This window comes from Rhinolophus hipposideros (assembly GCF_964194185.1).
Source record: "Rhinolophus hipposideros genome assembly, chromosome: 21".
NCBI classification, from domain to species: domain Eukaryota; kingdom Metazoa; phylum Chordata; class Mammalia; order Chiroptera; family Rhinolophidae; genus Rhinolophus; species Rhinolophus hipposideros.
The window spans coordinates 2,691,802-2,946,830 of NC_138067.1; the positions used below are offsets into that span (position 1 = coordinate 2,691,802).

The 255,029-nt window shown below is 46.6% G+C and overlaps 5 protein-coding genes across 13 annotated transcripts; 1 reads left to right on the forward strand and 4 right to left on the reverse strand.

Annotated features, from left to right (window-relative positions):
* Nucleotides 1–115,932: 115,932 nt before the first annotated feature.
* On the reverse strand, nucleotides 115,933–140,467 carry SHCBP1 (SHC binding and spindle associated 1). Its single transcript, XM_081031828.1, has 13 exons — nucleotides 140,345–140,467; nucleotides 136,782–136,949; nucleotides 136,538–136,653; nucleotides 134,941–135,149; nucleotides 130,693–130,785; nucleotides 127,479–127,712; nucleotides 127,223–127,391; nucleotides 126,805–126,925; nucleotides 123,793–123,924; nucleotides 122,185–122,303; nucleotides 119,235–119,321; nucleotides 118,733–118,874; nucleotides 115,933–117,277 (listed from the first exon to the last, which is right to left on the reverse strand). The coding sequence occupies exons 1-13, from the start codon at nucleotides 140,451–140,453 to the stop codon at nucleotides 116,952–116,954; spliced, it is 2,025 nt and encodes a 674-aa protein (XP_080887954.1). The 5' UTR covers nucleotides 140,454–140,467; the 3' UTR covers nucleotides 115,933–116,951.
* An 838-nt stretch (nucleotides 140,468–141,305) lies between these two features.
* Nucleotides 141,306–166,019, reverse strand: VPS35 (VPS35 retromer complex component). The gene is made up of 17 exons (XM_081031634.1): nucleotides 165,901–166,019; nucleotides 160,474–160,572; nucleotides 159,164–159,260; nucleotides 158,345–158,468; nucleotides 157,676–157,858; nucleotides 156,150–156,363; nucleotides 154,790–154,873; nucleotides 154,273–154,382; nucleotides 152,813–152,909; nucleotides 152,558–152,706; nucleotides 150,943–151,150; nucleotides 150,480–150,635; nucleotides 148,556–148,678; nucleotides 146,508–146,687; nucleotides 145,797–146,036; nucleotides 142,943–143,086; nucleotides 141,306–142,270 (listed from the first exon to the last, which is right to left on the reverse strand). Exons 1-17 carry the CDS (start codon nucleotides 165,901–165,903, stop codon nucleotides 142,091–142,093), a joined length of 2,391 nt encoding a protein of 796 aa, XP_080887760.1. The 5' UTR covers nucleotides 165,904–166,019; the 3' UTR covers nucleotides 141,306–142,090.
* A 166-nt stretch (nucleotides 166,020–166,185) lies between these two features.
* Nucleotides 166,186–171,149, forward strand: ORC6 (origin recognition complex subunit 6). Of its 2 annotated transcripts, XM_081031636.1 has the most exons (7): nucleotides 166,186–166,537; nucleotides 167,562–167,691; nucleotides 168,857–169,020; nucleotides 169,218–169,307; nucleotides 169,666–169,778; nucleotides 170,064–170,132; nucleotides 170,637–171,149. In XM_081031636.1, the coding sequence occupies exons 1-7, from the start codon at nucleotides 166,473–166,475 to the stop codon at nucleotides 170,756–170,758; spliced, it is 753 nt and encodes a 250-aa protein (XP_080887762.1). In that variant the 5' UTR covers nucleotides 166,186–166,472; the 3' UTR covers nucleotides 170,759–171,149. The 2 variants fall into 2 exon arrangements, with proteins under 2 accessions (XP_080887762.1, XP_080887761.1); XM_081031635.1 differs by lacking the exon at nucleotides 170,637–171,149 and having other exon boundaries at nucleotides 166,378–166,537; nucleotides 169,666–170,139.
* Nucleotides 171,150–171,480: 331 nt separating this feature from the next.
* On the reverse strand, nucleotides 171,481–209,618 carry MYLK3 (myosin light chain kinase 3). Of its 7 annotated transcripts, none has more exons than XM_081031640.1 (14): nucleotides 209,347–209,553; nucleotides 200,487–201,325; nucleotides 195,242–195,332; nucleotides 194,054–194,453; nucleotides 190,026–190,453; nucleotides 187,741–187,846; nucleotides 187,338–187,431; nucleotides 186,801–186,910; nucleotides 185,995–186,136; nucleotides 181,551–181,621; nucleotides 180,250–180,378; nucleotides 179,002–179,154; nucleotides 177,952–178,084; nucleotides 171,481–177,014 (listed from the first exon to the last, which is right to left on the reverse strand). In XM_081031640.1, the coding sequence occupies exons 2-14, from the start codon at nucleotides 200,973–200,975 to the stop codon at nucleotides 176,955–176,957; spliced, it is 2,406 nt and encodes an 801-aa protein (XP_080887766.1). In that variant the 5' UTR covers nucleotides 200,976–201,325; nucleotides 209,347–209,553; the 3' UTR covers nucleotides 171,481–176,954. The 7 variants fall into 7 exon arrangements, with proteins under 7 accessions (XP_080887766.1, XP_080887765.1, XP_080887770.1 ...); XM_081031639.1 differs by lacking the exon at nucleotides 209,347–209,553 and adding an exon at nucleotides 201,715–201,898; XM_081031644.1 differs by lacking the exon at nucleotides 200,487–201,325 and having other exon boundaries at nucleotides 209,343–209,618.
* A 4,859-nt stretch (nucleotides 209,619–214,477) lies between these two features.
* LOC308490004 (UPF0547 protein C16orf87 homolog) lies at nucleotides 214,478–237,770 on the reverse strand. Of its 2 annotated transcripts, XR_013992148.1 has the most exons (5): nucleotides 237,517–237,677; nucleotides 231,758–231,854; nucleotides 221,426–221,608; nucleotides 217,720–218,184; nucleotides 215,001–216,018 (listed from the first exon to the last, which is right to left on the reverse strand). XR_013992148.1 is itself a non-coding variant. In XM_081031647.1 (4 exons), the coding sequence occupies exons 1-4, from the start codon at nucleotides 237,580–237,582 to the stop codon at nucleotides 215,900–215,902; spliced, it is 465 nt and encodes a 154-aa protein (XP_080887773.1). In that variant the 5' UTR covers nucleotides 237,583–237,770; the 3' UTR covers nucleotides 214,478–215,899. The 2 variants fall into 2 exon arrangements, 1 of the variants encoding a protein (XP_080887773.1); XM_081031647.1 differs by lacking the exon at nucleotides 217,720–218,184 and having other exon boundaries at nucleotides 214,478–216,018; nucleotides 237,517–237,770.
* Between the last annotated feature and the right edge of the window lie 17,259 nt (nucleotides 237,771–255,029).

The following is a 255,029-nucleotide window of genomic DNA, read 5'->3' on the forward strand; positions in this document are numbered from 1 at the left end:
TGGTGCCAACTGTGAAATTCACAGGTGAAGGATGACACCCGGTGCACGCTGCTCTCCCGGCTGCAAACACCAACACTTTGTCAAACTCCGTTTGGTACTTCTCCATCCCACCATCAGTCTCCCTAATGACAAAAATAATTAATACATTCACAGAAAAGCACAGAACGAAAGAGAGCTTTAATTTATCCATCTATTTCAGGGTCATCTCTGTTATCAATATATGACAAGTTAATGGGTCTTAATTAAAAAAGCAGCAGTAAAGCAATTTAGGAAACTGAGGGATTAGTATGAGTCCTCGCTGTGACGGCATGTTTTGTGCACTGTGGATGATAACAGTTTGGCTTTCCATGTATCTCAGATCCATCATCCCGAGACTACCGACTCATGGTGGTAGAGGGACATATTCTTGTCTTTGCAAAACGTACCTGGGTTTGGTGGCTGCTCCCAGAATGGCAGCAACAGTGCATTATGGAACAAGGCAAGGGTGTGAGACCTGGGCGGGCTAAGAGGGTCTTGACCCTGGAAGCATTCATAAGCCAGAGGTCAAGACAAAAGTGTACCTCAGGACCATTCTCCACCTCGCCCTCCCTCTCTGCCCTCCGCCAAACCCAGTAAGGCTCTGAACACTGTGGATTCTAGTTCGGAAATATGTCTCAAATCCAGTTGCTCTTTGTCATTAATTTCCGGCTCTCCCCCTCTCTTCCCCAGAATAGTTCAGAGACCACTTCATAACTCATCTCCCTGCTTCATTCATCTCGTCCATGGCCATTTGGACTATGCCCCCGCTTCCTAAAATAGCCTTCCCTTGCTCCAATTTCCAAAGCAGAAATTAATAACTGACCATCTGGAAAACATCTTTATTTTGGCTCACTGAGTGTTGGTCACAATGCGGAATTCATTTTATGTGTAATTGGGAGGTTTTGCATAAAAATATGGATTTCTTGCAAGGCTGGGCCCACATTCCTGGTGGCAACGCTGAGAGGGAGTTACCCCACTGGGCAGCGTGTGTGGCTCAGCAGGTGGCCACCGTCCCCACCACCCTGTTATCACTTATGCCTACCATACTGATTCCTGTCACCTGCCTGGGCCCTTCGCACTGGTTTGTAAGCCATGGCACGAGGAGGGCTGAGGTTGGAAACACAGACCAGGAACCCAGGACACAGAGCGTCTCTAACTCAATGTTCAGATGATTTTCTCAAGGAGGTACAATAATGCTAGGACGTGAGCAGCTCCACGCTCACCACTGAGCCCACGTGAGTGGGCTACCCAGAGAGGAGGGCAAAGGTTGCGAGGAAAGGACACAGGCCCGCAGACTCAGCTCCTCCAAAAGAAAGAAGCCCAGTGAGTTCCTCAGAACTAGGGCAGCTTTAAACTCGACTGGACCGGTCTGTTCCGGGTGGCCCCACGGAGATACATGAGCGCCGGAACACAGCACGTTTCCTGCTCCTGCTGTGCTCTGGGTATTGAACCGTCTGTGTGCGGAGCCCTTCAAAATGTCTGAATCAGAGAGGGAATTCATAGGCACGTTTCTACCTTGGTCTTAAATACTTTTAGCCCAACTCTTTTTCTGAGATTCAGGGGCTTGTGTAACACAAATTCTGGGCCCACAAGCCATCTTGTCCCTTTGCAGTGGGGGGCGCAGGGGCGTCTCCCAGGCCCGACTAACGTGTCTGCGGATGCCATCCCAGCTGGAGTATTCAGTCTCCAGCCAGGGGCCTTGCACTGCTGTCCCCCCTCCCGCCCCCTCTGCCTTGACAGCCCCGGTTGCCGCCTAGGGGCCCATCACTCGTCTGGCCCTCCGTCTACTCTTCTGGGCTCCATGTAAAGCAGAAAGAGAGTAAACTTGGGGCCCAAATAAAACAGCTATGCAGGATGTGGGCCAAGAAATGCCCTGAGCTCATGAATGTTTCTCACCTTCATTTGCCTCTTAGGACTCAGGTCGGGCACAGCTCTTGGCTCTCGGCAGCAAGAACCCAGGAGTCATGACGAACAGAACAGCTGTGAACCTGGCCTGTGTCCGAGTGAGAAAAAGCCCTTTACACACGATTTCATGAGGTCAGTCCAGCCCCCGGCCCCCACCCTGCCACCATCCCTCGGCTTGCTGGCAAAGCATTAGGGCAACTGAAAAGAGAGATCTGCCCGGAATGAAAAACCATTTTGCACAATTGCTAGATGTATCCTGGGTGGGAACTGCGACTACAAAAACTGTTCTTTCTCCAGCCTTAATCTTGGCACATCTGTGGCCACAACCATTGTCTGTTAAATTCAGATTCTGCTCAATTTTAAATCAATAGTTAGCTTCCTCTACTCAAATACTTTGCACTTATGAGACATGGCCTGTGAACGTGGTTTGAACTTGGCTTCTAACACTGACAATAACCCCCTTCTGCGTTTTCCTTTCCAGTCACTAATTTGATATCTTCACTAAAAGAAACGCCAATGACTTGAGGGTTTTCGGAGTGGTGTGAGCGCCTCCCGACAGCGAGCAAGCGAGGCGTCACTGTTATTATTCTGAGCTGACAGGAAGCACACTTGTGTAGCGGGGCTGGAACAGTCGGCCTGCCCAGAGCACAGACAGAGCAGGTGCTGCTTATAATTGCTTCTAGACTTCCTGCCATGGTCAGTTGAAAGTCAAACCCGTAAATGCTGCCTGCCTACAATAAAACTGGAGTGCACAGACATTTCTGCCTCACTGCTTGCTGCAAACATAATGCCTGCCGTGGGGTGGAATGGATGCGAATGGTGGGAGAGGCCTGCGACAGCGACACACGACTGTCCACCTTTGCTGCCTTTTCTTCCCTTCCTTTTTCCCCTTCCAAGACCCAAAGGGGTGACAGCTCTGTAAGGAAACAGATTGGTCCATTTCCAGAAGCAGCTTTCTCTTTGATCCTTTCGAGAGCATGTCAGCAGAAGCTACCGTTTTCTTAACCTGGGTCTTCACTGTGGATATATCCCGAGCCTCTGCCCGGTGGGTCCTTGCTTCCTGGTCCCCTCGGCATCCAGACACAACTCCTCACGACACAGCCACCCTCAGTTCCCAGTGAAGGATCGGAACTCAGACAGGCTCTCTTTTGTCCCCCCAGGCACCCGCGACGTAGCTCTAACAAGCTCAGTCATTACTTACAGATCCTACAAAGACCCACCGAGACAACAAAGCAGCCAAACTGCACCCACAGTCCGATGCCGGGTACAAGAGGGGTGATAATGACAAGAGGTAACGGTTACTGAGCGCTGACAATGTGCCAGGCACAGCTGTGAGCTGTTCAGAAACAACACATGATGGACGCCTCACAAGCCATCGGCTAACTCTCGTCTGAGCCTCGGTTTACAGATGAGACGTCTGTGGCCAGCAAGTGAAAGTAACGAGCCCACAGTCTCGCAGGGAACACAGATGACCCGGCTGCTGAGCCCACGCTCTGGGTCCCGAGACCGCCTACCTCTAGGCTGTAGGCAGGACGCAGGGCGAGAGCAGGTCAGATGTGGGACCGCAGGCGTTGTGGGGACTGCAGCAGGCTGGCGGGGGCAGGCTGACACGCAGGACGCAGTTTCTACACAGATACAGAGAATACAAGCCTAATATGACCAATTCTCCAAGACACACTGGAATCTGCACACTCTGTGGAATCCAACTTGTAAATGTTGGCAGCTCACGTAAATGTTGCAAACAACATGGGAGCCGAACCAAGCCACGCTGACGGGGAGCTGCTCGGGGAGCCACTGTGGTCACCGTCACCACTGGTCGGCAGCCTGGCTCGGCGGCATTCTCTGGAAAGCCTCCTACGGCTCCTCAGCTCCCTGCACACGTGCAAGGCCCGTCCCCAGGGAAGTCCCAAGCACTGGGGCAGCCCCCAGGCTGTCTGTGGCACCCAGCTCTCTTCATGTGACCCAGGGCCTGGCATACAGTAGCTGCTTTCGGGAGGGAGAGCAGACAGAAAAATGACTTGGTGCCACGGCTTAAGGAAACCTAATGTTAGGAATTTAAGTAAATAAATAAATAGAAACGGGACTGGAGAGAACAGCTGTGGTTTCAGGTGGGGAGACCGGGGCCTCTCAATCCCGACACGCTGTGGGTGTGACCTAGAAGTCAAGGCCCTGCCTCATCGCCTCAGTGGGTGTGAGTTGGAATCAGAGCGGATGCACTTGGGGGGTAACTGTCCACAGGAAGAAAGGGTTTCTATCTCACCGAAGCACAACACCCCCTCCCCACTCCACCCCCACGCAAGGTTCCTTTAAGCAGTGAGCTCCCCCATGTTTGTCTCCCAGCTGGGGCGGTGAGGCCGGGGAACTGCAGCTCATGTCTCCACAGCCAGGCAGAGCGAAATCACCCTGCTGCTCAGCTCCACACGGGTCACGGTGGCAGGAAGGGATGAGCCTGGAAGGCGGGCGGGCAGGCGGGTCCAAGGGGCCAGCAGGGCTCACAGGTAGAGTCAGAGCTCGGCCAGCGACCTATCCTTGCTGAGAGCTGCTGGCAGGTGCTACTTCAGGCCGAGTATGTTCTACGCAAACACCAAGGGAGGACTCTGACGGGACGCACACATTGGATTCTGCACCAGCAGATTCAAGCGCTCCCACAGGCTCCTCGGCTCACCGGGAGGGGATCATTCCCGCGGCTTCCACCTGCTGCCCAAACTGCCAGCCCCTCTGACAGGCCTTCCTCCAGGACACCTTCCCACAGTCGGTGCAGACTCCCTCCTCTACACCCCTCAGAGTTCAGGCCCTCTGCTCTTTGCATTGGGTCCAGGCGTCAAACGTTTGCCAAGAAAGCAGCCACAGCAAAGCAACTGTGTGTGTGAAGCAGAGAGAGGAGAGACATGGCCTGTCGGCTCGTGGTCCCCTCTGACCCTGGGGCCTGCCGGAGGTGGGGCTCCCCCAAAGCAAGAAATGTGTGCCAGAACCAGTTACGGAAGTGTCCCCAGGAGAACCAGGAAGGGGGTGGGGGGAGAAGGACAGAGAGGGGAGAAAGCACGTAAGAGCATGACTCCAGGAGGGGCGCCGCTCTCCGCCTGACCCCGCAGCCTAACTCTGGAGCGCGACTCACATCCTAGAGTTTACTGACTTGAATTAAAGCAGCTGAGGTTTCGTGCCCCAACACACGTGGCATTGCCATGTGTCGGGGGACGAGGTCGTGAATTCCCAGGAACTCACTTCTAGCATCTGTACCAGTGAGCAAAGCCAAAGTGCGTCACAGACGAGACGTGGGTGTGGCCATCAGAAGCAGAGCGCACAGATACAGCGGAGAAGTCCAGGTACCCAGAGGATCTGGGAAGTGCACCCACCAGCCAGGGGGCCATGTTCACAGGGCCCAGCCCCTGCGGCCACACTAGGCGCTCCAAGCAGCCGCAAAGCAGGCATTTTGTTTTCTTTGTGACTCCAGCAGGTTTATAGAACCAGACAGACCCAGGACACAGAGAAGCTCTAACTCAACGTTCAGATGATTTTCTCAAGGAGGTACAATAATGCTGGGACGTGAGCAGCTCCACGCTCACCACTGAGCCCACGTGAGTGGGTTATCCAGAGAGGAGGGCAAAAGTCGCGAGGAAAGGACGCAGGACCACAGACTCAGCTCTGCATTTTGTCACAAGACGAGAAATGGAGCCTCCTTCAAAAGAAAGAAGCCCAGCGAGTCCCTCAGAACCAGGGCAGCTTTAAACGCGACCTGACCGGTCCGTTCTGGGTGGCCCCACGGAAATGCATGCTCGCTGGAACAGAAAGCCACTTTACAGCTCGTTCACGTGACCTCTCGATGCCTCAGTTTCCTCAGAAGTATAATAAAATCAAGCTACTAATAGCAACTTCAGAGGCGTGGTGAGAAGCTAAATAGCCCACCTCAGGTTACAGAGCTGACCCGGCAGGACTGGATTGCAGGCAGTTTGGCCCCTGGGTCCGCACCCTGAAACATGCCACCCTTAGAATGAGTGAACCAGACAGATCCAGCCTCCAGTCCCAACTGACGCCAATGAAACTGCGTATCATCCTGAGCCTCTGCTTTCCAACCTTTAAAATGGAGATTTAAAAACCCCCAGTCGCCACTTCTGTGTAAAACCTGCCCAGTAGGTGTCAAGGACACGATAGGTACTCGATAAATGTCAGCTATCCTTATAAAAGTGCTCAGGAAAGGTGCCTGCCTGCTACTCGTTGACACCGCACATTGTGTGAGCCCAGTGGCTCTGAGAGGCAGACATACAGAAGAGCCAAAGCCCAGATCACCCACTGGCTACCGCAGGTTACGCCCGGACACCTTTTGGTCACTACTGAGGGAAAGACTGCCGCTGGCGTCGGGTGGGTGGAGGCCAGGGACGCCGCTCAACACCCTGCAGTGCCCAGGACGGCACCTCAACACAGAGTTACCCGCCTGACAGACGTGGAAACCGAGGACACCGCCGTCAGGGCCACTGCGGTCACCCTGTCAGGGAGTCCACACAAGCGCTTGCCTCCCACGGGCTGGGCAGCAGCACCCGCCTGGGCCTTGTGCGTGGGTGTGAGGACCACGCGGCTCACTCAACGCCCTTCATAAAGGTAGCGGCTGCACAGCTGTGAGCGTCTGCTCACCGTCCAGGCTCTTCCGAAAGGTGTCGACAGAACTTCCGTCAGGTTAGTTTCCAGCCGGTACCTCTGGGGCTGCAGGCAGTGGCACCTCTTAGAACCTGAGAAAGGCGCCCCCACGGTCCCAGCGGCACTGGGGAGGCCACGCCTGGTTCACCCCACCGCTTGGCTAACCCCCAGGTGATTAGTAAGGTGCCTGCTTCCCCTCCCCGCTGACAGACGCTTGGCTGTAAATCCATCCATGTCACGCCGTTGACGCCTGTGGAGTCAGAGAGCTTAGTGCACAACGACAGGCACGTCTGCCTAACTCCACGTCCGTCCACTCTACAGCAGAGAAGATTCCCCAGTCTGACTGTCACCATTTCCTGCGACTCCAAGGGGACCAGTGACATTGCACTTGGCCTCCAGTCTCTGCAAATTCATCCCAAGCCTGCAATACAGCATGAGGTCACAGCTCTGCACAAACAGGCCTGCCCTGCCATCCTCCGGGAGCAGGGCCAGGCAGAGCCCCCACCCAAACACTCACCCCACACCCCTCACACCCATCCTGAAAGGCCAACCAAGGAGAAGATTTGAGAAGCTTCTTGTCAAATGTAGATCTCAGCCCATGTGCCTCCCCAGAGTGACAAGTCACAAGCAGCAGATGAGGAAGGAGCCCCTTACCTGTCCCCCTGTCCCCTCAATCCAGCACTAGCCAGAGCCCTTTCCCCCTTGTTATAATTACTGACCTGCCTGCCGTGCCACAACCCGCCCCATCACGTCATCTCAGTCCAAGGGAGACAACCATACTTTATTCCTAGTCCCCTCCCCTCAGCCCAGAGCTACTGCACAGATCGTCAGTTATTGCTCGTTACCCTGCAGCTTTCAGACCGAATAAAAAAGACGGGCACCTACACACATGCACACACACATTGCACACAGCACACACACAGCACACAGCACATACACACAACACACACAGCACACACAGCACACACTGCACACACGCAGCACACAGCACACACACAGCACACACAGCACACACAGCACACATGCACACACATTGCACACACAACACACTGCACACACGTAGCACACAGCACACACACACACAGCACACTGCACACACACAGCACACACGCACACACATATTGCACACACTGCACACACGCACACACATATTGCACACACACTGCATACACACAGCACACACAGCAGGGGACATCTGCACACTCTGCCTTTGAGACTGCAATGAGAGTGTGAATAATGAAACACGGATGGGGTGGGCACCTTTTACTTCCTCATTTTTCCCTTAACAACCAGCCATAAACCATTCGACACCCACTTTTTCTTTCTTTCTTTCCAAAATAATAATAATGATCAAAGCAGCTGTGGAGCCTCCATAACAAGGCACATTATGAAGACGATATCCAGGTGCCACCTCTCTGGGGGAGGCGAGTGGCCCCAATCCCAGTTGGAGAGCGGAGACGCAAAGGCCCCGGGCCACGGCCACACAGTAAACGAGGAAACTGGGTTCAGACCCAGATCATTCAGAACCAGGGCTCACCCAGGTCAGCATTACACTTGTTTACTGAATTGTAGGCTTGGTTACTGACAACAGGGCAGAAAAAGGCGTGCAATGTGTACTTTTAGCACTGATCTACTTCCAAAAGGAATTATTTGGTTCTAGAAATCTCTCTATCTGCAGTATTGATAGTAATAGATTAAATTATGAGCTGAGCGTGATATAAAACTGTAAAGCAACTCATGAGACCCAACCGTGAATGTTTCTCCTGGTTACTGATGGCTGACGTCAGATTCCCTTAGAAGCCTCTCAACGGGAAGGAAGGTCGACAAGGACATGTGGTCACATGGGACTAGGACCAAACCCCTTTGAATTCAAAGGGAAAGCAGATTTCTGCTCCCAGGGGTGAAGTCAACCAGCTTCTCTGTTTCTCACTGGGGAAGGTCCTGAACAAAGTCATTCAGACATGGAAAAAGGTTGCTCTGGGAAAGAATCTGGAGGAAAGGGCCCCTGGCTGGTGCGCATGCATCTGGGGCGTCCCAAGATGGCAGGGCGTCCCCATGTCCTGGAACCTACCTCAACGTGGTCCTCTGGCCTCTGAAACTGGGATGGCCGTGAGGCGGGGGGAGCAATGACCAAGACACAGACCTCTGGCTGCACTCCACGAAGTTCCCCTAAGGGGTGGTGTCCAAGGCCAAAGGCGGCCCACACCACGGGGACAGAGTCCCCAGGCACACGGCAAGGCTACCTCCTCAAGGCGGCTGCGAACAGGACAGCCGGCCAGGGAAAGAAACACGGGGTGGTGAAGTCACCATCTGGACTCTGCACAGGAATCAGTAAGGGGCCTGCGCCCAACTGCAGGTTCAGCAGCCCGTCACGAAGGGTAGCGCTCTCTCCAGTAAGCGCTGTGCAAAGAGGGCTTCAGGCTCCATCAGCACCTCTCAGCAGCCCTGTGATGGGAGAATCAGCCTGGATCGCACCTGCTCTGCAGTGACAAGGTAACCCTGAGACTCCTGGGGCTTACAAACCTCCAAGTTGATTTTTTGCTCATGCAAATGATACTGCTGACCAGATGGCTCAGCAGCACAGCCGTCCTACACGCAGTGGTCCCCTGATCCAGGCTCCTTCACATGTCAGCGCCCCCATTTCAAAGGTCAGCCTCCAGGTCACCACGGCAGGGGAGCAGAGAACTGGGAGTCAGTTCTTAAACGCTTCAGTACTTCTGCTTAGAGCCCCACTGGCCAGAACCAATCATACACTCACCCCAAGTTCAAAGAGGCCGGGCAGATGTGCAGAGCACGCAGGAAACACCTATGCCGTGCGTGGCCTACTCCAACACAGCCCCAGAACCCCAAACTTCAATTCTGAAACAAGGACTGCTTTTTAGAGAATTTTAGATGAGACATAATTTGGTGTCTTTCACGTTCATGAAACTGTATGTCATTTTCTATAATCTTGTTACTTCCACATCAAATTAAAGATAAGAAATATATTTAAGCTCCATATCTATAAGCAATAAGATTGTTAAATCTCTTTGGGCACTATTACTTTAAGAAAAGAGAAAAAAGATCTGTCCAATTATTTTCAGCAGGGAAAATTTGTCAGAGCTTAAAGCCTAGCATTTAATTGCTTTTCTTCTTCTTTTTTTGCACTGGTGAGTCATTTTGAGCTTATGATAATTTCAAAATAAATATTTTTTTCAAAGCCTCAGGGCATTCATTGTATAATAATCATTTGAAAGATTTCTTGGTTATGGGTTCTCAAAAGAATAAAAAGACTGTCCACATACCAGTTACTTCTATATTAAAAAGATGAAATTGCTCATTAAGTGGCACAAGTCAATTTCTTTCATCAGCCTAACTGCCCATTTTAGCAAAGATTCAATCTCTGAATTAACCAAATGGCTATTCATTTCAAAGTAAGTAACTATACTCTATTTTCTTTACAAAGTAAATAACAATACTCTTAACGGGAATGTCCTCCACATCTGCGCCTTTCCAGTAGGAGGCTAAAGGCAGGGTTCCATCGTTGTGTGTCGTTGTGCAGTTGTGGGGTTTTTTAAAGCAATATTCATGTGTTTTATCTAAGGTCCTGCTAGTCATGACATGCACATTTTAACAAGAGCCAGGTAATTCTGAAAAGTATATTTTTCAAAGTGTGGTGACACTGAGTAGTTCACTTAACAATAAAATACAAAGTGCTCATACTTCCATGTGTTTGTGATTTCCCTAAGGAGAATTGTTTCTTTCTATAATAAAATTGAAAGTCCAATGTGACAAACAACATCCAGTCTCTGGGGGTTTGTGGTCAATCTGAGGAGAGAAAAACCCAGGGAGTTCAGCTCCTAGGCTCCTAGCTCGTTTTCCCCACCAAACTCTTGGAGCTGGAGGCTGCAGGAAAGGGGCAGAGTTGAGGGGGCGGCGTGGGGTGCGGGTAGAAAGAGGGACCTTGCACATCATTTCACATCCTGTAATGAATGCCAAAAGTAATCAGGATGACATAGCTAGAGATTCAGTTTTTTATTAGAGATTCAAATTCATTTGTCCCTTAAAGGAACCAAAGAAAAAAGGCCATTATTAATTTAGGCAATTACAGAACTTTGAAAGCAATATCCAGTACTTAAAAAAAGAAAAAGCCTGTCCCAAGAGGGCAGCCTGCAGCCTAGGAAAACTGAATTCTTATAGCATTTAGAATCAAGAAAGGTCATTTCTTAGATGTGCTTGACAGAAGATTGTAATTTTAAACTGGTAATTTTAATGAGAAGTGGGGTTTTCATAAAATGGGAGCAATGCTTGAGTGAGCTTGAGATGAAATTAGGTGTGTGCCCACCGCGGTATCTGCAGACACACTGGTCTCCCCAGTGCCGCTTCCTGCTCTACCCCCCAGGCCCCCTGGGAAATCCCCAAGCCTCAGTGCCTACATCGGCTTCTCCTGCTTTGTCAACGTTAAACAAGACACTCTACCTCTTTCCTGCAGGGGAGGCCTCAGCGGTCTGAGCTTCTGTCCCATGGCCTGGTTCTCTTCTCCGACAGATAAACAAAGACAGCATCCCAAAGGGACCCTTCCCAGAACCAGGGCAGAGACGGGACGGCAAGCCGAGGCAGGGCCCCCAGGGAGCGAGCCCAGCGTGTGGCGCCGTGGGGGTCTCCTGATGGGCCTTGCTCCTGCTGCATTCCAGGTGGATGGATCCATGAGGTCCCTTGAGGAGTTTTGGGCCATCTGTGCCACGATGTCCAGCGTGGGAGGGGTCCTCAGCCATACCGGAACATTGGGATCAGCAGAGAGCTTCTAAAATTATGTCTGGGTCCCATCCCCACAGATTTCATCGGCCTGGGGTACAACTTGAGCATTTGGAGTTTTTTTAAGCTCCCCAGTTAATTCGAACGCTCGGCCAGGGCTGAGAAGCATGGCGTCCCCTTCTGAGAAGGGACATCAGCAGAGAGCCATAAGATAAGCCCTTGGCAGGAGCCTGGGGAGTAAGGAGGGGGTGGAGCAGACGGAGGTGAGCCTGGTGGAAGGGCAGGGGCAGGGCCTCTGACCGTCAACTGTGTTAGGATAAACACCAGTCTTGAGAGCCAGGGGAAGCCGGCTGGGGCAGAGCAGCATGGGTGCTCTCTGTTGCCAAAATACCGGTGCTAAAAGTTTACGGAGTGCCCACATTCAGGCGGGAACATCAGGGGCTCAGGAGAAAAGCTAACGCCACCTAGAAACTAACACTTCTCTGGCCAGTTACTAAGTCTCCCTTCCAGTAACCAGGGGTCAGATGCCACTCCTCCCCATTTGGGGACTCATCTGCTTTCATTCATCGCCTCCTGCTGCAACCACGTCTCTTTCCTCAGCACCCTCCTTTCCCATCACAATAAGTCATTCCAGGTGCCATGCTTCACTTAAAATAAACAAACACCTTCTGTCTCCGTCCTGGCACAGTGTCAGCTTATTTAGCATGATAACATAGTTCGTCTGCCTCCTTTAACAACCGCACGTGGGCATGGCACCGTGGGACCGGTAATTTGGGCAAATGAGAAAACAGCCTGCCACCAGCACACCCATAATGACATTAGATTCGCTCACAGTAGATACCACTGTGTGTGTTTTTCTGGTCTTGTTCTGGGAAAATAAACACAGAAAAAGATGTCTGCCCCCCTAGCCCTTCTAAAAAGTCAAAATGACTGAAACACTCTTGCCTTTTAACGCCCTACCACTCACTTGGCAAACAGTCGGAGGTGACCATGCGACAGGCACGCGGGGACGTGCAGAACCGGTCCCTGCCAGCAGGGGGCGCGCGGCCTCCCGGGAGAGACCCGATTACCCACCCGACACAGTGGGTAACAGCTCGCAGGACACGACGACCACTCACAGGGCAGCGTGTCGCCGAGCACCGCCCCTCCACCCACCACCAGGTGGGGACAGAGCCTCCGGGGTTACCTGGGCGAAGTCAGCACGCTGCACCCTGGCACAGACCAAGGCTCTCCAAAGAGCTTTCCCAGTCCTTGGGGCATTTCACCACAGGGGTGACATTCTCTTCTTTAGGACGGGACACATTAACTGGAGCTCCCGCAGCCTTCTGTTTGTACAACGTGCTGTCCCCGAACCCCTCCCCTGCGTTCTGAGAGGGGCCCCAGTAAAGCCCCCCGGGGGCTCAGCCTTTCTGGGAACGGGGCACACCCCTGAACGGCCCGCGTGGACCCCCGCGTGGAAACTCGACTCCCCGCACCACCTGCGGCTCGCAGACCCCTTCCCTTCCACCCACCGGTTAGTTCATCCGGTTGGTCCTTCAACAGATGTTTACTCAGCCACCATTGCTCAGGGGACAGAGTAAGGCCCACACACAGGACCCCAGTTTGGGATTAAGGACTGTCAACCTAACAGCAGAGGTTTGCACGAGGGACACGGGGCCCAGAGCTGCTGGGAGGGGCCGTGGGATGCCGTACAGAGAGGAGAGATGGAGCTCTGGAGATGGACACACCTTTGTCTTTCCTAGGAACCCTGGCCACTGAGCAGGGGGCACTGGCAGACCTCCCCTGGAGGAAGCAGGCAAAGCTGCTGGCCTGACTCCGTGTCTCACTCTGGTCCCACCATGGGAGGGTCCAGGCTCAGTCTCCACCCTGAGTTCTGAGAATCCCTGAGGGATAGCAGGGCACTCGGCCTGCTGGTGCTGCCTGATGCCTCTCTCTCCTCTGGGTCCATTCGTTCATTCATTCACTCCCTCATTCATTTATTGCATGAACACGGTTCACTACGGGGGATGAATAGAAGCCTGGATCAGGGTGTGGGATCCCAGGCTGTCAGGCAGCCGCAGCACCGCCTGCGAGGACTGCAGGGATACGGGAGCCCCCCTCTAGCCTGCTGCCCTCCTGGGCTGCCTCCATCAGCACCAGGTCACCCTAAGGGCAGGCCCTGGCTCTCCTCTCCAGCTCACCTCTCCCAGTACTTCCCAAAGCACAGCCCAGAAGGGCGGGGCCACAGTATGCTCCTTGGATGGAGGGTTCTCTGGTCCCAGGCACCCGGGAAACCTGCAGGAAGCACTCCTCACTGGAGGGTCACAGTGGCTGTGGAATGTGAGAGCAGGGTCTGCTCCCACTGAGGCTGGAGCTGCAGGACTCACCCGGGTCTCGGGAGCGCTGAGCTGCTCTGTTTACAACAATGGCTTTCTACCTCTCTGGACTGCAGCCCACTAAGAAATACATTTTACATTGCAGCACTGTACAAATACCACACACACACACACACACACACACACACACACACGACTGAAGCACACACACATTTAATAAAACAATACTCACCTTCGCTGTGCGATGCACCCTTTTTCTATTCTAGTTTCTGTTAATGCTGGGTCATGACCCTCTAAATCCACTTCACCACAATTTGAAAAAAGGCACCAATCTAGAACACAAGAAGCCACTTGAGCTGATTGCTAGATAAACTCACCCCACCCGGAAGCAGAGGGTCAGGGAAGAGTTCCTGAAACTAGGAATCAGGAGGCTGAGGGTCCGATCCCACTTCACAGCTTCCTGACGGGGTGACCAGGGCCAGTTGTGTCTCCCCCTGAGCTAATGTGTAGACCTGACTGCATCAGTCCATTGTGATACAAACGAGGGACCAGGACACGGGCACTGAAAGGAGTTCTCGGGAGAATTTAACAAAGGACTGTGCAGGGTCGAGGCGGGCCGAGCAGAGTGAGTGTTCACTAGAGCCTGGAGAGAGAGCCATAGGAGGGCCGTCCCCGCACAACACAAGCACTACCCACTGCAGCCAGGCAGGAAGGAAACCACGGCAATGAACTCCCCAAGCCCTTCTCGTTGCTCCCTCCAATCTCCTGGAGCTTCCCATTGGCCAAAACCAACCAAAAGCCAGAGGGCAGGACATCCCACTGGTGAAACCATTCCAGGTCAGCTTCCGGGGCCCCCAGCAGAGTGAGGAGCAGCAAGTGGATTGGGGGGCCATATGAAAATTAGCCATCAGCCCCACTCATGTCAAGAGGGCGAGGAGCCACAGTGGCTGGCTGTGCCACGCCTTCTGATTGCCACAAGCAACTCAAGGGGTAGGTGGGGCTCTCGCCCCTGCAGCCCTTAAAGTTTTGAAGTGTTTCCACCCATTTTCTGACTTGATGTGCAATTGTGTCTGCTTTTGCAGAGCGAGAGTCCGGCTTGGCAATGTGCAGGACAAACATGGGTCAGACTGACCCCCGCCTCAAGTAGCTCACGGAATCGGATGAAGAAAAAGCCCAGGAAGTAAAGGACTGTTGCATAAAACATGAGGTGGGAGGTGCAAAAAGGAAGTGTTGGCAGAGGGCTCTGGGGGAAATGAGAAGGAAACAAAGCAGCTCCTGGCATCTGGTAGCCGGTCTCACATTCACTGCTGGGCCGCTTTGTTCTCCTGTTGGGGCGTAAACAGCCTCACAGAACAGCAGCATGAGACAAGGCCGCTACTGATAAAGATGGTAAAATTAGACAAAAACCAGGTCTCTGTGCAACCCACGTGACCCCTAACATGGCCCTGTCTCGGCTGAGATGAGTGACTGCTACTTCTTTACCAATTGCAGCTTTGTCCTAGCTCCAGTCTACCCTTCCCGTCAATAAAATGCATGAAGATGCCCAATCATGAAACTGCTCCTGCTTTCTGACAGCACCCAGCCTAGAACATCCACTTCCCTCCCCCAAATTACCCCATTGAAGGCCAACTCTAACATGGTGTTTTTCCCCTAATACGCTCTTACTGTGATGTCCTACCACTCCCTCACTGAATCAAGTAAGAATCCCAGCTTGCCAACTCTGAGTGTGTTCCTGGCGGCTTCTGACTGGGGGGCACTGACTCCCATCGCAAGGGGCTAGGGCACGCCCATGGCAGGCTGGGGTCTTCGCCTCTGGACAGTGGAGGGTCCAAGCAAAGGATGAAGGTCCTGGGCCTGTTTTCTACCTGGGAAACAGAGGCCTGGCCAGAGAGCCACAAAGAAGAGGGCAAGGATTGTGGAGCATTAGGATTTCACTCCCGGAATGGACAGGACAAAAGCTACACTTAAACAAAATCCACGTGGCAGGTCTGTGTAGGATGAACAGAAAGGAGACAAATGCTGGCACCAGGAAGCCCACCCAGTGAGGGGGTTATGAGAAGGGCGTGAGTTGGGACCCCAGAGGCCACTCTGTCCCCGGTCCTCTCTCCTTCAGTCCCTGCAAACTCAACACATTCCTTTGCAGCAGAAGTCAGAGAATCTAAACAGCTCCAGTGCTCAGATTTGGTTGTTGGTCCCAACATGGGGGCTGCCAATCTCCTTGCCCTTAGCCAAAAAGCACTTAAAGGACAGACGATACAGCTACTTTAAGAAACACTCCACACAGATAGCTGAAGATGACATTTATCCAGAGTCTGTAGATTAAACTCTCCTTCAGTCCTACAAGATGCAACTTGAATTAGTGGAAAACATTTCAGTAGAATACACTCAGTTTCACAAGGGGAAAATACCTGGGATAGGGGTCTTGTTCAAACGTATTTTCTTGGTGCTTCCTCCAAAGTATCTTGAATAAAAAGGAAACGCTAACTGCAAGCTAAGTGTGAGTGACAACCGATTTCTGCTTCGTAATGTTTTATTGAACAATATCCAGTTCATTTGCCATCTGGGAGAAAAACTCTGAATTCCAATAGGTACCTAATCAGCCCTCAGCAGGCACTCTGAAACCCTAATTAGCACCTATGAAAAGTGGCTCCAACTTGATCTACAAAAAGCTAAATAATAATTGGGGAATTTGCCTGGCTTCCAAGTAAAGCCCTCCCCTGTCTGTCCGGGGTTGGCCAGGACGTGTGCTGGTTTCATGAATGATGCATGCCACGTGTAATTACGGTGGACAGCCACAACTCACCCAGGCCGGTGATGAATGCACTGTGGCAGGCTCTCTCTCACGTCTCCATGTGGAATTATTCAGCAACGAGGCTTTATTTCACTTCTGTTTAGGCCCATAAACATCCATATTTATCAAAAGCCTTTGTAATTCTGACACCATATCCTTGAAGACACTACCCTACTCGTGGGTAATCAGCACTTCATGAATATTCGATTTCTACCTTAATTTCACTGGCACGGCTTTTTTCTTGGCAGGGAAAGGCCAGGACTCAATCCTGTGAATGCCGCTTAAAACCCCTGCCCTGGCCAGGAGGACACCGTCTCCGAGCTGGGGGACGGGCCTGCAGACCCACCTCTCTCCTCTGGGCTCTCGCACGCCGGCGCATCCTCCCTGTCCCATCGCCCAGAGACGGTTAAATGGCTCACTCACTGAACAGCGTCATAAGTGTCCAGGGTGCAATTACTTGTGAATCAGAAAACATCGGTCAGAAACTGTGATATGAGCGCGTAACAGGAGGGACGAGTCCGTGTATGAGACGCCCAGGGCACACACAGCCTCACACCACAGTCCAGCCCAGCTCAAGGTACCCAAGCCACTCAAAACTCCCCAAACCAGCCGCTTTCAAACCAAAAACAGGGAGACGGAATCAAACATAAAGGAATGTCAAGTGAGTTCGATAGCTAGAGCCTGGGAGGCGGTTCGGGGGACTTGGCCAGTTCGGGGGACTGGGCAGGGCCCTGACACATCTGCGAGGCCTTGTCCCCAAAGACCCCAACCTTCTAGCCAGCCAGCCAGCCTTTAATTCATTCAGCTATCATTAAATAAGCACCCACCAGGTGCCAGGCCTGGGGCTAAGCACTACAGGTACAAAGACAAATTCATCCATCCGTCCATCCGTCTAGTCAACAAGCATGCATTGGCATCTCACTAGGTCACAGACACTCCAGCTCTGGGCTCGAGACGTGGTCACTTTCCCCGTGGAGCTCAGACTCTCCACAGGTAGGTATGTATTTATTTGTAGGTTTACTTGTTTGATGACCAATTGTAAAATGTGACAAGTGCTACAAAAGGCCCCAAGTTCTGTAACAGGAAAAGCAGGAAAGACACACTGTGACACCTGGGACACCGGGGAGGGCTGCTCTGGGCAGGTGAGGGAGTAAGGAGTGAGGGGCCAGAGGAGGCATTCCACGCAGCAGGGACAACAGACATGAGACCCTGATTTAGGAAGAATCTGACACATTCAAAGAGGCACTGCCAGAGGCCTGGGGCGGGGGCACAATGAGCAAGGGGTGCGGTGGGATGGCAGGGAGGCCTGGCACGGGGGCTTAGCTTGGGGACCAAAGACATGCAGCAAAGGGTCCATGGATAGAACCCGGGGAGTTTTGTGAACATGGGTGAAAATAACTACTCTTTTGTGCTCACTAACGTGTGACGGAAAGGTAGCATTTCCTTACTAGAAGTACCTGTGACTTTGTCGTCAGCACACACCACACGTGTCCACGTCCTATCACAATTGTTTCAGACCTCGTGCTACTTGATTGTGCTATCAGAAGTTACAGACTCCTGGTCTCGGTCAAGTTCCCTTAAGAAGTTTTCAATACAGAGGGGAGGGCAGTTTGGGACTAGGGTGAGCTGAATTATGAAAGGGGCAGTCCCAGGAGCTCCGGGAAGACAGAAAAAGCAACCCTGGTTCAACTTGGAAGGGCCACCGGGGTGGCCAGAGCACTCTTCTCGGAGCTAATTCCACCCATGCAACCAGCCAAAGGTGGGCCCATGGGACAACCGGCCACTGAGCCAGGCCCTGCCCCAGCGGCTGCAGGCTGGACTGCCTCACTCCAGGAAGGGCAAGGACAGCCATCCCCTCCCTCATCTCACTGCATCCCATCACCATGGAGACCAGCAGCCAGGGCAGAATCCTTCTGTCTCCCTATCATTCATTTATAACCCGTCTCTCTGTTGTTCAGCCTCTCCTCTCCTCCCCTCTCTATTTCCACGGTCTGTCCTATTTGATTTTTTTCTCCGCCTCCCCTTTAGTCCCTCTCTCTTCCTCCCACCCCGCCTCTCCCTCCCATCTCAGTTCACTTCTGCATTATGACTCTGTGCTTATTCCATCACCTTTCACTTCAAACCTGTCCCAGAGCCCCGGAACGTTAGGACCCAGATGGAGCACACAAACCAGCCAGCTAAGTATTCTCTCTGCCCTGTTTTAATGCGGGAAAACAGGCTCAGGGAGTGGAGACGCCATGCCAGAGTCTCAGATGCGGTGAGCACCTGGTCTCCAGCTCTGCACTTCTGCCACCTGCCCCTGAGGGGCTGTGAGGCGAAAGAGGCCGATGAGAGAGCCTCGCAGTGAGGCTAAGGCCACAGAGCTCCAAGAACCAGCCCCAGGCCTCCCCCTGCAGCACTCGGCAGTGTCCACGGAGGAGCTCAGCACCCTGCCTCGCACACAGAGGAACCATTTCCCAAGCAGAAAAGCAGTTGACCTGCCAAAGGATGGGATGCATTCTCTCCCCAAACAATGAAAATAGGCATTTCTCTCTGCTCTGCTTCTCTCACCAGCAGCCCCGGGGAATGAACCTCAACATCAGGGGAATGATGGAGCAGGAATAATGGAGCCCACCGCTAGCCCACAGAGGCTGGCAAAGATCTCCCACCCAGCCTCTCTTCTCCCAAAGGCGGGGGGGGGGGGGGGAGGAAACAGGTGAGACTAATTCCTGTGGCGTGGGATGGGGATAGGGGTGGGGAAACCCCAGGATGAAGCCCATCCTCCCAGGCCCCCCACCCTCCCTCCTCAGAGCCTGGTAAAGAGCAGGTAGGCACGTGGTGACTTTTAGTTGAGGTTAAGTGAAGTTGAGCGAGTTTTAACACAAATACAACCTGTTATTTTAAAACATCCAAGGTTAGAGAGTGAAGGGGGGAAGTGGCGTCACTCGCGTCACATGTCAAAGCAGATCTCTGCACTGTTTTCCTCCCTGCCCAGACGCTGGCGCAGGGGAATGAAAGGAAGGAACTGAAAGGTGCAATTGTCTCCTCGTTCTTGGCTACCAAATGGTGGGCTGGGAAGGATGGGCCCGTCTCCAGGAGATCAGATGAGATATGATGACATAATGATTTATAATGAAATAGTCACACAAACGAGCTGAAGAGTGCAGAGCAAACAGCCCTGCTAAATAAAATGAAGGGGAACCCGAAGAGAAGGGGCCCTGAAAATGGGAAGTCGGTGAGTGGGGGAGCGAGGGCTACACAAGCGGGACCTGTCCTGGTCCGCTTGCGACAGCCAGACCCTGTCTCCTCAGAGCCTTCAGAAAAAGCGCACAGGTTTGACGAGCTACGTCCATGGGAAACATGGACTCCCACGGGGGTGCCTGCCCGAGCCACGGCTGGTGACAGGTGAGGTGGGCGGGCGTGACCAGCAACCACAGAAGACGTCAACTATAACTCAAACACCTGGAATATCCCTCTGGCTCTACACCTCTTCCCACTGCTCACCAACTGAATGAGATGGAGTCCCCCAAGAGAGGCTGGAGCTGTGGGACCCGGGTGTGGCTGAGGGGAGAGGGGTACACCACAGGCTGCCCTGACCAGCTGCCCATCGAAGCCTGGGGTCCTGCGGGTAGGGGTGAACTGGGCCAAGGCTGGGTGGGGATTCGGGGATCAGGACTCTGGGCCACTTCCTTCCACCAAGGGGTGCCACCTGCCACCTGCAAAACACCACTCGCCACCTTCACTCCCAGACACATTCCAGAAACAATTTCCCCAGGATGGCAACACCATGGCTGCCATGAAGCACACTTGGCAAACACTTTGTTTCATTTGCAAATGAGTCTCAATACCCTTAGAGGACTGTACTCATTATGCACCGTGTCCTAGAGGCGTCCATGTCAGAGGGCGAGACTTCCCAGCCACACGCCCTGTCCTGGGGTCTCCAGGCCACAGAGCAACCTTAGGGCTATCAGAAACGGCCTGAGCCTGGTTCTGGCCTCTCAGCCACAGCAGAAGCAAGGAGCTGCCGCACCGTGAGAGGCAGGCCCCCTCAGCCGTAACACACTCTGACAGAGAAGCAACAGACCTGGTGGGGCCAGGGGTTCTGGTTTTTGAAGAGAAACCAGAACTCTGTTTTGTCCTGTGAACTCGCCTGATTTTTAAATACTGGCGATGAATTCAGTGTTTTCTAAAACTTTGTACACAAAGTGTGTTTATGCTGGGGGGGCCCACACAGAGATGGCATGCGGGCTCTGTGGGGGCCGGCCAGCGCTGGGGGGCACACAAATGCACCCCCCCTCGGGAAAGCACCACCCAGGTGCAGGCGTGTTTTTAAAAGCTCATTGTTAATGAGCTGGAAAGGCAAGAAATAAAAACCATTATGATCACTCTAAGAAAGCATTTCTAATTCATGGATCATTTGCTATTGATTATCGAAACCAACGCTATTGTGCATGGCCGATGGCTGGTTTTAAAACCGCTCTGTCTTTGGAGTTTTCAATTTATTTGGAAGCACTATAATAAGCAGCACATGACAATTACTTCCTTCAGTACTCCCCGTGATCAAGATAAATTATCTTGCTATTAATGTAAGTGGCACATGAAAATCCATGGAGCTCTCCTGAGGAGGATAAACTCTGTATTACACTGGCCACATTTGGATTTTGCAACAAAATCATTTTCAGGTCAATCAAAAATATATTCCCTCAAACTTTTATGGCCGCCTACCCCGAGTCAGCCCCATAAATAATTAGCAAGCAGTACCAGGGAGAACTCTTTCACCTGGTGTTGGGCTGGGTTGCTGTTATGACTTAAAGCTTATAAAGAGACCTGTGTGCTCTCAGGCCTATGGCATCATATGATGCCGCACGTGTCTTACTCCAAATGTATTCACATATTACACATGTTTACTTACAATTCCTTTTCCCCACTGCCAAACAGCCTCTTAGGAAAATTCAAAGTACATTCGCCATACACGCGTTCTCTGTGAACACACAGACCACGGGAAAACTCAGTTTCATTACCGCCCCTTCTCTCACTTCCCTCTTCTTTTCCATCAAGCGCTTGGTTCTGAGCCAGTTTTTCTCTGGCCAGTTTCTCTTGTGCCAGGAGCACCCTCCTACCGTGGTCTTTCTTCCTCAGCTCCCACACCCCCCACTTTCTTCACTCACTGGGGGTTCAGGGAGGTTCTGCCCTGAACCTCCTCCAGGGCAAAACCTTCTGGCAGTCTTGGAGTTTTTTATGCATCTAATCTCTCCTTCTGATTTTGCTGATTTGATTTATTGTTCTTTTATCCAGCACGTTCATTATAAAAGCTCCTTCTTTACAGCAAGGCAAGGATTAAGTTGTCTCTCAACCATGCCTTTTGAAGGCCTTTCTTCCCAGCCTACGTCCCCTGACAGCACCTGTTAAGTGAGAAAGGCACAGAGGCAGAGAAGAGAAGATGGGCGGGGGACATGCAGCCTCAAATGACTCCAATGCACTCACATGGCTGCCCTTGGGAGGAAGGATTATGGGGGACTCATTTTCTCATCTTCCTCATGTGTTTCAGAACTGTACCGGTTGCCTAAGATGAGCATTTAAGTTTTCTTCTAGTTTCCCTAGACAGCAGAGCATGTGACAAAGCTTACACGTTAAAGCTTTATTGGAGGCATGGTTCCCAGGAAGCAAGAATGAGGAGGACAGAGGGAAGTGGGGGAAAGGGAAAAACAAATACTCAAAGTCGTAAAAATGATATGTTTTGTGTTGTGTATATTTTATCACAATAGAAAAGGCAAAACTTTTAAAGAAAAAAAGGGAGCGTGTACATCAAGGAACCCAGTGGCAACCAGGCCTCAGGAAGGAACCAGGACCTCCTGCTGGTCTCTCGGCGGCGTCTCCCTTACTCTGTTCTTCCAGCTCTGGCCCACGGCACAGCACCCACGCTTTGGGGTCCTCCGGAGAGAGACAGTTCCACACTGAGTGGCCACGTCTCAGACCCAGACGCACAGTCCTGGGAGGAAGAATCTGATTGTCTCAACTTGGACCTAATAGTGACCTCTGGCCACCAGAGTAGGGTCACTGAAAGTAACCACGGCAACCAGAGAAGCCATCCATCTCTGGGGAATGCAGAAGAAAACAGTGTAGATGAAGATCACGGGAATGAAACTGTCAGAAGCAACAAAGTGAATGTACACGGAGCAACGCAGAGCTTGTATGGTGGAGGAGGAAAAGCAAGAAACGGAAGGAGCTCTAGGTCAGAGCTCCTCCAATTTGAATGTGCGGGCGAATCACGAGCATCCAGTTAAAAGGCGGCCGCAGTGGGGCAGGGCCTGAGTCTGTGTCCCGTACAGTCTTGGTGGTGCTGTTGGTCCAAGGGCCACACTTGGAGTCGCCAGGCTCCAGAGCGCAAGCTCAGCTGTGTGCGGTCAAAACGCATGCCCTGAAACGTCATCTACTTTACGGAACATGTGTCCCACCCAGGAGAACATCTAGGGCAGTGGGAGCGGCAGGGCTGTGGAAGTGGAATAAGAACACAGCGGAAACACATGTGCTAAACAAGAGCGGGGCCTGCTCCACCGGTGCTGAGAGTGTGCTGAGAACCGAGGACAGTAATAAACTCACCTCTCTGAGCCCATCGTCCAAAGGAGCAAGAGGCAGAGGGGGAGGAAGAGAAGTTGTGAAGCAAGAATGGTGGTAAATGGCTCCTGAGCACCTCTCCTGTGGTGGGAGCTCCGTCAAGGGAGCGGCCCAGGGCTGAGCAGGCACCCCAGATGGGGTTTCCCACCGCTCAGTCTGCCCACCATTTGTTGGTAGCTTCCTGGCTTAGCAGGTCTGCCCAGACAATCCATCTACGCAGGCTTTCTGCTCCAAACCCCTTCAGGGCCACTTGAAATGATAGCCTAGTTTTCACCTGTGAGAAGATGGCTGGTGAGGGTTTCAGAGCCACTGCCCCTGCACTCCCCACGCAATAGCATTCGATGTCTTTCCGGGACATAGGGAAACCATCCACTCAGATTCATTCCAACCAGTTGACACGCATGCACAGTGCAAAACAAAAATAATAATAATAATAATCAAATCAACATCAGTAATCAAGGAGGCTAATAAGGAAATACATGAACCCTCTTCCCCAGGATTTTCTAACAAAGACTGAGAGCCAACAGCCCATGACATGGACAGAGCGACCTCCAGGCCAGAGCACGGGGACAGAGGGAGAGTCCCACAGCACATCTCAGGAGGCCGCCAAGCATATTACTGAATGGGAACCTTGTGAGCGATTTCCCCTGCCCCCAAGTCCCCTTCTCTGTGATGTATGAGAGACTGAAACACAAACGCGTCTCCCAGACAGGAAGAAGCACAAATATGAAACACCCTTCACATAACATGGCGCCAAATGGGGGTCCCAACCTCTGCCTTCCTCAAAAACTCCATTACATCCCTGTGTTTTCTTCGCTTTCATGTTATTACCTGGCAAGTAGGGAAAATGGGATTTCAAATATATCATGGATCCAAGGAGCAATTTTTCAGCTCAGGGAGTGCTCTGAAGTTGAAACATGAGCCGGTATTTTGAATCGCTCACATCTCGCTGATTAATTCAGGCATGGAATGATTCATCCTGTTGTAACCGAGCTCAGTGACCTAGGTTCTGTGTTAATCACCAGCTCAGGTAGGCATTTACTGAGCACCTGCTGTATGCTTACTGGTGTACCAGGCACTGAGACTGACAAAAACCAGCCATGTTTTTGTCTATTAGGCACCCACTATCTACCTCGAGATACGACCAACATACACAAGACAAATTAGAGTGATGAACTGTACTCCTGTGCACGCAGTGGGGCCACTCGATGCTCCAGGCATGGCTGGGTCTGGAGAAGCAACAATGTCACCAAGACGGCTGCCCCCCAGAGAGACGCTTCCTACGCATGAAGCTCGCACAGAAGGAAGCAGAGAAGCACTGGCAGACCCTGGGGGCTCTGTTCTCCTGTGATACTGTAACACTAGGGAGAAAGAGCCCTCTTCCCTCGCGTCTATGTCGGTCCCCAAATGAATTCTGATCTGCTCTGAGTCACCTGCCCTTTCTCCCCTCATGAATCACTGGCCGGACTCTGGGACACTCCGACGGCCAGTCTGAATGCTGTACCCACCCCCAAAAGGGCAAAGGGAGCAAGCTACCTCATTGGCAGGCCTACCAAAATCACACGCAGAGGTGCAGTGTGAGAGTCACTGAAGAAAAATCTGCTGGGCAGACAAAGAACCTGATACGATTGGGACTACAATGACATTGAGAATTGGAGACGTCACTGTAGGTTGAAATAAATTAGGTGAGATAGAGTGTTTCTAAAGTGGTAAAATGAAAGGCAACATTTCACCTGGGGTCTACAACGTGGCAGGCATGTGCTAGGCCTTATCGTACATCATGAAACTCAACATTCAAGACGTACAAGGGCTGCACGACACATCCCTGCCCACGTCCCCACCTTCAGCTCCTGCCACCTGTCCCCCACCTCCCACCACTGGGTTTACTTCTATTCTTGTTATTTCTTCTTCTTACCTCAGGGCCCTCTGACGTGCTTCTTCTCCTGCTAGGAATTCCCTTCCCAGCTTGTCTTATGGCTCACTCCACTCGCCCTTCCGTTCCCATCACAAATGCCACCTCCTTAGGGAGGCCTCTCCCCTCCTTGAGGAAGCAGCTTGCCCACCCACCATCTCTCATGATACGAGACCCTCCAGGGCAGGGACCAGTCACCACTGTTGCCCAGACCGAATGCACAGTAGGAAATGGATAAAGATTTCATTCATTCATTTAACAAACGTTTGCTGAGCTCTGTGTGCCGAGCATGAGGACAAGTGTTTAAAATACTTCAGTGACCAAAACAGTCAAGATTCTCTGCTCGCAGGAAGCTTAAGTATTTTTCAAAGCAATGAATGAGCACATTGAACAGAGACTTGGAAGTTGGGTAACTATGCAGAAAGAGGCTGGGAGAGCACTGTGGGTGGAGGGAAAAGCAAGGTGATGTCCCAGAAGACATGATGAAACTTAGCGAGATCCTGTGACCCTCCCACAAGCCCAACCCCAGTCTCCAGCACCCCACAGGCTGCAAAGAGCACCTCCACTGCCTCCTGTCACAACCAGGTCTGCAGGTGCGTGACAAGGCCTGGCTCCCCACCCACCCTCCCGGGAGCACAAGGAGCGAACCAAGAACCCCTGTGAACAGCACTCTGGAAAAGTCAAGTGCCAGCTGACTACTGACTCACACTTGACCTTTTGCTAAAATCAAGACAATTGCAAGATTGTTCCTGATCCTCTGAAGTATGACTTGATGGCTCTTGAAACAAATGAGGCTGGCGATGGGTCTGGGAGGGGAAGATGACACAGGCTCCACGGAGCTCACATAAGGGTTTCACTTCCCAAGAGGCAGTGTCCCAGCCCTTATGGGCTTCACCAAATAAAGGTCCAGTTTGGCTTACTGGTCGTCCACTTGTTTATTAAAGAAACTACAACTCCTGGTCATCTGGATGCTTAAAACATTCATTTTAAAGTAATAGTAAACATTCGGGTAAGGTACGCTTTCACCACCCACCCCCAAGACCAGTCCCCTCCCCTTTCTCCATTTCGGAAATAACTACAGTCATGTACCATATAGCGACATTTCAGCCAGCGACGGGCCACATATGCAACGGTGGTCCCGTAAGATGATAACGGAGCTGAATTTCCCGTAAGAAATGAAGGATATGAGGATATGTGGTTCAGGAGGAATTTCTCTTCTTCGACGGGAGCAGTATCTGCGGGCTCGGCAGCAGCCCCTGTCGCTCACAGCACCTCAGTGCTGCGCACAGTTAGGCAGCCACTGCCCTGTTTGGGCACAGAGGAGCCTGTCCCCCCAGTGCCACACACTCAGAGGGCGTGACAGCCCCCCACCCCGCCCCCAGACCCAGCCGATGGTCTTCAGAGTGACGCTGTAATAGTAGAGTCAGAGCCCGTCACACGGCTGTACATTCTCTGTGGAGGACCGAGATCCCGTACAAGGACACGGTCCCAGGAGCTGTCCCACGTGCTGTCCCACGAGCATGAAGGGCCACTCCGTGTTAGTGGAAGCTTCCCGTGGTGGTGTGGAGCCAGCCCGTCCCGCACTTGGGAATGTGTCCAGGTTATAGTGATGGGAGCATAGACAGGTTTTACTTCTCCCATCAGCTCAATGCCAGAGAGAGCCCTTCGTGCCACACAGCGTCGATGGAACCAAACACAGATACAAAGTCAAACCCTGGCCTGTCAGTTCAACACCCTCTCCATTTAAACACCCTTTTTGTATGACTCCCCCAAAGTTCCTTACTCTGACCACTGCCCCAACATGCAACAGCCACACACGCTGCCATGGCGATCCCCTGAGCTCCTTTGTCCGTCATGATTTCTTACTCCTGCTGGTGCTCAGCCGCCTTTCACTCCCTCCTGACAGTCACTGTTATGCTCGTCTGTGCCTCCCCCAGTCAGTTTCCCTCCATATTGCCCATCGATCCAGCCCCACGCCGTTCCTGGCGCAGCACGGACGGCTTCCATGTTCTATTGCTGACCCTGTTGCAGGAAGCAGGGAGGGCTTGTGGGGCAGTGTTTACAGTGGATGGTCACGTCCTCGGCCTTCACATTCACTCACACTCCCTGACCCTCCCCCCGGAGCAGTTCCGGGCTGCAGGCTCCATTCATGGTCAGTGCCCTACACGGGTGGACCACCTTTTATCTTTCATACTGTAACAGTCCCACGCTATACAGGTTGGTAGCCCAGCCGTGCAGTGGGCCGGCCCAGGTGGCCCAGGGGTGCAGTGGTTCTGGACCAGGTGGTCCAGGGGACAGTGGGTTAGACCACCTAGGTGTGTGTGAGTGCACTCTGTGATGTTTGCACAACAACGAAATCACCTAAGGATGCATTTCTCAGAACTTATCCCCATTGTTAAGCCACGCATGACTGTGCTTTTCCCAATTTGGTGTATTTTCCTTCCAGACATTCTCTATGCATTTACATAGATATAAATGTTACTTTAGTCCTTCTTCGTTTTGTTTTATGTAAATGAGTTCATATTGTACTTTCACAAGGCCAGATATAGCGTGTCAAGGGAGCTCACCAGGCTCGGGGACCCACCCCGCCAGGAGGAGTGGAGGTTTTGTGACTGCTCAGGGCATTCAGTCAGGAGCCCAGAAGGGGCTCGCACAGTAGCGGGGACAAACTAGCCCAGGGAAAAGCCACTCTGCACCCACCCTGGTAAAGCCTCCCCAGGCTCAGAAAAGTCAAGGCAAGCCTCAAGTAACTGACAGTCAGTAACTTAACCACCAGCACTATGTCTCAGATCCTTTGGAGGAAGACAACAAAATCCAATAACCAGCAACGTAAGCATCGGTGGCCAGCATGTAACTGCAAGCTTACTACACCTAAGTAAATACGAGACAAAGCGAAAACAGCACAATGTAAACTGTAGAACCCGGTGGTGGGTATAGGTTTAAATTTTTTCATAATGAAATAAATGTTGGAGGAAAAACTACTAGACAGACAAAGAAAACAGAAAATGTGGCTAGAATAACTACAATAAAGATCACTCAATAAAACAGATTCAAAAATGACAACAATGGAGATGAGCACTTTAAGAGTCTCTCTCGTATTTTATACATATGTAAATGTCAAATAAGTGATGTTAAACAGGACTTTTTAAAGTAAAATTTACTTTTTAAAGAATTGCTACAAAACAAAACAAAAATACACTAACACTCCTAATGGGGGTGGAGGTGAGGGGGACAAAGGACAAAAAGTGAGTTCACAAAAAAAGGAACATGAAAGTGACAAACATTTGGGGGAAAAGATCAAGCATGGTAGTATAAACGAACAAAAAGTAAAATAACATCAAATCAGCAAAGATTTTGAACACGCTATGTTCAGTGTTGGAGATGACACAGGGGAACCAGCACACCTGTCCACTGCCAGGGGGAAGGTAACTTTGGGGGCTACATTTTCTGGAAAGTGAACTTTAGAGAGGTGGCACTTGCCCAAGTAACACAGCTAGGACGTGCTGTTGACTGAGTGGCTATATTTAATGCCTGAAGTCACAAAAGTCACAGAGGCTCCGACAGGATGAAACCACGCTCTCCTAATGCCAGTTTAATCTCCTCGCTCATTATAACCTTGGTCATGAAGGTGACATGGGTCACTCTCATGGACAAGAACAGAAGGGACAGTCATGCACCAGGAGGGAGCACCAGGGAGGAAAGCCGTGTCCCCGGAATGGTGGCCACTAAATGGCGGAATGTGGCTGTGTCCTCGATGAGCCCCAGAAGCTGTCTGAAGGGGCTGGGGCCTGTGTGGCACAGAGAGGCACAATAGCAGCATGTCACCCTTAGGTGTCCCTGCAGGCCAGGGACACTGCCGCGTCATTGCCGCCTGCTCCCGTTCTCCATCACACCTGAAAGAGCAAGCCCGTGACAGGCAGGGCTGTGAGCTCGGCTCCGACACTCCCTGGGGACCCCCAAACGTAACAGGGCTTGCTGCTTGGCAGGAAATCAATATCTGATCATCTTTAGTGCTTCCAAATGTGGCGACTGAGACAGAGAAGTTAAGTAATTTGCCCAAGGTCACATGGCTAACGAGTAACACACCTCAGGCCTGGCAGGCTCCAACGCCCACGACGTTTTCACCACTCTAATGTTTCCCAAACTTCAGCTACTTGCAAACCACCATCCCCGTTTTATCCATAGCCTTGTATATCTCCTCTACTATTATTTACCTAAAAAAAAAAAAAGTAATTGACTTTAGATCAAACAACTTTTTGAAGCTTTGGCTTAATTCACAAGTGATAGGTTTTATGGAAAAAAAGAAGAAAGTCATAGGTTTAACGACTTTATTAAAAAGTCATGGGTTTCACATATTTCTAATTCATACTCAAGTAAATCACAACTACTAATTTTGTACAAATGTCTGTCTGGCGTAAAGGTCACCTCCCAAATGACCAGCAGGAGTTTGTGGCAGACCTGGTAGCTAGCCTAGGGCTCCCTCTACATCCACACGGTCCTGTGGATAAACCACACTGCTATGGCTCAAATGTGCGAGGGATGGGTTCACAAGAAACCAGAGTGAGGGCCAATGTGCTCACAGCCAGCTCCAAAAGGAAGAGGACGCTCCTGGGGTGGAAACAGCACCTCGTGCGGAAACAGCCGTCTGCTCAGACAGACGGGCCCAGCCCAACACGAGGACGTGTGGCTCACAGGTGTTCACAGGCCTTCCTGTGTGGACCAGGAACTCGAATTCCCCCTCCGTGGGGTGGGCTGAGTGTAGACAACTCTCGTCCAGTCCCTTGCCGTCCCAGCCCGCCCAGGTCCCCCGGCCCCCATTTCTCCATCTCCTGCTTTTCTGAGTAAAAATAGTTCTGCCTCTGGCTGTGAAGCCTGATTGCCTAGGAGAGGTGGCTTCCTGCATCCCTGCTGGGCTTGCCGATATCCTTCAGTCCCAATCCTTCTCTTCCAAAGTGGGAAGGACTAAGCTGCAAGAAGAATCTCTCCCACCCCACACACACACACACACACCTCCCTTCTTTCTTCAGTGTGTTTCAGGCCCCTTCCCAGATGGACGCACCTGGGAGGTGGGGGGAACCCTTCTATTTGCAGCTTTTTCTGTCTGTCCAGACTTCTACTTTGAACGTCCAAAAAACTAGGTCTTAGAGGAGCACTGCCCTGCCCGTCCCTTCTGACCCTCACTCCGCAGTCTCTGACAAGATACCTCGGGAGCCCACAGCACCAGGTAAATCCTCCCCCCATCCCCGCCCTATGAGCCCCCGCCACACTCTCTGACAACTCAGGAGCCAAACATTCCGATAAGGCGCCAGCTTTTCCCGTCTGAATTCGCTACCCGAATTCTCTCTCTGAACTTAGGAACTAAAGTGATTGCATAGCAAGGGACACCATCACACATCAGTGCTGAAGTCAAAATGTCTGTGGACACAACTCCACAGAGACTTTCTCCCATCAGTTCAACAGGATCAATTCGCACAGCGTGCTTCCCAAAGAGAATTCTGGGCGGTGCCAGTGCCCCAGAGGCACAGGTTACTACCCTCAGGTAACTTTGGGAATGCTGCAGACACCGCCCTTCGGACAGTTTCACAAGGCACGTGCGCCAGGCTGAGCTAGCACATGCGCATGGCTGGTGTCTTTGCTGCAAGACTTTACAGAGCTAAAGAGATGTGACCACGTCCCCTTTGTTCAAACCCCTGTCAACCTCCTGCGGAACTTGTGTCCTTCAAAACCCTCGTGGAAATGCAGGCTCTGGGTTTTTCCCCAGCACTTTGTCCTGAGACATAAGCCTGCGGTACCCACTCATCCATAAGGTTCCCTAGTGCAAATCTGTGAGAAGGCACCCTTTCCTCCGGACACACTTTGCGTCTCTCTGTTGGAAAATGGTGGTAATAATGCAGATTTCCTTAGAACCAGGCTCCTTTCAGACCTTAGATGCGACTTTACTGCCATCTAGTGGACAGCTGCCCATACAAAGACACCAATCTGCAGTGTGGTCACTGGAACCCAGCCCAGCCCAGCACGAAATCCTGCATACAGGCCAGCCTCCCTTCCCCGCAAAGGACCCCAGCTCACCAGGTCTGCGAGAAGCCCGGGGACCGCAATTTTCAAGACGCTCGTAGGTGAGTCTGCGGCATGGCTCTGGTAAGCGAAAACATTACCACTGATACTTTGCACGGTGGCCAGGATGTGCAGGAAATGAGAGGGTGTGCAGGCACATAACAGGGGCAGCAAGAGCATGCGCTTCCTGAACCTGCTGCTTTAGAGAAAGAGTCTCTTCTAAAAAAAATAGATTTTAAAGATTTGGACAAACATGTGGGTTTTGGGGGAGAGAATGTTTGGGTTTGGGGGTCTCATCGCTAAGCTCTGAGATGGAATAGAAGAAAAGTTGCCTGGCTCACATTCCTAGGAACTTTACTGGATGCAGTCACCGGGAAAATCGTGATTCTGGACTCATGTGGCACGTTGCCACGTAGCAATGTGACCCAGTGCACCTGTCCCTGAGTGGGCTGGATGCAGAAGGTCTTAGCTCTGTACCTCCTGGTTGCAGTAAGTGACACAGTCTCTTTTAGTCCCATCTCCTCTTCTGATATGGAGAGAGCACTCCTGCCCCACGTACCGCAAAGCAGTGCTTGGAAGACAAAGACGTTACTGGAGGTAAGAGTGCCTGGTAGACTCTAAAATGCTATACAGGTAAGAGCTGAATTTTATTGCTCAAAGATGCAAATAAGTCAGGGCTGATTGAAGATGACAAGGTCACCTTGGTATACGACCCTGTAAAAATCCTTTTCTTGTCGGCAAGTTGATTTAGTGAGCTTTGTTTCTAGAGACCGTGGAAAGAAAGGTCTTTTTTTCCCTCCTGCCAGAGTCATCTGTCGAAAACGTAAATCTGACCATGCTGCTCCAACTCCTTCTCACCTTTCAGCGCCCAGATTAAATGTCAGCTCCTCAGAGAGCCCTTCCCTGACCCGCCTCCATCGAGGCTGCCAGTTTCCTCTCCACACAATAGCTGGGCTACCAGTTTCCTTCATGACGCTCACCACACGTCAAATGCTTTACCGTTTCCCTTTCTGTCTCTATACTCTCAGGAGAATGCGAGCTCCCTGAAGGAAGGAAAGGCTGTGTCTGTTACCGACCACTGTCTCTAGAAGAGACGAGATCAATGCCAGTTGCCTCGTAGGCACTCAGAATGCTCTGTTGAATGAATGAGGTATCTGTCCTCCTGTAGAAAGGCCCTTTTCAGGTCAGTGTCCCCCTCTCTATGAAAGTTTGTCCCCCATCCACCCACAGGGATGGGTCCGTAGAAGCCACATTTGAATGTCACTGGACAAGGAGGCTGAGCTCGTCAACCTGGTCTGTGACTTGAAGAGAAAAGAGGTCCATCAGGAGTTATGGAGCGGCCACGTTTGTCCAAGTGCCTGCCTAGTAGAGAAAGGCAGTCTGTCCAGGAGAGGGGTGGGAGGCAGGGAAGGGGGAGGGGAAGAAAAGGAGGGAGGGGAAGAAAAGACACTAGGAAACTATGGGGGTTCAAGAGAGTGTCCTGATTTTCCAACCCTGAGTCCAGGTTCTCGGGAGGCCTGGCTACAATGGCCACAGCTGTGTGAACGCCACAGCTCCAGAAAATTCCCTTTTGAGTTTAGACCACACTACAGTGGGGTGCTGTTACTGTAGCTACGTGGGCCTAGACTAAGCCACACTCAGGGCCTCCTTATCATTCACACGTGGACCCCAGGGCCCGGCACAGTGATGCCCATGGAGCAGAAGCTCAGAGAACAGCTGTGGATTAATGGAGTTTATCTCTTCACTGCCCAAAAGCCAATTTTTCATTTTTCACTTACACCATTCCACAAAGTTCCCACCTAACTGTATAGGTCAGATGTCACAAACTGGTTACCCGTGTGTCAATCAGCCCATAGACTTGTTTTCATTCCGTTTTGGCCTGTCCAGTTTTGGAAGGGAGGGAGAGAAGGAGGAGGGAAGGGAGAAAGGGAAGAAGAAGTCACCATTTGAAAACGGAGAGATGTCACATAAAAATCTGAATTTCCAGCTTCTCTTTAAAAATCAGAACATTGGAGAGCACTAAACTCTAAAAGCCTTTCTCCTATGTTTCCTTTCCAACAGTCCAGGAAGAAGCAATCTGTTCTCTCATTTGGGGCAGAGAAGGTCCACGCGCCAACAGTCCCAAAGGGAAATGAGGAAGAGCAAACACTTTTCTCTCTCACTGTTTGCCTGCTCCCTCCTGGAGAAAGCGCCCCCAGGACTATGAACCGGGCTCCTCCCGCTTGGACCCCTGTCACAGCCCTGGCTTCCGCTGGCTGGCTCAGCCTGGACGCTAATCTGCATAGAGCTTTTGGCCTTGCTCACTCAAGAAAGCTGCCAAGACAAATGATGGTGTCGAAAGCAAGCTCATTAAATGTTTACATGGCTCGGAGGCACGACCCTCATACCTGAGGGGTCAGACCTCTCAGAGACTTCCGGTTTCTGCCGGGGAGCCTCAGACCTCAGGGACACTGGTGAGGGCATTGGCTTAGGAGGTGAGGGCAGCACGCCCCCATGGCAAAGCTGTTTCCTGCTCCTCACTGTCTCAGGCTAGAAACGAACCCTGAGATAGGCCTGCCTGGGAGGCGACACAGGGAAGAGAAGGCAGCTAACAGAGAGCATGGTATCTAACTGGTCACCACTGTGGGTTTACTAGCGCAGGAAAATCCTGGGAGACTGTGTGGATGTGCCTCAGAGTCATGGCCCCAGTGACCGCAGATTCAGCCTCCAAACCCCACCAATCATGGCCGAGGGGCCGAAGGCGGCTCCTAGGGCCATGCCCTCCAGCCCCTCAGGCCTACCCAAGGATGGCAGCGGAGGTGCTTCAGAAACGCGCTCACTAGACCTGGAGCCGGTGGTGCCGGTGGCTCTCCAGCTGCCCCATCCTGCGCCTCTACCTCAGCTTTCCAGAACCGCCGCTATCATCAGGGAGAATTCCGTACCACAGGGTGGGCAGTCAGCATACGCAGAACAGGCTGTTTGCCTGGTACACTCATTTTCTTTATCCTGACCAAAATGAAGCCAACTCTTTGTGTGCATTTTAAAAACCACTAGAGAAAAGCCTGACTTGGTAAGTTTGTGTCCTGCTGCCTCCTCGGGCCCCGAGGAGGTTCAGGCTGGACGGGTGCTTCCGAAGGAGACACGATAGAAACGGGAGACAGAGACCTCTGATTCTGAACCAGCTCTTCTCACCTCTGCCAGGGCCGCTGAGGACGTGACACACTGAAACCCTGCAGGTTCCCGGGCAAATGGCTTTTCCCACTGCGGCTGTTCCAGTTCACTCACCCCCACTATGCTTCCTTTGTGGCAGAAAGTCGGAGCCGTAGGGTGGGGTTAATTTTCATCTCCTTCATTCTGTGCTCGTTTTGACATCTCACTGTCACTTCAAAGAAGCTTCCCAGATGTTCTGGGTATTTGGTCTTTTCTTTGCAGAGATGCTCAGTTCGCCCAGCTGCTGGGGGTGGGTTTCTCCTGACTTCAGGCTTCCAGCCCTTGCACAGTTCTCCCGTCTTCACAGCCACCAGGTCTGTTAGTGACAGAGAGCCAGTCACTAACTCTCATCAGAGCAGAAGGACAGTCCTGGGGCTGCCACCAAAAGGGCTCTTGAGTCCCGTGTCCAGCTCAGCAGACAGCGTCTAGACCCAGGTTCCAAGTCCCTGGCACTCACTCAATTCGGCAGCCACGTTCAGCCCCTGCTTGTGCCGGGTGAAGCCCTGCAGACAGGAGGAGGCTCCATCTGCCCCTGCGAGCAGGTCACACAAGGGGAGACAGAAGGAACGATGGCACGGGCTGATGTATGAGTGAGTAACAGGTCTCTCCGGGAGGAATCAATACAGTTTGGTTACCAAGGAGAGGTGAGCGTGAGGAAGACTCCCAGAGCTCTGGCTCCCACGAAGAGGAGGGTGGAGAGACAACAGAAATTGGGAACAAAGGGCAGGGAGCCTGCTGGGGCAGGATGGGGTGAGGGGACAACATCAGCTCCATTGGCCCATTCATTGCTTCCATTCAACGGGTGTCTGCATAACCGTAAATCATGCAAGTCTTTGTCTTTATGGAGCTGACATTCTATTAGAAGAAGACAGAAAACAAACAAGGATACTAATAAACTTGATGTTTTCACAGACTAAATACTAAATTTGGTTGTCTTTGTGGCGACATGAGCGGGGGAGTAATGAGGGGAGAGCTGTACATATCTGTGGCCGCTTTCTATTAGAATCACCTGGGAAGGTCTGTAAAGCCAAGCCAGTGTCTAAGGGTCTGTTATATACAACAGCAAAAACACAAGCAATGAAAGAAAAGCTTGATAAATTGGACTTCATAGAGGGTAAAGTTTTTTCACTCTAAAAGGTTTTGTCAAGAAAGTGAAAAGGCAACTCATAGAATGGGAGAAGATATCTGCAAGTCATGTATACCTGATAAGGGACTCAGATCCAGAACATGTAAAGAGTCCTCACAACTCACTAATAAGAACACAAATTTTGAAAAGGGCAAAGTATGCAAACAGACATTCCTCCAAAGAAGATACACAAGCAGCCAGTAAGCACATGAAAAGAGGCTCGGCATCACTAATCATCAAGGAAATGCACATGAGAATCACAGTGAGATCCCACCTCACATCCATGGGAACTCCCATCAGCGGAGAGAGAGGCAAAAACAAGTGCTGGTGAGGGTGTGCAGAAACAGGCACCCTCCAACACTGCGGACAGAAATGGAAAGGCATGAGCTACTTTGGAAAAGTTTACCTATTAAGCATGGAGTTACCAAACGGCCCAGAAACTCCACTCCTGGACATCTACCCAAGAGAAAAGAAATCCTATGTCCACACAAGGACCTACACAAATGGTCATAACAGCGTGATTCATAATAGCCACAAAGTGGGAACAACCCAAATGCCCAGCAATAGATGAACAAATACACAAAATGTGGCGCATTCATATGCTACATTATTCAGCAATATAACAGGATGAAGTGCTGACACATGCTGGAACACAGATGAACCTAGAAAACATACTAAGGGAAAGAAGTCAGTCACAAAGGGCCACATATTAGACAATTCCATTGATGAGAGGTCAAGAATAGACAAATCTATAAAGACAGAAGGCAGATCAATATTTGCTAGGGCTAGAATGGAAGCAGGGGGGAATGGGGAATTAATGGTTAAGAGATTTATTTTAGAGATGGTGAAACTGTCTTAACATTAGATTATAGTGACGCTTATAGAACTCTGTATACTCGTACATACTAATTGAATTGTACACTTTAAATGAGTGAATTTTATGGCACACAAAGTCTAGCTTAATAAAGGTATCAAAGAATTAAAACAATAAAGTGTGTGTAGGTTGAAGTATATGTATGTATGTATGAGTGCCTAGGCCAGTGGTTCCCAAACTTGGCTGCTCATTAGAATCACCTTGAAATGCCCAAGTCACATCCCACTCTGATTAAATCAGAATGCCTGCTGAGGGTGGCAGTCTCCAGTTACTTTTAATGTGCAGCCGTGTTTGGGAACCAATGGCCCAGCCCCCACACACACACAGACTCTGACCTAACTGGTTAGAGAGGAGTTGGGGGTTGGTCATTTTAAGGCTCTCAGGTGATTCTGGTGGGTTGGCAGCTGGGTGGAAAAGGCAAAAGGGATTAAGAAGTACAAATTTCCAGTTATAAAAAATCATGGGGATGTGAAGGACAGCATAGGGAATGGTGTCCATAACACTGTAATCACTGTGTGTGGTGTCAGGTGGGTACTCGACGTATTGGGGAGTCACTTCACAAGTTACATAAATGTCTAACCACTGTACTGGACACCTGAAACTCACATAATAGTGTACGTCAACTTGAACGGAAAATAATTTTTTTTAAAGATTTTATTGGGGAAGGGGAACAGGACTTTATTGGGGAACAGTGTGTACTTCCAGGACTTTTTTCCAAGTCAAGTTGTTGTCGTTTCAATCTTAGTTGTGGAGGGCGCAGCTCAGCTCCAGGTCCAGTTGCCGTTACTAGTTGCAGGGGGCGCAGCCCACCATCCCTAGCGGGAGTCGAACCGGCAACCTTGTGGTTGAGGAGCCAGCGCTCCAACCAACTGAGCCATCCGGGAGCTCAGCGGCAGCTCAGCTCAGCTCAAAGTGTCATATTCAATCTTAGTTGCAGGGGGCGCGGCCCACGATCCCTTGCTGGACTCAAGGAACTGAAATGGCAACCTTGTGGTTGAGAGCCCACTGGCCCATGTGGGAATCGAACCTGCAGCCTTCAGAGTTAGGAGCACGGAGCTCCAACAGCCTGAGCCACCGGGCTGGCCCTGAAAGTAAAATTTTAAAAAAATCTTTTAAACTCAAAAAAAAAAAAGAACAGGCTTGGTGTGTTCAAAGACCAGGAAGCAAAGGCCCAAGTGAGCAATTCCAGCAAAGCTGGTCTGTCGAGTAAGAGAAGGTAGATCTGAGGAGGCAAATATCTGGTGCCTTGAAGGGTGGAAAGGTCTCAAGTGAGCCCGCCACCTTTATTGCGGAATGCTCTGCTCGGCACAATAGCAAGCAAGAAAAGCATTTTCATGGGGGTGCAAACGACCCCACCCGACTGGAAGGAAGAACAGTCTTGTGGGTCACACAGCAGCCTTCCAGCCCCCATGCCATGGGAGCCTCCCCGCTCCTCGTGGTGTGACACTCCGATTCTGAAATCAAGAACAGGCCGAGGGGGGCTTGTGTGTCAAGAAGCAGCTGGTGGTTTTGCTCAACCAAAGACAGCAAGTAAAAACTCAGAATTCTCGTAGACCCAAAAGAACATTAAAATGGAAAGTCTTTATTCTCTGTGAGCATTCCTAAGCTGTCAACCTAAAGCTTATGCCTGCATTTCTGAGTGTTTTCCCTTCATCTAAAAAGCACCAAGAAGAGAGAGAGTATATAGTCTTTTTTAAAAAAAATTTTTTTTTAATTTTGAAAAGGTCACTTCTCAAAATAGCCTTGAATATTTCATAGCTTTAAAGTAAGGGAGCTGCCTCAAAGGAAAGCTCAGCGCCATCTGCCTCTTGTCTTGGCTTTCAGCTTGGGCTTCTCAGGGGACAGACTTCATTAAATAAACAGCAAAGAGGCTTTGCCTCTGTGAGGAGGTGGCACGTGCTCACAGGCTCTGGAATGAAAGGACGCTTCCTGGGTGGTCCCCGGAGAGTGGGGCAGAAGGGGACAGCAGAGCCGTCAGGACTCTGGCCCGCTGTCCCCCGGAGACTGAGAATGGGAGCTGAGCAAGGCATGCCGTCCTCTGAAATCGGTTCCCTTATTAGCGTTGAGGTAAGATGCCCCTCTGGTACCTCCTGGAGCACAAACTCTTCATGGCATAGAGGGGCACTGAGACACCCGGGGAGTATCCCCGATGGCGGGGTGTGTTCAGAACAGGGCACAGAGACCTGAAGGAGCAGAGCCCCGTTCTTGGCGACAATGATTCTTTCCAGATGCTGACAAGAGACTCAGTGAGACTCCGTCCACTCCCTCATGGAAATCGTCCAACATCAAGATGATTTCTAGGAGTAATAATTAGGAGGTATGCAAAGTGTCTCAGGATTAGTTGAAGCTTATCAGCAGTTTTCATGGTTTTAACCTGAGTCAACAGCCATCATCTCATTTGACAAGAACGTTTTTGTCCTGCTGACTGGCAGGCCTGGGCCTCAGTAAACACCTCAACGAAGGAGCCGGCCCCGCGATCATCACCAGCATGAGCGAGCGTCTACAAGTTCCCCCAATGCTTCCTTGTGACTAACTCCTGCTGAAAATAAAACAGTATTTTAATAAGCTGCATAGCCCGCCGTTGTCTCCCCAGCAAGAAATGGAAATTGCCTCCACCACTCCCACGTCCAGCTGGGGCAGGGCTGGGCCGCCCGCTCTGTCCACGGACAGCGCGCCACGCTGATCAGAAGGCCTGCTTCATGATTGACGTTATCTCCTCCTGGGCAGAAACCAATTTCAGCGAGAACTTGGTAATGTGGAACTCAAGGATATAAGATGCATTATGGGAATCATTTTCCCTCTACAAATTACAGGTTTGTCATTTAAGAGAGTTAATATCACTGAAAAGTCCTGCTTCCCCCTTTTTTTTCAATTCTGAGAACTGCCATGTTCATGCTCTCAGAACAGAGGCTTAGAAATGGGAATAATGGCCTGTACTTCAGAAAAACAAACCCACTGTTCATTACATAGAGGCGGAAGAATTATGCCAGAGAGCAAATCTTTATTTATTCAGCATGCCCTCCAGTGTTCAGGCAGAGCTGTGTGACTGGCACATAGTATGTGTTCAATAAACAGGAAGGAAGGAAGGAAGGAAGGAAGGAAGGAAGGAAGGAAGGAAGGAAGGAAAGAAGGAAGGAAGGAAGGGAAAGGATGGAGGGAGGGAGGAAGGGAAGGAGAAAAAGAGGGAGGGAAGAAGAAGGGGAAGGAAAGGGACAAATGAACAGGCAAAAACGCTATGGCAGAAATTCCAAGACCCTGTAGACTATCTTTAGCAAATACCAACATACCTAACATGACACAGTATTTAAGTCACAATTTTCCCATGATGCACTGGAGGCAAAGGCCATAACGGGTGAGGAGAGAGACACAGGTAACAAATGTGTAGAAGAACTGGTTCAGAGGCCAGGGTCTTGAACCAGAGTCATGCTGAATCCTGCTTTTTCTTACCACCTATGCAACAACAGGCAAAACGACTTCATCTCTCTGAGTCTCACTTTCCTCATTGGAAAAACAGGGATTCTTACCATTTGGGGAAATACGATGAGTTCACTCGGGCCCGTTCCTAACCTCCCTCTTCCCTCTTTGGGCTCAGCGGCAAAGAGTAGAAAACTCAGTACTCCATCCCCTAACCTCCTTGCCCTTTACAGGCCAGGTGTCACCTGGGGAACAGTGGGTGTGGCTTCCCGGGGGAGCTGCTGCCTTCCTGACAAAGGAACCTGTTGGGTTGGTCTCTAACAGTGAGCCACATGTCCTTGGCCCTGAGACCCCAGCAGGCCAGGCCCAGGAGTGTGTCTGGGAGTGTGTCTGGTCTTCTTGGAAGACCCAACCTGACATCAAGCATGGCCTGTGCGTTTGTCCCGGTCACCTTTAAATACAGACGCTGAAAAATAATCTGCGTGGTGGGCTCTGCGTGGAGGTGTGAGCGAGGGCGATAAGAATGCGATCCTCCCCACCTGAGGGAGGTAATGAGTGAAGGGGTTTGATGAGCACGTCTGCCAAGGGCGGAAACAGAACAACTTGTCCAGCACTCCACCATAGCACAACAATGGGTTTAAAAACTAGTCGGATCTACTTAACGAGTTTTTGTTTTTAATTTCAAATTCGGCCACCATCTCGAGGCCCCGTGGGCACGCGCTCATGATGTAAACTACACGCAGTATTCCCAGCTGCCATGAAACAGCGTAAGAGCAGTGGCGCGACTCCCTCAGAAATACCGCTGGCTCCCCTGGCTCGCGTTTAGCAAGCTCCCACAGGATGGACCATTTCTCCTCTGGGTGTCCAGGGTCAAGGTAACGCCGCCACCCGACTGGTGTCCTCCCTCCAAGCTGGCATTTCTTCCCCCAGAACCTTCACACACAGATCTCCAATCTCCACCGGGCCTCGTATCTTGGGCAGAATTGTGAACTAAGATTTAGAGCCCGAGGAAACAGAGTGAGCACTTCACAGCTTACCAAGTAGTTCCAACAGATAGTATCTCACTTGATGGATAGAGCACAACACAAACGTGAGGTTTGTGCTTTTTAATTAGCAATGACTGCTCATTCGAGTCCCAAAAGATGAGCAAGTGCTTACATATTAAGCAATAGTAGAACATTCTCTCCAAGCAGCCCTGACAGCTGAACATATGTGTTCTGTCCCCCAAAACCCAGCGTTAAGGAGAAGTGACATGCAAGAAAAGCACCACACAAAATCTCTGCTGTTGGGGTTCCTGGTGAGTCCCCCCTGTTACTCCACTAACAGATGTTCAAGTTTGGGACCAACGCTTTACACTGAAAGAGGGCGGTCAGCCTGCGGACGCCTCGGGCCCCCACACGCCTTTCCAACACCTGCACAGCCCAGAGATGCACACGGGGGTTCTGAAGAAGCCAGCTGGTTCTCTGTGCAGCTTTCTCAATAACCAGTATATCAAATCATTCTCGAGAAAATCGGAGTGGTGTCGATCAACCCAGGAGCTCTGTGACACTTTTAAGGCCCGATGTCAGCACGGCCTAAAGACAAGCTAGATTGTCAAGTGCTTTCCAAGAACACTTCAGTGCTTCGCTCTCATAAACTCTTGACAGCCTGATGACCAAGATGAAAACAAGCCATTTGTTTGCAGGAATTACATGAGGGCCTGCAAGGGGCCCTTCCAGCAAGCAGTCCTGTCAACCCTCTGAGCAGCAGGCAGGGTTGGCACAGAATGTGATGCCCGCTGGCCTCCAGGAGCTCAGACATCACTGGGGGGCCCACTCGTGACCCCAGGGCACCTGGCATTTCCATGCCCACCTGCCCAATTTACAAGGGCCAGACAGTATCCCTTTGCTGAAGGGTTCCCTCTTGGCACTGGAGCCTAATTTTCCCATATAGGTGGCAGGCCACAACTCGGGGAACTGTCTCAGGATCAACTCTCCACCAGCGACCGATGTGGCTGATGGACATATACCCCAGTCCCACCCGCCTCCCAGAGTCCCAGCAGGATTAACTCGATGACTCACTCTTGTTGGCTGGTCCCCCTCTCCTGATTCACAGCCACACGCCCCTACTGGTGCTTCCTGGGTTCACCTCCCAAGCAAACTGCCTGCACTCAAACCCTTGCCTCAGGCTCTACTTCTGGGGAGCTCAGTCTAGGACACCGCCATCCTTACTGAGGTTTCGGACACACAGCACGTCTCCCATGCTGGAGAGGGAACACCCCAATGTCATCAGCTTTCCCAGAGACTCTGATCCAGCTGTGGTCACTATGAATGTGTGTGATCTGATCTTAGACATGAAACCAAAGGTTAGTTGGTGGCTTCACACCCACAGCAGAAGTCACCCCATCCAGTTTCCAGCCGTGGCTCCACGGGGCAGGGTATATATACGGGCTGACAGGGAGAGGGAGGGTGATACGTTTTCTATTTGTCTCTTTCTACAAGCAGCGTCCCTTGTCATCCTCCGCAGGCTTAGAGAGAAAATCAGGAGGGGTGAGAAGATCTCGCAATCACAGAGCTGCGAGCCACGATGGACTCGTAAAGCTCCACGAGCCCCGTGTGTGAGAATAAAAGAACCTGCGTCTTTGATGGTGACAAGACCCCAGTGCCTTTAGAGGAGTCTCCTCAGGAAATTCAGTGTCTGCAATTCTCACCATGAGAAGATAAACAGCATCCTTATTCCATGGATTGGAATTCACTGTTTTATCTTTCAGAATGCTACATCAATATCGACGTACTGACCAGGCACTGTCTGTCTGTCACACGGCCCTGTGCTGAGATGGGGGTACAGAGCCAGGACAAATGACAGGGCCCTTGACCAGGCAGTAGCCTGTGGGAGGCAGACACATAAATAGGGAACATGGTGCGAAATGGCTAGAACGATAAAACAACGCACCCAGAAACTATGGGGATACTGATCCTGCCAGTGAGGTCGGCGGAGGCTTCCAGAAGTCAGTGACAACAGAACTGAGTCTGAGGTAGACAGAGTTAGCGGGGAAAGGGGGTGACGCGAGCACAGAGCACGCCTGGCAGGACAGCACGAAAAAGGCGTGGGATCAAGAAAAAGAAGTGCAAGCTTAAAGAATACCATTTCGTCTCAAACAGTTGAAAGAATGTTGCTGCTTTAATACAAGTGATTACCTGTTTTAATGTAAGTACACTGAACTTGAACCATTTGAGTTCGCGAGGACAACACTCACCAGACCACCCTACCTTCTGTCCTTGAGCTTCAGGGGAGTGTGTGGGGGTGTGAGGGGAGCGGGGAAGGGCGGAGGCAGGCGAGGGTGGGGGGAGGTGAGGGATCGGCAGAGGGGAGGGGGAGGGGGACGGCCTCAGAACAGGCCATTCGTTTTTTCTTAATGAGGTGCTTTGGGTTGGGGAGCATCACAGAACATCCCTGAGTCATAAGAACCCGACTGAGAAGAGGTCCAGTTGCCCAGTGCCCTCAGTGTCAGCTGTGAGGGCACTGTCCCCGCTTCCTTCTCTATCTCTGTCTCCATCCCTATCTCCCCTCTTCATGTAACGCGAAGACAGTCAGACATTTTGTCACTGAGTTGTGTCCCTGGTCAAGCCACAAAGTGGATGCTGTAGGGCTTGTCATTAAATCCCCATAACTGCCTCCGTGCAGATTCTAAACCATTGAGGTAATCATGGTGACATAGATCTTATCATGGTGACCGCAATCTAGTCTTGATGGCAAATGAAGTAAAACAGGGCTTTGAGACATTTCCAAAGAAAGAAGTAGGAAAAGGAAAACAATAAAATTAATTAGCTCTAAATCAGTGTCATTGCCTACTGAGGTTTGTGAAGGAAAAGAATACTGAGGCATCCCCTTGCACCAAACTCAGTGCCCCCCACCCACCCACCCCAAGCGACTGACCTGTCCTTGTCACCAGAAGCTATCACCATCTCCGGAAGGCCTTGCCCACAGAGTGACGCCTTATTCCCATTCAGAGGAGACCCAGCCTCGGGAGTCATTTCAAGGTAACTGTCCGCTCTCAAGCTCCAAAGCATCCGGAAGCCCAGGAAAACCAGGTTTGCACTTGATGGCTGCTTTTACGGAAGACAGAGATGCTACTACACATCCCATTTGCCCAAGTCTGAAATCCACTTGGTGAAAATTCAGAATTGAAAGGCTTGTTTCATTTGCATCTTTTGAAAAGGTCTGTGAACACTCATTAGACCTAGGTTTATGTTCAAAATGCCCTTCGATTTTAATATTTACAACACAAAATGATTCCGTTTTTCACTGACAGAACTTGTATCATTTCAACTCTCTGAACCCCATTCAGCACTTCCATTTTGTCACCTTCTTCTACACACAAGCACAGGCGTGTCGGCACATGCAAACATGCATGCACATGCATGCACACACTCTTCCGCCTTGTCGCGCACAGGCTGAGCCAGCCAATGCAGGCAGTGGAGGGAATAAGCACGAGCTGTGCAAGCTGCTCTGTCTCAATCTGCTCCAGTTAGTTCTAACTGCTCGCCTCCCTCCCCCTCACTGTCTGCTGACACTGTACTTTTGGAGACGCCACGCTGAGGCATCACTATGCCACAAGTTTCCAGGACAGAGGGCAGCATAAGGTCACCTAAAGCATTAATCCTCTCCCACACCAGCCAGGCCCAAAGTCCAGACTCTTGAATGCCTCCAGTAACAAAGAAGTCACTACCTCCCGAAGTAACCTGGTTCTTTTTCTCATGTCTCCTGACATCACGCTGGTCAGGCAGCTAGAGTTCTGGTCTTGGCCCGGGTCCCACCCCCTGGTGACCTGAAACACATCACCGTCCTTAAACACATCAGCTCCCGTCCTGGGCGTCAGGTTTCCCATGAGGAAACTGGAGCAAATGATCTTCCCAATCAAGACATTGACAATTCAGGAACTGTTAAAATATTCTTCCTGATTTCAAGCCCCAAATCTCCTTTCCTAGAGTGCCTACACCTGGTCATGTCCTGCCCTGTGCGGTTACACCTGCTTCCTCGTGCCACACCTTCTCCTCCAGGCTAACCGCTCCCTCTCTCTGCGGGTCTCGGTCGGGGTACTTCTTGTGCTCCCCACACATCCACCTGGCCCACCTTTGACTCCAACTCTTGCTGTGGTTGGAGCTTTGGGAACGTGTTGCCTGAGGGCTCCCCTGTGCAGGCCACCCTGGACCAGGGAGACCAACCATCCAGGTGTTCCGAGGATTGACGGGGTTCCCAGAATGCAGAATTTTCAGTTTGAAAATTGGGACAGTCCCAGGCAAATTGGGACAAGATGGTCACCTTAGGCTGAACGTAGGAGGGCCTTATCTCCCAAGAGCCAGCCACAGCCACGGGGACTCCAGGAGCCAGTGGCTGACACACCCTCTCGTGGCGCTGGACAGACCTGCTGAGGTGCACTCCCCATGAGCCGTCCCTCAGAGGGTCCGGGGAGGGTTTGGCCCCAGTGGCCCCCAGTGCTGGTCAGCTTGACTACCCCCCAAGTTGAGAAGGCTTTCCTTCTTCCCTGTCTTGCTCTCCTCGATCCCCACACTCCCATTCCTTGGAATCACTACACCAAAATGACTGACACACAAGAGCCCTCGCTCAGGCTCTGCTTTGGGGAGGGGCCCCAGGCTCAGGCAGGTACCGGCAATTTTGGTTAATGAAAATGTCACAGGCACTGCCCTCTGTAGATACCAGACTGCGGGTTCTAGGGTCCACAGAGAGGGTGAAGACCACAGAGAGGTCCTTGGCTTCTCCACCGCTCCTTAGTATTCTTGTTGCTACTCCGCCCTGCCAGGTGATTGCAACAAATAACTCCTGCAGTTGTTGGTTCACTTCCTCAAAATATGGGATTTGGAGGCTGTGTCTGAGAAACACACAGGGGAGCTTGTCTCTGATCAAAATCAAATCAAAACACCTCCTGTGGAGGCATAGCAGGCATTTTATTTCCTGACACTATTTCTCCCATCCGAATTCAATTTCAGAAATGAAATTCAAGTAGATATAGGTGCAAGAACCGAGAATAACCTGACTTGTATTCCTAAATGTTAAAAAATTTAAGGAAAAACATACCAATAGAAAAGTGAGACAAACTCACTAAACTTTTACACACATTCTGAATCAAATTAAGCTTTGCTATGGCAGAATGAGAAAACAAGGTAACAGTATTTCTCAATTATCAAGTGCTTCTGCTTTTGTAGTACTCTACGTATATCCTCTCACTCTATCCCTTGGAACAGCCCCATGGGTTACGTTTGCCCTTGTTAGCCCCATTTTACAGTTGGGGAAATCGAAGCTCAGGAAGACTAGGTCACTCAACCCAGGTCACACGACAGCAATGTGCAGAGCTGAGGTTCAAACGCAGCCCTGATTTAGTGTTTGCCAGTTTCCAGGGTGTCAACACAGCCACCATGTTGAGCTACCAACACAAGTTCTCTGAACACATAGCAGGGAAACACCACACACAAGCCATGTAAGCCGATTCCAGCACACCACTGGGCTGGTCCAGAAAAAGAAATGAGGAGAGAGGAGGAGACAAAGGAGGGCATTTTAGGAGATGAGGTCAAAGAGGCAGGCAGCAGCAGATCTCAGATCTCGGAAGTTTAATTATGATGGGAAGCCTTTTGGAGGATTTTTAAACACAGCAGTGACACTCCTGGTCCCTTTCTACCTTCTTGATGTTTCCCTCAGGAGGAAGGGGGAGGAGAATAAGGAGAAACATAAATTCCTCTCCTGGTTTCACGCGTTAGCAATGGAGATGCCGCAGTGTCTCACCTCCTACCTGCTAAGGCTTACCAATAAATACCACGCTGTATCATTTTCTTTCAGTAGCAAGCACTTTTCCTTTTTTTGAAAGAAGGCAAGTAAATTCATTCTTTTAAGACTATACATAAACAGAACTGTTACATAAAATTGTTTTAAAATCTGTTGTGCTCTTTGGAACTCTTAAAAATGATCACAGAGGTAGTTTCATGCTTTTTAAAGAGCAACTGCTGTCAGCAATAGCTGGTTGGAGTTGGTCATCGGAGCCACTGGAAGAGAGAGCCAGCTGCCACTGTGCCACCTGGCCTGCTGCCCAAAGGGGCTGACGTAGCTGAGCCCAGCCCCAGAGCTGGGGCACACCTTGGGAAAGGCAGACCTGTTGCAAAAGCTGTTGGGAGCCCCTTGGCCTCAGTGGCTCATCCCACTTGATCAGGTGAGTTCCTGGCTCGGAGACAGGGGGTAGGGGTGAGGAGGTGGGGGCAAGGCGCCATCCCTGCTCTTTTGAGTTTCACTCTAAATGGAATCTAGAGCTACAGCCATAGAAATGCCTTTCCCAGGCTGCCTTGCACGTCCTTCCCTGGACTATGAGCTCCTCAAGGAAAGGGGCCACGTATTATTCATTTCTGAATCTTCCACAGTACCCACTGGGTGACTGGTAAATAACAGGTGTTCACTAAATGCCCATTTACTCGCAAGCAAATGTTACTAGCTAGTTCCTATGTGCCCCGCACTAGCTTAACTGCCAGAGACTCAGAGATGAACAAGACACACACCATTATCAAATGAACAGAAGAAGGGTAAGAGCTAGCGCGAGAGAGACAGAGACAGACATAAAAGGAGGAATTAGCTCAGAGAGTTCTTCAAAAGCCTGTCATGGTTAACAGTCTCACAAAAAGACAAACAATCAGAGCAAGGGAGACAAAGACAGACATACAGGAAGAGTAAGTGTTCAATGCGTTAATGAAGAGGTTATGGCCGGGGAAAGGGAACAGTAACGGTTGGTCTAAAATCTATGCAGGATAATGTCATCTTAGCTGTGCTTAATGGTGTAGAAACCCCAAAGCCTAAATCGTGTGTAAGAGCAACTCCAACGGGCTTCCTGGCCACCCTCCACGGCTTGGGAGCATCAAGGTTGCCACCAATCTGTAAGAATCTGAGGACCCAAAATGCCACCAAGCCCCCATGTGACCCCGAGGAAGGTCTATGGGATGAGGCATTAAATGGAGTCCTGGGCTAAGCCTGCCTCCGGGTGGCCCACACCGTGGTCACTGCCCCCGTTTCTGAAGTCATCACTGGAATGGCTGCAGAACCCGTGGCTGCACACTGCACACACACAGGCTGCAGAGCCATCAAGCCGGTTTCCTGACTTGTGGGATAAAAGCTCTTCTATTCTAGTAGGAAAGACCAAATAGAATGCTGTGAAATTGCCTCAGATCCCCGACTCTTGACCCACAGAACAAATCAAAAACAACACATCACATCCTGAAAAGGAGGATGGAAACTAGCGCCACTCCGGCAGACTTGAGGGTGCAGAAGCAGTGGTCTCCACTTAACTCCCAAGTGTGGCTCCTGCAACAACAAGAGGGGGCATAGCCGACGACAGCAAAGGACCAGACATTTAACCAATCAGGGGCCCTCATTGCAGCTGTGCTGGACGTGGTGACACATAGTATGTAGAATGCAGCTACTGATTTGGCCAATGCATTGTTAACAGCCATCATGAAGGAGGCTCAGGAGCTGCCAGCATTCTCCCGGGATGGACACCAGCAGACACCCCCAGTCTAACTCAGCACAGCACTAGCTAATCCTGTTTTCTGTTGCGATCTGGTCTGAAGGGACAGCCCACGGGTTACCACACTGGCCCACTGTATTGATGACATCATAATTATTGGACCTAGTGAGCAAGAATGGCAAATATTCTAGATACCCCATCAAGGTACGTGATCTGGAAGGCAGGAGACAAAAATTCAAGGGCCTGCTATTTTGGTGAAGTTCTTTTGGTCCAGGGGTCTGAGGCGCTTTGAAATATCACCTCAAAAGCAAAGGACAAGAACCTTGATCTTTCTACCACTAAGAACGAAGTGCAATGACTGGAGATCTCTTCAGGCTCTGGACTAACACCCACCACGCTCTGCATTACTGCTGTGACCCATTCACTAGGCAACATGGCCATCTACCAGTTCTGAGCAAGCCCGGAGCACAAAGGGATTTCCAAGAGGTTTGGCCTGTGGAATACGCATCACCTGTCAGAACCTGGGGCACCCCAGGTGTCTGTGGTAGGAAAGGATGTTGTGTGCAGGGGAAGAGCTGCAGTGCAGATCCCCGTCGTTCCCGAGCAAGGCCATGCCATCCACAGCAGTCTATAGACCACTTAACATACGCTCCTGGCCCCGGTAGGGACCGAGTATCGGACCTTAAAACCAGAACTTCTCATCCTAAGATCCTGGCTGGTTAAGGGCTTGGAAGGAAAAAGTTTGGAAGAGTGGGGATGAAGCGCTCTGGGGAAGAGCAGTGTGTGCAGACACGTAAGAGTGGGTGCAGAGAGTGAGGGTATTAGTATCGTAAGCTCACACCCACCAGAGAGCATCCACTGCGGAGACGCAGCAAAGAATCAAGTGGACAGGACGATTCAGCCAGTAGATGTCAGCCAGCCTGTGGCCTTGGCCACCCAGGGCTTGTGCAATGGGGTCATGAGTGAAATAGCCATGGAACAGCGATGGTGGCAGAAATGGAGCTACACGTGACCCAGAAGCATGGGCTCCGTCTCCCCAAGGCTGAGCTAGCTACACCACTGGGGGAGGTCTGCCTGACAGCTACAGAAACTAACACCCACCAGTCACTCGGAGGTGAGCTGATGACACTGAACCTCTTCTACCTGAGAAGGGACAGTGACTCCCCTTGACTAGAAGCGACACAGTTATGAACCTCGGTTTGCCTTTCCTGTCCACAGGGCCTCGGCCAGCACTGCAAACCGAGGGCTCCTACGGCCTCTGATATGCTGACATATCATGTTCCATGTGACATCCCCTCAGACCAAAGGAGCCACTCCATTGTATAGCAGACGGTGCAATGCTGAGCACATTGCAATGGCGTCCTCAACACTTCTATAAGAATAAAAATACCACCTTGAAAGAAATAAAAATCTGACTACCATCAAATTGCTTGTTAACAATACAGGAAGCTGGAAATCAAGACACCATACCCCCGAAATTTTTAGTGGAAATTGTTTTAAGCCTAAAATTCTATAGCCAATTATCAAGTGTAAGATTAAAAATTAAACATATTGAAACTTATCACCAACATACCATCTCTGAAAAAAATATTACTTGAGGCTGCTATAATAGCCAAGAAATACAAACACTTGTGATCCAGAAACAGGGGTGTTCCACCCCGTTACTTTGCTTCATAACAAGACAGCCCAAATTTAGAGGTGTGAAGCAACCATTTTGTTATGCTCAGGGATTCTGTGGGTCGGGAATTTGGGTAGGGAACGGCAAAGATTGCTTGTCTCTGCTCACCCATGTCTGAGGTCTCAGCAGAAGGCTCAAAGGCTGGGGCTAACTCATCGGGTTTGGGCTGGAATCATCTGGAGACATTCTCCTGCAGACGTCTGGAGGTTAATACTAGCTGTGCACTGTGACCTCAGTCGGGCCATCAGCCAAAACATCTACTTGTGGACGCTCCATGTGGTCTTCCCACACGGGCTAGTTCGGTTCCAAGAGTAAACCTCCCAAGACAGTATGGCAGAAGGGGGTGGCCTTTCTATGCTCTGGGCTCAGAAGTCACCGTCACTTACAGTGCACTCCTTCTGCTCAAGGCATCCACAAGGGCCACCTAGGACCAGGGAGAGGATGTGGGCCTAAGTTAAGCAGAGCACGACAAGCGTGGCCATCTTTGAAAACGACAGCCTCCCACAGCGGTGGGCCAAGCAGCTGACATCCACAGTCAAGCCTCAGTAACTGTCAGAGATGGGACTGTGACGCATCAGACAACTGAGAAGAACTGAAAAATGTGAAAGCCCGTGCATATGTAGGAAAAACACGAATGAAATACAGAACGAAAACTCCAGATGATTTCAAAATAATGTGGGTGTTAGGGATGGAGGTGGGTGAGAGAGTGTGAAAGTGCACTAGAGTCTTGTTCATTTGAGGTGGTTAAAGGTAGAAATTAATTCTGCACATTAAAATAAGACCATGTTCACATGTATTAGTTAAATGTATAAGACTCTTGTATAATATTATGTCATTAAAAACAAGAAAACTTTAAGGCCAACCATTAGAAGATTAGAAATCAGATCTAATTTGAAACCACTGAAAGAACAAAAGTAACAAAAAACAATAAAACAAATAACAAGAAGGTATTTTAAGTTGGAAACATAAAATAAGATAGTAATTTAAATAATCATTAAACACCATAAATGTGAATTTAATCTCCCTTTTAAAGAGACGGATTTCTGAATTGGATTGTTTTAAATCTATTTCTATGTAATTTATGAAAAAGCATGCCTATATTTTAAAAAGAAAAAAAAGTTGAACATTAAAGGATGACATAGATATGCCTGGTAAACTCTAACAAAAAAAGCAGGAATGGCAAACGTCATTAAGAGTCAAAATAGAATTCAAGGTAAAAAGCATCAAATGGGAAGAAGAGAGAGAGTTTATATTCTAAATATTACAATTCCCAAAGAAAATACAATAGCCGTAAACCTTTATGACCAGAACAGCGTAAGCACTGATATTTACAAAGCTAAAGCTCTTGGCAATATGAGAGAAATTGACAAACCACAATCTTGGTGAGATTTAAAAACCTCTCTAAGAAGTTAAGGTACTGAATAGACAAAAAAGGTCAGGCCATTCAGGATTTAAATGAAACGATTACTTAAATCTCTTTCCTTTACTTCCCGTATACATTGTCTGTGTCTAATTCAATTAACTACATACTTGTATTGTTACTATGAACTGCACCCAATAAAGAGACTGCACATCATTTTCACATACCCATAAAACTTTATTTTTAGCTGACCTTTTATTAGGCCAAAGAAAATAAATCACCAATTTCCAAAAGGCAAAACTCATATAGGCCAGTCGCTGAAATGACTCAATAAAACCAGATGTCACAAACACCTCATTTGGAAATTAAAACCTTTCTAAATAAATCTTGATTTAAAGTGAGTATCAAAACTGATGCGATAAACTCATTAGAATTAAATAACAGTTGAGAGCACTAACGGCAGAAATCCACAGGACACAACCAAAGCCGCAGTCAGTGATAGTTTGGGTTATAATTGCATTTATCAACACAGAATAGAGTAAGGATTCAAGTGAAGAAGGTACAAGCATATAAATAAACCTCAAGAAAGACAAAGTAGTGGGTTAATAAAAACAAAAGCAGAAATTAATGCAGCAGAAATCATAAAATTACTGTAAAAGAGTAATAATTCATAACCAAGTGTGTTTTATCCCACGAATGCAGAACACGGCAACATTAGGAAATTTATCAATGCAATACACTACTTTAAAAGGGGGAGGCGTGTGAGCACCTCCAGAGATAAAAAGGCATTCAGATTCCCTTTTAGAAAATATTTTGTTACCTAGGAAAATATTTAAACCTCCTTAACTTGATCACAGGTAGTTTCAAGACCCACATGAAATAACGTACTTCAAGTGTAAACATTAGAAATATTCCTGTTAACCCAGACATAAGATGACTACCATCGTGACCATCTAAAATTGTTCTAGAGATCCTGGAAAACACAAGAAAATGAAAACAAAAAATGAGGATTCATATTTGAAAGGAAGAGATGAAACATTTTAATGGGTTGATGACATGATTGCCTACATAGAAAATCCAACCTTATCAGTTAAAAATTATTAGAATCTGTAAGAGGTGGGTAAAATGGCCAGATAAAAGGACAGCATCCCAATGTGACCAGGTTTCCCATACACCAACAATGACCATTTAGAAAAACATGAGTTTTGATCGTCTGCGGTTTTCAAGGGATTGGTCCATTGCTTCTAAATTGAAGTTATGAATGTAACATTAGAGATATCTCCTGTTTCATGCCTAATATCTTTTCTCTTTTTATCTTTATCAATCTTGCTAGAGGTTAGTCAATTTTATTGATTTTTTTTTTTAAAGAATCAGCTCTTTGGTTCATTGATTTTTCTCTACCCGTTTTCAAATAATGCTCTTATCGTTATTATTTCTTCTGCTTGCTTTGGGTTCATTTTGCTGGTCTTTTTCTAGATTCTTAGGGGAGGAACTCTGAAACATCTAACTGCAGCTCTCGCACAGGTGTGCGGCTACCTCCTAGGTGTGGGGACCTGGGAGGAGAGGTCTGCCCCAGGGCTATAAATGTGGCATTTGTCAGCATGTGTGATATTGAACGCTGTGGGATGAGATGAGACGAAATGAAGTGTAGACAGGGCCCAGGACAGAGCTGCAGAGTGGGGAGGTACGGACATCAACAAAGACTGAGAAGGATGGCCGGGGGCAGGAAGAAAATCAGTGGAGAATGGTGTTAACAGACCTGTGCTTTCCAAGAATGGAAAGTGGCCTTCTGCTGATCACTGCAGAGAGATCAGGTAAGATGATCCGCAGTGCGTGCTTTGGAGGCAGCTCCAGGACGAAAGGGACAGTGTAATCAGGGACCGTGACAAGCATAGTGTGGCAGAGAGAAGCCAGACTGAAGAGGGTGGGGTGGGAGAGTGGCATTCAGTAGGAAGGGATGTCACATTTTTAAAGAAAAATCTCTCCCATTTGCGCGAGATGATGCATTTGGAAGTATTTCAGTGTCTGGCTCATGACAGGGCTGGCTAACACTTCCGTTTTGCTCACTTCCTCACCTTTCATTCATTGACTAGAAATGTCGAAGGTGTTTTCTCTTTTTGAAATGGGTCTGGGACACCATAATGGCTTCTTTAGCATCACTTCTGTTAGAAAAGCAGACAAGACTTATTCCCTATGAATGGAACTGTTCTAGAAAGGGAGGCAGCCAATATGGTGGTGAAGTCATAGTTTCTAGAATCAGATTGTCATACATTAAATCCTAGTTCTACCCCTGCTGAGTTGTGTGGCCACATTTTGGAGAATTTTGCATGAACTCTCAAGCCTCAGTTTCCTCATTATTAGTCATTGATTAGAATTGTACCTGTTCCATCAATGCACATAATAAGCACCTGCTACCCTATTAACTATTACGTAAGTTCAAGAATTTCCCTATGTCATTTTTTTTAGAGGTGGTTCCTCTATCATAAAAAAGCTTGCACTGCTGGGCAGAATGTGGAAGCTCTCCGTGCATGAACACAGTGACTCAGAGGACTGTGAGCTGCTCAGACAGCCGGGTCAGCCACGGGGATGACCAAGCTGGGACTGCTTTGCCTGCGAACAATCGGGGGCATTTCATCTGGCGGCTCCCAAACACCTGGACCAGCACCTCCTCCTTCCCTCGCTCTCACTCTTCCCCCAGAATCCCTGCAGATCCTCCCTTACCTAAGGAGAAGGAGAAGTCTGACTTTTCAGGCCATTTGCTCCCCCCTGCCCCCAGCACATGGTACACAGCACGATGACTGCTGCTTGATGAATGACCTCACCGGGGGCGGAAGAGTGAGCACCTAAGGCCTCGCGAGGCCTGACAGGCCCGGGGTCATCGTGATTAACACAGCAACCCCCGGCTGGCCGGGGAGCCAGGCCACTGCCTACCAGACTCCCTGACCAGGTGACTCTCACTTCCTATTTTTAAATGGGCCTCTCTAGCAGCATCTGATAAATCTACACACAAGTCATTAAATGGTTCATTATCCCGGTAATATGATTCATTCTTTGTGCCAAGATATGCCAGAAATGTCAGGAAACTTAGAAAGAGCCCATTTGGAGCCATGAGTGCCTACCCACATAACAGATCAACTGGATGAGAGAGAGCAGCTGGACACAGAGGTCAAGGAGAAGCCTCAGCAGGTGGTCCTCCCTCCAGCGGTCCTTGACCTCCTGTTGAAAATGTAAGTCCGATTCTCATTAGGCAGGCTCCGAGCCTCAGCCGTGCTTCTCCCTCACACATGCTCAGAAGGCAATTAGGCTGACTGCAGGAGTCTGGGATGGCATTAGCAGCCAGACACACTCAGCTAGATCACATCAGCAGGAAGAGTATCAAGTCCAGGTGTGACATTAGAAGGAGCAGTCCCAGTCCTGCCATCGGTACGGAACTCGGGGTGCCTCACTTGCAATCACAACAGTTTGGTTTCATCATCAGTCATACAAGCGAGTGATTCTCCATGCTTTCCAACTTCTTTCTAGTTCTAAGATTCTAGTGTGTTGGAGGGGGAGAGAGGAAGGAAGATTTCAGAGCTCAGTTAGAGCTGAGGCGCTAACATCTGGTGTGTGAGATTAGACCAAAGACCCCTCCGCCCAAAACCTGCATCACCGTTTTCAGGGAAGATCAGGGTCCCCCCTTCCTGTTCTATGCTGCTCATCAGCTTCTATGCCTAGTCATCAGCTTTGACTCTTTTCATGGAAAGAAATAAAAAACCCAAATAAAACTGTCAGGAGCATATTCATGTATTGAGCAACTTCTGAATGTCTGTTTGGCTCTGTCATAACACCTAGAATGAGAACGAAGACTCTACGCTCATGGAACGTAATTCTAGTTGGGGAAATAGACAATAAACAATATGTAAATATATACTACAGTGTCAACTAATGATAAGTGCAATGAAGACAAACGAAACAGCTCAGTGGACAGAGATGCTCTTTTAGGCAACATGGTAAGAGAAGGGCTCTTAAAGGAAATTAATCGCTGAGATCATTTTGGTCAAGAAGAGCAGAACAGAAAGACTATGGGACCATCAGAGAAGACCCACTGTCAGGAAGCTCCATTACAAACTGGATGGCCGTGTGGTTAAGCAGATTGCGGAGAATCTGAGTTAGGCTTCTGCGAAGGATGGAAGGTCCCAGCATGGCCTGCCCGGTGCAGGAACCCAGGAGGTACCTCAGTGTTGGCTGGGAAGCTTGGTGGGCTGCCACGATAGGATGAAATGTCCCTGAAACCACGAGCCCAGGATCTGCCAGGACTCATAGTGAATGCCCTTGCAGACTTCTTTGGCCCCCATCTGCTCTTCCCGGGTACCCTCCCTCACGAATTCCGGCCACTTCGGTATTCCAGAACTCTGATCTCTGCATGCTCAGCTGAGTGAGATCACTGCATTTACTTGTACTGCGGCAAGAGCAGGCCCTCAGAAACAAAGCTGGGACACTCTTTAGGCTCATCTTGTGTGTTTCCCTTCTCTCAAGGATCAGAATTCTGCACTGTATGTTACTCAGAGCCTGGAAACAGTTGCTCCAACTATTCTGTCTAATTTTATAGTTTTTGGTAGCTTTATAGTAGTTTTATGTCTAGCACCAGTTATTCTGCAATGGCCAGAGTGGAGGTCACTTGGGTGTCTGAACCTGACGCTTACTGGTAGCTGGCCAACCCAATTAGATGTCCAGCAAAATGGAGAGCAGCCAGCCTCATAGTTTCCAACCAGCCTTAGGGAAAGTTTGAATTTGAATTTCATATTAAACTAACACTGTGACCATTTACAACTCCAATAAAAACACAACTATTGAAAACTGTGAAAAATGTAATTATAAAGCCTTCTGAATTGAAATATTTAATATGTTGGACACCACCAATGTGATACTGGGTGTATTCACCGATGTCCTCTAGAGAAACAGAACAAACAGAATATATATGTGGAGACATTTGTTATAAGGAATTGGCTCACATAACTATGGAGGCCGAGAAGTGCCACAATCTGCCGTCTGCAAGCTGGAGACCCAGGAAAGCTGCTGATGTAATGGACTCTGTCCAAGTCCGAAGGCCTGAGGACTCGGGGGCCATGATATCGATTTCAGCTCAGATCTGAAGGCCTGAGAACCAGGAGCCTTGAGGGCAGGAGAAGATCGATTCGCAGCTCAGACAATGAGGCACAAAGAGCTGAATTCTTTCTTCCTCTGCTTTTTTGTGCTATTTAGACCCTCAACAGATTGGTCGATGCCCAGACACACTGGGAAGGAAATACCACTTTACCTCTCCCGCCAATTCAAATGCTAATTTCATCTAGAAAGCCCCTCACGGCACACTCAGAATAATGTTTAGCCAAATATCTGGATACTCTGTGATCCAATCAAGTTGATACATAAAATTAACCATCACATTTGATTATTTCACTTTTACGTAAAATTTGGAATCTCATCTATGTCTAATTTAAAAGCATCTTTATCACACAAAAACAATGGGGCGCAAATCAGAAAATCTATTTGTATAACTCGCCACATTGACAAGTGAAAAAATTACATGGTTATCGTAATAGGTGGAAAAAAGCATTCAGTAGAATTCAGCCTGTATACATGATAAAACATCTCTGAACAATAAGCAAACTCAGAATGAAAGGCTTAAATAAAGTTATTTCCTTCAAAAGCGACAGCAAACATCATACTTAACGGTGAAAGTTTTAAAGCATTCTTAATAAAATCGTGTTCGACACAAAGGTGTCAAGTGTCACTGATTTTATTCAATATTTTATTCACCAATTTTTTTCATCCAGTATCTCCTAGCCTGATCTCAAGGAAACCTGAAATCCAGAAATAGAAGTCAGCATGGAGAGAAAGGGCACCAAGAGAGCCCTGTAGTTCAGGTTCAAAGAGAGGGAAAGCATCTCCTGGCAGCCAGAACGCACAGGTGACTGAAACTCCGAGAAAAGAACCTTCCTATCCAGGCAGAAGTATCGTCCTGTCCCAGCAAGGCGGGGCAAATCCCTCTTACTTTTTTTGTCGAATTCTATTTTTTATTTTATTTTTATTTTTTACTAGTTTGAGGTGTACAAAACAATGTAATAGTTAGACATTTATCATTTATACCCCTCATAAAGTGATAACCTCCCTCGCCCAAATTACTACCCCTGACATCGCATACAAACATTACATTTCCACTGTCTCTATTCCTTACACTGGGCTCCACTTCTTGGACTATATACATATATATACATATTATAGTTGACATTCGTCATTATTCAGTTTCAGCTTCAGGTGTACAGCACAGCACAGCGTTCCCTTCTAATGGTTGACCATAGTCAAGGACGTACTTTAAGAAAGTGAGAGTGGAAGCAGAGTAAATAAAACTCCAGATTTGTGGCTGGAGGAGTAGAAAGGAGAGCCCCAGGGAACCATAAAGACCGGGGAGGTTGAAGAGCCAGAGGGATTTTGGAACTAACAGCGCTAAGTTGTTTATGAATCTCCGGCATCACCTCCAAACATGTATGATTCTGACCCTAAACAGCCTACCAAACGTTGAGAACTAAACTAATAGACCACTGCCCACACTGCGGACGGCACACGTGGGGCAAATCCAAATAGCACTACAAAGACTTTTAAAATGGAACTAACATTGAAACCACATCCTACAGAAGCCTACCCAGAATTTACAGCATAAGCCCAATCAGGTCGACTGCCTGTTGAAACAAAAATATCACTATTCTCCACAAGTACAAACAAGACCTAGTGTTGTAAGACACGATATGCAAAATGTCCAGGATATAACCCAAAATTACATGGCATAAGAACCAGGGAAATCTCAAATCACATGGGAAAAAAAAAATAAACAGATGCTAACAGAAGTTAGAACTCACTCAACACTTAAATGTTCCAACACATGTCAAATTTAGGGAATAAAGACTTTGATAATGATCCCACCAGTAAGGGCAAATACTCTTTAAAAAAATACAAAGTCTCAGCCACAAATAGAACTAAACACATATAACCACATGTAGGATACACAAGAGACCCCAACAAAAATGTTAGAGGCCCCAGATGGCGGCGGGGCAGGAGGCGGAGCTCCGCCCCTCCCAGGGCGAACTCACAAACACATCTGACACGGACACGCAGGAGCCATGCCGCCTGCAGACGCCCCAGCTCCGAGTGAACAGCCGACAACAAAGGAGAAAGAGACCAGAGAGCTGGGGAGCCGAGGGAGCCGCAGGAACTCCCCGGCCGAGCTCCCCTCCACCTGCACCCGCACCTGCACAGAGTGGGCTCTGCGGGGCTCCTACCTGCAGGTCCTGTGCACAGCTACATGGCCTGGAGCCTCGGCCTCCGAACAACAGGAGTGGGAACAACAGGGGTCACCGCACACACCGGCCTCCCCGCGGAGAGCTGCCCTGGGCATCAGGCTAGTGCCCCAAGCGCCAGAAGTGCCTGCAGGGGCCGAGGTGCGGGCAGTGCCTGCTGGTGTTGGGAGCCGGAAATGACTGCTCCTGGGAAGCCCCGGAAGTGCCTGGCCAGCCGCAGGTGCCCCCAGTGCCTGCTCTGGGCCAGGTGCCTACAGTGCCGGCTCGTGTTAGGAGCTGGTCGTGCCAGGCCAGCCGCAGGTGCCCCCGATGCCTGCTCTGGGCCCAGGTGCCTACAGTGCCTGTGTCAGGCGGGGTGTCAGGCAGGGTCTCTGGTCCCCCTCCCCACATAAGAATGCAGGACATGGTGAGGCCAAAAAGGAACACCCACAGAGCCATAGAGGGGGAGTCACACCACTGTAGTCTCGCTGGTGGCTGGGTTAGAGACACAGGAAGCAGGAGCCACACTATCTGCCACCTGCCATCCACTTCTCTGCAATCCGCAACCCACACTCCGCTGTGCTAACTGCAATCCGCACTTGCCAGCCCAGCCACCATCTTCTTGCGAGCCCCCATTTTCTGCTAGCGTAGCCACAGCAGTTATATTAGTGGCCAATGGCTCACTGATTACAGCTGACGGCCAACTAGCCACAGCTGACGGCCATCCAATCACAGTCGATGGCCATTTACTACCCAGTGAGTACTTTTCCACGTGAGGCCGAGAGCCTGGAAACTGCACTCCTGGCTCTGTCCCCACAGCCTGCTCGTGTTAGGAGCTGGTCGTGCCAGGCCAGCCGCAGGTGCCCCCAGGGCCTGCTCTGGGCCCAGGTGCGGCAGTGCCTGCTCTTGTCAGGAGCTGGAAGTGCCTGACCAGCCCCAGGCACCAGCAGTTGCTGTTCACAACCCAGGTGCTGGAAGTGCCTGAGCTGCTCCAAGCAGCTTCCCAAACTTCCCGGCCCACAGAGCCTGCGCAGAGGTCGCTCCTACACCGGACCACTTCCAGTACAACAGACAAGAGACAGACGCTGCATAGGGACGGCTTCGGAGCTGCGGGAGCTCCCCGGGGACTGGGAATTCTCCTGGTCTGAGGGTCGCCTTTGTTTACACCCTCCCCCAACCCCCATAGAGTGTGCTGGGCTCTCCCCAGGGGCTCTGGCCTGCCTGCAGGGTCACTGCAGTGTGGGTACATAGCCTGTTGCCTTACAGCTGGCAGACCATTTGTTCCCCTGCACTCTTCCCGGGATTTCACAACGGAGTACCTCGGCAAACTGAGGCCTGATGGAGATATATCGGAAAAGCTCCTTTGAGGGGAAGTCTCAGCAAACTGAGACCCGATGGAATTATATTGGTTGCTCCCCTTCAATGGATTCCTTGGAGATGTGCGTGTGTGTGAAGGCAAAGTACAAGCTGGAACACAATGGGAACTTTCGGAAAGACAGTCAGCAGGCTACTAACACACAGATCTTGAGATTAACAATCTTTTACCTCGTTAGAAGTTTACCAATAAAAACTACGCGTTGGCCCGATTCGGGTCTCAGTCCTTGAGGCTTGAGACCCTTGGCCCCGCTTGCACTCTAATCTTGGCTACTGTCTTAGCCCTGCGCCGCCCTTCTCGTTTCCTACAGCTCACGTAGTGCTGGACGCGACAATCGCCCGAGTCCTTTCAGCCTGAACAAAGGGAGCAGGCAGGATCAACAGGGCATCACAGCACACACCTGGCTCCTCATCTGGAGCTGCTCCGCCCAGTAGGCCAGTGGCCGGATGACAGGCACCTGCTCTGCTCCTACTGGCTGGCCAAAACCCCCCACACACACAGAGTTGACACCTGTCCTTAAACTATTTCAAAAAGTTGAGGAGGAAGAAATGCTTCCAAGCTCATTTTATGAAGCCTGTATTACCCTGACACCAAAACCAGACACAGACATTATGGATGGATGGATGGAAGGAAGGAAGGAAGGAAGGAAGGAAGGAAGGAAGGAAGGAAGGGAGGGAGGGAAAAATCACAGGTCAATATCCTTGATGAACATATATACAAATAAAATATTAGCAAACCAGATTCAACAATACATTTAAAAGATTATACACAATGACAAAATGGGATTCATCTGAGGGGTGCAAGGATGGTCAAACATCCGTAAATCACATTAAGAAAAATGATAAAAACAGTATGATCATCTCAATAGATGCAGAAAAAGCATCCTTTTATGATAAAGATTCTCAACAAAGTAGCTAGAGTGACATACCTCAACATTAATCAAAGCTATGTATGACAAACCCACAGCTAATATACTCAGTGGTGAAAGGCTGAAAGCCTTTCCTTAAGATCAGGAACAAGACAAGGAGACCCACTATCATCACCTCTATACAACATAGCATTGGAAGTCCTCGCCACAGCAATCAGACAAGAAAGAAATTAAAAGCATCCAAATTGGAAAGGAAGAAGTAAAACTCTCAGGATTTGCAGATGACATGATACTGTATGTAAAAGACCCCGAAGACTCTGCCAAAGAACCTATTAGAACTAATAAATGACTTCAGTAAAGTTGTGGATACAGAATCAATATACAAAAATTTGTGGCATTTCTGTGTACCAATAATGAATGATCAGAAGAAGAAAATCATACAACTGAAACTAATAATAAAAAAAAGAAATTAAGAAAGCAATCCAATCTACAATTACATCAAAAAGTATAAAATACCTAGGAATATATTTAACCAAAGAGGTAAAAGACCTGTACTCAGAAATCTGTAAGACATTGAAGAAAGAAATTGAAAAAGATACAAATAAATGGAAGGATATAACTTGCTCGTGGATTGGAAGGATTAATACCATAAAAATGTCCACATTACCTAAAGCAATCTACAGATTTAATGTGATCCCTATCAAAATACCAATGGCATTCTTCTCAGAACTAGAACAACTTATCCTAAAATTTATATAAACCACAAAAGACTCCAAATAGCCAAAGAAATCTTGAGAAAGAACAATGTGGGAGTTATCAGGCCCGCTGATATCAAACTGTACTACAAAGCTACAATAATCAAAATAGCATGGCACTGGCATAAAAACAGATATATCGATCAATGGAACAGAATAGAGAGCCCAGAAATAAATCCATCTACAGAAAGGAGGCAAAGATATAAAATGGAGTAAAGACAATCTCTTCAATAAGTGGTGTTGGCAAAACTGGACAGATACATGCAAAAATATGAAACTGGACCCCCTTCTTGTGCCACATATAAGAATATACTCAAAATGGATTAAAGACTTAAATGTAAGACCAAAACCATAAAACTCCTAGAAGAAAACACAGGCAATAAACTCTGACATTGCTCTTAGTGACATTTTCTCTGATATATCTCCTTGGACAAGAGCAACAACAGAAAAAATTAAAAAATGGGACTCTATCAAATTAAAAAGGTTTTGCACAGGGAAGGAAACCATCAACAAAACTAAAAGACAGCCTACCGAATGGGAGAAGATATTCGCCAATGACACATCCAATAAGGGGTTAACATCCAAAATATATAAAGAACTCATACAACTACACACCAAAAGAAACAAACGATCCAATTTAAAAATGGGCAGAAGACCTAAGTAGACATTTCTCCCCAGAGGACACACAGATGGCCGAGACACATGAAAAGATGCTCACCGTCTCTAATCATCAGGGAAATGCAAATGAAAACCACAATGGAGATACCACCTCACACCTGTTAGAATGGCTGTCATTAATAAATCAACAAACAAGTGGTGGAGAAAAGGGAACCCTCTTGCACTGTTGGTGGGGTTGTAAATTAGTGCAGCTGCTCTTGGCTGTTCCTCAGAAGGATCAGTCTCTGTTCTCCGAGGTGGCTTGGTGGGATGAGCACAGCCACACCAGGTGAGAAGAGACAGTGACTATGAGTAAAGGCTGCGTGATGGACCGCCTCACACGGTTCAGAGGAGCTTCCCTGCATCTGAGCGGGGAGCTTCCCCCGGCCCAGGGGCCCTTGACCATGTCTGCAGGCGTTTGGTTGTCACAACTGGCAGCATGCTACTACATGTACTGGAGAGAGGCCAGAGAGGCTCCCCCGGTGCCCAGGACAGCCCCACACAGAGAATTATCTGTCCACACTGCCAGCAGTACCGAGGCCGGGAAGCCCTGTCCTGGGGGCCTCTCAGTTCCCCTCATGCCCTCACGTTGCGGTGAGGGGGCTATTAGACCAGGGGAAAGGACCACCGCTCAGAAGTATATTTATGCCTTTAGTCAGACAACCAAAAAGGCCCATAACGAGAGCTTGGTGACTGCCCCCTCTCCATGGATGGTGTCGTGCAGGGTCTCAGCTCCCACTCCCCGCCCAAGAACGCAGGACACGGTAAGGCCAAAAAGGAACACCCACGGAGCCATAGATAGGGGAGTCAAACCAATATATTCTCGCTGGCGGCTGGGCTGGAGACACAGGAAGCAGGATCTACATAATCTGCCTAACAGCAGTCCGCGCTTGCCAGCCACCATCTTCTTGCTAGCCCCCATTCCTTTCTGCTAGCGTAGCCACAGCCGTTATATTAGTGGCCAATGGCTTACGGGTTACAGCTGATGGCCAACTAGCCACAGCTGCTGGCATCTGATCACAGTTGATGGCCATTTACTACCCGAGCCAGCACCTTTCTATTGTGAGGCCGAGAGCCTGGAAACTGTTTTTTGGGGTTTTGTCCCCACACTCCACCCCTACAGGGTCTCGCCTCACAATCTATGCGACAAGCGTCTTCTGCGAGGGGCCCTGTGCAAGGAGCCTGGAGGTGAATGCACTATCCTGAACACAACCAGGCTCTCTGGGCACAGCCAGGGTTTCTCAGGGCACCACCAGTACTTCTGGGCACAGCCAGACTTCCTGGGCTTCTTAGGGTACCACCTGTTTCCCCGGGCACAGCCAGGTTTTCTCAGGGCACCACCACAGTACTTCTGGGCACAGCCAGACTTCCTGGGCTTCTTAGGGTACCACCTGTCTCCCCGGGCACAGCCAGAGTTTCTCAGGGCACTGCCACTCTCTCTGGACACAGCCAGACTTCCTGGACACAGCCAGGGCTCTCAGGGCACTGCCACTCTCTCTGGACACAGCCAGACTTCCTGGACACAGCCAGGGCCTCAGGGCACTGCCACTCTCTCTGGACACAGCCAGACTTCCTGGACACAGCCAGGGCCTCTCTGGGCACTGCCACTCTCTCTCTGGGCCTCCCGGGGTACTGTGCTGGAACAAAAGCGGCTCACATCAAGGTGCTTACATATTATCAATGGCGGCCAGTCAAGACACAAAAGCAAACCTCAAACCAGTCCCACTACATGATGGTATGTTCCCAAACAGTCAAGCGTCCATTAAATTAGGGATAGAAGGCAATTCCCCATAGTCCATAGTCATTCGCCAGGGCTGTCCTGGGGGTGAGGGATGACCTTGACCTCACCCTCATCTCCCACAGAGGACTCAGCAAGCGTTTCCTCCTGGGACTACAAGTCCTGCATCCGGGCTGCCTCAGCAAGCAGTTCCCAGCCCACAGGGCAGCAACAACCTTCGCTTTCTCCGGCCTCTGCTGGTTGGGGAACCATCCACGTCTTTCCACCCCTCCACGGGAATCGAGCTCTCCAGCAGCTGCTCCTCCTGGTCTTCCTCAGACTGAGCTTTCATACACACAAACCGCTCCACTGCCCTTCGGAAAGCTTTGGCCAGCACCGTATCCTGCCGACTACGCCATGTGTCGTGAGGGGCACCCTGCTCGCTGCGCCATTTGTCGTGCAGGGTCTCAGCTCCCGCTCCCCACATAAGAACGCAGGACATGGTGAGGCCAAAAAAGAACACCCACGGAGCCATAGATAGGGGAGTCAAACCAATATATTCTCGCTGGCGGCTGGGCTGGAGACACAGGAAGCAGGATCTACATAATCTGCCTAACAGCAGTCCGCGCTTGCCAGCCACCATCTTCTTGCTAGCCCCCATTCCTTTCTGCTAGCGTAGCCACAGCCGTTATATTAGTGGCCAATGGCTTACGGGTTACAGCTGACGGCCAACTAGCCACAGCTGCTGGCATCTGATCACAGTTGATGGCCATTTACTACCCGAGCCAGCACCTTTCTATGTGAGGCCGAGAGCCTGGAAACTGTTTTTTGGGGTTTTGTCCCCACAGATGGCCTCTTTGTTTCCATTTTACTGTCCCTTCCTGCCTGCAAATATTGTTCCCTTTCTACTATGACAAGCAGCAAATGATTGCAATAGTTTCCCCCCCTTTTTTTTGCAATAGCTTTTGATCTCTGTTTACCTCCTTTCCCTTACCCCCTCACCATTTTCCCTCCCCCGTTAAAAGGTCTGGTTCTCTGTGAAAATCACAAGCCAGGCCAGGGCTGCATTAATAATTGATTTTTCACTTCTCCCTCCGCAAGCCGAGCGCCGTGGCATTTGACTGTGAGCAGAAGCTGTTCAGACAGGTGAGGCCACAGTGTCCTTCCAATGCCATTTGAGTTAAAGGATTTGGGAAGGTGCTTTCTTTTCTTTATTTATTGTTCTGTAACATTTCCATCTTTTCAGACCCCTTACAGGGGATGACATCCGTGAGAGGAAACTGAGTGTCTGGCAATGACATCTTTGTGAATTTTTTTTTTTTTTTTTTTTTTGAGCACCGAAAGCAGCAGCCCCCGCTGCTCATTAACATGCCACTGGTAATGAGGTTTCACTGACATTCTGGGGAGTTTGATTCGGCAAAGGGCAGCAAACCATGGCCCGGCGGTGAGCCCAGCCCTGTCCTTCCCCTGACAATACTGGCATTTTCTCGGCTGAGGGGGTATGGTGCTCTCTCCCCAAGCCTGCGCTGAATTCTCGTCACTTGTCTGCGTTATTCCAAGCCTTGCCCAGCACTGGTTAAATAAATGAGGCTACATTCGTTTTTCAGGATTCGTCTTTCACAACACAGACATTAAATAAGATAAAGCATATCTGTACTGGTAAGGGAGAAAAATAAGCAAGATGTATGCAGTTCCCCAAAAGACTGAATAACGATATGCATAAAAGAGCTGGCTTACAAACATTCCCTCTCATTAATGTATTAATACGGCCATGTAGAGCATCTGGACGACTACAGTTGATAATGATTACCGTAGGACTGGTGATGGGGGGCCGAAAGCACAGGGAAATTCCCCTTTCTGGGCTTTGTGAGGAGCACGTTTGTAGGGGCCACGTGTCAGTGCCCGTCCAGCACCCATTCCACCTTCTGGGGGGAGCCTCCACCCCTCTCCTCTCCCTCTTTCTTTCCTCCTCCCCTTTTTTCCCCCTCCCCCCTTTCTGTCTTCTCATTTGAAAGTACTAAAGACCTTCTAATAATTTCCTTAGTTTCACACACAGATGGTATTATAACTCATCTAACAGCTGTTGCTAAGTAACAACAAAAACACAAATGGGGAATGTTTGGCGAAGCAGAAACCAGGTGAAAACAATAGAATAGCTCAGCCGGAAAAGACCTCGATTCTCGCATAACCCCCTGAGAGGGAAGACACTACAGCCTGAAATGAAACGTCCTTTCATTTTGCCTCACATGGTCCTGGTGGTAGAAAGTAAAATAGTGGTTACTCGGCCATAGAAAAGAAAGAAATCTTGCTATTTGCAACAACGTGGATGGACCTGAAGGGTCTTATGCTGAGTGAAATAAGGGCTTTCTATCCCCCTCCTCAAAAGATTCCAAAACTGACTTGAAACAAATGTTTTAGAGAACATTGAAGACAGCACCGTCACTTGATACCTGCTCACTTGTCGACCAACCGTGGTGAAGAAACCCAAAGTAGTCCAGTGTCAGAAAATTAAAAGTGCAGCTTTGAGGAGGTGGCCTGAGGTCCTCTTTCCATCCTGACTGATGACCTAGAGCCAAACGCCCCGGAAGTGGTTCCTGATGGAGCGCACTCACAGCCTCTCTGCTGAGGACGCGTTGCCACTTCTGTTTTGATTGATTTCCTCTTCACACAAAAGCCTCTTAGATCAAATCAAAGTCGCTAGGAAATTGGGCAGGAAGCAGAGAGGGTGAGGGAAGTGCCCTGGCTTGGCTCCAGTGTATCCTTCCTTCCAAGTGGCCCAGAGGCCAGAGTCGCCCTGAAAGCATCCCCTCAGCTGGCTGCCCTCACCTCTGTCAACCCTGAGGCAGCTCTTCACCCGCACGTGATGTGGTCCCTGGCAGACAGCCCATTCATTGATGCCGGGGACAAACAACGCCGCTGCACTGCCCTTCCCAGCTCTCCGGAACCAGCGGGGCAAGGGGGTTTGCCGGGTTTTTGTTTTCTTTTGTTTTTCATCAATTTTTATTAAATTTATTGGGGTGACATTGGTTAGTAAAATTCTATCAGTTTCAAGTGTCCGTTTCTGTAATACATCATCTGTATGTTGCATTGTGTGCTCACCACCCAGAGTCAGTTCTCCTTCCGTCACCATGTATTTGGTCCCCTTTATGATTACGCTCTCACTCTTTCTGAAATTAGATGTATTTTCACATGTTAAATGACATATGCTGTTTGTTTGTTTTTTAAAGATTTTATTGGGGAAGGGGAACAGGACTTTATTGGGGAACAGTGTGTACTTCCAGGACTTTTTTCCAAGTCAAGTTTTTGTCCTTTCAGTCTTAGTTGTGGAGGGCGCAGCTCAGCTCCAGGTCCAGTTGCTGTTGCTAGTTGCAGGGGGCACAGCCCACCATCCCTTGCGGGAGTCGAACCGGCAACCTTGTGGTTGAGAGGACGCGCTCCAACCAACTGAGCCATCTGGGAGGCAGCTCAGCTCAAGGTGCCGTATTCAATCTTAGTGGCAGGGGGCACAGCCCACCATCCCTTGAGGGACTTGAGGAATTGAACCGGCAACCTTGTGGTTGAGAGCCCACAGGCCCATGTGGGAATCGAACCGGCAGCCTTCGGAGTTAGGAGCACGGAGCTCTAACTGCCTGAGCCACCGGGCCAGCCCCGTGTCTATGAGTTTTTGTTTCTTTGTTTGTCTGCTGCTTTCAGGTTTATACCCCACATATGAGCGAAGTCCTATGGGTCTTGACATTTTCTGGGATCCAGCTGGGGGAGAAGGCAGAGCAAACAGCGAGGGAGGTGCCGCCAGCTGAGTACCTGCGCACCTGGCTGTCCCTCAGCATCCCTGAGGGCCCAGCTCCAACGACACTTCCTCAGAAGTCCTTTCCTAGACTCCCTATTCCAAGGATGTCACCTCTTTATGGCCTCGGGGTAAGCAAAACTATTTCAACAGGACACAAACAACACTCACCATAAAAGACAAATTTGATAAATTGGTCCTTACAAAAAAAAGAACTTCTGTTTATCAAAAGAGACCATTAGGAGAGTGAAAAGGTGAGCCCCAGAGTGGAGTCATACTCACAATACATGCAGCGAGCGACAAAGACCTCACAGCCAGAATGTACTCATGTGACCATGTCCCCCATAGTGAATATGGAGATGCTTGAAAACCACAGACTTGCTTCCTAAGTATAAGGAATGACATACGTGGGTCTTCGTGGTGGGTTACTTCAACTGAACTCTCAGCCGTCTCTCCCCTCCAACCTCATGAGCAGGGATAATCTTTATCAAGTCGAATCTAAGCATGTCACACTCCTGCCTACAGCTCTGCAATGCGCCTAGCTACGAGATGCCGTCCAGGCTCCATAGTGTGTCCTTGAAGGCCCCTCCTCACCAGTCACTGCTGCCTTCTCTCCACGCTCATCCCACCATGGCCCGTCCGTGCTGAAGTCCAGCCACCCAGAGAGCTTGCCACGCCGAGTACCCCACATCCCTGATCTCCCTGGGCCTCTCACGAGCTCTTCCCTCTGCTAGAATGTCCTTCTAAAAAGCACGGTGTCCAGGCCTCACCCCGACCAGTTAGGTCAGAAGCCTGGGGCTGGGGCCCGGGAGTGGTGTTTTTCTAAGTCCAGCCAGGACGGAGAGCTGCACAGCCCGGGGAGGACACTCCAAACAGACGGACAGACTCATGTCTCCATCTTGGTGGTGGATGGAAAGAATGTGAAGTCACCACACACACAGGGAGCACTGGTGGGGAAACTCCAGGCGACACTGTGTGGGAGGAGACCTCTTAGAATAATCACCAACGACAAGCAAAGCAGAGTGACACAGCCAGAAATCCTGGCTTGCGTCCAAGTCCAGGCTCTGCCACTTACCAGAGAAGTGACCTTGAACAAGTTACTTCAGTTCCCTCAATGTCCCCATCTGTCATTTGGGGGTAACAAAGCCGACGTCTCCATCTACCGACATCAGGCTGAGCCGCCTGAGCGGTCTGGGGCTGGTGCAGGGAGCCTGAGTCCTACTGCAGCCAACATTATAACGGCTTTTCTCTTTTCTCCACTGCAGTGACTCTGAAAGGGCCATGACTTGCTTCAGCTCCTCCATCAGGGGCTGTCTGCAGGCCTGGGAGAAGGCCTGCCTCCATCTTCTGTCAGTCTTTCCATCTCTTGTCTTCTCTGAGGCTCTGAATACTCCTGAGATCCCACCTCAAGACACAGGCCCGTGGTCTGCAGCAGGGGTAACAGCCGGCACCCTCTGCACTCCAGATGTTCATTTAAGGGCATTTTCCAAAGACTTTCCTTTTAAATGCCAGCACACGTGTCAGCCACGCTGCCCGGAGATTTCAGCTTCATGCAGCTTCATGCTAACAGCTTCCTTGAAATTAAATGAAGGAGACAGTTTCAGAGCTGGTTGAAGACAGCTTGCTCGAAAGGAGATTATATGAGCTGCTTTAACACTTGGTTCTGCATGTCTGGTAGAGAGATCTGTCTTAGTAGTTATGGGAGAAAAAATAGAGGATTTTGAACCTGGAAACCTGAGGTATTGATGCTGAGGTCTGGCCACCCAGAGAGCTTGTCACGCGCTGAGTACCCCACACTTCTGACCGCCCCAGGCCTCTCACGAGCTCTTCCCTCTGCTAGAATGTCCTTCCTTCTGTCTCTGCCCTCGTGAGCTACCACACTCCGGCTAGGACGGCAGGGGTGCACCCTCTGTGTTGCCAGCTTTGCAGAACCACTCCTGCGTCCCCCGGGGTCCTGGGAGGCGGCAGTCCCCGGGCGCCACCAACTCCTGGCCATGAGGCGAGAGTGGGAACAGAGCATGTCACGGCTATGCCTGGGTCATGTGTCCATTCCTGATGCTATCACAGCAGCCAGGAGAAGAGGATGTAACAACTGGCTCAGGCTTACATGCCAACCTCCAACCTCCTGGAACTGTCAGTGAGATCACACGTAACAAAGGCGGGGAACAGGCTGGTCCCCAGGGTCCCCTAGAGGCGTGTGAGCCAAGAACACATGTCAGATTTGTGGCGTTCACACAAGGGACAGGATCTGGGCCCATTCAAATCTGTCATCTGAATCCAGAGACTCTCTAAATGGCTTGACGTGCACCCAAACTTTCCAGGAATGGTCGCTAGGAATCAGTGACAGTTGCAGACTGCAAACCTCCTGGAAACAGGTGTGAGGGACATTGGCAGCCTCTAGTCCTATTCATCTGCAGAGCAGGGACGTCATTTCATCTTCCATCAGAAGGGAAGGGCTGCAGGCCACTGTGTCCCTGGCTTCCCCCCCCGCACCGTGGCCTTCTCTGTGTATCAAACACACCATAGAGCCACCTCTATAAAGTCCACAAAACCCAGTAAACACCCAAGAAAACAATAATTAGGTATCTGAGCGCTGGGCAGAGTCTGAATGAGTTATGTGGGCCTCATTCATACCTCACAAAATGAAGTTAACTGTCTCAAAAGAAAAAGAAGAAGAAATGGTCTGAGGCATCTCTGTTCCCCCAGCAGGAAGCAGGACTGGTGAGTAATGACATAATTCAATTCCAATCGCACCTGCTCTCAGAATTCCCTCTCCTTCTGTGCAAAACAGATTACACGGGCTTAGTTTTTCTCTCCATCAGTGTGCTGGCTGTCATGATGTTCTGCAGTAATTGTTAATGCTGATGACTGTTGGGCATCTAACTGCCGGGCTCCGTGGAGTTGAGGCATTTTCTCCTGTCAAGAAGGGCAACCCCTTGCTAGGCCCGCAGACCCACTGCAAGGATCCAAATCAACTGGTAAGACTGCAGTGAAAGGGTGAGTCTCACTAACTTCCTTTTCATTGAGAGAAGGTTCTGGAGAGAGCTGGCGAAACAGACGAGTGCTCGACAGCAGAGCCCCGAACCTCAGTGTGTGAGTTCCTCTGAAACTCATAACCAGCAATCTCTCCCAACAAGCCTTTAAGTCCCATCTCTGCAAAGCCCTTCAATAGATAAAGTGATTTCTCAGTTTGCTTGGAAACTAATTGGGTCCAGGCAAGAAAAAACAGCACATTTTCACTCCAGTTTCAATGTCTTAGGGGAACCTCACCACAAATGCCAGGTCGAGTCTAAAACAAATGGTTGCTGGATCTATTTCTTTTTATCCCTATCTGAAGTAGTGTCTGACAGCACCGTCAGGTGAGCAAAGCGACACATAGGTACTTGGCTAACCCTCATAGGCACACTAACTTCAGTTGGTATGTAACTGCCCAACCACTTGGCTGGGATGACAAACTAGCACAACCCCCTTTGAGAGCTATTGGGAAAACAGCAAAAATTTAAACGTATTTACCCTCTGACCTGGTACCCACATTTCATGAAATGTATCCCCAGGATATTCTTGCCCATACTCAGGGACAAGGTATGGACAAGATGTTTATTGAAACATCAATGTCTACAGTAGCAGAAGGCTGGGAGCACCCTAAATGCCCATGATTAGGGGAGGTATAAATATCAGTCGCGGTGTGCCCAAACGATAGCATGTTCTGCAGCCTGGCATAACAGCAAGGCTGCTTTATAGGCCTCGATTTAGAACAAACTCCAAGATGTGCAATGAAATAAAAAGGCAAAGCAAACAACTGTGTATAGGACGCCATCATCTGTTGTGGGGGGGGCGACTGGAGAAAGACTCATAAACATTTATGCCTTGCAAACATAGAGACGGTCTCGACAAGATTCGCAAGAAACCACTTCCACTGGCTCCCTCTGGAGAAAGTAAAGGGGCTGGGACTTCACAGGCAAAAAGTGGCCTTTCACTCTCTACCCTCGTAGGTGGTTTGAACTGCTTATTGAAAAAAACAATCTCAACAAGTAAAATAAACAGACAGATTCCTTTTTTCTTGGCAAAATACCAATACATGTTTCAGAAATAATAAACTACAGACAAACAAAAGAAAAGAAAAAAATTGGTCAAAGATAATCCTTTCGTACCCTGCTAGGAATTATTTCAACAATTCCAGGAATTGTTTCATAGTCTTCCAAACTTATTTGTATGCATATTTTAACAAAAAGTGGATTACATTGGTAATAACATATTTACATCATAGTTTTATTAAGAGGATTAAGTGAGTGAACACAGAGTATTATTATCTGATCCACACTGTTGTGATATAAATACCAACATATACATTATACACATAAACATACAACCGGAAATGGTTCAATAACATGGCAAACAACTTTTAATAGTAGTAAATATTCAGGTCAAGCACCATTTTTTTAAACGAATAAACTACTCTTTAGAGAGGTTTAGAATCACAGCAAAACGGAGAGGAAAGAACAGGAGGCCCTACACCCCTGTCCCCACACATGAGGACCTCCCTCCCCCCGCTGGCAGCCCGTTTATCATTTCTGTTAGTGTTTTGATCTCTAGTATTTCTTTTTTGAGTCTTGGAATGTCCATCTCTCTTCTCCTATTATCCATCTGTCCTTGCATGCTGACTACTTTTTCCAATAAAGCTCTTAGCGTGTCAATCATTGGTTTTTTGTTATTTTTTTTAAATTCTGGTCTGATAATTCTAATATTCCTGTCATATCTGGCCCTGGTTCTGATGCTTCTTTTAGTCTTTTCAAACTGTGTTGCCTTTGTGATTTTTTTGGTTGAAAGGTGGACACAATGTACGGAGTAAAACCAACTGTGACAAGTAGGCGTGTGGTGACGTGGTGAGGTGTGGGGGAGGGAAGCGCTCTGCAGTCCTTTGATTAGGCCTCAGGTCTTGGGGAGCCTGTGCCCCTGAACTGTAAGCTCTCGGGGTTTTCTCCCCGCTGGAGAAACAAGATGGTTCAAGGGCGTAGAGTTGGGAACTCCTCCTACCCCGGCTTCAGCTCTCACAAAACAGTTTCTCCTGAGGGAGAAGGCTTGTTAAAAAGAACAGAACCTTCGGGTGTGTTTCAAAGTAGTTCCTTTTCCCATCCTCCTGCCAGAGGAAGCACAAGGGGATTTTTCTCCAGTATTTACTGTGAGAACCTGGTAGAGCTCCTAGAGGTAAAATTCACAAAAGTGTAAGGCTCCACTCCCCAGTCACTGGGTCCCATGGAGTTCTTAACTCTTAGACTTGTCCATACTGAGTTTAGGATTTCCTCCCCTGGTGCTGGTGCCTGCAGGGTGTCCTGCTCCAGTACGTTTGATCCTCTGTGTCTGCCTGTCATCTCTCCAATTTGGGAGGGGGTGGGGGATAGGGGGTAAGGGTTTGCCCCGTGACCTCACTTCTCTGATGGATCTAAGAAGAGTTTGATTTTTCAGTTTGTTTAGCTTTTGACTTGTTAGGACAAGGTGGTGACTTCCAAGCTCCTATACAGCAGTCTAAAAACTGGAGTCAAAAAAGAATCGTTTTTAATTTCTATACTATGTTTTACCCAATTCTCTTGTACCTCATGGAATTCTTTTGGCAACAAACTCAAGGACCACCTAACATTCCAAGCTGACCTAGTTGAACTTGCCTCACTTACTTTTTATTTCCCCTTTTTGTTTCCTAAGGTACAATCAATTTAATTTTGCTTCTGAAGGCTGACTTTAGAATTGGAGACTTGATTTGGAAACTGGACAAATAGGTTTCACCAAGGAGCTAGAAGATTTAGCCAGCAGCCGTTGAAATTCAATAGATCTTGTCTTTCTTGATTCCCATAAAATCCTTTCAGGCCCCACTGACTGCCAATTCAATTGTTTTAACCAGCACCCAGGACCTACTCGGCAGATAGCAAGTTTTGCAAGGTATAACACCATTAACAGCATGACAATATTATGTTCGTGATGGTGACATAGATGAGGCTGTAAAAACCATTGGAATGACCCTGAAACACGGTGGAACTTTAGAGAGACACCCTTCAGTTTTGGAAACAGGTGGGCAGTGTATGTAATGAGCAACCTATATTCTTGTTAGTTCCACTGCCCATTCCAAAGCTATTTTTTCATAAAGGCGCCCCTGTTTTTAGATTCTGCTGAAATTCAGCTGAAGGAAGAATTTCTTTTCTCAGCTCCCACAGTCTCCGGTTTCACATCAAAAGAAATAAAAAGTTTCTCTTAAAGTTTGTAAGTTTCATGTTAACACTTTCTTGGTTCTCCATTTTTCTACTCTACTAACCTCAGAATCATGGCGGCCACCACGTGGACTTTGGCTCCTGGTGCAGGAATTCTTCAGGAAAGAATCCTTCCAATCTCTCTCCTTCTGTCCTTGTTCTCTTCGGGTCTAGACAAGATAAGCCCTCTCAGGGAGCCTTGGCAAAGGTGAGGGAGAAATCACGGGTGGAGTGGCCAGTGTGTCTGTTCCTTTCGATTAGGGTCCTGGGCCTATCTTGGTAGAGCCTCCAGGAGAAATGCAAAGATAGAGAAATCCTTCCCTACTTCCTGATTAGCAGAGGGAGGAAAAGCAAGGATCTGGGAGAAATCTCTACTCGCCAGGACTGCTTTTTGTGCAGCCAGAGGGAATAGTTGATGAGCTGCTTGGTGGGGGGGTGGCAGGAGAGGGGGTTGGGGGGTGGTGATGAGCGCGTCCCTTGAGAATCAGCTAAAGCCTAACTTCCAGAGAGATAAGGAGAGCAGGCTGGGGGCAGAAGACCGAGGTGGGAGAAGGGGTCCCACTATAGAGAAGAGAGGAATCAGCCAAGTTGTGCCTGCGGGGTGGGGAATGGGGGGCGGGGGGGGGGGGCCAAACCGACTAACCCCAGGGGATCTGGCTGAGCAGGAATTCAGAGCACGGATTCCCCCAGACACAGCTGGAGCTCTAGGGTCTGGTGTGTGTGGCCCCCACAACAATGTCTTTGTATGAGCGTTTGCTTTTAGGGAATCATAAAGTAGGGAAAATCAGACATACACCCCAAGAACACACTACAGAAAAAATGGCAAGATTCACAAGCCATGGGCAAGTGAAGAGACAGGCTGTGAGAATTCAGGGAGCCAAGGGGTCACTTCCACATGGAAGGGCAGGGCAGGCTTCCTGGAGGAGGCGGCATTAGGCGCGGAAGGATTTTGATGGGAGTGAGGTGGCCGCGGGCACACAGTGCTGTGCTGTTCTCAGGCGAGTCCAAGGGCGTCCCCAAGGGCGTCCCCAAGGGCGTCCCCAAGGGTGCGGAGGTGGGAGAGCACGGTCTGCGCGAGGCCGGCCCGGGGGTCAGGCAGTGCGGCTCCCGGAGCTCAGCCCCTTCCCACCAGTTCTGGGGGACAAAACGGTCCGTTTGCTTTGCCCGCTACCGTGAATTCTCGTGTTATTCAGAGATACCAGCTGGAAGGAGCCTCATTAGGCGACAGGAAGGCACAGTCCTCTCCCCAGGAGCTCCCCTTGGTCCCCGAGCCTCAGCTCCCAGCACTGCCCTCCCAGCGCGGGCCCCTTGCCCAGTGGCGGCGGATTCAGCTCAGCCCGGCTGCCCGCTGCCCTCCCACTTCGCGGACACACACGTCTCCTTCCGTTTGCCAGGCGCGCGCGCCTTCCGAGCCCAGGACGCGCCCGGGGGCGCCCCCACCTTAAGATAAACGAGAGAAGGGCGCTCCCCAGACCCCAGCCTGAGTGCTGCCTGCACACCCGGGGGAGTTCGGGCCGCGGGTTTCCTTTCCCTGATGGCTCCCGGTCCCGCAGCAGCCGGAACACCGCCCCGAGGGCGGAGGAAGGCCTCCCCAACCTGGGGGCTCCCGCCCCTCCCACTTCCTTCAGCCACCTCTCCCCTTCCCATCGCCTGTGCTATGCCACCCTCCGTTGCCGCGCCCATCGATAGCCCCCAAAAGCAACGTGCTTGAGAATGAAGACCAGACCTAAAGGAACTGGGGTCTGGCCGCTCCTCTGTCTCCTGCTGTGTGGCCTGGGGCGGAGCAATCAACCTTTCTGAGTCTCCCTCGGCTCATCTGTGCAATGCAAAGACAATGCGACTTACTGTCGCCCACTCCCCTCACAGTCGTCAGGACACTACTGATATTTGGGTCAGATTACTCTTTGCTCTGGGTGGCTGTGCTGGGCATGGGTTGCTTAGCAGCACTGCCAAGTAACCCAAAATGTCTGCGAGCTGTGCTCATGCCACCTGGGGCACAAACCAGCCCCAGTCGAGAACCATTGTCTTACAGCCACCCTGTGAGCTAGGAAGCAAACAGGGTAAAGCAATGTCCGGTTGGGCAGAGCAGATATTTGGGAATCAGACAGGAGCGATCTGGGAGTGGAACACCGCCCCAAGGGCGGAGGAAGGCCTCCCCAACCTGGGGGCTCCCGCCCCTCCCACTTCCTTCAGCCACCTCTCCCCTTTCGATCGCCTGTGCTATGCCACCAGCTGAGGGTCCCTTTCTAAAAAAAAGCAGACCCCGGAAAGAGGTCACTGTGGGAGATGACAAGTGTTTTGACTCCAGTCAAGATTCTCTCTAACAGAGAGGACAAAGGTTAGTTTATTTTGAAACACCTAAGGGCAAACCTTCACTGCATGAACACGACCCTTTCTCCGAAGACTTTCTCTATTTCACCAGAGAAATGGAAATTCCTTCTGTTAACCACACTTCACCCCGGAGGAGATTATAAATACATTCATACTCGTACACACCGTTCTATGCTGAACCAGGATAGTTTACCCAAAGTTAACACCGGAGCTTGAGGATGCGTTGTCAGTGTGGGTCCCTGAGAAGTGACAGTTCTCCTTCTTACAACCAAAACTCTGTGCAAAAAGGGGAGACCATAGAAATCCCCAAGAAGCTCAGGGGACCTGAGAGCATAGCAGACATGAGTGCCCGTAAGCCCCCCAGAAAAGCTCCTCTGTGACACTGGGCAGGGGTGGGGGTGTCCAGGCAGGTATGTCTGAAGCCCGCCACCCCCAGCAGGCCCCAGGAGGGACACAGAAGAGTGGCAAGCAGGTCAGGGGACCCAGAGAGAGGACCCAGGACAGGTGGACCCAACAAACTGAGGCGACTGCAGGAGATGTCAGCTCATGGGATAGAAGCCCAGTCGCATGTAGGAGGTGACAGAGTGCCCCCCAGTCTCCCCACGCCTCACTCTCCCTCCCACCCCCAGCCTGTGATCCCCTGAGTGGAGGAAAGGAATTGCAAAAGGAGGAGTTTAAACTTCAAAACTCCCTGAGTTCACCTTGAATGGGTACAACTGAGTTTTAAGTGGACATGTGAGGATGGAAAACTAATTTTAGTTACTGAAAAAAGTTATGTTTTCTGCACTCCCAACCTCTAAGCTCATAGAATCCTCATCTGTTAGACAGAAAGGTCTCTTAAATTGTGCCTTCACAACTCAGCCTCGAGCCCGGGGGCAGCCATCAGCTGTACATTGGGGTCTCCCGGGTACTTTTAAAAGATGGACCAACTCCAGGGCCTACTCCAGACCAATTCAATAAGAATTTCTGGGAACGTGGCTCAGGGAATCTACTTTTTTCAAAAGCCCCTGGGCCCTGGTTAATTATAATGTACAATCAAAATTGAAAACCAATCTCCCATCCCACATCCAAGCCAGCGCTGGGCAGAGTCCCTAAACCAAGCAGGATACCTGAGGCCACCGGCCTGGCACCCGCCATTGGCAGGATTTATGGCTCCGTCCCCAGGGAATCTTCAGGGCACACATGGCTGTGGAGTGGCTGTTTTTCCACTATATTTTCATCATTTCTCAGCTCCCTCCCCAGGTGTGCTGGTGATGAGGCTCGCTCTGCAGCAGGCAGGAACCTTCCGAATTGAGGCACCTCCTGACCCCCAGTCTGTTGATTGTGTGGGAGTCATTACTTTCTACTGCCATCTCTTGCTGCTAGTATTATGTAGAAATGCTAATTCCTCAGTAATTTATACCATATGTGAATCAGCCAAGGCAAAAAATTGCTCTTTTTCTTCCTTTTATAGATTTTGTTCATTTCCTTTTGGGGAACAATCATGATCCACATGAAATCCCCAAAAATGAATGTGTCAGATTATTTTGATTTGTAGCCGGGCTGACACGCAGCCTTGGCTCCTCTCATTGACGTTGCTATCGAGGGGAAATGGGGCCATCAGGGAGATGAGCCAAGAAATGGGGGTGCTGACACCAGGGGAGGGTGCAGGTAGGTTTTAGATACCCCCTCACAGCTCCTCAAGGCCTGACCTGGCCCTCTCGAGAGGCTTCCATTCCAGCCCCATTTTCTCTCTGCCAGAAATTAGAAGGGGGGCGGGGTGAATCCAGAGAAGTTTCCTCTGACGTAAAAAACAAGAATTCCCCGCCTGGAACCTTCCCCGCCTGGAACCCCACGCCACAGACTACGCCAAAGAACACCTTCCTTTTTAATCACAGAATTGTAGTTTAGAGCACAGGTTCTAAAAAACATCTTAAAACAAAGTGAGCCTGGGTTCAAATCCTGGCTCCCATGTGAGTTTGGATGAGTGACTGGGTCTTTCTGCCTCATCCCCTCAGGTACAGCTCAGGGATGGTACATAAACAGGACATGTCCCACTCAGCGCAGCTTGCCCAGGAGAGAGGAACCTGAACTCTGTTCTCACCGGCTTCAGTTCAAGGCAGAAAGGGTTCAGGACACGCCACCTAAAACGACACCACTGTGCTAGATTGAGCATTTTGAGCTGAAGACACTTGAAAAAGAGCAAATGCAGAGAGGCTTTCTCAGAACTCCTTCATCAGCCTAAAGGCAGAGCCTCCAGAGGGACCCCAGTTGTCTCCAGTCCCCTGCCAGGGGGCGTCACCCACCAGGGCAGACTGACTCTTCACAGGAGAGGAGACCCAAAGTGGACACCACACCCAGGTACGCTGTGTCGCCCACCCTTCCTCCTATGGGCCCATTCATCTTTCCTACAAATCATTTCCTCTCCCCTAAGCAGCCCTTATTTCCCCTCCTCTTCCCCTATTAAGCTGGCATCTAAGTTCTCAAATAGATTATTTTAGGTGTTCACTTTTGCCCCGTGATGCTGCATATTAAAAATTAATTTTCTGTGGTTAATCTGCCTATTTTCAGCTTATTCCATAGATCCAGCTATCAAAAGGTAGAGGGGAAGTCTTCCTGCCTCTACAAGGACCGTGAACTTTGAGCGTCAGAGTGCCAGACCCATTCTGGACCTCGCTGAGGTTTCTTTCCTGCATAACAAACAAAGGTTTGTTTAAACCGGTCGTGTTCAGACCTGTGGGCTTTTTCCATCCCATCCAGAGCCTGGTTTTTACTCTTTAGTCAGCATGACCACCGTGAGCCATGGACCCTCCTCTGTTTGCATTTCGAAACCCCTGGCTTTGGTGAAGTTCTTCGCTGGCGTGTCCAAGTAGTCCCGGCCTAACGCCCAGTGAATGCATCCCAAGTAACAGGCTTCTTTTTCACGAGCTGAAACTCTAAGAAGTCACACAAATGCAAAACAAGTAAGGATCCACCAAGAAACACCTGCAGCCTCGGGTAAGGCCATGTTCCTTTCGCTGGCACATTCCTAAGATATTAGGGCCTCGGGTCTGCTGTCCACTCTCCCATCTTCTGGACATTTGGGACGTCAGTCCCAGTGAGAGAAGTGTGGGACCTTGTCACTGTGGCAGCTCCTTGGGAGCACAGAATTTCCTTAGGCTTTCACACCACATAGCAGCTGGCAGTCAATAGTTAATCCTAATTATTGCAGAGATCAGCAGGGAGAGACGCAGCAACTGTGACACCCAGAGAGATATTCCTAATGAATATCCAAGACCTGCTTTTAAGAAGAATTAGGCACAGGGTACCTCATTTGATAGAAAGGCCATGAGCATTTGCAGCCGATCAGAACACACAAATATGGCAGCTGACATTGACATTGAGACCACATGGCGGAAAACAGCACGACAAAAGTCTTCCCAGGAAGACTCGGAAGTGCCAAAAGAGCACCTGGATTTGGAAAACAGTTGCACTCATGTGGGTGAAACTTTCCAGCTGAGTAAAGATTCTGGAGCCAGAATGGTGGGGTTTCAATCCTGTTCCACCACAGACAAGCTGTGTGACCTTCAGCAATCACTCAACCTCTCTGTGCCTCAGTTTTCTCACCTCTTAAAATCACGTCTGCCCTGGGGTCTTGTGAGGATTAGATAAGATAATGTAAAACGCGCTTAAACAGTCACAGAGCATAGGAAACTCTCGGGATGTGCTTAAGTGCATTGCTTCATTTCATTCTGATGACAACCCCATGAGGTTGATACTTTTATTATTTGTCTCCTCATTTCCACATCTGCAGAACAGGAATGAGAAGTAATTTACAAGTGGTAGAACTGGGATCTGAACCCGGGTCACATCACAGTTGTCTGTGGAGCTGTGGTTGCTGGGCCTCACTGGACTCATAGGTGTCTGTCTTCCTGCCTGACGTCGGCCGTCCACCATCGCATGTATGTGGCATGTGTGTGCACACGTGTATGCAGGCACTATCCACTTCCCTTCTTTCACCTGCCATTTGCGGAACACCTACGATTTGCCAGCACTGCTCTTGGTTCTTGGGATACACCAGGAGACAAAATAAACAGAGAATCCTGCCTCACAATGCTTACATTCTAGCAGGGACACCATGGATAAGTATAATACATTAGTAACTTAGATGGGAAGTCCAGCGTTCGGAAATTAGCAGCACGGTTCCCCTTCACAGCTTGCGTCTCCCAAGCTCAAAGCAGCCCCCACGGAGTGCACCAACACTGAGCAGGCATTTTAAGGTCTGTCCAAAACCAGGTGGGGGGTGCCCAGCAACCGCCTGAGGGTTGGAAAAGGAGGCCCAGAGGAGACACCCTGGAGCTGGGGCTGGAGCCCATGTTCATGGGAGACCACAAGTCACCCTGGGAACCGCACCACCCGCCAGGGACCACAGTCCATTCCAAGACCAGACAAACAGAACCCAGTGTCATTAGGGACGTACAAAGGGGGGTGTCAGGGGCCAGGCCGGCCACCCCAAGATATAACCACAATGCATATCGATCATTTTGAATTAAAGTTACTTAAGAACTGTCCTGACCTCTCTGTCCACCTAAAAGCAGGAGATATGTCCCCCACCCGACGGGAGCCCTCCCGGCACCTGAGGGCTGAGACCTCCTCATCACAAGAGTCAGAATTCTGGTCCAAAGCGTGTAAAACAAGCCTTGTTCCACCTTTCCTAATTTACTACCCAAGCCCAATCTGCTTAGATTCCTTTCTAATGAGTGCTGTCTTTGTCCTGTCAATTTCTCACAAATTTACTGCTTCTTTCTCCAAAAAGTATAAAACGAGACTCGGCTCGATCATTCCTCTGAGCCTCATTTTATGACCCCAGCATCATATTATGATTCTCCCGTGCATACATATTAAATTGGATTTTCTCCTGTTAATCTAGTCTGTGTCAAGTTTATTATTTTATGACCGCCTAGCTGTATGAACTAAAGTGGGAGGGGGTCCTCCCCGACCAGAGGAAACAGCCACTTTCAGTTGGGGTGGTCAGGGGAAGCTTCAAGGGCGCCCTCTTTTGACGCGCAGAGACCAGGATGGAGAGAGAGGGTTTTCCGAGGGTGGGAGCACAGCCAAGGCCCAGGCCTCGCAGCAGACACATCCCCAGAGATTCCCGCCAGCCCAGTGCCATCGGTGGGCCACCTCCCTACTCTCCCATCTACGCATCACAGCTTTGGGGAACAGCAAGGTGGAAAGACCAAATGAAGACCACACTTGTTTGGCAGCCAAAGCCCATGCCAAAGCCTTCTGTGAAGGCACTTCCCATGACACTCATCAGCCTTCCAGAAAGTTCTTCATATCTGTTTGCAAAATGTTAAGGTTGGCTCTCAGGGGTTGTCAAGGATGTGGGGTCACCTCTTATAATAAAAAGATGAATAAATAAAAAATATAGCGATGTATTTTATTTTAACCTTTTAGATGAAGTCTCTTCAAATACATGTAAATATCAAATAGAACCTCTGTGTACTTATCACTCAGCTTCAATAATTATCAACATTTTGCCAACCCTGTTTCATCTATTCATCCCACTCTGGGATATATTTGAAATATTGACAGACAACAAAGGGATTTTTTTTTTAAGACCAAACAGTGTAATATGGTTGGTGCTCATAAACTAATTACGAAATTTGTTAACATGCATATTAATTCCTGGTATGCCAGAGATAGTGTAAGCTAATGTGACACAAATTTGAGTTGCCAGATAAACACCTTCCTCCCTCAAAGTGTGCGTGGAAACCCCTTCAGGGATGTGACCCTCCTGGGGCTTGGGGTGGCCCTGCCAGACAGTCCCCCAGGCTTAGGAAAGGCCTCAGGCTCAGCCAGGACAGCTGGGTAGGACGGTGACATGCCCTGGTGACCGCGGCAGCAGCAGTGACTCAGTGAGAAGGAGCAGAGCTTGTCACAACGTTGAGGACCCTCCTGGGCTGTCACTGGGAGCTTCTCGCCTCTGCCCAGCCCTTCCCACCCTGGGCACCTCCCTTAGATGGTAGAGGCTTGGTTATCAGAATGAAGGCATCAAGGGAGCCCTTTCGTCCACAGACCTGGGGACACTAGTATGACAACAAAAGCAAGGGCCATAACAATCTCACCCGACTTTTCTTCCTTCTGTTTTGAAGGCAAACAATTTTTCCTCTGGCCCTGACTATTACCACCTCACTGAAATACCTTCTTTAATCTTCAGATCTGTAAAACTACATACAGGTGGTATGTTCTCTGTCCTCCTAGGAGTAATTAGGCTACGATAGTTAATTTCCTACTTGTTATTTTCACTCTAACACTAGTCGTGGAATCAGGACCCAACGTTGTCTAAGTAAAGCATTTAAAAGGGTATCAGAGGCTAATGAAACGGCTATGTCATAAACGTGGCTGAAAAATCAGAGCAGGCTTCAGGAGTGAGGCCTCATCGAAGAGGCAATCTTTGACGCCCATTTCCAAGGGGTTGTTATCACCTTGCCCCTCCTGGAAGCAGCTACAGTGAAAGAAACCAACTCCCAGAACACAGGGTTCGCTGCTCTGAGGCCCCTGTCACCAGAAAGAGCATGGCTTCTGTCTTATTGCATCCAGACCCCGCCCACTCACCCCACAGGCCTCTTCCTGTAGCCTGGGTCACCCGCCCTTGGGGTGAGGACCACGTTCTCCTGGGAGCCCCAGCTCTGCCTGGGACTTGTCTACCTGTTTGGCCTCATTTCACACCACTCTGCCTTATGCTCTAAGTTCCAGCCATACTGGGCCCATTTCTCTTAAACGTGCCAGGCCCTCACCCCTTGTGTGGGGACAAGCTTCTCAACACACCCTTTGACGGGCTGGTTTCTTATCTTTTAGGTCTTGGCTCAAATGTCACCCTGTGATGCTATATATTTATAATAAATATGTGTTTGGTCTTTGTTCCCATTTCTGACAGAGCTCCTAAAACCCTTGGAATTTCCTAAATGGTGAAGAGTGATAAAGGTGTCTCTTGCTATGTCAATGAGGTGACTTGGGAAGTCACCTACCAATGGGGGCTGGCTGCCCAGAGAGCCATCCACAGTTGGAGAATGGGCAGTCTTTTCCGAGACAGCCATACCCCTCACCTCCCTCCTCCCAGCTCCTCCTCACCCAGGCCATCCGTGGCCGCCTGATGCGAACAGCACCCCATCCTCAGCTGACTCGCCTGCCCCATCTCGCATCACCTGACATATTCCACGTTTACTTGTGTATTTGGAGCACCTCCCACAATCGAAGGTGAGCTCCGTGAAAGCGGGGACTTTGTCTTGGTCACCGTGGAGTCCCTATTACCTGGAACAGTACACAGCTGGCACTCAGGACACATGTGTTGATGACAAGGCCCGTGTTCTTTGCATGCCTTGATTGACATCTTCCACAAGGCCATCTGTCAGCACCGTCACAGGACAGCCCCAGCCTATCTCGGAGAAGACTCCCCACCCAGAGCTCCACCATCCGCTCCAAAACCATCCCCTTGCCGTCCCCGCCTACGCCCATCGGGGTCAGCAGGAGCGGAGGACTTGAGGGGTGGCCCTTCTGGAGTCTGATCTGGTTTTCTGATACCCCCAGTTTATAACACTGACCATTAATTCTGCACATATTCGATTATTCCAGGTTTTCCAGCACTCACCATAATTTATGCCCAACATTATGCCTCGAAGATTCCAAATTTCTCCTGTTTTACGTACCAGATAGGAAGGTCAGAGTTCGCTGAGGCAGTGCCGCAAATCACCATGAATGAGGAAATGCAGGATGACCAGGGCAGGAGTATCAGGCTGTGCTCTGCTCCACGACAGACTTCCGTGTGCAGGCCAGACCGGGAAGTGCTGCAAACAACGGACAAACGTCCCTTACAGTGAGGTTTGGCACAGTACACACGTCAGAAGCCCATACACGTGTGTTCGCCTCACTGTTGGGATCTCTGGAGGGCCCATCGGTGTCTCTAGTGGCCGGCCAGGAGGCTGGCATGGTTGGAACGGCTCTAACCTGCCCACTTATTTGGCCATGGTCTCTTGTTCTGCCATTCTTTCATAATCGATGAACTGATTTGACCCATAAGGCTTATCAAAAGGCAAGAAGGTCATGGCGTGCAAAAGAAGTCAAATGCAAGTCTCCTTCATACCTTTTCCAATCAAATCAACAACTCCTCGTGCAATGAGTTTGCTTAATACAATGATTTGGGAAAACACATCCCAGAAGAACTAAAAGTGAGTTTTTTCTCGTTTTTAATAATTTGCAGGCTTCACAACTGAATTAACTGAGATGGAATAAGAATGGTGTGAAAATGTCACTTTTCTTTTTTTAGAAAGGTTAAACAACTTACTACATTTAGTCATGAAGATGTTATAGCTGTTAAATTATTTCTAGACTAGGTAAAAGAAACACGTCTGAGAGATTTGTCTGGTGTGTTTACACATGACACACCTGAGGTGACATTTTACTAGCAGGGGAAGCACGAGCAGCCTCTCCTCCCTGCACACGGTCTGCCACGTGCCACTGGGAATGCACAAATCCTGGCTTTGTCAACAGTAATGAGGCCCAGAGAGCAGGCACCTGCTGGGCCCTTAGACTTTTCCTGAGAAAAATATACATGATTACGGAATTGTGAGCACTCACCTCTGATTTATTATTAAAACAACACATCTTGGGCTGTATTCACACCCTCTGTCATTGGAGTTAAACAGACAAGTGATTAAATATCAGCTTCCCAGGGACCCTCCCAACACTCTGTCCTTCAGCTTCCCCTGTGTGGCCCACGTGTTCTCAGAGGAAGAGAGGAGGGACGTGAGCAGCACACGAGGCAGACAGGGAACGCATGCCAGGGCGCTGCGGGCCCTCTCGGCCTTCCGTGGTCTCCAGCTTTATGAGAAGTGTAGAGCTCGCGGTTATTAGCACTGACTCTGAGGTTAGCTAGACCTTAACTCAAATGCCATCTGTGCTGTGTAACACCTGTGTGCTCTTCTAGTCTCTGAGCCTCAGTTTCCTGGCCTGTAAAGTGAAGTGGATGATGGTTCCTGCCTCACAGGGTAGTGGTGAGGATTTAGTATAACCCTGGGTCATGGTGACAGGAAGATACCACAGCTCAAACATCACATCTAGAGTCACGGTGGGAAGAGAGAGGAGAGCTGGTGGGAGTAGCCTCCTCTGTCCTACTGAAACTACTCCCAATCGCAGTAGGAACTGTGGTTAGCTTTTCTGAACCCCAACACTCAGGTGGTTCCCTCCGCATAGTTTCTCCTATGTTCCCCACTCTGAGGACTCCATTTCTCAACCTACCCCCTTTTGCAGGGAGCCTTTCCTTCCCAGTGAGAACGGTAGCACAATGGAGCCAAAGAGAGCCTCTTGCAATTACCATCTCTGTGGACAGAGTGGCCGGAGATTGCCCACATGCCCTTTTCCCTAGATTTTGTAAAATGTATTATGATGCCTGTTAGAGTCACAGCAACAGTAGAGAAACAGTGTGAAAGGAAGCCCAGGAGCCAGGAGGAGATGGGGGGGGGGGCATTCCGAGGGCCGCTGTCTGGCAAGGCGTGAGGCCCCTCCCCTCCCTGCGGCTTCTCCGCACCTGGGCCACTGGGGCTGGAGGGGCTGACAAAGCATCAGGGCAGGGGAAGGGACAAAGGGCCAGAGATAAGAATGATCGGAGTGGGCTGGGAACACTGTATGTCCTCATTCTAAGACCTTATTTTTTTGGACGAGCTTTCCAAACTCATCCAAACGTACATTACACATACACAGCTGTAAGGCGCATCCTAATCTCAGAAACACCACGATGTGGGGAAACTTGGGGTATGGAATCAAGAGGTGCCACCTTACGTCAGGCACCACTTGTCCCCACCGCTGGGGCTGATGTCCCTCATCTGTCTTCACAGCCAGTCTACGAGTATGAGGAGGACGCCATAGCCCGTTCTGTTTTACTGATGAGGAAGCTGGAGATCAGAGGCTGGGGGGTTTGTCCAAGGTCTCCTATGGCCCTGGGGTGGGGTGGGGGGGCTCGAGTTCCTGGCAAAGCTCATGGGGGAGGGGCTGTGGATGGGGCAGGTCCAGGTGAGTGAGGAAGGAAGGGAGTCACCCAGGCCCAGGCTCCCACCATTGCCCGCCTGTCCCGCCACTCTCCACTCAGCAACCAGAGTAATCTGACTTCCTTTGCTCTGGAATGAAATCTCAACTCCTGGCGAGACCGACAGAGCCTTACCCCTGCAGTCTGGGCCACCCCTCCTGCCTCTCTCTTTCTCTCCACCCCTCTTCTCCCCTCCCCTCCTCCTGTCCCTCTCTCCCTCTCCCCCCAGCAGCACTGGCTTTATTCCAGCTCCTTGACCCACGGAACACACCTAGTGCACCCTTGCCTGGGGCCTTATCCCTTGCTCTTTCTGACAGAAAAGGCTCTTCTTTCGCAGACAGCTAGGGGACTCAGCCCATCAGGAAGGCCTGTCACCTTCCAATCACAGGAACACGTCTGGGTTGTCTCCTTCATAGCTCTCTGAGATTGTCTCATTTCATTTTTATTTGGCTGTAGTCTCCCCTTAGAATTTCAGTGCCTGTCGGGCCTGGTTAGTACTTGGACGGGAGAATTTGAGTGCCACGATGGCAAGACTCTTGTCCATTTGGCTCATTGCTTCTGAATGAATGACCCCACCCCCAGGGGTGGCATACCCTGCCTTTGAACAGATTAACCCAACCTGGGGTCCCCATGGAAGCAAACACATGGCTGAGCAGTGTCTGGGGGTCTTCCCCACCTGGGTGGGCTGACCGTCTCTAAGCTCCTCTCCATCCTGAGCCCTGAAGCTCTCTCCACATTTGTCCTCTCTGTTCTGCAACTTCAGTCTAGTCTTTCCAATGACTTCAGCTGAAAACACCGCCTGGAAGGATAGAAATCAGGGTGGGAAGGCTGAGAGACCTCGCGGGGCCTGGGCAGGTTCAGAGGCTGTCTTCCGGGTGGGGAGACAAACAGGGACATGGAGAGGCCCGTGAGAGTCACCCTGAGCCAGATGAGACCAAGAAAAGCATCAATGCAACAAGGTCCAGGCCATCGCTAACACGTGCTTGGAGAGGCCTGGCCCTGGCTCACCGTGGGGGATGCAAGAGAATACAGTCGCGCCTTCAGAGAACTTGGTCTCAGGAAAACCAGGACTCCTTCCTGCTTGCTCAGCCACCAGGGAGGGGTTCATTCAAGGTCATGTCACCTTCAGGGCTAAATTGTGACATTCAAACAGCAAGAGCCTAAGGAATGCAGAGGTCACTGTAGGCTGGAATGGTCGCGGAGGGCTTCCTGGAGGAAGTGGACTAGCACTGAGTCCCAGCCCTCACAGGCCCGGGGGATGGACATGCAGCAGGGGCAGGTGTGTCAGAGAACGCAACTGAAATCTTACTCATGGTGAGCTTTTTCCAATGTACACACAAACTTTTTGTTTTATTTTCCAAGATATTTTATAACTTCTACACATGGACAAGGTCTAAAACAAGAACTTACATTTCCCAATTAATAGGACTAAAATCATGTACTTTTGATAGTTCCATCATGCTTCCATAAACACTCCTAGCTATATGGAGTTGGGAGACATGGGACACCCCCACTGCCGTACTTTAACTGGCCCCAAAATGTGGGTGTGGTTTGTGAACCAATCCTCAGAAGTGGGAGGAAAGGGGTTTTTCCAGAAGTAACTGAGTGAGCTCCCTACAGAACCCACAGGAACCTTAGAGAAAAGGCCTGGACGCAGCAAATCTGATCAACCAAGAAACTGCTGGGGGGACAGTGGACCCCAGCAGTGCAGCTGTGTCACTTTGTGGCTCTTTCTCTGCTTCCTCTGCACGCTCAGAGATTCTGCAGAAGAGGGTCGCTCAGTGTGACCACAGCACAGGGCCCCTCATGCCCTTTCCGTCATCACATCCTCACAACAGCCCACGAGGAGCACGGTACATTCGCCCGTCTCTACGCAGAGGAAAGTGAGGCTGAGCTTACATGGAAGGGTCCGTCCCGGGTCACACAGCCGGGAGGGCACCGGACCTCTGACATTCTTATCCTGCAGCCATCTTGCCACCGTCCCCGGGGAGGCCTCCTTCCCACTTTAGTCATAATGGGGGTACACAGTGAATTCAAGGGCCTGGCTGATACAACAATCCTTTTATGCAGGGTTTTCCCATGACTGCAGTGATATTACCTTGCCTTTTTTTTCATATTCCATTTTCCCCCAAAGCTGTACCATTAACTAAGGAGTATGTTCTGACTTATTCAATAAAATGTTTAACCTTCTTAATGTTTTATTGATTCTTAAAGCTTTGGTTTTGCCAGAAGGCCTGATTGCTACATTAACAAGCTCATTGATATTCTTTTCACAAACCCTCTACAACCTGAAATGCAGTGTGGGAGACATTGGGCTCCCCGCAATCCATTAATCAATGGGCCCATTGAGGCTCCACCCTACGCACATGGCAGGAACACAGGTGAGAACTGAGGTATCCACACAGGTCCTCACTGGGCTGGAGCCCAGAAGACCAGACGGTGGGGCGCGGCTGCCAGAGCATGGAGCAAGGGCCCCCTTTGGGGAAAGGCCGGGGAAGGAGGAAACCTTTCTCTGCGCTGCTCCCTCTAACCCCTTGCAACCTGCATTCCTTACAGAGTCAACCTGGACTCCAGAAGGGCAACCGGGCGGCAATGGACAGATGCAGGCAGAACGGAGCCCCAAGTCCTTTCTTCAGTGAGGCAGGGAGCCCACATCCCTGCCCCCCGGCCTCTGCTCGCTCATCTTTCACGCGTGCCCATCTCTGAAACATGCCGCAGCCGTGCCCAGTCACGAGGGAGCCCCACTGGATTAGTTCGGGGTTTGGAACTCTGAAAGCTCCCCGGGTGAGTCTAACATGTAGCTGAGACGGAGAAACACTGACTTAAAGAGGCTCTCAGAATCAGGATAGGGACAAAAACTGCAAAATGTAAGAGACGCGGCACAGAGAATTAGAACTGCAATACACCTAACATAGAAGTCCCACCTGGAGAGACAAAAGTAAAGAGAAAGCAGGGAAAACACTCTTTAAAAAGATGAGAAAGTCTATGAATAAAATAAATATTCGGGACCTCAGGTTGATGTATTGAAAGAGCTCAGAAGGGACAGGTTTGTAAAACTTCACACACACAAATATTATGTTGATACTTGGGAAGAATGAGGACAAAGAGCAAACTGGAAAGTGAGCAGAGGCCCACACGTGGACAGGACTGGAGGACAGACATCTCCCAGCAGCTCTCAAGCACAATATATTCATGCGTCCACAATGGTGAAGGAAAAACTCTGAACACGGAATTTCGTATTCGGGGCGAGATCACGTGCCTGCAGCCCAGCAGGCCTCAGAGGCGACGCCACACAAAGCCTCTCTGGGACACTCAGGGTCAGTCCAGGTTCATGGCTGAAGCACCGGAAGGTGGGGCTGGACGTACAGGGGATGTGTGACGTGTGTGACAAGTGCCAGGGAGGGGCAGGAGGAGCCAGCGGTACTGCTGCCCGTCCCTTTGCTTCAGGCTCCATCCAATATGACAGCAGCGCTGTTACTGATGGTGACTTTCTAGAAATGGCCGCTATTTTGTTCATTGCAGGTTTTTTGCATTCATTTTGAGGATTTTAATATCGCATTAAATAGTCTTTGCTGAGTTTCCTGACACCCCTTTCAATTGGGCACCCTGGCAAATGCCTCACCCACCTCACCCCTGGCCCAGTCCAGCTGCATCAAAGCTACCAGACCTCCAAGGACAGGGACATTTGCAAAACTGCCTCTGTTCCTCAGTGCCTGCAGCCCAGGGACCACGCAGGGTCCCGCTGCTTCTCCGTGGGGAAATCGTGGGGAAATCGGAAACCCAGGCCAGCACCTGCCGGGCAGCCCCACCCCTGGTCGGCCCAGAATGTGGGCTCGCAGACCAACCATGGGGACGGGGACGACTGCAATTCTGCTCAGAACTCTGTGGCTCCTGCTGCGAGAAGTGACTGTGGCAGATGGCATAAGATATTACAGTAATTTTACTGACAAAGCACTAAGAGTATCACAGAAGAAGTTCAAAATCAATTCATCTGCCTCCCAGCAGAAGAGTCTAATGGACAGTGAAGCACAATCTTGACAACAAACTTGTTCCAAAAGGAGGAGGGATTAACCAAGCTACCCAGAATGTGTCGCTGTGACACTCTTTTGTTTCTGTTCCTCTGATAAGGACTTAAAATCCCATTTGTATGGAAATAAACGAAGCTCTGAAGTTATCTCCCCGTGCTGGCATGGCACTGCGGGAGGTCTGCACAGACTTCTCTCCCCCTAAATGGGATATTAGGCGCAGCTTTTATTATCCAAGAAGAAAACACACTCTTGTTCCAATCACTACGATGGCGATGGCGGATTCTTTCAGGGGCTGGATTCATTAAGGTTCTTTGATGGCAAACAGAGAAAACCGACTCTGAGCAATTCAATATCCTTCCAGGAAGTTCCTTTTCTATTTGAATTAACAAACCACGTGTAATAGGATGGGGTGGTGCGTTGGATGGACAGGGAGGGCTGGTAGAGGTGGCAGGTGACAGCTGACAACTTTGTCAGAATTCATTCATTCCAAGAGGGCCCTGGTTTACATTCTGGCATTACTGCAGTCCGGACTCAGAGTCCCCAGAATCCAAATGTCCATGTTTGGGTCACGTGCCCACACCGCATTGACAATCCAAGCCTGTCAATGAACAAGGAAAGACTCGAAGGAGCTGTGGTCAAGAGAAGGGGGAGTGGGTGATGGGTGGGCGAGGACCACAGAGAAGCCTGGTCTTCTCAGACACCAAGGACACACTTGTAAGTCCATTGAACTAGTGACGTTTCCTGAGCACGTTCCAGTGACGTGTAAAAAGCCTGGACAATGCACTCCACACAGTGCCTGACACATACGAGCAGATCATCACCTCCACCTTCATCACCGTCACCATTGTTACCTGCTAATGTTTATTATTTGGAATATCTGGCCAAACCTCGTGAAAGTGGGGTGTTCGCTGTGGGAGAGGGAGGCCATCTTGCAATGGCTAATTTTTTTCTCAGCAGAAGAAATGGAGATGTGGATTACCTGGATTATTGTCATCACCTGCATCCGGAGAGCCCGGCCTCCTGCTGGAGCCTCACCTGTCACGGTCTGCACCACCCCAGCCAGGGCCCAGGTATCCGGGAGGCACAGTGGGCAGAATGCCCAGGGCCCACAGCCCTTTTAGGAGGACACAAGAATGTTTTTAAAAGCAGAAGAAATGCACTTTTAAGTTTTAGAAAATGGATATTATGTACCAATGTAGTTGTAAAACATAATCACACGAGTCACTCCCCACCGTGAATTTGCGTGCTCCGTGGAGGAGAACAAGGCCTGCTCTCTTTGCTTTCCTAGCAGGACCTTCCTCCATGCCACATGAGACCTCGCTAAATCATTCCTCAGACCTCGCCCAGGATGAGGGCCAAAAATGTTCACAAATCCTGCACTCTTTACTCAATACACGTTATTTAGTACATACCACACATGCTGCAAACTGCTGGTCCCAGACTGTCATAGCCTTGAGCTCACGGGGATTAAAGTCTCATCGAAAGATGTGTAATCAATGTGCTTATCTTACTGGGCCATAATTAGCTAGTTCACAGGGGCACATGCATCCATATCTAAGGTTTTTCGATGATGCCGGTCATAGCCCACACCCTGAACTTCACACTCACATGCACACGTCCAGATATGTTGTCTCCTCTTCCTGTAGCCCCTTCCCAAATGTCCATCTTAATGGCCCCATTAAATCTTTCTGTAAAAATCCTCATTCAAACAGGCCTAGAATATGGCCTCTCATTGGGACTCCATAAGTACAGAGGAAAGGATGTGTAGATAGATGAATGGATGGATAAAACGCTGAATATAGACAAAGAGTAGATGAATGGAGAGAACAAATAATGTGGAATGAAAGAGATGTGGATAGAGAGATGGATGGATGGATGGATGGATAGGTGAAGGAAGGAAAGAAGGAAAGAAGGAAGAAAGGAAGGAAGGAAGGAAGAAGGAAGGAAGGAAGGAAGGAAAGAAGGAAGGAAGGAAGGATAAAAAAGGGAAAAGAATAGATGATAGATGGAAGAATGCATAGAATGATAAATGTATGGAAGTTTGACTTTGACTATAAGGACAAATAACTAGATGGAGAGAAGGAAGAAGGATTGGACTGAGGGGATGGAGAAGGGAGAAATATGGGCACAGATATGTTACTAAAAATTATACAGAACTGCAGGAAAGAATGGATGTAGAGGGTTAATGGATGGATGGTATAGAATAGGTGGATAAATGGATGGATGGATGGATGGATGGATGGATGGATGGATGGATGGATGGATGGATGGATAGATGGGTGGATAATGGGTGGATGATGGATGATGGATGATGGATGGATGGATACAGTGATTAGTGACATGCTGATAAATAAATGGAGAGTTCGATGGGCCAGGCCTGGGCAAGTTCATGGAAGGCAAGAAAAAGTCACACAACCACTGTGCAGTACTGAGTCCCACAGTCCCCACCACGTAGCAGCTGCACGACACTGGGCATATTCCTTCATCCCCACATTAGTCCCATGAAGTAAGTACTATTACCAGCCCCATTGTAAAGATGAGGAAGCTGAGACACAATGAAGTTAAAAAGCACTTACTACACGCAGGCGGTGTTTTAAGTGCTCCGAAACTATTCATTTACTATTACCCTGCTGTGGTAGATTGCAGACCTGGCCACAGTCCTTCACTCCTCCCTGCCTCGGTGCCTTTGCAATGTCGCTTTGCAGCAACTCCCATCAGAAGGTGGACTTATTTCCCCACCTCCGGAAGCTGGGCTGACTTGTGACAGACAGACCAACAGCATGTGGCAGACAGGTTGTTGAGGCGGATCTGAGGCCTCCAGGGACAATGCGGGTTTCGTATCTGGGACCCTGATGCCGCCCTGTGAGCAAACCCGCCGCAGCCTGCTAGAGGATGAGAGACCACACAGCACAGCCACTCGGGTCACCCTAGACAACAGCTAGCCAGCTTCCAGACACGTGAGTGAAGCCATTAAGACCACCCCGTCCCCAATGACCCTCACTTGAACACAGATATCTGAGCAAGCCCAAAGGAGATTAGCCAGGCCTGGCCCTGACCCTCACAACTGCCAGTTGACCCCTAGCCTCATAAGCAAGTCTCCTGGTTGCTGTTTTAAGCCCCTAAGTTTGGGGTGGTTTGGCGGATATGGCAGGGACTCATAAAGACCACACAAGCCTGAAAGAGACACATCCTCAGAGAGGCCAAGATAAAGATGTAGGGGCACAAAGAAGGAAGGCTTTCTTTCAACAAGGGGTACCATAGGGGCCTCTAGAAGGAGTGGTGTTGGGGTCAGGCCTTGAGAAAAGTAGAGCAGAGTTCCTGCCAAGGAGGTGACATCTACAGGGCACCCCACCCCCAGTGACACAGCAGCTGAAGTGTAAGCCCCAAAAATCCACCCAAGAGACTCAGACACATGGACGAGTCAGGCTGCCTCCCAGCCGCAGGCACAAAACAAGACTCAGGACGGCATCAAGCTGGTCGGGACAAGCAGCACCATGGCTCCACTTGGGGGGCCTCGTGGCCAGATTGCTGGACGCCAAGCCACACCCCAAAATGCCAGGCCAGGAGCCACCCTCGACCTCCCTGCCCCCCTATGCGCTCTCCATGCCCCAACTCCTTTACTATTCCTTCAGCATTCCCAAAAGCTCCTGTCAAGAGCCATGCATCTCCAGGGGCGGGGAAATGTTTCAAAACCATGTTCAATATCAAAATGAGGCAGGAGAAGCCATGATTAATTCAACAAGGAAGCAATTGGCTTTGGAGATGAGATGCAGGCAGCAGCAGTTACTGCAGTGAGCAGCTCCAGTACCCACGTGCCAGCCCGGGGGTTGCCACTCACAGAGAAGCAAAGCAAACCAACCATTAGGCAGACAGCTGCAGAGGGGAGCAGGCACCACCTCCAAGATGGCTTGGATCAAAAAGACCCACATGCTCATACTTTAAGTGTCAAGCCACTTTACAAGGTTTGCCACAAGAGAAGTCTGCCTTCTGCCTCTCAACCACACACCCCCAACTCCCAGAGGCAACCACTCTCAACTATTTTTGCTGATTCGTTTGGTGTTACTTGCATAGCTCTGTACTATCAAGGAGCAATGGAAGTGTGCTTTTAGTTTAACACATTGTTTGTTTTCTTCCCTCTGTGGTATAAAAAACAGCCCTCTTTTACAGCTCCCCCCAGCCCCACCCTGCCTCCCTTCCCTTCCTGCCATCTTTCCATCATATGTCTTCTTGGAGACATCTCTGACTTGCTCCAGGCTGGAGCCCTCATAGCTGGTGCACAGCTGTCACCCTGAGCACTCCTTTCACAGCTCTCGAGTTAACCCCGTTTTCTATATCCTAGGTTTTTCTTCTCTCTCGACCTACACCCTAGTTTTGCTGGAGCCCATCTCCCAGTAACTTTGTGACCAAGAGCACATGAGACTTGAATGTCTAAAACACCTTATTCAGCCCTCACATTTACCTGACAGCTTGGCTGGATATAGAACTCTAGGTTGGCAATCATGTTCCTCCCAATTTTCAAAGACATTGAATTACCTACCGTCACTGGCTTCTGGTATTACTGTTGAAAGTTCAAAACCATTCTGTTTCCTGAATCCTTTATAAATTACTATTTTTTTCTTTCAGGAAGCTTTCAGGATCTTCTTTTTGTCCTTAGCATAAGAAAATTTCATTTATAAATAAATAAATAAATAAGGAAGCTATAAAAACTTCAAAGAAAGTGTTCTTGAAAATTAAAAATCGGAGAACATGGACGAATATTCCCACAGAAGTGTGGGATGACAAAAGTGAAAAAATCTACTGCACAATCGACCAGATAAGGAGGGCATGCATCTGGTTGTGCTGCCCCCTTTCCTATCAGAAGCCTTCCTCAGATGTCTGCGGAGCCAGAGCTGTCGGCGCTATTAAAGGCCAGGGCACTAACGTGTGACTGGAAGCTCAGTCACATGTGGACTTACACCTCATGAGCTTCGTCAGAAAGAAGGCCTCGGGAAGATTCCTCCAAACCTCTGCCCCCAGAGTTCAGGCCTGGGAGGAAGCTGAGTGGGAGGAACAAGCTGGTAGGCAAACGTTTAAAACAAGCCCATTTTTAGCAGTGCCCCACTGCAGTCTGTAGTTCCTGCTGTGCCCCAGGCCAAGGGACTCTGCTTTGTCTTCTCTGAGAAGAAACCTTCTCCCTCCCCCCTGGTGTGGGACAGCCAATCACCACCAACATGGACTGGAAGAGGATTTGATGTTCCAGGTGCTTCTAAAATACATTTTCTGCTTTTTCAAGCCTCACCGTTACCTCCACCTCCAGAGGGACCTGAAAGTCACAATTCCTGAGTCTGTTAGTGGCTCTTCAGTATAAATCAAGTGCTTCTCAGCAGACCAAAGACAAATGACCCCTAATGCAGCAGTGAGAAAAGCCAAATCAGTTACCACTTGTCCTGTGCTTTTCAACTTCCAAAATTCATGGTTTTGTTTTATTTCCCTTTCTCTTTATTTTTCTGAACTCTTACCTTTTTAAAAATCTTACTTTGTTTCCTCTCAAAACTTCACTAACATGCCAGTGAGTGCATGTGTTCAATCAGTCCTCTTAACCTAGAACCAAAGCTGACTTTCAACCACCTGAGAAATCTCAGCCCTAAGATCAGAAGAAGCAGAGAACACTCTACTGCCTCTTAGTCTCCTGAGACCAAGCAAGTGTCCTGCCTGTGAGAATATGAAAGGAAAGGAAAGGTCACACAGCCTGTCAGTCTGTGCTATGGTGACCATGTCAGCTGTTGTTTGGGACTGTGCTGCCCCATCCCCTACCTGTGGGCAGGCATATGACCCGGGCCTAACCAATCAGAGCACCTCAATACCCAGCGCAGTAATTGGCCCAGGAGTGAACTCTGATTCAACCAGGACCAATCAGAGTCCTTCCCTGGGATTAATAAATGGTGCTGGGAGACCAACTGCAGTAGAAAGGGAACTTCTCAGAGGGAAGGATATTAACTTGGAGCTGCCAGGGGCTTTTCCACCATGTGGAAAATACCTGTCTAAAATGAGAAAAAATAAAGCCAATGAGGGATGAGAGCAAAAGAGTCACCGACAATACGGATAGCATGCAAAGGGAGCAGGAAGAGGAAGAGAAGGGAATTTCTGGAATAAGAGAGAAGGAATTTTGTGACACAGACATGCAGACTCATAACTGATGTTTGCAGGCGGGGAGCAGAAGTGCCCAGTGGGCTGAAGTAGAGCCCCAGAGCTCCAAATAACTGGCTCACAAGGGTGTCAGCAGCAAGCAGACATGAGAAGCCCAAGAAGGTGGAGTTTTCAAGGAGCCACAGAACCAAAAAAGAACAAAGAACAGAAAAATCTGAGCTCTGCTGTAGGTGTCTTTTATGCCAGCATCTTTCAACCACCTAGAAATCTCCATGACCAAAGCTATCCCTCCCAAATCACATTCAGGACCAGGAGAAAGAACCTTATTCAGTAAGTCACGTGTCCATTTTGAGCCTAATTCAATCTTTCTCAAGAAAGGACATGAGCAATGGTGAGTGTCACCTCCTAACTGTGCTGACACTGTAAATGAAGTGTCCCCTCGGTGCAGTACCACCCTTCACACACACACACACACACCCTCACGCACACATGTGTGTGCACACACACAGAGAAATGAGCGTTCCCACCATGGAATGATACACTAATATTCAATATCACCAACTTTGCCTGTTGCCAGGGTAACCGGCAGTATTAAATCCTGCTGCTAAAATTTCAAGAGCACGTGACATGAAGTATTTCGTATAAGGAGAAAGAGCTTCCTCTCACGTTAAACATGACTGTCTCAGATGACATGGGTGTTTATATCACAGTGCGGTCAGGCACATGTAGCTATGTCACTCTGTCCCTCCTACTCTCCAGCCCAGTGCGCGTGACTTCCAGAAGAAAGTGGGAAGCTGGATGGCAAAACAGGGATAGGCTCCACAGGAAGCCTCTGTCCTGATCTGGGCTCAAGCCACTTTATTCCCAAATGGAGTGGGGAGAGAGTTCGTTTCTACTCGTGCAAGCTCATGCACGTGCTGTTCCCTATGATAGGCTGTTTTCTGAACATTAGTCATCGTAGAGTGTCTGCATGGAAAGGGGACCACACATGGTTCGGAACCCTTTGTTTTGCAGGTGCAGATTGAGAGGGGTCACAGTTGGATGTTTCTGGAGGAGAAGGTTTGGCCAATGGAGGTGCCCCTCCCCCTGGAAAGGCCTGAGCTAGGTCAGGATTGGGCTACCTGATTCTTCCCCATTCAGGGGCTTTCTGCTGATATCCTGATGCTATTTTCACAGACCATCTTCCTCCCAGGGCCAGGGCTGTGTGTTCCACACGTGAAAATGACCCAGCCCTCAAACACTGGGCATTGCTGTGACCACTACAGCGCAGGGCACCAGTTGCCCTCAAGGGTCTTAGCAAACGCAGAAAAAAAGCCTGGTCATTTGGCCTTCAATTGTCACAGTCAGGACCAGGATAAAGAACCTTATTCAGTAAGTCAAGTTTCATGATTATTGCTTTAATCACATCTATAATGAGCTTTCTAGGAAAGACAGAGGTTTTAAATGAGAATGTACTCATCCAAATAATTCCAAGCTCCTTAAGGGAAGACATGAATTTAGACTGCATGGTAATGTTTTATTCAAGGGGCGGTCCCTATGCAGGCACACAGCCCCCACAGAAGCAGCCCTCCTTCAGTGTTGTGGGACGGGGGAAAGAGGGACAGTGAAATTTTCATCCAGTGGTGGATGAAAATTCTCCACCAGTAAAATACACAATGAATGAATGAATGAATGGAAAATGAATGAATGAAGAGAGAATGAATGTATGAAGAGAGGCATTTAATCACCTGTAAAAGCTGCTGCCTGCTGCCTCCACTCCCAGTGGTCTCTCCATTATCACTAAAATAATAATGAGAAACTGGGAAAGGCAGGAAAGGGATAGAGCACAGGCATATGTGTAGCCACGTGTTGAAGATGACAAGAGGTGACAGCCAGCTGCCCTCAGACACCAGGAGAAGTGGGAGGTCAGCCTTGGGGCCCTCCTCCCCCAGGGAAACAAAGTCAGCTACCTGCGTTCATGGTCCACCAGGAAGGGGCGTGACCAAGGACAGTGACAAAGAAGGCAACCCCTAGCTGCATCAGCCTAAGGATTAGCCTGGCCTTATTCCCGCTTGCGAAAGATCAAAGGGAGGGCCTGACTTCCAGGGAAGGCATTTCAGGTTTGACAGGACCAGGGGCCACCACCAGGGCATCGCTGAGACAGTGAGGGGAGCGCCCTGTACAGCCTGCCTGCCTTACCACACTCAGCATCGAGGCCCCGCCTCGGCGGCTGGCCACAACTCCCCTGATGTCTGGGTTGACATTCTTTCTAGAAAGCACCCGAATTCCAGAAGCCTTCTCTATCTCATGAACTCACAGGTTCAGACAGAACCTGGTTTATCATCCTGCACAAAATGATACCCGATAGTAAAAAAGACGGGCCCAGCCACGTGCCTGACTTTTTCATGCATGCTTCTGTGATTCCACTCATTATTCTCCGAGTTTCCACGTTCCCTAGAATTCCCCTCCCCACGACTCTTCATCCACCTAGCTCCTGCTCACCCCTCATTTCTTCAGAGAGACCACCTGACCGCCTGCCCCACTGTGTGCTGTTTCGCCTTCATTTATTCTTTCTTTCCTTCGTTCAAATATTTATTGATCAGATACTGGTAAGAGGGGCAGAGCTGGGCATCGGGATTCAGCCATAATGAAGAAACAAAGCCTATGCCTTCTGGGAGCTTGCCATCCAGAAGGGGAGTAGCACGGACAGCACGGAGGACCTATTTTATTACAGCATTTGATATATGAACGTTCTGAAGGAAAAGTACATTCGTTGAGCTGTGAGTTAACAATACACAGCCAACCTGAGGTGACGCCACTGGAGTTGAAACACTACAAAAAAGGGCACACGTGCTTTTTGTCCCCGCCCCACCCTCTCTGACAATGAGTGGGACCCTGTGCACCCTTCGCAGTGCAGGGTGCAGAGCCCAGGGTGCAGGACCCAGGGGGTTGGTGGAGGGCCAGCAAGGGTGGGGTCCTGCAGCCATCCGGCCTCCCAGGAGGGAGAAGGGACTCGGATCCCTAACTCTCTTCCCTTCCCCCCAACACGGTCCCACAATTCGTTTCTCATAATTAATCCATTTGACAAGTGAGAAAACTATTTTCAAAGTAAACAAAATCAATCAAGATGGCGCTACCTTCTCCCACTAATGTCCTCCATCAATCACGGATGAGCGCTTCACACAGAAAGGTTGGGGGAGCAGACTGCACGAAGGCTTAAACTCGACTGCTCTCCCAAGTCTGTAATATCAGGGCGGTGGAATGGATTCGTCATTAAAAAGAGAGTTACGAGTACTTTATGTGCCTCAAAGGAGGGGGGAAAAATCAATATAAAACTATATAATTGTGAGAAGGGTGAGACAGTAGAAGAGGGTAAATTCCTCATGGATTCACACACACACACAAAAAAAACCACGATAAAAAAGGGCCAAACACATTCATTTCAGGCCTCACTTAACGCTGTACCGGGTGGGGCTGGTGGACGCATTAATCCATCAGACGTCAGGTATGTGAGGGGGGCCTGCAAGTGCCTCCTCACCAGTCTCTAAGGGCAGGAGCTGAAGTGTTTGCTGCAAATCCAAAACTCACAAAGGGCAAGTGGGATATCGAGGAAACAGACAATAGCACGTGAAGCCCCCAAGGAAACAAGACAAAGCATCCAGAAACTTCCAAACAGCAGCCAGGCGCTTGCCTCCACGGTGGGTTTTCCCGAGTTTTCCCGAGAAAACTAACAGCAGAGGTGGACTCACTGGATTGACTATAATAAAAAAGACACAGTGACAGGTATTGACGAGGATGTGGAGAAGCTGAAACCCTCACACATCACTGGTGGGATGTAAAACCGTATAGCTCCTGTGGGAAACAGTACGGTGGTTCCTCAAAAGGCCGGACAAAGGGATACCATCTGACCCTCTATTTCCACTTGCAGGTATATTCCCAGGAGAACTGAAAATAAATGTGGGATATCATCCAGCCATAAAAGCACTGAAGTACTGCCACCCACTATCGCAAGGGGGACCCTTGAAAACATGCTGGTGATCCCATTGACATGAAAACCCACAAGAGGCAAATCCACACACACGACGTAGATTGGCCGTTGCCAGGCTCGGGAAGTAGGCCTGGACAGTGACCTCTATGGAGCACAGGTTTCTCTTGGGGGGGGGGGTGGACCTTATGGGATTAAATAGTGCTGATGGTTGTACAACAGTGAGAATACACTAAAAACCATTGAATTGTATGCTTTAAAAGAGTGAATTTTATATGTGAAATTAGATCGCAATAAAAAGGAAAAAAAGACAGAATGTATACTGTAGGGGCGGTTAACCTACTCGATGGACTCATTTTCTCATCATCTTAAATACAAACAATGCAGTAATCACCAATGAGATATCTATTTAGTAAAGCAAGTCCAATTTAGCAACACTTTGAAGCAGATCGTTTAAATGGACTTGAAAGTGACAAAGATGTATTACTTTGGGGACATTCTGTAATACTGTTTTATAAATTCTATCTGGCTTCCAATAACTGTCCATGTTAGGAAGTTTATGGGCAGAACTGCATCCCCCCCACATTCTCGTGTTGGAGTACTAAGCCCCAGTACCTCAGAATGGACTGTATTTGGAGATCGGGCCTTTAATAAAGAGGTGAAGGTAAACTGAGGTCATTCGGTGGGCCCTCACCCAATCTGACTGGTTCCTTGCAAGAAGGGGCGACTAGGACACAGACACGCACCGAGGGACGACCATGTGAGGACACGAGAAGAGGTCTAGCCAAGGAGGAAGGCGTTAGAAACCAGCCCTGCCGACACCTTCACCATAGACTTCCAGCCTCCAGAGCTGTGAGAAAATAAATATCTGTTGTTTAAGCGCCCAGTCTGTGGCCTTTTGTTATGGCAGCCCGAGCAAACTAATACAGGAAGTGTTAAAGTACAAAATTCAGTATCAGACTCTCTAAATTATTATCATTTGTGGAAGCGTATGATAGTGAAGTAGCAAAGAGTGAACTAAGCACTACAGGGCTTTTTATTCTATTTCCCTAGAGTTAAGGCCACATGTATCTCCAAGGGTCCCCCCTACACACACAAAGGTAAAGCAGTACAGCCGTGCTGGCCGCCCCCCTCCCTCTCCTCACGGAGGCGGTGGTCTTGGTGGGGTTGGTTAGGACTAGCTGGATGGCGGGGGCAGGAGGGAAAACTATTTGTTTTAAAAGCAGCTTGCAAAGTCCACTGATGCATGGAAGGTAAACATTTGAAAGATGGCTGCCCAGACAAACCCTGGAGCTGTGCACCCGCTTTGACGTAGCAGCGCTAGTTATTGGAATTGACTCCAAGGCGACCCCCGACCCCTGGAGAACATCTGGCAAATGTCTGAGGCACGTCTGGTTATGACAGCTGGGGAGACACTGCTGGCATCTATGAGAAGAGGTCAGGTTGCTGCTAAACACCCCCCACCCCATGCCCAGGACAGCTGCCCACAGGAAGTCCCGAAGCCCAAGCGTCACCAGAGCCACGGTCGAGCAGCCCTGTCCAAGGACTAGTCAGACGAGCACACAGGGATGAACGGGTAGTGTCTTCACCATTACGGTTTTATGCAAGAATGAAAATCTGTGCATAGCCTAACTGCCATCAAGAGCAGCTGAATCAGCGAGGGTTCCTCCATGCCCTGAAATACGGAACACCCAATAAAAACAATGGCGTCGACCCACGCAGACACTGCTTTAGCGCAGGACACGTGAGGTGCCTAAGTGCCGTTCATAACTGCCGACCAGTCCAAATGGCACTACATACCCGACCACTTAGGTCACCTGTCCGTAGTGGACAAAGCTGACCTGCTTTCGGGCCCAGGTTTACTCACGACCTGCAGCCCCAGATCAGTGCCTGGCATAGTCGGTGCTCGGTAAGTCCTGGGTAGAAGACTATCCATGAGCATCCCTTAAAATTCAAGTTTTTAAGGGGAAGTTCTGTACAATGAAACTATTCCCGTTTCGAAAAACATTTTCCTTATGTCGCTTATATTTCAATACCGAAGACTGCTAACTGGACACATTAGGTGCTTTGGATGAACTGCTTAGTTGTCTGAAAGGTCTAAATCCACTTAGCTCTTTGACAAAGGACTTATCCAAAGGTGTCCAAACCTACTCGGGAATTCAAACACCCAAAATCGCAGGTGTTGGGGGCCACTGCTGACTCAGGTATCAAGGCTCTGTCGACATTTGGGTACAACAGGCAATTTAGTATCTACCAGTAATTCTCCTGCTACTGACATTATGAGCGTGTGTCACTAGGGGGAAGAAACAGCCCTGTCTGTCTATGACCAAAAGGTTAATGGCAGAACAATCCACTAGCCTGCTATTCCCAAACCACTGGAAAGCTGCTACTCTCTTAAGGGCTCTTAAAAACAACACGATGACAAAAATCATTTTCTCTGACTCTCACCTTGGGAACAAAAGAGTAAACCCAGGAACGATTTTTCATTTGACACCAGAGTTCCCCGTACATTGCTTTAGCGTCTCTGCTCTCCTATCTTGGGAGTAATTAAACAAGGAATTTCTCCCAGACTTGAGTCCAGATTGGCCAGCTGTAAGGTCTGCCCGGAAGGACTCAGGTGCGCAGACCCTGTGACGTGTGGAGTCTCAGCCCAGCTCCTCTAGGGACTGGCACATCTCACACGTGCGACTTCACTCATCCCTGGCACGGCGGGCGTGAGGGGCCCGTGCCAGACGACGGGACCGGCTGCCTCTCAGCTCCCACAGGCCAGACTCAGCCAGTGCCACACCTTCCAGGTTTCTAGAAGACAATGGATATTCTGATTTTTATGTGACCTCCTATGGTTTCTTCCCCTTTGTCACTAACTAGGTATTTTTAAAACACTGCAGGCCAAACACAGCACATCTGTGGGCCACCAGTTTGAGGGGCTCGCCTTGAGTCTGACGTTGACTTCAGTCTTTCTACTCCCGGAAGCCACCTGAACAGAGGGACAAATCAGTATTCCAGGACCCTATGCGCTTGAATTTGTTTTTCTTCTTTATCTTATGAGTTCTTAACAAGCTGGGGGGAAGGCCCCCCCTTAAGGCAAAGTCCTTGTCCTCTCCAGATCACACCTGCTTCTGGAAGTCACATTCATTACACCCCGAAATCAATTTTCTCCTCTAGTCAACTGGATAATAGAATGACAGGCCCAATTCGGGATCCCCTTCCCCAACATGACCCTGGGTTCCAACAAAGGTGGGGCAGCCACTGCGGATCTGAACCAGGTCGGCCAGCGTGGGAAATGCATGGCGTCCCCTCAGGGGCCCAAGAACCTGGCACCGAGGAATGACACGCTGGTCTGACGGTCACTGCAGATGCTGGCTGCTACCTCCTTCCCCACCCAAAGCTTCCTGTGTCACGCACACAGAGAACACTTCCTGTCCCCACCCAGAGGACGCTTGGGCACTAGGGAGCAAACACAAACCTCCATCTAAGCTGAAGGGATCCGATGGGTGGTGACACACAGCACATGGAGACGGTTCCATTCTCCGGAGCAAGGTAGAATGCAGACCCACCACATGTGTTGCCAAGAGGCTGTTTCTACTTTCTAACTTGAGGCATCTGACAATGAGGCAGAATGTTCTGCGAGGTGGTGAGCACCCCGCCACCAGAGGTATTCAAGCATCAACTGTCAGTGCAGGTCTGACAGCATGCCTGAGCGAGAGGCTGGGCCTCACGGCCACCCAGCCATGACTTTCCACTACAAAGCATAGTACTCGAGGGACATAAAGTAGTGTGCCTAGGCCGTCTTTCTTTTAAACCTCCCCAAAACTCTGAGAAAAGTTTTATACCGTTTTTACAAAGGAAAAGACAGGTTAATTTGTCAGGGAAGAGGGAAGCCTTCTTAGAGAAGGTGAACTTCCAGCTGGGACCAGAAGTCTGGACACCAGGAAGAAGCGTGAGGAACACGCCTGGGGAACAGCTGACTGACCCACACCCACCTTTACCAAAGGGTTCCTATGAGATCCCACCAAGTCACCAAGCCTCGCTGCACGGATGTCATTCCAGAGAATAAACTCCTGACGGCCTGGAAAGACTTCAGAGCAGGATGAAAGGGGTGAGGGGCAAAGCTGGGCAGCGCGAGGGCAGAGGGCAGGTGATGGCAGCCTGGCAACAGAGGACGGCCCATGAGTCCCCTTCCCACGAGCCCAGTTACTTCACACACATGCAGCACTGGCCCGGCCCCTACAGGCTTTCAAGTTTACGTGGCTTTGCCTCAAAGTGTGGGGACCGGCTCGGGGAGGGGTGCGACAGGCGAGAGGTGAGGAAGGCCTAGGCCAGTGGACAGAAGATGGGACCGGGACAGGTGGGGGGCCAGGACGGTAGGGGAGGCCCGCAGGGGAGGGGAACTCGGTGCTCGTTACTAACACTGCATCCCTGTTGCGTTTACACATCTAGTTTGCCCTCCGTGTGGCTGGCTAATCCACTGGCATCTCCATCAACGGTAGGGCCTTGGAGTTGGGGACTCAGCTCAGGGTTCTGTATCCAGATTCTAGGTGAAGTTGTGCACACAGATGTGACCAGCCAGAAAGAGGGTCCCGGGAGAGGCGGGCCGCTGAGTGCAGGCAGCACTAACAGCTTCTGCAGCCTTGAAGTTCCTGCCACAGCTGCTTCCAGGAAAGTCCTTTCTGTTTGTTGATTGAGGCAAAGCTGTCTGAGAGGACAGAGCACAGGAGCTCCGAAGCCCCAGGAGCAGAAACCTGCATGAATTAAGCACTGCCCTTGCAATGAGCCAACTCCCGCCATGTTTGCTCCTCACTCTGCTCTGGAACCAAGTTCTTGGGAGTTTGGCTGGATAGCAACCCGCAGATGTATCTCTAGGAAGGCCTTCCCGAAATCACAGGAAAGGGGCCCACAAGAGTCCAGTTTTACAGAAGAACATTAGATGGTTGGGCCCAGGCAACTGGAAAGGACCAGGAATGACACAGTCCCCAGAAGCGTGTGGAGAAGCGATTCCTCCTTCCTGACCCCGGGCCTGGGGACATCCCTGCCGAGCCCTCCACAGTGGAACCACCGTGACGTTTTTCTGCATGACGCATCACGTGCCTTTGTACACAGTAAAAGCACTCATTATTTTACATCATTCATTTTACCTTGTTGCAATTTAATTTCTTCCTTCCTGATGTCGGTCCACATGTCTGGTTCTTGAAGTCAGATACTTTAAATTAGGCCCTACACCCACCATTTCACCCAAAGTAACATCCTTGACAGGATTTTGCAATGTAGCTTTATTTTTTAAAAATAATATTTGAAAGACTGACTGCAAAGAAAAAAAAAATCCAGGTTGTTAGCCTAAGGTTGCACCATGGGGCCAGAAGAGAAAAGGAAAATAACAATAACCACCCCCCAAACCCCCATCTGATGAGAAACTGTCCCTCGTAGCAAAATCAGGGTGCTTTAGCAGGTGCCCTTACCCCCCCACCTGCAGACACACACGCTGGATCCAAGGGAGGGGGTTGTGTGGGCGCTCGTGGACTGCTGCTTCAAGAAAGTGTCCGCAGGTGAGGACGGAGCCTACATTGCCTCCCCGCCTGTCTTCTTCCCAAATCCGCGCCAACAATGGGGAGAGCAGTTGTAGAGCAATGACTCCAGGGAAGAGTTTGGGACCCTGCTCAAAGTTCAGGGCAGTATTCAAGCAACTCACTAGTGATTGCCGAGTGAACACCGACCAGCCACTTCAACTCAGAGACACTCTTGGGAAATTTAAAAATCCTTTTTTTTTTTTTTTTAAAGATTTTATTGGGGAAGGGGAACAGGACTTTATTGGGGAACAGTGTGTACTTCCAGGACTTTTTTCCAAATCAAGTTCTTGTCCTTTCAGTCTTAGTTGTGGAGGGCGCAGCTCAGCTCCAGGTCCAGTTGCCATTTCTAGTTGCAGGGGGCGCAGCCCACCATCCCTTGTGGGAGTCGAGGAATCGAACTGGCAAACTGTGGTTGAGAGGACGCGCTCCAACAGAGACATCCGTGAGGCAGCTCATCTCAAGGTGCTGTGTTCAATCTTAGTGGCAGGGGGCGCTGCCCACCATCCCTTGTGGGACTCGAGGAATCGAACTGGCAACCTTGTGGTTGAAAGCCTGCCCTCCAACCAACTGAGCCAACCGGGAGCTCCACGGCAGCTCAGCTCAAAGTGCTGTTCAATCTTAGTGGCAGGGGGTGCTGCCCACCATCCCTTGCGGGACTCGAGGAATTGAACCTTGTGGTTGAGAGCCCACTGGCCCATGTGGGAATCGAACCGGCAGCCTTTGGAGTTAGGAGCACGGAGCTCTAACTGCCTGAGCCACCGGCCCGGCCCCTAAAAATGTATCTCTTGAGAATGAGGGATTTCAAAAACTCTTTGGAGTCGGGAAGCTGCCGGCACCCCCATGCACCACAGCCGTGGCCCACTGCGAAAGGATCACCAACACCTTGCATCTGGGCTGCCTGGTGGTGCCTGGAGAGCGGCTTCCGGCTTCCCGGTGGACCAGAGCCAGGAGGCTTAATGAGTTAATGTTTTCAAAAGCTTCTGAGTGCTTTGATGGGAGCAGCTGCACCACTACAAAGCAGCCTTTCATCTCCCAAAATAGTCTGTCCTCCTGCCCCCGCCATTCAGCTTGTCCTAACCAACCCCACCAAGACCACCGCCTCCACGAGGTGTGGAAGGGGGGCGGCCAGGATAGAACTGACCCACAAGGCTCCCCGGGTCTGTGATCCCTTCTTGCTTTGCCTCGTGCACCTTGGCTCATGTTGCCCAAACAGCAGCAGCAGCAGCACGCGGGGCCCTGCTTCTGTGCTCTGTGCCATCTGAGGAAGCAGACAAACCCTTCTGCTGGAAAATGAATGCAAATGGATTCCAATCAACAGGAAGAGCTCCATTAAAGTCAAGTTCAGCAGCCCTCAAAGGTGTTGCTATTTTCTCCCTGGCTCACCCCACAGCCCTTTCAGGGGTCTCTGACCTTGAGCCCCTCCAGGCAGCTCCGTAACTAGACCAGCAAACTTCCCACCCGTCTCGGACGTCTTCTATCAGCCAGAAAAGAAGAGGCTCCTTGGTGCTGAGGATGGTTGAGTTTAGAGCCACGTTTATCCTCTTTTATCCGCACAGAACTCCGTCAAGGGCAGGGTAGAACAGGGCTCAGTGAAGACAGGTGCGTGGGTCCGGAGGGCCCTGGTCCAAAACAGCCCCCAGGTAATCACGACCCCCTGCAGAAAGGCAGCTGCTCTGCAAGCTGCAAGGGATAGCCCAAGTGACTTCAGGTAATGAGGGGTCAGTCTGACAGTCGGGGAGGTGAGGCGGGGCAGGAAACACGGCCCGAAGCCAGGCAACGTTTTCTGGGTTCAGATCTTGGCACCCGCTACTCATCAGCTGTGCAATCTTGGGGACATTCCTTAACAGTCCTGCACATAGGTACTGCTGTTATCTCCAATTTGCAAAGGAAGCAACGCTCGCATTCTCCAAGCCTTAACGGGGGTAAACAGGTACATGAGTAAGCACTAGATAGATGTTGCTGGGGGTATGACGCTGCCTGTGGCTATGAGTGTCTCTGACGTGATAGGAAAAGGGAACAGGATGCTGAAAGAGAGCTACTGGCCGAATTCTAGGAAAAGCCGCATTCAGCTTCCCCTGGGAGTCGGACAAAGCACATTTCTGTGGGACCTCTCAGGGTCTTTCAAATCTTAAAAGCATGTTTCACTTTGAGAAACACTGAGTTAAAGAAATTTACTTTTTTTTCTACAAAGAATACCTGTAAACATCAAGATAGAGAAATGCTGAGGATCAAATTTGCAGAACTAGCTCATCATTCTGCTCTCCTCACAGAGAAAATACTCCCAGACACACTCCCCCAGGTGCAGCCGGGCCACGCGAGCGGGCCCTGGGCAGCGGTGGCCTCCCGCTCCATCAAGGTGGAATGTTCCAGGCTGGAGGCCATTGTTCACTCGTCTTCTAGTTTGCTTTTGGACTCAGTCAATTTCAGGGTCTCGTTTTGTTTTTGTTTTTTAATACCTAGCCACATCTCCTCTCTTTTTAATAAAAAGGGGAAAAAAAGGGAACTTAGAAATTGGGCCGAGACAATAGGGCTGTTCATTCCATCAGCTTCACCTTTCCAATCTTTTCAAAAAAGATAAATTGGGGGGGGGGATTAAAATAAGAGAAATTGGTTCAGTCTGTTGACTCTCCTAATAGCTGCAGCCCCAACGGTGAGCCTTCCTTTTTATTACAAAATCTAAATCAGGAAAGTGCCTCCCCAGGAAGGAATTGTTTAATATAGGGGAGCAGAGTCACCCCAATGCAAGGCCCTCACCAGCAGAGGTGAGCTCCAGGCCCCGGTTTCTTGTGGAAAGACACGCCTTAGAGGCTGCCAGCTCCTCCAGCTCCCTCCTAAGTACCCCACCAAAGGTACCCAAGTACCCGTTCTTCCATGGTACACCTTGGTATGCCACCTAACATCACGGGAGAAATTCGCCCACGCTGTGGTCTATAACAGCCAGTCTGTGAATGCACCTCGGTGACACATCCATTCTTCTGCTGGCAGACACTTGGGTCCGCACTTAGGCCCAGGAGGGGCAAGGCTGCTATGTCTACAGCTGGGAGTAAAATGGCAGGGTCCTAGTGAGGGGCTATGGTGAGATGGAGTAGAGAGGCAATTGTTAGTGAGACCACACCTCGAATGCCCCTCCCCAGACACACTGCAATCACTGTCTGAACGTCTTCAGGGTGACCACTCTGCCCAGGCTGGAAGGGCTTCTGGGGACAGGGACCTTGCAGGGCTAACACCAGGAAGGTTCTGGGCACACTGGTCACTGACCACCATCTACAGCGCTCTCTGCCCTCCTCTGTACACCTGACTGATCACTGACCCAATGTGACACAGCAGAGAGGGGAAACTAGGTGTTGCCCCATCTACAGAAGTTCTGCTGAAAGCAGGAACGAGGTCTTTCTTACATGCCCTTCATGCTCTCACAATGCCCAGCGGAATTCCTTGTACAGAGCGCCCTCTAGAGAAGTCACTTGGGGGGACACTCAGACATTTGTAGAAAACACTTAGCTAAGACTCTCAGACAGCAGGAACCCTTCTGAAATTAACCCCAAGCATGTCAGCAAAGCTGTATATTTCCCCTTTCCCAATGAGAAAACATTCAGGTGGGCTATCCACGTGCTCACGGTCACATGGGTAGCTGGTGATGGAGGTCAGGAAAAAGGCATTTTCACACAACTCCGCATATTAGGAGTTCTGGACTTGTTGCAAACATGGCCACCAGGCAGTAGAACAGCTGGGAAAGCAACCAAGGATTAGCAGAAGGGTTTCTGGGCTTGAATAGGAATCAGACCCCCTCACTGCTCACAGAACACAAGGCAAGTGCCAGGAAGTGAGGCGGGCACAGCCCACCACCCGTAGATTCTGCGTGGAGGAAGTGTAAAAGGTACATTCCGACTGCCTCCCTTCCCTTACGTCAGTGGGCAGCGCGGGCTGCACATCATAACCTCCTGGGTCTTTCTAAAAATTACCTTTGCATGAACTGACTCCCTAAACCTCTTCCTTCAGGATCTTAGGAGTGGGGTGCCAAGCACAGGATTGGTTTCTTTTAAGTGCACCGAGTAATTCTGATGTGCAGCCCAGGACAAAGAAACTCTGATGCTCCAGGCTTGTATCACTATATACACCTGGCATGGAAAGGAAACAAGGGGCTGAGATCATGCCCCGACATGCCTGGTCCCTAGCCATGGCTAGGGTGGGAGACTCAGACCCACATGCATTCACAACCGACCTCATGAGGACAGACCTGAAAGAATTCCACTTCCATGTTCTGTGCACACGGTCCTTAGAATCTCTCGAAGCAACAGTGCCAGACAACAGGAGGTATTCCCACATTTCCATGATCTGCAAACTCCTCTCATCTGAGAGCTTCGCATATGCCTGCCGTTTTCCAGGTCCTTGATGTCTTCAAATGTCAGCTGCAGAAAGAGACTCACTTTCTTCCTAACACATACTACAAAAAGAGACCTGCCAACCAACATTTCGATCTCAAGGGGAAAGAAATCGAGCTTTTCTGCTGTCAATATTTGCTTTAACAGTCTCGAATCTTCCCATATGACATTACGCAGCTAACTTCACGATGTGAGCACTCGTCTAGTATCACCAGTCCGTTTCAGCCTCCCATCCAGTGTTCTACAGAGCAGCCTTCCTCTCTCTCCCACCGCAGCAGCGTACCGATTAGTCATTCCATTGCACTGAGCCAAGCAGAACCCTCCTCTGTCAATCGCTGAATCGTCAATTACAGTCTGGATTTCTGAGTTTTACAGTGATTAAAATAAGAATTACAGCCGTTGGTTCTGCTTTCCAAATTAAGGGGCAACGGCGATGTAATATGGAATTACAGAGACGTGGCTTAACAAAATGGTTATTTAAAAGAACAGAAAATTGGATTTAGAGGAAAACTCTGAGAGCAAGACAATGTGACTCTTTAAAAACAACTATGAAATCTGCCAGCCTTTCTAAGCCCCGGAAGATTGAAAGACCTCAGGGAACCATACACTCTAACCCACTATCAATACTCTTGAAAAGCCAAGTGTTCCTTTCCTCCAGCACTGGAGAGGATTTGTCTCACTAGCAAATTTTAGATGTAAACACTACGTCCAAAATAATTCTCCAATGACTCTGAGCATTTTACCAACGACAACAGATCTGAAATGCATTTTGGAAGCAATGACAGGGAATGAAAGAGATTTCGCGTGCCGTAAAGCTTAACATTACTGAGATCGTGTTACACTGTCTGTTCATCTTCCTTGCAGCTCATCTGCTACCTCGCAAGCACTGAAGAAAAGTGCAGGAGAACTTTATTAACATACTGGAAACGCCATCCAATCAAAGCCGGTGGGCCTAACACCTTCAGGAAGTTTCCGAGACAGCTAACGTAACATGGTATGTGAGTTCCTAAAAACCTTCATGGAAAAGATCCCCAGCTCTCACCTAGAGAGCCACCTCTACCTCAGGGGCCAGCTACAAATTAGACTTGACTTTGCAAGAACATTCACAACTAACGGCAATGTGTTACGCTTCCCATGAAAATAATGCACGGATTCGAATTAGTTTTTAATTGCTTGCTAAATTGGTCTGATTTTATTCAAAATGGCCTTCTAAGAGCTGCACACCAAGATTCTTTCCCATATTTCAGCAAGAAGCTGTCAGCCCACCTGGCCTGAACTCTGGAAACGTACATGCATGATGAGCTCGCACATGAGTCTTAGTAAAGTAGGATTTTGTTTGCCAACCAGCCTTGACCTCACTCCCCTTTATTTACATGTCCCCAAAATGTAAAGATTTCAACAGAAATGAGCAAGAGAAATGTGGGAGTTTGGCTCGGTTAGCAATGAGCTGATAGAGCACCCCACTTCCTTTGGAAATGGTTCTAACCTGAAGGATTCAAGACGTCCATTGGTAGTCAAGATTGAGTCCCAACTATCAGGTTTACCCTCAGACCTTAAGTAACTAGAAAACTGGACAAAGCATACGAGACAACGGGGCACCACAGGACCGTGCACCTGAGAAGGGAAAGAGGAATAGGGAGACCTGTCTCCAGGCCTCAGGACACAGAAGGGGTGCTCGGTTTTAGTGACTCACCAAGGAAAGAAAACGAGAACCAGGGTTTGGAAGCCAAGGCACTCAGCATTTGCAGGGCAGGGTGCTGGAGGAGGGAGCTGCAGAGGGCTCCAGAAACCTGCTGTGGGACCCCTGGAGCAATGGTTGAGTACTCAGCGGCATACGTATGAGAAGAAAACTACCAGCCCGCGTGAAAAGGCCTCCTAATATATAGGCCACCAGGTAGACTCTACAAAAAAAAAAAAAGTAAAGAAAAAAAAGGTTGGGGAGGGTGGGAAATTAGCCCTAAATGAAAGCTCCTCTGGACCTGCCCCAACAAAGCTTAAGAGCAAACACTGAGAGGATCCCGCTGACCGCAAATAACTGCATTCCAGACAAAAGCGAATGCTACTGAAAGGGGTAACATAAAATCCACAACGCCCAGCATCCAATCAGATATAAGCAGACAGCAAAGAAACATATTACCCACGAGTAAGAGAAAAATGAACCAATAGAAACAGAACCAAAACCACAGATGACAAAGCTAAAGATACGAAAACAGCTGTTATAAATATAAGAGAGTATATTTCACAGAAGTAGAAGACAATAGGATCGTGATAAAGAAAGGAAGATATTAGAGTGCCCCCCCCCCAAAAAAAAACCATCTTGGGATGAAAAATACAATATCTGAAGTGAAAAATTCACTGCATGTGATTAACAGCAGTTTAAACAGTACAGAAGATAAGCACACCTAAAGACATAGCCATAGAAACTATCCAAAATGAAACAAAATGGGACAAAATAAAGTGACACGCATATAGGAAGGAGAGATGAGAGGAGGAAAACATCTGAAGAAATAAACTCACACAATGAAAAAGTAAAAAAAAAACTCCATGCAGAATAAACACAAAGAAATCCACACAAAAATACAGGATAATGAAATTGCTGACAACCAGTGATAGAATCTTAAAAGTAACCTAGAGAAAAAGATACATGATAGCAGTCTACTTGTCAGAAACTATGGAAGCCAAATGACAAGTTTTAAAAATCCTGAATTCAAAAGAAGACAGGAAAATAGAAAAAAAGAGTCCTCTGACAAGACATAAAATCACAAACCATAAAAGAAAATGCTGATAAAGTGGACTTACTCAAAATTGGAACTTCTGCTCCTCAAAAGGTACCATTAAGAAAATGAAAAGCCATGCCTCACACAGAAGGAAAATATTTGTATTTGATTAAAAACTTGTATCCAGAATTTAAAAACCAAACCTTACAGTAAGACAATGTGACTTGGGGAAAACAACTAATGGGCAATAGATTTGAATAGACATTTCCCCAAAGATAGAAATGGCAAACAAGCACGTGAAAAGATGCTGACCACCATTCAGCAAGGGAAATGTAAATTAAACCACGAGCGATCCCTGCACGCCTGTGAGAAAACTCAAAATTTGAAAAACTGACAATACCAAGTGCAGACAAAAATGCAGAGCAACTGGAACTCTCATTCACTGATGGCAGAAGAGCAATGTGACAGCCACTTTGGGAAACAGTCTGGAACTTTCTAATAAAGTAAAACGTGCACTTACTCATAGCTATTTACCTCCCACAGAAATGAAAATATATGTTCAGACAAAGGCTTTTACCCAAATATTCTTACCCACTCTATCCACGGTAACCAAACACTATGAACCGCCCATGTGGACCTCAACTTTTGAATGGATAGACCAACACTCCCCACAACGGAAAACCACCCAGGGATAAAACGGAACAAACTACGGACACAGGAAACCTCATAGGTGTGTTTCAGAGCATCAGGCTAAGCTTAAGCTACATAGGAGTCATTCTTTTCATAGGTCTGGCTGCGAAACAGTCCTTCTGGTCAGATCGGACTTGACAGCCAGGGATTTCGATCCTTATAACAGAACACATGTATTTAGCTGGAGAATACTAGCCAGGAGCAGTGTAAGGCAGAGCGTCCACACGCGGCAAACGTGGGGATTCAGTATGATTCCAGAACGGATAGCTCAGTAAACAGCATGGAGAGAACATGCTCAGCATTCAGAGAAAAGCAGTTCTGTATCACGCCGCACACAGCACCAAGTGACAGATGGATCAGAAATGTACATTTAAACAAGATTAGAAAAGTACTAGAAGAAAAAAAAAAAAAAAACTAGTCACACTTTGGAAAAAAAAAAAAAAAAAAAGAAAAGTACTAGAAGGAAATATAAACTATTTTTATAATCCTGTGATAGGCAAACCCTATGTAAACAAGTCACAAGACCTAGAAGAGCAGATCTGACCACAATTGAAACTTAAAACTTAAAACAAAATATCATAAACAAAGCTCAGACAGCCAGAGAATATTTTGTGTATATGTATATGTATGTACTTAACAGTGTATACACTTATAATGTACATATACTTTTGTGTGTATACACTTTTAAGAGTAAAGGATAAAAGCCTCACCATACAAAACCCCTCTAAATAAATAAAGCCAAACTACCCCATAGAACAGCAGGCGAAAGATACGAACCAAGAATTTTCAGGAAAACATAAATGAAAATACAGTTAATGATGTAATATCAAATCAAATAGTAATCAAATAAACACACATCAAAATGATTTTTTCATTCATCAGATAAGCATTTTTTATTTTATTAAAAATATTTGTTCTCGGACTATGACGAACTGTCACTCCCACACCAGTTAGGAATAAACTTGTGCCTTTTCTCAGCCTGGCATCAGCTCCCAGCATTCAGATCTGCAGCCCTCAGCCGTCTTGATCCAATAATTTAATCATAAAAAACCTTAGAGAAGTCAGTGGTGCACTTTGTAATAATGTGCAATTTGTACATTATTGTATGTGTAGCAATTTGTAATAAGGAAAAACTAGAAGGAAACCTGAGTTCCTGTGAATGCAGGGAACAGATTACGACTCGTCCATCTCTACAGGCACGGTTTCACCTCCATGACAAGCAGCTCTCCACCTCCTTCCAGTAACAGCACGCTTCTCCTCTAGAGACCCCCTCAGCCTCCACCACCCTCCTCCAGGACGAAGGAACTGACTCCATGGGGACACAGGACGCCTTCCACAGGGGTTCAGTGACAGCTCCCAGGGAAGCCCAAACACAGGCCGGGCCAAGGAGATGCTAGAAAGTCTCTCTCCCTCCTTCTGGGTCCACAGAAACAAACTGCTGAGGACTACCTGCTGCCACGGAGAAGTAAAAGCTGAGGGCGAAGCCAACACCAGGGAAGGCAGAGCTAAAAGGATGGACCCACCCAATCGCCCCAAATCAGCATGGTCTTCAGGCTTCTGAGTTCCAGAGCCACCCTCATCAGCCTGAGTCAGGTTAACATTTATAAATGAGAGAATTCTGACAATGGAGTTACACACACACACACACACACACACACACACACACACACACACTGGGGGTGCCAAAAGCATATACAAGTGGACACTTTGATCAACGTTGCTCAAGCAGTAGTTCGCCGTAAGCAGAAGTGTCTAGACGCTGATGGGAACCACTTCGAGCACCTCTTGTAACTGCAGAAGTCAAACGTGACTTGCTTTCATCTTTTGTTATCGGTGTATATTGAGTATAACAATTTTAATACAGTTTTCCTTTCTTCAAATGTGTATACTTTCTTTGGCACCATATATATACATATAAATTTATAAATCTTTGGAAGTCTTGTACGTTAAAGTGAGAGCTTTCTTTTCCCAGTTCCCAGTCTTTATTTGAGGCTGTTTAGAATTATCCCCGTCACTTTCTTATACATTTTCATTCATTCACCTATGTGCTTATTCTCTTGACACTCCAGCAAGTTGTAAGAGAATACACAAACTCCGAACTCCAAGATAAAAGTGGAAATTCAATTGGAAAGCCAATTTCATGTTTTTAAGTTAAGTAATGGTTTTTAAGTTAATATTTAGCTCAAGTTGATGCAGAACTAATTAGCATTACTTTTGCAACAGGATTTAAAACAGTGCAAGAAAAATGCTGTTCAACGGTCAAACACAAAAAACTAGCATGGGCCCATTTAGTAGCATCTGAAAAGTGAAAATTATAATTTATTCAAATACAAAAAACGAATAACCACACTGAGGAAAAAATTGAATACTCTTCCTGAAACACTAAAAAGTCATCAAAATATCACGTGTACGTCAAAGGACCACATATGCTACCTTGGCACAATGGCCCATAATGCATTTGGAAAAATATAACAAGATTCGATTTATCATTTCATCACCATAATTTTAATCAGTAGGCATATTAATGTCACATAAACCTTCTTTTAATATAAATATCTTTAAAAGCTGTGTTTTATATATGACATCAAGAGTACAGAGCTGATAGTTTGTATAGTTATCATTTTGCCTGTAAGAAATTTTATCAGAATACTGTTATGGTAAAAAAGCACCTGCTTTTCATCACTCACATTCAGCAACAGTGAAAACGGCCGACATACACACGGGCTCATTTGTGTTTCAAACCTGCTGTGCCATCTATTACTGTTTTGCTGATTACATAACTCAACATAAAAAGGCATCCCTCTCAGATTCTCGACAATAAGTCTGATTAGGCAGGTAATGTCCCAACCAGAAAAGCTTTTATTTTAAGACAAGGATTATGCAAACACCACATGGGTGCCAGACTGGCTGCAGCTGGGTAAAGACAACCATGAAAACACTGCGTGTTTGACACCGACTGCATCAGTGCGTGCTCCTCTTGCATACCCCGACTTTCTTCCTCCTCTCTGAAGTGCTAAAGTGTATTTACACTGTAAGGTTACTAACAGGCTTCATAGGAGAGAACTATGTATTTAAAAAAGCAAGACGTTCTAGATAAGAAATCTCCAAGCATTTTTAACTTCATGCGTTTCTATCACCGTTTGGTAATGAGGGACTGTGCTCTGTGTACCTGCAGACAGGAACAAATCCACATTCACTCAAACCCCATGCAATCTATCAAATATCAAAGCAGACAGGAAGCGACTACAAAAGCAGCGGTGATCAACGGGGCAGCACGTGCAAAACCCAGCATTTTGCCATCTACTGATGTCACAGTGGTCAGAAAAGAAATGTGCCAAAACTCCCTTTCCCATTCCACTTGAACTGGTTCCCCACAATGGAAACAAACATCTCCTGGGACATTAAGTTGTCGTCGGCTTGCGTGATCCCCAGCTCACTCAACCTTTTCTTCCTGAGCTGGCCTTTTTGTGTGGAGGCAACCAGTAGTTCATGTACAATCTCACAATTGCCTTCGACCTGCTCGCAAAGGTCAGACCTCCCGCACAGCCCCATTTTACCAGTTGCACATTGGATTAGCTCGTCTAAATCCACTCTTTCAGCAGCATCTGCCTCTCCACTTGTCTGAATTTTAAGTGCTTTATTTTCTGGAGAAACAAACAAAGGTAAAGATACAAACTAAGCCAACTAAAACATACATTTCTACAGTCTATTAGCGCTTGCAAGTTTTTCCTGCCCAGGACTCGCACTGTCATCTCACTGGATTTGACACACTGTTGTTACTCTTCATGCTGAGGTTTCCTGACCCTCATACAGCTTTACCAATTTTGAATTCTTCTCTCTTTTTACCCAGGAATCTTACTCAATCTGCCCTGGACGTTTACCACCTGCTGAGAACTGTGTCGGGAGCTAGATGCAAAGATTATAAAACAGCGCTACTTTTCCTAGGGAGCTCCCAATCCAGCAGCTACTTACAAGCGAGCGCTTGTGACAGGCAGAATGCTAGACGGTTCTCGATGCCTGCTTTCTGGAGTTACTTCCATAACTGTTAAATACCAAAAGGATTTTACAGAGGTTATTAAGCTTACTAATCAGTTGACCCTAGGAGATAACTCAGGTGTATGTAACATAATCTTACAAGCCCTTTAAAAGCAGGGTTTTCTCTGGCTAGATAAAGAAAGGAAAGCATGAGAGACTGAAAGCATGAGATATTTGAAGCATAAGCGAGATGTGCCTTGTGGGAGATTCTCTGGGTCATGGGGCAGGCAAGGAGCTGAGAACGACCCCCATGCAACAGCCAGCATGGAAACGGAGACTTCAGTCCTACAACCTCCAGAAAAAGGATCGTGTCAACACCAGAAATGAGCTCAGAAGAAGATCCTCCCGAACTTTCAGGTAAGAGCCCTGGTCAGCCGACACCTCAGCGTCACCCCTGTGAGGCCCTAAGCACACAGCCCAGCCCAGCCTCCCTGAGCTTCAGACCTACAGAATCGCGAGGAGAAAAGGCAGTGGCAGGGATACAACTGGGGCAGACCCTGAAACGTCTCCTCACCCATGTCAATGCCCTATGGCCGAGATTTCACAGCGATCTGGTACAAGGCTTGAAATTCATGGGATTTCCCTTTGAGTTGGCTCAGCTTTGCTACCAAGAAGGACAGCTGAGAGAGGCGTTGACTTCTACCAGTAGAAAGCAGAGGCAAACTCCGCAGTCCCCTCAGCAAATGCAGCCTTCCACCTGGCACACCCATGGCTCTGCCTCCATCCTTAACAGATGCCAGCAGGAGGCAGCATGGCTATCACACAGCCACCCTCATTCTGCCAACTAACAGAAAGCCCAGCTCGATCAGACGGAAACTGCAGGGTCACAGAAACCACACATCAAGGTTCTGAATGAGGAGCTGAGCTAGTTGCCCTTGACGGTTGCTTTCACCCCAAGATTCTCTAATGTCACAGCTTTACCAAGCTCCGTACTCCCATGCCCAGGCCTACGGCAGTTATCTTCTGTAAGGCGGGAAAGAAGGCTCAGATCCATACTCAGTGTTTCATGCTGAAATAAAGTAAATTAGATCTGGTTTTTAGTAAAAAAACTAAGTATAGCGTACCTTCAGTTCCATCTTGGGTGTTTTCTTGCAGATCAGAGAAAATTGTAGGTTTCACCAAGACGACTCCATAACCTTCATTATTGTGTATGATATTATTCACCATAGATATTTTTGGAATGTCATAGTGTTCATCTAAGAAGTCCTGTGACATTGAAAACAAATGTTTTAAGGAACTGCCACATTCAACACTGCCTGCTTTGAAAATCTCACTTTTTTTCAGGCTATTCTAAAAATAAAGGAGAAAGCTATGCTTATGAATATGTGGTAGCAGTCTGAGCTGAGTGACACAGTATGCCTGTCATTTCTGCAGGTCTGTAGACAGCAAAGCATCCTCACAAGAGACTTTCAATCACCCATTAGTCGTATCGTAATTTACATACCATTTCTGCATTTCAAAAGCAGAAAACAACAGGTCCCAACATGGGAATCTACTCACACGTAAGTATTTCTTAGGTGACAGCATTCTAGCCTGTGGAAAGAGGGAGTGAGAGCAGGTGCTCACCTTAATGAGTATACCCTCCTTGCAGTGATGGATCCCGTTGTCACTCAGGGTGCACTTACTCCCAGGATATATTTCCACACCAGCACCCTGTAAGATACAATTTAAGGTGATGACAATCGTTTTTAAAAAGGCAGGACTGTAAGAGGTTTATTACAATCACTCCTGAGACTTTAACACAGTACAAACGTGAAGTGCAAATATAAGGTGTTTTATAGAAAGTTGTATCAGGTATTTCTAATAAACACTGCCATTCGCTCCATTTCCGACAAGCTGTCTATCACTTATCACTTTCCGAAAGTGTGCGTGTAAGCACGCACACACACCCTCACACACCACTGGCTACGAGTATCAACACTTGATTACTGTCCCTCTTTCATTCTGGATAAACAAGTTCCCTGATTCTTCCCATCGATCTATCTACCTACGCACAAATGTGTGATCATGTCAAATGACGCAGAGAAAACCTCTCACAAAAGTCAACGCACGTTCATTATAAAAATTCTCACAAAACAGAAACAGGACGACTTCCTCAGCTTGATACAGAGGAGGCACGAGGAGCCTACAGTTAGCCTTCCATTTGCTGGCAGTACTGAACACACACCCCCTAACATAAAGGACAAGGCAGACGTCCGCCCTCACCACTCTTACTGAACATCGTGCTGGAAGTCAGTGCTGCGAGGCCAGAAAAGGAAACAAAAGGCATGCAGACGAGAAAGGAAGAGATACAACAGTCCCTGTTTGCAGATAACATGGCTGTCGACATAGAAAATCCCAAGGAATCTACAAAAACACTCCTGGAAGAAGTTTCGCCAAGGTCACAGTGTATAAGACAAACATACAGAAATCATTTCTATCCCTACATACTAGCAATAAATACACAGAAATCAGAAGTAAAAATACAATATCACAATCACTCCAAAACATGAAATATTAAGGTACAAATCTAAGAAAGCATATACAAGACTTGTATGCTAAAAACTATACAGTGCTGATGAAAGAAATCAAAGATTGAAATAAATGGAGAGCTACACCATGTTCACATGCTTGGATGACTCCACATAAAAAAATGATGTCCATCCTCCCCAAATTGATATACAGGTTTAGTGGAATTCCTATCAAAATCTCAGCAAGATTTTTTGTAGACGTAGACAAGATTTTTCTAAATTTATATTGAAAGGCAAAGGAACTAGAACAGCTGTAACAGTTCTGAAAAAAGATGAATAAAGTGGGAGGAATCAACTCGACCAGATTTCAAGAATCACTACACAGCTGCAGGCCCTGGTGGAGGGACAGGTACACAGATCACAGGAACAGAACAGAGAAGCCACAAACAGACCCACAAACAGCCCTACATGACTTCTGACAAGGTGCAAAGCCAATTTATTGAAGGAAGAAAAGCCGTTTCAAGAACTAGTGCAGTCACAATTGGACATCCATAGGCAAACAAATGAACCTTAACTTAAAACTCACATTTTATGCCAAAATTAACTCAAAAAATGACTCACGGACTTAAATGTAGCTGTAAAATTTTTAGAAAAAAAAAAAATCTTTGAGTTCTAGGGCCCGGCAACAAGTTCTTAACACCAAAAGTACAACCCATAAAAGGAAAAATTAATCAATTGGACTCCAATCAAAACTTAAAACTTTCCTCTGTAAAAGCCCAAGTGAAGATGAGAAGACCAACTACAGATTAGCATAACATATCTGTAAACTACATACCCAGCAAAGAACTAGTATCTAGAATATATAAAGAACTCTCAAAACTCTACAGCCAAAAAGAATAAAAAAGAATCCAATTAGAAAATGGGCAAAAGTCATGAATAGACACTGCACTAACGAGAAGATAAGGAGGGCAAATAGGCATATGAAAAAATGTTCAACATCATTAACCATTAGGGAAATGCAATTTAAAACCTCACACCTGTCAGAAAAACTAAAATAAAAAAGTAAGTGAAAATACCAAATGCTGGTAGGATACAGAGAAACTGGGTCACCCACGTACAGCTGGTAGGACTGTAAAATGGTACAACTACTCTGGAAAACAGTTTGGCAATTTCTTAAAAAAAAAAAAAGTAAACACGCAACTACCATATGGCTCACTCTTGGACATTTACCCCGGAGATGTGAAACAGATGTCCACACCCAAACCTGTACACACCTGTTTATAGCAGCTTTATTTACAACAGCCCAAACCTGGAAACAATGCAGATGCCCTCACCGGGTGACTCGGTAAACTGGGGAACAGCCATGCGCCAGAAGACTACTCAGCAAGAAAAGGGAACGACTGACTGGTACATGTATGGCCTGGGTGAAGCTCCGGAAAAGTGTGCTGAGTGAAGAAGCCAATCCCCAAAGGCTCTATACTGTATGGCTCCACTTCCATAACATTCTTGAAACGATGAAATAACAGAAACGGAGAACAGATTCGGGTTTGCAGATTCGGGTTTGCCGGTGATGAAGGAGAAGGAGAGGCAGGTGGATGACAGGGCAGCACGAGGGACCTTGTAGTGATGGAGATTCAACTGACTGAACAGGGTGACATCCTGCTAGTTTTGCAAGATGTTACAATTAGCGGGAAGGGGTAAAGGATACACAAACAGGAGTCTCTGTGTTATTGCCTACAATAGCACGGGAACCTCAGAATAAGAAGTCTAATTCAAAAAAGGCAACTGACCTTTAACTGCTACAAAATCAGTCACCAAGTTACAGCTTTAAGGGTCTAAATGTCTCTTAAAATTATCATGAAGAAACTATAAGATTTGCTGTTTCTTCCTCACCTGTTTTGAAAATGCTCAGTAAGAGCCTTGCACAATTAAGTCTGGCTGACCAGCCTGGGACTTGGAAGAAAAAGAGTAGGAGTGTGCATTTACGTCTTGGCGCCATACTTTATTCGCTTGTTTAGAACTTAAACCTAACCCCCCCCCACCCAAAAGGCTGAGATTTTTCACACCTTGGCACCGTATAAATCCGAGGTCTTCATTAAGAGTTCTGCTGACGTCCGCACCGTGACGCCAGTGGTCTCGCACTGGAGCACACAGTTTTCTAGCGTTGTCTTGCCGCGGTGAATGACTAAGGTGAAAACACACAGTCACATGCTTTAAGAAGTAACACGTCCTCTCCAGTATGAGAAATGCCTAGAGGTGCCATTACATGGTCTAAGTATCTCTCGATAGCTACGTGAACTTTGTTACTGCAATTGTAAATTCATAATATATAAAACAATGACTATTTCGAGTTATTTTCTAAAATCTAAAAGCAGTGCTCTTAAAAAAGAATGACTTGACCTCAGAAATACAAAATCGAGTTAAAAAGCATTTTTCACTACAAAATATAAAGCAACAGAAAGTCACTTTCCTGAGCATATTGGCGGCAGGAAAGAAAGGAGGCCCAATTCAAGAAACAGGGCATGACATACAACAACGCTTATGTCTAAGCTAAATCGCATACAAAGAACACGGATCACGAAATTGCCATGCTTTAAAACAAAAAAATCATCACACAGAAACCAATATTAAACTAACCAATTCTGAAGAACTGGCTGAACTATTTTTCACCTCAGAATAAGCTTCCTGCTAAATCATCGTGCTATGTGTAAGGAATAGAATATATGAAGGTCTGCCTGGGAACATTTGGGGATGTAAACTCTCACAGTGGCTGGGATACGTGCTTGGCCTTGGAAGGATTGGCTACCCTCCCAAGGACCAAGAAAATATTTACAGGATGTGGAGCCTGGCCTTCGCCTTGCCACAGGTGGGCCGAGCTCTGATACATCTAATCTCGTACCAAGGACTGGTCCCGGCTCCTAGCCAGATCCGAAACCAGTTCCTTGTGTTGTTAACACGTATGCTTATTGCTCCTTGCTGCTGTTGTTAGTGAAGTCCTCAAAACCCCAGAAGGCGGAGGAGCAACAGCAACAGTTGTTCCCCGGCTGCCTGGGCTGCTGTAAGGTGTTTCGCTCGTGCTGATGAAGGGCCGGTGCTGTTTCTGCGCATGATGTTTTGCCCGTGTTGATTTTTTACCGGTGCTGTTTCTGCGCATGATGTTTTGCCCGTGTTGATTTTTTACCGGTGCTGTTTCTGCGCATGATGTTTTGCCCGTGTTGATTTTTTACCGGTGCTGTTTCTGCGCATGATGTTTTGCCCGTGCTGATAACTTTACTCGATTTGGATTTTGCCCTGCTGATGAAAGGCTGTTGCTGTTTCTACGACTCTAATTGACCGGGCCCTGGTGGTATGATGAATTGCCTCCTTGCTTGTTAGTGGTATGATAATATATTCCTCTAATCTCTGTCTTGTCTTACTTACTTTCACTTTGTAATAAAACTCTTTAACCCCTTCATCCCGGCTTGTGGTGGTGTGTCTTGCGTATCAGGCCTTGAAAATAAGTCTGTGCACAGCAATCGATAATACTTATCGATACACTATGTACATACATAACTAACTAATCAGTCTTCCACACACTCGAGAGTGGTATTTTATTGAACTGTATCTTCCAGGGAAAGTAAAGTTTTCCTTCGAAGCCTGGAACAAATAATAACACGAAATACCCAGAAACTTACTTAAGATTCCTTCTACAGCATCATGCTGCACAAATTTTATGCTGGAGATTTTAATATCCGCACCCGTGCAGTCCACGAAAGTGTCCCCCCGGCCCCTCTTTTCTATCACAACATCGTCTGGCAGGCCGTATCCTGAGGAAGAGATGAGAGCATTTAGGACGAGTGGGGTAACCGGCGAAACACAACACGGCTACAACACATGTCTATTCCACATGACTCCAAAGGATATTTGAAACCACTCGGCATTTAAATAAAGTCTAATTATCTCCCTACATGTTTTGTTTCATTTAAACCAGGGTACATGACTTCTAATAACTCCTCCTCAATTTCCCCCCTACCAGGAATACTACCCGCTAACCATCTCAGACCAGCTCAGCACTAAATTCACTTACAAATCTGCTATAAAAAAATGAATTATCATAGGTAATCACAGATGGGTAAAGGGCTTTAAAGCATTTAACACTTATAAGTTTTTTATCCAGCTCTTAAGATTCTGATATAAATTAGGTTTCCAAAAGCCTGAACATTTTTCAAAATTATCTAATTTTAATATTCTCCTAAACAGAGTGACTTAAAATCTGACAAACTGACTTAAAATAGTCCTTATTAACCAGTAAGAAACACTGGATCTCTACAAATCTGTATTAAACTAACAACACAGGCCGGAGCCCTGATTGTGCATAGAGAAGAGTGGCGTATCAGAAACTAGAGAAGTAGGCTGACGTTCACCATAAAACAGAAGCACACAGACCAAGCCGTAGGAAACGCTCTCACTGAGGAAAGACGACTGCAGAAACGGAAGCCGAGGACATCAACAGCAGAGCGCTGCATTTTCCTCCTCCCGCAGAGTCCAGACTGGCCTCCGGGGGCACCAGAGAGCACAGGACTCCCTCCACCAGCAGGGACTTTTGGGTGACTGGATCAGCAGCAATTTTTTTTTTTTTTCTGATTCTTTTTGTGTCTGCCTATACTTTGCACATTTTTTACAGTCAGCATTGTTTGTTATCATCACAAAAATAAAAGATAGTATAAATTGCCAGATTGAGAAAAAATAGATTACATAAACAAGTTATGTATTCTTAATTTAAAATATAAAACCAGGGCCGGCCCGGTGGCTCAGGCGGTTGGAGCTCCGTGCTCCTAACTCCGAAGGCTGCCGGTTCGATTTCCACAAGGGCCAGTGGGCTCTCAACCACAAGGTTGCCAGTTCAACTCCTTGAGTCCCACAAGGGATGGTGGGCAGCGCCCCCTGCAACTAAGATTGAACACGGCACCTTGAGCTGAGCTGCCGCTGAGCTCCCGGATGGCTCAGTTGGTTGGAGCGCGTCCTCTCAACCACAAGATTGCCGGTTCGACTCTGGCAAGGAATGGTGGGTTCTGCCCCCTGCAACTAGTAACGGCAACTGGACCTGGAGCTGAGCTGCGCCCTCCACAACTAAGACTAAAAGGACAACTTGAAGCTGAACGGCACCCTCCACAACTAAGATTGAAAGGACAACAACTTGACTTGGAAAAAAGGCCTGGAAGTACACACTGTTCCCTAATAAAGTCCTGTTCCCCTTCCCCAATAAAATCTTTAAAAAAAAAATAAAATAAAATAAAATATAAAATTAGCACTATGTGAATAGGTCTAAACCAGAAGGGAAAACCCAACTATATGTACTGCCAGCACCATGCACATCGTAGGTGCTCAGTGCATATTCGTAGTTCTCGCCGATGCCCAGTAAGTACTCGCTGCAGAGCGGATCAGCTGGGAAACAAGCTCTGACCTCACTCGTGAACGAGTAGTGCTCCATTATTCACACTAGAGATATAACCGATTCGCCAGTCTCAGAAATGCCGTTAGTAAATTTCATCGTTTTTACACTCAACTATCAGAATTCTCTATGGTTACTTATGACATTTTGGCAATTACATGATAATTTCCTCACCAATCTAGGAAGAACTCTTATCCACCATTCAATCTATACCAATGCTATTTTCACCATGCCAAAAAATAGCGTATCTATGCAGTGATTTATTCTGCACATGTTATTTACACACACATCTCTATTATAGATCAAATATTGGAGAGGAGAGAGAACAAAAATTACACACAGAAAACAGAAAAGGGGGTGAGGTGATACACTCGCGAACAGGAGTTAAACTCCCAGCCTTGCTTCCATTAAGAAGTTTTGACAGGATAAAGAACCGAGTTTAAGCAATTTGTGAACAGCTGCACAAGTCCCAAAATGATGTATGGTTTTTTTTTGTTTTTTTTTTGCATTACAAGCTTTATGGCTAACTTGAAGCTCTTTTGGTAAAGAGTTGAACAGGTGCATCTAAATGTGACATATTATGGAAATATACAGGACCAAGATGAACGATTGTAAAGTAACCTAAATTTTGGAATCACTCTAAATGCACAAGAAGATTTTAACTGCTAAAGAGTTGTTTTTAATAGAATCTTTCAACATTACTGTTCTCAAAAGAATACTTTGGTCAAGATTCTAAGCGTAGAATTTGTGACACTCAGCAAGCTTTTAAAAAATTAAGATTTTTTTTGTCTGATTTCAAGTTGGACCTATACCTCTCACAAAAATAAGCCAAATTTAAAACAAGAAAACCATGCAGCAATATATATATATATATATATCCACAACATTTATGAAATGAGTAAACAACAAATAAAAAGCACTAAACTTTAAAAACACATTGCCGGGGTAATTTTTTATTCTAGAAATGAGATTTCCTTTCCATAAGCCACCTACAAACTGGAAAGTATGTGTATGCTTCTTCCTAACGGTCCTTTTAGTCGATGTACTCATGTTCCCAACACATACAATGCCACAAAGACGCACACCTCCAGTTGCTCAAACAGTGGGCCAACCCCGGTAAGCTTTAAATACCCTTAGTGTTTGAAATAAATGAGTTGAAATCATATTCTTGGAGCTTCAGCCAGGTCAGCGGTTTATGTCGTCCCGAGTGCATGGTGCGTGAGAGTAGTTTGGTTCTGTCATCTTCCCCACTCACCTTCCAACTCAATGGAGTCAGCAATGGAGAACGTGCCATGCACCACGTAACGGCCGGGACAAACAATTACAGTGTCGCCTTCATAGCAGGCATTTATAGCAGACAACGGGTCCCTGTGGAACTGGAAAACAACATGTTGCAAATACACACCCTCAAAAGCAACCTGAGCCCTCCAGGTGCCTTCAGGTCTCCCTTTGAAAAGGGAGCCCAGGGCACATTTAAGCAGCTCCTGAGCTATTCATAGCCCTGAGCTCAGGGCAGGTGTGGTAAGTGACTGGGGCTGACAAAGGCAGAGCTCTCACTGCTTCCCGTGTCACAGAAAGCCAGCTCTGGGAAGCTCCTAAAACTGTAGCCTTCAGAAAAAACTGGGGTCAACCAAAAAGGAAAAGCCACCTGGAGCAAGAAACGCTCCTTTTACCTGAATTTCTACTTCCTCCTTACAAGGCTCCTGACAAAGCCTGTCCCTGAGCAGGGACTGCAGGAGACCGGGCATCATGGCGGAGGACACCACATGGCGGACCTTCTGACCATTCGGACGGACACCCTTTGCTTGGATATTAGAATTCTTCTGATAACCAAACACGTATCTTGAAATAACCAAACAGACCCGTTCTCAGTGAGACAGCTCGTCAGAAAAGATGCCAACTGGCTAAGAGTAACAGAGACTCACATACCTCAACAAAGGGTTCTCAATGAGTTTCAGCTTCTGTTTCAGCTGCTCGATCTCTGAATACAATTTCAGCCCTTCCACCATGGAGATGTTTTCCTGCTCCGTATCCGAGTTACAATTAGACAAACTGCTTCGCAGGTTTGAAAACTTCCTGTAGCTCTCCTCACACTGAGACAACAGACTGCGGTAGTCAGCAACAAGTCCTGAAGGAACCCGGTCCTCGAGAATGTCATAGTGCCTGAAAGGTGGAGAGCACATTGAAACCCCTGCCGCCCGGGAGCCGCCCCCTTTAAGGCCGCCGCGTGAGTTCTCCAGGCTCCGTGACAAGTGTTTCGGAGCGTGTGACGGACGCAGGGGCACCTGAGGGCTTTGAACGCGCACTACTGGGAGTGGGAGCCACTGGAAGGTTAAAGCACCACTTCGTTAGGTCACTAATTTTTCTTCTTCTGCGAAGTTGCTATCTTTTCCTTAGATCCATGCATTTGTGTTAAACAAAAACACTGAAAGTTCATGCTGCACAATTTGTAATCGTTACTTAAGATTATTTTCTCATGTTAGATTCAATCTGGGAGAGGAGCGGAAATGGGAGGGAGTACCCCAAACAGCTCATAACAGTGTATAAGATTACCATTACCTATAGGATCAAAAATGAAAAGGGGCTCGAATCATTGAGTCCTTCCTCACATGTGAAGTGCTATGGCACAAAGTTTCGCAGAACATTCCCTCAGGAAGAGAGTATTTCAAAAACATAAGCCTTGGATTCTTAGAAAAAATTAAAGCTGTGGTTACTCAACTAGAGCGTGAGTAAAACAAACAACATGTGTTGGAGAACTTTATTGGCACTTAAAATTTATTTCAATTTATACACCTTCTCAAGTATATAGACAGAACAAAAGGTACTTCTAGATACAATAAAATAATGTATGAATGTATAATCACGTTAATGAATGTATAATGAATTTGAAAATAAAGTGCAATATTATTGCCATTTAAAACCTGTAGTTTTAAAGTAATTGCTTTATTTCCCAGGTAACAGTATATTTCCTTATATGTGCCTTAGGCCAGAGCTTCTCAGGGGGCTGCACATGGCACTCACTGGGGAACTTTTAAAAATACTAACGCTCAGCTCCCCGTCCCCATCAATTAAGTGGGCCTCTAGAAGAGGTCTCTGGGAGATTTTTGGTTTTTTAAGTTCCCCAGGGATTCTAATGACAGCCAAAGTTGAGAACTACTGCCTTAGATGATGTGTTTTAAACTTAATCACGCTCTAAATAAGTTTGGGGGCGGAAAAACCGAGCCACATCCTAAACAAATTTACATCAAATTACGGTGAACATTCAAACAGTATTTAAAACAAATAAAGTTTTCCCCTGCTGCTCAAGTAAATGAATTAGGTGAAGCTTGAAAACCAAGGATTTTGTCTGCTTTGGTGAATCCACACTCATTTAAAGATATTCTTGGAATCCACTTTGCAACAAGAAGTCCAAGGAGTCCAAACCACTGATGGCTAGATCAGGTCTATCAACTTAGAAGATTAAGACTCCAATTTTAAAATAGTTTCTTAGCATCTGCAATACCCAGGCCAGCCGGCTGGTTTCTTCTCCTTGTACGATAGTTACGCGTATACTGCAGAACCTGGAAGGAGCGCACTGACATGTGTGTCTCGGAGCCGTAGCCTTGAAGCCGAGTGTTTTGCTCGGAAAGGAAACATATTCACCCAGAGTGTGAGATCACAACAATGTGGTCTGACTCCCTGTAAGTTTTGCCTGTTGACAGCTCTCCCCCTGCCTCAGCCCCGGGACCTCTGAAGAGACTGCCTACATTGGAGAACATTCCAGTTTCTCCACCAAGTACTGCGGTTTCCTCCCATAACTGAAAACAGCGCCTCCCTCCTGCTTCCGCACCTGCCAGTGATGTACAAGGTGTGTGTGTAACTCATTTCCTATTGTTCACACATGTAAGGCTGTGAAATCAGAAAACCACTTTTTTCCAAGAAAAGATCAAATTTGCCAAATACAGCGGGTATTCACCTATCATTACATTTCACATCAAAACTGGAAAATAGGCAAGCTTATTGAAGTTCTGGCATTCCACTGAATACAAGATGGGAAAATACGAAAGGCTAAATAGAAACCACAGCCCATTTATGAAGAGAAGAAATCAGACACACATAATTCGAAGCCAGGTAGACCACGAACCAGACTTCTCACCTATTTTTTCTTAGTATTTACTACCTAAAGAGAAACTTACTAAATCAAAGAGGGTTCCACAAAAGTGTAAAGGGTTACTGCTTTAACCGAATCATTTCACACAGGGGAAAAATTATCTTCTAATTTTCCTTTTGAGGGAGTGCAAGTCCTACTTTTATAGCAGCAGGAACTATTAAACTGCCACTCTTGAAAAAAATTACCTGGCGTCAGAGCACCCTCTAGTGGAAAGCCGGATGCCTCATTTAACATAGTGCAGAACAACTACCGTGTTTCCCGAAAATAAGGCCGGGTCTTACATTGATTTTTGCTCCAAAAGACGCATTAGGGCTTATGTTCAGGGGATGTCATCCTGAAAAATCACGCTAGGGCTTATTTTCCGGTTAGGTCTTATTTTCAGGGAAACACAATATTTGGGTTGAATGGTTAATTTGGAGTGTTTTCCTACCAAAATATGATAAATTAGAAGAATGTGTTTAGGTATTTTGGAAATTTGTATTTATCACCATTAACTATTTAGTATTTTCATCTATACATCAAATTGAAGGACACAAACTTGACAAAACAACCTGAAATAAGTCTATTAGTTTAGCCCAGTCTGTTTTACTGTAGGAACTTAGAGTAAAGCCACTTATCTTTAAAAGTACTCTTTTAAAACACTGAAGCAAAAAATGCTTCTATAACTAGTTAAATTCACTGTTTTTCAAATAATTGTCTTAGACTTTAACAAAGGGTTTTTTTTAAACATTAGCTCAAGTTTTATTCAGATTTACAAAACACTGAGCTCTTTACTTACATGTTCTTGAACTCTGCTTTTAGACTCAGTTTATAAACACTAAAAGTAGGTTTCTCTGTAGGAGTTTCATTTAATAACTGTCAGTGGGTGATACTATTTGTACATCGGTCTGGTTCTGTCTGGGGGTCCCTGGAGTGTACATACCCCATACAGGTAATGTTAAACCATGGATTGCTATTTTTCCAACATATACAAGGTCACTAATAAACACTTACAATCTCAATCGAGGTTCAACACATCTGACAAAATAATCGTATTCATCCTCTTCTTCTTCATCCCAACTCCTCCAAATGTTTTGGTAGAAAAACCTGAAACAGAAATTAGTATCATTCCAATTCAATCATTGGCTCAAAATGTGAGGGTTTTGGAGGGGAGCAAGCCAAGGAGTAAATCAAACCAATTCTATCAGCTCTGGTAGAAAACGCTGGGTATTTGCTGTGCTTCATAGACATGAGTTGCACGGGACTTTTTGGATTGGCTAAAGGAGTTTTTCTACAGTGTTGGTTCTGTTAGGATTTTCTTTTTATCAGGACCATTTATTGACTACCCATTCAACCCAAATACTGTGTTTCCGCTGTATTTGTAAGTGAGTGGATGGTAAGGTCCTTTGCTGAGATAGAAAAGACTGGGAGAAAAACAGGTGTGGAGTTGAAAATAAAGAGCTCTGTTTTCACCTTGTTCGGGTTGAGATGGCTACCTGACCTCCAAGAGGATGGTGTCACGAGAGCAGATGAACATACAAGCTCAGAGCTCAAAGGAAGGGTCTGGGCCACAGGCATCCGTGTGGCATTAAAGCAATAACTGTGATCCTCTAGGGACATAACAGAAAGCAATTCTCAGCCCTGGCTGCACCTTAGACTCCCCTGCGACACTTTTAAAAATTGATTCCCAGCCCTAACCCAGACCAAAAAATCAAGAGTGAGGGCTAGTGGGAGTGATGCAGGATCCAACTTTTCTAATGCTCCCCATGTGAGTTAACAATTTTTTTTTTTCATTCTGGGGAATTTCCAGCAATATACAAGAGCAAACAGTAGTGAGTACCATGCACCCATCATCCTGCTTCAACAATTGCCAACTCGGAGACAAATCATGTCATCTCTACTCCACCCACTCACTTCTCTGCTCTCTTCCACCCACCATCCTGACAAGGGATTATTCAGAAGCAAATCTCAGCCATATCTTACCATTCAAAAATTTTCAGTACGTGCCCCTAAAACAAATATACCAAGACAATGTTTTAATTCCTTCCTATCCAAATATCTGGTCAGTGTTCAATCTCCCGTGCCTGTCTCTTGGTGGAGGTGGTGATGCTCTTTTACAGTTGGTGAGTCCGATCAGTGTAACAAGGGGCAGCCACTGCATTTCTTTAAATCACCTTTATTCTGTAGATTATCCCTTCCTTTTTCTCCTTGCAATTTATCTAATAGTTTCCCACATTCTGAATTTTACTGATTGCATCCCTAGGGGGTCATTCAACGTGTTTTTCTGTTTCTTTTACTTCCAGCAAACTAATAGCAAGATCTAGGGACTTGATTGGCTTTAGAAAAGGGGTTTTTGGCAATACTTTAAGGGCGGTATAATGAACTTCCACCAGGAAGCATGTAACACTTGGTCATGTCCTTTGACGATGAGGCTAAGAACGTTCAGTGGGCATTGGTTTTTCACCTGTGGTTATAGCAGCCATTGATCATTGCCTGGAACCTTCACTTTATCACTGGCTGCAAAATACGTACTGATATTCTGATGTCATCATTCCTTCCTAATGTATTAGCTGGAATATTCCTAGAAAGAAAATTCCCAGCTGATTCTAATGTGCTTTTAAGGTTGACTGAAGAGAGAGAGAGAAGATAGTGAAGCAGCATCCCTGAGCAACCTAAAGTTTGAGCAGGAGAGGACGAGCTGGCCACGGTGACTAAGAAAGCAAGCCTGTGAAACAGCATCACAAAGGGGGTATCCCAAAGCCGGGAATGATCAAGTAACTAGAATGTGACCACGAGGTTAAACAAGATGTGGCCAGAGAAGTGCCGATTGGATACAAGACCTAGGGACTCTGGGGACCTTAAGCATAACTTCAGTGCCGGGACGCCAGGAATCATAGGCTGTAACCGGAAGCTAGGCTGTGAAAAGGACGCAGCAGAGGAAAGAAAGCCATCTCTTAGGCCTTGCAGATTGGACTGCCAATCTCTACACCCTCTGGAGTCCAGCTTGAAAAAAACAAGAACAAACCTGAGCGCCTCTACGCAGTCAGAACCTCTGCTGGCTCCTTGCTGCTCTCCGAATAAAGTCTAAATTCCTGAGCTTGCTGATGCTCCGTGAATTCACAACCTGGCTCCAGAGCACCTCTCCTGCCCCAGAGCCCCTGCAGGCAAAGCCCCAATGTCATGAGCTCTTTCCAAGCTCCACGTGACACTCTGGTCAGGCTGCCAGAAGAGCCGCCACCTTCTCCACCTGGTAAGTTTGGGTCTACGTTTCATTAACTCAGCTCAACTCTCATCCTCACTCTGGGCACACACGGTCATTCTCGTCTGCACCTCCTTGCCCCAGGGACTATTTTCCCGGGATCGGAACAGGCAGTGAACCTGCACTTCCCCGGTATTCTCTCCACCACGGAGTCCCAGCCACTTCCTCAGGTGGCCTCAATCTGTCCTCTCCTTGTCCCCTCTAGCCACTCTCTCGCCTCTTCACTAGTCTCCCTGGTCCATCTCCCTTCATTCATTTTCCACACAGTGGCCCGAATGAACCTCCTAACCCCAGAGCTGATCACATTCACACTGCATGAAAATTCCTCCATGGTTTCCCCCTGTTCTCAAAGACAAAAAGGACTCGTTGGCTGACAAAGTCCTGCGCCTCCGACCCTGACAACCTCTGCAGCTGGTTCCAAAGTCTCTCCCATCACTGCCTCTTCGGCCACACTGGCCTTTCCATCCCTTAAACTCACTGAGCTCCTGAACCTGTTCCTTCCCCAACCCCACCACGTCCCCATCACCTTGCCAACCCTTCAGACCCAAGTTCAAATGTCATTTTCTCAGGAAACCACCACAGAGCAGCAGCCTGACCTGGTCTTGGGTGACCACACTTCCCAATCACGCATGTGTCTTTGTGATTATTTCATCAACGTCCATCTTTCCTCTGACCGATCCTGCTCATGGTGATCATGTCTGTTTCGTGAACCAACCAAATGTCACCCTCAACTCAGGAACTGGCACTCGAACATTTACTTAACCAATGAACAAATGAAAACCGTTTCCGTGCACCGACCAAAGTCTGAACTCTCAAAATCAAGAGTACATTTAGCCAGGCTCTTCTTCAAATAATACCATTACTAATTCCAGATACTTGTCTTTTTACCAACTTCTGGATCCACAGAGATTAGCTCCCTGATTCCCAGTTTCCTAAACGCATCCATTAACACTTCCTTTCAAATGCTTCAGCTGACGCGTTTCTAAAAGTGAAATGTCAGGGAGTTCTTTTGCTTCTGGACAGAAGCCAGTTCTTTAGATTTCTATTGCTAGGCCTAATATTGAACATCTAGGGTTAAAATGTTCTTCGATACAAGCAGAAATTTTCCATGAGACGTTGGAAGCAGAGCCCCAAGACACCCTGCTTCTTCGCAGAGTATGAAGCTCGGCCAAACCAGGTGAACCCACTAATGGTACAGAAACTGGAAAGTGCTTTTTAAACCACACAACGCCAGCCCACACTGTTAACACGGCCATTGTATCACCCGTCTTCCAGCTCCTAGGAGAGTATCAGTCCACTTCTAAATGGCCAAGAGCAAACCTTCCTTAGTGAACACACTTACACAGAGAAGACCAAAAGAACTCTCTCTATCAGGAATTATCTTACAAAAGATTCATCTCAAAAACTGAAAAAGGCACACCTGTCAATCCAGGTATGGGCTTTCCTTCTCAGCAAAGGGACCAGGGGTACACTTGCGCAAGTGGACATCAACTATGCCAGGAAAGGCTGACACGCTGGGGGCGTGCGATCCTGCAAGAGGCCGGAGGAAACACCTCCTGGGAGCAGACTCCCGTGTGTCACTCATCCATGCACAGGTCACATCCCACCTTTTTCACTTGCTTTCCATTGCTCTCATGTTCAAGTACGTCAAGCAGAGCCTTAGCAAGCAGAACTGTGAAGTCAGTTTCTACATATGTACAAAGCAAATTAAGAACACCCAATATTTGTTAACATTTGGGGACACAGGCTATACAGGAATTTTTTGTACTATTTTTCTCAACTTTTCTGTAAGTCTGAAATGACCTCAAAATAAAAATTCAAAACATTTCTTTACATTTTTTATTTAATTTAAAACACGATTCCCCTGTGTCTGAGTAGTTTCCAATATTGTAGATACCAAGTTCACAGTTTGAGTTCAAGTCAGGATATAACACAGACCAGAATTTCTGAATTTCACCCAAGTTCCTGGCCACGAGCTTATTTTGATCAGCCTCTCTTCCTACCTGACATGTTCGATTGCAAGCGCAGTCTGGTCAAACGCTCCAGAATCATCAAACACCACCCAGAGCTCCTGCAGGGGCAGCCGATGCTCCTTCAGACTGAGCAGCTCCATCACACACTCCAAAGTAAAAGTGCTCACTTGGCATTCACAGAGGCTGGGGTCGGCAAGCCTCACCATGGCCTTCAGGGCGGCAAAGTCCACATCGGTGACCTGAAATTTAAAATCACGTCACATACGAAAATCAAAATGAAGAGACACACAAAACACGACTTACAGCCTGATTTGTTTTTTTAAGCATGAAATGGGCGTGGGGAGCCTCCTTCCACACTGTAAAGGAAGAACAAGACGGGCCTGGCTTTTACCATGTGGAGCTTACACTGTAATCAAGGAAACAAACCAACACGATGGTGACATGTGACAGAATACCTAGCCGGGATGGTGGTCTGTACTAGCACAGTCAGGGGAAGTCTCTTCAGGGCTGCAATGGAAGGATGGGAAGAAAAGAGCCAACTGAGAGGAGAAAGGTGAGCAGCTCCAGGCAGAGGGCAGCCGAAGAGCAGAGGCCTTTTCCTGCGGGACCCAAAGGAAGGAAAGGGCAGGGGGGGGGGAGAGGAGGGCAGGGGGAGCAGCAGCAGAGGGCACGGGGCAGAGACCAGGGCTGCAGGACACCGAAAGGGCTTGCATCTGAGGCATCCTTCACGCAGTGAGGAGCCAGAGAGCCACCAGCAGGCCTACGTAAATGCATGAGGTTTGAAGCAGAGGAATGGCCGTTCCTCCTTTCAAACAATGGCTTTGACTACTTTTAGAGAACTGACTCAGGGCGGGGGGAGGGCGGGCACAGGGGTTACCATCATAACCTAGCTGATAGGCCTGAACTGTAACCAGTCTGAGTGTAATCCGGAATTTTAGAATTCAGAACAGCTGCACCCCCGCCTGGACCGCAGCCGCTGTAAGTGATGTCATTTTCTCAGGGAGCCGCAGAGACAACTTGCTTGCATTTACACTCCCTGGTTTAACATTTTAGTTTAACAGGGTTTTTTGTGGTCCAGTTAACAAACACTGAGAAAAATTCACAGCTGTAATTAGAGTGCAAATTTAATGTAAAAGGCCCAGTCAGCTGAAAAATAAGACTGTTTTTCCTTTCTGCAATGGGTCACATTATCAAGAGATTAACCACATATCTACACATTTGTTAGGGAAAACACAGGCTAGTTTATAAATGCCTGTTTGGCTGAGCTATTTAATGGGCTACAACTAAGGTAAAAAATTAATTGAAACTCCACTGACTTGCCAATTAGGCCTCTTTATTTGTTAAATGGTCTCAGACACCTCCTCAGCTTCATGGGTCTATAATCCATACCCCTTCTCAAAAGTCAGCAAGACTTAACCCACCTCAACGCCCCCCGACCCCCATAAACCCCCTCATCGCCTTTAAACTTTGTGCAACAATTCACACACCATGGCAATTAGATGTGAAAAACATGCTATTTGCAATCAGCTCATAAACTTTAATTAAAAGTAAGCACGTTGGCTATAACAGTTTGAAGGAAAGTGCTTTCAGCTAAAGACAAAAGCCTGAACAACAGAATTAAATTTACCTCCACCAGCACCTTGAACACATTCGTGCGCCAGACTGCCCGCCAACCAGATGGTTCCAGGACCTTCTCCAAGAACTCAGCTGTGAATTCTCTGACCTCGGAGGCCTTGCAGTCAGCTACAAATTAAACACAACAAGAACTGAGCCTGCACACGGCAGAAAGAAATTAATAAACTCACGTGCTCAGAACCCGCACCGCGAGACGGACTAAAAAGGTAAAAGGAGCAAAACACGAACCCACTCACCCAAAATGTAATCTTGATAGGCTCGGAATCGCTCATAGAACAAAAGATGACTTGTTTGGAACATTTCCGGGAAATTTGTTCTGCCCGCTAGCACGAAACTGGGCAAACTGGTTCCTGGCGGATGTCGAGCGCTACAGCTGCTATAAGAATCTTCGTCTTGAAACAAACCTAAAAGAACAACAAAAGTAAGAAGGCCCGAGGAGCGGCCTCTCCCAATGCTTACAGCCCGCTTCGACTCTCAGGCCCTGGCTTAGCAATTCCACACAACATACAAACAAGGATTAACTAAGGCATGATGCTTGGCTCACCTCTGTTGTCAGAAGAAACCAGTTTCACTAAACTTAAAAATATCTCTGCACTGATATGTGGTATATAAACCAAAAAGAACAAGACAAACAAATGAGAAACAAAAACTCATAGACACAGACAATAATTTAGTGGTTACCAGAGGGTAAGGGGGTGGGGGGAGGGTGATGAGGGTAAGGGGGATCAAATATATGGTGATGGAAGGAGAACTGACTCTGGGTGGTGAACACACAATGGGATTTATAGACGATGTAATACAGAATTGTACACCTGAAATCTATGTAAATTTACTAACAATTGTCACCCCAATAAAATTAATTAAAAAAAAAAAAAAAATCTCTGAAGAGTAAGAACTTAAAATCATTCACCGTTAGGTTTGTGTTGTCCTGTGAGGTTGCTCAGGGAGGCAGAGGAAGAGCATAGTAATTTAATTCAATGGAAATCAACCAAGTTCTTCTTCAAAGGATACAGCGATGATTCTTCCTCCAGCTGGCAACTTATCAAATGTCTTAGTCTCCAAAACTCTACAAAGCTGCCTGAAAGTAGGAGCTGATTTCCTCTGCTCCCCCTCAAAGGAGTTGAAGGCTCCCTTTATGTTCCACAGTACCAGTCTGTCAGTGGCCCCTCAATGAAGAGTGATGAGATATTCTTAACAACTCGTAAGGTTTACTTCACCAAAGCTACAAGTTTCCCCCTCTGTCATTTTCATGATTGAGTGTAAGGACAAGATTAGAAAACGCTCATCACGTTAAGCTCAGGCTGTAGAGAATTATGTTTCATAATTTCATAATGCGATCTCGCCACTGGTATATCTAATTCTGTGTAATACAATGTTTTTAATGACAAAACCACCACCGCTAAATCAAGAATGCTGAGAGTAGCATTTAGACTGGCAAAGAAGTTTCCGAGTGTTTTCTGGGAGGGTATCTGAGACTGTCATTAGCAGCCATCTTTCTCTCCCCGAACCTATTATATCTTCTCCTTCCTTCAACCTCTTTGTCCCCGTTCAGGCCATCAGAATGACTTGGCAGCACAGATGACGGAAGCGTACCCCAAGGGTGTCCTGCTCACAAACACCAATGCACGTGGCCTCAGAGGGCTTCAACCTGACGAGCTCAGTGGCAATCTCTCTGTGCCCGTTTCCTTGCCTCCAAAGGGAAGATGAAAATAGTATGCCCACTTCAATTAAGAGAATTAAATAAATTATTTGTTAATCACTTACAACAGTACCCATCAATAATATAAACGTTTGTTAATCAGACCTTCAACTCACACCCCTTAGGAGGATGCTATCAAAAATAAATAAATAAATAAGAAAAACTATCAAGAAAACAAGTGTTGGTGAGGATGTGGAGAAAAAGGAACCCTTGTGCATTGCTGGTGGGCATGTAATGTGGTGCAGGCACTCTGGAAAACAGTACCGAGAGTCCTCAAAAAGTTAAAAATAGAGTTACCATCCGATCCAGCAATTCTACTTCTGGTTATTACCCAAAAGAATGGAAAGCAGGGTCTCCAGGAGATATCTGTACAACCATGTTTACAGAATTTAAAACATGGAAGCAACCGACGTGTCCAAAGATGGATGGATGAGCAAAATGCAGTGATACACACAATGGACTACTACTACGGGACTTTAAAAGGAAATTCTGCAACGAGCTACGACAGGGACGAACATTGAGGACACGCTGCTAAATGAAGCCAGTCGCAGAAAGACAAGCACTGTACGAATGATTCCACTGATGAGTTCCTTAGTAATCACAAATGACCAAGGCAGAAGGTAGCATGGTGGTGGCCAGGAGCTGGAAGGCAGGGAGAGCGGCGTCGCGTGGGGGTGGGGAGGACGTCACTGTTCAACAGGTTTAGTGTCAGCGTAAGGACAGTCTCAGCCTGCAGAGAATTTTATAAAAATTGGAGCCACACGGAGGATACGCCTGGAAGCTAGATCTCAACAGACTGAGAAAAAAGGCTCTCGGAATGTCAGTGCGCAGCTTCTTTCATGCATTTGCAATTAAGGAGAAAACTTAAGGTTGCAGGAAGGTGTTGGAGAGGAAGGCAGGGAGTGGGTTACAGACCAGTTCACAAGATTATGTGCTGTCTCGGGTGGTTACTCTGAAAGAGGCGTTTCAAGGGCGTGTGAACGCTGGAAGCGCAGCAGCAGTGGAAGGGGCTGCTTAGGCGACGTGGGGAAGCCCTTCGCTGGAGTTGGGAGCCGGGGGTTGCCCCCGCCCCGCCCGCCCCCGTAGGGTTCTGTCCGACCGCCCTGGGAGCTTCCTCCCCGTACATCCCGTTTTTCATCCCCAGGAGTTTCTGTTTAGAGATAAAGTCATGGGACGAATGGAGGTGATGGCGCGTAAGGACGTGAGCGTGATGGACACCACTGAAGTGCGCGCTTCCACACGGCTAACCTGGTAAATTTATGGTGTGTGTTTTCACATAGGGAAGAAAGAATCACAATTCTTTACAGCCACTGGAAAGACTCCTTCTCACCCGATCCCACTGCCCCTCGCCGCCTGCAGGGCCGCTGGCTGCTGTCCGGGCGGGAACCTGAAACCCGGCCTCGCCCGGGGCCAGGAGGGGCCGTGCCGGGATTCCGCCACGCCTGTTTCCCCCCTGGCAAGGGCTCTTCCCGCTGCACAGCGCAACCGGACGTGTCAACGAAAAGGCCCGAATCCGCTTAAAACACCAAGAAAAGTACACGACGGACGCTCCCAGGAGAGTTAGAAAGGCGCGAGTAGGACGCGCGTCCCCTGCAGACGGCGCCCCGCCCCCGGGCTTGCCCCGCCCCCCGGGGCTTGCCCCGCCCCCGTCTTGCCCCGCCCCCCCGGGCTTGCCCCGCGGCCTCAGTGCGCAGGCGCACACGCGGCAGCGCGCTCCCGTTTGCTCTTAGCGGGGCGCGGTGCTCCACGACCTCCCGAAGATGCGGCTGAAGAGAGGCGTCCTCTCCGCGCGGACACACTCGCCCGACGTCCCGGAAACGCATCAAACACCAGGGAGGGATGCCCGGTCCGCTCCAACGCCCTGCGGTCTCGAGGCAGCCGAGGCCGGGCTGGGCGGGGAGAAGGGGACGTGCCCAGGGTGCCTGGCGCCCTTGACGTCCGGACGGGGGTCGCGCCGCGCGCAGCCACCGCCGCCGCCCCGGCCAGCCGCGTCCGAAGGCCTCAGACGCCCGCGCCCCCGGAGGGGCCCGACGCCCCGGCGCGGCGGACGCGGTGTGCCGCTAGGAGGCGGTGCCCCGAGCTGCCACGGCGGGTACTCACCTTTCTCGAGGGGCGCCGGCTCCTCCGCGGCCGCCCAGCCAGCGCGCTCCCGCTCCGGCCCCATCGCCTCCGACCCCAGCCCGCCAGCTGCCAGCAGCCCGTCAGCCATTTCAAATTTCCGCGGGCACCGCCCCGCCGGCAACGTGATGACGCAGACGCTCCCGATTGGATGCTGAGCCGCCGCCCGTGAGCCAATTAAAGAAAAGCTTCCGTGGTCCCACTTCCGCACGAGCCCCACCCTTCGCAGCCTCCACCGCCCTGGTGACCGCGCCTGGGCGCCGTCCACTGGCCCGGCGGGCCGCTGTGCTCGTCCGCGCGCTCGGTGCGAACGCGGACCAAGGCGAATGCGGGCCTCTTCTGCGAGGACTTCCAGAACCAAGCCGTGGGGGAAAGCGGAAAAGGCGCTGGACTGAGAGCTGAAAACCGTAGTTCTTGGACCTCTTTCTGCCGGTCCTAGCGGCGGTGCCTCGGGCCAGTCACAGAAGACGTCTCCAGTCGTGGTGGTACCTTGGCGCGGGTGGCGCCACACCTTCAACAACAGCCCTTCGCTCCCTCTCTCAGTCATCACCGACGCGCAGACACACGGCATTTTCAGAGAACGTCAAATCAGATTTAGTACAAGTTCGTTCTGCCCGTCTTTACTAACGGCAACGATGAGCTCCCATAGCAGCTAACGTGTTGAGTCTGCAGGCTTTGCCTGCATTACCTAGTCAATACGCAATGGACTGGAAATACTGTTATTCCCATTTTACAGATGAGGAAACGGACTCCCAATTTAACCCAGCACAGCCGGGGTGAGAAGCCCGCCTCCGACGTCCGGCCCGGCGGGGCCAAGTCACACCCAGGGCCAAGGCCTGGGGGTGACAAGCGACGCGGCATTATCACAGGGAAAACATCTCCCCTCCACGGGCATTCTACGCGGTACTCCTCTCACTCACACAGGAAACGAAGAAAGTCCACAATTGTTAATGGCAACTTTATTCTCACTGGTGAAAAAAAACACCATAATCGTATGATGCATTTCCCCCTAAATGTACAATAATGGTTATACATAAATTATATAGATCACAAATTTTCTATTTTATACTATTTAGAACAAAATTATTTTGATAAATATGTCGAGGACAACATAGGTTCTTAAATGGATGGTCGAGTCCAAATATGCAAAATATAGCTTCTGGTTTTGACCACGGTGCTTTAAAATTCTGAAACATGCATTAATATATTCTAGTTTTAGGGAAAATATTATACATGGCCTTATCTTGCATTTAGGGAAAAGCCCAAGCTGAACTTCACATACAGTATTCCTTTCCTCTAAATTCATCTCAAATTGGACTAGAGAACAAAGAGACAGACACGTTCGGGTTAGTACTCCCAAGTAATGAAGGAAATGACATAATCAACAAAACAAAACAGAAATAAAGGAAGGAGAGCTTCATTAGTAGCCGAGATAAGTGGTTTTCAAATATTCGTGTTCTTTTTTTTCTTTACAGATCACAGGAATATTAAATAGCAAATCAATCATGCTACTTGGGGTGATCAGACAGACCTGAACACTTACGAAGTGAATAGCTTTATTAAGGTCTTGAAGGTGAGTGTCGGAGGTGCTGGGTAAAACACATCACAGGTAAGAAACGGGACAGCTACCTCAGCATTTCTGAAAGGCACAATCTATGGACGGGAGACCTAGCATAGCAAAACCCTCACTGATGTGCATGGACAGGAGTGTGGTGAGCCTGTTTCCGTTTAAAGGACGAGCCCTTCGTAGATGGGCCCTTCAGATTCTGGCGATTCCCGCCTCAAGCGCAGATGTTCCAGCGTGTTATGAAAATGTTTGTTAATCTGCTCTGTTTCTTCACTGGCCTCAAGATTTGGAAGGTCTTCTCGAATCTTTTGGATAAGCTGGTTCAAAACCTGAATTGTGACCTATAAAAGAATATGTACAATTTCACGACCAAACATGTACCACAAAATATAAAAGGTAATTTAATAAAAACGTTTTAAGGAGCTTGTGTTACTCTCATCAATTACCAGAGTAATTATGGGGGGGGGGGAGCGGAGAACATGATTCCTAGTTTGGGAACAACTTCTGGCTATTCATCAAAAAAAAAAAAAAAAAAAAAAGGAGTTAATAAAAAATACAGAGCACCATGAACCAGTAAAAGAACATAAACACAAATGTTATCTAACTTACAAATCTTGACCAACCCTGCTCTGCTAAAAGGCCTTAGCCTTTTATTTAGCCTATTTATTCTTTATTTAGGACTTATTCTGCACTTGTACGTGATGACAAATCAGGCTATTATTTAGTATTTGTAAATTACTTTGTGTTTCCTAAACACAGAGACTATTTTTATAAAATACTCCCAAGCAAAGGGGATGCGAATTTCCTTGCATACACACGGTCCTTCCATTAGAGACGCTCTATATAATCAGAGCATGTTTTTGGAGAATGGGAGACCAGTGGGTGGGTTCCCCAGACTCTGACCCTCGTAAACAACAAACCAAAAGCACCAGAATGATAAACTTCTGTACGCACCAAATCTCAGAGCAAGAAGGGAAAACAGAGTTCACTAACACCAGTATCAATTCACTTACCGCGTCATTCTCCTTTTCATAAAAATAGATATATCTGTTCAGAATTTCTATAAAAAGTTGCACTTGTAGAGAGGGGTCCATGCACTGATTTGCTATTTTTAGAGCTTTCTTTAGGCATTCCATTACCCTCTTGCCTCCATGAAGCTGGAATAAGAGGGGAGAAGGGAGCAGTAAAGTGATTAATGGATCACGAACATCCGGTTGCACACACAGAAGTAACAACACTACAGTGACTCATGTTTTAAAGGGACAAAACAAATTTAAATCCTCTTCACTTTTAAGTACACAGCCATATTTTAAAGCAAATATATTACTTGTTTTATACATTTATATGGAATATGCTTTATATTTATATACAGGCATACCTCAGAGATACTGGGGGGCTCAGTTCCAGACCACCACAATAAAGCGACTCACAATTGTTTGCTTTCCCAGGGCACATGAAAGTTATGTTTACACTATGCTGCGGTCTATTAAGTGTGCAAAAGAGTTATATCTTTAAAAAGTGTACATACATAATTGGAAAATACCTTATCGCTAAAAACTGCTGACATCCTCTGAGACCTCAGCGAGTCATAGTCTTTTCACTGGTGGAGGCTCTGCCCCCACGCTGATGGCTGCTGACTGATCAGGGTGGTGGTTGCTGAAGGTTGGGGTGTCCATGGCAATTTCTTAAAGTAAGACAACAGTCAAGTTTGCCTCATTGACTGACTTCCTTTCTCCAAAGATTTCTCTGTAGCATGAGATACTATTTGACAGCATTCTATCCACAGAACTTCTTTCAAAATTGGAGTGAGTCTTCTCAAACCCTGTCACTGTTTTATCAACTAAATTTGTGTAATATTCTAAGTCCTTTTGTTGTGCTTTCAACAATCTTCACAGCATCTTCACCAGGAGTACAGTCCATCTCAAGAAACCACTTTCTTTGCTCCTCCATAAGAAGCAACTCCTCATCCATTCAAGTGTTATCATGAGATTGCATCAGTTCAGTCACACCTGCAGGCTCCACTTCTGATTCTAGTTCTCCTCATGTTTCCACCACATCGGCACTTCTTCCACTGAGTCTTGAACCCTCAAAGTCATCCATGAGGGTTGGAATCAACTTCTTCCAAACTCCTGTTAATGTGGACATTTTGATCTCTTCCCATGAATCACGAATGTACTTAACAGCATCTAGGATGGTGAATCCTTTCCAGGTTTTCAATTGATTTCTCCCAGATCAACCAGCAGAATCACTATCTACGGCAGCTTTGGCCGTACGAAATGTATTTCATAAATACTAAGACTTGAAAGTCAAAAGGACTCCTTGATCCATGGGCTACAGAACGGATGTTGTGTTCACAGGCATGAAAACATTCATCTCGTCCATCTCCATCAGAGCTCTTGGGTGACCAGGTGCATTGTCAATGAGCAGTCATATTTTGAAAGAAATCTTTATTTATTTCTGAGTAATAGTTCTCAACAGTGGGCTTAAAATATTCAGTAAACCGTGTTGTGAACAGATGTGCTGTCATCTTAGAGTTAGCATAATTCTAAGGGCCCTAGGATTTTCGGAACGGTAAATAAGCACTGACTCCAACTTAAACTCACCAGCTGCATGAGTCCCTCACAAGAGAGTCAGCCTGTCCTCTGTAGCTTTGAAGCCAGGCATCGACTTCTCCTCTCTAGCTGTGAAAGTCCTGGATGGCATCTTCTTCTAATAAAAGGCTGTTCGGCTACACTGCTAATCTATCATTCAGCCTAGCCAGTTTCATTCATTATCTTAGCTAGACCTTCACCTTGCACGTTTATGTTACGGAGACGGCTTTCTTTCCTTAAACCTCATGAACCAACCTCTGCCAGCTTCACACTTTTCCTCTGCAGCTTCCTCACCTCCTAGGCTTCACAGAATTGAAGAGAACCAGGGCCTTGCTCTGAATTAGACTTTGGCTGAAGGGAATGTTGTGGCTGGTTTGATCTTCCATCCAGACAACTAAGACTTTCTCTGTATCAGCACTGAGGCTGTTTCGCTTTCTTATCACTCCGTGTTCACTGGACTCGTACTTTGAATGTCCTTCAAGAACGTTTCCTTTGCTTTCACAGCTAGGCTGTTTGGCACAAGAAGCCCAGCTTTCGGCCTATCTCGGCTTTCGACATGCCTTGCTCAGTAAGCGGAATCATTTCTAGCTTTTGGTTTAAAGGGAGGGCTGTGTGACTCCTCCTTTCACTTGAACACTTAGAGGCCATTGTAGGGTTATTAACTGGCCTCATTTAATATTGTAATTGTCTCAGGGAACAGGGAGGTCCACGGAGAGGGAGAGAGATAGGGAACGGCCGGTCAGGGGAGCAGTCAGAACACACAGCATTTATCCATTAAGCTCGCTGTGCGATGTGGGTGCAGTTTGTGGCACCCCAAAATAATTACAGTAGTAACATCAAAGGTCACTGATCACAGGTCACTGTAACAAATATAACAGTGAACGTTTGAAACATTGTATTACCAAGACATGACACTGAGACATGAGGTGGGCAAATGCTATTGGAAAAATGGCACCAACAGACTTGCTCCAGGCAGGGCTGCCACAAACCTTCAATTTATATCTGCTAAGTGGAATAAAACGAGGTATGCCTGTGTTGTGTATATTTTTAAAGGGGCTATGGTATAAACACGCTACGTTACAATATACGCAAAGTGGAGGCCTCACTGCAGGATGTACTCTCTGCACACTACTTTCCTTTTAACAAAACAATTCTCTTTGTCAGGTCCCCAAGCCCTCCAAAGGTTTGCCTCCAGGTCACCAGCCGCGCCTGGCATCCCTTGCTAACAGTCGCCTGTCCTGTAACCAGCTCAGGGATAACCTCCCGCCCGCCTTACCTCCTCCCCATTTTTGTCTGTGTTTCTGCCAGACCAGAAGAGATGTGCACAGGTGCTCACAGCTCGGCCCTGATCGGGCTTCTTCAGAAGTTTGGATGCGGCCAGAGCGCACTGAGTCCTCAGGGGCTCATGATTCTCTTCACTGAAGCACTTCATCCTCTCGAAGGTCCCGATGATCAAGGTGATGGCAGCCAGCTGTGCTTTGGAATCGCTGATTTCATCTTCATACAGAGAAAATGCCTGGTGGGCACAGGGAGAAGGACCTATAGGTGCCAGCCATCTGCTGGAGCGTTTTCCGAGGCAGTTCCCACCAAGCCCACCCTGGGAGCGTCCTGCAATCCCTTCAGGTCAGCACACGTGCCCTCTAGGAGAGGCACAAGGCACAGCTGATACAGTAAAGATGCCGACAAGTTGTAACAAGGAAACTGTCTTAACTTTCGTTTAACCCAGGGTTCCCACACTAAATTAATAAAGGAACTTTTTTTTTTTACCATGATCCACCTGGAAATCTTAAATCTCACTAGCGCCCAGTAACAGATAAATTATCCTGCTCCAAACTGGGCAATATGACTACAGCATTAAGAAGTCCCAAGATGGTGGAAAAGGGCAGTTACAAATTCAGTGCAGAGTAACCAAGGTGCACTGCACCATGACACAGGTGACTGAGCACAGCCCCACGCTTCCCACAGCCTGCTCGGAACACATCATCACCTGGGACATAAACTCATACGCTACGGTTTCATGATTCTCAAAACCAATTTCTCCAGCAGCTAGAGCCCCTTGAAGAAAAAGTCTTAAGGGTAATTCTGCCAGCTCTGCTTTGATCAAAGCACTGATAGTCTGGTGAGCAAATGAAAAAATCTTCTGGCACTTCTTTTCCCATTTGTCATCCTAAAACAAGAAAAAAAGTGTTCAAAAAAGTCCAAGAGTAACTTGCTCAAGAATATTTATTTTATATACAACTTCTAGAAAACAGAGAAAGTGATAAAGGTGAGCTCACAATTTTCCTGTTCCTTCTTCTCTGTCTCATTTATGAAGCACACAAGTCAGTCAAATAGGATGTCTTCTCAGAACATCCACTGGAGATTACTGGCTTTGCAATCTTTATATATTAGGAATTTGTTCTTTTCTCATCAGAAAAGCAACACATTCCCAAATTGGACAAAATTAGGAAAATACACAAAGAATTTTAAAAATTAAAATCATCCCCAAATCTACCACCTAGCAATAATCAATGATAGCATTCTGGTGTTAATGTCTTCCTTTCTTTTTTCTTTACAAATGTAATGCAACAGGGATATTTGTGCATGCTTTTGTTTTCTATTTTAAAGTACGTCACTTAAAAGAGTTATATTGGGCTCATGCTGCATGTAACTTGTATTCAACTTCTTTCATTTTATTTATTTTGTCAGAACAATTTTCCTCATGATACTAAAGTTATCTGAAATCATTTTAATCACTAGAAAATATTCCACATACTGGACATAGCGTAATTTACTTAGCTATTCCCTTCTGGAAACGATCTGTATTACCATCACAATCTATATACAAAAGCTTTATTGAATCCCTAATTATTTCCTTAGCACAAATTCTTAGAAGTGCAATTACTGGATCTTTTAAGGCTCTGGTTACATACTGCCAGAGTTTTCTAGAAAGACTGCAGTAATTCACATTCCTACCATGACTAGAATGAGAATGAATTCTCATTACACCACTGCCATCGCTGAACCTTATTTTTCTTTCCTCTTCACCAGTTTGATTTCTAGAAAGGTTCATTGTTGTACTTACTACTGAGGTTCAATATTTTGCCTGTTTAACCATCCCAACTTCCTTTTAAAGCAATCTGTTCTTTTCATTTTAAGAGAGTAGTAGTGACAGACTTGCTATGAGGACTAAATGCACTGATCCGAGTGCGTCGTCTGGGCACAGTGAATGGCGCACGGTGAGTAAATGCTCGCTGCTATTTTTACTGTTACATTCACAAATACCTGTCCCTAAGATGCTGGGAAAGGGACTGAAAGAGAGACTGGCCTAATAAAAACTGGCCAAACGCTGCTATGCCTTGCTGGTAGGTCTGCTGAATAAATCTTATCTCCCCATTGTCTGAAAATGAAGTTTGCTGAGCTTTGTTCCTCAACATAAACCTGACTGTCCAGACTCAGGTGTTTTCTATAAAGTTACTCCACTAAAGACTTAAGCCATAATTCTGTTGGTAAAAGGAATAAGCTCATAAAAAATGTATACAGCTCAGAAATGATTCAAGTGCAGGCTTTCAGAGAGACGGGTGATTATGCAGTGCTGGCGCTTCCCTTAGGCAGAGCTGGCTGAGTGGGTCTGACCTGCTGTGTATTGCAGCCTCTGCTCACAGGGCGGTACCACTCTACAGCTGGTACTTCAAAGGCTCCAAGGAAATGAAACGGTTCTTTAAAACTAAACTGCTGTCAGCCAATTATATAACAAACTGATGAATGTCTCACAAGCGATCTTTAAACACAGGAAAAACTTCCAGCATAAATGCAACCTGTTTGACTCTTTCATTTTAAGTGTTTTCATGTGATCCTGCAGCTAGACTGTAACCCACCAACATCACTGTTACAAACACCTAACATGGGATGAGTAATGAATTGAGATTTACTGAAACTGGGATTTTATTATCTATTTTTGTGTATGTTTGAAATTCTACATAATAATAAACTAAAATACACACACAGAGGGAGGAAAAAGGAAAAAAGTAGTGACATACTTAAAAGTAAACCCACCACTTTAGAATTCTCTTTATAGCGAAAAGCCAGCTGGTAAGCTGCAAATACCAATGGCGGCAGTGTGAAGCGAATCCGCTGATTTCCACCAGCTCCAAAATGTTTTCGTGCCGTGTTTAAAATCTGAACAACAAGAAAAAAACCAATTAATCTTTTCTGCACTATGATTCATTGTTTTTAAAATTAAATGGAGACTCTCGTCATCATCGCTGCCACCGTCCTCATCCCCGTTCTGGAACGCATACAGCCTGCAGGCTTTACGGTCAGCACTTTACATTTCTTATCTGGCAAAGTCATTGCAATCACCCTAGAGACAGACACTGACCTCGTTTCACAAACGGGGAGGCCTGAGGTTGAGAGAGGTTGTACAATCCGCCCCCAGTTACACAGCTAGTCAGGGCAGACATTGAAATATGTTTTCCTAGACACATGTACAAAGTATACTGTGTTGGTAAAGGGCTTTCTAAGGAAAGACTTACTTCAAAGCAGATTCTAACACTTACTACTTGTGTGATCCTGGGCAAATTACTTCCCTTCTCTTAGCTGTCAGTTTCATTTGAAAATGGGCTAGGATATTTCTCCTAAGGTGGTTGGGAAGATCAAATAACACATGTGAAGTGTTCCCAGTACCTGACACAAGGCATGCGCTCAGAAATGTTGGTTGTTATTGTGATACAAAACAGCTCTATGAGTATTGCTGGTATATCCTACCTCCTAATTCAGAAAAAATACTATGACCATTTAGGTCAAAGCAATATACTTTGAAAAGGCCATTGTGAAATGAATGTATGGTTGTTTCAGAAAAACTACAAGAATCCAGGCAATACTTTTTAAATATGTGTGACACAATGTGTTACATTCGGGTTTTGTGAATTTCTCTGAAATGGCAGACGGAAAAGCGGCTGCATCCCTGAGAAGTCAGAGTGAACGACCCTTGCCTCCAAGGCGTCTGTACAAGGGTGTAACTGACGGGCCACAGGCGGGAGGCACACCTCCTAACTACTCCATTTGGTATGCAACAAAAAATGAAAACACATGTAGGCACGTGTGTGTGACACGGGAACATACGGTAACCGGTGAAAGCCGTGAACAAGCAGCCGCTCACTGTACAAATCACAGTGCACAGAGTGACACGCTGCGAGGCCCAGAGCGTCTGTCACTAAGCCAAGGCACAGACCGTACACAGCAACACACTGGCCATGGAGGGGCACGAGTGTCGGCCGTGACAAAGGAAGGCACAGCATGAGGAAGTCAGGCCTCCCCCTCAAACAAAGCTGTTCATTAGAGCAGCCCAGCTAGCCGCGTGCACCCAACAATGGATAAACGACTTTGCCCAAACCACAATTAAGCAGCCATCTGTGCCACCGTTCATGGAAACAAATTATCCAGCCTCAGTCACCAACACTCAGGGAATGTTTTATTCATTTCACAAAGATTTATTTAGGACTAGTGACAAAGAAAGGGAGCACCTCATCTGACTGTTCTTTACTAGGAAAAAGGGGGTAAGGAAAAGGCAATCTGAATTTTAAAGTCGTTTCACACATTTTCAGTGTGGCAGACACACACAACTTGTATTTGCAAACCTTGGAAACATAAATACAATGGAATATAAGGATTGTTGCTTAGACTTTCAAAGCAACACACAGTTAAAAAATGAACATGGAACGACAACAGGACACCCAGCTAAAGGCAGACAGGCTCTTCTGCAATTCCTAAGACTTCGGTCTCCTAAAGAAACTAGAGCAGTCCACCTCACGAGCTCTGGGGTTTCGCAAACAATCACGTGCTGATACATAAAGGGAAATCCACAGATGCCACCTGATCGCGTATTCAGCTACGATTCTTTCAAAACCTTCTAAGAGCACAAGCTACGTGAGACCATTCATGACACAGGAAATGGGAGACAGTGCGGGCTGGCGCCTACCAGGTACTGCTGGTCAGGGTCCTCCGAGCGCAGCAGGTGGATGACCCTGCCCACGAGGCCCTGCTCGTCGGCGAAATCCTCGGGGTCAGGGTCTTCGGCGGGCTGGTCGGGCTGATCCTGAATCAATGTGGACACCAAGTTCATTATGGAATCCACCTGCAACGTGGGAGACAGATCACTGGGTGAAACCACCAGCACCTACAGCCATAGTCAAGAGTGGTTCTAGCCACATAAAGTTACAAAATAGTATCAACAATACAAGTCCTTTCTTCCCAAGGAAGTATATGCATGTGGACAGACAGACAAAAGTCTGGCAAGAGGTGCACCAAATGTCAATCAACAGTGGTTATTCTTTCTGGTGAGATTCCTGCTGTTCACCATTCCGCCTTAGACAGCTCCAATCCTGTAATTTACATAATGAATAAGCTACTTGCAACAACACAGCACGTCGCTATTCTCTCACCTGGTCTTGAGAGACGATTTCTGTGTTATAATCCAAAACATTACTGAGCACGTAACAACTCATGCTCTTTCTGGACTCGTAGTCAAAGTACTCAAACAGTGGGTGGAAATGTTTTAGTTTCAAGACTGTTAAAACATTGTTGTACGTGTCCACAGGGATCTTCAACAGTCTGGTGAGCTCCTTCGAAACTGCGCTGCTGGTGGCAATACTACGGGAAGAAAAACAGCAGCCCTTGAATGGAAAGAATTAACTCTCCACATATACAAACACGGCTTGTTTCAGAAAAATCGAACACTTTCATTTATACGTGAAAGGAAATGGATCAAGTGAATCACACCACCCCAAAATACTCCAAAGACCTCCTTCCAAGATGCTCATCTTAACGCATTTATTCATCTATTTACGTCCCACTGATACAAAACGGATGTAATAGTCTCCAAGTCATGACAGGTTGTACAGCTGCAGTTAAAGCGACTGTCTGGAATTTGCTATCTCAGGGAAGCATTTTAAGTGGTAGTTAGATTTCTAGGGTAGCCAGTAAGTACTGTATATGCCTTATGAAAATAAGTAGGGGGAAAAAATCCATGCAAAACTAGCAATTCGACAAAATAAAAAAAAAAAAAAAAAAACATAAACAATTTCTTCTGCTCCGGATGTTGGTGATTAAGGAAGAGCAGGCTGAACGTCAGGTGGTGGCTTGTAGGAGCCATTCTGTGGAGACTGAGAAATGTCCCCGCATTTCTACCATTTCACAGATTGGGATTTGTAGTTCTTTGTCTAATTTTAGAACTTTAAAACTCATTTAGTAGGGGAGGTATAGATACAACATTGTTACCATTCAAGATCTGAAATGTTTTTTGGTTCACCAAAAAGTGGGAGAGACCAAGAGGAAAAAGGAGTAATAAAAGGTAAAAGAGAAAGGAATCTTCCGGATGCAGCTAAACCACTAGAAGAGAGACAGACAGGAGAAAGTTCATGTTAGGTGAAACGATGAATAATGCAGGGCAGGCAGGGCCTGGCCTGACTGTGTTCAGAAGCTACCGAGGGTGGGACAGGAAGGGGACCGCTGGAACAAAGATAAAGGGAGCAGAATTGCCCAGTGGCCACTAGAGGACGCGGCAGGCCTGGGAGAGCACAGTGAAGGAGGCTCTGAGTGGGCAAGAGCACCATACTCTCCTCCATGGTATCAACATCAAGGCTAGAAACAGAAAAATATTTTAAACCAACTTAGTCTCCACACCTTAAATACATACATGCCCCTAATTTTTCACAACTTACTCATTAGTAGAAAACTACTTCTTACGGAAATACTGCTCAACATAAAGTGTTTCCTTACCAGTTTAAAAACTCGTTCACATCTACAAAAGAGGCTGAACTGGAGACACTGGTCCCTGGAGACTGCCTATAGCCCATGAGCCCACTACCTGGCCAGTGTACACAACCCAGTAACCGGCTGCCACTTCCTGGCCCGACTAGCACCAAGCATGTTACGCTAACAAATGCTGAAAATGAGACAAATGCTAACATTTCAAAAAGGAATTGAGAAAGAAAAGCAAATCTGGGACCAAACAAAGAGCCTTATGAGGATTTTTACAAAAGTGTAACATTGACTTACTGTTCAAGGTTGAGCTTATTAAATATCTCCACTGTTGTTTCTAGAACTTTGTCAACATAGTCCACACGATCGGGGTAACACTTCATAGCGAGATTGATGAGAGAGACTTGTAAAGACACAACATCCTCCGAAGGCATGTCTTGTCTAGACTAGAATGTTTAGAAAACCAGAGAATTTGTTTTACACAATTACAAAAGGATCTACCAGATGAGAAGTTTCGAAGTTTTGGGAACTTAGGAGAAAAGCCACACACACCTGTATTACTGTAGCCACCTGCTGTGAAAATATATCAAAAAGCTTAATCTCTGCTGGGATTCCAGGTCCATCTTCACGATGAGCAAATAAAGCTAATCTGAAAAAAAATATCCTGGTTTAAAAAGATACAGCGATCTGAGTAGTGGGGTCATAGGTAACATTTTATTCTGCACGCTTCTCTGTGTTTTCTACAAGTGTATTTCTCCTAGAACATTAGAAAAGGTTTTTACAAAGGACATGGAAGGTAGCTGATCACTCCTTCAATTCATTTTTATCTAGACAGTTTCACCAATGATGTCATATTTCATATTTCACTGCATTCTTACTTTATATCACACTTAAATAGATTTTTCAATAGGCCGGTTTTGCCAAATTCTTTGAAACCTAATTGAGTAGTTATGAATAGAAATGCATTAAAGTGACAAATGTATTTGACAGCCATGATTATAAAAATAATCTTTAAAAGCCAAAAGGTACACAGATTACTTTAAGACACTGCAGTTTTACTATTAAGTTGGTGCAAAAGTAATTATGGTTTAACAGGCTGAAAATAATTGCAAAAACCGCAATTACTTTTGCACTAACCTAATACAAAGTTTAGGACACAACTAACTTCAAAAGTAGTAAACGTCTCTTTTCCACATCTTAAACTATTCAAAATAATGTCTGTTCCATTATCTTTATCTGTTCGCCACGGCTACTGGCAGGGATAGCTAAGAAACATTATACCTGACACAGGAAAATCTAGTTCTTTGCTCCCATTAAGAATATGGCCAATTAACAGGATTTGGAGAATTCTGCTAAATTCTCAGACTTTAAAACTGGTAACTCAGATATTTAAAATAAACCAAAAGGTAGTGTTTGTAGAAAATAAGCTGGGTGTGGGTGTCTGGTTTCATGTCAGTATGTCCACAAGCAGGACACATTACGAACTGGTACTCAGCATACCTGTCACGTGGGCACTTAGGAGAATCACATCGAGGGCCACGTTTGAGACATTTAAATAAGACCAAAGGCTCTAGAAGTAGAGCTGAAGCCTGAAGGGGATTTACTAACATATTAATACATTGGAATTCCCTTTAAAACACGCAATGACAATGATTACTGAACAGTCTCCATAATTTGTATCTTATGGCTACTTGATGAAGCAGACCCCGAAGCAAACTGGTGCCCACTGAAAGTCAGCTTTCATCTCGGTCCGTATAACAATGTCTTTACGTGATAATTAAATGCATAGATTAAAAATGTTATTTCCATGCCCCCTGCACAATTAAATCCTGAACCTCTTTCATGCCTAAGCTAGGCAAGCACTTACTAGATACTCATAGAACTAAACAGTGTAGTTACAATAAAATCATTAATATAATAAAAGTTTACCAGAAATAAATAATTCATGACAATGTCTTAAATCCATTATTCCAAAGTCAGAACATCTGCCTTCCAGAGTTGGAAGCTCTTACCTATCAATTAAAGCAATGATTATGTTTTTCACATTTACATTTTGGTGTAACTCAGCACAGGCCCGAAGAAAAGGATTCAAAGTTTGAAGGTGGAATTCATCAGGGAAAACCTGAAAATCAAATAATAACTGAGTGATACAAGTAAAAGCACTTCACATTATATTCTGGACTTACTTGTACTTAAAGTTCACATTTTAATCTTATACAACTAAATTAAAATACATTACTTTTAAGTCTCTCTAAACGTAAGCCCAGATAGAAATATTCCACTAAAGAAAGTCCACCTATAATTATACTAAAACTAATGAGACCTAGAAGTTAGGGAGGTCATGCTTTCCTACGTTTAGGGGAGAAAAATGTATCAATACAATGATCAAGTTATTAGTGGGAGAAATGAATTCTTCATTCAGGAAAGCTAATTTTCTACTCTATCAAAATTTTTTTTAGAAAACAATGAAAATCAATGAAATATAAAATGAGTCATTTAAAAAAAAATAAAACAAATGTTCACAGCTACCTGAATAATACATTCCATGAGATATTCTTGAGCCAAAGCATCCCTGCAATTCACGACTTGTTCCAATATGCCAGTCAAAACAATCTAAGAGGGGAAAAACAGTAAGAGTTAAGATTACTTTCAAAATCTTCGGTCACTCCTCTAACAGCATGGTTGGACTATTAATTTGAAAATCATCTTTCAGATTTTTCTCACCCATACTTCCTTTCTAGATTAAACTTTAAAATTTTATAGAAGAATTTTTAAACAAAAAATTCTGGGTTCCTATTTAGTAAAAGTCACTTAGCATAAAGTCCATTTCATTAATTTTTCACTTTCTGTGGTTTGCGCTTTTTGTGTCCTGAGAAACCTCTGTCTAATTCAAGGTTATAAAGATTTCCTTCGTGGTTTTTCTTCTAAAAGTTTTATAGTTTTAGATTTTAGATTTAGGTATCTGATTCATTTTTTGAGTTTTTCTACATAGTATGAGGATGGGTCATAGTTCAAGGGTTTTGTTTGCATACAGATGTCTAATTATTCCAGAACCATTTGTTGAAAAGGTTGCTTTTACACCTTTATCAAAAATAATTGATTGTATACCGTGTTTCCCCAAAAATAAGACCTACCCCAAAAATAAGCCCCAGTTAAGAGCGTCAGCCAGACAGACGCATTTAGTAGGTTATGATCCAGAAGATGACATGACTTTATTTGAGTAAATGTAGATTGTTGTACATGAAAAAATAAGACATCCCCTGAAAATATGCCCTAATGGTCTTTTGGAGCAAAAATTAATATAAGACCCGGTCTTGTTTTGGGGGAAACACAGTATGTGGGTCTATTCTGGACTGTCTATTATATGGGTCAGCAAATCTAGCTCAATGCCTGTTTTTGTAAACTGTTTCCATATTGTCCAACTGCTTTGGCACAACACCTGCAGAGTTTAATAGCTGCAGACCACAGGGCTTGCAAAACCAAAAAATGTTTACTATTTGGTCCTCTACAAAAAAAAAGTCGACCCTTGCATTATTCTCCTCCACTGGAGAATAGGCAAGCACTTAGTAGATCCTCATAGAGTTAAATAGTGTAGTTACAGTAAAACACTGATTAACATGTTTACCCCTTTCACCAATACCACATTATCGTATGTAGCTTTAGAGTACATCTACAGCAAGATACAGTAAATCTCAACTTAAGGAGAACTGGTGATACCCAATCGTCCCATTCACAAACTCAAAATAGATCTTTAAGTTTATTTAAGTCTTCTCTGATTGTCAATGGCTTTCAATGCAATACCATTTAACAAAAACATTTTGATTTTAAAATCAGACTTCAATTTATAGCTCATGACACAAGCAAAGGTGACAAGTAAAAGAATAGAAACCTGTTTGTAACGTTCCACATTTACACCTTCCAGCTGACTGAGGCGCACCAAGTTTGTCCCCACTAAAATTCTCAGCTCCTGCCTTTCTCGTTCTCTTTTTTCTCTATCTCGGCTGTGGCCCTGGTGCTGCATTCGCACCCAGAGCTTATTCATTTCTGCAAAGTTGAGTAGGACAAAATCCATGGAATCACTGATATCGCCAGTTGTTTCTTCACTGCAAAGACAGTTGGAAAAATCTTTATATACAGTATTTAAATTATAGGACCAATTTCCTACTGTCCCTCTCCTTTGGGCATTTCCTTCTAATCCCTCTAATACACCAATGCTTTATGAAAGACACTTTCAACTTCACTGGCTTAGTGTTCAATTTCAAGGAGAGAACAAACTTGAGAGAAAAAAAGACCAGGGAGAGGACACAGTACAAGTCTAAAGTGACAAAATACGTTCCCCCACTCTTTTCCCCAGGCCAACTAGACTCGTTATGATAATGCCATTAATTCAAAAAGCCCAAAGAAACTGGCATAATGTACTGGTAACTACATCATTTTATTGTTAAAGATTTTATGTTTTCAACTGGAATGTAAGCTTGGTGAAGGAGGGAAGAGACCATGTATTTCCTGATTATTTTTACATCTCCTAAGATGAGGAACTTAGTAATTTTCAAAATTTTTTACTGATTGCCTAGTTAAATGCTCAAAACTGAGAGTCAAATCATAATAAATCAAATAAGCTGACATTCTTCTCTATACTGTTAAATTTTCATCTTTTCTGTACCATTTAAACTTTTTGTCATATGCATAGTAAAATTAAAAAAAATTTTTTTTACAAAAGGAATTGATGCAGATATACTAAAAACCACTGAATTATACCCCTTAGAAATAAATGAACGAACGACCTTGTAAAAAAGGAAGTAAGGTCTTCAATCTAAGGAACCTGTCACAGGGATAGTTCACCCATTTGGCTGACCATCTGCCATTTTGTGGCATCAAAGCACAATGGACTCAGGTGCTGGAATATCGGTCACAAGACACAGGGCTCTCTGAGTGGCTTTTGTTCTTTCTGTTTGGGAGTTAGTATCTAATTTGTGTGCATAGACCATTAAAATCATTTATATTCTAGGGTAACTAGCGGTCCATAAATTATCAAAACTGATAAGACATTCAAGAAACAATATGAAAATTGGAGAGCTCATGGAGAAAGTTAAGCACACGTCATTATTTCATTGTAAATACAATTTTGAAAATGTAAGTAATTTAAAAAGTCCTGTTTTCAACGAATATTTAATGGAATGGGAAAATGCTCTCAATTACATTACATGAAAAAAGCAGTTTCTAATGACCTACAGACATTATTTTTATGAGGGTACATTTTCCATCCCACACATATACTGAACGAAGGAAGCTGAAACACAAAATGCTACCAGCGGCTGGCTGTGGGTAGAATTATTGATATTTATTTTCTCCTATACACTTTTCTATACAACAAGAAAAAGTATTACAACTAAATGAAGACAGCAAAGCACTTACTCCGTTGGCTCGCCTTCATCAGGTAAGATGTTTCTAGTACACTGAAGAAGATAATTTCGGAGAAACAGGCCTCGCAAAGGATGCTGCACACCACGGCACATTTCTACCAAGTCTTTCAAAATGTCTTTCCTGGACTGAGGGAAGGACTTGACATAGACGACTCCAACTGTAATCAACAGGTAGCTAGGAGGATTCGGGGGGCATTTGATTAGAACTTGATGATGTCCAAACATGCTGAATACAAACATACTAAATAAACAAAACAGGGACCAAGTTTTCTCCCGCACAATTAAGAAAGGATCACCTGATTTAAGATATAGGCACGCACTGATACCCTCCCAAATCTATATGCACACGTACAAATACACGCACACGCACACACACACACACACACACACACAAAGTGATCAACTCAACACATTAGGAGCAGAATTGTCATACTAATTTTTCCAGTAGTCGAGATATTAAAAAAAATGTCATTTCTTTCTATTTCCAAAATTCCTCAATAATCTATGTGAAAAGTAAATTATACTCTAAAACCTTTAACAAATCAGTGTCTACCAAAATGTTCATCTCTCTTTGTCGAGAAACAACCTTCAAAGTGGTGTTCTAGACAGCCCTGATCTGAAAGGCCGACACAGGCCCCAGCCTCGGCCTCAGGCTACTCACAGCCTCGGGATGATGTTCCCCGCGTACTGCACGAGCTCGTAGAGGTCCGCCACCTTCCTTCCTTTCGCAAACTCATCCGTCAGGTAGACCTCCAGGTAGTGCAGCTCATCAGAAATAGCCATGTCTTTTCATGACGATTAAGGATTCAAGCCAAACCAACCTGAGCAATACTCTGAACTCGTCAGTCATTACACTAGTGGGCAGATAGCTTAAATGCTGGTCCTTGAAGAGCACGTTTACATGCGACAGAATTCCAGTTGAGTTTCCCTTTCCTTCACGATAAGCGTTTTAAAGATGTTTGAAGCACAGCAATAACAACAAGGACTGCCTGTCAGTCCACTAGCAGGTTCTGAAATGGCAAGTCCTTTGGGAATTCCTTCCCCCCATTGCAGAGTCCTGCGTGGCAGGATCTAAGGTTTAAAGAACCAACTGCCTCGGGTGGTGAACACACAATGGGATTTACAGATGATGTAATACAGAATTGTACACCTGAAATCTATGTAATTTTACTAACAATTGTCACCCCAACAAATTAAAAAAAAAAAAAAAAAGAACCAACTGCCTCAAGAACCTGCGCAAATGGTCTGCAAATTGCAATACAACCACCACCCAGGTCAAGAAATTTAAGCACAGGAAAAGGGTTTCTGATACTGGTTTTCTTTTTCTCACTTAGCACATTTGTGTGGAAAAGAAATGCTCTTTGGTTAAGACAATGAAGGCAGACAGAACCCCAGAAAACTTAATAAGGAACAAACAGACCAGGGCCTTACCAAGAAAAAGGTACAGTCGGAATGTTCATTCACAACACTGAAAAGATACAAAGCTCATAGTAGCTCTTCGGGGACAGCATGGAAGTTCGCAGCTCACCCAGCATGTTAGAAGCGTGTTTCAGAGCGTCCATAAGCTTGTTCTTGTCCTAGGAACACCAACAGAATTGATGACAATGCTTATTTTAAATAATCACTTAACTTGGTTATGTAAAATATCAAGTTCGATTTCACCTGGCCATCTCCCTACTAAAAAGCGTTAAGACACCTGCTTTCCCACCAGGGCTGCAGAGCTCAGCGAGTCTTACGTCTCTAGACCACAAGCTTCCTGGCATTGCTCTAACCTTCACAACCCCTAGTAGTGACTAGGAAACTAGTTGCATTGATTCCAATTTTACCTGCAATCAAGAAAGCTGGCATACTGATTCTTTTGAAGCAAGCTACTAGCCTGACAATGGCTTTGTCATAGGTTACAAGTCTTCAGAGATGTCTGGAATGACACCACCTTTACATACAGGAAACACTGTTCATACACAGAAAGAGACAGAAGCAAGCCAGCTCCAGGCCTGCACATTTTCTCCATCCCAAGACATTTTTCCTTTTTGCAAATTTGTTTGCAAGGAAAGCGACACCACAGATACAGTTGGTTAAGAGTGTATTACTAAGCTTTAGAAACTGTAAGACACTTTACAAAGGTAAGATATAATTATCTTCACCATCATTACAGCAACTTTTAACTTGAAGTGCCAGCCTATTTGATTCCATTTCTTAAACTTGAATCCAGAGAATCTATAGTTTCTACACAGATTGTCTCCTACCCTATCTTTTACAATATGAAAATATATGAATAGCTGTAAGTATTATTTTTAAGCTAGTGTCTACAAAAAAAAATATATTCAGGACAGAAAAACAGCCTTCAAGACAGGAACAAAGCTGAATAATTCAAATTGAAAGCATTTAAAACCATCTGTCAACAACTATTTATGAAGTACCCATTACAGGGTAAGGACGCCCGCCTCTGGTCTGAGGTATAGGACCCACTGGGCTGGTAATGCAGGTCGGATGCCGGTGTGGTGATACTAGTGATGGGTAACCTGAAGACAGGGTCTTGCGTCCTCATGACGCTTACATTCGGTGTGGAAGACAGACCGTCCCAGACCCCAGATATCAATGAAAGTACACGGGCTCCCTGCTGAAGTTGCCCCATGCAGCGCCTGAGGGAGGTGGGACTGCAGACAGACACTGGCGGACACTGACAGTTCGACTGGCCAGAAGCAGTGCAAAGCTCCACGCCTTAGGAAGACGCTGCAACGCTTCCACAGCACCCAGACCGCAGCGGAGCCCCCATACCGCCATCCTTACCAGGCATCTCTTCATCTGGAAGGACTGGACCTTCACGGCCTGTATAGCTTCATCCAAGAGCTTTTCCTGCTCGTCCTGAGGTGACTGCTGTGTGGTAGGCTGCAACGTAAAAGCAGACTTCCGTTAATGTCTCATGAGCACTGGCTTCTAGCAAATCGGATACTCCTACGGCTTCAGCCTCGCCTTTCCAAGGCTTTCCTGTAGAGCTCGCGCAGTTCTGCATCTCAAACGCATTTACCAGTTTTGACAACTGCTGAACAGACAGCCAAGCCCAGTCACAGAAGTTAGTGTAAGGTTACTGAGGGGAACTGGAATGTGTACGGAGAACTTAGTCTCTCTCAGAAACTGACGGAACATTCTCATAACAGGCTGGTCCCAAAGGAGATGGTACGTGGTTTATGGCTACCTGTATTCTGCTAATAGGCTCTGGATCAAACCAGAACGCAGCCATCACCCAATCTAATTCCTGTGGTAGGTACAGTCTACCTAAATCCCTAAAAGCCTCTTTTTCTCTAGACTTCTTTTCATCTGCATTTTAGTCTATTCTTAGACCAAGGAACTGGTTTATGAGAAGACTGACCTCTTAGGCAATATATACATGTAATAAGGGACTAAACAGCTTAGAAATAAAACAGCTGAAATTATTGTTATTGACTTGTGGTAGACAGAACACCATAAAGAGTACTCTCTCCTCAAGTACCTAGCTCCCATCTCAAATACAGAGATCTACAGTTAAAATGGACAAAATACATCAGCAAAACTGTGCTTGAGAGATGAATTAGATCCACCCGTAGAGCAGTGAACCACTTCATTCGTTATGTTGTATAAAACTGTGTTACACCCCCACTACAGCGTGCGTCACATTATAACCATAAATGACGGTCGTTTTTACATCCTTGGGACCCAACACATTGCCCGACACATAATGGACGCTTCATAGATGTTCAATGAATGATAAATGGTGTTGGAATGAATGTTTACATTATGTATTTAATAAAAAATGACTTAAAAATCAACAAATGAATGGGTATATACAAATTGTGGTACATACACATAATGGAACATCATTCAATCATAAAAAGGAGAGAAGTACTGATACATGCTATGTGCATGAACCTAGAAAACATATGCTAAGTGAAAGAGGCCAGACACAAAAGATTACACATGGTGTGATTCCGTTTATACGAAATGTCCAGAATAGGCAAATCACTGGTAGAAGCAGAAAGTCGAGTGGTGGTTCCCAGGAGGGAGAGTGGAAGAGTGATTGCTTAATGAGTACTGCAGGGTTTCCTTTTGGGGTGACAAAAATGTTTTGGAACTAGACAAAGGTGGTGGTTGTACAACACTGTGAATGGATTAAACGTCACTAAATTGTTCGCTTTAAAATGGTTTATGTTAATTTCACTTTAATTAAAAAAAGTGAAGATAGAATGCCTCCTACACAACGAGCTGGAAAGGTGGAAGGCAAGGATTTATACATAAACAAGAAAGTTAAATCTAGTCAGTCCTGTTATTGAAGACAATCAAAACACTTAATTTTGAGATTAACAAACACTCCATAAAACCCACTTCTGAACTAGAATCGATTATAAAAACTGAAAACTTTCTTGGTCTAATTTTGGAAAGAGAAAAAAGTTAACTGAGTGATAAGCAATGCCAAGCATCTCTATTTTTCCTGTGGCACAATGAGTTCCCCTATGACCACACGTCTTCAGAAGCATAATCAATTTCAGGAAAAAGTTATTACCCTTTAAATTAAACTTGAAGAGAATATTCACCCTCTTCAAGTTTAATTTAAAAGGTAATAACTAATAGGGCAGAACTATTAGTGTGAAATGTTGGCTTCAGAGGCAAGGAAGGACTACACAGCATTTCAGGATCCTGATTTTAACGCAATTCACGTTCTTCACGGGCTTGTCCTTGGAGAACTTCAGAGAGACCACGTACAGTTTGAATGTTATTGTCTTTACATCTGGATGCAACAGGTCTAACAATTATCAGAATCAATGGATTTCATTAAGTTCAGATGGTCAACTTAGAGTGAAGTAGTGATGTATCATGAAATTTTTACATTAATAATTACTGTTTTATTGTGGTATATATCTATATATAAATTTGCCATTTTAACCTTTCTAAGTGTATAGTTCCGTGGTATTAAGGACATTCACACTGTTTAGTCATCACCACCATCCAGCCATCTCCAGAACTTTTTCATCTTTCCAAAAGGAAACTCTGTGCTCATTAAACACTCACTCCTCACTCCCCCACTCCCACCCCAAGCGACCACCATTTCGCTGTCTTTCTGTGAATTTGACTTCTCTAGGTGCCTCAGATAAGTAGAATCCTACAATATCTGTCCTTTTGTGTCTGGTTTATTTCACTTAGCATAGTATCTTCAAGGTTTATCCATATTATAGCATGTGTCATAATTTCCTCCCTTTTTTTTTTTTTTTTTTTTTTTGTTGAGAGCCCACTGGCCCATGTGGGAATCGAACCGGCAGCCTTCGGAGTTAGGAGCATGGAGCTCCAACCGCCTGCGCCACTCGGCCGGCCCCAATTTCCTCCCTTTTTAAGGCTGAATAATATTCCATTATATGTATGTACCACGTTTTGTTTACCCATCTGTCAACGGACACTTGGGTTGCTTCCACCTTTGAGACTGCTGTGTATGACGACTGCCTTTATTATAGCAAACAAAACTATGGTTATAAAAAGACTACAAACAATTCCAAAAATATTTGTATCAGACTAGATTCAGTGATCTATAAACAAATACATAAAATTTTAGCAAATTTTTTCTATTTTGTATCAACTGGGTTTAAAAGGAAAAGAAACTTAAATACAAAATGTAGAAAATACAGACTTACTACAGTGTAGGCTACAAATGAAGAGATAAAGCTATAACAAAGAAATGTGTTTTTACATATTACTCATAGGACAATGTAGTTATTACACAAACGGCTATTCGAAAGGAGTGTCTTATGCCCTTCCTACAACAGGAACAGTTATAACATGAATGTGTTCTCATTAAACACAAGCCAGGTAACCAGTGTCTGTCTCCTCACTCGTGAAACTGGTTCTCCATTTACAAACCACTCTGTATTTAGCAGCTGCATGGATCAGAGAAAAATGGAAACACCACAGAATCAAGATCAAGTGAACACTTATGATTAGGCCCATTTTAGCTTGAGACCCAAGCCAAACAGCCCTCCCAAGTCTACACTGTTACAAGGTACAGAGAAAGGCAAACGTCATCATGAACATGTCACTTATGAAATTAGTCTCCATTCAAACAACATGCTTTCGTTTCCTCTTCTATCAAACAGGGACAATAGAGTCCTTACTGTATCACTGCTACAAAGCATACATGAAATGAACAGATAAAGCTCAACACTTGCCTAGCACTTGGTAACAAGCACTTGGTGTTACCAACATTATTATATCCTGCCTACACACAAGCAATTATCTCCACTCATCCTGGCAACTTCTTTGTTGGTCAGTATCTCCACTCACAGGCTACAGATGTAATCTAACAACACAACGCAAATCAACTGTAAAATGAAAACAACCCATCTCACAGTTAGAGAATTTCATCATGGTGATGAGAGTGCTATTTAAAATATCTTAAGGCACAAAGTAACAACTGAAGTAGAGAGAACTGAGGATGAGGAGGGATGGAAACTTCATGAGGGGAAAACAATCTGAAGTGTCTCCACCTTCATCCATTTCCCCAGGAATCGTGATGACGGCGCCCACGAGGCGCGCTCACTTCTCCCAGCTTCACGTGTGCGTGCAGTACCCATTCTCCACCTGCAGTATTTCTTTCTGTTCACCTCCTAGGAGTTGGTTCACATGTTACCTCCTGTAGTCTTTCTCAAGCTCCCAGGCAGAATCTGCCTCTGTGACCCAACACTGAGTTGACAGGGCCAGCAAGGCGATGCTCGGACAACACTACATTACGTTCCCCAAGCACGTCTTTCCCTCCAGATTCTTCAGCTCTGGCAGAGCAAGCGCTGTTTGTTTCCAGCGCCCAGCACAATCCATGACGGAAGGGACACGTGGGGCCTGATGAATTGAATTGGATCCTAGAATTTGAGGCGTGGGAAGAGCCAACGAGGCCAACCCCTGCTTTCAAATGTACAAGTGAGACTCAAGTCAGACTGAGCGACTTGCCCACGTCTGCGACAGGGGCTGTGACGTGACTCATCCTGGCGTTCTCTCTCCCGATAAAATTCATGAGGACGGCCTGTGTCTGGCTCAGTTCTCCGACCTGGTTCACCTAGCACAGGACTGGCTTGCACAGCAGGCCTTCAATTAAGTACTTTCATTGCCAGTCACTGTAAATGTCAATCCATAGACGGTGAGAAGCAGACACATCCTAGTGAAACTTCTGCACTGTCCTCATAGCAACGACCAACTGGAAAACTTGGGAGAAATCAGCAGAGTCGCCGTGTACAGCGGTCGATCGGAGGAAAGTGGTCTATGTCAAACGTGTGACCCTGCTTTCTGGCATGAACACATTTAAAGTGAAGCCCGTTTGCAGGAGCCTACCAACAGCGAATGGGGAGACGCAGCACGCCAACAGACGAAAACCTCGTTTAAACAGTGGCGACAACGTCAAACGCTCGTAAAACGCGAGTGACAACTTGCCTTCGCGGACCCTAGACACAAGGATTCCCATTTTGAGGAAGTTGCACCCGGCGGCCTGCGGCCACCACGGAGGGCGCCAAGGAGAAGGCCGCCTCGCGGCCAGGGGAACACCTGGGTCTCATCAACGGGAGACGGGTCAGTCGGCCTGGGCCCCCGGGACCGACGTTACGGGGAAGCCGCGGTCTCCTTTCCGTCCGTCGGAATTCGCAGGGATCGGATAGCGCGAGTCCTTCCAGGAAACACGCGAGCGAATCCCTAGAAAGGCCGTCCAGCGGTGCGGCCGGGGGGCGACGAGCGGGGCGAGGCCGGGCCCCATCGCGGCCCCCGCGGGAGGCGCTCCTCGCACAAGGCCGCCGGGCCCCGAGGCCGGCAGCCCGCCCGGGAGCACGCCCGGGGGACCCGCCGCCGCGCCCCGCACGCCCCCACCCCGCACGACGCTCCCACGGCGCTCGGGCCCGCGCGGGGCGGGGCGGCGGCCGACTTCATTCAGAGGCGTCCGCGGGCCTTCCCGGGCCCCGGAGCCTCCAGGCCGGGACACCCCCGGGGAGGCCGCCCGTCTCAAAGCAACGGCCGCGGCCAGGAGCCACCGCCCACCCCCGCCCGGATCGGCCCGCCTGCGGCCTGCCCCGGCCTGTCCCCCATTCCGCAGGCCGAGCCGGGCTGGTGCGAGCCGCGGTCGGGCTGCGGGGCCCGCACTCCGCCGGCAGCGCCCCAGGGCGGTGGGAGACAGCAGGGGCTAGAGAAGGGTCCGCCGGGCCCGCCGCCCGCAGCACTCACCATGGCGACTCCCCCGAACCCGCAGCAATCGGCACCCACCGCGCGCGGAGCCTCCCGCGGTCAGGTGACGCTACGGCCTCTCCAGGCCCCGCCCTCTCTAGCCCCGCCTTAGGACCCGCAGGCGGCTCCTCGATTGGCCCGCTTCTAGGAATCCGAGTCTCGCATATTTATTGGCCCTTGTCACTTATCGCTGGATTGACGGACCTAGGCGCCAGCCAGTCTCTCCACAGTGGGGGAGAGGGCGGGGCGGTGCAGAGTAGGGGGCATTCGCTCGGCACCGGGAAGGAGACAGCAAGAGGGAAAGGCAGCGTTTGTCGAATTTGTCAATAACGGAGGACTGGAAGGAATCGGAACTGGTTGTCCGTACTCGCCCTCTTCCCTGGCATGTGCACTCACGGTGCGCACGCGCACAAGGGAGACCAGGATTGGTGTGTGGGGCGGGCTCACGTTCTCGTGCCAACCAACCCAGATAGGGCAGAGGGGTGGGGCCTGGCCCTCACTGGCGGCCGCGACGGCTGCGCGCGGCTTTCGTCGCTTGGCTGCTGTGCGCGCGTGTATTTCTACTGTGCGCCATGGAGTCTGGGCTGATCCCGCGTTTGGCGTCGCGCCTGGGCATCGCCGAGCCCAAAGTGCTGCGGTGAGTACGGCCGCGCACGCCAGCGGCTCTGTGCCCTCCCCAAGCGAGAGCCGCTTGTCTCCCGCGGGATTTAGGCCGCGTGTCAGGAAAACCTTCCCGGCGGTGGTCTCGTGTAGACGTCCCTCGGAACGGCCGACTCCGTGGCCTGCGCGTGCGTGGGAGAGGGAAACGGACCACGTCGGTCGCTCCTCGGATGCTTGCGGGGAGCCTGTTGGCAGCGGCGAACAGACAGACGGGCGCAGGCCCCGTGCGGTGTCCGCCCGTGATGGCGGGAAGTGCACGCAGCGCGCTGGGTGACGCGCCGAGACCCGAGTGGTGCGGGGTGCCCGCCACGGGAAGGTGGGGGACGGGCGGCCCCGGCGGGGCGCAGCCTGTGCCAACGCCCTGAGGGGGCCGGGGCCGGGGCGCGGTGCGGGCTCGGAAGTAGCCGTGGTGGCTAAAGCCGGTGACCGCGGGACGGGGCCCGGCGCGGGGCGTCGGGGGCAGGGAGGGGAGGGAGGGGCGCTTCTTATCGGTTGGAAGCGAGGCCTCTTGGATTTGGTCATCGCTGAGCACATCGGTCCTGGCGCTTGTCCCAAATGCACGTTCTGGCGCTGCCCCCGGCCTCCTGATGGGAGACGGCACGGGCGGCGGCGACCTGCTCTCACAGCCCCGCGGCCGTGGCCGTGGCCGTGGCCGTGAGAACCGCTGCTGCAGAAGGAGGCCCGGAGGAGAAAGCCCCGTCTCCGCTGCGGCCGCTGCTGGTCCCGCGGTGACGGCGATGGGACGCTGACGGCGGCGCTGTTTTCCGGGGGAAGCGAAGGACCCCCTGTTGCCTCGAAGCGCTGGAGCACAGCGGGGTCTGGGGTCTGCGGTCGGAGCCCCCACGCTCCCCACAGGACGTGCGTTTCACTCCCAGCCCCACACACGTGTGCATACGAGTCACACTCAGCAGGGGACGCCACCGGCTGCAGTCGTCGTTTACCAAAGTGTTGGGCAGACGTCTGGTGAAGAGTCTTAGTGACCGTGCTGTCCTTCTGAGCAGGAAAGCAGAGGAGTACTTGCGACTGTCCCGCGTGAGGTGTACCGGCCTCTCTGCACGTACCACGGAGACCTGCAGCGCAGTCATGTGCCTGGACCTCGCAGCTTCCCGTACGAAGTGTCCCCTGGACAGGGTGAGCAGGTCCCTTTGAATGTCTGAATGACCCACTGCCACGTCAAAGCTTCATCGTACGTTTTAATCTCCAGTTGGACTAGACCAGTTTAGGATTTGCCTGGCCATCATCGTATGTTGTCCTTCTAGATGAATCTGAAAACCATTTTGACGAGGCGGAGAGCAAAGAAATGTTTGCCACGTCCTTTTTACTCTTTACTATCTCATTCCCCCGACCCCGTCTTTCTTCACTCAGAACCACGCTCCACACCGCCGCTCACCTCCTCCTCCGAAAGCACGGAATTTAAAACCACGTGTCTCCTTCCCTTAGTACAGGGGTTGAGAACACAAGCTACGGACTCAGGAAGGGTCACATGCTGAGAACAGATCTCAGCACGGCCAGTTGCTAGCTCTGAGCCTTCAGTTTCCTCATCCCTAAAGTGGGAATAATATCCAGTCACTGGATTATTGTCTCCTGTGTGTAATATACTTGAGCCCGCACCTGTCACTTAATGATACATTCAGTAAATGAGGCATGAAAAACACCCCTGGCTCCCAGTGAGCTGGCTCCCCGTTACCATCAGACTCTCCAGCGTCTCTTCAACAGTAACCTCAAGCCACACCGTTCACTTAACAGACCATGTACTTGAGTGGCGTGTGGCTTTGTAAATGCACCAACTTTTTGTTTAAGCTGGAACGCTCTCCTGGCAAGCTCCTGTTTGCCTTCCATGAGCCTGCATTGCTGTTCCATCCTTTATGGAGCTTGTCTGACTGTCCCAGGCAGAGTTGGTTTCCCTCTCCTGTCCCTGTGCCTCCTCCACACACTCCCCCTCCCCGCCCCTCTCCCACTCTTTCCCTCCTTCCTTTTCCCAGTGAATTGCATGCTATCCCCTTCGTTAAGAAATGGGTGACTATATATGCAATTCCTGTTTTTTTATTCCCAGCTTGGCTGTAGTAACACATTGTTGTTTTTTAAATTGTCTGTGCATATGCCTACCTGCCTTTCTAAAGCACAAGCTCCTTGAGAACAGAACTTTACCTGACATGATTATTTGTTGTTGACTAAACGAAGCTAAACCTTCAAGTAGAGTGACTTGCCCCAGACTGAATGAATGAATTTGAAAAACTGAGGCACTGCTACAAAGAACTTAACGATTTTTATGATTTGTGTGTTTTTCCTTTCAAAGGCTTATTTAACTAAACTTTCTGGTTTGAACAAGAAGATATATCAGAGCTGTCTTAAGTCTTTGGAGTGTTTACTGGGCCTAAATTCCAATATCGGAATAAGAGACCTAGCTGTGCAGTTTAGTTGCACTGAAGCAGTAAGCATGGCTGCAAAGTTACTACAAAGGTACGAGGCATAAAGAACCTTCACTGAAAATTTATACTGATACATAAAGCAAAGTTATCCACTGTTGGGTTAAAAACTAACTAATATGCTGAAGTCCCAGGCATATATCATGCATTTGAATAGCTTTAAGTTCTGATTTGCGTTTTCAGCCTTAATATTTTTGAGCCAGTAATTCTGCAAACACTGCTTTCCCTCAGCTATGAGTCCCATCTGCCACAAACACAACAAGTGGATCTTGACTTATCCAGGCCGCTTTTCACCACGGCTGCCCTGCTTTCCGCGTGCAAGTAAGTGTGCCTTTGAACACTCAGAAAAGCCCACAGTTCACAAGTGCATTGCCCATGCCCACATAGTCCTACTTTTTCTTTCAACTCAGCCTAGTTTCTCGTATGAGTGGCATTAGGGGTAGTGGCCACGGATCCAGCTTATCTGTCGATACGGCTGACAACGCGGAGTACCGCTGCCAGCAGTGCACTTGCCAAGTGGCAGCGTGCATATAAGCTGAGTATTCTGATTTCAAAGTCTGCCTTTAATAATTGATGGAGTCTGTCGTTGAAACAGTGGCCACTGTGATTTTCCAGTCGTTTAAAAAAAAAAAAAACTTTACTGGTCTTAAGAGCAGTAATTTATCAAATTCTTTTGTAGGATTTTAAAGATAAAGGTGGATAAAAATAAAATGGTAGCCATATCCGGTGTTAAAAAAGCCATATTTGATCGACTATGTAAACAATTAGAGAAGATCGGACAGCAGATGAACGGTGAGTATTCATTCCATATTTCCGGAATGTTCGAAAAGGTTGTAGATTCTCTGTTAACAGGCTTCAATGTTAAATGCCAGCCTCCATATGCAAAAGCTGCAGTAACAGTAATTCTCAAGTCTGACAGGAGAAGCCAAAGCCAAGAGAAGGGCCAAGCTCATTTACTTCTCCTTATCCTAGTATTGGGTCAGTCAAGGTTTCTAGTTTTTGTCATCTAAAACATGCCCAAAGACTGAAATTGGGAACAGGAGGAAATTCACCTGGATGACACTTTTTTCCTTCAAGGAGAGCCTCAAGATTCAGCTAGTCCACCCCGGAAGAAAAGGAAGACAGTGACTGAAGGTCCAGCAAAGGGTAAGATGTCCCGACACTGGCCGACCACCATTAGTGCAGCGGATAGTGGACAGTGGGTTCTGAGCAGTGAGCAGTCGTGTGCTGCTTCAGGGACAGGTTAGCAGGCGTGTCGTCTGAGAGCACACCTGCAGCCAGACAGCCCAGGGGCACATCCCGCTTCACCACCGCCGGCTCTGTAATTTCAGGGGCATCACTGACTTTCTGTGAGTCTCCCTTTCCAAACCTATACAGCTGATTCATGTTGGCAGCCACTTCTCGGAACTGTGAGGGCGGAATGCAGGTGCTCGGTTCAGTGCCTGTCAGGCCCAAGGCAAACGCCTGACAAATGTTCACTCGAATCAGGATGTCTTAAGAGTGTGTGGGGTGGAAGAACCAGAGGCTGACGCGTTGGCTGCAGTGTCCCTGTTACCGTAATGATCAGACGCTTTCAAAGGTTTCCTTTTTTCCTTGCTTCATGTGTAAACATGAGAATTTTGAAACACTATTGAAATTTTTCTCTCACAGAAGTAGGAAAGGCCATCGAGGTCCCACAGAAGCCGCAAGATGATCTGATGCAGGACTATGAAGAGTGGAAAAGGGAAATCCTGGAAAATGCTGCCAGAGCACAAAAGGCTACCGCAGAGTGACTCCAGCTCCCAGACTGCTGTGTGCTACCGAGGGACTTGGCTTTGCAATTGTGTTTGGACTTTTAGAGCAAGACCCTCAGCCTGCGGCCTCAGTAACAAGTGCACAGGGACGAGTTCTGGGCAGCAGGCTGGCCCCGACGGGCTCAGCACAATGCCTGTGGCACCACCTTGGCTCCCCGCAGGTCTGCGCTCCTGCAGAATGGGATTGGAGCCATTTCACCCTTTCATTTTAAGCAAAAGACAGGGCTCGTATCCCATCCAGGCTGCCCTGTCCTATGGCATTCAGGCTGAATGGAGTCTCAGTTTTTACTTAAGCTTTTGCAGAAGTTTCTTGGTTTGGCTGTATCAATATATGATACACTTAAGTTAATAAATGCTTTTATATATATTCAAGTGCCTTTGTTGTCGGTTTGGGGTTAGGGTTGGGAAGCTGTCTGTTCTCGCAGGAAGAAAGCCACGTGGCTGGACACCACTGCTCCCAGAGCACGGCTCCGGCATCACTGCCCGGTAAAACCCTGTTCAGCCACTTGGCACCTGCGAAGCCATTCATTCCCTGTGCCTCTCCCATAAGTAGGACTGAAAATGGTGTCTACTCATTTGGATGAGTTCTGAGCGAATCCAAGCAGACCATTTGGCACAGTATCTGCTATTAGTATTTCGTAAAATTAGAGAGAAACTCACGACAGAGGCTCACATAATGAATTACACATTAACACCATATTAACCAAAGGGACCGACGTTTATTTTCTCTGATATCCACATACTAAAAAAATGTAACCTTATTAACTACTACTTACTCTAAAACAATGGGCAAGGGCCTTTATGAAGACAAGTTGCCTCTGATGTATCACGCCAGACATGACTTTAACTAAAATTAGGAATCCATGATCTAGCTAAATATTTCCGTGAAGAATGCAGTAAAGTGACTGCAACTAAGTTTTAAAAACCTATTCAGAATGGTTATCAATGACAGTGGCTGCCTTTGATCTGTTATAAGTGAGACATAATGCCTGCTACACATACCTGGGGTGCTAAATGTGACACTGAGCAGGCGAAGGCTAAAGAAATGCCACACGAGTGATCCCAGCAGGCATAATACTCAGCCAGCCTGTGGTGGAGGGGACTGAACCACACACACTGGCATTTAAATTCTGGCTCTGTCACTTCCACTCTAAGGGAATTCCAAAGCCTTAAAGAGCCCCCATTTCCTCATTTATAAAACGGAGATATTATCTACCTGGTGAGAATTAAAGGTAATATTTGCAAAGTGCATGCACCATTAGAAGACAGTCACCAAATAACAGCTCTTGTTACTACTTTGACCTAGAATGGATAAGTGAGTCTTTTCCTCATTTATTTTAAACAGGTATATGATTTGTTTTTATTTGGCACCAAGATTTAAATTTCTAGCTTTCGGTCAGAAGCTATTGACTCTTCAGGTAAAGTTAAACACATTCACTTTTTTTTTAATTGTAAAATACACATAACATAAAATTTACCATCTTAACCATTTTTAAGTATACAATTCAGTAATGTGAAGGACATTCACATTGTTACACAATCGACTTCCAGAACTCTTCATCTTGCAAAACTGACGATCCATTAAACACTCCCCTCCCCCAGCACCTGGCAACCACCATTCTACTTCTGTCTGAATTTGACCCCTCTTGGTATCTCCTATAGGTGGAGTCATTCAGCATTTGTTGTTTTGACTGGCTTATGTCACTTAGCATCATGTCCTCGAGATTCCTCCACGTGGTAGCAGGTGTCAGAATAGCCTTCCTTTTTAAGGCTGTGGACAGACCACATTTTGTTGATCCACTCCTCTGTTGATGGACACGGGTTGCTCCCACCTCTTGGCGATTGTGAACAACGCTGCTATGTACGTGAGGGTGCAAATATCAATCTGCAACCCTGTTCTCAATTCCTTTGGATGTAAACCAGAAGTGGGATTTCTGGATCATGTGCTAATTCTATGTTTACATTTGTCAGGAACTGCCACATTGTTCTCCGTATCACATTCCCACAAACAGTACAGTGTTCCAGTTTCTCCACCTCCCACCCACACTTTTCTTTTTTTGATAGCAGCCCATCCTAATGGATATGAGGTGCCATCTCACTGGTTTTGATTTGCGTTTCCCTGATGATGACTGAGCGCTTTTTCATGTGCTTTCAGCCATTTGTCTACTTCTATGGAAAAACATTCTATTAGAGTCTTTTGCCCATTTTTGAACGGAGTGGTTTGGGGTTTTTTGTTGTTGTTGAGTTGTAGGAGTTCTCTACATAGTCTAGATAATTAACCTCTTATCAGATTTATGATGCAAATATTTCCTCCCATTTCATAGGTTGCCTTTCACTGTTGATTCCATAAATGTAAATCAAAGTACAGTTCGTGACATTTTTCCCCCCTCTATGCCGTGAAAGTAGGTAGTGATAATTATTTGGTTTATCTGGAACATAGTAGGTACTTGGTTATCTCTTAAATTAGTGGGGGGTAGAGGAACTTCTTAAAGCAATCTTGTCCAAATGTCCTGTGAGGGAAGGAATTCTTCCCACAGCAATTTTCCAGCACGTTCAGATACTCCCAGTGATGGAAGCTTACTGCTTCCTAAGTCCACGGGTTTCAATACTGTTGTAAAGGCTTTGGAAGCTCAGTTCTTAACAGATCCTCATGGTTTAAACTGACTTAAAAACTTTTTTATCATGAAAGCTTTCAAATATACACAACAGTAAAGAGGACAACATAATGAAACCACGTACTGATCACTCACACCCAACACTTGCTTAACGACACTCCTGTGTCTCCCTTTTTTCCTGAGGTCATTTCACTTACACAGTAACCAATCACACCACCATCATCACACCTCACAAAATCAATAGAAATTCTATCACCACACATGCAATTTAGAATTATTTTTCCCTGGATGTCTCTAAAATATCTTCTTACTGTTTGTTTGCTCAAATCACAGTAAAACAAGGTCCACACATGACAACTGGGTTGCTAATTTTTAATTATAAAAGCAACACATGCTCATTATAAAAAAGAAAAACATTCAAATGATTCAGAAAGTTATAAAGCAAAAAGTGGAATTCCTTTTGCCCTATCATCCACTTTCCATACCCCACTGGGAAGTTTCTTGCATATCCTGGAAAATGTTAATGCACGTATAAGCATGTCTCTCCACAAATAGGATGATGCCATATATATGTCCTATAGTTTTTTTGTAATGAAAAGATGGTTGTTAGAAGCATTGCAGATCTTGTTCCCCATCATCAGTTTGGCTAAAATAAACTCATAAAAATTCCATATAGGTTTAGACGTTCCTTACATCAACACAAGGATTTTTAAGTGAGCTAACCCATGGATCACTGATTACTTAAACGGCTTGGATTTGATAGGAGGTTTCGTGGGGCTAGAAGCTTATATAACATGGGGGACCCTCTTTAAGGAAATGAATTTTTAAATACCTTACTTTTTAAGAATTTGTGTAACATACGACTGTGTCAACAGATTGCAAGGTCGCCTCCCCCGGCCTCAGAGGGTCTCTGAAGCTTCAACCTAATTAGCTTCTCCGTTACCTCTGAGGAGCAAAATTATGAAATAGCTTCAATTTCAAGTCACTGCCTTCAAACAAGATCTCCCCAAATATCCTAGCTCTGTTTGAAACCAAAAAACAAAAGAAAAAAGGAAAGCTGGCTGTCCATGCATGTAGCTGTGTCTTTAACAGCTGCAAGGTATTCCCCTATATTCGTGTGGCAAAACTTAGTGAACTAAACCCGCTGGCTGTTTTCACTGGGTTGTTTGCAACACTGTTGGAATAAATATTATTTTGCATAAATCTCTGTCCACTAGTTCAAGTATTGCTGAGGGATAAATTTTAGAAATGGAATTGTTGGGTGAAAGTGTGGGAATGGCTTTTATTTTGATGCATACCCATCAAGAGTGGAAAATTTCCATTTCCCCATACCGTCACCAATCTGATAGGTGAAGAAAGTGGGTCCTGACTACGTTTTCCAGTTTCTCTGCCCAGCAGTGTCCAGTGACTGCTCATTCAAACGGAAAACTCCCATTACAAATAGTTGATACTGGCACAGCTATAGTCTAAAACCTTTTTGAGCTAAGTACACACCAGCAAAGCACAGAATTAAAAATATCCAGAAAATTAAAGCTTCATAAAAGCCACTCGAATTTCAGATAAAGGAAGCTAAAATCCACATTACCTCTCAGTTGTTTGAGCCTGACCTAAATAAACCCCTCAAGGGGGTTTGGGAGAGAATTTCTTTCTCTAGGTAAAGAACAGCATATAGAAGAAAACATAAACTAGGATTTGATAAAGGATTCTTTCTATATCTGCCTTGTCCAGTACAGAAGCCACTAACCACATGTGTCTATTCAGCACTTAAAATGTCACTAATAACAACTACAGAACTGAATTTCTAATTTTATTTCGTTTTAATTAAATGTAAAACTGGAAGTTTAATTCAATTATTAGAAAATGTTTCAGATGTTTCGAACAACTTGAGCATGTGAGTATATTTTCCACAGTAAATTTTATGAACTCTAAATACAAATTAAGTATATCTGATGAAAACCCAGCACCTAAATTGAAACATCCAATTTTGGAGACTTACTATGAAAAAAAGAATATAAAGTATCTCATTATAATTTTTATGTTGCTTACATATTGAAATAATGTTTTTGAATTCTTGTGTTAAATAAATTACTAAAATTAATTTCACCAGGTTTTGTGTTTTGGGAGGAGCTATTCGAAATTTTTAGATTGCGTATATGGCTCGTGTTGTATTTCTGTCGGACAGTGGTTTTCTAGACCAAGTACAGTTTTCTGGGGAAGACGCAGACCATTCCCAGAGAACTGAACTAGACAGAACTAGAAGCCATCCGTCCTCTCTAGCGCCTTCTGCAGGCTGTCCTCAAAAGCCTTTTTCAGAGCGGTAACTGATGCTTTGACGGGGTCACGGTTCCTCTCTCAGGAAAGGGAGGCTTCCCGGGCCCGCTCCGGTGTTCATCCGTCAGCGGGCCGGCTTGGAGCAGGCCTGGACATGCTGCACTGGAATCTTAGTTCCCCGCGAGGGTAAGCGTTCCAGAGGGCAGTCAGCTCGAGACCTGGAGCTGTGGCATTAACCTCTCCACCACCTTCTGCCTCCCTCCCCACGTCTGTGTCCTCTGCCAAAAGTCTTTATTTGGACAAAAATCCTGAAAGGCTATGAGACTGTTGCACGGCTACTTAACAACTCCCCCTAAAACTGCTCACCTGGGAGGTCAGGGGAACAGCACAAACGTCAGGCAATTAAAAGGACCTGTACTTGTGAATCATAGAGCACTTACTCCTTGTTAATCACTTTATAAGTCAGCTAAGTGACAACACTGAAAGTCGCTAGGAGAGCAGTGCCCCGTCCTCTCCTGGCGTATGCCTCTGTTTTTCTCAGCAAGCTGGAAGTCACTGCATTCTTGCCTCTTTCCCACACTGCATATCAGCTGCCAGACTTACTAGACCACAGATTCATGCCTGAGGGAGGCGGACCAGGACGGCAGAATGAGGAGAGGGCCGAGGTGGGTACAGATTTTAAAAGTACACTCGAAATGATCGTTGTTCTGATGTTGCCATGACAGCTGGTGTCTTTTGAAATTACAAAGACTGTTAAAGGACGCATGTTTTGATTCTCAAAAGGGAGCACAAGTGAGGAAAGGTTTGAGGCCCACTGCCCTAACCCCACATACCTCTGCACCACAGCGGGCAGTGCAATGAAAGGCCAGTCACACTTGAGCAAATCCAGATCCTCGGCGTTCTGTGTACTGAAGGCCGTAACTCTGAATAACACGCCCCGTGTAACAATCTCTTGCGTTCTTTAATGTTTAGAATTTCAATGTGACATACGCAAAATAGAAGCTTCCCTACCTCCCCACAGCACACCTACACTTATCACCCAAAGTAGGGATATTTGGAAAGTAAACACAGCATTTCAAACTAAGTGACCTTACGAGGCAGAAAAACGTCCTTAAGTCACTTTCCTTACAGCCACCTTTCACCCACAAGGAAGGTAGCACGCATAACCCTTGTTTTACAAAATCACTGGAGTCAATATTACTAAAAGGCCAGATTACTTAAAATCTTGAGTCATCACTTCACCACTGGCCTCAGTCATTTCTCAGCCTGTGGGAGCAGCAGAGCGAGGATTAGGGACCAGCTGGAAATTTCCTTAACCTGTTGGCAGCAGCCACCACATAGAAATGTTTCTTGAGATAAGGAGAGAAAAAAAAAGGGGGGGAAAGCATTTTTAGACCAATTGTTTTAAGAGAAACAATAAAAAGATTTCAGCAAGTTAGGCATTTGGGTTTGCTTAAAACCTATAACCTAAAGGGGAAAAGAAGATTACAGCAAAATTATAGAACGGTGATGTGACTTTTAGGGGACCTTCTGGAGCAAGTATGAAGTGAGAACATATGTTATCCTTTTTACATGAACGAGGGAGCACCCTAGAACAGTGTTTTCCAAACTGTGACTCACACACCACCAGTGGGTCATGAAATTAGTAGCTTAAGACCAGAATTTTTTGAATGAAACCAAGTATCACAGAATAGAAAACATCAAAGTACATCACACTCTGTTAAGCAAATGGGATATTTTTGTTTCCTAAGTGTGTGCGTGCTTATGAAACGTGGGCACTGGTTCTCTAGGTAAAGAATTTTGCTTTTTAACAAGGACCTGAGTTAATATCAAAATGCTGGAAAGTCCCTTCCCTGGAGGACAATGGTTTTTAAGATAGGTTTTACGTCCTTGGTACCAAAGAGTCCTGTTGTAAACAAAATTATAAAGCTTTTTAATAGGGCTTTCCCAGCCCCTACTTCTGAAACATGATGGAATTGCACTTCAAACTACAAGCAGTTACTTCCCAGCAACCCATTACTACTGTCACTGAGAATGTGCTCTAACTTAATTCTGTCACTTCAAGTGTCAATGTAAGTACAAACTAAATGCCACTTTTATGCCAGTCATTTTTGGTCTGTGGCATTTTTTCACTCAAGTTAACAGGTTTTACCATAAGAGAGGTTTTTTTCCGTTTCTCTTAATCTTTCTATTTAGAGTCAAAAATGTAATTAAAAACTTAGTTACCATTCCTTCAAAGGATATATTAGGAAGACAAATGCTGCCTTTACGAAAAGGATAAGATACCTTCCATGTCCTCTGAGCCATGTATTTCTGCAGCAATAGCTGGGATTTGAGACGAACTTTGGATTTTGAAGCTTTGGCAGGCAAGTTATTTAGCCACTCATGTTTCAGACACTGTGTGGCACTCATCCTGCAGCTGTAAAATCAAACACGGACGAGATGTTTAGTCGGTGCTGCCCTTCCGGTTTTGCAAACACTAGTTCAGTGGGGTGGGATGCCTGAGTCAGTGGACCAGATTAACCATGTAGGCAGATTCCCAAAAAGGGAACTCCTCACGTCTAAAATTCCCCTCCTTAGAAGTTCGAGAAAGTCTTCAGCAAGATGTTCCCTGTGCTCTGTAGAGGGACTTATCCCAGTGATTAATTGCCACCTCCCAGGGAGGGGGTGGGGGGGTCCAGACAGGGCTGCAGGAAGCCCAGCTGTATCTGGAGTTGCTCTTAAGAAGTAAAAGACCATGAGCCTTGTAAAGCAGCTCACCTCTCCTTCCAGAAAAACGTTAACTGGTTCATCTGAATTAGAAATATTTTTCCTCCCATACTTTTCACAATCAGAAAGAAACAAAAGAGTGAAGGCCAGGGAACTATGCGTTCTCAGAGCCCAGACCCTCGGGCCTCACTCCTGGGTCACGTGCGGCTATTCCCAATGTCTGAGAATCAGACAACTGAGGGCTCCACCCAGGACTGTGACGGCTGCTGAAAACTAGGCAGGCCTTCTTCATCTAGAAATGAGGTTTTCTGGCCTTTATTCTGGGAAATAGCACGTGCAGATCTCAACTTTTTCCCCAACACTAGCTTATTACAAGTGATAACTTGGGAATAGGACTAATTTCTAAATATGGTCCATTCTAAAACTCCTCCTAGTGTTTGTTTTCTAATTGATTTCCTTTGTCACTTTCCCTGCTACCTCTTTTGCTCCAAAGAAGTAGCAGCCTAAGAAATTCTGGACAGAACCGGTCTACAGGAAGAAAGGACCTGCCCAGCACCCCAAAACTTCTCAGCCCCCAATCAGCGGGCACCATCAGAACGGTTGGCGAGTGACAAGCAATAAAGGTACCTTTTCTCTTTGACCAGCAACCGGGAAACGAAGTCCCTGGCCTCTTCCGACAGCCCTTCAAAGGTGTCGGCATCGAAATCCCAGCTACAGTTGACAATGAGATTCATGGTCTCAGCATCTGTCTCCCCCAGAAATGGGGACAAGCCACTGAGTCTACGGAGGAGAGAAAGGACGGTCAGTATGTATAAGCCACGTCTGCCAACACTTGTCAATGGGGTAGAGAGGAATCTTACGAGGTTCCGGCAGAACTAACCAAAACCAAGAGGGTTCAAAACAGTAATACCCCCATTACGTCTCACAGGAAGGGGAGCGGGAATCGGGCGGACATGGAAGGACTGACAAATGGAAGCAAGAAAGAGCGTTCACATAAACCCCGTCAATGCTCACCTCTCTTCCCCTTCCCCTGAAGTAAAAAGTACAATGGAGCCCTACCCAGGTTGTCTGTTTATCAGGCACACTTTCATCAGCATGTCTCTGAGACCGCCAGGTGGAGGCGGGTCAGGCACTCCACAGTACCTGACCACAGGGGCAAAGGAAAACTGACTTCATTGGCTCCTCTAGTGTAAGGAGAGGCAGGACACCCTAACTGGCTGGCCCGGGTGGGGCCTCAAGCTTCCCCCACCTGGTGCAGCACAGGCATACTAAGTGTGGGGACACAATGGTGAGAGTGGGAGCGAGGCAACGTGCCTATGAGGAGAGAGGCGAGGGTGGTCCACACAGACAGGACGGTGATTGGACGCTGCACAAACCTCCTCGCAGTGCGCCCTACCTGTACATCCCAGCCCACAGGAAACAGGGAGCACAGGGGAGGGGCCGGGTAGAGGACAGGCGTCCTGCCCCGCGCAACCCTCCTCACAGCTTCAATGCGCGCCAGCCCCCTGGACTGCATTTCTCTGCTGGAGCGCTTTCTCTCCCGTGGATCGGACTGTTTCAGGGAGTTAGTGCCCCTGGGGTGAGCCCACAGCAGTAAATGATCAGAGTGGGTGTATTCTCGTACATACCCCAGGTCCCTCAGCCCTGCCAGAGTGTTCCCCGATGGACCCCGGAGCCCCAGGCGATTAAACATCAGTTGCCACCGGTGGTTACCAGCAGCCCTCCTTCCCCATCTCACCTCCCACTCTCCGTTGGGGCTTCCTGGGCACACCGCCCCAATAAATGACTCGCACTCAAAATGTGGCTGCTTGGAAGGCTAGTCAAACTATGACAGATGGCCCCCAGCCCAGCGGGAGCCAGGCCCTGGGCACTCACAGCATGTAGGTGATCACTCCCATACTCCACATGTCCGTGGGGAACGAGACAAACTCGTAGTTGACGACTTCCGGGGCCAGGAACTCGGGAGTCCCAAAGTTTACCTTCAGCTTCTCCCGCGGCTTGTACCTGGTGTGGGGGGGGGGGGGGCGGGGAGGACCACGGAGTGAGCCCTGGGAGAAGATGTGGAGGCTCTGACTCGTCGCTGGTGGAAGCTAGCTGGACCCTTCCTGTGGGCCATGTTGTCTGGACCTCACATCCTACCATACACATGGTTTCCGGGGGAATCATCACACCCCCAGAGCCCAACTCCAGAAAACTAGCCCTCTCCTCCAGGCATTTACAATCTGGGGAGGAGAGGAAATCAGCACGTCTTATTCGGCATGCAGCCACGTGAATGAGCACAAATTGGGTAGAAGCTGTGCGTGGAGGTCGGCTCTCTGGTGTGTGCAGTGGGGGTGGACTTGGGGTGACTATCATGTGTCAATGTAGCTTCCTCAATACTCACTGATGATGGGGGAGGCTTTGCATGTGTGGGGGCAGGGGACCTGTGGGAAATCTCTTGTTTCTTCCCTTGATTTCTCTGTGAAACTAAAACTGCTCTAAAAAAATTAAATATTTAAAAAAAAACACCATTAAACAGGCACTTCCTATTTGCCAGGCACCATGCTAAAAGTGTTATATATATAAACGTCTCATCCTCACAACAGCCCTATGAAGCAGGTACAATCATTGTCCCCATTTTACAGATAAGGCCACTGAGAAACAGGGAAGAACAATATGAATATACTGCCAGCATGCCCCAATTGCCTTAAACCAGGGAAGTGAGTTTCCAAAATGCAGTCTCCTCTCTTCCAAGTTTGCTGAGAGCCAGGCAAATACAGACCCGGAGCCCACACAGCCGACACCACCCAGTGGAGGAACAGCAAGTCTCACCTAGTCCCAGCCTTGCAGTGGCAGGAAGATTGCTCAAGCCCTCCTTAGACAGCGTGGTCCACCCCTGCCCTGGCAACTGACCTGTGAGGGCGTATGGCTGAAGCGAAGAAGGAATGGGGCCCTCTTGGGGAAAGAAGGCCCAGTCTCTCAACCCAGGAAGCTACTTTCCCAGGATGAAGCAGAGCTCACAGTACAAAGCCCCCACTCTGTCGTGGTAACAATGGACTACCAGCCTCTCCTTGAGAGAGCTTTCTTGTGTCAGTCCCAAAACTCAGAAATTGGCTGAGCTGTGGGTAACCGTGCCTGGGAAAGCCACAAAGAGTCCCAAGGAGTTCTGTCAAAGTGCCAAAATACAACCACCTTACCTTCTGGCCAGCCCAAAGTCAATGATCTTTATTTGGTGTCCTGTCTGATTGACACACAGGATGTTCTCTGGCTGGGAAAGAAAGAAAAGTCTGGTTAGGCTCAATCAGCAGCTAAGAAGGTCTGCAGCTCCCACACTGATTTGTCAAGAGGCCTCAGTTTCCCAGGCTCCAAGGGAAATGAATGGCTCAGGGCAGCCCTACAGGGATGGGTAAATAGGTGAATAGATAGATGACAGATGATAGATAGATAGATAGATAGATAGATAGATAGATAGATAGATAGATAGATAGATAGGTGATAGATAGACAGATAGACAGATGATAGATAGACATTGAAAATAATGAAATGGGCTACTGTGTGACCGTAAGTAGCATGCACTGGGGGGACCTGGAAGAGCTGTGTAAGGGGGAGCGTCCGCACAGTTCAAGCCACAGCCACATAGGAATGCAGCTCCTCAGTCCTCAAGAGAAGCCAGAAACTCAAGTTTTTATGTGAAAATTCCATGCTTTTAAATGTTGACAACTAAATCCTTTCTGAACTAATTTATTAGTCCTAATAGTTTGCTCCCACCCTCTTTGAGATTGTCTATGTACAAGAAAGATCGTGTCATCTGTGAGTAGAGAGTTTTACTTCTACCTTTCCAATCTGGATGCCTTTTATTTCTTTTTGACTATCTGCCCTGGTTAGAACCTCAGGTGCAAAGTTTAATAGAAGTGGCAAGAGCAGACATCCTTATCTATTCCGTATCTATATAAATATTTTTAATTCTTTTATTTATGCTTATGAGTTAAAAGTGTAACTATAGAAATCAATAGCAATATCCATATGCAAAATAATATCCTGCAATACAATAATTGGTTTTTTTGAACTTACTGACGAACTTGCAATGACAAAACGTTCTTGACCTTCTATGTGTGAATACCGTAAATTTGTTGCTGTACATAAAATTTCTTGTACCTTGTATCTGTTCTTGTGTTTTGTAATTATTTGCTACATAAAATTTCTTGTACCATAATATGTTAAAACATACATGTTAAAATTCTTTTATAATACAAAAAACAAGTACCTAAATATAAACAAATAAAAATTTGAATTAAAAAGTTAAAAAGATTTTTTTCCCTGAAAGATTGGGCCAAAAATATGGGTGTGCATTATACACGGGAGCGCATTATAGACAGCAAAATAAGATACGTTGGCTGTGGTTTTTCATAGACAGCCTTTGTCAGATTAAGAACGTTCTCTTCTATACCCAGTTGGTTCAGTGATTTTTATCATGAAAAGTTGTTTGATTTTGTCAAGCATCTATTAAAATGATTATGTGATTTTGTCCTTTATTCTTTTAATATGGCATAGTACATTGGTTGGTTTTTATGTTAAACAAGCCTTGCATTCTTAGGATAATTCCTATTTTATGATATGTATAATCCTTTTTATATGTTGCTGTATTCAGTTTGCTAATATTTTATTGAGAAATTTTGCATCTATGGTCATAGGGGATATTGTTCTGTTGTTTCCTTGTGGGGTCTTTGTCTGGTTTTGGTATTAGGATAAGAGACTGGTCTCAAAAAATGAAAGGAAGTGTTCCTTTCTGTTCTATTTTTTGGAAGAGTTTGTAAGGGTTTGTTATTCTCCTTGAAACATTTGGTAGAATTCACCAGTGAATTCACCATACTGGCCTCGGCTTTTCTTAGTGGGTATTTTTTAATGTTAATTTGAGCACTTGTTATATTCAGAATTTTTATTTCTTCTTCAATCACTTTTCAGTCGGATGTGTCTTTTGGGAATTTGTCCATTTGATCTAAGTTGTCTGATTTATTGGCATACAATTTTTCAGAGTATTCTCTTAGTATCCTTTTTATCATTTCTGCAAGGCTGATAGCAATGTCCCGTCTCTTATTCCTGATTTTAGTAATTTGAGTTTTCTCGCTTTTTCCCTTATTCAATATTGCTAAATATAAATAAGCTCTGGGGATGTAATATACAGCATGGTGACTATAGTTAATAATACTGTATTGAATATTTGAAAGTTGCTAAGAGAGAATATTTTAAAAATTCTCATCATACTAAAATTGTAATGATGATGGATGGTGATGGATGTAACTAAACATTGTGGTAATCATTTTTCAGTATATGCATATATCAATCATTATGTTGTATACCTTAAACTAATACAATGTTATGTGTCAATTGCATCTCAATAAAATCTGAAAATAAATTTAAAAACAAACAAAACAGATAAATCTTTAGCTAGACTTAAAAAAGAGAGAGGACTCAAATAAAATTAGAAACAAAAGAAGAGATGTTACAACTGATAGCACACAACTATAAAAGATCAGAAGAGATTACTATGCATTACATGCTAACAAATTGGATAACCTAAAAGAAATGGATAAATTACTAGAAACATACAACCTGTCAAGACTGAATCATGAAGAAATAGAAAATCTAACGAGACCAATTACTGGCAAGGAGATTGAATCAATAATCAAAAATCTTCCAACAAACAAAAGTCCAGAACCAGATGGCTTCACTGATGAATTCTACTAAACATTTAATGAAAAATTAATACCAATCCTTCTCAAACTTTTCCAAAAAATAGAAGAGGAGGGAACGCTTCCAAACTCATTCATGTGGCCAGCATTACCCTGATACCAGAACCAGACAAGGACACCATGAGAAAAGAAAATTGCAAACTAATATCTCTGAAAAACATAGATGTAAAAATCCTCAACAAAATATTAGTAAACTAAATTCAACAATACTTTAAAGGATTATACACCATGATCAAATGGGAGTTATTCCAGGGACACACAGATGGTTCAACATATGCAAATCAACCAATGTGATACACCAAATTAACAAAATGCAGCATAAATGTGATATGATCTTCTCCACACATGAAGAAAAAGCACTTAACAAAATCCAAAATCCATTTCATGATTAAAAACCCTCAATAAACTGGGTATAGAGGGAACGTACCTTAACATAATAAAGGCCCTATATAACATGAGCACAGATAACATACTCAATGGTAAAAAGCTTCTAGCTTTTCATCTAAGATTAGGAACAAGACAAGGATACCCACTCTCACCACTTCTATTCAATATAGTATTGGAAGTCCTAGCCAGAGCAATTAGGTAATAAATAAATAAATAAATAAATAAATAAACAAATAAATAAATAAATCCATCCAAATATAAAAAGGAAGAAGTAAAACTCGCTATTTGCCATAATGTTATATACAGAAAACTCTAAAGACTCCACCAAAAAAACTATTGGAACTTAAAAACAAGTTCAGTATATTTTGATACAAAATATATACTGATGTATTAAGATACAAAAGCAATATACAAAAATCAGTCGTATTTCTATACACTAATAACAAACTATCAGAAAGAGAAATTAAGAAAACAAACCCATTTACAATTGCCATCAAAAAGCAAAAAGTACTTAGGATAAATTTAACCAAGTTGGTGAAAGATCTGTGCACTGAAAATTTTAAAACACTGATGACAGAAATTGAAGAAGACACAAATAAATGGTAAGATACTTCGTGCTCAAGGGTTGGAAGAGTTAATCTTATTAAAATGTTTATAATACCGAAAGTAATCTACAGATTCAATGCGATCCCTATCAAAATTCCTATGGCATTTTTCACAGAAATAGAATAAACAATCTTAAAATTTGTATGGAATCACCAAAGACCCTGAATAGCCAAAGCAATCTTGAGAAAAAAGAAACCTGGAGGCACCACATGTCCTGGTTTCAAACTATATTACAAAGCTATGGTAATCAAAACAGCATGGTACTGGCATAAAAACAGACACATGGATCAATGGAACAGAATAAAGAGCTCAGAAATAAACCCATGTATAAAAAGAAAGAAAAGGCTGCCATGGACCAGTGCTTACTTTTCATCAAGTAGACAAAAGAAAGTGTACTGCATTCATTCAATGGAATATCACATGACACTTAAAGAGACTGAGAAAAGATGTCTACAGTGTACTGGGAACTAACAAGGGCAAGTTTACAGACAAGGTGCACAATCTGATTCCCTTTGTGTGTGTTTGTGTGTCATGTCAAATTGCTAATACAGAAAACCTCTCAGCACAGAGACTGGGTGTGAAGAACTTCACAGTTTATCTCATACATTTCTATACTGTCTGTATTTGTTACCTATTTTAATTTTTCCAGAACTAATCTTAAAGATACTTTTAAAGAAAAAAGTCATTGTTATCATTTAAACTTCAAATACGCTTCAAGAGGTACGCTATCCACATTTCACAGCTGGAAGAGCCGAGGCTCAGGAAGGCAATGTGACTTGTCTGCCCACACTCCAGAACTAGGAAATGGCAGAGAGCCAGGAAGGGAAGCCAGGATTGCCGGCGGACAGAGAGAGCTCTCAGAGACGAGAGCAGCAAGGAAGCCGGGGGACGCACCCACCTTGAGGTCCAGGTGCAGAATGTAGTGCTGGTGGAGGTAATGCACACCCTCACAGATCTGCCTGGTGAACAGGACCACGTCCAGTTCAGTCAGGTGGTACTTCTCATCTGTGATCCGGTCAAAGAGTTCACCCCCATCCACACTGCCAAGGCAAAGGGAGAGTCAGGTGCTGGACTGAGCGAGGCTTTCAGAGCACCTGTCCACCCTTAGCTTCAGGAGCTAAAATAGGCCGACCCAGGTGAGCGCAAGGGTGCCGCTGTCATCTGGGCTTTTCTGGGACCTTTGTTCTGGCCCATTCCCAGTGCAGAGTGCAGGTGGTAAAAAGGAAGTGACGGGCCAAAAGGAAGACGGGGATGCCTGCAGTCGTGATAACCTAGGTTCACTCTGGATGCCCTCGGCCAAGGTGGTAAACCCTATACCTACAGGGCCCGGTTAGTACCTTACGGCAGGAACCCCAAGTGGGCAAGTTAGACCCATTTCCAGGTCCAGCATCACTAGGTCTTTTACATCTTCAAGAAAAGCCAGGTATCTAGGATTTCATGGGAAGTTTCCCTGTTTCCAACTGCTAACAACTAAATCAAAGCTACTTCAAACTGTGTAGGCCACACTGGCACACATCTGCAGGTCAAATCAGGCTCCCTCGCTACTGGTTTGTGACAAATGCTTTGTCCTCCGTGCTCCACACTGGAGGCCAAGCAGAGAAGGTGAGGACATTCCCTGGATGTCCCAGAGAGGGGGAGGGGACGGTTCTGCTCAGAATCCCGCCCCCCAGCCTGCCAGAGAAGCTGCCCCACCCCCACACTCACTACTCCATGACTAGCGTGAAGCTGTTCTTGCTCTCGAAGGCGTCGTAGAGCTGGATCAGGTTCACGTGGCTCAGCTGGTTCATGATGTTGATCTCGTTCTTCACATCCTCCTTACGGAGCCAGAGGAGACAGGAGTTTGAAGAAACGGATCAGGAAGAGTTGCCCGCTGTGCCTCCCGAGACACACGCATGGACGCATCTACGTGCAGCCCCTCACCCTTGTTTCCTGCTCTCACACCAGGTCTCTTCAACTCACCACCCAAACCGGGTTCTGACGACAGAAGGGACCCACCCATTTCACAGATAGGAAACCGGAGGCCCAAGCAGGAAACCAGGAAGGTCCAGGAGGACCCTGCTGCCCAGGATGTGAGGTGACCTGCTAACTGGGGTGTGGGAGTCATGGAAAAGAGGCGGGAAAGGTGGGCAGCTTTCCTGCTCAGCACGGAGGGGCCTGCAGCAGTGTGGGGCCCAGGGTAGGGGGCCGAGAAGGAAGTGAAGGAGTCCTGAGATGGCCAGGTGGCCCGGGGCCGTGTCTCACCCGATCCTTGGCGCTCTTCACTTTGATGATCTTGGCAGCCAGCGAGAGGCCTGTGGACTTCTCCGTGCACCTGTGGACCTCACCAAAGCGGCCCCTGCAGGCACGACGACACAGCAGGCTCAGCGCCCGAGGTCCACCCCGACATGGCGGGCCGTCCTGTCCCCGGGGCTTTCTGGTCCCACCTCTCCTCCACCCTGAGTGAGCACGTCATCGCCCCACTCCACACAGGCTACCTAAGACCTAGAGGAGAGCTGGGCCCCCTGCACTGCTCACCCCACTCTCCGTGGACTGCCCACTCATATGTTCAGCGTAGCTCACTCCCGGCCCTGGCTCAGTCGGCCAGTTCCTGGGAACCTGGCGGCCCTCCCGCTCCGCCCCTCGTCAAAGCAGAAAGCCCACCTACCCCCCCAAGACTCCATGCGGGCACACTGCGTAAGCCGCTGAGCTCGGCGTCTCCTTGACACTCACCACCCGGTGCTCAAAAGGGGCTGGCGGCGCCGGGCTGTCGTCTGCGGAGGACACAACAGCCTGTGAGCTTTCCTGCGTGCAGCCCCCACATCTCATTTACCCATCCCAGACCCACTGGGTCCAAGTGACAAGCCCTTTGCCCTTCTCAAGGATCATCTCATTCGAGTCACCCATGGCAGAGGAGAAAGCTGAGTCCCAGAGACGTGAGGTAACTGGCCCAAGGTCACAGTGACCCAGTGACAGACGGGATTGCGACTTGCGTCTCCCGGTACCTAGTGCTCATTGCAACATGAAGAGGTTATGTCCAGTCTAGTCACTGAAGTCGGGAAGGGGCCGGGGGTAGTAAGTGCGGCCGCGAGAAACGGAAGGCACGTGGGGCAGAGCGAGGGAGCAGTCTAATGGCAGGACCACAGTCAGCAGGGCCAGCGAGGGCGGCATGCCAGGCAGGCAGCTGGAGAAACAAACTCCCAGCCTCCCTCTCCTTTTGCCCTTGGATGTCTGTCCGCACAGGGCATGGGCGCCAGTGACGCAGCCCCTAGCGGGTCAGTCCTGGGGGTGGGGTGGGGGTGGATAGTGGTCTGGAGAGGAAATGCAGGGTGCCAGGCCTTGGAAAGATAAAAACGGTTTAGATATCTTTTTAAATCTTGTCCTTCAGAGGTGATAGGAACCTGGAAAGGGCACATGAAATCGAGTAGAGAAATAAAACAGAATGCAGAACACCCAGCAAACATAATGACATGGGCTGGTCTATGCAGTAAGGGCCGCAAGACACCATGACGGGAAGTCAGCAGCTTGGGCTGACATGTTTGGACCCCGTCACGGACACTCAGTACTCCAGGGGTAACTCCACTACCATGTTTCCCCCAAAATAAGACTTAGCCAGACCATCAGCTCTAATGCATCTTTTGGTGCAAAAATTAATATAAGACCCAGTCTTATTTTAATATAAGATCCAGTCTTTATATAATGTAGTGTAGTATAGTATAATATAATATTAATATAATACTGGGTCTTATATTAATTTTTGCTCCAAAAGACGCATTAGAGCTAATGGTCCAGGTGGGCCTTATTTTTCAAGGAAACACGATACCTCCAAAACTGAGAAAACACTGCTCGGTTTGTCTTAATACAGCTTTCTGCTCCCCAAAGTAGAAGTTTGAAGTTGGTTTGAGAGCATATTGTGCCTTCTTTTTAGTTCCCTGAGCCCTGGGCTCCAAGGGGTAACATTTGTGAAGTTTTGTTGTTTTCCTGGGCCCCTACAGAGGTCGGGAGAGCCTAGATTCCAGGTGGTGTAACAGATTCCATATCCACAACTCTGGTCTAAAGTTGGCTTTGCCGCCTGCTGTTCTGAGCGGAGGTGGAGCGATGCGTTTTGCACGCAAGGTCCTGGGGCCAGATGGCACGGTCAGGCCCTGGCTCCCGCAGCCCTGACTCTGGCTTGGAGCGTGTTTCTCAGCCTCTCCTGTGTCTCCATGTACGCCCACCCCACGCGTAAGAGGGTGGAGGCCAGCACTAGGCTGCGAGGCACAGTGAGTCCTCGGTTAACGTTGGCTTTATCTCACCGTCCCAGGCCCACAAAAGCCTGCTCTTGGCTGTGCTTCAGGAATTAAGGGAGCTGTGTCCACATCTGGACGCAGCCACACTAGGGGGGAAGCAGCAGCTGGGGAACCAAGGTGACACGGCGACTACAGAGCCCAGAACGGCAAGGGGCAGCAGGATGCCTGCTGGACACACAGCCCATCTCAGGGACCTCCAGAAATTCCCGGCCAGGGAACCAGCCAGGGCTGGCCTTGCTGCAGCCATGTGGGATGAGGGCATGTGACCTACAGACTGGAGGAGTTGAGGGCTTTGGGGCACGGGAACAAAGGACGCCTCCCACACCACTGGGACAGAAAGCAGGTCAGCGCCGGACCACCCCTTCTCTATAACTGGGCGCAAATAGCTGACAGCGGGCTGGATATACCTGCCTGTCTCCATCCAGAATGACAGCAGGGTCGGAAGGCTCAGGCAGGCAAGAGCTTTGAGAAATCCCCCAGCGGAGCCCCACAGGCTCCCTCCCAGCTCTGCGCTGCCCCTTCAGCCCTGGGAGGTACCAGCAGGATGCTGAGATCTGGCACGCCCCAGAGCGGCATTACCTCTCCCCAGAAGCTGCAGGGACGTCCCCCAAAAGTAGGCCCTCCAAACCCATCACCTGGGGCACACGGTAGCGCCATCCCTTACCCAGAACCACGCTGCCAGCCTCGGCTCCCGGGGGCGTCCTCCTTCCGTCCTCAGCTGTGTCCGGGTCCCCGGTGGTGTAGTCCTTCCCAGACTCAGGGTTTCCTACTTCTGGGCCTTCATCTCCCATGTCCCTCCTGGCCCCACTTGGTCCCAGGGTGGCTTCGGCCGCAGGCTGCTGCTTCTCCTCAGCCTTTGCTTCTCCACCGCTGCTCAGCTCACACAGTGGGTTAATCTCACTGGCTTCTTTTGGGATCTGTTTTCCCAGCTCAGTCTCAGGGACCTGGGGGCAGCACGTGGGCCCAGGTGGGTCCTGCTCACCTGCCTGGGCAGCTGCTGGAGCCTCCACAGGGGGTGTGGGTCTGAGGCTGCCCCCTCGTGTCACGAGCTGCTCCCCAGGGGTATCCGTCTCCTGCACATGGATGGAGATCCTGGGCAGAGAGAAACATGGCCCTGAGGTTAAAAGCAAAAACTCTGGAGTCAGAACACACCTGGGTTGAAACGCTTGCTACTGCCACTCACTGACAACGGCCGCTTGGCCTGTTTTCTCATCTGTAAAAAGGGCCCTGAGGATGGTTATTACAGCTTGAGGTTGGAGCCAGTGGACTTCAGCCCCCGCCCCTCTGGATCCCTGTCCACCTCTGCCCAGACAGGACAGCGGGAGAGGCCGGCCTCAGTGACAGCGGAGCCATCAGCTCTCAGGATCCCATGGAATGAGCACACAGAGAGGGCTTGAAGCCACCTGTGCCGGGCAAGGGGCGCAGCAGACGCCTCTGAGGCTCTGGGAAATGCGCTTCTGCCCAAGGAGAACTATGTATGGCCTGGAGGCAGGAGACCCAGGCCTTCTCTGGGCCTCGGTTTCCCTTTCAGTTGAATGAAGAGAAGGGAGAACCAAGTCAAACCTCACACCAGAAGCCACACGTCAGACATTTTATTAAAATCAGGCAATTGTTCGCAGCTGGGACTTTCTGCTTCTCTTGAGAGAACAAACCTGGATGTGCTGGGCCTGCCCTAGCCGAGAGGCAGCTCTCCACCTCCCCACTGACCCTGCTGCACTGGCAATGCCCCTGGGCCCATGCCGTCCATTTTCATGACCTAGTTCTGTGGCGTTGGGGTTTGGGACCCAGATGCAGGTCGGGAATGCCCCTGACCCTGGGAACCACGACCCCCAGTGGCTTAGACCCTCCCTCTCAGAGTTGCCCCTGCTCTGACTGCTGCTCCCAACCCCATTGCCAGGGTCTGTGAGTGTTGGGATGGGGGTGCGGTGAAGGTCCAGCATGGACTGAGTCTCAGGACGCAGCCAGGTGGCCTCCATTCTGGTCTTAGCTCTGCCACTGGCTTGCTGCACAACTTTGGCTAAGTCCAGCCTCAGCTCCCTTCTCTGTCAAACGGACGGAAATACCTCACAGAGTGCTGAGAGAGTCACTAAGAGAAGAAAGCACACACGCAGGAGGGTTCAGAGTGAGGCCTAACATGGCGCGGCCGCTGGGGAAAACAGTATGGCGGGTCTGCAACACTTTAAAAATAGAACTACCATATAATGCAGCCATCTCACTTCTGGGAATATGTCCAAAAGAACTGAAGGCAGGGTCGCAGAGGTATGTGGACAACCATGTTCATAGCAGCATGACTCAACAATGCCAAAAGGTGAAAGCAGCTCAAGTGTCCATCGACAGATGACTGGATAAACCAAATGTGGTCCATATGTACACGGACTATATTGTTCAGCCTTAAAAAGAAAAGAAATCCTGACACCTGCTATAACATGGATGAACCTTGAGGATATTACGCTAAGTGAAATGAGCCAGTCGTGAAAAGGACAAATACTGTATGATTCCACTTATATTAGATGGTACAAAAGTAATTGCGGTCTTTGCAACTTTTAACCTTTTAAACCACAATTACTTTTGCACCAACCCAATATAGGGTACTTAGAGTATCAAATTCATAGAGACAGGAAGTAGAATGGTGGTTGCCAGGGGCTGGTGGGAGGAGAATATGGGGAGTTGTTTGATGGGTACAGAGTTTCAAATTTGCAAGATGAAAAAGTTCTGGAGATCTGTGTCCCAACAATGTAAATACACTTAACACTACTTAACTGTACACTTCAAGATGGTTAAGATGGTAAATTTTATGTTACGTGTTTTTTATCAGAAGAAAAAAAACAACCGAGACCTTTCCCCATCGGCCAAAGGCCCCCTCATTTCCCCGCCAGAGCTGCAGGTTCTCCTAGACGGTGCCTGCTCCTGGCTGTGTCTGAAAGACTCGGCAGTCTGTCCATTGCCGAGACTTGGGCAGAAGGCAGCAGAATTCCCCCAACATTCTGCCCCCAGGTTGGTGATGACAGGGAAGGATGGGGAGAGTGGCATCCAAGCCTAGCTCAGGCCTTGTCTCCACTAAGCAATGTGGGCAACTGCAGGAAGCCAGTGGCTGGAAGAAAATCCAGGTGGCCAGGAGAGAAGGCTGACGGTCACTGCCGTCCCCTTTGGACTTTACACCTAGGAGTTCAGGGGATCGCCCAACGGCACTGCCACGTGTCCCCTTGCCACTTTGAGAGTCCAAGGCTTTCCCGCCTGCTGCCCAGGTCACTCAGGGCAAGCGCTGCTGATCGATGGCCCCGCTTTGTCCCACCAAGCCTGGGTGCGGCCTCAGGCCCCTCCACACACGGCACGCACTGCCAACCAGAGCTCAAGGCTCTGTTCCTCGAAACACACCGCGTGCTGGCCGAGAAAGGGCAGGTGTGTCTGAAATCCAGCTCCGGCCGAAACTGACGCACAGCCCTTTGCCCCCTCACTAAGAATCTCCGAATCTTTTTGGGGTCCCTTACAAGTTCATAGAAAGGCCCCACCACCCCATCTCCAGATTCCACACCTGGAACATTGGCTGGGATACGGGGAAGGGGAGGAATGCCTGCCAGGAATCCTTCCCCCACCCCACCCTCCACTGATTAGGTCTCCTGGGGGCTCCCATTTCCTTCCTGCACAAAGGCTTCAGACAAACTATCTGGGCTTCTCTGCCAGCTGCCACAGCACAGACACCAGTTCCCCTCTGGGAGCCAGGCCTGAGGGACGGCTCAGCCACAGGTCAGGTGCAAGAGGGCACCAGGCCCCTGAGAGAGAAGCCTGAGCAGCACAGTGCCTTCAGTGGGCCACTCTGGGGCCGTGATGCATTGCCTCTACCACCACCCAGGGTACTGGAAAATAGAGCTGGGGGGTTGCGGGAGATTGCGAGTCAGCGGTGCGGGCTCTTCACTCTCCTGTACTATGTCTGATGAGGGCAGGTCTTCTAGGTGACGTCTCTGAGGGGCAAGTCACAGCCCCACCTCCAGGACCCTAAGCAAAGTCCTCCTGATGGATCCTCCAGCTCTGCGTGCCCACCCTCCTCTCCTGCCATAGTATGTAGCACGTAATTAAATGCGGACCCGAGGAGCAGGATGGTGCTAGTGGTTAGGCGCAGATTCTGGAGTCCAGTAACCCGGGTTCAGATTCTAGCTGTGAATGCCTAGCTGCGTGGCCCTGGGCACGCTGGGCCTGTTTCCTCATCAGTGAAATGGGGATGCCAAGCACACGTGCCTCCTGGGAATGCTGTGAGAATAAAATGAGAGGATGCCCGTGACATGCTCTGTCCATGCCTGGCACGTGGGAAGTGTTGGGTGAGGCTCCCCCTTTCAGCTGTTATGGCTCTAAGAGCGGGTGATTCTCTGCCCCACACTGGGGTCTCCTGGGGAGCTTGTAAACACAAAACCAAACCAAAAATCTAATGCCCGAGTCTCACTGCAGACTGAATAAATCAGAATCTCTGGGCATCAGTACTTTAAAAAATTCCTTCTGGGTGATTCTTTGGGTGCCAGGTGAGAATGCATGCTCTAAGCTCCGAGAGCAGGCCCTAGGCCTTCTCCTGCCGCCCCCACAGCGCCTAGCCCAGCGCTGCACAGACCATGGAACTCAGCCGTGCAGCCGGTCCCTCGGCTGTGCCCCAGCTGAGGGGCTCGGTCATGCTGCCCTGGCCCGGCCTGTGGGAGCATCACTTACCTGGGACGCATTTCTCCCGCACTGGGAGCTGCCACGGCCTGGGCTGGCGGCCCGGCAGTCCGCTTCACGCCCTCCTCTGAGGGCCGAGGGTCAGGCCCTCCAGACAGTGTCCCTTCACCTGATGCAGCCTCCGGGCCGGTGGGGGCCTCACTGACCCTGGTGGGCGCTGCAGGCAATTCCAGGCCAGGCCCGGGATTCTCGCCGGGTGCCCCAGGAGCTTCAGCTTCTGCCTCTCCGGGCGACAGCAGGTGGCCAGGGGGCACCTGGTCCGGGCCAGGAACTCCGTTTCCCTGCCATGGCAAGGCCTCTGACTGGGTGAGGACATCAGCTCCCACTCCTGAAGCGCTGATGGGGGGCGGCCTCTCCACTGTCCCCTCGGGCAGGTCAGCCTTTGGGCTCTCTATAGCAAAACAGGCAGGATAAAAATATACTCCCACTTGGAGGAGTGTATTCCAAAGATATGACAAAGAATATGCAGAGGGCCACTCACTGCAGCCTGTTTGTAACAGGCTGAGTAAAAACAACCCTAATGGCCACCAGTGGGGGGGTGGCTGATAGACCACGGCCCAGGTACATGGCCACGAAAAGCAGAAACGAAACTTCCATCTGTGACGATAGGGTGACCTCAGGATGTACTGTAAGTGAGAAAAGTGTGTGCGCTGTGCTTCTGTTTAAGGTGTGTGTGTGTGTGTGTGTGTGTGTGTGTGTACACACGGGCATGTGCGTAACCACTTATAATGGAGTTTAAAGACACTGGACCTCAGAGTAAAGGTGAGACAAAAATTTTGTAAAATGGTTACACATGGCAGGAGGAAACAGGAGACAAGAAGCCAGGACAGCTCCACGTCTCTTAATCTACCTTGTTTTCTCAATTTGATTTTTGAATCACGTAAGTATCACACAAAATTATAAACTTTAAAACAGCAATCCATAAAAAGTTAAAGCAAAGTGAAAAAAAAATAAACGTGATATCTATCAAGTTGGTGGTATATGTTAGGCAAAGAACTGTTCCAAGTGACTTTAAAACAGCAACTGTCACCTCTGGTGGGTGTGCATTAAGGACAAAAAGGACGGGGGGGGGGGAGCTTCAGCAGCTTTTCAGTAATGATGTGGCTGATGGTGCTGGTGGAGTGTTTTTATGAACAGGTCAGGTGTGCGAGGCAGGGGAAGCAAAGAGGGCGCACTCACCTCCCCAAGGGCCCCCGATCTCGGCTTGCACAGCTCTGCTGCTCAGCGCACGCTTTGGTCTCGCTCCTTTCTCTTCCACGCTCTCTTTGTTCTGAAAGAACCGTAAACACTGCCACGGTCATCATCCACACCTTCGCTTAGGCCACAGACATTTGCTGCACACCTACCTCGTGCTTGAGGTAGAAAAGTACCTAGGTTATTTCCTTACCTCTTGCAGTAATACCAGAGGGTGGATACTGCTATTGTCACTGTAGAGATAAGGACCCCGAGGCTTTCCCCAGTCATCTTTCTAATGTGTCATTACATTACTAGCCCTGACAGGGGGTCTAACCAGACTGGACCTCAAAGTACTTAGACCAAGGGTGGAAACTAAATTTTATCTTGGAATATCAACTCACATCAATTGGTCATGGCTACAGGAGTGTTGGTTGGGTGGGATTCCTAAGTCAAATGAATCCGTGCTTGCAGAGGGAAGCATGCTGTGACCCACCGATAATGCCTGCCTGGGAGCTGGGTGGGTGAATCCCAGTCAGCCCTCTCTGGCACAGCAGAGTGGCCAGGGCACCTGCTCTTGGGACTCCTGAGCCAGACTTGCTTAGCTTAAATCTGACCTTCACCACTCGGCCAAGATCCTTAACTTCGGTGCACCTCACTTTCCTCATCTGTAGAGTGGGGAGAATAATATTCTCTATTCACAGAGTGGTGGGAGTCTTGGGGAAGCTGATCAGTGGAATGGACTGGAAGGGTACCCAGCACATGGGGCGTGCTGAACAGCACTGAGGATTTTTTCCTGCCTGAGACAGAGCTGTCTGTGTTCAGTGGGCCCATCGTGTAAGGACGCTTGGAGCCCAGCTCCCAGCAGCTCTGGACAGTCCATACTAGCCCAGTACTTGCACGTGCTCTCAATCCTGAAATAGCCTGGAGCTCTCAGTATTTCGCAGTATGAATATCCTGGATGGCCTAATACCTGGTGCTTCTGGGCCTTTGACTGCTGACGACCCTAAGACTCCTCCTGGCACTTGTCACAGCAGCAGGACCAGTCACAGCCCTGAGAAAGGGTTGAACCCCTGGGCCCAGGGAACTTCACTGAAGGCCCTTTCTCCTGCCTCAGCCTCAGAGGCCATTTGGGAGTCCAGAGGCCAAAAAGAGCCCAAGACGTGTTCTATTTGGCTTGCACAGCATTTAAAATTTTTTGTTATCAACATTTTAAATGTTGGAGATTTCTTACATTAAAATCCTAAGTTCCCTTTTCGGGTGATAGAATTGGTTTATATTTTGACTACGGTGGTATTTCAGTGTATACATTTGTGGAACTGTACACTTAAAAGGTGTGTATTGGGGGGGCAGTGTACTGTATGTCAATTACACCTTAATAAAACTGATTAGAAAAAAATTCTAGGTTCTCAGTTTGTCTTGAAAAAAAGTCTGAAGACCTGACAACTCCAGGCCCACATGGCAAATCGGCTAGAGGGGTTCCCTGTGAGTGGGCATTAGGGTCCTCACCTCACAGCGAATAGCTCCCTGGCACTAGGATGAGGGTTGGTTCCACTGCTATTCCTACCCTGTGCCCCTTCTCTCGATTCTACTATCTTTGGGACACCAAGCTTTGCCCTCTTCATGGTGACAACACAATGTGTAAGAATACATAGCCCAGAGCCCGGCATGCGGTGGCACTTAATAAATGCTAGGCGCTACCATCATGATTATCACCAGCTTTCTCATCAATGTCACCTGGACCCCCGCTCAGCAGAGACCTCGCCCTTGGCCTCCCTCTGCAGACTGTCCTGCCACCGCGGGAGCTGGGGGGCTGGAGGGATTAGCACAGGCTGCCCCGTGCCACCCGGGCGGTACAGGACTCGGACAGGCTGCCCTTTGGCAGACCTTGTCGGGTTCACTTGTCTCTCCCTCCCTGTCTGGTGTAGGCAGGCGCGGGTGCACATGCACAGGTAGGTTTTTTCTGCAGGCCTCAGCTTTCTGGTCCCTGCCTTGCCCAGGGCATCCAGAGAAAAGGGGAAGACACCCCAACCACCATTCTAAAGGGTGGGTGTCTTCTGAGCAGCTTGGCCGTGATTCGGGCCCACCTAGGGCTGAGCCTGAACCTGTCCTCCCTGAGAGAGTGAGCACCTGTCCCCTAGTACTAATCTAATTCATTTTTACAACCAAAGGAAGTGCCACTGGGCATCTCAGAAGACGCGAGGAACACCCTCACGAAGTCCTGGCACAATTTTAAAATTGACCAGCTAGTGCCAGGATTTAACTCAATTCCACAGATGAATACTCTGCCCCTGCTCTCTCAGGGAACAGAGGGTCTCCTGAAAACCTCCAAACACCACAGTTTTCAGCCCCAACAAAGTGCTCAATAGCTGGGACTGTGTGTCAGTTCGCTGCTCATTTTCTGACGCCCCTGAGACCAGCCCTGGCCGCCATGCACACAGGGAAGTAAGGCCTCCTGGCTGGGCCAATAAGGAGGTGACAGCCTGGCTAGAAGATGAGACCCACACCTATAGAGTTACTGATACCGTGTTTCCCCAAAAATAAGACCTAGCCGAACCGTCAGCTCTAGTGCGTCTTTTGGAGCAAAAATTAATACAACACCCGGTCTTATTTTACTATAAGACTGGGTATAATATAACATTAATATAAAATAAAATAAAATAAAATATAATATAATATAATATAATATAATATAATATAATATAATATAATAATATAATACGGGGTCTTATATTAATTTCTGCTCCAAAAGACACATTAAAGCTGATGATCCAGCTAGGTCTTATTGTCAGGGAAACACAGTATGTGTGTTAAACACAGACCAGAAACAGATCAATCACGTGCCAGTGGAGAAAAACAGCCAAAAAACAGTGCGAGAACTCAGAAAAGATAAACTTGTGTGACTTCCCCCTATTCAGAACTGCCAGTACCACGTATGAAAGCTAATCTCACTAATATATGAGGAGCTCTTACAAATTAAGAAGGAAAAGGCAAAACACTGAAATAGAAAGGAGGGGAAAGGACATGAGCAGGAAGATCACAGAAACATGCAAAAGGTTTTAAATCTCTGAAGGGTACTCAGACGTCTAGTAAAAGGAATACAAATCAAAACTACAATGAGATATATAATTCTATGTTGGGTTATGTTTAAAATTTTCCATAATAAAAAGTTTTACATTTTTTTATGAATTAAAGAAAAAGAGTTAATTTTAAGAAGCATAGAACCATATGCCTTATTTGGAGCTTGACTCAAATACACAAACTGTAAGGAAAAAAAAGCGTAAGAAAGGAAAATTTGAACACGACTCTGGTAATATTAAGCTACTGTTTCCTTTTCAAGTATGATAATAGTTTTTTTTTAAAAAGCCCATATCGTTTAGATACAAATGCTGAAATGTCTATGGATGAAATGATCCACAATCTCAGATGTATTTCAAAATAATCTGGAGAGATGGAAATGAGTGGGGATGGTAGCTGCCAGTTATAGGGCTCACGGGGTTCATTAGAATAATCTCTACTGTTATAAATGCTTGAAAAATTTTATACTAAAATGTTCAAAAACAACAAGAACAACAAAAACCCACATGCACAGTAAGATTTCAGTTCTCATTCACCAGACTGGCAAAGAATCAAAAAGTTGGATACTACGCTTTTTTAGCAAAAGTGGAAGTGACAAGCATTCCCGTATGTTATGGATAGGACACTAAATTAGAATAACTTCTTTGCAGGTTGGTTTGGCTTTATCGACTATACAAATTTACCCTTTGGCTTAGCATTGCCTCTTGTAGGAGTGTATCCCGCAGGTAAACTCACATTCCTGTGTGTATTCACTGCATCATTTTTATAATAGCTAAAAATGAGAAACAATATAAACTAATAATGATACGGGCCTGGTTAATGAATTAAGACACATACCCCCCAAATGGGGCACTGTGCAACCGTATGAACAAGGAAGCTTTCTAGTATAAATAGGAAACAATGCCCAAAATACATTAAGTGAAGGGAAAAAAAAATCAAGGCCAGAACAATGTGAATAACTGAGTTAAAATAAAAGGAAGAGGGTGGTGTGTATCCCAAGGTGCTTACAGATAAGCAGACTATTTCTGGAAGGTTTCACAGGAAACTGGCACCTGTGACCGTAGAGGAGAAGGGCTGTCCTGGGGACTGGGGGAAGGGAAGGAGGGAGACTCTGACCTTTGTACCACAAGAGTGTTTTCACCATGTGCCGGTACTAGATGAATTCCTTTTTAAAGCTGAGGTGGGTTATCAGTGGCAAGAGCAGCAGGTCACATCTCCCCTGCAGGCCAGACTCAGGGGAGATGTCAGAGCAGGAGCTGGCGTGGAGGGTTCATGCTCTGGGAAACGCCGCAGGGCAGGGAGCGGAAGGGGGCCTGGCTGGGGTTGTGGACACAGGCAAACCCAGGCTTGCTCTTGAAAGGTCCTGTATCTGACCCAGAGTCCAGCGCGAGCTGCTGTGGACCCCAGCTTATCTCTTGCCGGAGGCTGGTGGGTCACAGGGATCGGAGATGGTGGCTTTGGGACTTCTGAGTGTTGCTAAGTGGCTGACCCTTAGCTGTTCCCAAACAGAGTGTTGCCTTTACACATCTCACACACCCCCACCCCAGCCAAACTTCCATTAGCCCGCAGATTTGATTACGCAACCCTTGAGAACAGTGGCTCCCAGAAATGCCACACTCCACCCCCAGGCTCCAGCTCTGCCTGGCCTGTGTCCCCATGGGTCACTGTCAACACTCATCTCTACAGGCAGCTGCACACTCCGCCCACTCTGGGACAGGACAAGGTTGGGGACAGGAAGGGAGGAGGGTTGGGCTTCTAAATGGGGGCTTTGTCAGGGTACACGGACCGGACCGCTCCCCACCTGTCTCCCCGCCCAGGCGTGAAAGGAGCAGTCACTGGGTGTCCGAGGAGTGTCGCGGCCCTCCTTTCCCTCACGGCCTGTTTGTCCCCCATTTCTAGGTGCCCTGAGCTGCCCGAGGCCCCACAGCCCTCACTGGGGGAGACCCTCTTCTTTTCCCTAGAGAGAGTAGCTGTCAGTGTCGTCTGGAAATCCACCCATGACCTTGAAAGTTCCGTTTCTCCTTTTCCCCATCAACAGGTCACGTAGGAGGTACAAGAGAGGGACGACAGCCCCCAGCTCTCCTAAGACCAGTACCTGGCAGGTCTCCCCACCCAGGCCCCAGGGTCACCCTTCCAGCCAGAAGGGCACGGGGGCAGGGAAGTGGGGACCCACCTCCGTGGGGCCCTCGGCGTCGGCCAGGCTTCCTTTCCTCCAGGGGACAGTCCCTTGCATGATGAAATCCACCACCTTCGAGTGCTGGAACACGGCCCCCACCAAAGCTATGGCCTTGTCCACGGCCATCACCATCCTGCAGAGGGCTTCGAGTCTGGCGCCGTGCTGGGCAGCATCCTGCCGCACAGCCCTCACCAGCTCCAGGACTTCCGGCCACCCGGCCTGCGTGCCACCTGGGGGCGCGGGGTCGGCCGCAGCCGGGCCCAGGGCGCGCGAGGCTTCGAGGCGGTGCAGGTCTTGTTCCAGGTGACCCAGGCCTTGGCACACACACTGCAGTCTCTCCGTGACATCTTCTTGGAAATGCAAGAGTTTGTCAACCTTCTCGGTCAGCACGTTAAGCTTCTTGTCCATGGTGGTCAAACAGGCCTTGCCCGATAATGACACTGGCAACCCCCGGGCACCCCCACTCTCCTTGGAGGCTCCTGACATTCCGGCGCAGGTGTGAGGAGGGTGGGCCGTGGGAAGAGCCGCAGAGACCTGGTTTTCACGCAGGCAGCTGGGTCTGCAAGTCCATTGTTCTAGCCCCGCAGTGCCCACCCCCAGGGATGGCCTGGGTCATGCAGCGAGCCCAAGGACCAGCAGGCTCTCTCTGAGCCTGTGTCTCTGCTTATCTGCCACTCTGCTGCGAGCCACAAGTGACAGGCTGGGCTTGGCCCAGGCCTTTCTCCTCGGGGCCCCTCTGACATCATGGCAGCACTGAACATTCCTCTCTGAGAGGGTGCTGATGGGCAGATATTTGAACAATCCGTCCAGGGCTGCGGGAGATGGAGGAGCTGAAACTGAAGGTTACGAGAAAGGGGTCCTTTAGCTACAGTGCCTGAAAGCTGGACCCTACCAGGGGCCTCAGGAATCCCAGGGCAGGGTGAGCCCTTGGGAGGCCCAAAGTGTGAGGAGCAGATAGTGGGCCACCCGCCACACGCACAGCTAATTCACAACAAAAAGTGAGACCAAAAATAAATGTGAGGCCGTTCTGCTTTTTGCCATGATGAAAAAAATTGATGCTTCTGCAAATTAAAACCAAGTTTTGGGTGCTCCTCCTTGCAGATGCCCCAAACGTGTGTAGGCTGCCCGTGGGGTGAGTCTGCAGGTCCCTCCCCACACAGCCCCTCAGTCACTTGTCACTTGTACCTAAACATAGAAGTGAGGAACAATGGCTGAGGCCACTCACCAAGTGTCATCCTGCCGGTCATGCTCCTCGCAGAACCCTCTGCTCCCCCAACAGTGACAACGCGGGCATCGGGCACCCAAACTCTAAACTGAAACCGATGCAATTAGTCCCCAGAGAGCAAGGGGGCTGGTGTTTCCTGCGGTTTCCAAACGTTTTAGCCTCAAAGCCCTCAGTTCGAGTGGACCTTTTACAGAAGCACCGTTAAGTAAAGCAGACACAGGGGAGGCTCAAGCTGACACAGAGGTGGGGTGTAGGGGGGTGCCACAGAGTCCCGCGGCCACCAGGGAGCTCCTGACCAACACCCATTCCTTCCAGGCCCTCACATGGAGAAAGCGAGGCCAGAGGGGATTTGCCCAAGTGTGCCCTGGGGCAGTTCCACTGCGTCAATGCTGGCACCAGGGAGGGGACTTCAGTGTCCCTCTAAGCTTCCCCCTTCGGAATATAAGCAACTGTGCAAGTGAACTTTGACCTGAAAATCTGACATCTCAAAGCACCTTTAGATGAGTTTGCTATTTTAAGCTGGTGACCCCTACACACAGTGGGCTGGCTATCCAGCGGGACCACCAGCCCCTGCTGCCCGTCCCGCTACGGGACAGCTGCCCTGAGCAGCCCACGTAGAAGTCCAGACCCACGTCTGCTGCACAGTCCTGGGTGTCACTGGTGGAATGGCGCAGCACCTGCTCAAGAGCGCGTTATCTTCTCTGTTACATAGTCTGTTGTTCTGTGATTTATAACAAACACAGATACACCAATTCTTCTTGAAAAAGCCGTCTGGGGAACACCAGCCCCTCTCGGGGATTCCCTGGGCACCTCAGCAGGACCTCACCGGCCACAGGCATCTGAACAGGAAATCACTCTCCTCCCAGCACTTGCCGGGTCATAGTTCTTTGTGGAACTAAGGTTCCTTGGACCAAATTTGGGGGAGTGGCTGCCTAGAGAAATCTGTGGCTGTCTGCTACTCAACTCAATGTCTGTCCTACTGTAGGTACCTATCATCTTTGTGGAATGAGTCTCCACCAGTCTAGACAGACCAGTCCTTGGGAGAGAGTTCCCAGCAATGTGAGCCACAGGCCACCTCATCATGACCGCTGCTAGAGAGGTCTTTGGGGCAACCTGCACCCAGGCAAGCCCTGGGTTCATAAAGCCTGGAAAATGATCTAGAACGATCAGATGAACCCAAAGGAAACAAACAAATGGCCCAGACACACATCATCTATATCAAAAGCTAATTATTTCAAGTACAAAAGGATTTGCCTCAGGCCTCCCTGGAGCAACAAGTGATTACAAGTCAGCTGGTTCACTAGACATGTGGCTGCTGCATGACCCACTGTTCCAGAAGCACCTGAGGCCAGAACAGTGCCTCTTAGGCTTGTCTCGACCCCCAGGCTCACCGACACGCTGGGCATATGGTCGGTATTCATTACAACTGTATGAAGGAATGAAGTAAGGAGGCTGGCACGGGCTTGCAGAAAGAGGCGGCAGCATCTGGGTTTCTCAGGACAATCAAATGAGTATGGGGCAGGAAACGGGACAATACCCAGAAGCGAGCTCAGGCCCCTCTGGGAGGAAGCTCAGAATATGCCAACAGGGGTCCTTGAGGTTTCTTGGATGAGAAGGAGCCACCAGAAGGACCTGCTTTGACTCCCTTTCATTTCTGGGTCTACATGAGAAATGAGTGTGTGAGCACATGGGTTTCCTGCGGGCTGATGTGTGGCTTGTCCCCAACTGTCCCTGATGCACAGGGCATAGCAAGAGCCATGGGCCATTTTTTCTGAGCAAAGTCAAGAGAACACGGACCAGAAAAGAGGCAGCCAAGCTGTATGGACACAGGGTGGCAAATCCAGTGACCTTTCATCTTTCCTGGGTGAGGACAGGGCAGCTGACCCACTCCCAGAAAAATGCACTGAACCCCAAAACTCTTCCTGGCCTTTCTGGCGACAACCAGCTTTCTCTGTAGAACCCAAGAGAGGGCTGTGGACCATGAGACCCCAGGTGGAGTAAGAGGAAGCAGAAATGCGAGGCTGAGGAGTCCCTCCAAAGCAGTAGCTCTCTCCTCCCCACCTCTGCACAGAATGGGCTTGGCGAGGACGGCCCCCACCTCTCCGGAGGTCAGAGGACTCTTTCTGGAGAAACTCTGCAGCCCAAACTACAGTAGTTCTGTGTACTGACTGGGGGGGGGGATCCCTGGAAGCACCCCATCTGATCATCCTCACCAAAGCCAAGCAGTCAATAAGCCTATTGAGCCCGACTTTTTGTGACTTATTTTGAAATATGCACAGAAAAGTGTGAAAGGCTATTCCATTCATTAAAAATGAAGAGGGTATTGTGGAAAGAGGACAAACATAGAATAAAAGAGAGGTCTTGGACATTAAAAAATATGAATGTTAAAAAGTCCAATGTAGAAATTAGAAAATAAAGTTACTACCCCCAAAATAGAACTAAAGGATGAAGACGAGTACATTAGGAGAGAAAACATAAGTTAGACAATAGGACCAGCTAGTCCCACATCTCATTACCTGGAATTTCAGAAGTGAAAGAAAGAGGGAAGGAATCTATCAAAGAAATACTACAGTCATGATGAAATTTTAGAACACAGGGATAAAAAGATTATAAAAGCTCCCCAAAATTTAAGAGAGAAAAAATCATGCACCAAAGAACTGAAATCAAAAAGACATCAGACTTCTCATTCTAAAATCAATTCCCCATTCTAAAATCAGCCAGTTAGGTTGGAGATAAAATTTCAGATTAGAAAGCATTTCCCCCTTAGACTTTTGCAGATATCGCACCATTGTCAGAATTTTAAGACTTGCCGAGATGTAAAAAAATGTATGCACCCTTTCTAAGGAAGCTGTTCTGAGAATATACTCCAGCAAAATGAGGGATTACACAAATAAAAAACTTAGCTCCAGGAAACAATACCTTTGACTCAGGCACAAAGTTGAAGCAGGAGAATGGGGAGTCTCCAAAAGGAAGGACTTCGGGAGGTGGGAGTCGGGGGTGGTGGGAACAGTATACGGTATAATATAATTAACGACATGTAGGAAAATGTTAAGAGCATGCAACCTGGCGTCACACTGTCTGGATTTAATTCCCCTCTCTGCCAGTTACTGGGGACAGAAGCGGGGGCCAGTTTACTTAGCCTCTCTGCGTCTGCACTTCCTGGGCTGTAACATGAGAACAACAATGCATTCGCTTCACAGGGCTGTCAGGGTTACGTGAGAAGGTTTACACGGCACATAGAACAGCACTTGGCACACAGTAAGTGCTCAAATTTAGCCACCAGTATGATGCTGGAGGATAGGACAAAAGGGGAACAAAAGAAATTAGAGACTCCAAGAAAATCAGAGTTCTTCCAGGAAAGAATGAAATTACAGAATTGATTTCTCAGTGAATTACACATACATATTATTACTCATATTATGCCATGATTAGGGAAACGCTTTGCTAAATTACAGCAGTGGTGTATGTATTGTGAGGGTGGAGGAGGAAAAGTGGGGAGCGAGTTCAATCTTCATCCCCCTAAACAGGAAGTCCAAAGGCGATGCACAGAGCTGACGAAGAGGAAGCGGGAGGCGAACACGGGAGAGATGACGATGAGGCTTCCGTGTGCTGCCCCGGCGAGCAGGACGGGTAGCAGGTTTTGCCGAGGTCATGGCCATCGCACCTGAGGAGAGGCCAATGCAGACCCGAGGCAAGGAAGGGACTTGTTCTAGCAAAATCGAATGCCGTGCCAATGTTCTGAGAGGGAGACCACGTGTCCTGGGGAAAGGTCCTTTCCCACCTCACTCACACACAGCGTCGGATGGACCAGTTGCAGACCTGGAACTCACTGAACCTCTCTGAACACAGCTGTGCTCACCTGTAAAGAGGGCTCCTAACCGCAGCGCTGTTTGAGTGTTCACATAAGTACAGAAGCACAGCGCGTGGGACACGAGGTACGTGAAAACAGCAGGGATTCACACTCATCGCCCCCAGCCAACCCTACTCCCCCCCAGTCAGCCAACAGGATGACAGGTGCTCAGTCACCTCAGTGTGGGTGGGGGCAGGAGGAAGAGGGGGCATCTCCCCAGTCCTCACCCGGCTCCCCAGGCACCCCCCCTGCAGACACCGTTAGCTCAGAACGTGCAAACATGCCTTCTATTAAGCCGAGTTTACTCAGGAAAGGAAACCAGAGACGAAACAGAAGCCCAGAGAAGCCTCGTGGGGTTCAAAACAACTTTGGGGTTAGCTGTCACTTGTCTGCCCACAACATCCTGCATTCGTGGGAAAGGCCCAAGCTGACCATCCCTGGGTTGTACCCATCAACCAAAGCTTCCTGCTGAGTTTCTTGGTCCAAGAGGACCCAGGATGGGGAAACAACTGTCACCAAGGCTCCCTGAGTCCTGTGACCCTAGCAATTTTTTCCTCAGGCCCCCTACTTCAAAGCAGACCGACTTGGAGCTGTCCTTACCGCAAATGTCTGGGTGTAATCTGAGGCGCGCGGCTGGCCTCTGGCGCTGGGGCTGCGAAGTGCTGGAGTAAGGCACCAAGTCCTCATCCTGCTGCCGTGCCAACCCCGTGTTTACTCCGCCTGGAGATGCCCAGCTGCCCGGAGTGCCGGGAATGAGGTGGGCTGGCCGGCTGGGATGATTTCTCCAGAACTCAGGCAGCAGTGATAAGCCTGGCATTTCCGCTTATCTCTGACTGGGCCCCAGGCCCCAGAGGCATCCAGAGGCTTCACTTGGTTATCTGCTTTGCTGGGCTCTATCTGCTCCCCGGGGGCCTACTTCCTGCATCACTTAGCGGAGTGTCCAGCTATGAAACAAACACCGTGTGGTCCAAGGAGAGGAGGAGGGAGAGGGGGAAGGAAGGAGCCCGAGGGCAGAGAAGTGAGTTCAAAGCCCAGAGGCCTTGCTTCACGGGCCTCCGGGGCAAAGTCCTGACCAGTGGCCCAATGGGGTGGTGGCCCTGCTCTCCTCACTGGGGCTGCCTGCACCTGGCCGGGAGCCTGGTTATCTCCCAGCTGGGAGGGCCCAGGTATTGCCTCTTCAAGTAAAACTAGTCAGGGAGCAATGACGACACCAAGCAGTGCCCCCAAAGATGGGACATGTTACAGTGAGGGACAGGAGGTGACCCACGGCTTCTGCTGAGATGCCAGCTCTAATTCTATGCTTGCTCTCAGGGAGGTTCCCTGGCCAGATGTCCCCAGCGACCCGAAGAGGCCAAGCCCTAAACTCTCTCTCTCTCTCTCTCTCCAGGACCCCACCTCACCTGTCCTGGCTGACAGGAATCAGAGAAGGGGCTGCAGGCTTTTGACATCAGCTCGCTTTTCTGAGCCTGACCCTGGGCAGAGCCTGTGGTAAGCACTCAGCTGCAGGATCTTATTTAAACCCCTTGACAGTGCCGACTCTCGGGGGGTTAAAACTGTACCTGTCCCGTGGGAAGCTTGGGACATCTGGGCAAGAGCAAGGTTAAAAACACACTGAACAAGGGAGAAGTGGGACAGTCACTAACTGGTAGGCACAAAGGATGTGGGTGGGATGGGACTACATGTATGATCTACCAGTGTTTGCAGCCCTCCTGTATCTGATAAAAGGAATTCCCTCTTCACCTGCTCAGTTCTCTCCTCTAAACGTATCCCTACACTCTGAGAAGAGCTTGGTCTCAGGATTTTTTGGTGTCAAACTTGAAGAGTGGGTGGTAAGATGGGACCCGAGGTCTGGGGGAGTGGATCTGGCTGAGAGTCAAAGAGAGGGGAAGAAAAGGGGTAGAGATAAGATAGATACGAGCAGGGACTGGGGCTGGAGAGTGGCAGACCTGGGGCAGCCCCAAGATGTGAGAAACGAAAGGAGGGTTTAGAAAACTGCTGCAGGATATAAATGGTCATGGGGAGCCAGAAGTAGGAGCAGTATGGTGGCTGGGCTTCCATGGCCCCACGTCTTTGCGTAAACCCAGTCACATGGTGTCATCCAATTCAGGGTGTGTAAGAGGGAGACGAAGAAATGGGAAAAACTTTTGGTAAAGAGGGAGGACTTCTTGGAGGAAACAGGACTTGAGCTGAGCCTTGAAGGATGGGTATGATTTGTGAAGACCAAGGCAAGGGCAGTTCTAGTAAGGACAGAGTGAAGAAAGCTCCAGATGGACCCTCGCAGGTGGGAGTGGCAGTGCAGACTGGCCTCAGGCCAGGAGCTGGTTGGCGATGAGCCCACATGGTTTAGTAGGCAGGACCCTTAAGAGAGTAGACCAGGAAATTCAGGCAGAATTTAGACCCAAAGCAGCCGGACACAGGGACAATCCTATGGAATGTCTTCAGGTGGGAAATAGGATGAAATTAGTGTTTCAAAATGGATGAAATCATTACCTAGGGGTCAAGGGCATTGACTCAGAGGGTCAGAGCCGCTTATGGGAAGTCGGACATGTTTTATATTCTGGCTGGCAGCCACACTGCTGTGTGCATATATATGTGCAGACAGGTCTGTATTCAATTCAATGGCTGGAAGATTTGCACTGTATTGTACGCAACTTATGATACCTCAATCAGGTTCTGTTTGCATGGAAAAAGGGGGGAGAAGGACGGATGGCCCAGACAGCAGGGCGCACAGGACTGGGCGGCACTGCACCGCCACCCACACGGAAACTAAAATCAGCAAGTATTTACCAGTTCTGGGATAGATGCTGCTGCCAAAACACAGGCGTGCTACTACGTGGCATCTGAGAGAAGGAGTCTGGGACACTTCTACAAGTTTGTGGCCTTCATTCAACCTCCTCTCGCACCAGCAACAGAAGCAGGACCCTTCCCACTGCGGGCCAGAGACCCGAAGGATCTACGGTGTTCTTTCCAGACACACAGGTGAAGACTTCACTCCACCAGCAGGTCACAAAATAGCAAGTACATACAAGAGAATCCCATTTCTGTCGAAAATATACGTATATGCCAGAATAGCTAATTCTGCACAAGAGAATTGCAGATGATCTTTCTTTTCTACGTTTCATTTATATAATTATTCTAATTTTTAGAAATGTGTATTATTAAAAAAGTTTGTTTTCCTATCATAGTCATCACTCACCCCGACCCACATGAGTTACTCTAGACAGACAATATGCACCGAGAGGTTCAATTAACCAACAGCAGAGCGTAGACTCCCTCAGGACCCCAGGTGACACAAAACGACATTAATAACCTTCTACAGAGGTCCGAGGTCAACTGTACACGGCAGACTCAGGACTCCTCAGAAACTGCAAACTCCAGGGGGAAAGATTCCTCTTTGTGCTTTGTTTGCAAAATAGATGTCTGCCCCCTTCCAACTTGGAAACAATTCTGCCACTCATAAGCTACACGGTAGAATCTGGGAATGTTTTTGAGCAAATGTGGCAAACATTTAGGGACTATCTCCAACAATGGCATTCTCAAATGGTTTAAGCACCCATAAGCATTACAAATCACAGAAAGAAGTGTGAAAAATCCTGAAGTCTGAATTATACATGCCATTCCCCCAAACCTGCACAAAACCCAAGACAAATCCATGCACTTAGAAGTGTTAGTTTTTACTGCGTTTTGCTCCGACTCTAAAAATGTTTTCCAGAGGGTCTACCTACCCCACCGCATCTGCTGCACACACACACAGAGCACATTTGTCACCTGCACTTACATACCACCTTCCTTCCAGGGATCCCATGTGGTCCATCAGAAACGCTGTTTTCATAAATCCCGAGTGAGACACGTAAATATCATTACCGCCATCTTATACAGACAAACTTAAAACACAGAAGCAGTTCAGTGGCTGGTCAACTGGTCAACAGTTATAACCCAAGACAAAATCCATGCAAGCCGCCCTCTGCTCTCTCTTCCTCCCTTTCTCTGCTGACCGTCCCTTTGAGCTTTCTTGTTGGCCCCCGTTTAAATCACGCACGCAGACCATTGTCTCCCTGGTGATGGAGGTGGCATTCTATTTCCTGCCCCAAATCTGGCCCGGGGCCCTGGCTACACCGCATTTAGCCACAAGTGCATCAGCCCTGCGTGAGTGGGGACAGCTTGGCTCCTTGGAAACCTAAGTGGTGAGTGTCAGCTGGTCCCAGCGCCAAGAGCTACTCCAGGCCAAGCTGCTAACTCCTCCATCACTAGCCCAGAGCAACCCACAAGAAAGGCGATGACGTCTCTCTCTGAGCTGGGCGAACAAACGGGAACAGCTCGAAGGCAAACCCGGGCCCCACTCCAGTTCAGCCGCAGAGAAAATGATCCTTACACATCTGCTTCCTCTTTTTTGTCCCCAACTCAGTTCTGCTTTTCCCAGGAAGTAACTGCTATTAATGATTGGGTGCATACCCTTGACTATTGCTAACAGATTTACTCATCTGTGTCTACCTGTCTGGGATCAGCCTATTTATTTTTTTAATTTAGACAGGACGAAGTTTAATGTGTTGCTTTGTGAATTTTAATTTGGCCATACACCTTGGAAACTTCGTGGCAAAAGAGGTGGAGCTATCATTCTTTCCCCTACTGGTTGACATTTTAATTTGTAGATTTTTTTTTCTAAAAAGTTGAAATCGACTTCTTTCCTGTTCTACTGACGCTTAGCACGCTTTCCACTCCACATGAGAAATCCTTGTCATATCTGTAAAGAAACCCAGTGGATTAAACTTAAAAACCTAACTGGATGAAATATAGCAAGTCAAGTTAGAAAGCCCAATTTTCCTTTATAGTCCACGTGCTTTTGTATTTGCCTTTTTATAAGGAGCATGCTTTTATACATTACTTGTATACTTTTCAAGTGATAAAAAATAAATTATTTTAATGGAAACATTACATTTCTTATGCTACACACATTACTTGTGGGATAACAAGTAAACGCGTGTTGTTTTTTAACCTTTGTTAATGAACCAGACATGCTCTCTGCCTCGACCCTTTGTATTACAGGAACAGAAGTATACAAAGCAATAAAGCCATGCCTGAAGGAGAATGGAGTATGGGAGAGTCAGGTAAAGCGAGAGAGTGCACACATACCTGAAACCAGGAAGTGGACGGGAGAGAGATCCCAGATAAAGAATGCCTCGAGAGCCCAGGACAAGGTCTGAGGGCTGCCACTGGGCCTGAGGGGACCCGGGCAAGCTCTGGTGTTGGATCAACTGTACCCACCTGCTCTTCTCCACCACCTGCTTACCTCCCCCCAGTCCCGCATACACACGCCAGCAAGGACAGGCAGCTGGCATTTACCCTCAAAAAGAAATAAACTCATCCCTGACGCTCTTCTCTGCAGACACTCAACAATACACATGGGTGAATCTAGGGTTTTTAGTTATCAGCTTGATGTCTCCCAGTAAAGTTCTCATTCTGATGGCCCGGTGGCCTCAGCCTAAATATCAGCTCCCACTCCCCTCCCCCCACTCCCACACATCCAGAGAGGACTGAGTCAGAATTCTTGCTGGGAACTGTGTTCACATTTTTAATAAGGAGCATGTTTGTATGTACTACTTGCATACTTTTTAAGAAAATAAAGAATATTTAATGGAACGTATTTTAATGGAACTATTACATTCTTTTGCTAGAAATACCACTTGTGCGATAACACACAGTAAATGTGTGGGAGACGCCACCCTGGTTGTGTGGACCTTCTTTCCTAAATATAGACGGACAAGCAGAGATCCCTAAGGTATCAGCAGAGCCAGCAGCTTGAGAGAGAGAGAGAGAGATAGACCAAGATAGACAGATGTGAAAAATTCTGGTGGAAACAAAGGTAATCAGGGACTAGAAGAAAACATCACTCAAAGAGATTTAAGGAAGATATTTCAAAACCAGAAGAGTTTGCTTTGAAAAAAAAGGAGCAGAGAAGCGATTAGATTTAAAACATGACAGCTGAAATAAAATGTTCAAAACAAGAATCATAAAATAGAGAAAATCTCCCAGAGCATAGGAAAAAAAAGAGGGAAAATGTGAAAGAACAGATCAAATCACCAAGTCCAGTGTTCACTAAATGGGGTCCCAGGAGAAGAGGAAAAAAGGCTGGCAGTGGGAGGGGAGGGACGAATGAATTCCAGCCATTTTCCCATCTTTGCGTCACTCATTCACAGGGGAGGTCTGAGCACTTGCCATCCCAAGGCTGGGGAATGGCAAGCAGGAAGGGGAGTGGAAGGTGGCCAGAAAATGACAAATGAAGACCACTTTCTTAATGTGGCCTGATAGCACCAAGGAAGCCAGGACCATATAGCCTCTGTTTCTCTGGGCATAACTCTAGGAGAACCCATCTGAATCATTGAGAGAAAAGCTACAATCAGGGCAGGTGTGAGCAGAGCCCTTCAGCCCATCACTGAGGACCGGCCGCCAGGCGAACATCAGTCCACCCACCCTCTTTGGATTTGCTTGTTCAATTGCTTACAGTTGCACTTAGTTTCCCAGGACTCAGGTCACATTTCTCCATTTTGTTTACAAGGACCTCAGGACTTTTTCTAGTGCCTTGGTCTGCAGTATAGCAGGCACTTCCTGGGTGAGAATACCTGGCTGGGAGACATTCTGCCTCTCCCAGGAATGCCCCCAAAATAGTCTAAGTCAGCAGACTCCCAGCAGCCACGTCTGTACTATGGGACAGACCAACTGACCAAGAGGTCATGACCAACTGACCCAACAAATTTCTGATAACTTGAAATAAAGATTTTTCCATCCTAGAAAGTCGAAAATTAGTCTGGTAAGAGAGAGATTCTAGAGACAGTCTTCAGGCTTCAACCTAGAGAGAAGGGCCATGAACCCCTATAAATTGAAAAGGACAGGGTTTTTAAAAAGCCACAAGTGAGGAGGTGTAAGATAAAAGGCTCAAAAGTATGTTTGTCAAGAACTGTAACGTAGGCAAAGGGAGATTAACTGGAAACTTTCACACCTCAGATGAAGAAGGGGATCCATTAAAGGCAGGTTTAGGGAAGCAGTCAAGGCTTAGAGTTGAAAGATGAGGGCATGGTAAGAACTCTTAGGAAAAATCCTAAGTTACAAAGTACAACCCACAGAAGGTAGGTACACTACACATCAAAAGACCTGCATGATTTTTCTAATTAACACTGATGTAAAATATGGGGTATATGTATGGGGGTCGATCTTAAGGGTGTGTGATTCTGGCTGAAAGAATGTAAGTTGGATCAGGCTGAATATACTGATATGGGCCCACTAAGCTGAGATTCTGAATTCCGTGTTTTAGCTCTGGGGGGTTAGAAAGGCATCCAATAGTTTGGCTGGTCAGCTGAACCATGGACTCAAAGGTTTCAACTACACTAAATGAAGATGCCTTGGTATACTACGAAGGAAGGCACACAAAGGCTTAGAGATATTGTTTCCTTCCCTCTCTTACTCCCTTAGCATATCTAACACAGATGAATTAATAATAGTTAACTTTGTATCACAGAATTTAAGCCACAGGATCAAAGAAGAACCTGAACATCACCCAAGGCCTCTGCGTGCTCTTCTGGGATTAGGGTCAGCATGTTCTCGGCTGTGTGGAGGGCAGTTGTGTCGTGTTAGGTACAAGTATGACTCTGTCATTGCCTTTGTTTGAGGTTAGAGAAGGGCAGCAAGACAACGGGCAAACCGTGCTGTGTGTCATCTGACTATAGTCCCTAGTTGTTCCAATATTAATCTAGGCATTGTTGTGAAGGTATTTTGTAGATGTGACAGTCCATAATCAGACTTCCAGTTTCAGCTCTGACACGTAAAGAGTTTGGAAGTCATCACTCTCATCCTTGTAAGAGCTAACAAAACTGCAAAATCAATGACTTTTCTTGGACCTGTCAAAGAATTGAGGTTGTGGGACAAACTGCCTGCCACCCTAAACTCTGGAGATGTGTAAATGCAGAGAATGACAGGAATGCCTGCTTACTTGGAGCAGAAACCTCTGAAACCATATACCGAGAGGAGCACTTACATGGTCATTCTGACGAATGCTGGAAGCTGCATGGACTCGTGGCAGTGAGAAACTCCTGGGGCTGCAGTCCTGATGGAAAGGGAGAGGGGCACACTTTCGCGGAGACTCCTAGAATTCTCAAGGTTACAAATCAAGAAAAAAATATCCCCTCACAGCTGTGGCAGGGAGAAAGAAAAACCATCTTGAAACACACCCAGATCTTTCTCCAGAACAAAGGCCTACTCTCCACAGGAAAAGCCTTTTCCAGAGCCTTATCCACCTACAGGGAAAGAAATTGGTTAAATAGGTTACATCACAAACAGGGGAAGCTAATCTGTCCCACCGCCAAAGAACTTTTTAAATAAGCCAATGATTTAACATTATGAGCACCAGAAATAAATTACTTTTCTACATGGCAAGCTCCAGTCTAGTAACCAGTTTCCTCCCTTATCCAATGAGTATTTTAACATGACTTCGAGCTTTAAAGGGATAGACTCTGGTCAATAATTCTTTAAAGAGATGCCTACTCAATAAACTGTTCTTGCTTTCTCTGAGGACATATAAAGAGGGTGCCAAAAAAAAAACAACACAACATATACACATTTTAAGAAAGCAAAAAACTATAAAATTGCAATACCCAATATATACCAATAACGAAAGATGAATACAAGTCACATTTGACTTCTGCAATTACAAGAGGTGCTCAAAGTGGTTCCCATCAGCGTCCAGACACTTCTGATTACGGCAAACAACTGCTTGAGCAACGTTGACCGAAGTGTCCAGTTGTATACATTTTTTTTGGCACCCCTGGTATATGTTCACAAGTATTTTTAGATATTAATCTTTTTTTTCTCAAAATGAAATAGTTTTCTTGTATTGTGTTTCAAAGATAAAATCACATTAGCCTTCTCAGAGATAAACTTTATTACTAGGGCTTTAAAATGCATTCAAAAAAACTGCAGTGGTAAGTGCAGGTAAATCTGGGGATTGAGCGAAAAGTAATTCTTAGGAAAATTCTTTTTTTTTTAAAGAAGGACACAGGTAAATTCTACATCCTACCTACAGAACTTCTGAAGCGCCCTCTGCTGGCTGCCATTTAGATAAAGTAGAAAAAAATGTAAATCCTTTTTCTTTGGGGAGGTGACGGGAGATGCAGGATGACACTGACAAAGCTATTGTGAAAACTGACAGGAAAATTTCCTAATTAGGCTTCAGGTCTTCCAAACAGATCTGGTCAAGGGGGGTGGTTAAAATAAGGGAAGTTCCTGTCAAGTCTTAATATGTTAATCAAATCAATATGCAAAAATACAACAGCACTTAATATAAAACAAAGTCACTATAAACAGTTATCATTTAACACTAGAAAAAATTAAGAATTTAAATATATTTCACAAACGTCACTAGAACAAGAAGCTTATACCACATTATTTAATCTATTAGTTTCAATATTAAGGTTTATTTTTTCTTCCAGGTTAAGTAACAATTTAAATAATTATCAGGATGTATAAATGAACATCCATTCAGATAAAACATTACTGCTTAAAAGTGGCTATCTAAGAAATAGTTTGCATGTAATAAATATATTTTATGTTTAGGTTAACAGGCACCATTTTGAGAGCAGAAAAGTGGTATTTTTTTTAACCAATAAATAAATTACATTCAAGAAAACAAGATGTTTATATCTGAAGTAGCATATATCCTTAAATGTTTTTCTTCATATAGCACCCAAACTTCCAAAATGCCTAGAAAGTATCTCCCAAAATATAAATCATACCTTCAGTCATAAAAATAAAGGCCAAAAAAAAAAATCAATTTAAGACAAAATTTACAATTTATATTCTTAATTCTCCATTCAATAAAATATCAATTGCCAATTTATTAAAAGTAAGTGAACTGTATATATGCAATTGTTAGTGCTGAAAATCTGAAATATATATATTTTTAAAGTCTTTCTCAAAATATTTAAAATATTGCATCTCTGGTGGCAAACCTGAAAAATTATCAAGCATTTTATTTCCCTAGTTTTCATATTTCCATTCCCATCCCTAACCTTGTAACCTTTATCAGTCTTTTTTTTTTTTTTTTTGTAAATACACTTACTTATATCCCAAACACAAAACACTGACAATACTCCTTGGTAAACAAGGAAATCCCAGAACAGTCCAAGCCTACAGCTTTGCTCCCAAAGTGTGGCACAGGCTAAATGATAGGGGGAAAACCAATCAGTGGCCCTTATTGATGCAGTCAGAACGCTCCTGAGAGTCTGTAACTCGTTGAGAATTTGCTGATGTAATCCTGAAGAAAGTTTCAACACATTCTGCAGACAAATATCAGAGAATAAGTCTTTGATTGATAATTTTCCTATTTATTTCTGCCAAGGCGACTGAAAACACGAAAGCCTTTTCATCAGAGAGGTTAGCATAGATGTCAATTTCCTTTTCCTGTTTCTCTGTTAAAAGAAAAAGGAAAAGCTTAATATAAAGGCAGTAAATGCAGTAATTATATTACAAAATTTAAAGCTTTCAAGTATTTCTTTAAAGAACAAATATTATACATAATACTACAAGGTACGTTAAATGTTATAAAGTATTATGCTACTGAACTGAAATTATTTTAAATTACACAAAGGAGTTATTGAAATGTCATGAACTCAATCGTAAAACTGGAGACTACACATGTTTCTATACAGTCTAATATCTACATCATTTCTGTGAAAATCTCTACTATTTCATTCTCCTCACTAGTACCATATGAGCTAACTGTCTCAATCAGAATGAATTTTCTCACCCTACAGATGGTCCCTTCTGAACATCAATGGTTCCTTTCTCAATATGTTAACTTCTTCACCATAGCCCTGCTATGGAAAATAAGAATAACCAACATTTATTTCTATTTTTCTCCTCCTGATTACAAATGCAATCCAAGTTCATGGTAGAAAAAATTTTAAATACAGAAAAACAAAAAAGAAATCACCTATCTCATAAGCCAGCTAAAATCACAATTACCATCTCTGTACATTCTTTCAAATTCTCTTTTCAGGCTCTACTATGATTCTGCTTTTGTTTGTTTTTGTTTTGACTTTTTAATCAAAGTTAAAAATACACTTAGTCAAATCGTTTTTACAATACTTGCTACCCAAAATCCCATGCACATTTCCCACTCTCCAGATGCAATTACTAGTTTTTCCCAGTTGTTCCTTTTTGTTTTTACCTATCTCTAAGTAACATTTTTGTATGATGCTACTACTTGGCGTGTTGGTTTTAGGCATTATGAATTGACTTTCCACTGTGGAAAGTTAGGATTTTATTGTTTTCCATCTCTTGTCCCCACCATACTCTTCCCTCGCATCTTCCCATTATGTTTACATCACAATTTTGGTGAGATTAATATTCAATGTTTACATTATTCTCACTATGTAAATGATTTCACTTTCTTTTTTTATCTGCTTAGTTTTCATTACTAATTGAACCCAAACCCTCTCCTAGTTGTATAAATCTTTCAGAATGTTTATACATTATTAGTTATTCTATCAATTTTATCTTTTAGAAATCTTTCCAAGTCTGATCTGCTCCAACCTGAAATGGTTTCTCTCTAGGCCTATTGCATAACCATCATCTTGAGATCTCTCTTCAACAATGTGCTAGAGACGACCCTCATATCTTTTTCTCTCTCTCTTTCTCATCAGAACTTGTGTCCCAGATCCCAGGATTCTTTCTTGGTTTACGTCTTCATTTTGATGGCATGTATCTTGTAGTAGCTTCCTGAGAAAGGGAGTATGGGTAGCATACACTCCCTTGAGACCCTGAATGTTGGAAAATGTCTTTAGTCCACCTTCACACTAACTCACAGTGTGGTTGACTAAAGCCTTGTAGATTTCCCCTTAGTATTGTGAAGGCAAAAAATTGTCTTCCAACAACTGATGCTATCGTTAAGAAAACCCAATACCTTTTTATAGTATTTTTTTAAATTATTGCTAGAATTACACAGTGAAATACACAGATCTTAAGTGTACAATTGGAGGAGCTCTGACAAACATACATCCATGTAACCCACACCACAATCAAGACACAGAAAATTCCTCCTGCTCCTTTCTAGTCAATCCCTCCCCACCCCACCAGCAATGACTGTTCTGACACCAGATTCATTTTACCTGTTCCTGAACATCATAGAAATGGCACCACATAGTATGTACTGTTTTGTGTTTAGCTTCTTTTGTTCAACATGTTCTTGAAATTCACTGATGCTGCTCATGTGTGAGTAGTTTGCTCCATGCTGTGTAGTATCCACTGTATTAATTCTAATACCATCATGCTTTGGCACAATCTCGCCTTTGAACCACCCAGTGGGCTGGAAATTTGGGGAGCCATTTCAATATGGAAACTCCGTGTCCTTCAGGTCTGGGAACACTTCTTGAATTGTTTCATTGATGAATTCCTTCTCGATCTTCTATGTTCTTTTTCTGCAATGTCAATTATTTATAGATGTTGCCCTCAAACTGGTCCTCTAAATTCCTCAAGTTTCCCATTCCATTTTTAAATTTCTTTTCCTATTGCTCTATGCTCTGGTACATTTCTTCAGTTTCTGTCTACAAGCCTTCTGTTACGGTTTTTCATTTCTGCAAATCAGATACATATATTTCTTTTGAGATTCGTATTTCAAAGTTCATTTTCCAGTTACTTTGCAATATCTGCAGTTTCCTTTTAAATATTATCTTGTTCTTATTTCATGACAATATCTTCTCTTACTAAGAATATTAATGATAGTCTTGATTTTTTATTCTCCCTGCAAAAACTTGTTTTATCCAACTTTTTTTCTTCCCTCTTGATTTGGTCTTGCCTTTCATCCTAGATGCTTTTTCCCATAAATCTGGGTAATTCTTGGTAATATGCTCATATTTAGGAGTTGAACCAAAAAAACTGATTGGCTCCTGCACACCTGTGGAGCGTGACTGTGGTCATCACTGTACGGTGATCTGACTGGGCCATTTTCTTTGTGAAACCCTTCGTATCTTCACTTCAGGTCTTTTCTCTTGGGCTCTGCAGAGTCCCTAGAGAAGATACTTCTAATCCCTTACCTGGCGGTTATAAGCCTGGTCTGGAGAACTCAGTATTTACCATCTTCAATTTTCACTTAATCTTCCTGATCTTAATATTGTACTCCAGCCCTCAATGAAGCCTGGTATCCCCTAAACCAGAGACTCTGTCTTATCTTTTTCAAAGGATAAACTTGGAGAAAGGGAAGGACAAGGTAAACAGCCTTAACGGGCCATTTTAGAAATCAGACTTTCAAACAATCTTGTTTTTAGCCTCACTTTCATCTCTATACTACTAAACATAACTGATGCACAAATTCCTCGTTTTAAAGCAGTGGTGCAATAAAAATCAGTTTCTTTCTTGGTGTTCCCCAAAGGAGCTTACAATTTAAGTTTTAAGAGTATCACTTTCCAGAATTTTGCTGCTTCCCTCATTCCTTGTCCTTGTAGGACTTTGCCGTTTTTAAAAATATCCTTTTACTAGGATTGTGGGAGGGTGCAGAGCGGAGTATGTTTATTCAATCCACCATCTTGAAGTCTACATTCATTCTATATGTTCTAACTAAGCTATTCCGAATGGCCCAATATATTTGAATCAGTCCAAATGTCACTACTACATTACTAATATCCAGAATAAACATACTCTCCACATATAAAATGAAGACTCATCTTAAAAAAAACAAAAATGCTTGTTTAATGGTTTGTTTTCAGGATTTTATAGTTACATTGTTATCTAGATGTCTAACAGGCTTTCCTTTTCCAATCTTTCTTCTGCCTGTTCTTTATCAAAATATACAGAACAATAAAGTCAATTTAAAAATATGTTCTTAGACACTCAGCCAGGATGTCCTTATGAAAATAGAGGTAAAGGTTGCTTCAAATTTTTCAAGTACCCTCTGAGCAGGGAATCAATAAAAACTGAATAAAACTAAATAGCTATTTGACACTAAGAAGCATATCAAAGAAGTTTATTCTAAAATATATAGATACTTCGAAAGTCCTATTTCTTCTCCGTATTATATTTAGAGAACATTGTCTGCCTCAAGAGTTAGCAAAATCCAGACTGCGGGCCAAATCTGGCCCGCCATCTATTTTTATAGTCTTACTGGAACAAGCCATGCCCACTCATTTACATATTGTCTATGGCTGCTTTCCAGCCACAATGACAGAGCAGAGTAGCTATGACAGAGACTGTATGGCCCATTGAGCCTAAAGTATTTATCTGGCTCTTGACAGAAAAAGTTTGCTGCTGACCATCTCCTTACTCCCTCCCCATTAAAAGAATTGCTTATTTTACAAAACCTACTTTGAGCACTTTCCTGTTTGTATTAAAAGCAAATAAATTAAAAGCATATTTTACTCTACAAATAGCTTTCTTAAAACTTTTCTATAAACTGAAAATACCTGGAAAAAGTTTATAGCCAAATACACGCTCCTATTTTCAAGTTAACATGAAATAAAAGTCCCACCTACATACACAGAGTCCGAGCACGACTCCATAGACCTCACAGCCCAAGGAAAGACGGTCATTGTTTCCCATCTCCTCCGCCCTCCACCAGAAGCATTCCTTTCTCCGTTCTTTGGGTTATATTCCCTTTACTTCAACGGAAAAGAATGTTCTGTTTTCTGGGCCAAGCAGTTTTTCCTCTCCTTTTTTCCCTGTTGATTTTTCTTTACCTAGTTCCCCTTCTGAAACAGTCTTTAGCACAGATTTTCTGATCATCCCACTGTTACAGCACCACATTCAAATTGAGAGAAAAAATCAAATTCTCTGGCAGAGCAGTGTAACAGAAGGAAACAGAAAGGGAATCAAATTATCCGAGGAATTAAGAAGTATCTAAGTACAGTCTTCCAACAATACAAACACAATGTAAGCCTATTCCTTTAGCCATACAATATTAAGAAATCTTTCTTTTGACAAAAGTTAGGAACAGCTATATCAGTGAAGTCATGTTCCCTAAGGGTGTAACTTTATTCAAATAAAAGCACACAAAGAGAGAAGTGGTGAACAGATAAAACATTCTCAATGTCTAAAATAAATTTACATTTATGCTTGAATACTTGAATACCTGAAAAAGCAAAGCATAACTCACAAATAACGTAAGAAATGCATTTCACTGAAGATGAAATTATTTTGAAAGAGGTTTCTAAAGCATTATAAAGAGCAACTATCCCTTTTTTTCATTAATTACTGGCTTGAAAGCCTCAATGTAAAAAAGGTATTTATGGGCACATGGGGATTCATTATACTATTCTCTCTACTCTTGTATAATCCTTGACATTTTCCATGATAAAAAGTTTTTTTTTAAAAGACAGATAAAGAAAAAGAGAAGCTCGGGTTTCAGTTAATGGTTAAAAACCAATTACTGATAGACTATTCAAAGTAGGGAGCACACAAAGAACAATTTAAAAATTCATACTGAAGAACACTTTCAACACCAATGTAAAAACCACAGTATAACAATTTGAAGTCTTAACAGAACTCAGATTTATCTTTAAAAAAAGAAATACACCCATTTTTAACAGGCTTCTCCAGGATGTCACATACAAATTATTATCTCTGAACTTTACTATCATCAATTTATAGCAAAGTGAATTTTACCTAATTTAAACCTTCAGTTTTCCAATAATTAAATTTGTTTTTTTGTTTGTTTTTGTTTTTAACAAGTATCTAAGAGGAAATGCTTTCAAACGGAAATTTGAGTGGTGATTTCTAAGTCCAGGAGTTCAGCACCTGACAAACACTTTCTTCACTACTATCTAATTAAGATCTCATAAAATATAAATACTTGGGGGGGGGGAAACTGCTTGAATTTTTTCATACCTCTTTCTTCCTCATGTTTTTTGGCAGATGCACTTTTAGGTCTTCCTCTTCCTCGTCTGATATGATCTGAATGGCTGTTACTCCGAGACCTCTTTCTGTTTTCTAAATCCTTATTTGATGTAGAATTTATCTTCTCTCTCCTAACTCTCTCTGTCCGCCTCCTCTTGGCCTCATGCTTGTTTTCTGTGTGGATGAATAAAAGTGATATATTTTAGGGCTTAGCAAGAACTGTTTGCCTAAGTTCTCACTGTCTTCTTTTTTCTTTCTAAACAGCACTAGAATTTGCTGCCTGGCAAATACTTGTAAAACTACAACTGTAACATCTAGGCCCCTCAAATCCACGTAGGAAAAAAGAAATTCAACAGAATTTAGATGATCCACATGAACACATAGGTAGGAGGACTCCTGTAACAGAAAACGTTTTTTACCTTGGCACCTTTAATTTCAGCCCTTACAAGTTTGCACAATTCCACAGCGAACTTTCTGCCTTTTTCTCTGCTTCCAAGATAAAAAAGGTGAAGTATTAGAAAAGGAAAAAAAAATTCCATTCCTTGTTGCCCCTACCCAAATTATAGACTGAAATATGTCAAGTATTCAGAAGCAAAACTGACCTTAGCCATACTATATTAAGGTTACCAATAAAAGCAAACAGAAAGCATCTATAGAAAATATAAAAACATTAGAGAAGAAGTTTTGACTTTAGCCACAGATGAGGTCCTTTATTCTAAGAGCATCTGATTCCCTAAACAGAATAGCAATAGGGGAACTTTACTCAATATAGTGATTTAATTAATACAAGAAGCCACTCCTTCTCACTCCGAACAAATCAGTATGCTGAATAAGACAAAGAACAATTTTTTTAAAAAAAAGAAAAACAAAAACTTACTTTAATACATACCTGATATCAAAAACAAGAGAGAATTCCCCAAATGCTTAAATTAATGGTGGCAAAGGGACAAAACAAATAAGAAAATTCACATCCCCAAAACTCAATGGAACAATTTAAAAGACTGTAAATAAATATGCTTAATAGACGACTGTAAATTTCCTTTTAATTTTAAATTAAAATAGTAATAGTTATTTCCAAGTACCATATCCTTGGAGAACTAGTTAATTGCAGGTCTCAGATTAGAAATATACCAGACGTTTAATTATTCCAGATTGCAAGAAAGTTATCAAAGACAACCAGGGTCTTGTTAAAAGACTCAAGGGTAACTTAAAGAGGCTCCCACTGACCATTATAGGACAATTTGAGCATCAATAAAAGCAATGACTGTAATAGATTGAAACATATCAAATATACCTAAAACCATGAGTACAGGACATTAAATACAAAAGCAAAAACTACTTGGCCACCATAGGAAAATGCTAAAGAACCAACTCACTATTTTGGAAACTTAAAAGGGAAAGAATAAAGCATGTAACCTGCCTTTTCTATTCAAACTGTATCACTCACTGTATAGATAGCCAAAGGGCAAATGGAGGTTTCTCATTTTAGAATTATTGCAGCTAAAAAATGAAGAAGGAATGATAAAATCAGAGTATCACCATTTTCAACATGAACTAAAGGATCTAAGTGCTAAATATTACATACAACATACCACACACAAAAATTAACTGACAATGAATTGAAGACCTAAATTAATACATAAAACTATAAAATACTTAGGAAAAAAACAAAAAAGCAGGAGAAAGCTTCATGACATTGGATTTGGCAATGAGTTATTGGATATGACACCAAAAGCATAGGCAACAAGAGAAAAAATAAACAACTTGGACTTTATCAATTAAAAACTTTTGTGCATCAAAGGGCACTATCAACAGAGTAAAAAGGCAACTCATGGAATGGGAGAAAATATTTGTAAACATACATCAGATAAGGGACTAATATCCAGAATTTAAAAAAACTTCTACAACTCAACAACCAAAAACAACCCAATTCAAAAACGGGCAAAGAACTTGAATAGGCATTTCTCTAGAGATGGACAAGTGGCCAATAAACACTTGAAAAGATGTTCAACATCACTAATCAAAATCACAAAATATCACTTCATACCCATTAGGATCGCTATTATCAAAAACACACAAAATAACAAGTGTTGGCCAGGATGTGGAGATTGGAACCTTTGTATGTTGCTGGTGGGAATGTAAAATGGTATAGTCGCTGTGGAAACCAATGTGGCAATTCCTCAGAAAATTAAACACAGAATTATTGTATGATCCACCAATTCCACTTCTGGACATGTATCCAAAACAAATGAAAACAGGAAATCGAACAGATATGTTCATAGCAGAATTATTCACAAAGTCGTAAGCGTCCATCAATGTATGAATAAACAAACGTGGTATAAACATACACCAGAATATTATTCAGGTGCTACATATGCTGCAACCTGGATGAACTCTGACATCATGATAACTGAAATAAGCCAGACACAAAAGGACAAATATTGTATGATTCCACTTATAGGAGGTAACAACAGTGGTCAAATTCACAGGCACAGAGTGGTTGCCTGGATCGGGGAGAAGAGACGTGTGGAGTTACTGCTTAATGTTTCAGTTCGGGAAGATGAAAAGAGTTCCGGAGATGGATAACGGTGACCACGGTTAAGTACACAATATGAATGTACTTACCACCACTGAACTGTGCACTGAAAATGACTAGAATACTAAATGTTATGTTATATTTTACAATAAAAGATATGAAAAAAATAAGATTTGATGAAAAAGAAAACAGAAAACAAGATGAACTGACTAAGAATTAAAGTCTAAAAGACAAAGTAAATAAAGGCAGAATTCTAAAGATAGAATTATAGATCTAGAAAGAGGAGACATCAATGAAATTTCCTGGAACAAAGCAAAAAGACAAAACAGAGAATATGTGACAGTTCAGTGAAGAGCAATGAAATTGCACTTCCAAGAAATTCCAAGAAATCTCATACTACTTATCTATGACCTAACCGTTAATTATCTACCCGATATTCATTCTCCCCTTTTCAGTAAGAACAGAATCCTTATCTGTTCAAGAGGGTAGGGTGCCCAGCTAACATATAAACACACTTTCCAAGACTCCTATAGGTGAAGTGGCCCTGAAATTTAGTCCTGGCCAAAGAAGACATGTAAGTGGAACTGGGTAAGGTTTCCAGAGAAACTGTTGAATGGGATAAGCATGGCTGGCATGCCCCTTTGTGCCTCTGCCCTTCACTCTTCTTCCTGCTTGGAATGCTTATGGGATGCCCAGAGGTACAACAGCTACTTGGTAACGATGAGAAGGAAAGCCACATCTTCTCAAGATGGAAGAAAGTAAAGAACCTAGATCCTTGATGATTTCATGGACCCACCAGTCCTGTAGTGCCAACTGCATCTCTCTTCACTAAATAGGAAAAATGAACGATTTGTCCAATCCTGAGTCAGTCATGTTTTCTGTAAATGATGATCCTCATGTATCATCCAATGAGGGATGCCAGAAGGAAAAGAAAAGAGAATGGGGAAAAACAAGTAATAGGTAAAAATTGCCCTAAGCTGAAAACTCAGCCTTCCATCAGAAAGGACTGAGTGCAGAGGAAGGAAGTGAACGTTTGTGTGTGTGCAAAGTGAAGGCATCCTCCATAATCCAAGATAGGAAATGTCCCACCACATACATGTCTTTCATGACCATTTTTCCAGGTCTGAAACAATTTCTGCAAAATTTGTTTCAAAAATAAAAACTCATGGGTTTAAAAAAAAAACACAAAAGAAACGGTATATAAGAAAAAGTGAGATCATCCCTGGTGTACAATGGAAAGAAATCTTAGTATGACAGCTGTGCAGCAGAGCTAAATAAAGTAAGTCTTAACTGGAAGTCAGAGGAGTCTATTAAAAAAGGCCTTAGAGATTAATACACATATCATTATGAAAACTATGATGATGAGCCTAAAAGTACACGTGATGCTATAAATTTTTTTCACCAAAAGGCAAAAATAAAAACTATATAAAAGTTACGTTCCATATATGAATGTATAACAATTTTAAGTGATTAGCAGGTAAGAAACAATGTTTTCTGAAACAAAACCAAACCTTCACTGCCAAGTAATCCAGACTTGAGCATCACTTACTACTGAATGATGTTCAATCACTTTGGGTTTATAAAAGGTACTGAAAGTAATATTTCTGCATTTTTTTTCCTAAACTGAAAGTGAATGTCATTTGTAGACTTCTTTGCTTATTTAACATCCTTTGCCTATTAACTTACCTTAGAGAATAATTTGAAATGCTATGTTTAGGTTTAATTTTTTCATCCCGTTTTTTCCTTCCCCAATAAAAAATGAGGAGGTTGTTATTTACTTGACTAAGTTTAACCTACAGCTTATACTCACTGAGAAATAGTTAAATACTAATAAACAATTCCAATTTTTTACTGTTTTAAATCTTTTTTCTTACCTTTAGAGGAAGGCTTTTATGAACTAGTACAGTAAGTCCTCACTTAACGTCATCAATAAGTTCTGCCACATTAAACAAAACGCCGTATAATAAACCCAATTTTACCATAGGCTAATTGATATAAAAAAGAGTAGTTCCTATAGCATCTCATTGACTTTATCAACAAAGCAACATTATTCGCGGACCTGCTTTATCTCATTCAGAATTTCAGTTTACGTTTTCCTTATAGTTTTATAATAAAAATTTTAAAAGGAAAAAGGTACATTCATGATTATTAAATACAAAATGGCACCCTTGATGTCACTAACCACCCGGAACACCCATCTGGAAAACCAAATTTAAAGATTCAAAAATTGCTTCTGTCAGTATTTGGTAATTGACCAAATATTTGAATAGATAACTACTACAGTACTCAAGGTTTGGCCCACAGTACAGATAGTGTCAATTTTAGGAAATACAATAATCATTTTAATCTCTTTTTAAAAGAAATGTCTTCAACCTGACAGTTTAAAGCTCAAACTCAAGGCTACTTTTTAAACTCTCAATCATTCAATTTAGAAATAAAGTTCTACATGAACAAGACAGTTAATTTTAAAAATTTTATCTCCATTTAATTCTGGCCTCCCAAAAAGGGTAAAAGAAACAACACATACTTAACTCATTTGGAAAAGATGTGAAAGACTCTGTCTTGAGGTTCTATGTTCCTGTACAAAACACTGAGCATTTCTTAATACAGCTTTATTTGTTAACACTCATCTCCTTCCTCACCAAAATTAATTTGAAACTTGTAGAAATCTCAATTTCCATAAAAGATTTTGTTTATTTATACATATTTTCAGCTAGACAAAGTTTTATATAGTTCCAGTGTCCTATCTCCCTATTTCCATGTATGTTATGAAGACATAAAGATGATAGGCATATATGAAAAATGTGAGTTTTGAACAATTCAAACCTAGATAAATCTATTTGACTTAACAGATTATTTTCCTCTTGCATGGAATTTTTACTAAAGTTACTAAATAAGGTTTCAACCCACTGAAATTTAAAATGATCTTTTATAGTTTTGATTTCACTTTTAAAATAAGTGCAATTTGAGCTTTAAAGATGGTTGTCTTTTTTGTTTTAAATGTTGAATTATACACATAAAAGTCTTCCTTGATTCCTCCTTGTTATCTAGCGATCTATCCATTTATGCATTTACTGATTAATACTACATGTAGAAATCATTTTGTGGGATCTTAAAAACAAATAAAAAATAGAAGTACCATATGATCTAGCAATTTTACTTCTGGGTATTTATCCAAAGAATACAAAAACACTACCTCGGGGGGCAGCCGGATGGCTCAGTTAAGGTTACAGCGTGAGCTCTGAACAACAGGGTTGCCGGTTCGATTCCCACATGGGCCAGTGAGCTGCGCCCTCCACAATTAGATTGAAGACCACCAGCTGCCACTGAGCTGCCTGAGTGGCAGCCAGATGGCTCAGTTGGTTGGAGTGTGAGCTCTCAACAACAAGGTTGCAGGTTCAATTCCCACGAGATGGTGGGCTGCGCCCCCTGCAACTAAAGACTGAAAATGGCAACCAGACTTGGAGCTGAGCTGTGCCCTCCACAACTAGATTGAAGGACAACGACTTGGAGCTGATGGGCCCTGAAGAAACACACTGTTTCCCAGTATTCCCCAATAAAATTAAAAAAACAAAATACCTCAAAAAGATATATGAGTATGTAACCCCATGTTCACTGCAGCATTGTTTACAACAGCCAAGATAAGGAAATATCAATCAATGGATAAATGGATAAAGATATTCAGCCATAAAAAAGAATGAAATCCTGCCATTTGTGAGAACATAGATGGACCCAGAGGATATTATGCTAAGTGAAATAAGTCAGATAGAGAAAGACAAATTCCATATGATCTCACTTATATGTGGATTCTTAAAAAAACAAACCCCAAGCTCACTGACACAGAGAACAGATTGGAGGTTGCCAGAATTGCGGGGGTGGGGGTGAGGGGGTGGGCAGGGGGAACGAGCAGTAAAATGGGTGAAGGGGATACAAAAGGTACAAACTTCCAGTTATAAAATAAATTTAAGTAATGGGAATGTAATGTATAGCAGAGACTATAGTTAATACTGTAATGCACATCTGAAAGTGGTTAAGAGGAAATCTTAAAAGTTCTCATCATAAAGTTGTCAAAAACAAATGAGTTCATACAAGTATTGTTTTGCACTTTTTTCTTAAGTGGTTTACAGATTTTTCCACATCAGTAGCTGCATCCTTCTTTCTAATTAGCACATACTGTTGTTCCCTAAAAAGTATACCCTACTTTATTAACCATTCCCCTGATGATGTTTAGCTTAACTACTTTTTTGCTATTACAAACAGCATTGCCTGAAAATCCTAGTAAATATTTGTGCATAATAAACAATTAGATCTCTAGGCTACATAGCTATTGATAAAGAAATCTAGAATCTAGGTTATGTGCATTTAAAACATTTATCTACTGTCAGATTGCTCTCCGAAAAGGCTGTGCCAACTTACACTCTTCCCACTAACTAGTATGACAGTATGCATTTTGCCATACTCATAAAAATCCTTTGTTTTAGTCAGAATGTGGACCAAAAAAATAGCATTTTATTTTTACTGTAGTTCCCTGATTGTTAGTGAAGTTGATCTTTCCAGATACTATGTATTATCCATTTTCATTTCTTCTATAAATTCTCTGCTCCTTTAAACTGAAATGTTCTAGATCCCAGTGACAATCTTTATCAAGTACTATAAATATAAACTATAGAGATTTGTAAAATTATACTCTTACTTCTCTACATATTGTAGATTATCCAAGGCACAGCTTAAGAAATCTTAAGAAATTTAATGGTAAAAATGAGTATTTTACTGAGTACCTGTAACATACCAAGCTTTGTTCACGTTAGACATTTTCCTAAGCACTTCATCTAACTTTGATCCTCTAAGGCTGGTACTATAAATCTATCTTATACACAAGTCGACAGCAGCTGCTCTCAGAGGTTAATCAACTTGCTAGAGAGACAAAACCGGAATTTGAAGCTGATCTCCACATCTGTACTACATCAAACTGTTTTCCAGGCTTTGAATACTCTTAACTCTTCCTTAAAACACTTTCCTCCTTTGGTTTCTATGGTACAGTCTATCCCAGAGGTTTCTGTCTCTTCTAACTATTCTTTCTGTTTCTTCTGCTACTTCCTCTTTCTAGGCTTCCATGTTTTATCTTCACTTCAAGGTCACAAAGCCACTCTAATTAAACAACAGAACCTTAGGAAACTCCAAATGTAAAATAATAATGAATTGCTTCTCATTCATCACCATGAATTCTGTAACACCACTCTCCACTGGTTGTTCTACCACTGACATTTATTTCTTCTCAATTATCTGACCTCCCTACCCACTTCAACCCAAGACTGGAGTTTACCACAGTTCAGTTCTTAGACTCCTTCCTCTTCCTACCCTACAGCACAAGTTCATCCATTTCCATGATGTCAACTACCACCTATTTGCTGAAGGCTTTATCTCCAGCGAAGGCTATTTATTCCTTGAGCTTCAGACTATACGCCCAACTAGGAAAACAAATCCACACGGTGATATTTCACAACTACATCCAAAAGTAAATTCTTCATCTTACCCTCAAAACTGGTTTCCCTTTTATATTCCCTTTGTAACCAGTAATCCAAGTCAGAAATCTGGGAGTCATTCTAAATTCTTCCCTCCGGTTCAAATGATTCTCATTCCTTAACACTTGTAGTATATGCCCTTCTCTCTGCTGTGTTTGTTTCTTACCTCATTTCTCACCTGAATTATTGGTGTATAAAATGGGCCCAAAAAACTTGTTGAATAAAAAGAATGAACACACTTGTCCCATTAAGGGCATGGACCATGTCTTATTCATTTTGGAGACTCAGAACTGAGTTTATATGCCACCCCAGCGTATCTACTAAATGAGTCATTCCAGGGTTCCCATACTTGAATCAAACTCTTAGGGACTAAGATCCAGGAATACATTTTTAACAAGCTTTCTGGATGACTCCTATATAACTAATCCAGTAACAGCCTTTTGAAGAATCAATAAATTAAGTGCATTCTCGTGATAAAAGGAAGCAACCTCAAACAGAGGCAGAAATGGGATGAAACAACTTTTCTGCCACCTTTATATAGACGGAGGATAAACAGACATAAACATAAATAATAGTTGAATCATCTGCTACTATAACCACGTTGGCATCCGCACTCAGTCAACATACTGCAATAGCCCACTTTGACCCCAACAAACTATTCTCTAGACAGCAACCGGATGTTTTTAAAGGCAAATCAGAGTATGCCACCTTCCCCTCACCCTATCCCGTATCCTAGCAACAGTTTCTCCCCACATTTGAAAAACAAAATCCAAACTTCTTACTCCAGTTTCCAAAGCCCTGCAGAATCTGGTCCCTGCCTGTCCCTCTGGCCTCATCTTCCACACTCCCCTGCTCCTACTGTCTACAATGCAACCACACTGGCCTTTTTGTTCCTAAAATATACCAGTGTTTTTCCAGCCTTAGAATTTTTGCATTTGCTATTTCATCTGTCAACAATGTTCTCCCTGATCCGATCATGACTAGCCCCTTGTTCCTCTTCAGCCTCACCTTAAATGTCACTTCTCAGAGAGGCCTTCTCCAACCACTCAATCAAAAGTAGCCTTCTAGTAACATGCTAGGACAGCACTCTATTTAGTTTCCTACAAGGCGTTTATCACAAGATGATAGTCTCATTTGTTCATTGTCTATTTCCTGTCATCACAATTATAAGCTCCTGACCGAGAACCTGCCTTGGTAGTACATTCATTCATTATTTTATGCCCAAGGCTTAGTACGGTGCCTAGCACACTGCAGATGCTCAATATATATTTGTAATAAATCTATTCTTAATTGAGGATCAGCACTGTATGAAGTTCCGACTTTACTAAAGAATAACAAAATTTCATCTTTTATAAATATATCCATTGAATAAATCCAATGTCTAATTAATGGGAAAGTAAAATTCAAACAAAATTTATTTTTAGATACTCTAAATCAGGGAATTGTAAACAATAACCAATATGTCTAAAAATTAATTCACAGCAGAATCAAGTTCTATTTTTCCAGCCACTAGTTTAAAAAACTTTAACATTGTTACAAATTTTGCCAGCACGATGAGAATAAAAACCCAAATGTCCATCAACCAGTAAATAAACTGTGACCATACAAATACGAAACAATAAAAAGAAATTCTTAATTTATATATACAACATGGCTGAATCTTAAACTATGCTCAGTGAAAGAAGCCAAGCAAAAAAGAGTACACATTGTATGATTCCATTTATATAAATTCTAGAATAGTGACAGAAAGCAGATTACTGGTTATCTGGGGGTCAGGGGAGCAAGAAGTAGAGATCACAAAGGGGAACCAAAAAGCTTTTGGGAATGATGGACATGTTCATTATCTTGATTGTGGTGATTGTTTGATTAGTATAAACATATAACAAAACTTATCAAACTGTGTACTTTAAATATACGCAACTTATTAAATGTCAATTACACCTTAATGAAACTTATTTTTAAATAAGATACACTTATTTAAAAGTGTATTTCTTAACACTTGCTTAAAACCCTTCAATGTCTCTCCATCCTCCAAAACAGAAAATTTGTTACAAGCTTTATCAGCATTATAAGGGATTTAACATTTAAATAGAATGAACAGTAAACTAATGCCACACGCTGATTTCCAATAGATAGTAAAAACCAGACATACTTCAATAGATTTTAATCTTTAACTTCAACAGAAATGTAAATAGTAAATTCACAAAAATTAATTTTAAATTTCTACATCAAGAAGCTAAAAATGTGGTAAACTCTCACAATTACCTGCAGAAGTTGGTGATTTCTCTGGGTGCTTTGCATTTAAAAGTTTTCTGCTAATAAATATGTAACCACAGGGACATGATTTACATGCAACAGGAACCTGTAGGAAAAAAACACACACACACATTATTTTTCTACTGTTAAACATTCAGTGTTTATGTAGTCTCCTGAATAAGTTACTTGAAGTAGAAATCATAGATTTATTTAAACCCCACCTCCTTACAACAAATTATTTCAGATGAGTATTGTGTCCTATATATCTTCATATTCTAATACTTTACAATGCCATCAATATAGTAAATGAATGAAAAACGTGCTGACATAAGTGACCAATAGAAAAACATAATAGGGTCAGACAGAACCAGAAAAAATATGGGGGAGGGGAGAGGAGGAAGGTAACATTTCCTAAAATATTAGTTTGAATAGCAGTTTATATAGAACAAATCGGAAAAGGGAACATGGCTGGGAAGTCATTAAAGTAATCCCAGGATAAGATTATGAGGGCCCAACGGGAATGAAGAGTAAGAATGAAAATGGAGAAAAGGTAGATGATCTGCCAAACATTTCAAAAGAGAGAAAGAACTGAAAATGACTCAGGTTCTAACACGAGAAAGTAAGATGCCAATTACCACTGACAAAAAACAAGAATAGTTTACAACAACCAGTTTGAGGTGGCAAAAGTATAGCACAAACAAAAGAGAACGTAGGAGTTGAGTGAGATCTAGGATCACACAGTTTCAGCTCCAGGAAGGACACTGGATAAAACAATGTGGACCCTGAGAAAGAAGATACCTACTATACTAAGAAGGGCTCCTGGAGGCTAACTGGACTCAAATTTTAAAAAACCTACCGTGTTTCCCCCAAAATAAGACCTAACCAGAAAATAAGCCCTAGCATGATTTTTCAGGATGACATCCCCTGAACATAAGCCCTAATGCTGTGTTTGGAGCAAACCTTAATATAAGACCCGGTCTTCCACTACTATGATTGAAAGGACAACAACTTGACTTGGGGGCGGGGGGGAAAGACCCCGTCTTACTTTCAGGGAAACACCGGTAGCAACTGTTTCTACATAGGGGCCTCTCACGCAAACTGCAGCAAGGAGGAAGCCTGCAGTGAACTGCCTGGCTGCACTGCGTTCCTGCCATCTGAGCCAGCACTTATAAAGGAGTTCCTGGAATTATACTTTAACCAATAGGACTGAGGCTTTCCCCATCCAAATGGAGCTGCACAGCTCTATCTCCACCAGCATCTTCACCAACCAATCAGAGAGGATACCTTTTGACCAATCAGGACAGTACTTTTTGGACCAAACTTCAAGAATTTGGAATCCTCATGTGCATGCGGACAGACCAATCAGGGAGCAGGGGCAGGGACTTCTCTCTATATAAAGTCAGCTCCCCTGTGGCTAGAAGAGCACACTTTCCCTTTCCACCAATGACTTAAGACTACATTTCCCTGGCTGGAGCTGAAACACCAAAGATGAAACACCATGGACATCTCGCCAGACCAGAGTAGAGAAGAACAGGCAGAGCAGAACAAGGCAAAGCTGTCTAGTCAGAGAGGGGCCTCTCCCCAGGGCCACCTCACAGCCATGCTGTATCACAATTGAGCTGTCTGCACTGAATTAAGTTTCTTTCATCACTGCATCCCAAACTAGGGATTCGTGTTGGCATTGAATTGGCACCAATGACCATCGATTGACAACACTTAAGCTCTTGAAGTTTGTTACCAAATCTGTAAAATACATGTGGCTCCTTTTTCTGTTTCAAGTCTATATTTTTTAAAAACCTAATGTTACTGAAAAGTATTAAAGAAATTTTTACATTTCCCCCAATAATCTCTTCACTAATAACCTTAATGATTCTTGGAATCAAGACGTCAACCAAAAACCAGAAATCAATCTCAAAAAATACTCACAGAATAGTCAGAAAATTAACAATTCCCTTTATAAGATTAAATACCATTTGACCATTGTTCTGCCTATGTAAAAGTTTAGTTTTACAATTAAAAAGCTTTTATCCATGTATGTACAGAATGCCTCAATTCTAGACGATAAATACTTGATTTAATCAAGCTGATTAAAATTTTGGCAGAATTCCTTTTCTTTGCATAAAAAATATTGAACAAAGGATCTCTAGTTTGTATTTAAGAAAAATAACAATAAATCCTATAAAAAAATAATTGTACTCCAGATATGTCTAACAGCTTGTGTTATTTAAAATGTGATGAGAGTCTTTCAAACCATGACAGGAAATATAACATTACATTCTTTAATAGTGTAAAATCTGCCCAAAATAAATATGTTTGTCATTTTTGAAATTTCACATCTTCATGGAAACCAAGCTCAAAGGTACTACTGACTCATTTCCTTTACACTTAGAACACATCATTAAGGGCACATCCACAGTAATATGAATTGTTTTAAATTAATGCTATTCAAAAAACACAGAAAACATGATGTTCTTATTCAACAGATCCTTTGCTACTCAGCAAGCATTTTCTTCCAGCTACTGAAACTCAATAAATTTAAATTTAGGTCTCTGTCTTACACACAAGAAAATTGTATCAACCCATATCTAGAATTAACAGAGAGTGATACAGTTAGGTGAGAAATGTACGTTTGGCTTTGGGATGAAGAATACAAAAACGCTGATGAATGGATAGGTTGATTTTCATCCCTTAATTCAAGTGTTTTATGCTCAAGAAACATTCAATGTGCCTCAGCTAAGTCACCCTGAAGTCCTTTTTAAAATATAAAGTTCCTTCCCGCCATCCGCCAAACTCGGAAAGACAACCAACCAACCACCGCCACAACCCAAATCCTATAAAAAGAATTATTATATAGGGTGGACAACTTCCATAATATTAATCCCTTTACATTTTAGTGTAATTTAGATTTCAAACAAACAGCCTACCCTTCCTTCAAATTTCAGTTGTAATGACAAAGAATAGTAATGAAAGTTCTAATGCTGCACTTTCGGAAAATTAAAATGGAAAAAAATCCAAAGTTTTCTTTATTGATGGCTTACTGTGCATCAATTTATTCCTTGAAAAATGTATTTAGGCTGTAGTTTTACAAGTAAACCAGGTCAAAAAAACCTGCAAGAAACAAAATCCTGGTCCTATATTGTTTCATTGATTTAAAAAGCTCAAAAACAACCACATTATAGAGAACTACTTTATATTCTTCGCTACTAAGAGAAATAAAGTTACCTATAGTGGACATGTTTACTATATGTCACATAAAATTTCCAATAAGTGAAAAAAAAAAAGCTGCTCTATTTTTTAAAAATTAAGGCAAAACAGAAACATACACAAAAGATATCAGAAAATTAACAAGAACCATGAATACTGATACATACAAAATGGCTCAGTAATTTGGGTTTGGTGGATGTGAAACCCCCTTGAAAATGAAAAGCACTGTGGTTTATTTAGATGTTTCAGAACTATATTTTCAATAGAAGCACGTAAAGGGGATGTTATCAAGTAACTAAAAATCTAGGTCTTTCTTGTTTCCTGCTCTCTGTACTTGGTTTTTAAACATACACAGACAGACAGACAGACAGACACACACACACACACACACACACACACAACGTGTATATCTATTCAACTGGGGCCATTTCCTCAAACTTTAAAGATATCACATTTATGTTTATAATAAATTGTAATTTAATATTTGTAAGGCAATTAGCCTGTATTAGCAGTATTCTAGTGGTGTTTAAAAAATGGCTTTCTGAATTATAATTTTTTTCTTGTTTATAAGATGTTTGCACTTTCAAGTAATTAAAATGCTAAAATCTATTATTTTTTTCAATTCAGTTACTTTTAGTAAAAGATAAATCGCTTTTAAGAATCACCAAAAAATTTAATTAGTCCTCATGTATATTCTCCTAAATATTTAAGGACAAAGCAAACCAACCTTTTAAAATTATATAGTAGCTTGCTATGGATGGAATTGTGCCTTCTCATCCCCAATTCACATCCTGAAGCCCTAACCTCCAATGTGGTGACTTTTGAAGATGCGGTAATTAGGTTTAGATGAGGTCATGATGTGGGGCCCTCAGGATGAGATTAGTGCCACTCTAGGATGAGACACGGGAGAGCTCTCTGCCAAGGTCTTGGGACATCCAGCCTTCAGACTGTGAGCAAACAAATTACTGTTTGAGCCACCCAAACTATTTTGTTGTGGCAGAGGAGAGACGGTATAAAACAAAATTCATGTCACCTTTCCAAATAAAATGCTGATGTTTTGTTGAACAGTTACAGGGACTTCTACAAGTTTATTATCCTTTCCTCTCTGTTTAACCAGGCTATCAAAAACAGGTTATTTTTCCCAAAAGGTACTTTTATGCCAAGTAAACCAAGGGCAGGATTTGCAGTGACTTGTGCCCTACAGAAACTGGAACGCACAATGCGTAACATGTAAATCTTATACTTCTGCACAATTAATTGGAACAAACGAGAATGATTTAAATACTGAAATAAACCCCGCAAAGAGACTTGAGTTGCAAAGTCCAATTGTATCAGAACTTAACAAGTTTAGCTTATTGGTTGGAATGGGAGTCTAACTTGGGACAACATGAGTTCATTAGTTTTATAGCGCGTACTCAGACCCCTAAGATCGATAAACCGTAATTCTCCTCGCACAATCCTCCTCCGATCGGCGTTTCTCCCACTGCCGATCAAGGATGCTGAACAAAACACGCTAACATTCTGTGCTACAAGATTCGGTCAACCTAGTAAGATTGCTCCTTCGAGAAGGCACTAAAACCAGCTTATTGAGAGTCTCCAGCCAGTTCAAATTACTCCTAATCAAAAAAAGAAAAAAAAAAGGAATAAAAAGAAAGAAAGAAAAAGAAAGGGGGAGGAGAGAGGTAGTCATTTTGAAAAAAACTCTCTCCGTGGAAAAGAAACACCCCCCCCCGATCTGCACGTTGGCGTGAAATATGAGGCTTATGAATGGTTTTAACTGCGCGTTTTAACTCAGTAGGTGGCAAAGCTCCGAGGCACGTCCATTATTCTAAGTACAGAGACGCTGAACCTAAAAACGGCACAATGGGAGTTTGTAAAACACAGCCCGACGCCGTTAACTGCGTGTAGGAAGCAGCCACTTACGATTCACGAACCCACACACACGTATATTCACACGAAAAGCTCGGGAGCAGAAACGCCCGGCGTGTCGCAGCGGGTCCCGCGGGTGGGGCCCCGAGGGAAGGGCCCGCCGGGGGCGTCGCTCAATAACGTTCCGTGGACACCACGCCAAGAAACGACCCGCAGTAAGTCACGTCCAAACGCGGCCGGCGTGTAACGCGTGCCCCCAAACCTCCAAATCCGCCGACAACGTCGAGCCGTCGCGGCCCCTTTTGTCCCACCGCGGCGTGCCGCCGGGTCGCGTGGGGACACCGTGGGGTGCACCGCGCACGGCCGGCGGGAACAAAGCCACCCGGGCGGCCCGAGGGGCTTGCGGGGCCGGGCCCGGGGCTCCCGACGCGCACGGGCCTCGTCGCAGGGGCCGCGCCGGGCCGCGGGGCGCTGTCACCCGGGCCGGCCCGGCGGCTCCCGGACCAGCCCACGCCCCCTCGCGCGCGGCCCGGCCGCCCCTCGGCTCCGCCCCGCCGGGCCCGGGCTCCCCCGTGGCCGCCGCGCCCCACAGCCGGCCCTGCGCTCGGCCGCCGGGACCCCGGCGACGCGGCCTCCCCTCCGCCAACGGCCGCCGCCAACAGCCACCCGCCCGCGGTCCCGGCCCCGGCGCCCACCTGTTGGTCGCACTCGGGGCACGATTTGGTGGCCATCTTCACTTTCTTGGCTCGACTTGCGGACATGCTCCTCTCCGGCGGCGGCGGCGGCGGCGGCGCGGGCTCCTCCCCTCGTACCTCAGCGGCCCGGCCTCCGCCCGCCCGGTCCCCGCTGCCCAGACTGAGGCGCCGGCGGGTGCGCGCGCGCGTGCGCGAGCCTGCGTGCCGAGGGGGCGGGGCGCGGCGTGCGCCGGCTCCGTGGGACCGCGGGCCGTGCGGCCACCCACCCAGGGCCGGCCCTCCAGCGCGCCCCGACCGGTTCTCACGAGAGGAGACGGTCGGGACCCTCCAGCAGGGCGATGGCCACGCCTCTCCCGGCCGCGCGGTCGGCGTGGGGGCGTGGCGTGGGCGGGACCTGGCAGTGACCGGCGTCAGGCTCGACCAACGACTGCACAGAACGCAGATAGGTGCTGGGCACGCCTCCTCCGGAGGAAGGAGAAGGAAAGAAAGGAGGTGGAAGGTAAACCGCTCGGCACCTGGCATTTAATTAACTTCAGTAAATGTTAGCAGGTCTAATCGTTGAGGAGTTGTAGTAGACATGTGATTAACGACCCGGAGCCAGGATCGGGGAGTGAAAATTCATTCGTTTATTTAATAAATAATTGCCAAAATCCCACTGTCAGGCAAATAGGAATAAAATGTATCGGCGTCTGGCCCTTAAGGAGCACAGTCTAGCTATGCAGACCAGTAGGACTCACCGTCCACAGTGAAGAACTAGTTTTTTTTCATCCGTCAGTTACTCATACTCAGTTAAGATAAAAATAAGTCACTGGTAAAATGAGTGAAACAATACACAGAGTACACATTTTAAGAAAGGAAAACTATTAAAATTGTAATAATATATATGCCGATAACAAAAGATGACTACAAGTCGCATTTGACTTCTGCAATGACAAGAGGTGCTCAAAGTGGTTCCCATCAGTGTCCAGACGCTTCTGCTTACGGCGAACTACTGCTTAATCAACACTGACCAAAGTGGCCACGTGTATACATTTTTTTGGCACCCCCCCCATATACAAATGCAAGTTCATTTTTAGTATATGTGCTGCTGAAGCGAGCACACAAGTTCATTTTTTAAATATGGAATTTGACTGACAAAATTACATTTCAATAAACAACAGAAACAAACAAAACAGAGAAAACCATTTAAGAAAACGTACACTTTGCTCAGAAAATTTGCCAGTCAGCATTTGTGAGACCATGACTATTACACTGGTAACTTTTCATTCTACAATTCTAACTAAAATATAGGTACGAGTGAGATTTCTGTTCTGCATATTAAGTGCCTATGAGCACTCTTTGAATGAATACCATGTACATAAATATTTAAACTTTTCAATGTGACAAATGAGGTTGTTTCTTTTTTGGTCATTTATACTACACTAGCTTATACTAATAAAAGCACTGCTTGCCAAGGAAAATTTATGTCTAAACTAGTTCTAAGTTCTCATTGTTAATGAAAGAATGTCCAAACCTATAGAAAAGTTTTATAAAAGTTCATTTGAACCAAGTTTTTGAGGAACTGCCTGGAAGCAAAATCTCAACAGACTGAGAAAATGCTCTGGAGAATGACAATTTTGCAGTTCTTTTTATGCATTTACAATCAAAGGAGGAGAGGTAAGGAAGATACATGAAATTCACTGGTGGTAGATTAAGGAGGCAGGAGAAAGCAAAGCGGGGAAATCTCAAGGATTGGATAAAAAGCAAAAATGAGAAACAGACTTCTTTTACAATAGTGGGTACAGGATAGTTAATTAACATTTACAGCACATAGAGATGGTATTTGGGCAATAATATAACAATGAGGTGTTCTGTGGTTTCCTCTCTGGTGCCTGTGATTGTGCCTTTAAGGGGTCTGGAAAAGAAAACACTCTGACATTTCAAAGATATGTTATGTTATCCTAGAAGCATGAGAACAATGGACAGTGTTCAATTAAGGTAAAGGCTGACCTTTGCTAAGGAATCTATGGACCTGGGATGTGACTACCTGCTGTGACCTGCCCAGTTAGGAATGGTGATCAGACCATCCTGTGTGATTACTTTAGTCACTGAGCTTGTCAGACTTGCCATGTGGTATCCCACAACCCCCCTCCCCCAGCTTGTCAGGTTTATTTCAAAGTCCCTTTTTCACTCACATCATGGTACGAAAACTATCTCATGGAGATATGTTAATGGGAATCAAATGATAGATTTTAAAGCAATTTCAGTAAATTCATAGTTCATTCATAGGCTTTTCCCAAAGTGAACTGATGATGCATTTTCAAAATTCATATTCAATTGTCATAAGTAGCTAGGTCAAACAATTTATCCCATAGAATAAATGTTAAAATTTTAAATATTTTTCAATGAAAGAAATGATTTTCACATCCGTGATTTTCCCATATATGGATCTTCTTTTCAGGAAAAGTACAATCCAAACTGTTCTATCATGTGTAAAATATTGAATTATAATTTTTCACAGATGTGCAAAGTCAAGTTCATTGTCTCTTTCATTGATACTTGTTAAAATATGAAACATAACAATATGTAAAATTTTTGTTCTTCCAACTTTCTAACTTAAATTTTTGTTCTTCAATCTTAACTGCCATACGTTGCATTCCTTCCTTTCATTAAAACATTAAGATTCAAATATCCTCCACAAAATACTAGCAAACCAAATTCAGCAACATATTAAAAGGATTATACATCATGACCAAAGGAGATTCAGTCCCAGAATGCAGGACAATTCAGTATTAGTAATAAAACCACAGGAGTGACAGCAGTAAAATGGTGGACTAGGAATTTTCTACCATCTTCCCCTCAAAGTACACTGATTTTGACAACACCCACGAATGAGAGTACCTTTGTGGAAGCCTGGAGTCCAGTGGAGTAGTTCTAATACAACCTTGGAGCAAAAAAAAATATATATATATATATACATATATCTATATCGAAGATTGGATGCATTGATGAGGGTAAGGGGAATAGTTTCACTGCATCTCCCCTCCCCCAGGGCAGCACAGCTCAGTGCCAGGAGTGTCCCCTCAGTCTGCAGTTTCTTCCCCAGCAGAAAGGGAGAGCACATTCGTGAGTGTCCAGCTCCCCAGCTGTGTGGGACACTGCCAAAGGGGCACACTTCTTTCTCACTACATCCAGAATACTGAGGTGAGCTATACAACTGAGGGCGGGGGATTTGCGGGGAGGCTGGGGGCACAGCAAGCAGGGCTTGGCATGCACCAAAGGGAACGGATCCTACTAACTGCTTTGTAGACTCCATTAGAAGGACCGCCCATAAACTGCCGGAGAGGCCTCGCCTGCAGATCGCTCCAACTGGCCCATAGACACCCCAATGTTCTCCACACCTCACCCACACAAAGTCCCTGCTTTGTGGCCAGTGTGTGTGCCCCTGAGGCTGGCAAGTGTAAGCACTGGCAGAGAGCTTGGGAGCACACACGAAAAGCTGGCCCAACTGCATGAGATTGTGAGAGAGCAAACAAATGTGGACATTCACTACCACCCTGGGAAGGGCAAGGCTGAAGCTGTCAGCACTAGGTCTAGCTTTGCAGAATTGAAAGAAGGCATACAGTCTTAAGAATCACCCCACTACCAAAAAGAGAACAAGTGTGGGACTGTATAGTATATATACAGTCACATAGTCATATATAGTTTTATATATAGTCATGTATAGTTTTATATATAGTCATATATACAGTCATATGTAGTCATACATATATATATATATATATATATATATATATATATATATATATATATGGTCTGAGAAAGTCTCAGAACCACCGGACTGACAGAAACTGCTCCTCTCCCAAGCCAGACAGTAAAGCCCAAAGAAGATAACTCCTTCAAATGCAAAGACAGCAATGCAACACTTCAAAGAACATTAAAAATCAAAGAAATAGGAAACCACCAAAGGAACACAATAATTTTCGAGTAACAGACCCAAAAGAAATGGAGATCTATAACTTGAATGATAAAGAATTCAAAATACTAGTTACTTTAAGGCAGCTCAGTGAGCTACAAGAAAACAAAGAAAGACATCAATGAAATCAGAAAACAACACAGAAACCAAAGGAGAAGTTTCAAAGAGATGGAAATCATAAAAAAGTAAATGGGAAATTCTGGAACTGAAGAATACAATGAATGAAATGAAAATTGCAGTGGAGAACACCGACAGCTGACTCGACAAAGCTAGACTCTCAACTCAAAGACAAGTCATTTGAAATTATCTATTCAGAGGAGAACAAAGAAAAGGGAATGAAACATAGTGAAGAAATCCTGCGTGAATCATGGGATACCATCAAGAAAAAAATTTTCTGTGTTATGAGAGTCCCAGAAGGAAAAGAGAGGGAGAACTGGGCAGAAGAAAGATTATATGAAGAAATAATGGCTGGGAAGTTTCCAAGTCTGGGAAGAGATAAGGACATCCACATTCATAAAGCTCATAGGTCCCCAGAGTCAACCGAGAGAGATCTTCTGCAAACACATGATAATAAAACTGTCTAAAATCAAAGACAAGGAGAGACTATTTTAAAAGTCAAGGGAAAAAAATCCTCACATACAAGGGAACCTCCATAAGGCTATCCGTATCTTTCTCAGTGAAAACCTTGTACACCAGGGGAGTGGAATGATAAATTCAAAGTGCTGAGAGAAAAAGAAAAACTTCCAAGCAAGAACACTTCCCTCAGCAAAGCTATAATTCAGATACAAGAAAGAATTGCCCAGATAAATAAAGGCCGAGGGAGTTAATCACCACTAGGTCTACCTTAAAGAAATGATGAAAGGAGTTCTTCAAACTGAAATGAAAGGGTGCTAACTAATAACATGAAAACATATGAAAAAATAAAACATGCTGGTAAAGGTAAGAATATAGCAAAATTCAGAATACCCGAATATGGCTGTATGTAAATCGCTTAACTCTAGTGTAAATGTTAAAGGACAAAAATATTGCTATAATAATTTGTTGATGGATACAAAAAATAAAAAGATGTAAATTGTGACATCAAAAACACAAAACGGGCAGTTTTCGTATGCATACAAAGTTAAGTTGTTATCAGCTTAAAATACACTGTTAAAACTAAACAATATTTTATGTAAGCCTCATGGTAAGAACAAGCAAAAGTCTATAGGAGATAACAAAGGTAAAGAGAAAGAAATCCAAGTATACCAGTGCGGAAAATCATCAAATTGCAAAGGAAGACCTCAAGAGTGGAAGAAAGAAACGAGATTACAAAACAGCCAGAAAACAACGAATAAGGTAGCATTAGTGAGCTTATCAAAGATCAACTTATCAACGATCACTTCAAATGCCAATGAATTACATTCTCTACTCCAAAGACATAGAGAGTGGCTCAATGGATTGTAAATAAATAAATAAATACATACATACATACATACATACATACATACATAAATAACAGGCCCCAAGTATATGCTACCTTCTGGATACTCACTTCAGCAGTAAGGACGCCAATAGGCTCAAAGTGAAGGGATGGAAAAAGCTATCCCATGCAAACGAAAACCAAGAGATCAAAGGGAGTTCTATCCTTACATCAGACAAAATAGACTTCAAGTCAAAAACTGTAACACGAGACAAAGAGGGTCATTGCATAATGATAAAGGGGTCAATCCATCAAAAGGATATAACAATTATAACTATATATGCACCCAACATCAGAGCACCTAAATATATTAAGCAAATACTAACAGATCTGAAGGGGAAAATAGACAGTAATACAGTAATAGTTGGGACTTAACATCTCATTGTCAACAATGGATAGAGTGTACAACACCAAGAATGAACCCTAATATAAACTCTGGGTGAGAATGATGTTCTTCACGATTGTAGTGAGTCAACAAGTCCATTCCACACTCGAGGAGAAGGGGAGTAAGGTCCACCTCTTGAAGGGAAGTATATTGAAAAATCTGTGGGTGTCTCTTAAAACCATCACCCCGGCCTCACCACGTGGGCCTCTCCATAGGACTGCCTGAGTGGCCTTATGACATGGCAGCTGGCCCTCCACAGAACAGAGGATCCAAGCGAGAACAAGAAAGAAGTCACAATGTCTTTTATGGCCTAATTTCAGAAATGAAACTGTCATTTCTGCAGTATCATACTGGTCACATAGGTACCCAAAGGAAACCATAACTCATTCTGCCAGGGCATGTTGGGGAGGGCTCCACAAAGGAAGTGACCAAGAGATGGGCTTTGGGGGTTCCACAGACCCTGAGAAAAATGAGAAGGATTGGTAGAGGTCAGAAGACAGAAAGAAAGAAGCAGGACAGGTGCCAGGGGAATCCACTTCCCACTGGCTTTTAACGCCTAACTCTGCTCACGACCTTTCCTGCGAGCTGTTAAAGTGCTGTAGCTGCTTTAGTCTCACAATGAGAAATGAGAGCAGGCAGGAGCTTCCTTAATAACAGATATTAGGCATGTGATGAACAAAATGGCTATTCAAAGGCACTTTTTCTTCCCTTTTAGAATTAGGATGTAAGCTTCCTCGGGTAGATTGGGAGACAGAAGAGCAGCCGCCTCCAGCAGCTCCACCCCGTATTGTTTTAACATGCAGAACACAAAGTCCCTACCAAGGAGCCTTTTAAAGCTTGTATGTTTTTGGTGAGAGAAGAGAAAAGAAGCCCTGCAGATCTTTAAATGAACAAATTTCCCATTTCTCTCAGAAAACAGAAAATAGCTCCTGAGTTATAAGAGGTCTTTGTTCTTTGTTTTTCCCAAAAGCTTCATCACACTGCTGCAAATGTGGTTATTTGAAGTTTAGTCTTTTTGTTTTGTTATAAACTTTACTTATGTCCACAAAGGAATAGTCTACAAACAACAACAACTAAAATAAATGTAAAGAACTGTCCAGGTAAAGATAGAGAGGGTGAGAGGCCTCATCTTTGTCCTGAAAGAGGGCTTTCTTTTCCTCTTACGCGGCCAATAACGACTGGCTCAGGGAACACTCACTGCAGAAAACCACAGGCTCAAAGTCACTCGCGAGCCGGCCTCCTTCACAGCTGGGCAGTCTGCACCAGGGGCCAGGCCTTGCTGAGCGCTGGCCGGCCCTGGACACAGAGGGGCCTCCTGAGGTGTCCCAGGCCCTGCTTTGCCTCCTATGCTTTTCCTTCTCACACCATGAAATACTATGTATTGGGCATCAACTCTGTGCCCATGCTTTACATTAACTGTCCCTGTTCTTCCCCAAACCCTGCAACATGGTATCCTGAGGCTCATTTTAAGGCTCAAGGAGCATATCAGTCCGGAATCTTTCTTTTGCCCAAATGGAAAACACAAAACGTCTTAAGCAAAGAGTGTTTACTGACTCACATAACCGGGAAGACAAGCATATGATGGGCTGCAGGCACAGCTGGATCTAGGTACCCATGTCAGGCACCAGGGCCACGCTTCGCTCTCTGCCCCTTATTTCTGTTATCCCTGCAGGCAGGCAGGCCTTTCCTTCTTGGTGTTGAGAAGATGGCAGAGACAACCAAATTCTCTACATCTCATTAAACGTGGGTGCTATGGAGCTGCTCTGTTTGGATTTCCCTTCTAAAAGAACTTGACATTTAGCTGCAAGTAGTACTGTTAGGGGGCAGCCTCCAGTGGTCCCACCCTCAGGAACCATACCCTTCTCGCTCGACTACCAGCCAATGACTGACACAGTCAGGGGTCCAGGGCCTGGTCATTTCTACCCAACGCATGACTCCTAGAAAGGGCAGTCTTTGCTCCAGAGCTCCCGTGGGACTGGCTGAGAATGTCAGATCTGATTGTGTTCGGAGGCTCCCCCTTTATCTTTCACTGGTGTTGCCCCGTCCCCTAAACAAACCTCTTCAACTCCAACTCCATCACAGCACCTTCTCCCTCAGGAGTCAACTGACATCGCATCTCACTGGCTCCCATCCCCACCTAAGCTGACGTCCTAGCTGAACCCATGTCCGTTTGGGTCCCTTTGTACTGAAGTTCAGGGTGCTCATCTAACACCCAGCACCTTTGGCTGTGCTCAGGAAGTGCCCTCAGCACTCCAGAGTTTGTACCCGGCCCAGGCTGAACAGTCAGAAGGGCCAAGGCTTAAGTTCCCCCCTGCTTCCTCCCCTCCACTCCCCCCTGAGCAGTGACCGGCAGGTTGGGCATCTCAACACCAAGGCTCTTTGCCTCCAGGCAGACCTCGTGAAACAGAACCTAGCCTCCGAAGTTCTCCTGCAGGACCGGGCCGAAGCTGTCCTCCGCGGGGCTTTGCCTGAGGTCACACTCCCCTGGCTTTGTCCGCTTCTCTGTCCTGTTGCTCCCACTCCACTTCCAGGGGAGTACCTCCTTAACCAGTCTCGTACACATGAATCCTCCTCTTCAGGTGTGCTTCTCAGGAACTCAACCGAGAGCCAGCACCCGGGGCACCTGGAGCGGGGGAGGGGAGCTCTCCTACAGAACAGCTCCTGGGTGCTCCTCGCCCTCTTTTTGCTCCTTCAGGCCTATGGGTGGTAGCTGCTTCCTACTGTCACCAACTCCAGCCCGCTTTACCTGGTCCTTGGTTGTTTCCCTGGGCCCCTTCCCACTGCTTTGTGAGTAGCCCTTTCATTAAACTCTCTCCAGTCACCCCTTTGGAGTATGATACCCATTTCCTGCCAGAAGCCTGAGTCACAAAGATGACCACTACAGAATTTTAAAATGTTTCTATCTATTATATACTATCTATCTGTTTATCTGTCTGTCTATCTATCTATCTATCTATCTATCTATCTATCTATCTATCTGCCTACCTATCTATCTACCATCTATGTATCTACTTTATAGTATCCTAGAGGTTTGGAATGAGACACAAGTTTAACTTGGTGGAATGACTACCTTTCTTCCTCATCCAGACAATTTGGCTCTGAGACCGTGTGTATAATAAGCTAAATTAGAGATAATATCAAAAGTCTGATTCTGAGGTTCTTCTTGATGTGAAGGCAGAGGTAATGACCTCCTCCCTCCAATGGGCCCACAAGAGGCCTTCCAGCTGGAAACAGCCAGTAAACAACTTGCAGAAGGTGACATCTGGCACTAGATGGCAGCCGTGACCCACCAGTGCTGTTGTTCACAGGCCACTGACAGTCCCAGGCTGCCTGGCCCTGCAGGTTCAAGTTTCACAATCCAGAAAAGCCAGCTCTCCTGCCAGCTTCCACTGGCGAATCAGGGTTGTCCCACATTCCTCCAACACAGAAGCAGCTTGTGGTTTTCCAGCTCCTGAGGTCCCGGGGCCACCCTGCCCTGCCAGGGCCGGGAAGGTTCCTATTTTATCTCCCTCCACTGGTCCTCTCTCAATGCATCTGTTGCCAGACACTCAAACACCCAAGGATGCAGACCCAAGGGCCTGGGTCTCTGGGGAAGCAGCTGTAGAATACAGAGGTTTAGGGGGAATCCCTCTGGGTGCAGGAAATATTGGTGTGTTTGAGTTGCCCCTCCCCCTTGCTAAATACTTTACCTTGTCTCCCCCACCCCCTTTGGATTTAGCAAATGAATGACATTAGTTAAAATTGCTGTATTAATAAAGACACTTTTAGTTGCAAGTAACTGAGGCCCTGCGAAAATGAACTTAAGCCGAATAAAAAGATGGAAGAATTGTTTAGTCAATAGCTTTAAAAGCCATGTGCATGTGAATTTAGATACAATTATATCCACATGACTTTCAGGCATGGTTGGATTCAGGTGCTGAAATAAGGTCATCAGGAATCTACTTGTCTCCATCTATCTCTTCCCTTCTCTCTTAAGCACAAATTGTCAAGTACTGAAAGAAATACATGTCTTTCTTCATAGTTCTGCCAAGACTCCCAGACTTGATTGGGTCCAAATTCACCCCTACACTAACACATGGGAGGAGGCCTGAGAAATGGCATACCCAATTTGGCTAGGTTGAGTGCCCATTGCTAGAAAGAGGTATAGGTGGACGAGAATGAGGAAGGCTTGGCTCCCCAAGAAAAAAAAACGAAAAAAACAAAACGGACTGTCACCCAAAGAAGGGACACAAGACAAGTCAAGTCAGCAGGTGCCCGTGAGGACCAGGCAGCCTTCCACTCACTTACCTGTTAACTCATTGGGCCTGAAATCACCTCCAGCCCTGCCTCTCCATTCCTGCCTGTGGAGGAGAGCCAGTCCATAGCACCACCACTGTCTGCCCCGGGAGCTGGACCTGGGCCAGGACGGAGGTTACTCTCTGCAAACCCCCTTAGAGACTATGTAATGGACATTCATTCTGACATAAACAGCACCCCTCCCCTGCTTCCTGCTACGTACTGGTTCCTGGACCAGGCTGTCGTCCTGCCCTGGTTGAACATGTGATTTCCCGTACGTGGTAGCATTCACGTACTACCACCCATGAGTATCCCCCCTACTCTACAACCTTTGTTGGCCCCTGCCAAGTGGTCACCCATTTCATCTTACATTTGCCCATGACATGCCACATACGTAAGTTTCCATTAAAAAAACTCTATTAATTACCAGACTGCAGCAGCCAGCCTCTTCCTTTGGTCGTTGCCTGCCCTCTGCTTACAGGGGTAGATTTCAGTCTTGGAGCTCTTCCCTGGGTCTCATGTACTAACACAACCCAGGTAAAAGTCCTGCTGATCCTGCCTCTGTATGCTCCTATCAGTCTCCTAACATCCGGTTCTTTTTCTTCAGAGTCCTGATCAGTTCAAGATTATAGAGTGGCATGTGCGATTATTAACCCAGTGTGTATCTTTCCAGTAGATTATAACTTTCAAAGAGACAAGGTCGTGGTGTCTCTAGAGCCTCATTCAGTGCCTGGTTCATAGTAAGTATTCAGTAAATAATCGCTCACTCATTCATTTGACACTTACCTGTTAGACACGGGGGATGGTAAGACCAGTCAGGTATGGTCCCCGCCTGGCTTCTGCCCTAGTGAAGGACATGGGCAAGTAAATCAATGGTCACAGTCCAACAGCAATGAGAATAGTGGATTCCAGGAAGCCTGGGGGAGGGATAGCTAAATCAGAGGGATCCAGGAACGTCTCCCTGGAGGTCATGAAAAGTGAGGAGACAGAAGCAAGATGAAGGACAGGAGCGGGGAGCGGGGGGAGGAGCGGTGTGCCTTCAGAAACATGTTGGAAATCAAGGAGATTAACATAGCCTGCTGGATTCTGGGGTGGCCTGACGGCCTCAGTCTCACTGCACTAACCCTCTAGAACAGGGGTGACCATACAGGAGCTAGGTCTTTCAGCTAAGCCAATGCCTTCCTTTTAAAGGAAAGAAAATAAAAGGGGGCAGTGTCAAAAGTAGAATTTGGGGGACAAAAAACTAGCTTAGTAGCGTAGGGAGAAGCTGTCGGATTACATCCATCAGCACTTGCCGGGAGGCTGCCTATCGGCCGTGTGCAGACTATGAATGCCTGCAGGAGTCGGCGGCCATCCGGGGATACTGCTCAGGAGGAACCAAAGCAGACTCCTGATGGCGCACAAAAGAAATAAAGGGCGAAAGAAATTGCTTTAAAACAGGGAGATTTATATATAACCCTGTCTGTGGAGAATAAAATGTGCTTGGCTTTGCCAGCCGTTTGCTGCCAGCACCCAAGATGGTTCCTAAGAAAGGGGTGGGGGGAGTTCGCTCAGGGCGGTGAGATGCCAGGCCAGACACAGGTCAGAAATTCAACGTTTGGGGCTTTGAAAAGGCCTGGGACACAGGTCTCTTCTGTTCATCAGGCTTCTCTTAATTGCCGCGTTTGAGACCTGGGACTTATGAAGACAGCACTTATTCAAAAGGCCAGTTTACACTTGGTTACAAAGAGAGTTCAGTCACCGTCCCCAGTTTCCCCGCAGGTTGCACTGGGTCGTTTGTGGAAAGGCCGTGATGGGCGGAGAGGAGAGCTATAAATGGCTTATAGGAGCACAGAAATCAGCGTGTTACGTCACACATCGGAGCAGTTGCTGCTCCCTGGGCAGGCAGCGAAATCATGAATCAGAGTCTAAAGTTCGAGAACAATGCTTGTGAATCAAATCTCACAATGGATTGTTCCCAATGGCATTCTACAGTCATGCCCGCCCTGCAGGTCCCCTCAGTGTGGCCACACCCTGCATGTACATGCGCAGAACCCAGAAGCTCCTCATTCCTTAGGAGGACGGGTGGGCTGATGAGCTGATGGAAAGGGTCACTTCACCACACTGTATCTCACAGCCTGGGGACAAAGGCACCCACCCTTTCTCTATTCAAGACTTGCTGTATGAGCGGTTCCCCTACACTCCCCTCAGGATCATGACCTCTTTCAATAACGGCAAAGACTTAATTAGATCTCGTCCCACGCCAGTTACTGTTCTAGGTGTTTTACACACATTTAATCAATTTTATGTCACAACAATCTTGTGGGGGCGTGCTACCTTCCTCCACTTTTCAGATGAGGGTGCTGAGGCCCAACGAGGTTTAGTAGCTTGTCCAAGGTCATACAGCCCTTAAACGGTAACGCCACTGTTGGAACTAAAGTCGTGTGGTCCTCAACCACTGTGATATGCTGCCTCATAAGAGGGGGTTCCATCCAAGTCAGGCTGAGCTACTCCTTGTCACAGCCCCACTCTGTTAACCATACCTGAGTCCCTCCTCCTTCCCTCTTCATTCAAGAGGCTCTGGAGGAGCTGCCAACCTTGACCGGGCCTGAGCCCATCAGCATGTCAGTGTCCCCTGCTCTCAGTCATTGGCTCAGGGCTGGGCCTGTGACCTAGTCAGAACCAGAGAGTCAGGACGGGACTTTTCCTGGTACTTCTCAAAGAAAGAGGTCCTCCTGTCTCTCTTGGTTTTGGGGATGGGAGAGGATGGGGCAAGGAGCTACCACAGCCCATTTACTGTACAAAGGGAGACCGCCGAGGGGGAGTCAACAGAGAAAGTAGAACAAAGAGGACCCATAGCACAGGAATTCTGGGGCATCGCCAAGAGTGCAGTGTTGGATTCATGCCACACAGTATCACCGGAGCCCCCTGGAGCTGGGCAAGATGCATTACCCTGACTTGATTGGAGCCCTGAACCCCGAAATTCTTGAATTGCCAAATACCTCCACACTGTTTGGGTCCATGAGCCAATATACCCCTTTTTAAAAGCGAACATGAGTAGGGTTTTCTGTAACTTGAATCACAAGTCTTCCTAATCAAAACAATCTCAGTAAACTTTGTGAACGCTGAGCCAAAAAGCCCATTAGTCACCAGGGCTGTGATGGAACAGTAAGCTTGCTGATCGAAGATGAAGCCAGGACCCAACTTCTCACCACACTAAAGAACAGACAAGGAGCCACGTTTCTAAACTTCTCAATAGTTCTCACTTTTTACTTCTGTACAAATGGAGGACCATCGCACAGATGAGCCACCAAAATGGCTATTAGGGGACGGATTCACCGTCATGATTATTTAACTCTGGTTAATGTTAGAATGACTTTAAGTGCTCTCTCAGCAGGGAACAGGGTCATGGGCCAGAACGTAAGATGGGGCAAAGTCAGCCAGGCATCAGAAAATAGCCAGGGGACCGGGGTTGGTGAGGAGTGGCCAAAGAGGACTTTAGCCTTATCTATCTATGTGTTAACCTCGCATAAAGGATCCTATTTCTAAATTATTCATAAAATTAAAAATTAACTTTAAAACAGATAGGGTTAAATGACGAGTCATGCAATTGCATTATCTTAGATGAGTGTCAGCATACTTTTTACAAAAAGCAGTGAAACCCCTCAAACGAAACACTGAAGTGAACATCTGTTGTGTTTCTGCTTCTTTGGTACAGGATTCGAAAATGTGATAGGTCGCTTCCTGGGAACCACCTTCTCCTATTCCCAGCTAACCATGGTTCACGTACAGGGCACAGGGGCCTGGCCTGGCCACGGGAGCAAATAGAATTCGCTGCCTGAGGTCTCCTGGCTTTTTCCTTCCCTAATAATTCTGGATAGGCACAGAAGAGGCATAGTTTTTTTTATCTGAATCCTGAATCCTCTCCCCATAAAAACAAAACAACAAACAAAAAATGTGGCATTACGTACATTCACATTGTGGTGCAACCATCTTCCCCATCTATCTCCAGAACTTTCTTGTCATCCCAAGCTGAAACTCTGTTCCCATTAAACAACTCTCCATTCCACCTTTCCCCCAGCCCTCAGTAATCTAATTTCTCTCTATATAAAGTTGCATACCTTAGATAAGTGAAATCATGCAATCTTTGTCCTTTTGTGCCTGTATAATGTGCCTTTGTCCTTCTCATCTAGCATAATGTCTTTATGTCTTTGCGTGTGTCAGAATTTCCATTGTATTTTGTTTATCCACATTTGGTGTACCCATTCATCCATCCACAGACACATGCATGGCTTCCACCTCGTGTAGGTTCTTGTGAACAATGCTGCTGTGAACATTTGTGTACACAAGTCCCTGCTCTCCCTTCCTCTGTGTAATTGCGGGGTCATATGTTAATTCTGTTTGTATTCTCAAAACTAATTTTATTTCTTATCACTATTTTTTAAAACAATGATAATAGAGTAAGCAAAAGAAAAGTCATCATCAATAATCCCACCACTCACAGATAACTGCCATTAACAATGGAGTTTTAATCCTGTCAGATTTTTTAATCTACCCAAATATCCATAAGAAAAAACAAATTTTTAAACTATTATTTTAATCCTCTCAGCAACCTTCAGAGGCAGATACTGTCCTCATCCGACTGCAGGTAAGGAAACCGAGGCTCAGGGAGCAGAGGCTGCCACTGTGACTGGGAGAGTCAGTGGGACTAGAAGGGGAGGCTGGACCGTTTCGAGGTCTCAGCAGAGCCACTAACTCAGAAAGCAGGTGGAAACGCAAGCCATTCTGCAGGTGAGGAGGCTAAGGACGAAGGAGGGGGTCCCACTGGCTCATATCACACATCAGGTCACATAGCAGCCTAGTGACCAGTCTGGAACCAGAATTCAGAACTCTCGGATCAGGATACCATCCAGCCTGGCACTGTGCCAGTGGTGCCCAGACTTCAGTACAATCTGAATCCTGATGAAAGGAGAGCCCTGGGCAGACCCAAACCTGGAGTGCCACGGCCTGCCAGTCTGCCATAGGGCCCTGGAGTCTGCCTTTCAAGCTGACACTCGGGTCCCTTGGACACACTTCAGAATCACTGCCCTGTACCATTAGCCAAGGGATTTGATTAGTGACACCATTAAATTCTGCTTGGCTCCCCAAGCGTCCCTGAGTCACCCAAGCACCCAGCCTGAGCGTGATTTGACATTCTGGGTGGTCACCGTCCCTCCATGCACCCCACAGTGCCCATCTGTTGAGTGGAATGGCCTCATGACCCCAAGGACTGCCCGCTCTGCACTCGCGGGGCTGCCCGCACAACAGTTACCACACACTGCCCAGCCCACGCTGGGCTGAAAACACCTGAGATCATGGACCTTCTGGAACCTACTTCCTCGTTCGTTCATCCATTCATTCATTCATTCATTCAATACTCACCGAGAACCTCCGTGTGCCAGGTGACATGCTAGGTTCTAGCGATGCGGGAGAGCCTGTCCATTTCCCATCACCCACACCCTAGTCCAGGCCAACACTGGACCCGGTTAGTACCAGTTCGTCCTCCTGCACCCCCACGGCCCCCATCCAATCCATCCTCCATGCAGCAGAATTTCAAACATAAATGTGATCACGTCACTTCCCTACTTTAAGCCTTCCAGTGGCTTCTAGTTTTCCTTAGGATGAAGACAGAAACCTTACATTCAGGACCTGGCCTCCCTGTCCTCACACCGCTCACCTCTGACCCCTGTCTTCCAGCCCTGCCCCTCCCTCACTGTGGTCTTGAGACAACCTGAGCCTCCTTGGAGCTCCTCAGACCTCTAGGCCTTCAGTGATCCCTGGCCTGGGATTCGTCTGCCTCACCACCAACACTGAGATGGGACGTGATGTGCAAGATGGATAGCAGGGAGGAGGAAGTAGGAGGAAGCAGGATAGGGCAAGGAAAGCAAAACTGGGGCGCAGGCCTGCCAGGGCCTGGGCTAGTCTCCTGGGCCAGCCCCGGAACAAGTATCACCCCAGCATGTCCTGAGTCTTGCTCAGTCACTGAGCAGATTCTCCAGCGAGGGCGTGATGGGGACCTCAGGCGAAGAACTCTGTGCCGGTGAGGCAGATTCTGATGGCACTGACAGGGGGAGGCCGTCTGCTGACTGCACCTCACAGGATGAAAGCAAGTTCTCCCTGGACCGGTGAGGGCACATCTCCCCGGCGCATACTGCAATCCCACGTCATGGCCAGGCCTTGGGGCAGCTCGTGCACCACTGTCTCTGAGAAACCTTTGCTCAGGCCTCTGGGCTGTAAGTTGTCATAAAACCTTGTCCTTTTCTCCCTAGCAGTTATCACACTTTGTAATCACATGCCTGTGTGTGTGATTATCTTATTGATGTCTAAGAAACTGTACATTCTGTGCGGGCAGGGACCGTCTGTGTGACTCACTAGAGTCCCAGAACTTAGCTCAGCATATCGCACATGGTAGGTGCTCAGCAAACATGTGTTAAGGAGTAAAGCCTGGTACCCATGACTTGAGAATGCAGGACTCTCTGACCTGTGTGCGTGAAGAGCTTGCTCTGTACTTGGAGCTCTCATTCAGTTCACGGGGAGAGCATTCACGAGCATTTCAACTAGGCGGTATCTTTCATATTTAGGAGCCTGCTCCTGCCCCACCCTGTCCTAGAGGGCCAAAAAGGGACCAAGTTCACACCATTACCACCATCCATCAACACAGCTACCATCCAAAGGCCTTTTAAGGGCTCAGTGCCTTGCAATGAGCAGCTCAAACCTCCCAAACCTAGAGATCTATCTACACAAGCCTGTTTCCTGTGCGTGTGGACTCAGCCCTGGGTTAGGGATCACGGTTCCTGCTCTGAGCAAGTCACTTAATCTCTTTGAGCCTCATCTGCAAAATAGGGATAATGCCTGCCCTTTCTCCTTCATTGATGACTGTCAGGTTCAAATGCAGTGATAGGCAAGAGAGTGCTTTGCAAATTGTAAAGTGTAGTTCACAAAACAGCAAGGGTGTTTTCTTCTCATGTAATCATGACAGGTTGGCAAAGGACATTACTGGGACACTAATTTGTTTTCTACAGTGATGTCCTGGGAACCTGCGTAGATGGGCTGTGTGCTGGCTATTGTTTTCCTCAGTTGCGTAAATGAATGTGTACACACCTCTCTAAGCCTGCCCTCCCTCTCTGCCCCCTTGTCCCTTCTGATCAGGGGTTGAGACAGCAGGAGATACACAGACCCTTAGGTGAACAGTGAGGGACTGTGCTTACATCATATGTAGGTCAAGGGTAAGTGTGTTTTGAAGGTGGGGGGGAGTGTGTGGGATGTGTCTCCCAGCTGGACAGAGCGGTGAGAACACGACATTGAAGGCAGGGAAGTCCTTAGAGAAGTTTAGCTCCCCGGGGAAGAATCTCACCCAGATTGAATACCTGGCCATTGAGACAGAGGCTGGGAAGGAAGTGGTGTAGACACAGGTGCTGGAG

Coding starts and splice junctions, on each gene's coding strand:
- LOC308490004 (XM_081031647.1), bottom strand. CDS start 237,582: ATGTCCGCAAGTCGAGCCAAGAAAGTGAAGATGGCCACCAAATCGTGC. Junction 231,855..237,516: donor GCCCCGAGTGCGACCAACAG/GTGGGCGCCGGG, acceptor TTTTTCCTACAG/GTTCCTGTTGCATGTAAATC. Junction 221,609..231,757: donor GAAATCACCAACTTCTGCAG/GTAATTGTGAGA, acceptor TCATCCACACAG/AAAACAAGCATGAGGCCAAG.
- VPS35 (XM_081031634.1), bottom strand. Junction 152,910..154,272: donor ATCATTGCTTTAATTGATAG/GTAAGAGCTTCC, acceptor ATTTTTTTTCAG/ATTAGCTTTATTTGCTCATC. Junction 146,688..148,555: donor ATAAAGAGAATTCTAAAGTG/GTGGGTTTACTT, acceptor TTCTTGTTTTAG/GATGACAAATGGGAAAAGAA.
- SHCBP1 (XM_081031828.1), bottom strand. CDS start 140,453: ATGGCTGACGGGCTGCTGGCAGCTGGCGGGCTGGGGTCGGAGGCGATG. Junction 130,786..134,940: donor CTTGCAATCGAACATGTCAG/GTAGGAAGAGAG, acceptor TTTCTGTTTCAG/GTTTTTCTACCAAAACATTT. Junction 122,304..123,792: donor TGCTGTAGAAGGAATCTTAA/GTAAGTTTCTGG, acceptor TTTTCACCTTAG/TCATTCACCGCGGCAAGACA.
- MYLK3 (XM_081031638.1), bottom strand. CDS start 200,975: ATGTCAGGAGCCTCCAAGGAGAGTGGGGGTGCCCGGGGGTTGCCAGTG. Junction 187,847..190,025: donor GGCTGGCAGCGTGGTTCTGG/GTAAGGGATGGC, acceptor TGTCCTCCGCAG/ACGACAGCCCGGCGCCGCCA. Junction 180,379..181,550: donor GACTTTGGGCTGGCCAGAAG/GTAAGGTGGTTG, acceptor CCCCCACACCAG/GTACAAGCCGCGGGAGAAGC.
- ORC6 (XM_081031635.1), top strand. CDS start 166,473: ATGGAGTCTGGGCTGATCCCGCGTTTGGCGTCGCGCCTGGGCATCGCC. Junction 167,692..168,856: donor CGAAGTGTCCCCTGGACAGG/GTGAGCAGGTCC, acceptor TTCCTTTCAAAG/GCTTATTTAACTAAACTTTC. Junction 169,308..169,665: donor GCCCTGCTTTCCGCGTGCAA/GTAAGTGTGCCT, acceptor ATTCTTTTGTAG/GATTTTAAAGATAAAGGTGG.